Consider the following 288,358-nt stretch of genomic DNA (forward strand, 5'->3'; position numbering starts at 1 on the left):
GTGCGACCTGCCAGATGGGGTGCCCTCCCCTGTCCTCCCTCCATTGCCAAATATGATGGAGCTGCAGGATGTCACCTCTCCCACAGAACCTTTGGCTGCTTGGGAATTCTCTTGGGATCAAGCGAGTGAATATCAATGAAAGTTCATACACTCAAGGTTGTCGATGACCCCCTCTCCCTCCTGGTCTAGTGCCAACATTGTTTCCCAGGGAAGCATTTCTCTTCCTCCCTAAATGTCTCAGATATCACCAGGGTGTAAGACGATGTCAAGGCATCAGAGAGACAACTGTACTATGAGGCCTGAGATGAAGATTCAATATGAAGTGTTGCTTTGAAACCTGGTAAACGAAGAGGGCCTCAAATGGCCTACCTGCAAGTTTCCCTCCTCCACAGCTCCCAGAGACAAGATCCCCTCGCCAAACAACCCCTTCATCACAGGGAGCAGGCATGGGTGCTCCCCAAGTAGTGGTCTCAAGTTCCCTGCTCACCTGTGAAATTATTCAAATGAGCCAGTCCCACATTCCTGTGGAAACCAGGGGACAGCGCACCTCTCCTGATACTACAAAGACTGTCCCCCACCCACTTGCGTATTTACTCTCTCCCCAAGCGCACTTTCCTATGTGGCTACACATGGTGTAGAGTGTCCTCGCATAGGCTGCCTGTGTAAATAAATAAGAAATTGCCATTGAACTCACGTGTTTAGTGTTCAGAAATCCCCATCAACCTAAGGTGCATAGGAATCCATCCCTCGCCATCTAGGTCAGGCAGAGGAAAATTAAAGACTTTCGGTGTGCACTGGATTGAAGGAGTTACCCTGCTACGATTAGGCTCGATGAGCTTGAAGTCCTTTGAGTCAGAACCTGTTTGGGGTCTGCAGAGAGTCGCGCGTGGTGGGAGGGTGGCCCACGTGTGGGTGAGGAGCAGGGAGGAAGGCTGCAGGGGCAAGGCCTTGGAGATTCTGCTCCAGTTTGGCCTGCAGGCAGTGGAGAACCCTGGATTCCTTTCAAGCAGGGAAGCGATGGGACCACACACAAACTCAGGTCCGGGTACCCGATTTCGCAGCCAAGCCAATCAGTGAGACGTCAGGGTTGCAGCAAGGAAAGAGGTTTATGATCAAGAGGCGGCCAGACAAGGAGGTGGGAGTAAAACTCAAACCCGCCTCCTCAAAGGGAAAACAAAACGTTGGGGCGTTTATCTGGGGTTCGGGGTAGGGGTGGGACCAGGAGAGCGCTGGGGGTGAAGCTTGAAGAGTCCTCTGCTCAGGTGCGACTGTCACTGGTATTTCTTCGTGGGTCACAAGTGCAAAGTCAGTGGGGTTCGACGTGTTGCACGCCGAGGATCTCTGTCCGTGACGCGGGAAGTGGGCGATCCGTCATTTCAGCTGGTCCAAGCCTCTGCACGATGTCCGCTCGGGCGGGGGCCGGGGGGGGCGGGGGGGGGGGCTGCCATTCAAGCTGCTCTCTGATCTGCCGTCTTCCTGTTGTTCTGCAAAACAACCTCAGAAACTTTGGTTACTTTCTTGCCCACGTCCAGCCCTGTGGGGGCCGGGCACCGTGGTGTCAGCAACGGCAGGGTTTTCCTCTTGGGTCACCCTCCCAACAGTGTGGAGGATGGATTCAAGCGGGGGGGGGGGGTGGTGTGCCAGGAGGCCAGCCGGCAAGATCAGTAAGGAGTCTACGGGGCTGGTTGCGTGCAAGAGACAGGAAGGCATGCGGCAGAGCAGCAGGGAAGGCAAACACGGGAAGGTGCTCGGCTCCCTTTGGGAGTCGGTAGGCTGTGAAGTGGGTGAGACAGAGAGCTCAAGCGTGGCCCTGAGGCCTCTCGCTCTGCTCTCGGGTGATGAGATGGGCAGAGGTTTTCTGAGGGGATGAAAGGAAGGTAAGAGGAGGGGGAGGGTTTTGTTGGAGGATACCGGGCTCCCTTTTGGACGTGTCGGTTTTGAGAAGCCTTTGGACATCCTGAGGGTGCGTCCAGCAGACAGTTAGAGAAAGCAGCGTGGAGTCAGGGGCAGGGTGACGTCAGTCGTACGCACTCAGAAGCCCTGGGCATCCGGGGGGCGAGTCGAATCGTAGGAGAGCGCATGAGCTTGCTCTGAGACCCGAGGGGTTCCTGTTCCCTGAAGACCGTGCCTTCGAGAACAGAACCCTTTGAGAAGTGGTCGGGAGGAGAAGCCGCAGAGGAAAGTGAGACAGAGGGGTCTGAGGTTAGGAAGGGCACCTGGGGAGGGGGCCATCCCCCAGAGAAAGAGGGTGGAGAGAACTTGCAGAGACTGAAGACGTGGGCAGCATTCCTCAGACACCACAGAGAGTTTAGGAAGACGAAGGAACCGAAGGGCGTGCCCTGGCCTCTTGCTAGGACGGGGCGGCGACGAGATTTGGGGAGTCTTTCGAGGAGCCGGTGAGAGACGAGCCGATGACTGGATGGCTGACGAGGAGAGGAGTCGAGGTCTTTTGGCAGCAGCTTAGCCGTGAAAGGTAGAGAGAGAAGGCGGTGGTGGAGGAGCAGAAAGGAGAGGTGTGGATGCCGGGAGACACTTGGGTGTGCTCAGCGGCTTAAGGAAAGAGACGGGCCGAAGAGAAAGCAGCTGGCAAACTGAGGCAACGAGATCTTAGGGGGAGGCTGAGCAGATGGTTCCCAGGGCATCCCACGTGGAGCCGGGACCCTGGAACTGCCAAGCTGAATCCCTCTTCCTGGAAAACCCCAAAGGGAAAGGGGAGGGGTGGGTGGAGAGAAATAGAGGGACATTCAAACGGGGGTGGGGGGGTGCGGGAAACGGAGAGTTCTTGACTAGCTGGCCTCTGATCTCTTCGGGTCCCGAACGGTATGAGGACGATCCCGCTTGAGGCAGGCGATGGAGATTTGGAGGGGCTGTTGAGGAAACGGGGCGGGGGGAGGGCGTTGACCACGGCCCTCTGATGGGCTTGGGGGCGGAAGCGGCTTCCATGCCCATCGCGAGGCGCCGGTTCAGTCAGTCGGTGTCCATCCGGACCACAGACCACAGACCCCTGCTTTGGAAAACAACAAGATGCAGTTCGTAAACCCTTGCAAAGATCTCTGAGGTCAGGTGACTGGCTTTGCAACCAAAAGCGAGTCAGGGAATAAGATCCTCCCGTGCTTAGGAGTTTTCTTTCCTGTCTGTCCCAGAGGCCGGAGAGCACCCGAGGGCGGTTTCCCAGGCAGTGGAAAGAGGAGGAGGACCAAGCCGAGCCGGGGGAAACCAAGCTTTCTTCCTGAAGTTTGGATGCCTGCCCCTTGCACGTTGGTGCCCTTCCCCTTTCTTCCTACTGTCCCGGGAGTGGGCGCCCTCGCGCGCTTTCTGATTCTGCAGCACTAAGGCAAGTTAGGTTCCCGCTCCCCGAGGGAAAGCTCAATAAACGCCCCCCTCCCCCACCCCCGCCCTTCCCACCCCCCCACTCTTCCCACCCCCCCACCCCCCACCCGCCCGCAACCCCCCCACCTCCCAGACCCAACCCCCACCCCCCGCCCCACGCCCCCCAGCTCCTCGGAGACGGTGACAGCGTGACAAACAGAATCGGAAGCGTCCTTGGCCCACAGCCTGCGATCCCACCCGTGCCAAGCCTGCTCTCCAGAGAAGTGACATCCGTCCGTCCGCTTTAAGCTGGGTGACTACCTGCAGCGACCCCCTTTTGAAAGCGTGAACCCTAGCTATTTCTTTGAAAGCTCGAGTAAAGCCGCAGAGAAACCTGTGACCTTTAGCACAAGGCCACTCCGTGCTAAGGAACCCGCAGCGGGGACCGGCTTTCCTGAAAGCGCCGTCGGTTCCTCTGCGGCTTGGGGAGCCTCTAGGGCTTGGACAGGCCTTGGAGCAGCCCGGCAGCACTCTTGGCGGGTGGCAGCAGCCAAGGTGTGCCCGTGGGCACGACGTCGGTCACGGCGTCTAAGAGAAGGTGCCCAGACCCTCCGGTTCCGGGGCCGGGTGGGTCGATGAGAGACACGGCTGGGGAGCAGGGATTCCCATCCGATCTTCTGGGGGTGGCTGCGAGGGCGGGTCTCAGAAGAGCTGGCACGTTCTTAGCCAGTCTCTGCCTGGCGGGTGCTTCGGGACGCTTCCTGGGCTGAGCGGGGAGCTGTCGTGGTGGAGAAGCTCCCTGAGACTCAGCTTCTAGAAAATTCACCAGAAGCTCCGAGAAGGAACTCTTGAGCTCGGATTGCTGGCTGGGTCTCCGAGGCGTGTCGGGGGCACTGCGGGATCCGAGCCGCCCGGTCACCCATCCGGTAAGGCCGCCCTGCTCTTCCTGCAGCAACTGCTCCATTTCCTCCCTTTCCACACCCAGGGTGCTTCCCATCCGTCGGAACGCTTCCCGGCGTTCGTGTCTGGCGCTTTGCAAGGCGTCCGTGAAGAGCTTTCTCAGGAGGGCCTTGTCTGCTTTTCCTTCCAGGGTGCTCACTAAGCCGGTCCACTTCTTTTGGACGTCCTCCAGCACTTCCTGTCGGGCCTCGTCTTGTCGCTGCAGTTCTCCGATCTGCTCCTCCTGCAGGCGCGAGGCGGCTTGCGCTCTCTCCAGCCGTCCCTGCAGCGACCTCAGCTTCCCTTCCAGACCGTCTGCCTTTTGCATCCATTCGGCCAGGACCACCTTCAGGTTGGCCAGGGCTCCGGCGTGCTGCTTCTCTGCTTCCCAGGAGGCGGACAGCTGGAGGGCAGTCTCCTCTTTCTGCTGGGTGACCGCAGTCAGTTGCTCCTGCAGGGACCCGAGCCGGGCAGCGGCCCGCTGGCTCGCCTTCTGCATGGCGTGGGAAGATGACAGGAGCCTCTCCTCTAGCGCCGTGACTTTCCTCCTGAGTTGAGCCGCTCTGTCTTCTGCCAGCCGCGCTGCCCGGAGATGCGCGTCTTCGCATTCTGAAGCCTGAGTCCGAGACCTCCCCAGCTCCTGGCCTAAGCGCGCTTCCTGGTCCCGCAAAAGGCGAACCTCCTCCCGCAGGGCGCAGTTTTCCACTCGTTCCTGTCTCAGCGCCAGCGCCGCCTCATCTCTCTCGCGCTGAAAGAGAATGCTCTTTTCCTGCATGGAGGTCACTGCATTGCGAAGCTGGCTTAATTCCCCAGCCCGGCCCTGTTCTTTTTCTCTCAGGAGGCACTCAAAAGCCAGAGCCGCCTTCTTCACGGAGACGCATTCGAATTCCTTCTCCCTCAGCGTCATAGAGAGGCGCATGTTCGTCTCTTGTAAGGCTTGGTTTTCGGTGTCCTTCTCCCTGGACCTTTCCAGCAGTTTTGCATTTTCCTGTTTGACTTGGCACGCATCCGCTTCCAGATGGACTATCCTCTCCTTCAGGTTTGTCACCGCCTGCCTCAAAAGTTCGTTTTCGCTCGCTTGGGTCGTGAGGTTTTCCCTCAGAGAAAGGAATTCCTCCCTCTGCGCCTCGATTAAGAGCTCTTTGTCCTCCAGCGTGTTCTGTAAAGCCTCTTGTTTCTCCTTGAGCCGCTGAATTTCGGAATCCGTCTGTGCGTGCCGTTCTCTCTCCAGTTCCGAGGTGGCGGCCATCGCCTCGGACAGTCTCTGAGTCTCCTCCTGGAGGCTTCTGATGGCTGCGTCTTTTTCCTCCGTGGCTCGCCTTAAGGCTTCCATCTCTGCTGGCGGCCCTTTCGAAGACTCGCCCAGCGCCTCGGACTTAATTGCCTCCTGAGAGCCGGCTGCCTCGCAAGTCCGCGACGATGCGGCGGGCGGCTGTGGTGACGTGAGGTCGGGTGGACCCAAGAGAACCTCCTCGGCATTGCAGAGCTGCTCTAGGCCGAGCTGCATCTGTGCCAGTCTCTTCCCCAAGAGCCGGAGTTGGGTCGCATCCCCTTGAGAACGGGGCAACGGGGCGGCAGGGTGCATCTGTCGCCGAGACTTCTCCTCGCTGTCCACTAAGGCCCGGGCCTCGAGTGGTGGGAGTTCCTTCTGAAGTTGGGATGACTCCCGCTGCAGATTGTGCACCTCGGTCAGCACCAGCCGCTGCCACTCCTCCAGCACGTTGACCCGCTGCTTCAACGTGTCCCGTTCCCGGAGAAGCTCCTCCAACTGATTGGCGTCCACGCCCCGAACCTCATGGCCAGCGTCGGACGTTTGCCAGATGGTCAGTAAAGTCTGACATTTCTGGCTCAAGGCACCGATTTCAATGTCTTTGGCTCGGACGAGGCGTGATAAGTGCCGGATCGCTTCTCGAAACATGTCCTCCCCGCCGCCGTCAGAGCGAGGGCGCCGTGTCTGATTTTCGCCTCGCAGCTTCCCGAGCTCTGCTTCTTTGGCCACCAGCAGGTCCATCATCGCGTGATACGCCCTTTTCAGCTGGCTGTTTTCCCTCACCTTCTCGTCGAAAACGGCCAACACTCGTTCCCTTTCCAAAGCGTAGGCTTGCAGTTGCTGCTGGAGGCCCCCCGCATCCTGGACGGAGGCAGCCGAAGCTAGGCGAGCGGGAAGGCCCTGGCTCTCCCAGTCTTGCGGCTGGATCGTCTGAGTTCGTGGCCCGGTCTCATCTTCGTCCGGCTCATCAAGCCGCTCGGTCAGAGGCATCGTCTTTTCGGTCCCAAGTTTCAGTGCCTTCCTCTGCTTTTGCTCTTCAGTGGTCCTTGGAGGATGCTGGGTTTCCTCCTCCAGGTGACCTTCGATCCCTTCCAGTGGAGACACCTCAGATTCTAGTTGTGTCACGGCGTCGAGGGTGTTCGGGTCAACCACTGGAGCGGCTCGAGCCCGTTGTTGTCTCTGTGGCTCCAGTTCTTCCCTCAGGTGACTGCCTTCTTCTTGCAGGGAGGCGAGCCTCGTGTCTCCTTCCTCGAGGGTTTCCTGCAGAGTTGCGGTGTCTCTCCGAGCTGGAGTTGCCGGTCTCTCCTGCTCGGGTGGTCCGGTCGCCTGAATGGCTTCCGTCTCCTTTCTCCCCGAGTCGGGGAAGTCTGGCAGCTTTTGCGTCCCCTTCCTCAGCACACCTCTGGTGAAGTCAGAGAGGTGTGCGGGGAGGGAAGCCACACTGCCGCCCACTCGCCCCAGGGAATGGCCTAAGCCGGAGCCGAGGCCGAGGCGGCCAAACCAGGAGGCCATCGCTGCGGGTCACAGCACTGACCTGGTGCGCTCCGCGAAGAGCGTCCAGCCCAGTCGGACAGTCCCGCCAAGTGTCAGGGCCCCGGCGGCTGCGCGAGGCTAAGAGTCAAATCACAGCCAGGCGCTGCTAGGCGACGGCGGGCTGGCGGCCTGGGGGCGGGGCCTGGGCGGGGCGCGGGCTCCAACCGTTGGGCTCGGGCTCCCGGAGGGGAGGGGCGGGGCTGCCCGCAACCGCGAGGCCTGCCGCCCGGCCCTCACCCATGGCCACCTCCTGACCCGCGTGCCCCGCTCCACCCCCCGCACCCCCCACCGCCAGCCCCGTGGGCCTCCGCTCAAGCCCAGGGCTTCCCACCACGGCGGTGGGCCGCCCTCTCCCTCTGCTTCAGTGCCGCCCCCGGGGGCCAGGCGGCCCTCCTGCCCCCTGGGGCCGCCCGCCACGACCGCCGCGCTGAAGGCCGCCATCACCACACCACCGCCACCTGTGCGCGTGGCAGCGCGTGTGGGCAGAAAGGACCCCAGGGCTCTGACTGCCGCCGAGCGCCTCCCACGCTCCCTCCTGTCCTGCGGCCCGGGGCTTTTCCCAGCCGGCTTGGAGAACACTCGGAGGGCCAAGGTAGGTGGGGACCCGCCTCCACCTGCAGAGTTCCGACGAGTGGGTTTGGACACACGTCGGCCCCCTGCGCGGAAGCACGACCCTCCTGAGCACCCTGACCATTGCCATCCCCCACACAGTCGCCGGGGTCCTTGCCCCGCCGCCTCGCCCCCCTCGTCCTGCGGCCCTGCCTGGAGAAGCGGTCCCCGGGAGGAGTCTGGGGGCTCTCGGGCGCCACAGGCGGGGTGTGGCACACCGCGTGCACGCTGTGCGCCCGCTTCTGTCAGCGCGGGGCGGGCTCTGGTCGGGGAAGGGAGTCTTCCCCATGCGTCGAGCGGGCGGTGGAGCGGGGAAGGGACCCAGAGGTGCTCGTGGAGCGCGCGGCCCCCAGCCCCGCTGAGCCCGGCGGAACGTCGTCCCCGGGGCCCGACTCGGGGCCGGCGGCCAAGGCCCGGCTGCGCGCCGCGCCCTGGGCCTGCCGTGCGCTCTTGCCGGGGCGCGGGGCGCGGGGGCGGCGCGGCTGGCCCCGCGGGCCTGGGGACCCGCCGCCGCAGCGACCAGAAAGTCCCGGTCAGCCTGCCCCGAGCTCCGCGTTTTTGTAGGTAATGTAAACAAAATTATTAGGAACAAGTAAAGTAAATGATGTAAGTAAGATAAAAGTTTTTAGCTGAACTTTTTAATAATAGTCATGTGTTATGGTATAAGTACTTAAAAATAACTTCAAAACCTCCTGGTAACTTGAAACCTTTGAGTTTTACTAAATTAAGTTAAATGCTAGAAATTTGTTGAGTATCTTGACCATTTCCAGATAAGATAAAATAGTAAAACATTAATTACTAAACATAGGTTTATCTACTTTCAGCTTCTGATTAAAAACAAAAAACCCAAAAGATGTTTGGGTCTATTCGTAAACATGTCTTGTGCCGCACTGAAAAATGTATGCTGTAAGGAAATGTATGTTTTCAGTAAAAGAAGGTATAAGGAATGGAGATGCTTTAAGAAAGTAAATTGGTCCTAAAGTCAAAGTGGTTATGGGAAAGAGGAAAGAACAAACTCTGAATATGAGTAAGAAAGTCTCTGAAGGTTTGTGGAAAAGGAACCCCGAGAAAAGAAGTTTTCCGCCTAGCCAAGCTGGCAAAGATTGAAGGAATTTAATTAAGTCAGCGTTTCTAAGACCAAAAGTAAGCTGGTGCAAAATTGGAAACTTGGCTTTCTCACTGTTATAAGGATGAGGTTTTCTTGGGCTTCTAGTCTGCTCTTGATGAAGAGATTATGAAAGGCTTCTCTTTACATTTGATAGTCTGCCTAAAAGGCAAAAAAGGGATTTTATGTTTTCAAAATCATTTCCCGTGTTGCTTTTATCAGGTCTTTGATTGCGAGAGCTAAGGGTTTTCTTACGGCCATTTAACTTTCTCTATTTGTCTGAAAGTCTTTGTCACCATGGTCGAAGGCATAACTGAGTATTAGCTCACAGTGACCTATGATCCTATTTGACGAAGGGTTTTAAAACTGATTTGAGATTTTTTGATGAACTTCTGAAAATCAAATCCTAAATGAAGTCTTTTTCGACCTCTAGTTAACTTTGGGATTTTTCAGAGGATCCCTGCAACATCTTAAGGACTCGTTCTCTCTCCTTATAAAAAGAGGGACATGATACTAATTAGGCTTATTCAATAAGTTAAATTACATGGGAGGCATTTTCAAATAAGAAATAACATTTAGACTTCTTTATGTTGTATTTTCATAGGTATATAAATATTCTAGAAATTATGTGAAATTCCTACAAATCTGATATGTCCTGATATAATGTTATCAGTCATAACTCTAATTATTATCTTAAAATGTTGTATGTCACAGAAATGACCAAATTCCTTTCTCAACTGCTGTATAGTGAACCCTTTTTGAGTCCTTTCTCAGTTATAGTTACTCTGCCAATGGCTCATAGAAAGGAAACTCGTCAGACTTAACTGGCTCTCTGTCATCAAAATTGAGGCCACCCTGCGAGGACTGAATCTGAGCGTCAGGAAAATGCCCTAGCTGACTTTCATGCAAAGGCAGCAACATCAGAATCTGTAGAGACTGGCATGTGTGGATGAAGTCCACTCTGTCTCTGCAAAGAATAGCCCCTCATTGCCTGACTTTTATTATCCTGACGTGTTCTTGTAACATGGCAACTGTCTGGTCCTGAATCAGAGGAATTAAAGAGTGTAAATAGTGGCTGTACATAAACAAACAGTCAGGGCTATGGGAAACCCCAAACAGCTGCTTGGTTCTGGCTCCCTGGCAAACCCCACTTTTGGGTTTTTGCATTCCTTTCCCCACCATAGTGCATTAAGCAAAACTCTATCCCTAGAGGCCTCACATCTGCTCCCCTTGGACCGTTTGAGCACTTGCAGCTGGATTTCATTCAGCTGACGCTTAATGTGGGTTAGCAGCATGTTCTGGAGTGGAAAGAAATCTGGGATCTTTGCAGCTCCTTCTGATCCGATCTTCCCGCGCCTTTTATGTACTTGACATATTGTGAAGTCCTAGAATATCAAACAGGGTATGTATAGGCAAGGGAAAACCCACTTTTACTGAGAAATAAATGAATCCTAAAAGGACGTGGTCATACAGCATCATTCTTATATGTGAAGGCAGCATGTGTCTCTAACCTGGAATTCCCTTTGTGGCTGCCGTTCCCACTGTGGGCATGGCAGACCCTTCAGGGACTGGACATTCGGGCACAGGGTCCTAGGATCAGTATGTGCACCTCACATTCCTGTCAGACTACAGATGATTTGAATACATCATTCTATTTATGTTTCTCACATATTGGTAGATGCCACAGTAATTAATCCACTGAAAATTCATTTAAAACTATTATTGCACTCTGTCTGCCTTGCGTGTTTGTGTGTGTGTATTTTCTCCAGCATAGATATTAAAAGCACAACAGGCCCACGGTCCCTTATCTAAAGTCGTTGGGGTCAGATGAGTTTCAGAATTCAGAATTTTTCAGATTTTGGAAAAGTAATAATGTGTACATGTCATTTTTATATAATGTCTCCAGCTGGGTCTGGGGCAGCAGCCCTTAGCCAAACGTGTTAGCATTTCTGTAGCAAAATATATGAATGTACCTCACACTGAATGGAATACATAGAGAAGATAAACAGCTTCATGTCACTTCAGCTCCAGTTTCGCTGCCTAGTGAGGTATAAAAAGAACTTGTCCTTTAGATTTCAAAATGCTGGATAAGGGATATGGACCCGTCTTACTTTCAGTAATGTTCCAATAGACAGAGCCTGTGAACTTTTTAGACTTTTAGTGCTGTTTCCCATACTCCAGGAACTTGGAAGCCACAATTACATTCTGTAAGCAGGGGTCACAGACTCCAGTGCCAGGGCAGGTAAAATTAAGAAGTGAAGTGGGCGGTTGGTTACAAGACAGTAGTGAGTGTGAGGACTCTGATGAGCCAGTGGGTCCGTGTCCATCTGCAGGAGCTGGCTGCTCCCAGCTCTAGCCACTTGTTGCCGTGGGGAATGTTCACACAGTGTAGCCACATCTTCCCATGTTCAGTGATCCCCCAGAATGCTGATTTCCACGCAAAGTTTCTTGACATTTAAATGCTGTCAACTAAAAAGAAAAATCCCCTGTGGAGGCCAAAGAAAACATATCTGCAAGCTTTCTCTGGCCTTGGGCTGCCTGCTTTGACCTCTGCTCTGGAGACTAATTCTCCCGATGTGAAAGGCTGGACAGTCATGTTTAGGTAATGGGCTGCTTCTTGAGATGGGGACGGGACGTGTGTTTTATGGTGATTCATCGTACTTTGCATATAGGTTAGAAGTTTTTGAGTGTAAAAGACTTCACAGTAAAAAGAAAACATGAAAAAGTCAATAGACACTTTGCTTTAGAATTGCCTTATTTTCTAGCCAGTGGGAAGTTTTCTTTTTCACCTGTGAATCTGAAACTTTCAAGTTACTTATCTTGGAAAAGGGAATGAAAGCCCCAAGTTAAAAAGGAGCCTCTTTGTACAAAGTTTGAGTTGAGGGAGTTTAGACTGTAACATCCCTGCCTTTCCAGGGCCCTCGTGATGGGAAGTGATATTGCGTATCCACCCTTGTATTGGGACAGGGGAGTGTCCTTGGTCTCCTCTCTTGTCAGACCAGACCCCTAGGTGATGTCAGCCCCATAACAGCACCTCGTGGCTGATGGCTCCCAGTTTTCTGCCTCCAGTCCTGGCACTTCTTCATCCTTACATTGATCTCTGCCTTGGACGTCTCCCTTAAATGTTCTGCTATCATTGAACTCCTGAACTTCATCCTGAAATGGGCCTCCTTTCCCGGTATTCTCTAGTCTATATGTCAGCCACCTTTGGCCTGTTGCCTGTTCTATGAAAAAGGTTTACTGGTGCCCTGTCCAGCACTAAGCCGCACAATTGAGTAGTTGTCACGGGGACCGTGTGGCCCGCAGAGCCTATGCTATGTACTGTCTGGCCCTTTACAGAAAGAGTTGCCGACACTTGCCCTAGTGCATTGTGTGCCCCAGTGCCCACTAGTGCACTGAATGTCACCACACCTCCTGGGTCACCTGTCAGGCAAATAAATGTTCAGAACTGCACAGAAATTCTTCTAAGCACCTACCAGGTACCTGTCTACTGTCAGTGTGAACATTTGTAAATCAGCCAGCTTGGATTTCACGTGGTCATTGGATACTTGCAGATGCACAGGCTGGAGTTGCCGCTTGAACCCCTGCCCAGCTGTTCCTTGAGGAAATTCATCAAAGTGTTCTGCTCTGCTAGATCTGGTGAGGGCTAGCATAGAGGGAGCCGGGCACAGGCACGGGGTCTCTGAGATGTGCTTGGGGCTCAGGGAAGGCTTCTCTGACATGTGACACTTGGGCAATCTTGCTAACAGGCAGGTAGAGATGCGGGGCGATAGAGAATTCCAAGAGGGAAGAAAAATTCTTAGGGGAGACCTAACACACTGGCAGTTTTATCCTTTAACTTAACATTTTTTGTCTATGGATTGGAAAAAGACAATATCTGATTCTTAGCAGCAGAAAAACTCTACCCAGCTTTTCTTTTTAAGTTAGGTAGTGAATGGCTGTGTATAGATCCACATGTTCTCAAGTCCAGAGTGACTGTGGTGTTTAACTCAGAAGCCCCTGGATGCATTTCCATCCAATAGAAGGAGTAGGTTGGTTCTTCAAAGCTTTAAAAAACTTTAAAAGCAGCACACTCAACTTGTTTTGCTTAGCGTAAACTCATGGCCATCTTTCCCTAAAATGGACAGTTTCGTTGTAGGACGTTGAAAATCTCTTGAGGCATCATTTCCCACACCGTTACTTGTAAGTTCCTTAATTTTCATTATACTTTTTCATCTCCTCTTACAATCTTTTCAAAACTCTGACTGCTTTTGCATTTTTGGGCATGCTAGGATTCATAATACTCCCCAAACCACCACAAGATGGCAGGACACAAATATATGACCACCCATGACTGTGAAGAGCAACTGTTGGAGACAGGCAGCATTGATTGGCTTTGTTCTCATATGGGCAAGACCATCATTAGAAAGCTTCTGTGCCAGTTTGGGGGGATCACAGCTGGAGGACCACTGCAGTAGAATTTGGGGAGCCCTTCTATGCAGAAACCTGAGAAAATTGGTGCTTTAGGAAGACAAGTCTCGGGGAAGGTGGAGTGAGGATTGTGGAGGAAGAGAAAGAGGAGAAGGTGAAAGGAGACCAGTGAGGAAGCTCGTGCAACAGGGTAAGAGAGAGGACGACAGCCAGAGCGAAGACAATGGCACTGGAGACTCATTGGAAAAAGTATTTAACATCATACATAGTGTTGGGGACAAAGAAGAAAGAAAGAGACGAGTCGAGGAGATTCGGGTTATGGTTGGATGCTATTTACTGAAAAGGTAACAGTGGTTCTTCATTCTTCCATTGTTTTAAAATGCTTCTGTTTTTAAACTTATAGTTCCTATATCTACCTTTTTGCTGGCTTCCTCTTCCAATGACATGACTTTGTGTGTGTGTGTGTGTGTGTGTGTGTGTGTGTGTGTGTGAGTTTCAAGACCACCCTGTGTGAGTATCTGCGGATCTGTAAAGTGGTTTAAATCTGGGAGAGCTGCTGTCCTTCAGCTTTCCTTTTTCAGTTATTCTCTCCTATTTTCACATCAAAATGAATTTAGGTATCACTTCTTTTCTAGTTCTTAGAAAAATTCATTCATAATTTTGGTTGGTTTGGAGCTCATTCATCCAAATATTTATTGGGTTTGTGCTAGGGGCTAGGTCCTGAGGATACAAAAATAACTAAAACTCAGGCATTTATGGTTTAGTAAATCTGTGAACTAAGCCTTGGGGAGAATGGACATCTTTACAACATGACGCATCTCTTTATAGACACAAAGCTTTTATGTGGTTCGTAGGTTTTGTTGTTATTGTTGAGAATAGTGCCTAATTAGGTTAGCTGGTGAACATGGGTGATATTAATGTTTGTATATATTTATTTACTTTACAACGTATTTAACTCATATTGATAATTTTGTTACTTCTGTGAATTTCTATGTATATTATCTTGCTACGTTTTTATTTCTTCTTTTCCTATTATTTATTTCAGTGCCTTCTTTTTCATTCCTTCTTTAATTGGTTAGACTCTCCAAACAAATGTGTAGCATATATTTGTTTGTAGCAATATAGTATAAAGGGCATGTGATTGCCCCCCGATTGGGCATTCCAGAAAAGTGATGAGGAATGTGTAAGTCCTGCTGAAATGCAAATGTCTCATCTGAATGGTTCCCTATGCAAATCTACAGGCATTTTTTCCTCTCTTTTGGGCCACATCCCTTTTAGTATGCCTGATATTTGGACCTCACCCTGTGTCAGTCATAAGATTGGCAGGTGATCTTAAAGGCAGAATACTGAATTTCTTGTCATCCAACTCTATGGAGAAAATAGTGCAGTGGACTCAGATGAGGAAGGAATTGGAAGAGGAAGTTGAGAAATGGTGAGAGGAGTTTAAATGGTGCATATGTGGCAATATGTTCAGATAACTTCTAAAGAGGTGTTCAGAAGGTCACACGGCAGTGGACTTCTTTGGAGTCTTTGAATCTTAGAGCCATCTTTAGGAATAGAAACCTTGTTTCCCGCTGATTTAGATGGAGCTCTGACAACCCTCTCCCCAGAAACAATCATCTACACTCAGAAATTGGCATATCATTTCACGGACTTCCTAGACATCCTCAAGCCCACGGACAAGAACCCGAGGGTCAAAGAAAACCCATTTACGTGTGTGGGATCTCAAGAAGCCTACTCGTTATCAGAGATGCTTAGCTACAGTCCCTATGCTGGGAACTGGTCTCTAGAGATATGCTGTTTATGGACGTGTACGTCCCACGTCTCTGTGTGTGTTGTCCTCTAGCCTCCAAAACACACACTTGAGGTCAATATGAGAGCCTTCCCCCAAAACGCAGAAAAGCGATGGACCGCATATACTGCGGTATTCCCCTAAGATTAGTACCATATAGCCTAGGTGTGTAGTAGGCTATACCATCTAGGTTTGTGTAAGTGCACTCTATGATGTTCACATAACGACGAAATAACCTAAAGACACATTTCTCAGAATGTGTGCCTGTCATTAAGCGACGCATGACAATATATAGTGAGATCGTAGTGAGAAGATGGATCCTACATGACCACTAAAGAGAGCACACTAAGGAGATTCCGGGTCATTCAACCACTGTAATGTACAAATACAGAGAGCACACCACCGTGCATTTGCTCTGGAGCCTCCGATGCCGTCTGCACACAGTAGCTGACTATGCCGCAGTCAAACCAAGAGCTCAGGTGAAGCCAGCAGTGTCACCTGAGCTGTATCTCTTGGGCAGAAAGATCAGAAGGTACACGGGCCCTACAAACATTTGGGATCATATCTAAGAAATCTGAATTTAGTTGCCAGCTGGGGCCGCTGCTGGGAAAGGACAGCTTCCATCACCTGGACATCTTGAGAACTCCTGATCTGGTGGGAATTAGAGTTCAGGCAAAACTCCATTTATCAGGGGTGACTGGGGCATCATCGCAGACTGACAATCTAAGGAATGTGTCCAGCCTCACTCATCAGGCTGTCCTGATTCCTTAGAGCTTTAAATGACATCTCCTTCCTCTCGGATCAAAGCCGAAGTCCCTTGCATCGCACACTAGGCTTGGCAAGAGCTGGCTCCTTCTCCTTGTTCACTAGGTTCCAGCCGTACCAGCCTCCTTTCCATTTCTTGAAAACGTCAGGACCCTTCCTGCCTCCAGGCCTTTGCACACTCTGTGCCCTCTGCCAGGGGCTCAGAACGGCTTTGGCTAACCTAACTCCTCTTCGCCCTTCAGATAGCAACTCAGATGTCACTTCTTCTGGGAAATGTCTCCACACACCTAAAGGAAAAGTTTTCTTTAAGAAAAGTTTTCTTGTTAGTACCTATCGCTTGTCTCCACAGCAGTGAAGTATCTTTATCGGTGTCGTCCTCTTGCCTGTTTATGATCTGCCTCCACCGCTAGCCTGTAATCTCTAAGAGGGAAGCAGCTGTCCAGGATGCTTCCTCTGCTGTGGTATCCCTACTGTTACACACAGTACTCGGAATACAAAAGTACTCAACAAATATTTGCAAAATGTCTGAATGAACCTTCAGAACACGCTTGCTCACGTTAAAACTAATCATCGATGAAACTGGAGCAGCTCAGTCCAACTCCACCCATTGCTGGCCCATAGCCAGGGCTCAATGAATATTTGTTGACCAACTGGCCAGTGTGGAAGGAAGTAATGGGAGATGTTGTCCAGACAGGCTTATTGCCCTTGGTATCTCCTTTCCAGTCCACCTCCTCAGCCGCAAGCATCCCATAAACATCTGCATCCTATGGTCCTCTGGGATGCTCTGCAAATTCCGCCTCCAGGACACACCAGCTTTGTTTGGCTTTCTCCATGTTGCTGATTATCTACTTTAGTTCCCTTTCCTTCTCCTTGTATGCTTGGAGGACCTGACGATTCCATTGCTCTGTTCCTTCGCTCTGCACTCTGCCACTGGAAACAAGTCCGCCATCCTCTGGGACTCTGATGTCAGTTCTTTTCTCTGTGTTCTGAAGCCCTGGACTAGTCCCGTTTTCTTGCTCGACTGGTCTTTAGAGACCACAGTCCAGACCAGAGAGTTCAAACATCGCTCACAGGAGGGGAAGTCAGATGGTCATCATCTGCTGTGATTCCTATTGCTATTTTGGACATTTAAGTGGTCATCAATTAACTTATAAAACCAGAAAACAGACTGGCCTGCTTTATAAGTGTGCATCCAGGCAGAGCACTAAAGCCAGGCCTCTTCACCTGGCCAGATGGGCTTTTTGTGGATGGGTTACTTTGGCCATTGGCCGCTGCAGGCATTGGCCGGTTATCATCCTCCAAGTGGCCAAGTGTGGTGTTGGCTTCATTTCCCGACAGGGTCTTGGCTGTGTGAAGAATTGTGAAGTGCCAGGGAAACCAATGGTCGTGGCTTCCTGGGACCCGGGAAAGAGTTAGGGCTCCTGCCCCCATCACCTCTCGGCACTTCCTCCTGGGCACGCGGGCTACTGTGCAGGCACGGTGGCTTCAGGCATATGCAACCCCCACTCCCAGGCATTAGCTGCAAGCACCTCTTTGTTTTCAAAAAGCACATTCCTATTTCTCCAGTTTGGACAAAATACACAGAAGAACCTGATGTGACCTTCTAGGGCAACGGGCTTCAACCTTCACTGCATATTAGAACCGGCCGAGAAGACTGAAAAATTCCGGAGCTCAGCCCCATTTAGGCAAATGAAAAGCGTCTCCAGGCCTCAGTGTCTGTACGGCTCCTCAAGTGATTCCAGTGCCCACCAAGGTGGAGCCCCGCTGACCCAGGCAGCGCCTCTCCCAGTCGCTTGTGCATAAGAATTGTCCACGGGATGCATTACAACACAGCTTCTGAAGCCCCAGCCCCAGAATGTGGAGTCAGTGTTTCTAGGGCTGGGCCTGAGAGGAGGCGTTGTTAACGAGCCCCAGGTGATGCTGCTGCTGCCTGTCCACGGACCACACACTGAGCAGCTCTGTTCCAGAGCTTTGCTACTCAGTGCGCAGTCCGTGGAGCAGGAGCCCGGGCATCACCCAGGAACTCATTAGAAATTAAAAATCTTGAGCTGTCTCAGACCTGTTACATCAACATCCGTGTTTTAAAAAGGGCTCTAGGAAATCTAGTTGCACAGCAAGGATCGAAAAGCGTTAACACGTAGGGTGCAGACGTGCAGCCCCTGGGCCAAAGTTAGCTGGCAGATGTATACCACCTGGCTTGCACAGTATTTTTTAAAATTTGGAATTAATTTACACTTTAAAATTGGGATTTCTGACTTCTCTTGAAAAACTGGAAGATCTAGCAATACTGGGCGTCCGTTCTCACGTGGTGACAACTGGAGACAGAATGGACGTGCTCCAAGCTGCTGCAGAATGACTTCGTTCACTAAGGGTGTCTGCAGGGCCTCTGCTGGCCCTGACATCTGCAGCTCCTGGTTCATGCCCTCCCCTCCCCGGTCCCTCCCCAGCCGGATGACTGCTCCCAAGCATTTTTCCTTGAGCCCACCTACTTTATCTCTCTGTACTTCCCTCTATTCATCTGTAAAATGGGTCGATAGCACCTATTCAGGCTTCTGATCTGGATGAAATGGAGATGGAGGTCACGCTTTAAGGTCCATACCTCTGTTTTACACACGAGTTGTTCCTATACCCAGAGTTGCCCCAAGCAAGATCCCTGGACCAGCAGCACTAACATCAGTGGGGAACCTGTTAGAAATACAAACTTTCAGGCCCCACTCTAGACCCAAACGCTTGATGAATTACCAGGCATTTCAGGAGAGAGTGGAATTCTGCGTGGATTTCACCAGGATCAAAATCCCATCATGAACTCCATAATTATGTGGAGAAAGTGCAACCAACATCCATGGGTGACTGATGTTTTGCAGGTGAGAGAGACCAAGGGAAAAGGCTAGTGTGTGTGGGATGGAGCCTCCACAGCTTGCTTCCTCCGGCAGCCCGACACCTCCCAGCTGCGGCCTCACCTGTGCGCCCATCCTGAGCCAACAAGCTGGGCTGAGACTTGGTGTCCGGATAACCCACCCTGAGCCTGGGCGTTCACAGGCTCATAAGACAGACTGCTGCTACTTTCACCACATCAGCCCAGTCCACATAAAGCGTCTTCTGCCTCAGTTTCCCTAGCAGGCATTTGAGATCTGAATGGACAGATCCACAGCCAATGCCATTGCCATCTTCCTGTGCTGACTTTGGGTACTGCCTGCTGCCTGGGCTCCCCTGATCTCACCCTCTCCATTGGATTGTGCTCCTCAGGTCACGCTATTTCCTCAGCGGAGCCTGAAACTGCCGCCCCCGTTGAGACACTGTACATTTGGGACTGGGCCAGCTCTAGAGTGAGGTCAGTTTCCTTGACCCCTGCCTCTCTCCCTGTCTACACTGGCTGAATTCCTGGTGTCCCAAGATGCCTATGGCCAGAGCCTGCCCAAGCAATAGCAGAGAACTGGGGACATATGGCCTTTGGAAGGGAAACTGTGATGTGACCACACACTATTCTTATGGTAAGAGACGTGGCTGCACAGAAAGTTCACACCAAGATCTTCTTTTTCTTGGTCGGGAGCAGAACGTGCATAGAAACAGCAGTGAAAGCGAGGCTGGGAGAGAAAATGTTTTCCTAAAGGTGACGATAGATCCCTGTTGGGCTGGATTGCAGAAGGATTCCTCAGGAACTGTTGCTCTGGCAGTTTTTAAAGAGTGAGTCAGCAAGAATGACTCTGCCTTCTGGGACTCATTAGGTTTAATACTGATGAAAACAGGGTTGGACTATGTAATTTTTCAGAATTACTTCTAAGCAGAGGTGTCAGGCAATAATGATATTAATAATAATAGCAGGATCATCTTTTGAGTGACAGACACTCTTCTAGGTTGTTTCTATACATTCTCAGGGCTCAGCGAACTTCTGCCATAAAGGGCCAGAGAGTAAATATTTTAGGTTTTGTGGGCTACATGGTCTCAGTTGTAACGACTCAAGTCTGCCCTCGAGACACAAAAGCAGCCACAGATGATAAGTAAACAGATGTACGTGCCTGTGTTCCAATAAAACTTTATTTATAAAAACAGATTTGGCACACGAGCTGTATTTGCTAACTCCTGCATTATCTATTGACCCCATGATACTGTGAAGTAGGTACTTTTACTGTTCCCCATTTTACAGATAAAGGAACTGAGTCTCAGAGAGATGAGGTAATTCACATGAGATCCCAGAGCAAAAAGTGGTTTCCAACTCAGTATTCCAACTCAGGATTTCCTACACTATCATGGCTGGGTGAACACTTTCATGCCCAGAGGAGTTTCATCATTCTGGCTCCTCATGTCCCAAGTTCAGTTCTTCAATTATTTCACAATTATCGGGCAGCCTCGACACAACTCTCATGGTCTATCATTTCATTTAACTATCAGGATGGCTGCAGGAGGTGGTTCCCGTTTCCCTATTTCGAGCCTGTGGTCCCCAGAGGATAAGGCAGGATTGTCAAGGTCCACCCTAAGAGAGCAGCTGAGCTTGGAGTCAGACTCGGGGCTGTCTGAGCCTAAGTTCAGTGATCTTCCCTCCAGACCTGGTGCCTCCAGATTTTTAAAATCTTTCACAGTTTTTGAATTATCAAGTTGTACATGCCTTTTGTGCAGGAATTGGAGTGATCATAAAGTTAATGACAAAAAATCACTCATGATCCACCACCCCAAAAATAACCTTTGCTACTAATCTGATGCTTTTTCTCTATCTTGATCCATGCTCATTCTCCCACACGATGACATACTAAATGAAATAGTTCATATAATTGTTACTTATCTCATAAGATTGGGGGCATTTTCTTATGTTATAAAATTTTAAGAAAATCACCTTTTTAATGAGCACATATTTTTTCATCATTGGATATAAGAATTTTTTAACAATTTAGATACTTTCTATTTTTCTTATCATAAATGCTTTGATAACATTCTTGTACATAAGAGTATGAATCTCTGATTATTTCCCCAAGATAAATTCATAAAAGGAGAATTATTGTTTCAAAGCGTGTTATATTTTAAAAGTTCTTTATACATTATTGCAGATTGGATTTTTTAGAAATTTGTACTCATTTAGCATCCCATCCGTAGGTCAGATATACCTAACCCCAAATCAACAATTTTTTTAAATTAGATAATTTTGTGGGCTAACCTATTACAGTTCTAGTTTGATTTTTATTAAGTAATGAGGCGTTGGGGTTTCTTATTGATTTGTCAGAGTTCTTTATATATTAAGGACTTGTTTTTCTGGCAAATATTACTCCCAGGTTTTTATTCGCTTTTGAAATAAAAATAAACTCATCTCTATTAACTTGTCACCTTATTCACTGCAAACCATACTCAGATCATTAGCATTGAACACATTCAGCAGTAAGAGGAGGAGCAACGACAAAGGCTTCTTCTGTGAGCAGAATTTGTCAGGTGGCTGGGAACCACAAGCAGAGGCTTAGCCGCAACCCCCGTCTCTCTGGTACAGACCGCAGACTTGCCGGGCTGTGCTTCCACACGTGTGACTCCAGGGTAGGAATCAGCCAGGACAGGAGGCAGCTCAGAGACACAGAGAGGACCTTTGAGGCTCATTATGAGCACTGAGCAAGGAGCTGCTTTTGTTCTAAGAACAGCCGCAAGGCACTGAGCACCTCGCCATTCTTTCAAATAAGGACAAGGAGGAGAAGAACAATGTCATGAAAACCTCTTTTAGAAGACTATGAAGTTGAAGGCTGGCGAGAACTTCATTTTCATACTCTTGGGTGAAGGGAGAGAAAAAAATGCTTTCAGGCCTGCCGTTTTCTCCCCTCAATCCTCAAGATTACTTTGAGGAAAAATAATCCTTCATGTCCGGTACATCCCTTCTTTGGGAACAATAATATTTCACTTTATGTTAGATTGGGCTAGGGTGGCATTTCCAATCTTAGCACTAATGACATTTGGGGCTAGATAATTATTTGTTCCTGGAAATGAAAGAATGAATAAGTGAGTGATCCAATAGTTTGTACTTAAATATTTGAAGAATTGTGATATGAGAATTCACCTTTTGTCCCCTTTGTCGGGGCGTACAGCTGAATTAATTACAGGGAGAAAGATACTGGGACCCGTGTGAGGAGTCTCTGCCATAATGACAACTAGGCAACAACGGAATGGTCTCGCTCCAGGATGAATAAGCTCGTGCTCACTGGAGGCAGTCAAGGAGAGGCTGGATTGTTCTCAGGCAACATGCTGTGCAAGACACTCACACAAAAGATGGGGAGTTCAAAGTTCAAGGGCATTTTCTATCCCTGAGAATCTATAAATCTGTGTTTCCTGCCATCTTTCTTTTTTAATATTTCACATTCAGGTATTATTTCCGCTACAGGAACTTATTTCTTTTAAAACAGAAGACAAACTTTTCTAGAGTGCTCAAAAATCGTCACACACACTGCAAAAACTGGCTTTTTGGGAGCTCCACAGAGAAAACATGCTTGAAGAAGTAGAGTGAGGGATTTTCTGCAAAAAGTGAGTCTATTTCCAGTAGCCGAGGACGGGAAGATTTTCACGGTCCCTCTCAGATACCGTGGGGTTGACAATGGGCAATGGAGCCGGTTCAGTAGGGGGAAGGGCGCAGCAAGTGTGTGTTTGGGGATACTGCCCTCCTAGACAGCGTCCACAATCAGTGCCGCAGATCTTTGTTGACGTTCCAAGCCTACCCCGAACTGAGGTCTCGCTTCCTGGAGCCCTGCATCTTCTGAAGGGCTGGCTCCTTTTCCTCTTCCCTCCAGAAGCCATGGTGACCAGAAGGCATGGCTTAGCAGGAGCTATGTTTCAGCAAAGGACATGTGTCAGCAGAAGATGTAAGTCAGCAGGACCCATGGATGAGCAGGAGCAGAGGTTCAGAAAGAACCGTGGATCTCTAGAAACCATGAGTCAGCACGAGCCATGAGTCAGCAGAGGCCACAGGTCAAAAGGAGACAGGTTTCAGCAGGAGCTTTTGTTCATCAGGAGCCAGGGGTCCGTAGAACTACTGTCAGCAGGAACCATCCATCAGCCAGAGACAGTCAGCAGTTGGTGGTGAGGTAGAGGACACACAGGAAGAGGGCAGCACCAGACTCTGAGGTGGCTGATGCCATAAGCAGAAGCTACAGGGTACCAAGAAGCTGAGCAGAGAGCATTTAGTAACAATAGGATCAATAAAATGTAGAGAGTAAGTCAGTCACCGTTGTGACGAGGTGGGGAGCAATGTGTTTCAGAGGGGGGCAGCATAGCCTAGTGTCTGTAGGAGCATGGAATCCTGGATGAGCTGAGCTTAAACAACATTCTAGTCTCTGTGAGAACTGGCAGCTTGGCAATTGAGGTTCTTGTCTTTCCTAATTTTCCAGGTATCCTTAGCATAAACCCCTATTACTAAGTATGTCTTTAGGTTGGATGCTAAAAAGGGGAATTCTTGAGACAAAGTATAAAGGGTTATTTTTTTAAGGTTCTTACTATATATTGCTAAACGACTTTTCAAGGATTTGTATAAATTTGCTCTCTCCCACCTTCTAATTAAAATACTTGTAAAAATGTATTCCAAAAGGTATGAAATTTTAAGGCAGGCTGAAAGCTGTTAGTATAGCTACGTATCAGGAGAAATTTCAAGTACAAAAAGTTCAGGTAGATGCTTGACGTAGAGCGAGAGGGCAAAGGAGACTGATATTTGCCATTGTGACTGTGCCTCTCTACCCTGTGAGTCAGAACTCTTTGGAGTTTCAAGGGAAAGAATCCAATTCAATTAAGACTGGCTTAATTCAATAAAATAATTTCTAAGGGCTTGTAGCTTGCACATGTAGACAGTAGTGGGGTAGATTTCAGGTGCAGCTGGATCCAGGAGCTTGACGATGTCAATTACAACAAACACATCAACTCTTTATGATCTGCCCCAGCTCTGATGGTTGAAAGCCCTGATTGGCCAGGTCAGGCCCCTGTCATGTGCTCACTCTTGGAGCCAGATAGATGTTGAGGGAATTCCTGACCCCCCATCCCACTCCAAGCTACATGACTTGGAAGAGATGGTTTTTAAATGGAGATCAAATAGGCGAATCAAAACAGATGACCACAGGCCCGTCTTATGGACATGGGGTCTTCAGGACACCCTTCAACTGGGGAGAAGCTGCATTTGAAAATGTTCAGAATGACTTGAACCTTCCCATCAGTTATTTCCATTTCATGTACCTTCTAGAATCTAGGCTATCATTTTCAATGTTACAATGTTACAGGCTGGGGAAGGAGGGGATGTACTTGCCTGTTACATCCAAGATGTGGAGTCCACAGAGATAACAGCCTGTGCCTGGAACAGCCATAGAACAATGCGGGGAAACTTCTTTGAAGCGTCATTTTAAATAACAGCATAATAGTCTGTTGCTTTTTAAAGATTTTATTTTTCCTTTTTTCTCCCCAAAGCCCCCCGGTTCACAGTCGTGTATTTTTAGTTGTGGGTCCTTCTAGTTGTGGCATGTGGGATGCCGGCTCAGCATGGCCTGATGAGCGGTGCCATGTCCGCGCCCAGGACTCAAACTGACGAAACCCTGGGCCACCGAAGCAGAGTGTGCGAACTTAACCTCTCGGCCACGGGGCCGGCCCCATTCCTTTTGTAACTTAATAAGAATGTTTGCCTCCTTTATGTATTCAACTACATAAGTCTAACATTGTTTTACCAAATGATTAAGCAATTATCTGCAAATTATTCTCCCCACAAACGTGAAATGCCACTTTTATCCGATTCTAAACTTCTATATCATTATCTTTGATCTAATTCTAGACTCTCCAGTCTGTTCCATTGATCTGTGTATTCCTATGTCACCGGTTTGCTGTTGTAGAATACACAGCAGTATCTATTCAAAGCTCCTTCCCCCTCATTTTCCCCTCAAAATTCTCCTCTCTGTTTCTGGCATAACATTCGCACAGATGACAATTAGGAACTTGTCATCAAGGTCCAGAAAGTCCTATTGGGATTAAGATTGGAGAGGATGAAGACTTTCCATCCAGGATTGGGATATCTATTTTTTATTTATTCAAGTTTTTGCACACCTGTCAGGAAAATTTTATAACCTCATCTCATTAAAAAACAAAGAAAAAACTATTCTTCTGAAGCTCAGGTCATTCAACTCTGACTGCCTATTCTTTGCATATCCCTTTCATCGGATGACATTCTAGACTTTGCCTGGTTATTTATTTAGTCCTTGGCACACATTTCTCCTCTCCGTCCCAGCCCCGTCGTCATCCGGGCTGGTTTCACCGGCCATGCCATGCATCTCAGGCCTGGGACTCCCTCATCTCCAGTAACCTGACCCTCCAGCTCAGCCATCCGCTGACCAAAGCAGCCTCCAGCTGGTCATCACGCTCACACTCTTCCACTCTAAGTTACTAATTCAAGCACACAAACCTCCTAAGCTTCCAATTCACTGCCTCAAATATTTTTATTACTATGCTCTTTCACTTCTTAGGTACCACCAGTTGAGCCCTCAGGGCCCATTCAAGAGAAAGAAATCACACAACTTATTTGAACAGAAACAATTTAATACTAAAAAGTGTTAACTGGTATTGAGAAAGGAACAGGCAAAATTCTAACCTTAAGGGAGGGAGCAACTGCAGGAAGCAGCTAGTACCACTAGAAAGGGGAAAACAAAGGGAAGAAGTTGGGCGCGTTGAACCATGGAAGCTTGGAGGAGGGCCCATGGGCCCAGGGCCCAGATCTCAGAGGAGGGGCACTGCCGGCTGCTGCGGCTGCCCTGGAGAGGGTGCCATGAAGCTGGTTCTGAGAGGCTGGAAGAGCTGCAAACTGGACTCAACTGCAGCTTCCAGAAGGAAGCGTCACTGACAACACGGTGAAGCATTGCAAGGGGGATGGTCGCAGCAACAACGGGCACACGGGAATGAGCAAGTCCCTTCTCCCACCTTCAGCCTTGCAATCATCCTCTAGTGTTCTCTGTCTCTCTCTCTCCCTCTCTCTCTCTCTATTGGGACAGTCTAATAAGAAACCGGCTGGCCATGCAGAAATGTCATTTTCAGATTACCAGTCCCAGCTCCAGGTGAGTTTGAAGCTGGGACAAGAACTTAATAATGAACCAACTCTTTGACTTTCTTTCCGTCCATCATCCCGGCCTGCCTTCACTTGCTTGTCTGTCCGGCCTGGATTAACCGTCCAGCACTTCAGTTTACTCTCTGGCTGGTATCATAAACTCATTAGCTTCCAGAGAGCAGACTGGAATCACCGATCACCAGCCCAACACTGCCCGACATCTTACCACATTTCTCCAGGCAGCTCGTTTCCCCACACTCTGCAGACTGCTTTAAATCTCCACTCTTCTCAAACTTCCACCTCCCCTTTTTTCTTTTGCTAGCTTCTGCCTCAAAGATAGAAACGTCTTCTCAACTTTCTGCTAACAAGCCAATAACTGCACCCACCCCCACCCATCCTGTCTCCTCTCTCAGAAAGGTGGTGTTCCTCTGTGTGAGGCCATCACCTGCTCCTCTTTACTGCATCCCATTTGCTTCTTCCTGGGAATTTGAAGATTCACCTTTCCCCACTCGATTCTGTATCTTTGCTCTCTCCCTGTTTACCAGGTCCTTGCCTTTGGAGTTTCATAAATTTTAACTTTAGTCACTAATTTTTGAACAAATTACACTCAGCAAAATGGTAAAGCCACTTTAGAAAATAACTCGGGAGTTGTTGTAAAAATAAACATACAATTATCATATAATTCAGCAACCCCACTCCTGGGTCTTTACCCAAGACAAAGGGGAGCATGTACACACAAAACTCTGCGTGTGAATGTTGATTGCAGCTCTCTCTTCACAATCGTCAAAAACTGGAAATGATACAAGTGCCCTTTGGTGAATGCATAAAGAAAGTGGTACGTCCATACGGGGGGATACTGCTCAGCAATAAAAAGGAATGAATCGTTGAGACACACAACAATGTGGAGGAATCTGAAATGCATTTTGCCAAGGGAAAGAAGACAGTCTCGGAAAGGGATTTACTGTGTGATTCCATTTACATGACATTTTGGAAAAGGTGACATTATAAGGACAGAAAAAAGATCAACAATTGCCATCAGGAATTCTTTTGAAATTAGATAAGCCTCTTCCACTAAAAAAATGCTCACAAAAGGCTCTTTCGGATCTTACCCTCCCCTGCACGCTACTGCCACTGTGACTCTGACTTTCATAGCAAACTTTATCCAAACAGTTTGTCTACACCCATCTTTTCCACTCCCTCTCTTTCCATTCACTCCTCAAGCAACCTCACTCTTGCTCCAGCATTGTCAAACTCACTGAGCATTTCTCTGTGCTCCTCTCTCTCATCCTTGCTCAGCAGCAGCCCCAAACAGCTGAGTCTCCCCTCTTCACTCAGTTTAGGGAAGAGGCTTCCTGCCTAGACAGGGCAAAGGCAGACTCTACCCTTGAGTCAGCTCTGTCACTGCCCCAGCATCTGCCACAGTTCATGCCACAGGCTAGGAAAGAACCAGTGAACATTTCTGGAAAGGAGCTTTGGGACAAGTAGCTAGAAAAGGTGGCACTATCCCAAGTTTTCAGAAAAATTCTGTTACCTCCACTGCCTTGCACTTTATGTTTCCTTGTAAAGACCTTCCTACCGTGTAGCCTCAACCGTGGAAGAACAAGACAAAAATGAATTGTAATTGCACAAAAAATCACAAGGGCCTCTTATTTATTTATTTAAATTTTCCCCTCTAAATACATTTCCCAGAAGGACGGACTTCTTCTATTGAACATTGAAGGAGACGCCTTTTCCTCCCTGGGACGGGTTCAGATTCCGGATTTGTTGCATGTTCTGTGTATCTTCTTTGAAACATTGGTGCTGAACCACCGAGCAGCAACATTACTCATTATCCTCAGGGTGTAAAGCAGTCGAAGAGTCATTAAGGACTCTCCATTTGGAAAGCAGCCACTGCCCAACAAAGGGCCTCTTCTTGCCTCAGCCAGGAGGAGAGGCACAGTCAGGGCCCTGGGGCCCTCTCTGACTCGAACCCGAGCATCACTGATGTCCTAGAGACTCCACTAAAGCAGGCGTACCCCTAATCTCACCCAGTGACAAAGCTGAAGCAGAAGTCTGCTGAAGTGCCAACAGTTTATTTTTATCTTTTCTTTAATAAGAACTTGGTAGGCTTTTCTTTGTTCAGGGCATGGGGCTGCTATAGGGCAAGAATGTGGAACTGGCTTAACCATGCAGCAGAGCCAATGGGATTTAAGGGACCTAAATATCCCCCATCAGCCTATCTTCCATGCCTGAAATTCCACTGTGGAATATACAGTAAGTACCTTATGACATTAAGGAGTTGTGACCTAAGAAAAACAATGAGAGGGAGGGAAAATTCATTGAACCTGATACACTAACTAGATCATACATGCAAAGTGCTCAGTACAGTGTCTGAAGGATAAAAAGGACTCATAAATAGTAGCTGTTATTTCTATTACTAATAACTGCTGGACCGTTCGCTAAGCCAATGTTTCGTGACCATCTACTTGGTGTTAGGATACCTTGCTAGATGTTGATAAATTGCCAGAATCTCTGTCTCAAAAGGCTCCTGTGATCAGGGCAAGAAACCCCTCAGATAAACAATTAGAATTCACCCTCATAAGTGCTCTCTCTAATAGGACACTGAGTACCAGGTGGGAGTGCAGGAGGGAGCAGCCTGCGCTGCTTGTGCAGATGGGACACTGTGCAGGAGAGACGGCTCAGGAGGAACATTTAGGGCGCTGCCAGGTGAGAATGAGGGGAAGGGTGTACTGGGCTAAGACTGCATGCAAAAGGCAAGATGACATGAAAAAAAAGAAGGCAGGAAAACAGAGGAACAATAATGAGTTCAATGTGTTCGGAGCACAGATTTCATCAAGGGCTAGAGAAGAAAATGGGATTGGAAAAATATCCTAAAGGAGGAAGTGCTATGCCTGGTGAACGGACTTAACCCAATAAGAAACATGGGTCCAAGTGCAGATTTTTAAGCAAGAACACAAGAAAATCTACTGTTTGGAAAGACACATTCATTGATATCAAAGGACGGGGGTCAGCAAACTATGTGCCAAGTCCAGTCCTTTGTCGTTTTATTTTCCGGCTCATGAGCTAAGGATGATTTTTGCATTTTCACACGGTTGAAAACCAATCAAAAGAACGTATTATGGCACAGGAAAATTAAATGCAATTTAAATTTCAGCGTCATCCATAAAGTTTTAGTGGAACACGGCCATGCTCATTTGTTTACACCTTGTTTATGGCCACTTTTGTGCTAAACAGCAGAAATCATTAAAAGTATTTACTACCTACCCTGCACAGAAGATGTCTGCCAGCCTCGGGTTAAAGGATATAGCTTAGAGCAGATAGAGAAGAGAAGGCAGGGAAGCCAGCGTGAAGGGCAGAGGGAGAAGCTTCAGCCATGTTTCTCCAACCTGAGTCACGTACAAATCCCCCTCCGAAACTGCTCCAGGAGCTCTAGTGTCACTTGAATTACTTTTATTCAAACATAAATTAAATATTTACAAACAGACATCCTGGTAAAACTTCCTTATTCTTTTAGCTCTTACACAACTCTAAAACCAAAACAAACTTAAAAATCAAGTACAAACAAAATTACAAGACCAGTCAATTTCACGTTAACGTCCTTAATTTAAGGTGAGGGACGATGTCTTTCGGCTGCAACCAGATGTCTGCGTCGAGGTCCCAGGCCAGCCCCAGATTCATCTGAGTGTGAGTGCAGGTGTCTGCTACCACGTCTGGGTGATGACAACGATCTCACAACCTTCTCTGGGTGCAAGCACTCCAGACACCTTCATTCACGTAGAATGGCATTGGCAACATTTCTGTAAAGGGTCAGATGATAAACATTTTAGTCTTTGCAGGCCCCTGCTACAACCACTCAATTCCGCCATCCTAGCTCAAAAGCCCTCACAGACAGGCCATAAACGGCCAGACGCGGGTGTGCTCCACTCAAACTTTACTGACAGAACAAGCAGTGGCCAGAATTAGCTCAGAGGCTCTGGGTCAACCTTTGTTCCAGGGCAAAGTGGAAAACTGGTGGGATTTCTGTTCAGCTGTGGACACACCCTCGACAGGACAGGAGACCGCTGTGGAAGGAGGAGTCACTGCCACGGCCGCCCATCAGACATATTCACAACGACAGGCTACAGGCTCGACTGGGGCCACAAGCCTGGACAGCAGACAGCGTCACAGCACTATCACCTCTTCACTTCACATCTGTATTCAAACGAGCTCACAGCAAGAATGACTATCTTGCCACTTCCCTTGGCCCAGAATGGGGTTTCCACCCACCGGCCCTCAACCTCAGGAGGCTCAGAGATGCCTGCAGGTCCTCACCACTTGGTTCCTGCTGGGACATCCAGAAGGGCCGGGTAATTATGGACTTTGCACATTAGCCACCAGAGTCCAATGCATACTGACAGAATCTGAGCGCCATGCCGTTATAGTTCTGAATCTCAAAACGCAGTAAGAAAGGAAACTTGGCAACAGTCTTTTTAATTTGGTACCTTTTTACCCACACTGCGGGGCATTTGGGATCAGAGTTCTGATTCTCTTTATGAAGCTCTTCTATATACAGAATCACAGCCTACCTTCAACTTGGAGCCTGACACTCGAGACAATTTTGTTATTACTATTACGCTTCAATTTTAGACAAAAAACACATTTTGAAAGAAAAAAGTGCCAAGAAATACTATAACTTGGATAAGAAACAGTCTCATTTATTAGAGTCTTTCTTGTAGGGAAGAAAACTTCCCCACACACGTCCCCTCACCTGGCTACTCTTCTCTTCCCAAGACAGTCAATTCAGGGAAAAAAGAGGAGTAAAATCTGACTCTGGGGGCCAGCCTAGTGGCGAAGTGGTTAAGTTTGTGCACTCTCCTTCAGCAGCCTGGGGTTCACAGGTTCAGATCCCAGGAATGGACCTCCACATTGCTCACCAAGCCATACTGTGGCAGTGTCCCACATACAAAAAATGGAGGAAGACTGCCACAGATGTTAGCCCAGCGACAGTTTTCCTCAAGCAAAAAAGAGGAAGACTGGCAACAGACGTTAGCTCAGAGCTAGTCGTCCTCACAAAAAAAAAAGAAAGAAAGAAAAGAAAAGGAAAAACCTGATTCTGGTGTGTGTGTATAAACTTGTCATCCTGGTGAACGGATGGATGGGTGGCTATGTACCAACCAGACGAGGAGGCTGAGTCCTCCAGTGAGGCTTCGGGTGTGTTCTCCTGGGTGTTCCTGGACAAACTGCACTCCATTGCTCACGACCATCCTTACACGGGCCAGGCTCTATGCCAGGCACTGGTCAACTAGAATGGAAGACAAGAGGGGCCTTGCCCTCAAGGAGATGGCACTGGAGTGGGCACCACCAGAGTCTTAGTTTTAGTTACGTGCTTACTGTGTGCCAAGCACCATGCCAAGCGCTATACACACAATTTCTCTGGGAATACTAATGACACTCCCATTGAACAGACATGATCATCTTGTCTTTACAGATAAGGAAACTGAGACTCACAGAGGTTAAATGACCTGATGAAGGACAGACAGCCAGTCAGCGGCAGAAGCAGGTTTCGACCCTGTGTGGCCTAATCTCGGAGCTTCTGTACTTCCTCCTGCAGAAGCTGGACACCTAAACAGACAATTCCACGACATCCATTATCCTACAACAGGGAGAGCCGAAGCAGGGGCTCTGGGGGCAGGGGACTTGTGAGGGTGGTGGGCTATTTAGAGTACTCTAGAACAAACTGATTAGGACACACGACTCATGAGTGGGACCTGAGCAAAGCCCAGCTTCTGAACCCAGTGGAGCACTTTGCTAAACAGCCCACTTTAGAGCACTCGGGACTGTCTTGGAGGGAAATAAAACCACCAACCAGGCTTTCCTCCCAGAGATCCCCGTGGCTAACTGCCTCACCTCTTTCAAAACTGCTTTCAAACATCATCTTCACAAGGAGCTACTCAACCACCTTATTGCCCCCTCACCATCGCTCTGATCTCTTTCCCTGCCCTCCTATTTCTCTGTTGCACTGTTTTCACCTTCCAACCTATGGTACTATCTATGTAACTTACTTACTCACTACGTTTACTGCTTATTCTTATTGTTTACTACTTGAATCCTTTCTTTAGAACATAACGTCAACGACAGGAGGAACTGGTGTCTGTTTTGTTCACCACCAGATCCCAAGTCCCTAGAAGAGTGCCGTGTATACAGCAGGTGCCAATGATATTTGTTAAATTAATAAACGAGTGAAGGAGTGTTGAAAAACAGACTGCGGATGTAAGACTGGGCTGAATGAGTTTGGCAGCCCTTCCCAGCCCTGGCGTTCGGCTCCCACATACAGGAAAAGCATCCTTCCATTTGGGATTCAGGGACACTGGAAGCAAGTTCTCACCCGTCTAGATACATGACTGAGGTCTCACCGGGATTGTGCTTTCGAATGTGGATGAGACCTTCATGTTCAATAAACTCTCATCCTTGGTCTCCCGTGCTTGTCTTCATTCTAGTCTTGTGCTCTCGTGACATGGGCAGTTAAAGAAGAGAATTTAGGGGTTGCCCTGTGGCCGAGTGGTTAAGTTCACGTGCTCTGCTTGGCAGCCCAGGGCTTCACCGGTTCAGATCCTGGGTGCGAACATAGCCCTGCTCATCAAGCCATGCTGAGGTGGCGTCCCACATGCCACAACAAGGACTCACAACTAAAACATACAACTACGTACTGGGGGGCTTTGGGGAGAAGAAGGAAATAAGTAAATAAATAAAAGAAGAAGAAGAGAATTTAGTGCACACAGCAAAATCCCCCACATCTCAATGGCAGGCAGAACAAACTCTGTGATTTGAGTATTTTTGTGAAAATTCATAGGAGTGTCTTTGTGTCTGAATTCATATAATCTTAAAATTTACAAGAATCCAGTTTCCTTTTTATAAGGTTTCTATAACACATGTGTCAAGTGTCTAGTTTTGAAAGGACTTCATAATTATTTCACTTACAACTTCCTCTGGGTTAATTATGGGAGTCTAAGAGTTGGACGAGGGGACAAGAGTAATACAGTTCTTGACATGCCATCTGAATGCAGGCTGAATGCGGTCTGTAACAAAGCCTTCCGGTTTTCCTTTTACTTATTATGTTGTCTTGTCCCCTTATCAGGGTGAGGAACACTCCACTTCTTTACAGGTTCAAACTGAATTCCAAATTCTGTCTGGAGCACATTTGGGTTTCTACCAGGTCCACTTTCTATTTCAATCCGAGGGGTGGGAGAGATGGAGGGTACCAAAATTTATTCCTGTGTGCTCAAATGTGATCAAATCTCGAGCTCTCACTTGATAGTTAACGTCAAAGACCAACTTTAGCGTCGTCTCTTTCTGTATTAATTCCTTATTTAATGCACATCTCTCTGGTTTCCAAAGCCAGAAAAATCTGCAGTTCATTCTAGATTATTCCCCCTGCCCTAACCCCTTCCCTGGCTATCATTTTGTCCTCAAGTTCTGTCAGTTTACATCTAAATATTTCTTGAATCCGTCCATTTCTCTCCATCCTCACTATGGCTGCCTCGATTATGGCTGCCACACTGCTCTGCTGCTAAGGTCCAAAATCATGAATGAGGCCTGTAAATAGGGTGACCAGTTCATCCAGGTTTGCTCGGGACTGTCCCAGTGTTAAATCTGAAAGTCTTACACGCCAGGACCCTCCCCCTAGTCCTGGCCAAACTGACACTGTTGGCACCCTCCCTGTAAGTCTTGGCAACTCTCTGCTTCCTCTGTGCACTGCAGCCCCACTCACCTTCTTCCAGTGACTTGGACTTTCTTACCTCAAGACCTTCACACGGGCTGGTTTTCTCCCTGGATTGCTTCTGCACTCACTCTTTGTCTGGTTAACTCATCCTCCTCTCCCAGATGCTGGCTGAAATGCCACATCTTCAGATAGCCTTTCACGACCCAGCACCCAGCCCCAAGTTAATTTCTGACCTTGCTCCAGCCTCTCGCTGTATTCTTTACTTTGCCTTCACATCTCTCAATTAGTGGGTTATATTTTGTCCGTGTAGTTACGTGTTTAAAGAAGCACTTTCTTCGTTAAAATTCAGCTCCTCAAAGGCAGACAACGTGTCTGTCTATACAGCTGATTGTCCCCAACACCTTGCCCAGGACCTGGGAAGTATCGAGCCGTCTATAAATACACTTTCAATACATTTACTTTGTATGTGTTTTCCTTTTCCCCTGATTAAACTTACAAGACCTCTTTCTATCCTCCCTCCATCCCTTCTTCTTGCCTTTCTGGTCTCTTGCTGTCTCTCCTTTCTTGCTCTTTCTTTCTTTTCAAGAAACAACTCTTGGAATTAAGTGTTAATGCTACTGTTTTCATGATTTCTTGAACCAATATTTTCTGCTTTTATCAGTATTATTTCCTTCATCTAATTTTCTTAGGTATATTCTTTATTTTAGTTTTTGAGCTCTCAGGCCCATTTGCCAGCTCTCTCTTCCTCCCACCTGCTTTAGCTAGACTGAGCCTGCACTTTTCCTCAAGAGACAGAGCTGTGTCACTTCGTCACTCTTTTGGCACCCGTTGTTTTCTCTGTGGGATATACCCTTCGTTTACTAATCTAACAGATATTTAATGGCTACCTCCCCACCTTGTCTACTGAACTAATAATTCTTTAAGATCCAGCTCAGCTGTTTCTTGACTGTAACGCTTTCCTGCCTCCACCCCCACTGAGTTCATCCGCTGCTCTGTGCCGCACCCGTACCTGGAGTGGACATCCGTTATAGTACTTACGTTGCGTTGTAACACTTTATTCATACTCCATCTTCCCCACTGAGCTCTGAGCTCCAGGATGACAGTGTCCGACCTCTGTGTCTATTTTGGAGGAGGCTGAGATTCTGGAGGAAAGGGACACACATAATTAGCATGGCTCTCTCTACAGCTTCATCCTCCTAAGAACTAAACAGACCTTCTAAAAAAAAATACATAGAATAAGTCAACAGGAAAATAAGCAAGGAGATGAAGAGACAGAAAAAAATACTGAGTCAGGGACCATGTACATTTTCAACTTGATTAGATAATACCAAGGGAAATTTCTTTATTGGAGGAAAGAAGAAAAACAAGAGAGGGGCAAATACAAAAATGAATTTGATGTAGATGAGAGAGATTTTGAGAAAACTCACACTGATGGACTTGGTCCCCACAAAACATGATTTTGCCGAGTTTGGCAGTGGGGATGGCATACGGACCTTGATCAGAGTGGAACAGGTTTGGAGTACTTTAAGAATATGTTGTGGTCAACCAGTGAAGGATTGAGGACATCAGAACCATCAAAGGGCCAACTAGATAAAGAGCAAATAACTCTTGTGATTTTATTCGGTGCGGCCTCACATTCTAGATATTGAAGGGGGTCATGAGTGGCATGGCTGAGGATGGGAAGGCAGGGGTCATGGAAGTGCACAGAGGTAAGGGCATCAGGGATGCTCACGAGAACCAGCAAAGTGGCTAACCTTGGGCTGAAACAAGCAAGGCCAGAGAGGTGTGAGCACGGAGATCCTGAGCTGACAGACAGCAGGCTCCAGGGGAAGACAGAGCTGAAGAGGTGGAAGGAGAAGTCACTGTGATCAGTCGTGGGGATTTCAGAATTCACACTAGGTTTAGGGTAGGTCCAGTCCACATCAGGGTTTCATCCTCTCGCTGGCCAATAACATGCTTTCATGCCATTTGATGGAAATGAAATACAAACTATGAGAGAGTAAAAGAAGAAAACTGGCTAAAGAGTTTTTCAGTCCCTGCAGTGTCTATCAAATCCAATGCCAAGTACTATTCAGGTCTTATAACCTCCCTTGTTCCTGTGTTCTGGCTCCAGTCAGGACACCCCTGGGCCCAGAGCTCCTGAGGTTCATCTGGTGATGGGTCAGGTGTCAGAGCGACTGTCCTAGCTTTCACGGGAGCCTTTGTTCAGGGGCAGCAGGGAGAGAGGGGCCCCTCCTCTTTAATGGTGCTATCAGAACATAGGCTTCTTTGATCTTGTCTGGAATACTGATGGATAAAACTCTCTATGCATTTTATAGGAATATAAAAGACAAACAAGAATGATTTTTAAACACACGAAGCTTTAAGCTACAGATTTGCAGACACATTTTCCCCTTCCTTATTGCCTATCTCTAGTCTTTCTGGGAGGAAACACACATCTTGGTGTTGCTTTCTTTCAAACAAGAGAAAGGAGTCAAAACAGTTAATCTCACACGCTTCCCGTGATAGGGAAAAGGCAGCACACGCTGCTGTAGGAGGAGACCTTGGGAGCAGAGCCAAAGTAGAGGATTTTCCCAATGGGTCCCCATAATGATGCTCTTGGAGGAGGAGAGACTCAGAGTCACCCAAAGGTCCAAGGCGAGGCCAGGCCCATGAAGGATTCAAGTGGATGGAAGTGATGGTCACATCCCGTGAGGAGCCCAAGGAATCATAGCCAGAAGATAAGGGGTGGAGGTGGCCCTGAGGTTAATGACAGGAGAAGACATAAGAAGGACAAACGTACAGGGGCCTACGGTCAAGGTTGGAAACGTCAGCAACTAAGACGGTGGTGTCATAAACAGAAAAGAAAGATGCAGAGAGAAAAGCAAACCTGCACTGGGAATAAGGAATCGGCGGAACTAGTCTGCCTGAGACTATCAGGACACGGCTTCTTCAACTGCGGGTGCGAGAAGCTGGGAAAATCAGAGAGGGGATCACAACCCTGATCACCTTCAAATTCCAATTTAACAGACACCCAAGCTCCATCTTCCTCCTAAGACAGCACATCAGTGCCTCTGTATCCTTAACTGTGCATCTGGAAAATCAGATTCTAAAGCAGCCATTGTGGTGGCTGACATGGAGGGCCTATGGTAATCACGCGACAGCTGTGAGAGCTTTGGTCTTGCAGACCCTCAAACACCTGCCATTTCTTCCCCCGACCTCTGCCCTTCTGTTAGCAACATTCACAGTTGGAAAGATTTAAATCCCTTCATGTGAGTTACTGCACACATGCCAAGTAGATGCTCAATGGTCACCTCGTTCACTCACCATCTGCCAACTTTGTAGGATGTGTGAGTTGAGTTCATGCCTCAAGAAAACGTCACAATTGTTAAATCTCAAGAGTCACCTCCAGATAATCTAAATTTTAAGTATTGAATGTGTAAGTGACACAGGACTGGTGTTTAAAAACATTTGCATAGGAACTCAATTCGAAACCATCCTGTGGGGCTCAGGCCATTGAGTCAATGTCTCCAGAGGCTCTGGCTCTTCAAACATGAATTCCTCCTGTTTCATTAGTTTGTGCTATTGCTGTGGCTCCCAAGGGGTTACCTTTGGGACAAGAGACTTAACCATGACATTGAGCTTTCAACTGTGTAGGAAATAAACTCAGAAACACCCATCCTTAACCAAATTTGTTTCACTTCAGGGAAAGAACAGATATGGGGTTCTTAAAAATTAACGAGCGGCATTGATATTGAATTTTAGATTAAATGATTTTTACTAAAGCCTCTAAAAGATACCCCTTTTTAGCAGGTCAAAGAGCTCTGCTTCAGAAATGACAGCACAGCCTCCCGGTGAACTGCTTGTGTGCAGTGTCTCTTTTTCTTCTTCCCCTTCCACCTCCTAGAGAAGCTCTTCAGGAGCCTCAGACGGGGGGCTGCTGTGTGGCCAGTTCCAGGGGGACTATTCACATCCGAGTCCATTCACATGACACTCCATCACTGTTAGAGGCGCAGGGGTCAGAGAGAAAACTTGTCCTCGCTGTGTAAATACACAGACAAACCTCTTAAAGAAAGCTTTCTCAGTGTCTTCGGTCAGGCTTCCCAGAAGCAGGGCCTGAGACAGTGACTCTGGTGAAAAGGATTCATTGGAGGAGGGCTCTCTGGAGGGGGTGCAGTGTGAGGGAAGCAGCAGACAGGAGAAGAAAACTAAGCAAAGGGGCTGTCTCAGCTGGAGACTAACTTCTCCCTCGTATCCCAGAAGGCTCTGGTCCACCTTGAGGCCAGGCTTCCGGCTTTTTGTGCCCCAGTCAATCATTGGCCACTGACTGTCCCCTGCGGCCAGGAGTAACCTCCCAGGCAAGGCAGCTCCATTTGAGCAATGAATACTCACAGCAACTGAGGAAAGAGTGTGCCACCAGTGAAGGGGACCCGGGCAGGGCACCAGCAGCATCCACTACACTTGGGGAAGGAAGGGAAGATCAGAAAAGCAGAGACGGCCTCTCCGAGCAAGCAGCATATAAGCTGAGTCCAGAAGGATAAGTAAGAGCCAGGATAAGTAAGAGACTTGGAGGAAAAGCACGGAGAATGGTGAAGGGAACAGCACTCGCAATGGCCCTGGGGTAGAAAAGAGAATATGGACCTCCTTTCCTCTTCATTCAACGTGCTCTGGCCTCTGATTCTGGGCTGGAGGGAAGTGTGTAGTGGTATTCCTGTAAGGCAAATGCAGGGCAGGCAAAGAGTTTTGTACTTTGGGCTTCTGCAAAGGACCCAACAGATTTGTGGAAGAAAACATCATGAGTAAGCTCTGGGCCCTGAAGATTGCTAGTCTCACCTTTCACGTGCACTCATCTCTGTACAAAAGTATGTTTATCTGTTTTAGGGAGATAAGTGAAGATTCCTTGCCTGGAAACTTTACAAACGTCCAGGAAGGCCAAGCTCTTGGTCTGCAAGGGTGTAGCATCTCCTGTTCTCAAAAGGGTAACATGGACCATCCCTCCCAGGTATGACATCCTATGTGCCATCTAATGATTTGTGGCACCCAAAACTCAATGAAGATAGAACATAGACAGACAGATAGATGGAAGACCAGGATGTTCAAATACAGTTTTCTGGTATATGAATTCTGAGACATCAAAACCTCCCTAGGAAATGAAACACCTGAAGTGTCTAGTGAAGTGGAAGGCACTGGGAAGAACTGACCCTGTGTCCCCTCAGTGTCCCAGCAGGGGGTGTTTGGATGAGCGTATTCAACTCAGCAGGAACCGAGCAAGGCAAGTGGCTGCAAAGGGGCAACTGGTAGGTGAGAAGGGCTTCCATTTTGTTTGCAGATAAAAGCTTCTCAGGACATATTTCTTGGATAGTGAATAAAGAGCCCATTGAGGGCTGGCCTCTCACCAGCCACTGTAAAGACAAGCTGAAAAGAGAAGAAACAGAGAAAAAGATAGGATAACAAAGGGGGATGGGAGATTTATGGGCTTAGAGCTCCAAATTTAAACATGAGATATGAGAATTTCAACTAAAGATGGTGATTTGGGGACTAATATATACGAAGGTCCTTAAAAACGCCCCCAAAAACCATCTTGTATTTTAAAAAGAACGAATCCGTGGTAATGCTAGTAAACTAGAATGGCAGTCAGCTGGAGGACATCTTGAAGAAATCCGAGAAGACAGAAAGCAGATAGATCTGACTGATGAAAACAGATCACAGAAAGATGTAGACCAAAATGCTGGAGAAAAGAGGGACCCTTCCCACAGGGGTCCTTTGAGAGCTCCAAGCTCCTAGTCCACAAACATCAAGGACAGAGATGAGACAGGGTACAAGCATGAAGGTAACTGGTAAATGAATCACAGGCCAAGTCCTCCCCCAAGGTCTGTTTCCTGACTTCACATCTTTCCCCTCTCTCTCTCCTTTGCTCACCAACTCCAGCTTCATTGACCTTCTTTATGTCCTTTTAACACGTGAAGTATCCCCCCAGCTCACTGCCTGTGCACTTGCTGTTTCCTGTCTGGAACAATCTACCTCCAGACTTTCACATGGTTGGCTCTTCCTTGTCACTCAGGTCTTGGCTCAAACTTTAGCTGCTCAAAGCATTCTTCTCTGATCACAGTATCTAAATGAGATCCCAACCCCAGCCAGTCACATCACCCTGCTTGCTTTCCTTCAGAGCATGTGTGAATCTCTGAAGTTGTCTGACTCATTTATTTCTTTGTTTCTCGTCACCTGAGGACAGAGGCCTGATCTACTTTGTTTATCAGAGTATCTACAGTAGCTGGAACATCAAGACAATGCGGTGTTTGTATCAGTGAGCTCTTGCTGGGTGATAAACTACCCCAAAACTTAGGGGTCTCAAACAACAACTGCTTATTTACTTCATGATTTGGATCAGCTAGGCAGTTCTTCTTATCTGCGTGAACTCAGCACATCTCTCCCAGGCTCTGTATCCCAGGCATCCATGCTCAGCTGTAAATTGGCTGCTGGTTGGATAATCTAGGGAAGTCTTTGTCACATGCTATGAGTCTGGCAGGCTGTTGGTCAGAGCAACAGAAGCAAATGGGCCACATGCCTCTTGTCATCCTCTTGGGCTTCTTCATAGGAGTGTTATTTTTTTTTTTTGAGGAAGATTAGCCCTAACTGCTGCCAATCCTCCTCTTTTTGCTGAGGAAGACTGGCCCTGAGCTAACATCCGTGCCCAGCTTCCTCTACTTTATATGTGGGACGACTACCACAGCATGGCTTGCCAAGCAGTGCCATGTCCGCAACCGGGATCCAAATCGGCGAACCCCGGGCCACCAAAGCAGAATGTACACACTGAACTGCGGAGCCACCGGGCTGGCTCCCAGGACTGTTAGTTCTGATAGCTCAGAATTCATATGGAAAAAAATGTATTTTTAACTTTCCTGTCTTTTACTTATTTGGGGTTTCTTTTGAGCAAGATTAGCCCTATGCTAACATCAGCCACCAATCCTCCTTTTTTTGCTGAGGAAGACTGGCCCTGAGCTAACATCCATGCCCATCTTCCTCTACTTTATATATGGGATGCCTGCCATAGCATGGCTTGATAAGCAGTGCATAGGTCCACCCCCAGGATCCAAACTGGCAAACCCAGGCCACTGATGTGGAGTGCACGAACTTAACAGCTATGCCGCCAAGCTGGCCCCTTACCTATCTTCTTTATAAGGGCAGCAAGAGACAGCAAGTCCAGTGTGCAAGCGGTTTTCAAGTCTCTCCTTCAGGTCACTGTTCTAGAATCCCAATGATCAAACTAAGCCACAGGGCCAAGCCAGATTCAAGAAGATGGAGAAACAAATGCCACCTCTTGCTAGGAGGGGCTCCAAAGTCACATTGCAGAGGGGCATGGACACAGGATAGACAGAATTTTCAGCCATTTTGCCACTCTTATCATACTGCTCAATATATGTGTATATATATATGTGTGTGTATATATATATATACACACACACATATATATATATACATATGATGAATATTTTTGATTTAAAAGACTGCATCTGGGAAGGCTGGGCTAGTTGGACCACATCTCTCTTCCCTGCCCTCCTCCCAAATATATACAGCAGACAGCAGAGGCTTTTGGCCCCCACATAAAAATCCTAGCTGTGCACGCTGAAGAAAGTGACCTGCTTACATGCAGATGCCTCCTCATTTGAGTGTAGAACCATGAATGGGAAGCAAAGCAGAGTCTGAGGAAACTCTGGAACATCCAGCAGGCACCTTAATGAAAAAGGAGAGGCAACACAGCTTTTCTCAAGAAGGAACACATCAAAATAATTCACTGCTCAAGTCAAGTCCTCCCTTTTTTGACTTGCTCTCCACAGCCGGCTGACCCCCACAACTCTGAACTGTCATTTTCCAGTTATGGCACCAGACCCACCAGTACAGGCTCATCCAGGGAGCAGTTTCTTGGCAGAGAGAGCTACACAAATCCAAATGGAACTCCCACCGCTTAACAGCCTAGATCTTTATTCACAAACAAGAACTAACAGCCAAGGGTCAACAAATGTGAAGAAAAAAAAAATCACATACGTGACTCACATTAAGATTAACAAGTAAAATAATTGTGTTTTTAGGAAATAAAGATCATTCAGGAAACAAAACAACGTTAAAAGAGTAAGAAATGACTCTAGTGAGATAGGAAAGATGGCACGTGCAAAAGTAAGAACAGACTGCTGCTGCAAAAAAGGAGTAATCAGAGGACGAAAATGAGTGCCTGGGAATTAAAAATATGTTTGACACTAAAACAATTCAGTGGACAGACTGACTAAGAGAATGGGGATGGTTAACAACATGTCAGTGATCTGGTGATAAAGTCAGTGGAATCTTGCAGACCAGAGCCAAAGGCAGAATGATGGCACGTAGGAGAGAAATGTGAAGCAGCATACATGTCTGCCCTTTCTTTTATCGGGGTTCTGGAGGCAGAGAACAGAGGTAATAAAAGGGAGGAAAAATTCAGTAGAAGATAATTTCTGTGAGACAAAGGCTACAGGGGTTTCTGAAGGCCCCCTCCTTTTTTTTAAGGAAGATTAGCCATGAGCTAACATCTGCTGCCAATCCTCCTCTTTTTGCTGAGGAAGGCTGGCCTTCAGCTAACATCCATGCCCATCTTCCTCTACTTTATATGTGTGACGCCTACCACAGCATGGCTTGCCATCAGTGCCATGTCCGCACGCGGGATCCAAACGGGTGCACCCCAGGCCACTGAAGTGGAACATGTGCCCTTAACCACTGTGCCACCAGGTCGGCCCAGAAGCCCCTTTTATATGGGCACTAATCCCATTCCTCAGGGCTCTGCCCTCATGACCTAATCACCTCCCAAAGGCCCCACCTCCTAATACCATCCCATTGGGCCTTAGGATTTAACAAAGGAATTTTGGGGAGACACAACATTTAGGCCACAGCAACGGGGCCAAAGAAAATGGTGTCATGAATTTTGCTTTGGGCATCGGAAATACTAGAAAAAGGAGGTGTTATTTCTGTTCCACTGTGAAGGACAAATATCAATTCCCACTGAGAGGCAAGGCATTACAGGCAGAAGGAAGAGTATATCAGTAGAAGTAGAAAGGTCTGAAATTTCCTGACAGGTTTGGAGAAAGAGATCAGTAGTTTAGTGTGGCGAGAGTCTGAGATCTATGGCAGGAAGTGAATACACATGAATCTGAAATGATAGGATTGTGCCAGATTGTAAAGAGCTCACATGCTATTCTGAGAGGCTTTTCTACCTGACACTATACATAGTTGGGAACCCTTGGAGAATTTTATGCAGCAGAGTGACATATTCACAATCTACTTAGCTCAGAATCATGAATAGAAAGTGGGTACTTTCTGATGAGCCATTCCGCAGACTCACCTAGATGTAAAAACTCAAGAGTACACAGAGAATTTCAATAGCACTAGGAACCAGAAATATTTCACCATTACCTGCTAGAAAACCGGAAGAACTTCCATGAGTTAAACCTTTAAAGCTTACAGGTAGACTGGTGGAACCATTCATGGTAAAATATTTCAAGAAATCTCACAAGCATAGACTTTCTTTCATCAGAGCGAAGGAATTAAAATCTCCCTCAGTATGGAAACTATTTAGTAGAGGATTCAGAGTCTTTAACACCCTCATCCAGCATCAGTTGTGAGCTGAAACGTGCATGTGGAAGGAAAGGAGCTGTGGGGCGGCCATGGTGAAGTTGTAGCTTTTAGCCACGAATGCAGAAACAGCCCATCCAGGAATGAGTTTTAAATACTGTACAAAGACAATAAGGTAGTGGTATCTCAATATTTCTTCTTAGACATCAGGTTATTATTTTAAAGAATGAGTGACTTTTTAAACTAGAAAGTTTCATGACACTTGGCTATTTTAAACTAGATATCTGGCAGCCAGCCCCAGTGGCCTAGTGCTTAAAGTTTGGCACACTTTGCTTCGGTGGCCCAGGTTCGGTTCCCAGGTACGGACCTACACCACCCATCTGCCATGCTAATGGCAGCTCACATACACACCCACAAAAAACCAGTGACATCCGCCATCATGGTGGAGTGAGCTCTTCCCTTAGACTCTCTCCCCAAGACACAATGCAAAGGACATTCATAAACCAACAGAGAACATTCCCACAACACAACAGACGTCTGAGAGACCCAGGCAGCCATACATTTGAAGGTGGAGGTGCTGTACCCCCGGGATGAAGTGGAAGGAGGTAGGGGGATCTCCTCTTCCTCCTTGACGGTGATCTAGGGCACAGGACTGCATGTGGCTCTGTGAGGAGAGTGGGAAGGGGCAGCTCTCCGCAGGAACACCTTTACTCTTGGAGCTGCCTACAGCTGTGGGAAAGCCCCACACAGAGGAGGCCAAGGAATTGCAGGGGCATCTTTATCAAGCAAGCACCCCGGCGGGGGGGGGGGGGGGGAGACAGCAAGTGCAGAGCAGAATGCCCCCAGGATTCTGCATGCAAAACAAAGCACCTCTCCCTCCACTTGACACACCAGCTCAGCCAGAGGAAGGGACTCCTACCAGAGCACATGCACACACATTTCTAAAGCAGCAGCAGTGAGCGGGCAACGGCAGACGTGCCCAGTCAGCACAGATTCCAAAGGACAGGCACAGATGCCAGGGATCGCGGTGGGCTCAGAATACACAGCTCCTGCCCCTCCCACTGGTAGCAAGTAGAATCTGCGATCAGATACTTCCACTAAGGGGAAGCACAAATCCACCCCCTGAAATAGTACAAAAAGACACTTTAATACTCCAGACCAGAAGGAAAAGTGACAAGCACCCAGAAATCAATCTTGTCCTGAAGCCACAAAAATTTACAATATAAACGAAAGACCATTCAAAATAGCTATCATTAAAAAAATCAATGAGTTACAAGAAAACTTGGGAAAGCAGTTCAATGAAATCAGGAACAAAATTTAATGAACAGACAGAATTCTTCACAAAAGAGACTGAAACTATAAATAAAAACCCATCAGAAATGTTGGAGATGAAAGACACAATGAATGAGATAAAGAAAAATCTGGAGTCCTTGAATAACAGGGCTGATTTATGGAACACAGAAGCAGCAGCTTGGAGGACAGAAACATAGAAATGCTTCAGAAGAAGGAGGCGGAACTAAGATAAAAAAGAAATGAAAAAATTCTCCCAGAATCATCCGACTCAATTAGGAAATGCAACAGAAGGATTATAGGTATGCCAGAGGAAGAAGGGAGAGAAAGGAACAGAAAGCTTGTTCAAAGAAATAATAGCTGAGAACTTCTCAAACTTGGGGAAGAAACTGGATTTACAAGTAAAAGAAGCTAACTGAGGAGCTGGCCCCATGGCCGAGTGGTTAATTTCACACGCTCCGCTGCAGGTGGCCCAGTGTTTCGTTGGTTCGAATCCTGGGCGCGGACATGGCACTGCTCATCAAAACCACGATGAGGCGGTGTCCCACATGCCACAAGTAGAAGGACCCACAACTAAGAATATACAACTATGTACCAGGGGGCTGTGGGGAGAAAAAGGAAAAAAATAAAATCTTTTTTAAAAAAAAAAAAGCAGCTAACCGAACTCCTAATTGTATCAATGTAAAAACACCTTCTCCAAGGCATATGTTAGTGAAACTGGCAAAAGTAAATGACAAAGAAAAAATATTAAGGGTAGCAAGGCAGGAGAAAATAACCTACAAAGGAACCCCTAGCAGGCTTTCACTGAATTTCCCAGCAGAAACCTTACAGGCTAGGAGAGAACAGAACAATATCCTCAAAATTCTGAAAAACAGAAACTTTCAGCCAAGAAGACTCTATCCATCGAAATTATCCTTCAGATATGATGGAGAAATAAAAACTTTCCCAGATAAACAAAAGCGGAGGGAGTTCATTGCCACAAGACTCCCTCATATCAGAAAGAAAAAGAAAGGGTTAAAAAAGCCTTGAGCAAAGAGATAAATAGGCAGACAAAATCAGAAAACTGCAGTTCTCTATCAGGACAGGATAGCAACCAATTATAATATTGAAGATAAAGGAAAGGAACACATCAAAAATAACCGTAATCTCATCATTTTAACCACAAACTCACATCAGAAAACGGAAGTTAGGACAAAAGTAACTTAGAAGGGAATGAAGAAAGGGATGGAACCTGCTTTAGACTAAGGAAAGAAGAGGCCATCAGGAAATGGACTATCTCATCTATGAGATTTTTCAGATAAACCTCATGGCAACCACTAAACAAACAATCAGAACAGAGACACAAAGGATACATACGGAGAAAATCATTCTAGAGAACTACCAAACTAAACTGGCAGTCCGAAATACAAAGGACAAGAAACAAGGGAAATACAGAACGACCAGAAAACAAGTGATAAAATGGCAGCAGTAAGCCCTCATAGATCAATCATCACTCTAAATGTAAATGGATTGAATTCTCCAATCAAAAGAGAGAGAGTGTAGGCCCGGGCCAGTGGCTCAGCAGTTAAGTGCACATGTTCTGCTTTGGCGGTCCGGGGTGCGCCAGTTAGGATCCCAGGTGTGGACATGGCACAGCTTGGCAAGCCATGCTGTGGTAGGCGTCCCACATATAAAGTAGAGGAAGATGGACACGGATGTTGGCTCAGGGCCAGTCTTCCTCAGCAAAAAGAGGAGGATTGGCAGCAGATGTTAGCTCAGGGCTAATCTTCCTCAAAAAAAAAAAAAAAAAAAGAGAGAGAGAGTGGTGGGATAGATTAAAAAATAAGACCCAACATTATGCTGCCTCCAGGAAACAGATCTCAGCTCTAAAGACAAACAAAGGCTCAGAGTGAACTGACGGAAGATGAGACTCCAAGGTAATGGCAAACAAAAGAAGCAGGTGTTGCCGTCCTTAGACAAAACCGACTTCAAGATTAAACAAGCAATGGAGTGACATCAGCATCATGGTGGAGTGAGCTTGCCCGGGACTCTCTCCCCTCCAAGATACAACAAAAAGGAGCAACCCTATTCCAAAAGAAAATACCCTAAAAGCACAAAAATCCTCGGAGAGTCACAGCAGCCACACGACAGAGGGGGGAGAGGCTGGAGCCCTGCCTCAGAGGAGCCGGCACAGGGTAAGAGAGAACTCTGCTCCCTCCCCTAAAGACTGTGGTCACTGCCAGGGAGGCTCTGTGACAGAAGGAGTGGGGGAGGGGTTGCGCGTCTGTGGAATCACCCAGGACTCCCTAGGGCCCTGGCGGCCTAAAGGGAAGCCCTTTAACAGGGCAAAAGCTTTCACTCAGGGGTGACCTCATCAAGCCAAGACCACAGGAGACCAGACAGCGAGAGCTGATCGGGAAACCCGGGACTGCACGCAGGAGAAAGTGCCCCTCCCCCGACCCGCACTGCGCTGGGCCAGCTCAGCTGAAGGTGGAGGGCTCAGAATACACGGCTCTCGACCCCCATCCACTGGCAACAGGCTGTAACTGCAACAGAATACTATCACAATGGGAAAAAGACTCATCCTTCCAGCATCAGGCAATTCATCAAATCTCCAGACCAGAGAGAAAATAAGCACCCAGAATTCAGTCCTGAGGATGCAGAAATAAGTAAACTAAGCAACAATGAATTCAAAAGAGCTATTGTCAAAAAACTCAATGAGGTAAAAGAGAACATAGAGAAACAATTCAACGAGTTCAGGAGCTAGTCCACAAAACAGATTGAAACTATAAAGAAGAATCAATCAGAAATATTAGAGATGAAAGACACAATGGAAGCTATAAAACAAAATACAGATTCCCTGAATGCTCGTGGGGACACCACAGAGGAGCGACATGTTGAAATGCTCCAGACAGAGGAGGAGAGAGAACTGAGACTAAAAAGAAATGAAGAAAGTCTCCGAGAAATATCCAACTCAATGAGAAAATACAACATAAGAATCATAGGTATTGAAGAAGGTGAAGATAAGGAGAGTAGAGCAGAACGCGTGCTCACAGAAATAACAGCAGACAACTTCCCAAATCTAGACAATGAGAGGGAAACGTGTCTGGAGGAAGCCTTCAGATCTCCTAGATGTGTCCAAGTAAAAAGACCTACTGCAAGGCATATAGTAGTAAAACTGGCAAAAATGAATGACAAAGAAAGAATACTCAGGGCAGCAAGGCAGAAGAAAATACCCTACAAAGGAACCCCTATCAGATAAGCAGACTTCTCTGCAGAAACCTTACAAGCTAGAAGAGAATGGAATGACATATCCAAAATTTTAAAAGATAAAAATCTTCAGCCAAGTATACTCTACCCAGCAAAAACATCCTTCAGATATGAGGGAGAAATTAAAACTTTCCCAGACAAACAATGCTAAGGGACTTCGTAGCCATGAGACCCATCCTCCCACACCAAGAAATCCTCAAGAAGGCCCTCATACCTGAAAAAATGACAAAGGGGAGAGAGGGGTCACAAAACACAGAGTAAGGAGACCAACAGATAGACAGGATCAGAACAGGATAGCAAATATTCAACTACAGCATTAGGCTAAAGGGAAGGAATACACCAAAAACAAAGACAATCTTGTCACTTTAACCACAAACTCATGACACAAGCTGGAATAAGATATGAGAATAATAACTTAGGAGGCGAGGTGGAAAGGGACTGAATCAGTTTAGACCAAGGAAGTAAGAGGTCATCTGAAAAGGGACTATGTTATGCACGAGATTCTGAATACAAACTTCAGGTCAGCCACTAAACTAAAAAGCAGAACAGAGACACAAAAAAGAAATAAGGAAAAAACAAAGACACACAGCATAAAAAACGGCATAATTCAATGGGTAGACCAAAACACACAGGACGAGAAACAAAGGAAATGCAGGAAAACTGGAAAACGAGTGATATAATGACAGCATTAAGCCGTCATACATCAATAATCACCTTCAATGGAAATGGACTGAACTCTCCAATAAAAAGACACAGAGTGGCAAGATGGATTAAAGAACAAGATCCAATAATTTGTAGCCTCCACGAAACTCATCTCAGCTCCAATGACAAGGACAGGCTCAGAGTGAAGAGGTGGAAGACGAGACTCCAAGCTAACAGCAAACAAAAGAAAGCAGATGTCGCAATACTTACATCAGACAAAGCAGACTTCAAGACAAGGCAGGTAAAGAGATACAAAGAGGGGCAGTATACAATGATCAAAGGGACACTCCATCAAGAAGAATAATAACACTTATAAATATCTATGCACCCAACACAGGAGCAGCAAAGTTCATAAAGCAACTGTTAACAAACCTAAAAGAAGATATTAAAAATAACACAAGGGAGGATGGAACACTTCCTAACACATTCTACGAGGCCAGCATCACTGATACCAAAGCCTGAGAGGGACAGCACAAAAAAGGAGAACTACAGGCTAATATCGCTGATGAACATGGATGCAAAAATTCTCAACAAAATTTTGGCAACCTGAATTCAGCAATACGTCAAAAGGATCATACATCATGATCAAGTGGGATTCATACCAGGGACACAGGGATGGTTCAACATCCGCAAATCAATCAATGTGATACACCACATCAACAAATTGAAGAATAAAAACCACATGATCATCTCAATAGATGCAGAGAAAGCACTTGACAAGATCCAACAGCCATTTATGATAAAAACTATGAAAAACAATAGGGATACAAGGAAATTACCTCAACATAATAAAGGCCATATATGACAAATCCACAGCCAATATCATACTCAAAGGGCAAAAACTGAGCGCCATCCCCCTGAGAACAGGAACGAGACAAGGATGCCCACTATCATCACTCTTATTCAACATAGTACTGGAGGTTTTGGCCAGAGCAATTAGGCAAGAGAAAAGAATAAATGGAATCCAAATAGGGGGTGAAGAAGTGAAACTCTCGCTGTTTGCACACGACATGAGCTTGTATATAGAAAACCCCCCAAAATCCACTGGAAAACTAATACAAATAATTAACAACTACAGTAAATTTGCAGGGTACAGAGTCAACTTACAAAATTCAGTTGCTTTTCTATACTCCAACAACAAACTTACACAAAGGGAACTCAAAAATATAATTCCATTTGCCAGCGTACCTAAAAAACTTAAGTACCTAGGAATAAATTTAACCAAGGAAGTGAAGGACTTATGCAAAGAAAACTATAAGACATGAGTGAGAGAAATTGATAGTGACTTAAACAGATGTTAAGAGACTCCTTGCTCATGGATTGGAAGAATAAACATAGGTAAAATGTCCATACTACACAAAGGAATCTACAGATTCAATGCAATCCCTATCAGCATCCCACTGACATTCTTGACGGAAACAGAGCAAGGAATACTAAAATTCATATGGGGCAAAGATCTCGAATTGCTAAGGCAATCCTGAGAAAAAAGAACAAAGCTGGAGGTATCACAATCCCTGACTTCAAAATGTACTACAAAGCCATAGTGACCAAAATGGCATGGTACTGGTACAAAAACTGGCACACAGATCAACGGAACAGAACTGAAAGCCCAGAAATAAAACCACACATCTATGGTCAGCTAATCTTTGACAAAGGTGCCAAGAACATACAATGGAGAAAAGACAGTCTCTTCACTACTATCTCATGACTAGGTACTTAAGCAAAGAACTGGAAATCAATGATTCAGAGAGACTTATGTACCCCTATGTTCCTTGCAGCATTATTCACAATAGCCAAGACACGGAAGCAAACCAAGTGCCCATCAACTGACAACTGGATGAAGATGTCATATACGTACATACACACACATATATATATATATTTACACACACACACACACACAATGCAATACTACTCAGCCATAAAAAAAGACAAACTTGTCCTATTCACAACAACGTGGATGGAACTTGAGGGTGTTATGTTAAGTGAAATAAACCAGACAGAGAAAGGCAAACACCATGTGATTTCACTCATACATGGAAGGTAAACACACGAACAAAGAGAACGGTTTACTGGTTACCAGAGGGGAAGAGGGGAGGGAGCTGGGCATAGGGGGAAAGGGGCACATTGATATGGCGACGAACAAATTATAACGGACCACTGACATTTCACAAGGTTATAAACTCTTTTGACCTCAATTAGAAAAAAAGAGGAAGATTGGCGGCAGATGTTAGCTCTGGACGAATCTTCATCAGCAGAAAGAAACAAAAATAAAAAAAATAAACTAGAAATGTGGCTCAAGGCTGTGCACATCACCGAGTTCTCCAACTTCAGAGCAGGAACAAGGAAAAGATCACATAGCAACCTGATACGAACTAAGTAGAAATTACGTCTAACTAATAGGAAAAGGCTGTCCATTTCTCGCTCCTTCGTGAATACGCCGACGTGGAAATCAGAACATATATCTCAGCCATATGTCTTTGTCTTACTTTTCTTCAAGACTGTACAGCATGAACATAGAAACGTTCAGCTGAAAAGTCAGGAGAAGAGTCCTTGAAAGACTTCTATTTGAGGAAACAGAACTATATTTTAGACAGCTTCTGCTGTGTTTGTGTTCTCAGGAAAATTCAGGAAACTGTTTGCTCTATGAAGCAAGAAATGAAAACTTGTATAAGTTGAGGGACTGAGCTGTAAAGGGAGAGGGTGGCAAGGGAGAAATAGACAAAAGGAAAAAGAGAAAGTATTTGGGAAAGAATAAAATTTCCCTTGAGATTACATGCAGCTTAGAAACAATCAAGATCAGTTTTTACATCACTGGGAATTGAATCAATAATGTTGAAGCCATTCTTGAGAAACTCTCTCAGAAAGAAGGAGATAAAGGAAAAGAGAGAAAATAAGAAGAAGATTCCAGAGATGGAAAAAGATTTTCAATAGAAGAATGATTGGCATGTCTGAGGGAGAGAGCAGAGCAGATGAGAAAAATAATCTTTAAACACATCTCAGAGAAAACTTTCTTCAACTCAAGGAGGGCCCCGATCATCAAAAGGAACACATCAGATATGAGGCCAAATTGATGAGAAAAAAATATGACCATAACACATATTGAGAAAGTTTTGGAACTTCAAGAATAAATAAAATTCTCTAGGGATTTAGGAAGAAAGAGAAAAAAAGGTCACATTGGAATTAGATTGCTCATCTGCAATTCTAGGATACAATGGAGCAATGTATGTGGACAAAGACGAGGGACAAAACTGTGTGAGATAAGCATTCGATACCCAATCTCTCACCCATGAGCGAAGACAAAAACAAAAAGATTTACACTAATGTGCAAAGACTCCCAAGATACACTATTCCATCTAGCAACAATACTAGAAACACCGTTAAAAGATGAGTCAGACTCAGAAAAAATAGGAGCAACACGTAAAATAGACAAATGGTTAATATCCACACTGAAGAAGGAGCTCCCAAAACCCAACTAAGAAATTGCTAAGGGGTAGGAATAAATAATTGACTGAGAAATAAATACAGATGACCAATAGGCAGCAAGGACACAATCCATTAATTAAAAATGAAACTGGCATCGAAATACCATCGGATCAAGAAAACAACAGGAAGAACATCACGTGTGGGAAAGGCCTGTGAAAATCGATACCGGGAAGAACTCTGGGAGAGCCTTCAGGGTCTGGAAGATCAAGACAGCTCCCTGGATCCAAAACTCTCCACAGTCATACAATCGACCTCCTCCAAATCATACAGTCAACAAGGAGAACCAACGAAGCCACACAGAAGCAAGCCTGTAGCGTCACAAGATGGCCAAGATGACCACAACCTTCAAATGACCTGCAAGTTCAGAAAGAAATGCCAACTTCCAGCCCAGCTCCGACCACGACTGAAAGCCTTTGGCAGAGTGGAGAATTGCAAGGTTTAAGACTCCATGGAAAGGACAAGGTCATGGAGGAATCAGATAAAACACATCAAACCACCCTCAAAAGAGGAAGTCCAACACTACCTGCTGAAATATGCAACACAGGCGAAGGACTCGGTAGTCCTGGGCAGTGGCCACGAGCACGCTGCTGCAAGGGGAAAGGCTCTGGAGGTGTCAGCTTGGAGAAGCACTGCTTCTAAGGGAGAACCAGAAATTGGCAAAAGAGGCTGTGCTCCTCCGAGACGGGGCCATAAGGAAAGAGGATGGAAGGAAAGAAAAAAGGAATAGGAAGGATTTTGCATAAAGGAAAGAGAAACAAAATATACCCCTTAATTCCCAATTGCGTTATGTTGAAAGAAACTGCGCTTCACCATCCTGACAGAAGTGGGCTCTCTCACACTAGGAACCCTGTCCATACAACATCCAGGAACAGGAAAAAAAAAATTCCATACAAAGTTACTGTAAGAAGAAGAAAAACTGAATCATAACATTTCAGTCGTTCAAAATTTCTCCTCTGCTCCTCCAAAAACAAGAAGGAGAAAAAATACAGCACAACACTCCACATTTAATTATTTCAAACACGCATCGGAAGATGTTAAAAAAAGAAAAACAAACATCTAGAATTAGAAAGCCACATATTAAGGCAGAAACGGACACAGCACAGAAACACCGTGAGATCCGATCAATCTCTTTTAAAAGACAACAACTAATAAACTAAAACTAGAAGGTGCCTTAACAATCCCGTACAAGAGGGAGAGCTGCACTCCTCAGAACCCATCGAGACCAACGTCACTATCTTCTTCACGTCTGTCCTTCCAGCAAGACTTGGTTCCAAGGAGCCAAGACCACGGGGGCCGCTTCAGCGCCCGACTCCCGGGCACCGCACCCCCAGGCTGGCCCCGTGCCCGGCACACACCGCCCGTGCCATGAACGCGTGACGCGCACGAAGAGACCCCCTGGCGCCCCGCGCCGCACAGCTGTCCCGCGACCTGACGGGCACCTCTTGGCGCACAAGCCTGTTCCTCAGAAACACGCTCGCCTCCCACCAGCCCCCAGGCCCACGCCCCCAGGTACCTCTCCCAGATGGAATCATCTTCGCAGGCGCCCAGGTCGTCCGTGTCCGGCGAGCAGGAAGAGCGGGAGCTGAAGGAGGGCCACCTCAGGCCAGCGGCCATGGCTGTGGAGCACCCGGGCTGCTGTGCCCAGCGGGGACACGGAGCGGCGTCCACGGACACCGGGGGAACGGACGAGCCCGGCCCCGGAGAGAGCAGCAGAGCGCGGCCGGACTCCGCCAGGCTCGGCTAGGCAGGCGCGGCTCATGGACGCCTCCCAAGATGGCGGCCCAGCAGAGGCGTGCTACTTGGCGCCGCGGCCCAGACGCTCCCAGGCCGTTGCCCCGCCCCCTCCGGCGGTGGACTGCGGACAGGGACAGGGACACCCTCCTGGGAGAACTCCTGGGGCCCCGCCCACACGTTTCTGACCTTCGCGGAGCGGGAAGGTGCGCTGACAGGGACGCGGGGTCACCGCTATGCTCTCGGGGAACTGCAGCCTCGGGTTCCTCGAGAGGCCGCGGAGATTCTTACGGCTGACCAAGAACTTTTAGACAGAAAAGCATGAAACAGTATGTCTGAATTACAACTGCGCTGATGACCACCAAGGCAATGCAGAGAGTGTCATGAGGACATATAACAGGGGCACGATCTTGACTGCAGGTGTCAGAAAGGCCTCCTTGAGGGATCCATATCTGAGAGAAACCAAAAAACCCTGGAGTCATCTTTGATTCCTCTGTCTCCCCCACATCCAGTCTGTCAGCACATAATATCAGCTCATTTCCTCTTCAAAATGGACCCAGAATCTGACAGACTCTCAGAACTTGCTCTGCTACCATCCTGATCCAAGCCACAGCATCTCTGACTTGGAATATTCCAGTACCACTCACTCATCTCCCTTTTCTAGCCTTGTCTCCTACCGTCTATTCTCCACAGAGAAGCTGACGTGATCCTGTGAAAAGTCAAGTCACGTCACCTCCTTCTCCAGTTCAAAATCCTCCAATGGTGCCTACCTCAGAGGAAAAGTTAGGGCCTTACAAGAGCCTACAGCATCTGTACCCACGGCCACCCAGATTCCATCTGCTACTCTTCTCCATCTCACTCAGGCTGGCCCTGTGGCTCCTGGAACAGGGGAGGCCAGCTCCTGCCTCAGGGCCTTTCTGCTCTCTGTTCTCTCTGTCTGGACACCGTTAACCCCTATATCCACAGGACTCACTCCCTCGCCCTCCACAAGTCTTTCCCCAGCATTAACTTCATTGGAGCCTTCGCTGGCCATCCCATCTCCAGTCACAACTCCTTCCAACACTCCTACTGCATCTATCACCACCTGACATGCCAGATATTTTCCTTATTGTCTTTCTGGCTGTCTCCCTCCTGGAATAAATGCTGCCTAAGAGCTCCAGTTTTGTCTGTTTTGTTCACTTCTGTATCCATGCTAGAACACTGTCTCCAGAAACTGAGTAGGCACTCAGTAAAGAGTGTTGAGTGGCTGCCTCCATCTGAGAGATGACGTGGAAGCACTGCGGCAGGGAGGGTGGGAGAAAGCATTGCGGGCAGAGGGAACAGTGTGCTGACAGGCGCCAAGGGAGGCAGGAACAGGGCACATTTGAAGAACAGAAAGGATCCCTTAGGGAAGGGGGGAGTGGTGTGAAGGGAGGCTGGAGAAGCAGGACAGAGCAGGCAGGGCGGTGGAGACCACATAAGGAACTTTGGTCTTTTTACAACAGCCACAAGAAGCTAGTAAACTAGGGAGTGACAGGATAAAATATGCCCTTTACAAACCTCTGCATTCACTATGAGATATGGGTTTGGAGGAGGGAACAGTGACTGGGGTCCTCAGTCACCAGACTAGTGCCATAGCTCAGCCCACAGGTGACCTGAGCTTGGACTGAGATGGCGGAAGCACAGGTGGAGAAAAGGAGGTAGATTCCAGAAATATCGAACAAATAAAATCAACAGGTCTGGGTGATTGATCACATAAGGTGGTACACCAAAGGGCAGTTCCAAGCTGACTCCTACATTTGGTACTTGGGAACTGAATGAACAATGGCCCCATTCACTGGGTTTTGGGGTGGGGTAACAAGGAGGAGAACACGCGAAGATGATGCGAGAGCACAGTTTTGGAAATCATGAATTTGAGATCATTCTGAGACATCCTAACGGATCTTCCCAACTGGCAGTGGGTATCCAGGTGGCGTGATCAGATGATGAAAGGTGAGGTGTGTCATGCAATGTCCTGTAGGTTTTTACCTCATGGCTGATGGGGCATCAAAGGTTGTAACTGACAAAGTGACAGGATAAGATTTGTGATTCTGCTAAATCACCCTGGCCACAGCATGATCACTGGGGTGGGGGAGGGGGTTAGACCAGAAGCAGGTCCAACACCAAGGACGTGGTGCAATAGACCAGGTGAGAGAACAGACCTGAGCAAGGGCTGCAGCGGTGGGGACGGAAAAGAGCACAGACCTCCCTTTGTCACCACCCATCTCCCCCACAGCTGCTGGGAGTTTTCTACAACACACCCCAGATCATGTCAGTTCTTCCACTTAAAACCCCTCACGACCTTCCATTAGACTTGACACCTTCTACATCTCATTCTCCCACAACCTCAATGGAATTCTCTCTTGCCACCCATTCCCCCACCCGATGTCAATGTCTCCTGACACACTATTCTGCTTCAATCTGCATCCTGTTTAGCTCATGCTGTTTTCTCCTGCCTGGCAAACACCTATTTATCTTTCTAAAACTCACTTCCTCCTCTGTGAAAAGAAGAAAAGAAGTGCTGACATCCAGGAGCTGCTCCGGTACCACGAGCCAGGCTTTCCTGTTGTTAGAAGCTGGCCTTGTGCTCACACAAGCCATGCTGTTCACCTGTTGGACATAAACTTCTCACAGACACCAGCACAAGGTCATGCTGCAACAGCAATGATGTGAGACAAAACAAGACCACTTCATCATTTTGCCTAAACAGACAAACACAAGGCCGTCGTGCCATCCAGAAAATACCAAACATCCCTCTCTCCTGCCTGAAGTGAGCAACTGTGGGTTCTTTATGAATTACGGCGTTTGTCTCACTCTAGTCACAACTCCTTCTAGAAAGGCTTGATTGAGCTACACGATCACAGGATTGTCCCTGCCTCCTCTCAGCACCCAGTCCAGAGCAAATCCCTGCTTCCTTGAACCCTCCCCAAACTATCCAACCAAGGGCCAAATCCTGTAAGTTCTTTCTAACGCCCTCATCCTGATAGGCCCCAGAGTTCCCTATGATGTGAGGCCTCCCTCATTACAAAGAGCAATTAAACCCAACTGGTTTACCTACTGATGTGTTTCTGGTGGTCTTTGCTGGAGGACATTGCAGTAGGATAGGTTGGTTAAGTTTCTTGGAGGAAGTGAATGGAGTTCCAATCTGAAGGCTTCTATTTTCTATGTTAAGCATACTCAAAACATCACCCATATTATCTTGAGAATGAAGGGTTGGGGGGAGTAAATCAGAAGTTTGTGGAAAACGTCTGAATTATATATTCTGGAGCACGGGAGAGTGACTTGACAAGAGAATCCTACTAGAATGGTCAGGCTCTGTGAGGGCACAGGGGAGGTGGGGTGACATGAACTCAAAGTAGTACCCAGCTGCCCCGCTCTGAGTCCTATCTCCGGTACTCAAGACAAAAATGGGTAGTTTGGTTTTGGGTTTACTGGGACTAAAGGGCAAGGGAGAGGAAGGCATTGCCAAGAGAATTAATCATGGATGGACTATGAAGTCCAAGCTCAGCTGAGAGGTAACAGCATAGAGGAAGCATCTAAAGGATAGAGTACACCATGGAGGGCCTGAGGAAAAATATGCTGAGGGCCTAGCTGAATTAAGTGACCAAGCAAGCTGGAAAGAAGAGATCAGGGCTGGAGGGTGCTGCACTGCTCATTTGTCAGGTGGTGCAGCATCAGGATGCAAATCCAGGGTATTATGGTGGGAATGGGGACAGGTGGATGAGAAGAGGTCAGCAGTACAGATGAGGTATTGAAGAAAATGAGTACCCCGTGTGCAGGCTCAGTCCTCCGCATGCACACTGAAGTCAACTAGGATGACAGCAAGAATTGAGGCAGAGAGGAAAGCTGTGGGCCAGGCGATCAAGTCTTCAATGAAACAGGGGACTAATTAGGCAGAAAAGAGTAATGAGGAGGAGAGGGTGCTCCAGCTGGGGACTATAGATCTCAAAGAAATGGTGTGGGAGGACAAAGAGCAGAGAGGACATAAATCTCGTACCCCCTAATCCTGAGATCTGCAGGCACCACTTGACGGGGCTTCAAGAAAAGGATATTCCATAGGCAGGGCCAGGGCCAAGGCAAAGAGAGGGAGGGAAGGGCTAAGAAGAGGCTGAGGAAATAGAGGAGGCTGGCAATTATGGAGTGGTAATTTCAAGGACACTGTGAGGCTTTGGGGGGTCATTGTTAAAAAAATTAAAAGAGTGGAGAGCTGACTTAGGGTCGCAGCATGATGGGAAGATAAGGAGACGAGAGAATGGGGAGTGGGGAGAATTTAGCTATCATGGTAAGCACTCAACAGATATCTGCTGAAACAAGTGGAATTATTAGGCATAAATCTAGTGTATCCAATCTGAAGAGTCCTAACTATCAGACTGTAGGAGTGACAGCACGAGGTCATGATGACGGTGATGGTGATGGTTTGAGGATGATGGGGTGGTGGTCATGACAATAACTACCAAACTTGAACACCTACTGTGTGCCAAGGACTGTTGGAAGCACTCCACATTTAATCCTCACAACCCCCATGAGACAGATGACCTCAATAGGGTCCCCAGATGGGCTCTGTACCAAAGGAGGGAGAAAATGAAAACAGAAGTAACAGAAGTGTAGAAGTGGCGGATCTTGTCAAGATGGCGGTGTAAGCAAACTCTGAACTCATCTCCTCCCATGAACGCAACCAGGTTACAATTATTTTTGGAAAAATTACCCTGTATAGAAAACTGAAAACTGGATAAAAAGAACCCCCACAACATGGGACAGTCCTGACAAAGGCAGAAGGGCCAGAAATTCCAGCTGGAGAGAAAAAAGTCACCTTTGGGAGCAGTGGAGTTTCTCAGCTGGCCAGGAGGGAGCCACCCTAGGGTATGCAGCCCTCCCTGGAGGGGTGAGGTCCAAAGCAGGGGCCAATACCACTAAAAGCATCCTTTAGACTCAGCACAACTGAGACGAGGGTCTTAGTATCTGGCTTCGCTGGCTATTAACTACAGCAGGGAATACCCCCAGAAAAGCTGTCAGACGAAAACTGAAAAGAGTCGGGTCTTAAAGGGCCCATGCACAAACTCACCTGTCTCAGCAAACTAAAATCACCAGAGAGAAGGCTGACAGTCCTTGGGTGAAAAGAGACTCACCTGGTGGGCTCTGGGGGCATCTCGGTGAAAGGAGAGACCTCTCCCGAGACTGAGACATTGGTGGGGGCTATTGTTCTGACATGGTCCAGGCGTGCTAACTCAGACCCCAGCAGACACCACTGAGGTTCTTCCCCTGGCCTGTTAGCCCAGGGGGCTGCCATACCCACTAGAGCACAGATCTAATCCAGTTCAGCCAGGGCAGGCAGGCGGCCCTAGGGACCTGCCCCACCCAACAGCAAGCCCTCAGGCTACTTGTCAGCCTGCATTGGCTGAGTGTCTTGATCCCCTACAGGCAAAAATCGGTTGTGTTTCTATACGCTAACACGAAGTAGCAGAAAGAGAAATTAAGAATACAATCCCATTTACAATTGCAACAAAAATAATAAAATACTTAGGAATAAACTTAACCAAAGAGGTGAAAGATCTGTACACCGAAAACTGTAAAACATTGTTGGAAGAAATCAAAGAAGACCCAAAGAAATGGAAAGATATTCTGTGCTCTTGGATTGGAAGAAATAACATAGTGAAAATGTCCATAGTTCCTAAAACAATCTACAGATTCAACGCAATCCCTATCAAAGTTCCAGCATTTTTTACAGAAATAGAACAAAGAATCCTAAAATTTATATGGAACAACAAAAGACCCTGAATAGCCAAAGGATTCCTGAGAAAGAAGAACAAAGCTGGAGGTATCACACTCCCTGATTTCAGCATATATTAAGAAGCTCTAGTAACCAAAACAGCATGGTACTGGCACAAAAACAGACACACAGATCAATGGAACGGAACTGAGAGCCCAGAAATAAACCCACACGTGTATGGACAGCTAATATTCGACAAAGGAGCCAAGAGCATACAATAGAGCAAGCAGAGTCTCTTCAATAACTGGTGTTGGGAAAACCAGAGAGCCACATGCAAAAGAATGAAAGCAGACCATTAACTTACACCATGCAGAAAAATCAACTCAAAATGAATTAAACAGGATCCTTGGCCATGGCGCGAAGGACAGAGAATGCAGCCTGGGGAACCAAGCGTCGCTGTTAACAGTCAGTCCGGGCTCAGTTCCATTCAACAAATGTTGACTGAGCGCTGACTCACGGCGGGAACTGTGCTGTGGGCTTTGCACACCTGCTCGCCTTTGTTGTGAAGCAGGAAATGTGCGGAAAACTAGGGAGCGGTGAAAATGGACTAGAGCTACCGGTTACAAGCATCAGCAGCTGAATTTCAGGAACAGCATATTCGGTGAAAGAAAGAAATAGACATTCTGGTAAAGTTCAAACCAAGCAACAATAATATCGCTTAGAGAAACATAAATCCACGGAGGAAAAATACTACACAGAAAAGGAAAGGAATGAGGGAGAAAAAACAGCAATCAGGATCTGCCACCTTGAGGAAGTGGGGCGGGTAGGACACTGGCTGACCGAAGAACGGGAATGGGGAAGGAGTACAGAGACACCCCAGTGATTTCTCCAGTTGGGATCTGCTCACTTGTGTTTGTTTCACAATTGGGCATACTAAAGATGTTCACAACGCATTTTCTACTGGACTTACGGTAAAATATTTTCTAAACAAATAAAAGAAGTATGGTTGTGTATTTCATTTCCCATCGGGTAGAAGGGAACGCACAGACGTAGACTTGAAGAACCTTAGATCACACGCACACGCAAGCAAAACCACCAACCAACCAACCAACCAACCAACCGCAACAACTTGAATGTCGGACCCGAAACCATGAAACTTCGAGAAGAAAACATAGGCAGTATGCCCTTTGACATCAGTCTTAGCAGCCTATGTTCAAGTACCACGTCTGACTGGGCAATGGAAACAAAATATAAAAGGAACAGATGGGACTACATCAAAGTAAAAAAATGTTCTGCATGGCAAAGGAAATCATCCACAAAACCAAAACGCAACCTGACAACTGGGAGAAGATCCTTGCAAACCGTATATCGGATAAGGGGTTAATACCCAAAATACAGAAAGAACTCATGCACCTCAACAACAAAACAAATCAACAACCCAATTAAAAAAACGGGCAAAAGATCTGAGCAGTGACTTCTCCAAAGAAGATATCCGGATGGCCAAGAGGCATATGGAGAGGTGCTCAACATCATTAGCTATCAGAGAAATGCAAATCAAAACTACAATGAGATGTCACCTTACTCTGGTCAGAATGTCTCTAATTAACAACACAGGAGACAAGTGTCAGAGAGGATGTGGAGAGAAGGGAACTCTCCTGCACTGCTGGTGGGAGTGCAGACTGGTGGAGCCACTATGGAAAGCAGTAGGGAGTATCCTCAGAAAACTAAGATTAGATCTACCATGTGATCCAGCTATCCCACTGCTGGCTATTCATCCAAAGAACTCGAAGACACAAATGCAGAAAGACACGTGCACCCCTAGGTTCACTGCAGCATTATTCACAGCAGCCAAAACTTGGAAGCAACCTAGGTGCCCATCAACGGACGAATGGATAAAGAAGATGTGGTCTATATATACAATAGAATACTACTTGGCCATAAGAAATGATGAGATCCGGCCATTTGTGACAATCTGGATGGACCCTGAGGGTATTATGTGAAGTGAAACAAATCAGAGGGAGAAAAGTCAAAGACAGTGTGATCTCACTCATGAGCAGAAGATAAAAACAATCACAAACACACACAGAGCAACAGAGATTGGATTGGTGGTTACCATAGGGGGAGGGCGGAGGGGAGAGAGCAAAAGGGGTGATGAGGCTCACATGCGAGGTGACGGACAATAATTAGTTTTTGGGTGGTGAACACGATATAATCTACACAGAATTCGAAATATATTACAACGTACATCTGAAAGCTATATAGTGTTAGAATCCACTGTTACTGTAATAAAATAAAATAAAATAAAATAAAATAAAGAAGTGTAGGAGCCTCAAGAGGCTGACAGGCTTTTGGAACGTTATTCTAGGGGTTTTTATGGCTTAGCTCAGGGCGGCAGACGCCAGCCTGAGACACAGCCATGACACAGTCACTAACTTCAACTAAATTATATTCCAACCGGAGGAAAATCAAAACTACTATAATAAGAATAATTTATTGAAGGCCTCACTCTGTGCCAGATCCTGTGCTCACTGCTTTGCACCAACTGTCTCATTTAATCCTCACATCCAAAAGCTAGGTTACCACTAATCTCCCCATTTTAAAGGTGAGGAGGCGGAAGCAGAAAGATGGCAATCTGCCTGGAATTCCCATAAGGATTCTCTATTTAATGACGTGACTTTTTGACAAGATTTAAAGGTTTAACACATTACAGTAAAGATGCAGATCCCAGTATCACAGAAAGTGGAAAACACTGAGTCCTGCCAAATGTATTAAAACGCTAATTATGGATCCTCACAGTCGCTTTGCGTGTTTCTTCAGATGAGGGAAAACCCAGTGTGAAAAACCGCTGATGAGATGTCTCCAGATGAGGAATATGTCTGGTCTTTAAAGCCGGGAACTATCCCAGTAGATTCTAAGTCAGTGGGTCCAGAGCAGGCCTTGAGCGTCTCCGTTCTTTTCAAAAGCCCCACAGGCTACACTTCCGTGCCCTGGGAGTTGGGAAGTACAGCCATGCCCTACACCGGGACGTTTCAGTCCACAACGGGGGTCCCATAAGATTAGTCCCGTAGAGCCTAAGTGTGTAGGAGGCTCTGCCATCTAGCTTTAGGAACTCCGTGGTGTTTGCACGATCACGAGATTGCCTGACCATGACACACTCCTCAGAACTCATCCCCACTGTTAAGCAAAGCGTGACTGTACTGCCTTAGATTCTACACGGTTCCAGACCCTGCACTGTTTGGATGACTGCACACGCAGAGGGCACCGTGTATGAGGCAGAGAGCAGCTTCAATCACACAAGCTCTCGACAGAGAGTCAAGGAAAGGCGTGCTCTGCTTACACGACTCTCTACTTTTCTCTGCGTCTCAACTATTTTACAGCTAATCTACTTTTTTTAACCGAGCAGCTTTGCCAAAAACATGTTACCAACAAATACTAAACAAACCAATATAAACAAGACATATTAAATAAGCCTAACCCTAAAATGCTACTGAAAAGGCTTTTATTTCCCTGGGACAATTTTGACAGCATTAGATTCTTTTACAAAGAGCAGCCAAGTCGAGGGAGATTATTTCTAATTCCACAGTGCTACAGATGCGCTCAGTAGCAACTGCAAGCTGGAAAGGAAACAAAGTTGGGTGTCATCCATTCAAGTTCACACACTTCACCAGGGACAGCCTCCAAGCCTTTAATACTTACGTATGCATTTATCCATTTATTTCATCAACCACTACTAACGCCTACCAAAGGCCAGACAGTGCTCTAAGTACTTTGCGGATAGGAAATATCCTTTCACCTTTACACTAACCTATGGAGTGTGTATGATAATCATCCCCGTTTTACAGATCAGGAAACTGACACACAGAATGGTACAGTAACTTGCCCAAGTTCACAAAGCCCGTAGGTGGCATGGCTAGGACCCATTTGACAAGAGTCTGGCTCCAGAGTCCACGTTCCGAATCACGACACTTAGTCTCCAAAAACCTATAGAAAGCGTCAGCCTTAATCGAAAAGTTTTGTTTTGCCCAGCCTACAGTCCCTAGGCGGCCCCAGGCTCCAGGGCATTCTTTCAGCTCCTCTGACAGGCCATACTCCTCCCTTGCCCTGTCCCAACACTCTCCCGCACAAGTCCTCCTTTTCTTGTAGGCATCTGCTCTCAGCTTAAACATCACTGCCTAAGTCACAAAGTCTATCAGTAAACGCCATATTTCTCAGCACTCAACACAAAATTGCTTTCACATATCTCCTAGGTAATTAGTTGCAGCCTATCTGTCCTTTCCAACTAGGCTGTGAGGCCCAGTACGTCAAACACCCTGTCAGTCTTGCTCCTCAAGTGTCCAGACCACTGAACACGCACCGACCAGAGGAAAGGAAGGACTTGTCCCAAAGTCACTTCTCCAGACTATGTGGAAGGAGGGAACGGACGCAGCACCCTCGAGCCTCACGCTTTCTTTACCATACTTTCAAGTGTGGGACACATACCTGTGCTCACAACGCTCCCCGGACAGCCCCCACTGCACCCCTAACAGGTGGACTTCCGCACAGTCAAGGGCTTTGGAAAGCACTGGCTCTGCACACAAATATCACGTGGCCCTCGACAGGCCACTTCCCCTGAACCGGCCTGAGCTTCGGGGGCACAACAGGCTTCAGGAAAACCCCAACGGAACGTAGCCTCTAAAACAGGGAGACCTGCACTCCTCAGAACGCATCGAGACCAGTGTCGTTATCGACTTCGCGTCTGTCCTTCCAAGGAGCCAAGACCACGGGGGCCGCTTCAGCGCCCGACTCCCGGGCACCGCATCCCCAGGGTGGCCCCTGGGCAGGTGCCTGGCACACACCGCCCGTTCCACGAACGGGTGAAGTGCACGAAGAGACCCCCTCGCTCCACGCGCCGCACAGTTGTCCCGAGACCTGACGGGCACCTCTCGGCGCACAAGCCTATTCCTCAGGGACAGACTCGCCTCCCACTAGCCCCCAGGCCCACGCCCCCAGGTACCTCTCCCAGATGGCATCATCTTCACAGGCGCCCTGGTCGTCCGTGTCCGGCGAGCAGGAAGAGCGGGAGCTGAAGGAGGGCCACCTCAGGCCAGCGGCCATGGCTGTGGAGGGCCCGGGCTGCTGTGCCCAGCGGGGACACGGAGCGGCGTCCACGGACGCCGGCGGAACGGACGAGCCCAGCCCGGGAGAGAGCAGCAGAGCGTGGCCGGACTTCGCCGGGCTCGGCTCTGGGCAGGCAGGCGCGGCTCGCCGACGCCTCCCACGCCTCCCACGAGAGTGGCCCAGCAGCCGCCCAGACGCTCCCCCCCCCCCGCTGCCCCGCCCCCTCCAGCGGTGGACTGCGGACAGGGACAGGGACACCCTCCTGGGAGAACTCCTCGGGCCCCGCCCACACGCTTTGGACCTTTGTGGAGCGGGAAGGTGCGCTGACAGGGACGCAGGGTCCCCGCCAAGCTCGCTCTCGGGGAACTGCAGCCTCCTCCCTCGGGTTTTACTCGAACGTCAGACCCGAAACCACGCAACGTCTACAAGCAAACCCTTTGACATCAGTCTTAGCAGCCTATGTTCAAGTACCACGTCTGACTGGGCAATGGAAACAAAATACAAAATGAACAAACGGGACTACATCAAAGTAAAAAAATCTTCTGCACGGCAAAGGAAACCATCCAGAAAACCAAAACGCAACCTGACACCTGGGAGAAGATCCTTGCAAACCGTATATCGGATAAGGGGTTAATACCCAAAATACAGAAAGAACTCATACACCTCAACAACAATAAAAATCAACAACCCAATTAAAAAAACGGGCAAAAGATCTGAGCAGTGACTTCTCCAAAGAAGATATCCGGATGGCCAACAGGCCTATGGAGAGGTGCTCAACATCATTAGCTATCAGAGAAATGCAAAGAAAAACTACAATGAGATGTCACCTTACTCTGGGCAGAACGGCTCTAAGTAACAAGACAAGAGACAAGTGTCGGAGAGAGGATGTGGAGAGATGGGAACTCTCCTCCACTGCTGGTGGGAGCGCAGACTGGTGCAGCCACTATGGAAAGCAGTAGGGAGTATCCTCAGAAAACTAAGAATAGATCTACCGTTATGATCCCGCTATCCCACTGCTTGCTATTCATCCAAAGAAGTCGAAGACACAAATGCAGAAAGACACGTGCACCCCTAGGTTCACTGCAGCATTATTCACAACAGCCAAAACTTGGAAGCAACCTAGGTGCCCGTCAAGGGAGGAATGGATAAAGAAGATGTGGTATGTATACACAATGGAATACTACTCGGCCATAAGAAATGATGAGACCCGGCCATTTGTGACAACCTGGATGGCCCCTGAGGGTATCATGTGAAGTGAAATAAATCAGAGGGAGAAAGTCAAACACCGTGTGATCTCACTCATGAGCAGAAGATAAAAACAATCACAAACACACACAGAGCCACGGAGATTGGATTGCTGGTTACCATAGGGGGAGGGGGGGAGGGGAGAGAGCAAAAGGGGTGATGAGGCTCACATGGGAGGTGACGGACTATAATTAGTTTTTGGGTGGTGAACACGATGTAATCTACACAGAATTCGAAATATATTACAACGTACATCTGAAAGCTATATGACGTTAGAATCCACTGTTACTACAATAAAATAAAATAAAATAAAATAAAATAAAATAAAATAAAGAAGTGTAGGAGCCTCAAGAGGCTGACAGGCTTTTGAAAAGGTATTCTAGGGGTTTTTACGGCTTAGCTCAGGGCGGCAGACACCAGCCTGAGACACAGCCGTGACACAGTCACTAACTTCAACTAAATTCTATTCCGACTAGAGGATAATCAAAACTACTATAATAAGAATAATTTATTGAAGGCCTCACTTTGTGCCAGATCCTGTGCTCACTGCTTTGCACCAACTGTCTCATTTAATCCTCACATCCAAAAGCTGGGTTACCGCTACTCTCCCCATTTTAAAGGTGAGGAGACAGAAGCAGAATGATGGCAATCTGCCTGTAATTCCCATAAGGATTCTCTATTCACACTGGTTTCACTCCCAGGAGAATCTCTGAGAAGAGACTGAGATTCTGTTGGTCAGAGGCGGGGTCCAGAAGGATGTGGGTGCAGAGCCTGGCCTGCCACCTCTCGGTTCCTCGAACAAGGTATTCACCAGGGCTGCCGATATTACCCCAACTCCATCTCCTTCCCTCCTTGTCCCTCTGTCCCTTTGGCCACTGCTATGGACTGAATAATCCTTGCGTCCTCCCCAGATTCATATAGTGAAGGTAACCCTCAATGTGATGGTATTTGGAGGTGGGGGGGGCCTCTCGTTGGTGATGAGGTCCTGAGGGTAGGGCCCTCATGAATGGGATTAGTGCCCTTACAAGGGACACGAGAGAGATGATCTCTCTCTCTCTGCCATGTGCAGACACAGCAAGAAAGAACCATCTGCAAACCAGGCAGAGAGTTCTCACCAGACAACAAATTCGCTGGGACGTGGATCTTGGACTTCTCAGCCTCCAGAACGATGAGAAATAAATTTCTATTGTTTAAGCCCCCAGTCTATGGCATTCTGTCATAGCAGCCTGAACTGACTAAGACAGCCGCTATCTCTGCTCTGGTTTTCATGCTGCCCTGGTCTACTGCCCACTCATCAAGCTCCTGTCATCGCCTCTGACCACCTCGGTCTCTGTCCACCCCCTACAAATTTATCAAAGTGACCTTTGTAAAACACAACTCTGATCTTGTCACTGCCCATGACTGACACTCTCAATCACTCCCAACGCCCCCATATGCCATGCCCAGACCTACCTTGTCTAGTGATCAAGCTTAATATCCGGCTGTATCCCATTTATCCTCCCCCCCACCCCATCTTTTTTTTTAACTCACATCACCCTATTCTCTGAAGCCCTGGTGCCCTTCTTTGTATACTGTTCCCACTGCCCAGAACACACACACACACCCCGCCTCACCCATCCATCCTCCACCCTCAGCCCCAGTGTCAGGCACTTCCTAGAAGGATCCTCACTAGCATATATTCTTGATATAGCCCTGATCCCACTTCATTACCATTAGTGATTTTCTGATCTGTCCACACAACAGACTGAGTCCAGAAGATTTGTTTGCTCTTCTCTACATCCCTATTGCCCAGTACCTGGTATGCAGTAGGTGCTCAATATATGCTTGCTGAATAAATGCATGACTATAAAACATGATGAATTCCATACTGAAGGTAAATACGGATGGTATGGGAGGAATACTCCTACCAACTTTCCTCCTGTAAATAAAAAAGAGGGCTACAAACTACAGAAAACCCAAAGGTCCCCAGGAACATCCCCCCTCCTGGTAAGTTCCCATTCTGCTTTCCAAGCTGCTTTTTGCTCCCCTTATCTGCCCCCAACATCAATGATCGATGGACTAGTGACTTCTTTGTCTAAGCTGGGAACAACTTCATTTGCACACCATACTTTTTTAGTTCAGCCTAGGTTAGGCCTAAAATAAGAAATTGCTCCTGTTAAACCAGGAGTCACTCCTCCCCGCCCCATTAACAGAATAGAGCATTTGAAAATCTGATGAAGTCCTAAGGACTCTAAGGAAAGCAACTAGAATGACAAAGGGGCTGTGACCTGGGGAGAGAAAGGAATCCACCGAGGTTATTCAGGGTAGACAAATAAATACTTGAGGGAGATGTTGCTACTCTCTTCCAAAGGGCTGTATGGAACAGTATTTAGGCTCACCTGACAGGCTTCAGAAAGTAGAAGAAGGACCACATAGTGGAAATGGCCCTAGTTTAAAACCAGGAAGAAACGCCTTTCCATTCTAGCCATTCTCTAGTGGCTGCTCTGGTGAGTGACGGAGAGGAGAGGCAAGGAGGAAGGAAGCCCCTGGATATCACTGAATGTGCTCAAGCAGAGATGGATGTCCTCACTTTGGGAATGTCACTGAGGAGCACAGAGGACTTCTATCCCTTTTGCCTGTCCAACATCCATCACCTCATTTGTTAAGTGTACCCACAGTTTTCAATTAAGGAATCACTCTTTCCTTCTCAGTGGATGGGGTGGGGCTAGCCCCATTCCGACATCTAGAAGTGGATATGGGACCTCAACTGGGCCATTCAAAATATCCCATCACTATGGCCACAGTGGCTGGTCCATGAATTTGCATGTGACTCAAGGCTGACCAATGAGATCTCTCCCTGGGACTTTGTCTGGAGGGGTTGTTAATCCGGAAGGATGTCAGCCTTGAACCAAGAATTGATTCCTCCTTTGCCAACACATTCCCCACAAAACTGAAAGAGTGATCTTTTAAATAGGCAAATAAGATCATATTGATCCCTCACTTAAAAGTCACCCATGGCTTCTCATTACACTTAAAATAAGATCTAAACTCCTTACCATGGCCAGAATCCCTGTACCATCTGCCTCTCCCACTTGTTCTCACATGACTTTCCTCTTTGGTCCCTAAGGCCCAGCCATATTGTTCTCCTTCTAGTTATTCAAAGACAGCAAGACGATCTTTGCCTCAAAGTCTTTGCAGGGCTGTTCCCTCTGCTGGAATACTCTTCCCTCCACAGCAGGCTCCCTTTCACTACAGGCGTCCCTTTTCCCACGTCACCAGCTCAGAGAGATTTGCTGTGACTATTCCCTCTACTGTCACTCTGTATTCCTGTACCCAGTTTTATTGTCTCCATTACACTAGTAGCTGTATGTATGTAAATGTATCATATGATACATACATTTTCATCTGTCTGCTTGTTTATTCTATCTTCCTCCTCGGGAAATAATTTCCAGGAGATCAAGGACTTGCTGTCTTATTCACTAAAACATGCCTAGTGCATAATAAACCCATAATAGCTATTTGATGAATGAATTAATGAATGAATGGATTTATCCTGAGAATAGGGCCAAAAATTTAAAAGTAAGTAAGAAAGGAAAGTGGTTCTGAAAGACAGGATTCCTGACAACATCATTGGAGCATATAGACCCAAGTGAGACTGTCTCCTCCCGGACTTTTCGGTTAAGCAGCAAATAAATTCCCTTTTTAGCTTAAGCTGGTTGGAACTGGGTTTCTGTCATCTGCCACGAAAAACCTCTGACTTATACCAAGGGGCTTCATAAAGCCTGTGGTGGAGCCCACCCATGTGATTGCTCTCCTCCTCTGTTTCAACTGGAATATTCCCCAAACAGATCTGGACAATCCTTTGTCATGATGGCTTAGGCCTCCTTCCTCTGTCACTCACTGATGATGTAACACGGCTTAGTTCCAGGCCTGTCACTCAGCAAGTAAGATGAGGCACGATGAGACATGGAGGGGCTTATGTGGAGAAAGGCGAAAGGAAGTGTGGTGGGGTCAGACGGTTAATAGATGTGACAGAATCAGGCCTGGTGTTTTTCCTGTGCCTGGAGCCCACCTCGCCCCTGCAGGGGCCACTGGCCCCCAGCTCCTGTCTGCCTTTAAAACAGAGGCCCCACCTCTGGGATCAGTTCGGATCCAAAAGAGAAGCAATTAATCAGTTCTTGTCTCACATTCTACATCAGCATCAGTCCTTGTTTTCTAATAGGCTGACCTATATCTTGCTCCTTCGTTTGGGTCTCTGAATTGTTCCTGGCTAGTTCCCAAAGCCTGAGTCTCTGCCTCAGAAACCTTCTTAGTGATGATAATGATAGGAAACACCTGCCTTTAGTTTATCATGTGCCAGGCTCTGTTCTGAGTACTTTCCATGTTCTTAGTTCATTTAATCTTTACAACGATCCAAAAAGATAGGTCCTGTTAGTAGTCCCATTTCATAGATGAGGAAGCTGAGGCACGAAGGGTTTAAACGACCTGCCCAACATCACACGGCTAGTAAGTGGTGGAGTCAGGACATGAGGCCAGGCAGTCTGGCTCCAGTCTGTGCTATTAACATTCACACAATAACAACTTAGACTATAAACACCTGTGGTAGATTCGATTTCGCAAAGATGGATGCAGCAAAATCTCCATCCCACAGGCTTTTCTTACAATGTCACTCCGCCCTCCCTCTCACTGAGGAGCGAAGTATGTGTTCCCTCCTCTTGAACCTAGAGTATGTGACACTATGTGACTTTGAGGCTTAATAGTAAAAATGCTATGTACCTCTGCCTTGCTCTGATGGGACACTCAGTCTCAAGACCTAGTGCCATGCTAGTTTGGAAGCCCAAACTAGCCCAGATGGAGAGATCACATATAGGAAGTGTTCTGCCTGACACCCCAGCCGAGGTCCCAGCTGTAACCAGCATCACCACTAGCTAAGTGAGTGCAGATGCCTCCAGATGTTTCCTGCTTCAAGTCACTGAGTCACTCCCAGGCTTTACGTCTTTCCAAACAAGGCCCCAGACATCAGGGAGTAGAGACAAGCCCTCCCAAATTCCTTACCCAGAGAATGCATGAGCCTAATAAAATGGTCAGTTGATGCCACTAGGTTAGGCAGTGGTTTGTTACACAGAAATAGTAACTGGAACATCATCCCCTGTCTACAACCTTGTCTATATCCAGTCTATAGAGCTCTGTCTCTGAATGGTATCTGGTTCAGTCCCTAACACCCAGTGACAGGTTCATCATATTCTGCTAGCCTGATATGTCGCCCGTCATCCCTTGTTGGACGTGCTGAACGCCAACAGCCACCTTCAATTACCACTTCTTGTCTGTAGCCAGATCCTCGTGACACCAAGTGTCACCAGCTAGACTGAACTTGCTCTCGCTTCTGAAGCTGTTTCTGACCCCTCAAGTTTGTCCACAGATCTCAGTTTCCTGCCTCATTCTGCCCTAGCCAGCCCCATCCGTTTTCAGGTGACAGTCATGGTTCAGAAATGGAGCTGATCCAGCTTCTTCATTGGAGAGATGTAAAAATTGAAGCCCAGCAACATAAAACAAAATAGTAGCAACTGACATCTCTTGAAGCCCTAATGTATAATACTGAATTCAACCCTCACAAGTTATCCTGTGTAATTAATAACATCATCGATTCCATTATACAGATGGAAAACCTGAGGCTCAGAGACAGTAAGTCATTTTTGGTCATGCAGTTGTGTTAAGCTGCCTCGGTGTCCCCTGAGAGGTCAGATCTCGGAAGGTTGAAGACAAGATACATGATGGATTCCAAGACGCAAAAACCATTGGGTTTTTCTCCTGCAGAAAATCTACCTGATATCTTAACAGGATAACAGCCTCTACCTTGAAAATACACCTTCTATGATCAACACAACTAGGAAGTAAAGATGGTCCTTCCTCATGAGTTGGTATCGTGGGTGTGGCTAAGAAGATCTGTATTGGCCACATCCCTCCAGTTTTTATTTCTCTTTGTGTCACACTCCAGAATGTGATGCTCTAAATTTGGGTCCTTATCCTAGGAGATGGCACCAAATCCGTCTTTGATGAGTGTACAATGCCTTCTCATGGATGGAAATATACAGGGGTGGCTAAAAGAACAATCTTTGGAGTTCAAACAAAGGTATAAATACAGGCCCTGAGAATTCCTAATTACATGAGTTGTACGACCTGGGGCAAGCTGTGTAACTTTGTTGCCTCCAGGCTCTCATCAGCATAGCAGGCAGAACAGGACCCACTTCATGGAACTGTTGTGAAGACTGAGTGAGACAATGGAGAGAGCCCAGCACAGAACAAGGGTATGCCCCCAATCACCATTATTATTGTTATTATACACAGAAATGGAACGAATCCTTACCGAACAGAAGTAAGCAAGAGCTCACTATATTCTAGAAAAATCACCAAATTATCTCAAACTACAGTATAAACAGTCCATAAAATCCCACAAACAGGCAGGAAGGCCAACTCCCAGATTCCCAAGTAAGTGTTCATTCACACGATTCCAGCCCCTTATTGCGCTCAAGTTGCTAAGAAACACCTTGACACTAATCATTCTTGGCAATCTCAAGATACTAACTCCTACAGTTAAATCTTCCCTAGAAAGACTCAGCTTCTGACCTAGAGGCGGGAGGTGGGAGCCCTGACCTTCTTAGTCTCCAGTTAAAAGAAAAAACAGGCAAATGACGATATCACAGTCCTATACTCCTGGCAAAGAGGAGAGTCCATAAAAGCCAGCGAGAAAAGATTCCATTGTAACTTGACTAATGCATCTCCAGAAGGGTTGCTATCAGCTGCAAAGCACTCCCCATTAAAGAAATCAATTTAGCGTTTGACTTCTCCTCCTGTGGCGCATACTGAAGCGGGATCTGACAAGGATGGAAAACAGATTTGTGTTAAATACTGCCAATAAAGTCTGTAGCTCAAGGTTACAGCAGTCAATGGAAATCCAGTGCCTTGGAAACCCTGGGACCCTCATCCGTCAGCTGGAGTCAGCAGCTTTGAAAGGAAGCTGTAGGTCTGGCTCAGGAAGGGGGCTGGTTATCAAGATTGGGTATTTGGGGTCATGGTAACCTCAGATGCTGGTTTTGTACTAGGTCCTTAAAATAGGCCTGAGCTCCCAGGTCTGTGAGCATCTTGTTGGTTTTTCTTGGTTGTAGTGGATATCTCTTGCTCTTGCTTGCCTAGCATCCACGCACTCTTCATTTTCTATCAATGGTACTCATGTTATCCCAGGAAACAGCTCCTTTTCTACTTCTCAGTCTGTGAGATTTGGGTTGAATTAAGCACCCCTCTGGCTCTAAGGGTAGGTAGGTATGTGAACTCACCCTGCCCAATCAGTGCTGGGCAGCCACTCTAGCCCCAGCAAGAGTTTCAGGGGTGTCTACGTGACCCAAGGAAGGCCAATCATAGCCAACGAGACTCAGTCTTGAAATTCATTGTAATTGTTTGTTAAAAGAAGTCATCTTTCTAGGGGCCAGCCTGGTGGCGTAGTGGTTAAGTTTGCATGCTCTGTTTTGGTGGCCTGGGGTTCAAAGTTTCAGATCCCAGGCTTGGACCTATACATCACTCATCAAGCCATGTTGTGGAGGCGTCCCACATACAAAATGGAGGAAGATTCACAGAGATGTTAGCACAGGGTGAATCCTCCTCACCAAAAAAAAAAAAAAAAAGAGAAGAAGAAGTCATCTTTCTACTAGGGTGGATGGAAAAACAGGACGCAAGCCTAAAGCTCCTGAAAACCATCTTATCATAATAAGGAGAAAATGGAATCAGTCCAGAGAAAGATAGACATAAGAGATGGAAAGAGAGAGAATCCAAAGTCTGATTAGATCATTTGAGCTCTTAGAATCAAGCTGTACCTGAAGACCATCCCCTGGACTTTTCAGTTCTAAGATCCAATAAGTTTCATTTTACTTGGTTTTTAAGTCAGAGTTGCATTCTTATCACTGCAACTAAGAAGGATCTGATGACTCCAACGTAGCTGTATCAGCAGATGAGGCCGGCCTGCTTGGAAAGTGCCAGGTCTCTGTGGAGCCTCACTTAAGGCAACACTCAGCAATGAGTCACATCTTCCCATCAGATTCATCTTTCCAATGCATGAACAACATATGGGCAGATTATGGGAGATTTCACGTGAGTCCTGGGAAAGCAGGTACAACACGCCAAACCAGACAAGCAGGTGCCGGTGACTCTCCACATAGCCGCTCCGACCGCTTCCACGTGCTGTTCTGACTTCAACACTCAGAGCCTCGTCTTCCTGGAAACGCTGCCCCCATTTCAGAATCCGACTCTGCCTGTACCCAGGACACGTCAGCAGCACCTGGGAATTAACATCTCCCTGGGGACGGCCTCTCACCACTGACCTGCCCTTTGGCACGATGATTCTGAGGCAGTTTTTTACCCCATTTCCCAGAGTTTCAGTTTACCCCACAGGATTAAGTTTGAGGCAGCCACTGTGATAGCCGGCTTACTACTGGCCCACTAATCAGCTGCCTTCCTTCCCTGTATGGCCCCCTCACTCCCTGGTGTGTCCCTGTACCTCCTAAATAAACTACATATGCTCAATCAGTGTCTCCGTGTCTGCTTCTGCCTTGAGAGCAGAAATTTCTTCAAGTTTCCCATCAGACACTCCGTTATTCCCCTAATGGAAATTCCTCCCCTAACAGCCTTTATCTCTTAGGCTGCCCAGCCTTTTACAAATCCCCTTTCATGATCCTTAGAAATACATCTCTGCCCTCAGCCTGCATATCCCAGAAAGGTAAACAAAATCCTAGAAGCCCTCACATCCCTCCCACCCACCCCCAAATCTTATCAATATATTCATGCAGCAAAAATAGATTTCTTCCAGAAGGGAATGCTGTTGCCACCCAAATACAATTTACCTATAAATACCAGTGCAAAGGACGGCAGCAAGTACCTGGCTGGCGTCAAAACTGCAGTCCACAGTCAGGAGCATGGCCTGCTGGCTCCCCAGGGTCTGCACCCGCACCCCGCCTCCCTCTTTCCCACCTCTTCTTTCACCCCTCTCTGCCTTCCCTTTGGCATTTTATGTGGATCCAGCCACACTGAATTAACTGCTTGCAGTTCCCCTAAAATAGGCCGTGCTGTCTCCTTCTGCCTTTTTAAATGCTGTTCCATATGCCTGAAATATCTTGTCTTCTCACAGGCTGCGAAGGACTCGCTTCCTTCTCACCCCACTCAAACTCCTGGTTCCAGGACTTTCTCACTCGAAAGAGAGAGAACTTGGCGTGGATTGTGTCAGAAGACTGAGCTTCCTTCAGAGCAAATGATGGAGACAGGCCTGGTGATCACTTGGCCAGAAATTACAGACGGGATTCCAGATTTGGAGAGTGAAGTGGTTCTTGAAGCTGCCGACAAAACACGGCCACCGTTTTAGGCGTTCTGCCAGATGTCTTCAGGTAAACAGCAGTGATGAGATCAACAGACACAGGAGGAAAGATACTCTTTTCAACTTTCCTTCATTCTTTCTGATAAAAAAGAGAAAGTCTAATTTTGGTTATTCAGATGTCTCTAACACCTAACATTTGCTAATCTCTCATTTTTAAAAGGCAGAGAATTAATAATATTGTCTTCTTCTCATTGCGTTATGTTTCTAATTCCCTTCCACCTAAGGTCACTGATACTTCTCCTCTTTTCCATTTATATTAATGATGTAAAGTTTTCATTTAAATGCAGAGTCAAAATAAACAAAGGACAGTAAGTATAGTAACATACACACATCCCTGTGTGACAGGTGTGATACGTGTATATACATTATAATATTATATATATAATTACATATATTAACCACAGGTGGTCCTTGGATATGACAAAATTTTGTAAAAGTGATACTCAAATGAGTCAAGTTCAGGGGAAAAAGCTAGAAGGGGCTGCAGTGGCTACCTTTCAGATGCCTTCTTTCCTGGTACCCATGACATCTTTGGTGGGCACAGCCCAAAAGCTGGTGAACCCCTAAATTCTCTGAAGAAGCAGAACTTCAGAAACTCACTCCAGCTGGTCTTCCCATCTGCATAAAGGGCTTTAGAAGCGGGTTATAATCTGAACTTTCCCTGCTCTCCTCCTCTTAGGGTGTCTAAGCTGAACTTGCACATTCCCGGATTATTTCGGAGTTGAAAAACCACCGTTGTAGTTACATTTGGCTCCTCTGAAGTACAAGGCAGAGGATGCTCCCATCTTGCTGCATACCAGCTGCGACGGAGGACAAAGGCTCCTCTGTCTTTGATAAACAAATGAAGCTCAACATTAAAGGTGCTTTCTGATCCTCGCTTAAAGAGGCAGCCCCAAAGCAAACCAGCCAGACCTTCCTAAGCAGCTTTTGATGTCAAGGTTGAAAAGCAATGAGCAGTTAAGCTTGTCATTTTCATTCTGAAATGTGGCTTAGAGATATGCAAGATGGGGCTTTTCTCTTTCTAACCTTTCTGAGTGCTCCTTCTCACTCAATCAAACTCACTCAAATAGATTTACGGAGCAAGCTTGTAGAAGCCAGGCACTGTGCTAAACACTGAGGATAAACAAGAGGCCGAAACCACCAAGTGCCTCACCTCAAAGCTTATGCTCCAGAGATTCTAGAAAGGGAAGACAGATAGTAAATACAGAGGAACATCAATAAATGACAAGACCATTCCAGAGGAAGCGATGCTATTTAAAAAAATAAAACAGGATTCATCAAAATGTGGCTGAGGTCCTGGGTGTGCACACGGTGGGTGGTTGGCTGGGGTGGTCGATGATGATGTCTATAATATTGTGATCCGAAACTTGAATAACGAAAGGATTCAACCTCACAGGATCTGAGGGAAGGGTGTTCCTGGTAAAGGAAGATGAATGTACAATAGGCCAGTGATGAGACTCCTTCGATTTATCTCTTCTTCATTTACCCTCTTCATACTGACCCTTCTTACATTCCCTCCGATGTGGATCAAGGCTGCCCCAGGGAGAGAAGCCCAAGGCATCCTGCCCTACATACTGATCTATATCATCCTCCGGGAAGCATAGGACGTCCTGACTTAATCCAATCTGATTCTTACCCAAAGTTATAGGACCACCCAATAACCAGACCCCACCTACACTGACATCATTTTAACAACGTTTTTCATGATCTTTCCTTTGTCTTGTAAAGAAATAACTCAAATACCTATGCCTTATAAATTTAGCTCTAACCCTCAACACGTTGCAGCTCTTTACTGCCCATGGGTCCTGTCCCCACGCCTGCAGCTCTTCGCTGCCCACGGGTCCCGTCCCCATGCCAGCAGCTCCTCACTGCCCACGGGTCCCGTCCCCCACTACTCCATGCTATTCTGTGAATAAAAGAGCACTACTGCTAGCTCTTGAGAGTCCAATAAATCTTTCTTTTGACTCCTTGACTCACCAAGCTCGCATCACCTCCACCTCTTTTCACACAGCTTAGAGATGTGGCTCTGGATTGGGTTTCTCTTCTAATTCCATCACTAATTAACCATGTCCCTAATCCCTAGGAGTCTCAGTTTTCCCATCTGGAAAATGGTAACAAGAACAATAACACCTATTTCACAGGATTGCTGTGAAAATACGATGTTCTATCTAAAACGCTCAGCTTACTTCTTGGGGTAAATAATCAACAATGGTTACTCATCACTCTAATTTTACTGCTCTCCTTGGACAAACTCCAGAAGACACTTAGGTTCATATAGGCTGAAGGAGGACTGACCTGAATTTGAATTCTGAGTCTCTTCTTGTGTGAAGAAACTTGGGATGGGTTATTGTGAAAGAGAAGCTGACGTAATTTCTTTTTCTTGTTCCAGGTATTTCCTCCTACCCCTTCAATAGCTAGAGCATTCTACACCCACTGACTCCGGTGTAGCGTTTTTTCTAGCAGGTATCCAAAGAGAGAGAGAGTCAGTGCTTGGTCTTTGAGGTTCAAAACAGGCCTTTGAAACTCAAGGCAAGGACTACAGTCTTGAGCAAAAAAGGTTTTTGAGTTCAAGAGCCCGTATCCTTTGAGTTTCAAAAGACCAAAATCCTGCACTGAACAATAGGCATAGAAGAATACGCTCATTGATCTGTGAGCATGAGGTTTTCTCCCGCCACAAAAAAATCTCACAGGCTCAGGAAAAGCAGCAAAAGAGAAACATGAGGGTTAGACTCCTGTCAGGGCACCCAGTGAGACCAGGTCCCATGGAATACAAGAGTTAAGGATAAAATTACAGACAGGAGGGTATACAGGAGCCTCTTCTCACTTCCCAAGGGAGGACCAGGAAAGTGAACAGGATTCGAGAGGTCTCCAGCACCCTGCCGAGGGTCACCCCAGTAGAGTGGGAATGACAGCCTGGCGTTGCCGATGAAGGAAAGAGGCTGGGGTCCCTGGACCTGGAGGAGCTTTGTGGATGGAGGCTGAAGCTGATGCCTGCTTTCCACCATTCAGGTGAGCACTGTGCACCATCATGTTAATTGCTCTTCTCCTGGGCATCTGGGAAGGACAGCAGCCAGCATCCTTGACAAAGAGAAACCTGTCTGTGCCCTAAGACTTTGCTTAGCACCATCTGAATTACCCCACGTAGACACATCCCCTTTATGATGGCTCAGAGTAGTCATAAGCCCTCAAGATGGAATGATGGCTCTAAAAATCTAGATGAATCAGCCTTGGCATTGACACTTCAGTGGGAATGAGAGGAACCAGCTTGAGTTCTCCCTAGAGCTAGAAGGACACTAAAATACGCCTTCATTACACTTGCAATCAAAAGAGATTTGCTGGAAAGACAACCTACCATCAATAAACTAATGGTCTAGAGAAAAGGCAGCTGAAAACTGCCTGACATGAAGCTGGCATAGCCCTCTGCTTTCCCCTCTCCATTCACCTTCTCACCTAGAACTGAAATGACATTTCAGGAACATAAACTTCTGCGACATAGAGTTAGACAGGGGCACTACGTGCCAGTGTTGCCCAGGCTCATTCCTTTCACTTTCCAAACTCCACATCCAGAAATCTTTCACAGGTGTTCCAACAGCTTACTTGACAAAGGAAGGATGGAGGATACTTCTCAAGGTGTATTCATTTCAGGAACTGTGCATTAGTCCTGGGCTGCCCTCTGAACTCTGTGGCAAATGGAACACAAGCTAATGGTCACTAGCTTCACTGAGTATATGATGACTCTGCTTACATTTAGATCAACGAGAGACAGGGATGGAAGGTAACTGCCTCAGTTTCCTCAAGGGAGCTCAGTCTTTGCGATTCTGAAAGCAAAACCATCTGAAGATACCAAAGCAAAATGTTAGGCAAAGCAAAAGGCTACCTGGCTGACTCCGCTCAGAAGGAAGAACTTTCTATCAAGACTGCCCCTACAAAGAGCTGTGAGAGCCCACCCTATGAATCTGAAGGCTTTCTAAAATTTTTGACAAAGTCAAGTGCATAGTCGATGTGACTTGTACTTGATATGAACAAGTCCTGTGGGTCACTGAGTTTGCTCAGGTCTGAGTTCTGTTTGCCCTCCAAGGTTCTACTGTTCCAGGGAGTGTGTGCTGCTCCAGTCTGGATGTAGACACCAAAGTCCCACCCCCTGGGCCAGCCCCACCTTCTAGGAGAGTTTGGCAGAATATAGGAAGCTCAATGATTGCATTTTTAGGAATGTATCCTAAAGAAATAATCATGCACATATGTGGAGGTTTAACTCAAGGATGTTCATCCAAGAATTAACTATAATAATGAAAACTGTAAATAACTTAAAAACACAACAACTGGGTAATGATTAAATTACAGGAGATCCATGGGATATTACGTTGTCCTTAAATGTTCTGTTTTGAGGAATATTTAATAACGTGGGAAAATGCTTAGGGTATACACATTTTTAAATTATGTTACACGTCGGTACGTACAAGATTTGCAAATATTCACATGTATAAAGAGGTTCACCAAAATAAAACTGTGATTCTCTTTGAACGGTGTGATTACGGATGAATTTAAATGTTCTTTATACCTTCTGTGAGCTTCCTATCTGTGACGGTTTAGGACAACTTGAAGTTAGAGGGCACAGTCCCCAAGACTGCCTCACTTCTGACACCAACCGCAAGTTTGATGGGTTCCCAAAAATACCCTAAAGTTTGATAATTCACTAAAAAAACCTCACAAAACTCACTGAAAATTGTTATGCTCATAATTATAGCTTACACAGAGAAAGGATACAGAAAAGATGAGCCAAAGGAAGAGATGTATGGAGTAGAGTCCAGGAAAAGTGCTAAAAGGGGAGGTCCCGTTGTCTTCTCCCCATGGAGTTAAGGACACGTTACCCTCCTGGCATCCATGTGTGACAATATGCACAGAACAGTGCCACCCAAGGACGCTCCTTGAGCCTCCATGATCAGAGTTCTCAGGGGACTTCACTATGTCAACATGAGGGATTGCCCTTGTGGCTGATCTCAGTCTCAGTCTCCACCCTTCCACCCGTGTCCCAAAGCCCCCACCCCAAATCACATTGTTGGCCTTTCTGGCATGGCTCACCCTTACCCCAACGTGTGGCCATCCCCCACCCTAAATCGTATTGTTTCACCACCCAGTGTGACCCCAGGTCCCAAGCAAAACAAAAACCATGTCCTATCAAGCAGAACACTGGATCACCTCCCAGTAAGCCAAAGACAAAGACCAGATGTCTTGGGCAGGATTGACTTCTTTACTACAAACTACGATAAACAATAAAAGTTACCATGAACAATAATATTAAGAAGTATTCCTGCATTAGATAACTGGTGTCTTTGAAATCTGATCCTGGACACCCAGGGAAGCCAAAGGGCTGCTTTTGCCCCATCCTTACCACCTGGCCACCACCTAAATGGGCTTCTGCCTTTTCTTGGGTTATACCCTAAGTCCTCAATGGGGATCTGATCTTGTTAGCTTTTTGTTATTGTAATTTCTATTCTTATTATATTGCTGTTTTTATAATTCCAATTGTAATGATTGCAATCATTGCTATCATGTATTGATTACTGACCGTGTTCCAGGTATTGACTTAAATTTTTAACATGTACAATCAAGTATAATTTTCACTTAAAATGAATTTTTCAGTATGTGCTATTTTAGCCCCATTTTGAAGATGAGAAAACTGGGGAACTAGGAGGTAAAATTTTTTATCCCAAATCTCCCTATTTAGCAGAGACAGAGCTTAGATTCAATCTCAAATCTGTCTCCTTCCAAACGCCCTTGACTTCCCTTCTGCTCTAACGGCTCCTCCCCTGGGGGTCATCATTCTCTGATTCAGCTCCCCTACTCTGGTCAGTCCCTCATCAACCTAGGAGCATCTAGGAAGCCAGAGGGCCACCCATCTGAGGCCAACAATGAAGAAGCCTCCATCACCATATCAAGCCCTTAGAAAGGCATCCCATGCTGATCGCAGACCCAGGAGCCTTCTGTCCGGATGCCAGACCCCAAGACGCAGCTCCCTGTCCACGTCTCTCAAACAATCCCTCCACCTGGACCCAGTTCGCCCCTCAAGATTGCATTCCCTTTGGAGCGTCTGTCCATTCGTCCAGGTGTTCTTTATGGCCAGACATCTAAAAATATTTAAAAAAAGATAATTTGTCTCAAGACAACTTCATGTTAATTTTACATGTCGAATAAACACTGAACAAATCTCGAGTACATTTCAGAAACGCTCTATGTCCTTAGGGACTTCTTCCTCTTTTTATTTTCTTATTTTTTTACTTTGAATCTCTAAAGAGTCAAGTTTTGGTCAATTTTCTTCCTTCAAAACTTATTTTAATTTGTACTAAGACAAAAGGATGTGAAACACTCAATATGGAGTTGAATGTCTTGGTCATTAACTGAAATGGTTTAGATAAATTTGTAGGAATGATGTGGTTCAGCTAGGGCAAACCACAAGTCTGGATGGATGTTGGAGGTACAGATGACAAAGGTATCGATCGCCTCTGGAGAAGTGAGCTGTCAATGGAAGCTTCTGGGAGGGCTGAGATGAGGGCCACTGTCTGAGCCTTGGTTCTGGAGGATTTTAGAAGATAGGACCAGTGGGGGAAGGCAGCCCGGAGAGAAGGTATAGGGTCTGCTAAAACCAGAGTCAGAAATGATCCTGTACAATGCTTCCCAATGCTGAAGGCACCAAGCCCTATGGGGTGAGGGTAGGGGAGGAAAGTGGGAGTTCGTAAATCAGGGGTACATGGTTAGCCTTTTGGTGTCATCATAACCAAGCATTTACATATTGGTATGTATATTATTTTATAATAAATTATTTCATTTTTATTTCTCCTTTAGATTACAATTAGATAATATTGATTTTTTATCAGGCATGTGGAACGGTTATATTGTCTATGAATTTCACCTCAGGAGGTCCTCCAAAATATTGGTAATAGACAGGGAACACTGGGCCGAATGGATGTTGAAACCACTAGCCTGGTCAATTCCGGGAAGTTCCATGAGGCAGGAACTGCGTGGAGGGTTGGAAAAATGAGCAGTAAGGGGACAAGTTGAGTGAGATAGGAAGGAATCAGATTACGTGAAAATCTTTGGGCACAGAGGCAATTTTACCCTGAAGCTAACGAAGGTGAAGCTTTAGTTAGCCCCTCACTTGCTTGGGGCCAATCCAAGACCTTGGGAGGAGCCCTACAGCATGTTCACGTGGTCATGTTTATTTACTTGAAATATATTTTTATTTCCATTTTCCTTGAAAAGGGTCCCCAAAATTGTATAGAGAGGGCTTCACAGACTCTAGACATCCTTAGTTGGGTGGGATTCACACTTCGACAATGGGGAACACCAGTGAGTTTAAGCAGAGAAGTGACACAACCCCTTGTGCAGAAAAATCACTGGGAACTCCTTCGTCGGGGAGAAAGATGTTCTTGTTTCTCATTTCCCATTCCATACCAGGGAAATAGGCGACGCGGTTCAGACTCGCTTTCTGCAAAAGCTACATATAGACCCAGACATGGCACTGTGTGGTCATCGTGGTCCATCTACCAACATGCTCATTCCCACAAGTCCTGCAAATCTAGCTGCTGTAGGTACAGTTCATTCCCAGAAACACAAACTATTCCTGGGATGGGGGTATCAGGGCCAGCCCTTGCACTAACCCTAGCATGAGGACACACCTCTACATCTCTCGTACCTTCCTGAATTTGTGGCTCCACTACCTGGGTAAGGCACAACTCTACCAGCACTCATCACAAACGCTTTCATTCACTCTATAACCATTCACTGAACTCCTACTACACACCAGATCTTGTAGCAGATGCCAGGAAGATGGAATGATAGAGTGGTTAGTGTACAGCTATTGGGAGTCTTTGCAGACCACATACCAGCTATGTGAACTTGTGCAAGCCATTTGATGTCTCTGAGTTCAAACTTATCTCTACTATAAAATGGACACAGTAACAGCAGTGAGCATCTTCTATTTCAAGTTTCCCCTGTACTATATAATTATTTTTATGGAGGTATAATTTTCTTACAATAAAATACACAGTTCTTAAGTGTTTGGTTTAATGAGTTTTGACAAGTGCAAACTTCCAAGCAACCCCCACTGAACACAAGATATACAACACCTCTATCACCCCAGATAGTCCCTTTACGCCCCTTTCAGATCAATTCCCTGCCCCTTAGAAACAACCATTTTTTTACTTCTATCATCATGAGTAAATATTATCATACAAAAATATCCTTTTGTGTCTGGCTTCATTTGCTCAACAAAATCTTTTTGAACTACAGCCATATTGTTGTATATATCAGTTGCTTGTCCTACTGTTGTTGAATAATATCCCACTCTGTCAATATATACCACAATTTATCTATCCATTCACCCAATGATGGACATTTCAGTTGTTTCCAGGTTTTGGCTATTGTGATATAGCTGCTGTGAGCATTGCTATTTAAGTCTTTTCGTGGACACACAGCTACATGTCTCTTGGGTAAATAACTAGGAGTGGAATTTCTGGGTCAGTAGGTAAACGGATGTTTAACTTTATAAGAAATTAACAAGCAGTTCTCCAAAATGGTTGTACCATTTGATATTCCCCACAGCAAGCAATGTAATGTACCAGCAGCTGCTCCATATCCTAATACTTGATTTGACAATTTTGTTTTTTGTTTTGTTTTGCTTGTTTTTGCCATTCTAGTGGTTGCAGAAGAGTATCTCATTGTGGTTTTCATTTGTATTCCTGGATGACTAATGATATTGAACATTTTTTTCCCCATTTATTGGCTATTTGTACATCTTCTTTCACACACTGTCTGTTCAAGCCTTTTGCCCGTTTTAATGCTCTTGTGTATCTATACTTTGTAGGCATATATTTGTAGGCATTCTTTATACATTCTGGACATGAGTCCTTTGCCAGATAGATATACCATGAATATTGTTCATCCAGTCTGTGGTTGAACCATATGTGTGACTATACCTACTCCCAGGAGTGTTCAGTGATATGAACCAACAAAGTCTTCTGTTTTAAAGGGTCAACTGAATTCAGTGTCCAGACTCTGTCCTTTGCAAGTGGGAGTCCTGATTAACACGTTAAGAAATAATTACCTCCCAGGGTAGATGTGAGGACTACATGAGACTGAATGTGATAATACATGGGAAGTCTTTAACCCAGGATTCAGCACATAATAAACTGTTTCTGTTGTTTTTACCAACATTAAAAAAAGCAGCCCTTTCTATCACCAAGAAAATAGTATTTGTATAGGAAGGCAGAGACAAAAAGAATCCAGTGCTATGAGACTGTATAGGAAGAGCTCTTAACTGATCACGGGAAGGCATGTCAAATAAACTTTCCAACAAAAGACTAGGAGATTATTCGGCAATAGTAAGACTTGGAAAGGAAGATGGCAGAGGGGACACAGTTTTCAAACAGAAAGACGGCCTTGTGAAAGGTCAATGGGATGCAAATGCCTGTAGCATTTAGGCAAGGCTGCAATGCGTGGGGCAGGCTGGGGCATGATGGGAGAAGAGGCTATGGATGTAGGTGAGGTCAGATTATTGAGGTCTTGGCCACATAAGAGTGTTTGTTCTTTATTCTATAGGCCTATCTTCTCCAAGTGCACCCCCAGAGCAGCAATACTCGGGAACTTGTTAGAAATGACCAGATCAAAATCTGAGTTTTAACAATACTCTGTGTGACTCATATGCAAATAAAGTCTGAAAGGCACTGCTGTAGACAATGAGAGACATCCGAAGCTTGCGACTGGGGTAGTGATTTGATCAGATTTATAGGTTAGGAATTTCAGCCTGGAGGCGACATGCAGAATGGTCTGAAGGACGCTAGACCACAGATAGAAAGATCAGCTAAGAGTCCATTGTCATTAGATCTCCCTGGACCTCAGAAGTTAAGTGTCATTTTTGATAAAAACACTTTCAGAGGCCAGCGGGGTAGCATAGTGGTTAGGTTTGTGCACCACACTTCAGCAGCCTGGGGTTCACAGGTTCGGATCCTGGCATGGACCCAGCACTGCTTGTCAAGCCACACTGTGGCAGCATCCCACATAAAGTGGAGGAAGATTGGCGCAGATGTTGGTTCAATGACAGTCTTCCTCAAACAAAAAAGAGGAAGATTGGCAACAAATGTTAGTTCAGGGTCAATCTTCCTCACATACACAAGAAAACCACTTTCAAAACTCAAATTATCTTGCAGGCATCCCTACAATATTCTAAGAACCTTCTGGAGACATCTACTTAAACTCTACAAATCATCATCATCATTACGATATCAAGAGTTACTGGACATGTAACTAACCATTCCAGGCTCTACAAAGGGTACCCTCTGCATATTATTTCTAATCCTCATAACAATCTTGAAATATTGGCAACTACAACAGATATGTGTTGTCTGACTCCCCTGCATTCCATTTCCCACAAAGACCCTTATTCTCAGGCAAGTGGTATGACTGGGACTGACATCACTCTTAGCTCTGTCTTACTAGTTATGGTGATTGGTTCAGGGATGCACATGTGATCCAGCGAAAGCCAATGAGAAGCAAGAAAACGTCTGTGGCACTTCTGGGGAACAAGCCCCTGCAGGCACGGCCCAAAGAGATGCTCACCCTTTCCAAGCCAAGCTGTGGTGGGAAGGTGAGAAGCTGTGAGGTCTGGAACAGTGAAAGTCATTTTGGCCACTATGAGGGAAGCCACTAGGAGGATAAAACTGGCACTAAGGGAAGACCAAATTTAGAGAATCATCAAGAAATACAGCTAGATTCCCTGATGACAAAATGAAGCTCGGGACTGGATAAAGCCACACCTAGGATGAGTTACTGCCAAAATTTTCTGTTAAATAAACCAATTTTTTATTGTTATTTAAGCCAGAAGTTCTGTCACCAAAAGTTTCCTAATGGATAGACTGTCATGATTTTCACTTTCCGACAAAAAAGCTGAAAAGTAAAAAGGATAAATTTTCTGTTTGGCCACACAGCTCATATCTAAAATCAAATCCATCTCACTTGAAAGTCTGTGCTTTTTCTGCTAAGTTTGCTCCTTCTCAAACTTAATTTTTGAATCAACACTAATAAACATAAATGAGGAAATAATAAGATTTAATTGAACACTATATGATGCATAATTTATACAACCGGGGGGGGGAATTGCAGCTTGAGAAAATGAAATATTTTCTATCTTTCACCTACGTACTTATTTAATTTTAACTTGCTAAGTAATTCAGGGAATATTTATTGAAAGCACATATTATATGCTGGGCCCTGTATTAGAAATATAAAAATGAGTAAGAGAATGATTCTAAATGTGTTTCTTATCAAACAACAGAGCCTGAAAAACATTAAGCAAAAACTGATAGTGATAAAAGGAGAAATAGACAAATCTGCAGATAGAATTGGGAACATTTACACTTCATTCTCAGAAAATGATAGAACCACTACAGGAAATCAGAAAAGATACAGAAGGTCTAAATACAATCAGCCAATAGGATTCAGATGACATATACATAAAATTCCACCCTACAACAGCAGAATATACATTTTTTCAAGCACCATAGAATATCCACCAAGATAGCTAATACCCTGGGACGTAAAATAAATCTCAATAAACTTAAAAGAACTGGAATCAAACAAACTATTTTCTCTGATCACAATGACACCAAACTAAAAAGCATTAACAGACAACAGGAAAAACCTCTAAACATTTGGAAATTGAATAACACAGTTCTGAATAATTTATGGGTCCAAGAGGAAGTCTCAAAAGAAAGAAAAATATACAGAACTAAATGAAAATGAAAATAAAACATATCAAGATACGTGTAATGCAGCTAAAGCAGTACAAACAGGGAAATTTATAGCATTAAATGATAACTTTAGAAAAGAAGAAAGACCTCAAACTAATAAGCTAAATTCCTACCTCAAGAAACTAGAAAAAGAACAAAATAAACCCAAAGAAAGCATAGGTAAGCAATAATAAAGGCAGAAATCAATGAAATTGAAAATAGGAAAACAATAGAGAAATCAATGAAAGAAAAAACTGGTTGTTTGAAAAAAATCAGTAAAATAGCTAAAACTCAAGAAAAACTGACAAAAATAAAAAAGAGAGGACACAAGTCATCAATATCGGAAATGAAATAGGAGATATCACTACAGATCTTGGAGCTATTAAAAAGATAACAAGAGGGGCCAGTCTGGTGGCACAGCGTTAGGTTCACACGTTCCACTTTGGTGGCCGGGGTTAACCGGTTCGGATCCCAGGTGCAGACCTACGCACCACTTGTCAAGCCATGCTGTGGCAGGCATCCCACATATAAAATAGAGGAAGCTGGGCATGGATGTTAGCTCAGGGCCAGTCTTCCTCAGCAAAAAGAGGAGGACTGCAGGCAGATGTTAGCTCAGGGCTGATCTTTCTCAAAAAAACAAAAAAAAGAAAAGAAAAAACGAAAAAATATAACAAGAAATTACCATGAACAACTTTATGCTCATAAATTCAACAACTTAGAAGAAATGGACAATTTCTCAAAAATCACACACTATCAAAACTCAAGGAAGATGAAACAGAAAGTTTGAACACCCCTATAACTATTAAAGAAGTTGAATTCCTGATTGTAACACTCCCAAAAGAGAAAATCTCTGGACACAGATGGTTTTGCTACAGAATTTTACCAAACGTTTTAAAGAAGAATAAACACCAACTACATACAATCTCTTCTCCAAAATAAAAGAGGAGGAACCCCTTCTCAAATAATTTTATGAGGCCTGTATGATCCTGTTTAAAAAAAAGCACAAAGACAATATAAAGAAGGAAAATACAGATCAATATCTGTCATGAACTGTGATGCAAAATCCTTAAGAAAATATTAGCAAATTCAACAATGTATGAAAAGAATTACATACCATGACCAACTGGGATTTATTTCAGGTGTGCAAGGCCAACTCAAAAATCAATCAATGTAATTCACCGTATCGAAAGGCTAAAGAAGAAAAAACCGATGCAGCAAAACCATTTGACAAAATCCAACACCATTCATGATAAAAACTCTCAGCAAGTTAGGAATAGAGGGGAACTAAATCAACTTGATAAAGATCATCATACTTGATGGTGAAAGACTATACATTTTCTCACTAATATCAGAAACAAGGCAAGGAGGTCCACTCTCAACATTCTTATTCAACATAATACTGGAAGTTTTAGCCACTGCATTAAGGCAAAGAAAACCATAATAAAACTACACAGCCTGGAAAGGAGAAGTGAAACTACCCCATTTGCAAATAACATGGTTGTTGACAAAAATCCCAGGGAATCTATTCCTCCAAACCTTCTAGAAGGAATAAGTGTGCTCATCAAGGTGACAGGATACAAGATCAACACACAAAAACCAACAGCACGTTCATACTAACAATGAATATGCATAAATGAAAATTAAAAACACAGTATCATTTACAACCGCTGCAAATAAAAGTTGTAAATTTAACAAGACAAGTACAATATTTGTATGCTGAAAATTACGAAATGCAAATAAAAGTAATCAAAGAAGATCTAAATAAATGGAGAGACATATCATGTTCAGGAATTGAAAGACTCAACATAGTAAAGATGTCAAATTTCCCGAAGTTGATCTATAGATTTAACGAATTCCTATCAAAATCCACACAAGGTTTTTGTAGAAATAGACAAATGTATTCCAAAATTTATACAGCAAGGTACAGGCCCTAGAATATTTAAAATAATCTTGAAAAAGAAAAACAAAGTGAGAGGAATCGCTCACTTTAAGGCTTACTGTATAGCTACAGTAATCAAGACAGTGTGGCTCTGATGGAGGAAAAGAAACACAGATCAATGGAACAGAATGGAGAACTCAAAAATAGATCCACACAAATATGCCCAAGTGATTTCAGACAAAAGTGCAAAAGCAATTCAATGCAGGAAAGGCAGCCTTTTCAACAAATGATGCAATTGGACAATTTGCACAGGAAGAAAAATGAACATAGAACAAAACCTCAAACCTTATAGGAAAGATAACAAAACAAGTTATGAGCTTAAATGTAAAATTATAACATTTTTAGAATAAAAACAAGAGAAAATCTTTGAGATCCTGGCTAGACAAAGAATTCCTTAGACTTGACACCAATAGCAAGATTCATACAAGGAAATTTTGATAAACTTTACCTCATTAAAATTAAAAACTTTTGCTCTGCAAAAGGTCCTAGTAAGAAGATAAAAACACAAGCTACAAACTGGAATAAAATATGTGCAGATCACATAGCCCACAAAGGACTAATATCTGGAGTAAATAAGGAACTCTCAAAACCCAATGTTAAAAATCAAACAATCCAACTGGACAATATAAACAAGACATGAACAGATATTTCACTGAAGAAGATATACAAATAGCAAATGAACACATGAAAAGATAATCGACATCATTAGCCATTAGGGAAATGCCAATTAAAGCCACAATGAGGTATCACCATATACCTGGCTGAAAGGCTAAAATTAAAAACAGTGACAACTCCAACGCTGGCGAGGATGCAGAGAACCTGAATCACTCACACATCACTGGTGGGAATGTAAAATGGTACCACCACTCTGGAAAACAGTTTGACAGTTTCTTATAAAACTAAACATGAAACTGTCATATGATCTAGCAACTGCACTCTTGGGCATTTAGCCTGGCGAAATGGAAACTTACGTTCACACAAAAACCTGCATACTAATGTTCGTAGCAGCTTTTTTCCTAATAAGCAAAACTAGAAACAGCTCAGAAGTCTTTCAACAGATGAACAGTTAAGTTGGGCTACAGTCATACCATGGAATACTGCTCAGCAACAAAAAGGAATAAACTACTGACACACGTAACAACTTGGATGAATGTCCAGGGAATTACCTTGAGTGCAAAAAGCCAACCTCAAAAGGTAGCATACAGCATGATTCCATTTATATAACATTCTCGAAATGACAGAATTATAAAAATGGAGAGCAGATTAGTAGTTCCCAGGATCTAGGGATTGTGGGGGTTAATGTTGGGAGGAATACGGGTGTGGCTATAAAAGGTCACATGAGGAATCCTTGTGGTGATGGAAATGCTTCTGTATCCTGCCTGTGGTAGAGGACTCACACACCTATGCATGTGATAAAATTGCACAGAAGTAAATACGCATGTGCACACAACACGCACAACCTACAGACACATTCATGCACACAAATGAGTACAAGTAAAAGTGGGGAAAACTGAAAAAGGTCAGTGGATTTCATCAATGTCAATATCCTAGTTGGGATCTGTACTGTAGTTCTGTGAGGTATTACCATGCTACCATCGGGCAAACGGCATAAGGGACAGGTGGACCCTCTCTGTATTATTTCTTACTATTGTCTGTGAACTTACATTATTTCAAAATAAAAAGTTCAACTTTAAAAAAATGAGTAAGGGCAGTCTCTATGAAAGCTCATGGTCTACTGAAGAGAGCAATTTTTTTTTTCTGCTTTATCTCCCCAAATCCCCCCCAGTACATAGCTGTATATCTTAGTTGCAGGTCCCTCTAGTTGTGGCACGTGGGATGCCGCCTCAGCATGGCTTGATGAGCGGTGCCATGTCCACGGCCAGGATCTGAACCAGCAAAACCCTGGACCACCGCAGTGGAGCGCACGAACTTAACCACTCGGCCACGGGGCCAGCCCCGGGAACAATAATTTAAAGGAATAATTAAAGCTGATTGTGATAACTCTCACAGTACATGTGTGTGCCATTGACACGGAGATTCAGTGGATTGAACACTGACAACTGAGCTGGCACTATATGAGTAGAAGACTTGTGGGAAAATGGAGGTGTGAGAATTGGACTAATGTTCTATCTCTGATGTGGGGACACACACACACACACACATGCACACATGCACTCACACACAGAGGAACCAAGCAGAGAACAAATGAAACGGGCACTTCACCCTAGCACTGAATCTACAGAAGGGTGCCATCTACTTGTCAATACTTTGACAAACATAGGTGACGTACGCTGCAGATGTAAGGACACTGAAATGAATTACCAGACAACTTCCTTTCTGGAGAGTATTGACAGCAAGATGTAATCTGAGGGAAATCAAACAGCATCCCATAAGGACTCTCTTAGAGACGCAAAAGATAGGAAGCTGAGGGAGAGCGCAGCCCTGATGAGTAGCCAGTAGCATCAAGAAGGGAGCCTGATTCAGTCACACCACTTTGCCACCAAGCAACCAAACAGACACGGGCATGGAGTTTTAGCAAGCGTGGAGAAGTTGCTGACAGGACTGCCTTGGTCTCCAAAGCTCCTTCACATCCCACCCAAGGCTGTGGTCTCCTTGACCTTTTGAGACCAACCTTGGTCATCCTCCTCTCCAACTTGAGAAAATATTGTAATAACAATAATAGTAACAAGCATTAGCCAATGGATTCAGCTCCTGAAACACATTATCTCACTTCATCGTACAACAATCTTACTAGATCGCAGATAAGGATCCCAATGGCACATGGGTAAACACAGCAACATCCTCGAAAAATGCTGTGCAATTTTGGGGCAAACAATAAGCTGGAATATGGCTGTCCACATTCAACGACAAATTTAAAAAGAACAAACACCACCTCCAGCACCACAAGAGGCTTGTGAAAAAGATGTGTAACCGTGAAGGAGGATTTAAACAGAACCCAACAGACAAGAGCGGAGGATCGTATTTCAAGAAAAACTGCTCGGGGATATTTTAGATACCATCTGCTTTTCACTCTCAAGGAAATCACAGAAACACAGACCCTGTAAAGTAAGAGGAAATAATAAGGCAATTTACTGAGGGAAAAAAAGAGGAAGCTGACCAAGTTAAGGAATTAATTCAAGGAAAGAAAGAATGATTTACAGAATTAAAACACAAAAGGTGGTAAAGAGCTGAACTGACAATATAGGAAATTTCAACACCTTGTTGAGCAAAACAAATTGAAGAAGCTCTTTCTGAATGTAAAAAAAGAAAGAAAAAAAAGATAAAGCTAATTAGAAACTACTTTTATAATGGCTCCTCTAGCTATGTTGATGATGGTGATGGACAATACAAACTGGAAACCCTGAAAACATACAACGAATGAAATATAAACTAAATGACCACAACTAGGATTATCACTTTTTTTCCAATTTTTTTTTAAGGTATGCTTTTTGGTGAGGAAGATTGGCCCTGAACTAACATCTGTTGCCAATCTTCCTCTTTTTCTTCCTCCCCAAAGCTCCAGTGGTATATCCTACTTGTAAGTCCTTCTAGTTCCCCGATGTGGGCACCGCCACAGCATGGCTTGATGAGTGGTGTGTAGGTCTGCACCCAGGATCCAAACCGGTGAACCCCAGGCCTCTGAAGCAGAACACACAAACTTAATCACTATGCCACCGAGCCAGCCCCAGGATTACCTCACTTCAAACATATTCACACCCAGAGGCTAGTGAGCCTCTCTGGAGGACAGAAAGAGGGTGAAAGAGGGAGACGGAGGGGGACAGAGAGAGAGAAGAAGACAACGAAAGAGAGAGGGAAGGGAGGGTGAGAGAGAGGAGGAGGGAGGGAGAAAGAGAGAGGAGGAAGAGACGGGGAGAGAGAGAGAAAGAGAAACTGAAAACATACTAAAAGAGACAAAATGGAAGGGCTCATTTATTACCACAGAAAAAAAGTGAAAAAATACAGCAACATTTAGATACATCTTGATACTTTAGTTCCACCCGAGGGGCGGGGTTCCAGGTCAAACGCAAAGAAACAGAAATTAAATTGTTGGCAATCTCCTCCATCGCAGCATTAGATGCCAGAGACAATGAAACAAAGTATGCAGTTCTGATGAAAAACAGCTGGAACCAGGCACTGTCTCTTCAGGCAGGTTGGAAACCCTTTGTGAAAGCAGCAAAAAAGAAATTCTCTGACAGAAAAGGACCAAGGAAATGAAGTCCTCACTTACCTTTCATGGAAAAAAAAAGTCTGTAAGAACACTTAGTAAAATAAGGAGTGAATTAACAAATTTTTTAAAAACCTTGCTTGTAGGGAGGGCATGTCATAAAAGGACAAGAAGTGAGTGCTGAGAACATCTACACATAAAACGCTCCTGACCTCCAGCGCCTAGCACAAGGCACGCCCTGGAAAATGTTAAGTGTTCGAGAAATGTGGGCTCCATCATATTTACCGATGAGACAATGGAGGGATTCTCATTAAAGCCAAGAACAAGAAATGGAAATTGTCTCAGCTTTTACTTAGCAGCATTCTGGAAATGGTTGGCAATGAGAAAATAGAAGATGCAGCAATACTGTATAAAAATTGGAAAGGCAGAGGCATCTATCCATTATTCGTGGATCACACAATACTACTTAGAAGTCCAAGAGATTCCACTGCAACTTTATTAAAATTGTTCAGTAGGCAGTCCAGGCCATATCTGTGTGTGTGTGTGTGTGTGTGTGTGTGTGGAATACATATGTAATTAATATTACATATTAAATTATTTCACATATAATTTAAAATCCACTAGCTTCCTTACATGGCACTAATATCCAGTTAAGAAGCATAGTATGCAATTTTCACAATAACAACAAAAATATAAAACATCTTGAAATAGCTTTACAGAGAAACGCACACCACCCAAATGAAAAATATTAATCCTTTGATGGAGAATATAAAGATAACAGAATGCACTGTTATACAAGCCAAGTTCTTAGAGGGACGATACTGTATCAATTTTAAGACGTTAAAATTAATCTACAAATTTAACATTATTAACTACAATCCCAAAGTGATTTTATTTGAAACTTGACAATATGATTGTAAAATTCATCAGCAAGTATAAGCAGATCAGAATAGCCCAAAGAGGACTGAAAAAGAGTGAAAAGAAGGGAGAAGTTGCAATATTAGAGAATACAATATACATAAAGGAACAAAAAAAAACTTCTTCCTGAGACCATAACAGAGGTGGGTCAATGAACCAGAATAAAAAGGAAAGAAAATAGACCCAAATCTGTAAGTACTGAGTGGACCCTAAAGTTGATATTTCAGATAGAGAAAGAACAATATATTCAATAAATAAATTTAGATAAAAGACAGGTTTAAACCACACCTCAGGCCTTACCCCAAGATAATTTGTAAATGAATGTAAAATTAAAAATTGAAAAATGAAATTATAAAAACAAACTGAAGAAAATCTAAGCAAATATTCATATCATCCTCCCCTGCTTTTTTCTCCATAGCATCATCAGCTTCTAAAATATTATATCAATTCTTTTTTTTTTTTTTTGGTGAGGAAGATTGGCCCTGAGCTAACATCTGTTGCCAATCTTCTTTTTTTTTTTTCTCCCCAAAGTCCCAGTACACAGTTGTATATCGTAGTTGCAAGTCATTCTAGTTCTTCTACGTGGGATGCTGCCACAGCATGGCTTGATGAGACGTGTGTAGGTCCATGCCCAGCATCTGAACTGCAAACCCCCGGTCACCAAAGGGGAGTGCATGAATTTAACCACTCAGCCACAGGGCCGGCCCCTATATCAATTCTTTATTATTTTGCTTACTGTCTGTCTCTTCATACCAAAATGCAAGATTCATGAGGACAGGATTTTTAGCTGTTTATACCCAGTGCCTTGGAAAGCTTCTAGTACATAGTAGTAAGCAAAAATAATTGTTGAATAAATGAATAAACAAATGATATCAGATTGGAAAAGGCTTTCTAAACATAAAATCAAGAAGGAAAGTAACATGAAAGAAAATATATAATACATCTTACATAAAATATAAGGTGAATTAATTTTTCCTCCACATCAAAAAAGGTAAATAAAAGTATTTGATAAATTGGAAAATATTTGCAACCTGTATTATAAAGGCTGAATATTTATCATTAAATAACTAGCCTCTATGAAACAATAAGAATGAAAAACGGGCAAAGATGATGTCCTAACGAGAAATGTTAATGGTCAATATTTAAAATGCGTAACATCACAAATAACAAAAGAAACTGTATTACAAGGAGTGAAATACAATCTGCCTCTCCTCCGACTGGCAAAGTCAGATCACACTCTGTCTTTGACCAGAGTGTAAGGAAACTGAGACTCTTACACCGGTAAGCAGAAGTAAATTTTAGTAGGATCTTTCTGGAGAGCAATGAAATGTGTCAAATTTTATATGTGCATGCCCATTTACCAACAATTCGGCTTCTAGGAAATTGTCTTACAGAAAAGCCTGCAGAAATACACTACTCAGACAAACAGGATGTACTGTTATCGTAATAACAAAAAAGCTGCAACAATTTAAATGCCTTTGATATCAAATAAATAAGGTACATCCACACAGTGGAATAATACACACTCTGCTGCATACCAGTGTGGGTCAGAACCACGTGAATAATGTCTGCGATAAATTTTGCAAAAGACAGCAAGTCACCGAGCAGTATGTATATCTTGTCCGTGTGCATATATAAGCATGGTTCTCAATCTGTGGTCCCCAGACCGGCAGCATCAGCATTACCGGGGAAGTTGTCTGAAAGGCAAATTCCCAGGCCTCAGACCAAACCTACTGAATCATAAACTTTAGGTATGGGACTCAGAAATCTGTGTTTTAACAAGCCCTCTAAGACATTCTAATGCACACTGAAGTCTGAGAACCACTGATAAATCTTGGAAGATAGACACGACACTGCAAATAAAGTTGTCTCAGGGTATAGTTTCATGGGAAATTTCATTTTCTCTTTGATATATATCTATATTCCAGCTGACATGTACTGCACTTGAAATTAGAAAAGGAAAGTTATTTCCATCAGAGAGAGAAAGAGGGAAAGAGAAAGAGGGAGAGGAGTGGAAGGAAGGAGGGAAAAAGGGAGGGAGAGAAAGTGACGGGCCAATAGAAAAATGGACAAAAGATTTAAGGGGGTGATGCCACCTCCATAAAAAGGCAAAAAAAGCCCTAACAAAGGTATGTTTTAAACATTCAATTTGACTAGAATTAAAAGACATTTGTATTAAAATTTGACAACTTTTTCCACTTATCAAATAAACAGCATTAAGAAAAATAATAGAATTGAATGGAGTCAAGTGTAGCAGACTCAGAGACTTCCGGCAAATATTATAGAGAGAGCACTGGAAATTTATAGCAAAAGGTCTAAAACTGGCCATTTATTTGTCTCAGTAATCCAAATTCTAGGGATTTCTCCCAGATAAATATTTGAGGACATAGTTTTTTTCCGATAATAGTTAAAAACGAAAAAAGCATCTTAAATATTCTACAATAGAAAATTGATTCAAAGAATTATGTTATATACACTGCTATTGTAATATAATCATTTCATTAAAAAGGATGGTATGAATGTAGATTTACTGATATAGAAATATATTAATAGATTATCAAGAAAAATATAGCTATCAACATCAAGCACTTAGTATGTGTGTTAGGCAGCATTCTAGGAACATTTTAAGAAATAGTTCACAGGATCCTAACAATCATATGAAAAGTAAAATTACCATTTTACAGATGAGGAAACACATTTGGAGAATTTCAATAACTCGCCCAAGACCATCAAGTTATGAGCAGTGGGGCCAGCTTATGATGGATCCCAGGCTGTCTCCAGCCTCCACACTGCTAATCACCATGCACATGATATCATTCAAATTGCTGGTGATGGTTCATAGAGAAAGGTCGGCAAAGTTAGACACTAAAACACAAACAATAGCTATCTCTGGGTCATGAAATTAAAGGTAACAAATTTTGTTTTCCATTGGCTTATCTTTTGTCTCTAAAGATCTATGACTTGTGCTATATAAATGATAAATATTTCATTGGGGACATATTTTTCGTCTATTAACAAAAAAGAATGAGTAAGAGCTCACTGTGAGGGCAAGCCCTACAAAATCCAGCCAGTAGAGAATGTTTGAAAGGCATGGAGCTTTGAAAAGAAATGGCACTTGAAGGTAACAATGAGAATTTGAGTGCAGGTGGCATGGAAACCACTCACAACACCCATCATTCCACTTCAAGACGGCAGCGACCAAAGGAAAAGGAGGGCTCAGGGAAATTGTAGCTTACAGTTCCAGTCTGCTCCACAAACATGCAAATGTGGCTTTTCCTCACTGAAGAGACCCCAACACTTGGGGTACTCAAATTGCACAGGACCTTCTTGCTTCAGACACACCACCAAAGAGACTGCATACCTGGGATCTTCAAGAAAGCCTTTATTTGCTCCTTAGAGGGATCACACATGTAATATCTGTGCTATGCTCAACGTCCAGGGAAGTGCTGCCAGAGCAGGCAGGTGGGCATTCCTGATGAGGAAAGGTCTCCGGGTCAGAATATCTCATAACGGGATTGCAGGCTCCAAGAGAGGACGGGAGACAAACGTCTGAAAGGCTAGGGTGCTGTAAAGCCTTCTATAGCTCAGCACTTCCCAGCCGCTGGCGCTGGATATTCAGATTGCTTCAACAACCCATCCTTGGGCATCCAACCCCTTTCTTTATGGATGAACTCATCCTTGTGGTAGATTACAGTATTGTTCCAAATGTTCACTGCCTCTCCCTAGAGAAGGATTATTTTTCTCCACCCACAAGGACATCAAGATTGTCCTTGTGACTTCTTTTGGCCAATGAAAGAAACATGAAAGTTTCAAGCAAACATTTCTAATCAAAAGCTTTAAGAGTCACTGTATGTTTATGGTATTCGGCTATGTTCTCCTTTCTCTCTGCCATAAAACCATTCATGTACCAGATACGTTAATGCAGCTCTATTAGCCTGGATCCCAGAGAAAATCAGTTGTGTAGCATAATTACAGCTGACCCAAAACGGACATGAAATGTGAGAAATAGACCTTTGTGGTTGTAAGCCAGAGACTTTGGGGTTAAGTGTTCCCGCAACACATCTTAGTATACTCACTGATACATGCCTGTATCCTGGCTTTCACACTCGGAGGCCCACTCAACACTATGAATCACGGCCTCCTAGCAGCTCTGTGACCGCTCTCTGCATTCCCAGAGAGAGAAAAGCCAGCCTGGGTGCATCTTCCTTCTCGGAATTGCCCCTCTGTGGAGTGGAGTAGCAGGCTGACTTCTTTGCCCCCTCCTTCCACCCCAAGCTCACCGCATACTTATGTCAAAACACTCCTTTCTTCCGGGATGTCACACAGCCTCTGCCACTTCTATGATGACAGGATATGAGAAGCAATGGACAGCTTCACCAGCAGAGAATGAAGTGCGCCTTCAGACAGCAGCCAAAAGATGACACAACAGGAAATCCCTTGCTCCAGTCAATATCCTCAAAGGCTCTTGATTTCTCAAGGCTTGCTTGGGTAAAGAAACTTACAGTTCGAGTAACATTGTTTTCCAAGAACCCAGGATTCCGACTGTTACTCACGGTTCTACCGACTGAAGACAAAGCAGAGATGTCCCTGGCAATAAAATGTAAGCATCTGCTGTCTGAATGGTTTATGAGCAGTGCTTTTGGATCTCTGCAAACTCATCACTTGAATATTACACGGGAAGCCTTGGAAGGAAATGGAAATACAGGGAGTGCTGGCAATGGTCAAGAGGCGTCAGACACAACAATAGCAACAGCACAACAAGAATGTTATAATTAAATATGAGGGCTAACATGAACTCCTGCTGGACGGCATGAGGTGTTCTAAGCTCTTCACGCGCATTCATTCTTTTGCCATTCTTAACATACCTGAGAACAAGGTACAATTTATTATCCGTACTTTTAAGGTGAGAAAATAGAAGATTAAAAAGGTAACTTAAAAAGGGTCTTATCAGCATTCAATGGAAGATTTTGAATGTGAATGCAGGTCTCTGACCATAAGAGTCCAAGTACCTACCTGTCATATTACTTGTGATTAAGGATAAATAAGTAAATAAATAAATAAATAAAAGGATAAATAAATTAAAATACTTGGAAATTCTTCCATATCTAGAAACTTCTTTCAGGAAAAGTAACATGGATGAAGTAGAAAAACTTATTGTCTAATGGTTTCTGTTTGAGTCCAAACAATGGCAGTTTTTCCTGTGTGATCTTGAGCGATCCGCTTCATCACCCCTGAAAGATCTGTTACCTCATTTACAGAACGAGGATCGTGATTCCCATCTTATAGGGTGCAATGATTACAGAAGGTGCTAATAGATGGGAACAATAACCATAAACTCCAAATGCTAAAAAAGTGTCCTTGATAATCATTCATCTTGGCAAGGCCATAAGTGGTTGCTCAATGGCAACAACGAACAGATATTGACAAGCACTATTAGGCCCCAGGCAGGAAATCTGAGTAGAATATCAAACTCTGAGCCTCTAGATTCTTCTAAAGTGGAGTAGCTTGTAGCAGACCAACACTCCCACCAAGAGCAATGATAAAAGCCAACAGCACGGCAAAATTCATCTGTTTGAAAGCATCAGAGGGTTTCCGTGGCAGCCAGAATTTAAAATCCAGACCCTAGAAAGGAAAGCTCACTGAGGTGAGCCCAATTTTCTGCATGCTGATATTTTCCACAGGACATTTGTCAATTATTGGCACAGGTCAAGAAGCTGAAAGGAGAGACAGGGGCAGTCCATACAAGGGACACAAACCAGCAGAGATATAGGCCATTGCATGGGGCTGAGGGTAATATAAATGGGGGTTCAGGGCTGCCAGCTTAGCCAGAACTTTAGGAGGAAAGATCAGAGACAGAAGGAAAGAACAGAGAAGTGAGACTTACTCTGCATCAGTTTTCCTCTTGAGGCATTTATCTATGAAGTCTCACAGGCCAGAGGCTAAGAAGCCAAACAAAATGGATTCAAAAACACGAAGAGTTTTGACAGTCTCACGGTGCTGGAGGGACAACACTTAGTTAGATCTGAAGACCCGCCAAGGGGAAGCCTTCTAGGAAATGCCATGGGCTCTAAGTTGGCACACCTAGACGGTGAGAGGCTAGGAATGAAGGCGGACAAAAGGGAGACTGAGCCTTACAAAGAATGCAATACAACCTCAAGTCAGCTCTATCCATGATGGTGTGAGATGATCGGTCCCCTGCTGCCTGCCATAGAAAAGGGTGAATTCTCACCGGAAAGCAAGAGCACCGGCCAGAGCCTCCACAAGTTGACGTCCATAATGTCCAACATCCAATCAAAATTGCCAGGAAAATCAAAAAGTAGTTATCAACGGGAAAAGAAAGAAACAGTAAATAAGAGACCCACAAGTGACTCAGTTACTAGGGTTATGAGACTCAAATTTTAAACTTTGATTAAAATGCTCAATAAAAGAGATGAGATGTTCAAGAATTTGACCAAATAACTGAAATGTATAAAAAAGAATAAAATTGAAAGTCTAGAACTGAACACCACAATAACTGAAATTAAGAACTCAGTAGATAGGTTATCCAGTCCAGCAGACTGGACAAAGATGAAGAGAGCAGGAAGACGGATGGACAGATGGAAATACCCAGACTGAAACACAAAAAGTTAAAAAATCCCAAAAGTTCAGAGAACAGCATGAACAAGATGTATGAAACCCTGGGAAAAGGTTTATAATATTGGAATTCTGAGTCCTACAAGAGAAAAATAGGGAGAATGGGATCGGATCAATATCTGAATAGATAACAGCTCAGAATTTTCTAAATCTAGTGAATGACATCAAGGTGTGTGATACAACTCCCAGGATGGATACATACGAAGAAAATTACACCTAACTCACTCATATAGAAACTATTGAAAATGAAAGAAACAGAAAATTTTCAAAGCATCCAAAGGGGGAAAAGATACATATATTCAAAGGAGCAAAAATTAGACTAGCAGCTGATTTTTCAATAAAACAAGTAGAAGCTAGGACACAATGCAATGGCGTCTTTAAAGCAGAGAAAGAAAATAACCACCAACCTAAAATTCTCCAGTCAGAGAAAACATTCTTCACTTGTGAAGGCGAAATAAAAACATTTCCACCAAAGAGACAAAACTTAAGAGAATTAATTGCCAGCAGACCTGTGCCAAGGAATTACTCAGGAAGGAGGAAAATGATCCCAACAGAAACAGGAGAAGCAGAAAGGAATAAATAACGTTTAAATATGAGAATGAATTTAATGCAACATTGTACAAAAAAGTATAATATTTTATGGTGTATAAAATATTTGTAGAATTAAAATGCATGATAACGATAACACAAAAGGCTAGAAAGGGTAGAAGTTACAATGTTCTTTATTCCTAGCATTAGTTGTGAACAGGTCACTATGAGGCTGTAACAGTTCAAAGACTTATGCTTTAAGCCCTACGGAACTCCTAAACGGTCATGTACCAACTAATAGAGGGGGGAAATAGAATAATTTAAAATATGTTGAACGAACCAAAAAGAAAGCAAACGGGGAGGGAGGGAGGAATACAAAACAGTAGGAAGATAAAAAATAAATAGTTATATAAAATTGCAACATATTAGCAATTAAATTAAATATAAATAGTCTAATCGCATCAACTTAAAGTAACAGACTGAATTAAAATGAAAAATGATATACTGATCTTATAAGTGACATGCCTTTAATAGAACAAATAAAGGTTGACAGGAAAGGGCTGGAAAAAGTTACGTGCTGCATACTCTAAATCAGAGAAAGCTGATGCAGCTATACTGATACAAGGCAAGGCAGACTTTCAGGCAAGGCACGTAGCTAAAGATAAAGAACCTTTTATGCTACTAAAATGGTCAATCTTCCCGAAAAATATAAGCATTCTAAATTTGTCTGCAACTAATAGCATAACATCAAATATATAAAGCAAAAAAGGATATAACTAAAAAAAAAATAAGCAATTGCACACACATAAAAGAAAACTTTAACAAACTCTCCCAGTAACTCTCAGCAACTGGTACAAAAAGCAGAGCAAAATACCAGAAAGAATTTTTTTTAAGCTTAACATGATTAGCAGTATTTACCTAGTTGAAATATATAGAATGCTACACTTAGCAATGACATAACACACAAAGTTTTCAAGGGTATCTGGATGTTTATTAAAATTTATCATATTCTGGATCATAAAGTAAGTTCCAGCAAATATCATTCAGAGTACATCATTCAACTACCTTACAATTCTGCAACAAATCAATAATGAAAGAAAAACTAGGAAATCAAAAATGTTCAGAAGCTAAGCAATATAATTGTTAATAACCATGAGTGGAAGAACATATTAACATGGAAGTTAGAAAATATTTTCTTCTGAATATTAATAAAAATACAATCGGTAGGGGCCAGCCCAGTGGCATGGTGGTTTAGTTCACGCACTCCACTCCGGTGGCCCAGGGTTTACGAGTTTGGATCCTGCGTGCAGACCTACATGCCGCTCATTAGCCACGCTGCATGTCCCACATACAAAATAGAGAAAGATTGGCACAGATGTTAGCTGAGGGACAATCTTCCTCAAGCAAAACAAACAAAAAAAAGAAATACAATTGGTAGAATATAGCTAAAGTTGTAATTAGAGGGAAATTTATAACCTTAAATGCATCTATTAGAAAAGAAGAAAAGCTGAAAACAATTATCTACTAATCTAATGCACGAACTTAAGAAAAGAGCCAAATAAACCAAAAAAGGAGAAGGAAAGAAATAATAAACGTAAGGACAAATTTAATATGAAAATAGAGAAAATCAAAGAAGTAGAAGTTGGTTCTTTGAAAAGACATACAAAATTGATAAACACCCAGCAAGATGGTCAAGAAAAAAGAGAAACAGCATAAATCACAATATCAAGAGTGAAAGGAGCAACATCATTACAAATCCTACCAACATTTGAAAAACAGTGTAAGAAATTAGGAACAAATTTAGGCCAACACATTTGAAAATTCACATTAATGGAAAAATTCCTAGAAAAACATAATTTAGAAAATTGGTAGAAGAAGTGGTAAACCTGAATAACTCTATAACAGTTAGGAAAGTTAAATGCAAATAAAAATTTCCAAACACAGAAATCTCCAGGCCCTGAGAGCATTACCAGTGAATTCTTCCAACATTCAAGTTACAATTAACACTAGTCTTACCCAAAACCTTCCTGAGAATAAACAGAGAAAACAACAGCAGCAATATTTCCCAACCTGTTCGGTGAGGCCAGCATTACCTTAAACAACAACCCAAATCTGACATGACTATACAAGAAAGGAAAATTACAGCACACTCTCTCTAATAAACATGGACGTGAATATGCCAAATAAAAATTACCAAAGATATCTTGTCAATTAATATAATAATATATCTCAATATTTTTTTTGAAAAACTAACATAACTCCCCATATTAACAGAAAAAAAGAGGAAAACATCGTACCAACAGACGTATAAAAGTCATTTGATAAGACACAATACCCATTCATGATCATTTATAAGCAAATTTTGATAAAATGATATTTCCTTTATCTGACAAAGAGCAACCTAAAAACCCTGGAGCAATTATCATAATTAAATGTGAAATGTTGAATGTCTCCCCTCTGAAATAAGGAACAAGACAAAGATGCTATTTCTACCGTTATCCAAGAATATATCGGAGCTAAACTTCCATAAGACACCAAAATGAAATAAGAGGATTAGAAAGGAAGAAATAAAACTGCCATTATTCACAGCGCACTGGCTTATACATACATAAAACCCAAAAGAATATACAGTCAAATGACTAAGGATGAAAGTGCATTTGGACAATATCTAAAAAAAATCTATTGTATTTCTATATACTAGTAATAGATGATTAGAAAATAAAAAATTTTAAAACACACCATTTGCAAAATTATCAGATACTAAGGACTACATCTAAGAAAAGATGTTCAAGACCAGAAAACTAGAAAACATTATTGAGATAAACTGACACCTTAATAAATGGAAGGATATACCACATTCATAGGTTAAAAGAGCAATTAAATAAAAATGCCAACTGTCCCACAACTTAGGCTATAGTTTTGATGTAATTGCAACCAAACTCCAATAAATTATTTTTGCAGAAATTGAGATGACGATTCTAAAATATATACGGAAACACAGAGGGCCCAGACAAGACAAGACAATCATGAAGAAAAAGAACAAGCCTGAAGGGTTTAGACTTTCAGATATCAAGAGTTATTATAAAGCTACAAGAGCCAAAATCGTGTGAAATTGGCTCAAAGATAGACATATAGGCCAGCAAAACAGAATAGAGAGCACAGAAATAGACCCACAAAGATACAGTCACTTATTTGTGACTAAAGTGACACTACATTGCAGTGGGGGCAGAGGGGAGTGGACTTTTTAACAAATGGTTCTGTGTCATTTGGACACCCCATCAGAAAAAAGGAGAAGAAAAAGAACGAATCTTTACCTCTACTGCACGTCTTACCAAAAACATCAATCTCATATAGATTGTAGATCTAAGTTTGAAAAATTTAATACTAATCTTTTAAGAACAAGACTTAGAATATCTTCAAGACCCTGAGATGAAGTCTTAATTTTTAAGCAGGGTGAAAAAAGCACTTACTATAATGAACGATACTGATAAACTAGGCTCTATGAAAACCAAGAATTCCTCTTTACAAAGACAACATGAAGAGAGCAAAAAGGCCTGTCTCAGACGGGTTGAAGATACTTTTACAACATATATACAACAAAGGACTTTTATCCAGCAAATATAAAGAATGCCCATAAATCAATAAGAAAAAAAAGCAAACCATTAAAACCAATGGGCCAAAACCTTGAAGATGCACCTCACAAAAGAGTATAGGCAAGTGTTCAATTAGCACATGAAACAGTGCTCAGTCCTGTTAGTCATCAGAAAAATGCTAACTAAAACCACAATAAGTTACATCACAACCACCAAAAAGCTAAAAATTAAAACAACTGACAATACCAAGTGCTGATGAAGATGTGGAGTATCTCGAACTCTCAAACACTGCTGTGGGAATTAAAATTGTCAGTGGCAAGTTTTAGAAAACTGTTTATAATTATCACCCAAATTGTAAGTTAACTTGACATTATGACAAAGGAATTCTACTATTTGGAATATACTCAACACAAAATATATGCCCCCACCAAAGGAAGGTTCAAGGATGCTCATGGTAGTACTGTTTATAATAAACAAAACGCAGAATCATTCTAAACATTCATCAACAGTAAAATAGATACATTATTTTCAGCAGACTCATACAATGGAATACCCCATAGTGATGAAAAAGAATGAACCACAACATGGATGGATCTCACAAACAACGTGGGGCTGATGAAACCGGACACAAAAACTATACACTTTATGACACCATATATGTAACGTTCAAATGGGCAAAATTAATCTGTGGTGACAGAAGTCCAGATAGGCCTAGTGGTTGGATGGTAGTGATGGTGAGGGACACAAGAGAGGGCCTTCTGGGTAGTATTCTATTTCTTGATCTAGGTGGTGGTTACATGAGTATATTCACTTTATGACAACTCATCATGCTGTACAGTTAGGATTTGTGCACATTCCTGTATGTGTTATATTTCCATTAAAAAATCACTTTAAAAAATCTAGTTCTACTCATTATTATCTTTTCATGAAACAATAAAAAAAAAAATCTGTTTGGACCTGAGTTCTTTTAGGAGTAAGGTGAGAAATCAGAACTAAATAAGATCTTTTGTAGCTGTCACTTCAATTTCTTCCGGTAAGAAACGCTCATGACTAGGAATTTCAGGTGGAACTGACCCCCAAGCCCACGTGACCCAGGCCCAGCCAATCAGATTATTCCATTTCCTGGCCACATCATCGACTGATTAAGAATGAGCATGGAACCCAAACAGAACCAACGATTTTAGCACAGCTTTTTGGTAGAATGATGTGACAAGAACAGCAAACTTTGCCATTGAGATTGATAACTAACTCATGAATACAATCCTCGGCATCGTTATCGCACTGTAGGTCTCTGCCTGAGAATAAAGAAGAAACAGAGAAAAGTAGAAATGATGATGATAGATAAAAAAAGAGAAAACAGATTATAGACGGAGCTACAGACAGACAATACATAAATGATACATGGATAGAAAGAGAGAAAGAGGGGGGATAAAGAGATCCTTCACAGAGATTGACTTGTGATGACATATTTTTGAGAACTTGAATATAGTCATATCCAATCTTGAACTTTCCAATTTTGCAAGCCAATAATTCCTTGTTTTGCTTGAGGCAGTGACTTGGGTTTCTGTCACTTGCAGCCAAGAGTCCTGGCTGTTAAAATTTCCAAGACCACTTCCAGCTTTAAGTCCATGACTTAGGCAACCCATTCCAAACTTTTCCCACTAAGCATCCTTCATGGACCAAGGAGAAGGAAGAATACACTCAAGAGTCAAGCCTTTCCACTATCTAGCTTGTTCCTTTGAAATCTCATATATAACTTTCTTTAGTACACACAAGTGCATTTATTCTCTATATGTCTGTCTACTTTCCAGGCAGATTTTCAGGAATACATTATGTGGGGGTGGGGAAAAAGCATACATTAAAGACTAAGCAGCTTGTTTAAAATAACTAGATCCTCCTAATTTTCCTCTTCAATGAAAGATGCTTCATTTTCTCTTTTCCAGGTTTCAAACACTCATTCCATTAAAGCACTATTCTGGTCTGCTTTTACTGCATAGAGGCCCTTGTAATCATTAGTTACTTTGGGTTTGTACAGCAGAAGACCCTCCTTTTGGTCAGGAGGGCTTGTTGTATGCTTCCAACCTGGAAGAAACTGTCTTTCCCCAAACTTTCAGATTCTCCTTTGCATCTGGGATCATGGCCAGCTAGTGACTACTGGGCTACTGCAAACTCTAGGTTATGTTCAAATCTCATCTATTACTTTTTCAAAAACAGAATGTCATGTGAATTTGCTAACCTATTCCAAAATATTTTGTCTTAACATGAAAACATTTCCTCCAAATTGTCATGTAAAACCAACATTCCAAGAAGATGTGCCGTATTATTCTGAGTTACCCACGTCACTCACCCAGTGCTATGGACTTCTGGGGGCAGCATATCCCTGGTTTAAAAGAATAGACTTAGGGAAGAGGTTACAGACTCAAATTCCTACAGGGATCAGACAGGTAAGACAGAAAAGTACAGAATAGAGTGAGCACAAGCCAGTCCAAGGTGGGCAGCTGCTACTCAGCTCCACTGAGTGTGGCTAGCTGGGACTGTCTTTTTAATCCCCATGCAGGCCAACCACGTCTGCAAGATGAACAAGGTCTAGGCAGGACCACGTCCCCACCTCTGATTTTGAACACACATTCCTCTAGTTTTCCATCTAAGCCACGGGCAATGCTTAGACTGTTGCTAACATCTGTTCTCCAAATACCCAGTATTTTTCTTCTTATAAAAGATATTTCTTTCAAATAGAGATAAGGCATTGAAGCTTCGTCATATATTTATTTAGTGAAACTACATTATACGTTCCGAAAATCAGAAAGCTTTACCTATGCAATCTCTAGAAGGAGAATTACCCTTTTCCAATAAGTACACTCACATTTTATGTGACATTTTTAATAGCCTAGAAGTTTCAACCTCAACCGGCAATGTTTGAATTGGTTTCAATTTAGCAAGTATTGGGAAGAGAATAATTTGGCAGCTCCTTCTTGACACATGTCAGAGGCAGGGCCCTCCCATGAGAATCTGGTGTTCATAAAAGGAATTTTCCCATTCATGCTGCTGACAGCATCCCTCACAGCACAGTCACATGGCTGTCACTCTTGAGGCTGACACCAGCCTCTGAAATTACAGGGGATTTTTTTTTGATAACTCAATATAATCAAGAATTTGATCTGAACTATTAAGAGTGGGAAAAATTCATTTAAAAACTGACACCGGTGACCTTTACAATGATGTATTGTGGCTCTTGTACAACATATATTCAAAGGCGACCATTTGCGTGATTTACCTGTAATAAAATGTCCTCTACGAGGAACAACATCTCATTGTTTGGAGAGTCCATTGTTAAGTCAAGAAGAAAGTTTAATTGGTATAAACTGAAAAGATAAAGAGTTATCTACTCTGTCACTCCGAACTCCTCCAATATTTTAGTCACAAATCATTTTAGAATAATAACAATGGTGATAACGATAATGATCTAGCTAACTAGATTGAGTACTTACTAAGCGCGGAGGATTGGGCTGAGTGCTTCGTGCACAGTTTTCTCTAAATCCTCTCAGCACATCAGGGCAGGGCTGATAACATCCCTGGGACCCGAGAGGAGACTGAGGCCCAGAGGAGCGAGCGGAAGCTGCCGAAAGTTTCAGAGCAGGGACTCCAGCCGCCGTCTGATGCCAGGGACTGTGTTCTCAGCCGCCTCACTGCCCAGAAAGTCGGAGGGCCCTTCTGAAATCAGCTACCCGACCTTCCATTCTGCACAGTAATACCAACTTCCTGATCTTTCGCCCCATATTTGGCCATTTTCCAGTCTTCCCCAGCTCAGTGACTATCGCCACCTTCCATTTCAGCTGCTCAAGCCAGAAATCCAGGAGATGTTACTGATTCACATCCTCCCTCCCTCCCTGGCCAAATTCAACCCAACGCCAAGACCTGCTGATTGTACCTCTGGCAGTAGAATTGTACTGGTCCAGCTGTATCCTGCTGATACAATTGTATCAAGTCACTCTCTACATCTCCATCACCACCAGCCTTGTCCAAGCTGCCAGCTCGCCAAATACTGAACAGCCTCCACCTTCACTCTGGTCTGTGTCCAATTTGTGCTCAGTATGGCTGAGTGATATTTTAGAAACGCAAACGCCACCCTTCTTGCTCGAAATCATTTGAATAAAGAATAAAGACTAGAACCCACAAGATGGCAAACAGGCCCTGAACCCTGCCTGCCCAGGACCCGACCTCTCCCCATTTGTCTCATCCACTTCCTCTCTTCCTGTCTGTGCTTCAGTCACACTGGACGTTAGGTTTTTGAAAGCTCTGTGCTCCCTCTGATCACAACTGCTGTGCATGCTGTTCCCTCTGCCCAGAATTCTCTTCCTTTCCTCTTCATCTGGTTACTTCTATTCATCCTTCAAATTTCAGCTCATTACCATTTCCTCAGGGAAGCTGAGACAGTGAAGGTCAACCCCTCTCACAGAGCAACGCACTTCTCTTGAAACACTCACCACACTTGCAATGTTGTATTTACGTGTGACCGCATGATTAAGGGGCTATTTATTTGGACTAACTACAAATAAAATCTTTGTGAGTGACTGAAATTTCTGACTTAACGACCAGGCAGAGGCAGCTTGGTGGAATGGTAATTGTATATGCTCCGAGGTCAGGAAGCTGAGTTCAAATCCTGACTCTACTTAACCAGCTGTGCAACCCTGAACAAAACACCTGAAGACCCTGATTCTCGGTTTTCTTGTATATAAAATGAGGATGGTGCCAACACACTTCGTTCCCGGGCTGTTGTTAAGGTTACACGCGAAAGAGAGGTGAAGACATCTAGCTCACAGCTCCTGCCGCATGCTAAGGATTCAACGAGCATTTGCTGGAGACTCATAAATACAACAATATGCATTGATTTCCAAGCAATGTTGCTGTGTAAAAAAGCAAATTGCAGATGATCAAAAGGTACAAACTTCTGGGGATAAGATAAAAAAGTACTACAGGTGTAAGGTACAGCATGATGAGTACAGCGAACACTGCTGGATGCTGGGTCTGAAAGTAGCTAAGAGAGCAGATTCCAAGAGTTCTCATCACAGGGAGAAAAACAGTTTTTTCTTGTGGTAATCATTTCACAATATATGTAAGTCAAATCAGTACGCTGTACACCTTGAACTTACACAGTGCTGCGTGGCAATTATATCTTAATAAAACTGGGAAAAAAGAAAGCAAATTGCTCCGAAATACATACAATATAATACCATTTAAACATCCATGAAAGAATACCGCAAAGTACATATCTATAAAGGAGAAGGAATAGAAAGTCCTTTGTAGGATTGGGAAAGTCCAAATATAATATTGGGATGGGGTTTGAGAAGAAGCCTGAAGTGAAGACTGAAGTAAAGGGACATTGGTCTGACTGCTCTGAAAAGGACAACATATCCATATACGGGTGAAGAAATGTTGACTAGCTAAAGAAGACCTGGAAATCACTCCAGCCAATTCACTGAGCTACGAGCTTCCTGTCTTTCTGGTTAACACTATAGCCCTCTGTGCCCAGAACTGTGCCCAGATTAGCAGGAACACTCAATAAATATAAATTAGAAAAACGAAAAGATGTACCTTAAAGAACAAATAAAATGACACAATGACGTAAAAAGTGCTTTAAAAATGTTTAACAGATTTGGTCACCCAAGTACTTCAAAATCTCTGAGACATATATAAGTTCTGGAAACAGACAATGGTGATGGTTGCCCAACACTATGAATGTACTTAATGCCCCTGAATTGGACCTTTAAAAATGGTTAAAATGGTAAATTTTCTTATACATATTTTACCACAACAAAAACAATGCTCATAAATATCTTTCTTCTGAGTGTAAAAAAATAAGTAAACTCAGCATCTGAATTACCACGAATTCTTTATTAATTATATTTTTCACTGTCACCTTGCCCTATCCTTCAATATAACCAATTTCTCCCCACGAGTAGCTGGAGCGTCAAAATGACTCAAGTGTCTAGAAAGCAGGAAATTGTCATTACGCCACAGGCAGAAAAAAACAAGAATTGGCTTGATTTTCTGGTAGACAGCAGATATGTGATTTTCAGGGACAACAGCCATGAATGGAGCTGATGTTAAAACAGAGGGCAGGGAAGCCAAATCCCCATGGTTCTAACTGCAAAAACTGGAAATATGGGCAATCAGGCGTAGCTTTAAAAATGCAACCATTCTGGAAAGTAGAAGAAGGTTCGGAAGAGGAGTCACAAGCTATAAATAAAAGCAGCATTGAGTTAAAGAGAGAATTAGATTGATGAAAAGAAACACAGTGGAAAACTGAAAAGAATCCTTTCACTGATAACGACGTCTTCAAACATATTTGCAATCTACAAAATATGAAGGAAAAAAAGAAGAACGAGATTCCTCTGATATGAGAAATTGCAGCAAGGCAGATTGGCTAAATAGCTCCCAATCCTTCTCTTTTTTTCAAAGAAAGCAGCAAAATGAGGGGTGGATTAGGTTTTCTTTGTGTTAAGTGGGGAAAGAAAATGCTGATTACAACGAAAGCATTTGACAGGACACCCCATACCATTGAAACAGACAAGCTATTACCCCAAGAGAACTAAAATCTATGAAAAGTATTTTTAAACTAGTAAGCCGATAAGACTGGAAGTTTGATTTCGTACGCTCAACTCTGCAAAAATATATGAATCAATTTTATTTTAACTTATCTGGATCTTCTAATTTAATAAAAATCTCATTAATTTTAAATGAGGTCAGAACATTAACAAAACAAGCTGATGTCTGATTTGCCTGCATTGGATTATCCAATATTTCTTTTTTTGTTTTTGAGGAAGATTAGCCCTGAGCTAACTGCTGCCAATTCTCCTCTTTTTGCTGAGGAAGACTGGCCCTGAGCTCACATCCATGCCCATTTTCCTCTACTTTATATGTGGGACGCCTACCACAGCATGGCTTGCCAAGCGGTGCCATGTCCGCACCCGCGATCCGAACCGGCGAACCCTGGGCCACCAAGAAGCAGAACGTGCGAACTTAATCACTGAGCGACCGGGCCAGCCCCTATCCAATATTTTTCTTAAAGAACAGTGGGCTATCCAGGCAGCTGTAGATGCACCCCTCTTTAACTAATCCAACACTGTTTAATCAAGTTTGCTCTGAAGTAATCCTGAGACCCCAGAGATGTCAGTAATCAGATTCAGAGGGTATGCAGTGTAACTTGGTAAAGTGTAATATATTCTTCTTATAAATTGAATTCCAAACTATATTGTTAAGATCCAACAGTGGAGAAAATCTAAGCGTGAGCTAGAGAGAATTGGTATGAAACACACAGAAAAGGTGGGAGGCAGAGAGACAGCTCGTGGGAAGGGCACATGCGCTGAGTTCTGTGATGCTGAGCAAATGGACACCAGCAAAAGACAGAGGTCTTTCTATTTGGTGGCTGAGTTTGTTTTTGTTTTTCTGTACGGTTAGACTTTTCTGGAGGGAGAAGCAGGAAAGGAGAAAACACTAGATAAGCATGACTAGAACATTTTCATTCCCATAACTTCCCCAAAAATCAAAAGACAAGAAGGAGAATTGTACATAATTTTTACACATCTTTTCTCAGACAGTGAAGGAAAACAATTATGTTCAATTTTAAGTTGAAAGTACAACGTGGGTGGTCAAAATCTCGGCTATGGGGTCAGATGACCTGGATTAAGGTCATGACTTCATCACTTGCTAGCTGTGTGATGTTGGATATGCTACGTGTACACTCAACGTCTCAGATTCTGCCCCTGTCAATGCCGATGACAGCACTCATCACACAAAGGCAGGTGAAGATTAAATGAGTTTGTGGGAAGCTCATGTTTCCGTGAACCAGACGTGAGCCATGTGTAAGAGAGAAGGTTCTATCCAAGAGGACAACTTGGAAGGAAAAACGGAATCTCAACAGAAAGAGATGAAGTGAAATCGCGTTTTCCTAAGGGCTGAGAAGAAGTTGTAAGTGATAGTGCAGAAACAGCGATGCAATTTCTGTCATCAAGAGAATCGCTGGTGAGAGAGCTCCAGCAATTAGGGATGTCGATGTGTATGGGAATCTCCAAAGAAACCCCAAAAGCAACCACGAGCAAAAGAGCCTGCTTGAAACATCTGCCAATTCCAGGAAGTGTGCTGATACCAGCTCACGACAGTCCAGTCAAGGAAACACTTTCATGTCCCCTCTCCTCTCCCTTGTCCCCTCTCCAGCGCTGGAGAAGGCAGAAACTGTGGTCAGCAGATGAGGGAGGAGATAGAAGCTGGTCACCTCCCTGTCATGACAGCAAGCTGCCCTGTGTGTGGCAAGCCCAGAAACCACGTTTAAAGCTTTAGCAATTGCACTGGACTGAATATGTTAATTATTGATGTGCAACTGAGTTTTGCAACTTACAGGGGCTGTAGGACCTTCTGTTACTGAATAGGTACCAAAAAGTCAGTAGGGCCTTCCAGAATTTTCATCCAGAGGCAGCAACAGAATCAGCCCCACTGAGTAAATCTGAAGAAACAATAGAAGACAAAAATAAAGTTCCTTTAGGATTATATCGCACAAATCAAGCTCACTTGACGTAGTGGTTAAATGTTTCTAAGGTGCCTAGTTACCGCTAAAAACGATTGTCATTGGGCATTCACTGCATCACAGAGACTGTGCTCAACACTTACCAGGCAACATCTCATTTAACCTTCACAACCACCCTGTGCAGTGAGCACTGTCATCATCCCCATTTTACAGATGACAGAACACTGATAACTTGCCCAAGCTCACACAGATTAGTGGCAGAGCTGAGATTACAAACCACTATGCCAATTCTTTGCTTCTCCTCCTTCTTTTAGGATGACTTACATAATAAAATAAAAATAATAATCATTTGTTTAGGGCTTACCCTCTGATTTACATGGATAAGCTCAAATTACTCTCCACAAGAGCCCCTCTGATTGCCCACACTTTACTGATGCAGAAACCGAGGGAGAGAGAGTAGGTGGCCCACGATTATCTGGCCTGTGAAGGCTAAACTGAGATCTGAACCCGGGCAGTTTGGCTCCAAAGACCGTGCTCTGAACCAGTGTGACCCACTGCTTTATAAACCGTACCTTACTTTATAAACTGTAAAGTGCCACACGAATGTCAAACGGGACCACGATTACTAGTATTACAGCTTGGCCACATGGAAGGGGAAGGGCTTGGACTGACCTACAGTAACAGGCAGGGCATGTCCGGCAAAGGCCCGGAGGCAGCAGTGGGCACAGCGACGCCAGGAGCTGCTCTCACAGAGGAACTCATTCACAGCGGCAGCAGCCAGGAAAGTGACTCGAGCAGAGAATAAACCATAAATCCATGGAACAACTGCTCGCCTGCATGCACCCACTTGCCTCCTAGGACCCTCTCATCACTCACGCTAAGAAGAAACGGAGCAATAACCAACCAGGGGAGCTCGGAAGGACATCAGTGGAAAGGGACTCCTCCTTTGGCGATGCCAGAGCCATAAATCTGCCACTTGCCAGGACGCCATGCCAGCTGTGGCACACGGGTGCCGTCCATCTTCCTCTGCCCCACCAGGAATGCCCCTTCTTGTAAACAGCAGTGGGCGGTGGTGTCGTTACGATTGTTTTTACCCTCCTGGTACTCTGCCTGACTTCATGGAGTGAATTGAAAATGAGTTGGCTCAGCGGAAAAGGAGTTTGTACTTTTCTCTGAAGACCAATCCGGATTTGAATGTGCCTGCTCTGAGCAGCTCGAGAAAAGTGAATTTTGTTTGGAATATCTGAAAAGCGGTCTGCAGCACAGGAAACATTTTTTTCTCACTTTTAAGGTCAGATGATCTGGATTCCTCAGGGTCCAGCACAGTCCATGTCTGTCAATAGTGAGCAGCCGGTAAACGTTAGTTTACTGTTGGCTGGCTGGATGATGAAATGAATAAAAGAAGGAAGGAATGAAATGATGCGGGACAAAGAACGAATAAAGACTTCAAGATCATACACACTTAGGCTTGAATCCTGCTCAATTACCAACTTCCTGTGTGACTTCAACCATGCCTCTTAACCATTCTGAGCCTGTTAATTCATTTGCAAGAGGAGATAATAACAGCCACAGTGATGGACTTCTGTTCTCTGTTTTGTTGTGTTTCACTCCAGCCTCCACTTATTCTACTTCCTGTAACAGCCTGATTCTGGTTTCCAGACTACCTCTCTCCCATCCTCAGTACCATGGTCATTAGGGCGGATCTCACTCCCCCCACAGCCCGGGGAGCCACCCCTAACTTTAGCCCAGTGTGTTGCATTCTTATGGAGAAAGTAATGCATCAGGGGCAGGACCATGGCTCAAGTAAGGCCAATCACAGCTGTATATTTCTCAGGTTTCTCCAGAGAAACAGAACCAAAAGGTGGGGGAGAGAGAGAAAATGGATACAGATATAGACATAGACACAGACAGTATAGATATATCTAGATGTAGACATAGGCATATGTCTGTATGATAAAGATTTATAGATAGATAGATCTATAGAGACAGACAGATTCAACTGATTGGATGAGGACCACCACACTGTGGAGGATAATCTGCTTTCCTCAAAATCTACTAATTTAAATATTAATCACATTTAAAACAAATACCTTCACAGCAACATCGAGACTGGTGTTTGACCAAACAACTGGGCACCAGAGCCTAGCCAAGCGGACACATCAAGTTAAGCAGGCCAGCAGCCAGTAAGATTCACGTCAGCTCCTGTTGGAGCCGTAAGAGAAGCAGGCTTGCTCCATCCTGCAGGACTTGAGCCTGGAAGGATGCGCAGGGAGCAGACTGAGGGCGGGAGGGGAAGGGCTCAAAGGGAGGGCATGAGGCCAGGCCCCAGGGGGTTTCCGCCTCAGCGAGCCAGGCAGCCCACGCGGAGCTGACAGCCTCCAGAGTGGCTGTCCCCAACCAAAGGGCCTCTGTCCCCAGAGACCGTCTGTGAAGCCAAAGAGTTGTGCGATGGTGTACGAGAGATACCACACGCACCGGGGAAGCCCTGCTTAAAATTAGCTAGATTTTAAAAAATACATGTCAACATTTATATATATATTATACTTATATACCAATCGAAATACATATTTTATACGTATGTGTACATATATGTGTGCATCTTAGATTCTTTAAAAAATCAAATAGCATAGAAGAATCTATTGAAAAATCAGTCTGCCTCCCACCTGTGACCTGCCATCCACCTGGCCCCACCGAAGAATCAGACACTGTGCCAACGTCTTCCCCACCCGCCAGGACCGCCCACAGCTCAGCCGGTGTGCATCTGCACAGGCCTCTTTCTATGCAAACGAAAACACACGATACACAGAACGCTTTGTTTTAATTATTTCCCCTTAAAATGCACCTAGGAATCACGCCGTCCTGGCATGTCGTAGGGCCACTCAGTTTCTTTTTAGGGCTGCACCTTTCTTAACTCCCCCCATCAAGGGACATTCAGGTTTTGTCCATGTATCTCCTGGGTGACTTTATATATATATAACATAATATCTATTTATATTTTACATATCTATATATATTTAATATACTTTATATTATGTATTATAAAATATTATAATGGTATATTATGTTATTTATGTGAAATTTTTAGAGAAGAGAATGCAGAAAGTGAAAAGAAGGCGAATTATTTTCTAAGGAATTGAGTTACTCAAGAAACTCTTGCATCCCTTGGTGGACAGTTGGAGTAAGACCCAGAGCTAACAGCTGCAGCCTTCCCCACTAGGTTTTATAATACGAAGGCGATCAGGCAGGATGAGTTGGTTCCCGATGGTTCGGTGGAACAGTCTATCTTTGGGGAGAGCGCTGGCCTTCAAAGCCCACAGACCTGGGTTGGACTGTTGTCTGCCACTTACTGGCCGGGTGATCTAAAGCCTTGGAGCCTCAGTTATCCCATCTGTAAAATGGAGATGATGCTTCATGAGATCGAGTGAAGATGAAATCCGGAAACATGCACACAGTTCTTAGCTCAGTGTTAGCGAATCTAAATCCGTTTCTCTTACAATCTTTTCATCCCCCTAAGGGCTCTTCTTTTCAGAATGCACAATTGTTCAGCCACACGAGCCGGCAAGGCAGAGGCAAGACTTGGACTAGCTCTCTTCTAGAACGCCAAGAAACGGTGAGCATGGGTGTTGGGGTGTCCACCAGGTAGCTTTGCAATGTGCGTCCCGCCCTCCAAACTTGCCTACTATGTCCCAGGCTCTGTGCCAGTCCCTGGGAATTCACAAATGAGTAAGTTCCCAAGGATTCCCAAGTGAAGTAAAACCAGCGCAGGAAGAAAAGCTCAGTGAGGATGACAGCACGCGATGATCACTACCGCAGGAGTTTACGTCAAACGTGCTGAGGGCAGGAGAAGAAAGTCCGGGAGAGTTACAGCAGGAGGATGCCCCGGCCCTCGATTTTACAGGAGAAAGACTGTTCCTGATGGCACAGAGAAGGGTGTCCTCGCGGACTGGGAACACCACTGTCCGATGCGCCGCAGCTCTCACGTGGATGACCGCAGGGCTCTCTGACTGCTCTCTGTTTCCTCCCTTGGCCCACACAGTCGATTCTCAACACAAGAGCCACAGTAATGCTGTGAAGACATGAAGTCAGTGGCATTTCTCCACTCAAAGCTCTCCAATGTCTTCCCATCTCACCCAGGATAAAAGTCACAGTTTCTACAGCGATCTTCCATGTTCCTCAAACCCGGTAGGTACTCCTCCACCTCAGGGCCTTTGCACCTGCTGTTAGCCCTTCCAGGAATGCTCGTCCCCCAAGTATCCACAAGACTTATTCTTTCACCTCCATTCTTCTCCACAGTGCTCTCATCTTCCGTCACAATATTTAATTTAGTCATATATTCAAGGTAGAAGCTCTATATTCTTGTGCTTTCTGCTGCATCCCCAATGCCTAGAGCTGTGCCTGACACATGGAAGGTAAACAATAACCATTTGCTGAAAAAAATGAGTGATTACTGAATCCTGGCAAAGCTATGGAGGTGTGAAGGAGACCAGCAGGTTTTAGAGAAACAAACAAAACAGACAAAGTGGGGACTGGAAATGTTAATTCTGAGGTTGGGTCAGTTGCAAGATGACTGACTTCACTCACCAACGCCGACAGGCTAACGTGCTTGAGTCCAGAGAGACTCCCCACCCACACATCAGGGGGCAGCGGAGACACGGAACGCCTTTCAGAGAAGCAGCACTAGAGAAAGGGGTGCAGGACGGCACCAATCAGGGGGAAGCGGATTAAAACGGGGAGGGAGCATTGGCTAAGCAACACCCACGGAATAACGCACCTTGTAGTGACGGCATGCATATTTGGGGATTTTCGCTAAATTTTGTTGCTAAAAATAAATGCATTGAATCAGGAGAACTCGCCAAGCAGGCACGGCCCTGCAGAAACCAGACTCCTGCAAGCCAGGACTTCGAACTCATGGTTCACTCCTATCAGAAATAAAGGAGGTCAGAGACAATCGGTCTCTGCCATGAAGGAGTATGCACTGGTGGAGAGATAACAAAAGTCAATGGATTCATTATCATACCAGAGAAGAGAGTGCTAGAGGAGGACAGGAGAGAGGGCAAGTAATTTGGCTTAGGTGCCTTGCAGAAGCCTTCTCCAAAGGAAGCGTTATCAGAGCTGGGTTTTGAAGGATAAGTAGGAGTTTGCCATTGGAGAAGAGGAGACAGGGCATACCATACAAAAGAAAGAGCACATGCAAAGGCAAAAGCTATGAGCAAGTACAAACTATCTGGAGACCAGTCAAGAAATTCAGTGGAAAGTGATTACAGGGTACAAGTGGGGGGAGAGGGCGTGGCTTTTTGCACCCAGCTGGACTTGGGGCACCTGAAACCGTAAGGCCTGTGTGTCAGGCTAAGGACTCTGGAGTTGATTCTGTACCTAACGCACAGCCAGAGGAGGTCTGCAAGCAGCAGGCGAGATGAACGGACCAACGTAGGGAAGGCTTTTCCCACTAAACATATAACAAGCCCTGGTGTTTTCTAATGACAGAATCCGCGACCCTTCAGCCATGGAACATTCTGCAGACATGTGCCGCCTTCCTTTATGGGAGGGCAAGAGGCAGGCAACAGTTGCTCACCCTGCAGACACAGGCCAGCAACACTCATTGTCCAGATTCATTCTCTAGAACCCTCAGTATTGATGTCCCTCCCGCTGCAGGCCCTTAGGAAACCAACCTCCGGCACATCACACAGACAGCGTGGCGGGGGACCTCCCAGAAAAACAGAATGAGGTGCGCTTCTGCTCCTGGAACTCTTGATGGATCAACCTGCCAGTTCGCAAACTACACATAAACGTGGTGGGTTCCACAGCAGCTCAGTCACCAAGGCCCCTGCAGAAATAGCATCCTGTTTAGTCAGTGCTACAAGAGAAATCCCTGCGATGCACGATCGTGCAGAAGAAAAATAATAACATCACCAGATTTTAAGCTACGAGCTGGGGCAAGATGCGTCAAAGGTCCCCGTGTCCCTGGAAATTCAGTGCTGTCCGAGAAAGGGACAGTGGGTGAAGAGTACGCTGCGCTATGCCCACCAAGATTCATGCAAAACGATGCAACAGACCAAGTAGGCGCCTTGTATGGAAGAGGTGGTCCTACGTAATAATGACAAACACTTGTGCAGTGCCTGCTGGATGTCAGACACCGTTTTGGGCATGTTATACATAGGACATCATTTGATCATCACAGTGAGGTAGGAACTATTATTATCCGCACTTTACAGATGAGGAAACTGAGGCACAGAGAGATTAAGTAAGTTGTCCAAGGTCACACAGCTCATAAGTAACAGAGCCGGCGTTGAAACCCAGTCTGGCTTTAGAGTTCATGGGCTAAACCACCATTGCCACAGCAAAGGACGAGGGCATTTCTTGAGCACAGAGACCTGAGTCTGAATCACAGTCACTCCAGCTCTCCAGCTCTAAGTCTTTGCGACAGTTACTTAATTTTCTGAATCTTGATTTTCCCAACTGCAAAATGGAAACATTGCTAGTGCCTCTCTCAGAAGGTCTTGAACTCACTGAGCGCCCATCACATGGCGGGCAGCCAGCAGACGTTTGCTAAATCCCAGGTTGAGAAGCCACCCGAAGGGCTCTCGCCGTGGCTGCTTACTCTTATTCAAGTGCTCACTCTTCCTAAACATTAACCACTTCCCACAAAATGCCTGGTTTGACCCATTCGCCCTGCCCTCCAGTCACCGTGGACTGAACCTCCGCCTGACCCACCTGCGTGGACGGTTCTCAGGGTCAAAGCTGCAGATCCTGGAGTGTTTCTTGAGCGGTGGCTCCGCTCCCTGCTGCTCCCGCAGGAAAACCCCGCAGGACCGACATCTGGAACGACAGTGCGCCCCATGATGCAGCCAATCACCGCAGGCCTCTGGGCGATGTCGTTCTGTCACCAAGATGCGCTGAGACTCGCCGAGGGCCTAGCGGGGCTGGTTTAAAAGGACGGGCCACTCAACTTCAAAGTCAACACAAAACCATTTTTTCTGGACAGCCAGCGTTTCAAGACATTTTCAGTTTGTCAGCTTGAAAATATCTCCAAATTTAAAAATAATTTCCTGTTTTCAAAGTCAGCAATATTTATCAAGCCGCTAATAAGTACCTGCCACCATGCCAGGTACTGGAGCTAAAAGGATCAATAAGATGTGACCTCTGTCCTCAAGGAGCTTTTCATCTATTAGAGAGAGAGGCACGACGAAGGTCCATTCCGTGTTATAAGTGGTCTGAGGGCTTATAAACAGAATGCCTTGGGACTGGACAGGAAGGAGCGTTTTGGTCTGCCTGGCGAGGGGTCCAGTCATGGGAGGCCCCACGTGCAGGCAATAGGACAGAAACATCGCCAAAGCTCAATGGTAAAAACATGAAGACACTGGCTGTAAGGAGCACAGAAGTCAGCCTGGACCAAGGAGAGGCATTTCTGAACGCTTGCGGAGATCCCGTCTGGGAACAGAATGCGAAGTGTGGGCAGACGCGGAGCCAGACAGTTCTCTGCGACATTTAGGTGCCCTACACCATACGCAAGGAGCTGTGGGACATAGATACTTATGATGTGTGGCACGTACAGATAGATACAGGGGTCTCATCCAACTTCTTTTTCCCAATAGAGCATCCCAATATTTACTCCTCCTGGTCCCAGAATGTTCGTAAGAGTCCCTTTGATAACCTTGTAGGCATCCAATCAACCTCCTTGCAGAGCTGAACAGGCCATCTCTGCCTTTGGTCTGCAACCTCCGTTCCCCGTCCCTTGACGTCACAGCCACCTCTGATTCCCAAGCTTGCATTAGACTTGTAACATTCAGGTGTGAAAATGAAATGTCAAATTCTTCTCACTCCGTCTCAAAGAGAATGGTGAGACAGTTAGAAAGGACAAATTCCTCAGACTTAAATGTCTCTCACTTTTCAAAGACTCTTTCTAGAATTTCAAATACACTGGGCCTCCCTGGGCTCTAGTGGCTTTTACAGTTTACATTTCCATGTTGCAGCTGAAAGGTTGGGATTTGCGGTAAAAGCCTGCAAGAAGAAAAAGTAACTAATATTTGCTCAATCCCTATTATGTGCCTGAAACAGGCTAAATATTTGCAGCCCATTAAAATGCTGCAAGGTAAGGATGGTGATCTAAGTATTTCAGTAACTTACCCAGGATCACACAGCTTAAATGCAGAATTCAAACCAGAATAGTTGACTCCAAAGCATAGGTCCTTTCCATGACAACCTACGAGACCCCTTTAATGATACCTAAATGGGCCAACAGTGAGGCACTCGGAGTGATGCTATGCATGACACTGAACACACAATCCTCTCTTCAAGGCCCAGTTTAAGACTGTGGCTTGGGCAACTAAGCTAATCTTGAGTGTGATAAGAGCAGCCCAATTATCATCTTCCAGTATTTGTCACAACAAGAATCTCCTAGAACACAGGTCAGCAAGCGACAGCCGGTGTGCCACATCTGCCGGCTGCCATGTTTGCAAACAAAGTTTGATTTCACGCCACAATGGCAGAAGTGAGTAGTTGACAGAGCCCACACAGCTTGAAAAACCTAAAATACTTGCTCTCTGTCCCTTTACAGGAAGAGGTCAGCCAACCTCTGGGCGAGAAACATGATTCCATCGTCTACTAAACGCTGTTTGAAGCCAGAAGGTAACAAAGAGGTGGGGAGGGGGTCAGAATGATACAAAACCATCAATAAAACCATACTGAGAACGGTGATGGGTAATCTTGTCCACTGGACAGGGCTGGGGAAGGGATGCCCAGATACCTGGAGAACACTATTTTGGGGGTGTCCGCGAGGTGTTTCTGGAAGGGACTAAAGCAGCCGACGGAGTAAAGAAGATCCGCTGGCAGCACAGCGGCTGGGCAACTCCACTCGCTCAAGGGCCCAAACGGGAAAAAGGGGAGGGAGGGTGAGTTCCCTCTGTCTCTCAGAGCTGGCACGTCCATCGTCCCCTGCCCTCGGACATCCGAGCTCCTGGTTCTTGGGCCTTCAGACTCAGACTGAATTCCACCACCTGGTTTCTGGTCTCCAGCTCGCAGGTGGCAGAGCAGGGGACTTCTCAGCCTCCATGACCACGTGAGCCAATTCCCATGACAAATGTCCCCTTAAATATGTCTGTATATATCCTCTTGGCTCTGTTTCTCCGGAGAGCCCTGACTAATACAAGCACTGTCATATGCGCTCAGCATGTCTGCTCCTGTGCTCCAGGCTAGGCACCAGCGAGACAGGGACTCATCATTGGCGCCTGGGCACCTATGACTACCCGCCACTGGAGTAGGTTCTGGGAGAGTGACAAACCACACAGTCGGGTGAGATGCATCCTTCATAATCTCCACTTCAAAGGATTTACAACTCCATGGGGTATACAAATTATGACAACACAGTGTAAGGAGGGCAGTAAGAAAGTCTAAAGACAGCAGGGTTCCAGGGGAGGAGGCAGAGAGAAGCAACTAGCTCTTTCCATGGAAGATGCCGAAAGTTTCCCAGGGTGACACCTGAACGGGGTGCTAAAGCATGGTTTGCTGAGGGGAGAAGAAGAGAAAAGGTGTGCCAAGCAGAGAGCTGAGGTTGTGCAAAGGTCCTGAGGTAGGAAATCATGTAGCATGTTAAACCAACAGCACTGAGCCATCCTGTGGCTGGAGCAGACGAGACACTGAAGAGAGAACAGCAGAGGATGAAATTGCAACATGGTAAATTAAAGGGTGGGTTCACTTCTAACTGTATCAATCCTGGTTCAAATCCTGGAGGTAGGATCGTGGTCGGTGACTTCCATACCCACGTTTCAGAGTCAGTGTGAGAGCCCCAAGTGAAAATGCATTTAAAGCACTTAGCACAGTCCCTGCCATGTCATAAACACTGACTATTCACTTTTATGATGAGTAATGTCCTGCACACTAACCGCTCTTCACGAATTGCAACATTCGGCCTCCACAGACTCTGTAAACGGCAGAGAGAAAAGTATCAGGAAACACGCAGCCGGATGAAATGTATCAACATAGGCTGCAGCGCAGAGTGTGTTCCACTTAAAAGAATGGGCTGAGCTCAAACCCAGGTACCACCCCTCCCCCGCTGTGTGGCCTGAGAGAGGTTACCTAACCTCTCTGCGCCTTTGTCTCCTGATCTGTAAACTGGAGATGACAACAAGAGCAGCCTCCTAAGCTGGTTGTGAGGACAAGATGATCATGTGACGCACTCAGCCCAAAGCCTGGTGTCTAAGGAGTGGTCAATAAATGCTGGCTATTCACTTCTCCTCAAGGCCATCATGACTGGAGTGAAAGGAGAATATGCTTTCTTTCTCACACTCTAGGAAGGCCCGATGGAGGAGGAAAGGCTTTTATTCATCTCTTGGCAAAGGCACTTTAGATTCTAGACATCTCTAGTAAAAGCAGAGAAAACTATTCACCCGGTGGGAGGCATCTACGAATCTGGAAACTTCTAAGTTCCAATCCAATTTTAAACACTCTGTCCATCATCTTTCCTGGAAACCACTGGGTTAGCAATGCAACAGTACTTCCTACTCTGCATTTTGTTCTCAGAAATGCAGCAAAAAAACCTTGGCATGACCACCAAAACCACGGCAATCAACTAGAAGGGAGAGGAAGCTGCAGGACAAGAGTCCACGGGGGAAGGACCGAGGAGAGGAGAAAGCACTCGCCTGTGCCCGCGTTCCTGACCTCTCCCCACTCCCCGCTGTTGTCAACAACCTGTGAATATCAGGTCTGTCCCCAGGCTGGGGGGAATTACCCGCAGAGGCCCCTTTCATCAGCTAGGAAAGGCATCAATTAGAATACTGTTTGCTTGCTGGAAGACTATAATCCAGGCTGCTTTTCAAGCACCAACAGCTAAATAGGTGCTTATTTAAAAATCAATCTAAAAGTCAAGGTTTCCTTTTCAAATCCTTTCCATGAAGGGGCAATGGTGGCAGAATAGAGGGATAAAGCTTTGAGTGGTCCCAGCTGCTGAACACGCGTATCTCAAGGAGACTGCCACGGATTTCAGAGCATCGCAGATAGAAACGGGTTGTGAGAGGCGAACAACACGTAAAACAGCAAGATCGCCAGCCACTCAGAGGGGCCCACCACGAGAGTGAGGATGCCTGGTCCTCCTGACACCAATGAGCAAGAGGTTGCTCCCCAAGCCTGAGAGCCAGAGCCGAAGACAGCAGAGATAACTGCTTGGTAAAGGGGGAGATGGAGGGAAACGGGAGAAAGATCAAACCTCCATGCCATGCACGCACACGTGCACACACAGGATGGATGCAGGTGTGCGCACACGCACAGGCGCGCACACACACACAGATCTTCCACCAGGCACAGATAAAAAGTAAAAGGGTCTAGGAAGATCCAGCAGGACTGATTTTGCTCCTGGGAGCGATCTTCTGCTTGGGGAGAACTAGCACGCTGATTTTCACCGTCAACCCACACTGATGTCAGGTGAGTTGGAATGCCCCTTTCACGTTCTGATCAAACACAGATTTGAACCTGTGAGCACAAACTCCAATGCCTACAGGCATCAGGGAGATCACATTAGTAAGTGCAGTGGGCCAGAAGTCAACAATAGGGAGCGATGGGGACTGTGGCAAACTAGGCAGCCCCTGTCTAAAGGAAGTGCCACACTCAGCACCAGGAGTCTGTGACTGGGTAACACTGGACTCAGTGTTGTTCCATCTTTTGATTTTTGTTTTCTAAAGAAGCCAGAAACCTAGATCTTTGGGTGAAATATCCCACTTTTAAAATATTAGCCATTAACTCAAAATGGGTCTCAAAACTCTCCGGGCCAAACAAATCAAATCTGATCTCTGATGTAAACACATCCCTTCTCTCCACTGAGAAGTGTCCCATGACAGCAGGTTGTAACCCAGCCTATGACCCAAAATACCCTGGCCCGCAGGCATGCTTGGTTTGGCCCACACTATGGGTTTTATTTTGTTTTGTTGAAACTGAACTAAAATTTAAATTGAAGATATTGTGCATGAAATCTTGACTTCTGTTTCTCCCAAAGGACGAGCACTGGCAACACGGTGCACCCTCAACACCTGTGGGGACTGGATGGCGTTGAGTCACGGCCGCCCCCAGAGGACACACGCTCACTCTCAAGGTCACCAGTATTCCCACCAGGCCCCCTTCACGCACTGTCACACCTGCCCGGCCCCACTGGGCATCTGCCTTGCAGCCCCTGACAAATCCTCAAAGAGAGGAGAGGAACGGTCAAGAATGCTAGCCTAGGGGGCTGGCCCGGGGGCCAAGTGGTTAAGTGTGCGTGCTCCACTTCTGCAGCCCAGGGTTCGCAGGTTCAGATCCCAGGCGCAGACGTAGCACCGCTCATCAAGCCACACTGTGGTGGCGTCCCACCTAAAGTAGAGGAAGATTGGCAACAGATGTTAGCTCAGGGCCAATCTTCCTCACCAAAAAACAAACAAAAACAAGAATGCTGGCCTAGTGTAAAATTCCAGAGGGAGGGAAGACGTTTTAGAATAAGGCCATGAAGACGACTATGGCATTGCTTTATCCATAAGGATAAATATTTGCCTGGCAATGCGAGAAGCTAAAGTCCCCTGCACCGCTCACAGAAAGTGTGCTATGGGAATTTAAAACCAGAAGGGAAAATAAAGGTAACCGAGTGAGCTATTTTTTACCCCTTGCAACTCATGGAACTTCTTAAGGTTGATTTACAAACTCTTATTTTGAAAACCTTCTCTTTTTTCCCGTCAGTTCACATTTCTCCCTTTTCCAAGGAAGTTACATCATGGGGAAGTCAAAAGAATGCAGGATGCCGAGTCAGGCGGCTCTGCCCCAGGCAGGCTGTGTCCACCTGGTGAAATCGAGGCACCCCCCGCCCCCCCAGTCTGACTTTTTTTGTCTTTAAAATGGGATGATGAGACCCTCTTCCGTCACAGAGGTACCGCGAGGATAAGATGAAGCAGTGCACACGGAAGCACATTAGACTGTCACTGTCTGCCATGAGTTAGTTTTCATGTATCATCTTTTGCACCCCACGCCTCAAACGCAGGCTCTATGAAGTCATGGGTTTGTTTTCTTCATCACTGTACCCCCCGTGCCTGGCAGATATTAGGCATTCAAGAAATAATTCTTAATTAAAAAATGAGGTGTGTGTACATAGATGACTGATAGATGGAACAAAAAGTAGATGAGAGAGAGAGAGAAGTGACAGATGAGTGAGTGAGTGAGCAGGAAAGACAGACAGACAAAATTATCACCACTAACACTCTCTATATCTCTCCTCTCCGGACACTGACCTAGAAAGTTTGGCCACCGTCTGCCAAACTCTTTTGGCTGCAATAACTAAAATCTTTATGTAACTTATATCCCACTCACTTGCCCTTGGGTGGACATACTCCTTCCGCAAGTGACTCTATGCTGAAAGGTCCCTGGTATTTCACTGAAGGAGACGAAGGCATTACGTGCCTCCCGGGTACCAGATGCTAGGGGAGGTACCTTCCTCACCTCATCCTCACAACCCTGGGAGGGGGCATTGTTGTTGGTCCAGCTCACAGCACGAGAGGTGAGGCTCCGATTGGTTAATCAAGCTTCCGAAGACCACGCAGCTCTTAAGTGGTGGTGTCTGGTTTTCAACCTCGCCCTCTGACCCAAATCCAGAGAGATTCCCACATCCCTGACAGAATAGACTAGACGAGCCCGGGAAGGTCTTTGCATCATTCTGGGATTCTGGACTTGCTACTCAACACACCTGCTCTTCCTGGGCCCACTCTCTAACACAGCGGCCGATTAACACACCAGCCGTTAACCAGTCTGGTAACTTAGCTTTGAGCCAAGCCCTCGCCCCGACAATAGATACTGGGAGTGTGCAAGTCGGCCACGGTCCAGCCATTTCAAACTCCCCCTCCCAGCACTGCCCACTTGGCAAAGTAACATGGCTTTGTCTGAGTTGGCCACTGACTGGACTGGAACACAGCATCTGACTCAAAGAAGATACCTCCATAGGTTGGCCAACGATTACCATGAGGCTTCGTACAGAGGGCTCTGCCCACTAGGGGGCGATGGTACTTGGTTAAGCCAACAGGATGCTCTCTCTGCACTAGTCCAAGTAAATTCACTGAGAGACGCAGAGAAGACAACGGCCCACGCAGGGCTAAAAGGGACAAGAAGATGGCCACAACCTTGAGCTGAGGATGCGTTCCAGTCCCGAGTCCTACTCACAGAGGGTGGAATTAACACCCAGGGAATCTCTCTGGTCAAAGCACTGACAACCCCTCTTGCTTCGATCTGATTTAGAATCTGGCTCATGTGCTCTCACACCAGCTCTAAGCCCGGTCTGAGCTGGCCTCTATTTTAGGGACATTCAGGGAATCAGCATTTTCAGCCCCAGTCCAGGTCGAACAATGGCAAGCAGCAATCAGCTGCTCAGAACTGGGTCTTGACAAGCCGGACCCCTTAGAACAGCTTCTAAGCAGCGTCTATGGTTTTTCACCACGTCTTGGCCCACCGAACAGGAACATCTTTCCGAATGAATTCAGTGGAACGGAATCTCATGCCAGGATTTGTTTCCTTTTCACACGCACACACAAACAGGGTCTGCTTCCACGGAGCAAAATATAACTTTTAATAAGCTTACGGCCTCCGAAGCCCAGGGGCTATGGCCTTGCTCTCTGCTATTTCACAAAACATTTCACGCAGACTCCACTCTGCCATGCTCCAACAGCCCAGAGTGTTCACAAGTATGGCTGTGCTGCCCATCTCGGCTATTTATTTCTTCCCCTCTCTTCCATCCTTCCCCTTAAGCTATTTCTCTTCTTTTATGGCTAAGCTTTTTTCCAGGTAAAGGAGACAGCTGGCAGGATCAGAAGGTGGCCTCTCACAAGGTTACTCTGACCTCAAATAATACCGCGGCGAGTTCATGCACACGCAGCACTGAGCGGAACTATCTTCTGATCTCTCGTTCTTCAGCAGAGAAGCGATTTCACCAAGATCTACGCTCATGGCCACGGAAGCTGCCCATATGGCAGGGTGCAAAAGAGGAACCCTCTGAATCTAGCATTCACCACGCATGGCTACATTATGCTCCCTCCATTTGCCTGTCCACCAAGCTAATGCCAATTTGAATCCCCAGCTCCAGTATCAATGTGCCGTCCCTATTCTAGGGGCAGTCAATGCTAGATGTCCCACAGAATTAAGCCAATGCTATGCACCAAGTTGGCAAAGGCAACTGTGATATTTTCAAACACTGGCTGGCACAGGCATGAGTAATGACAGGACTGCCTACTGGGGAAAACACACACGTGCATGTGTGCACACACGCACACACACACAAACACACAAAGGGTGTGGTTCAAATCTCAGCTTGGGTACGAAGCCCTGAATGGTCCTCAGCCTCTCTGCGCCTCTGCCTCCTTGTCCATGGAGGCACTCCCGTTCTGCAGCAGGCACCGATAAGCCCTTTCGCACCCTCGCTGCCTTGCAGCTCTGCAAATCACCTCCAGCCCAGGTCGACTGCTGAGCTCCAGGCCACCGAGTCCAGCTGCCAGTGGGCACCTCCCTTTCATGTCCCAACATGTCCTCAACAGAATTCATCATCTTCCCCTACAGATCTGTTCATCCTTCTGTGTCTCCTGCATCACTAACTGGGACCTTCTTCTACCCAGTCGCCTGAGCCAGAAGTCAGCCTGGAAGCTGCACTCTCCTTCACCGAGTGCTTAGAATCATCCTCATTTCTTGACCCCTCCCCTTCTTTCCATCCCGGCTTCTGCGTCTCTAATTCAATCCAGGCCATCACCTGTGCTAGTTTTCAAACTGTTCTTCCTGAATCTTTTCTTGCCCCCAACTAATCCATTCTCCAGCCCCACACAGCTAGAGTAATTTTTATAAACATTCCAATCTGAGCAAGTCGCGCCCCTGCTTAGAATCTTCAGCAACTCAGTACTGCCGTCAACCTAAGAGACCATCTGTTTACGTACTGCGGCTTAGGAAACCCTTCATCGTCTGATCTTCCTCATCCCCGTGCAGCCTCACTTCTTACTCCTCCTCCTTGCTTTTAAGATCCAGGCACAATGAATGTCTTTCTGTCTCCTGAATGCACCCTTCAGAGCCCACATTCCTTCTCTCTGCCTGCACACTCCATGTCTCTCCCCCAGCCACATGCCCTCATCTGGCTAACTTCTCCGCGTCCTTCTGGTAATTGCCTCGGACAGTGCTGTCCTGTCCATGCCCGTACCCCAGGACCCACCACAGTGCCCGGCGCTCAAGAAATATTTGGTAAATGCATGAATAACTCGGCACTCAAAGGTCTGACCAGAGGTGGCAGGAAAATGTCTGCTCTGGACCCCGAGGGCCTTGGTTGGGTTTAAACTTCCCAACATTATCCTCACAATCCGCTTGAAGCATGCTGGGAGGAGACTGGAGAGCTGGCCATCAGGTGGCATTTCCTATTGCCTGGGCTGTCTTCCATCCTGGAGAAGCAGCTGAGCAGAAAGCAAAACAGCCGTAGAAATCACAAGTTGTTGCAACTTCCCCAAAGGCCAGTTTTTCCTCTAAACCTGCTGTTTCCTCTCATAACTTCCAGGTCTCAGATGACCTTGCCGGAGGTCGAGGTCGGAGCAGCCTTCTTATCAGGCAGCTGCTACCCCGAGCGTGCTGCTGCTCTCAGATGCATGTGATGCAGAGGCCAGAGGGGCAGCGTGCAGGAAGTGGGCACAGCAGGTGGAGGAGATAGGCCCTTCCACTCCCACGCTCCCTCCTGGGCACCCAGCTGCCTGTCCCTGTCCCAATATGCATTTCACGACCCAACAGACTAGCCCTTCCCTGTGTCCAGACGACCTGCCCCTTTGGTTCACCATTTTTCACAGTCAGCTTCCTCCCTGGCTTTTGCTTGAGTTAAGTCTCTCAGCAGATGCCTGTGGATGCCTCGCCCTCAGCGTCCTCCTCACACAAGCTGGCCTTGCAAGTGACAGCATCTCCGAAAGTCAACAAGATGTGCTCCCCGGCCCACTCCCCTCACATGCACCCCTCTCCAATGAGATCTTCCAAAAGAGAACAGACACTACCAGTGTGGACTCTGGAGTCAGAGGGACCTGGCTTCAAATCCGGCCTCTTCCAATTGCTGAAGCGGTCACTCAAAATCTCTGAATCCCACTTTCCTCTGTTGTGAAGTGAGAAAGATAGTATCTACCGCAGAGGATGGCTCTGAGGATTAAATTAATAACAGAAAGTGTGTGTGGCTGGCACACGGCAACCACGCACTAAGCAGTATACTTGGGGACTGACTACTACCCCAGTGGAGCCCCGCAGTGACGTGAGGTCAGAGGCACAGAGGAGGCGCTTCAGAAACATTTGCTGAACGAGTGAGCCCTGCCTTCTCTTTAGAATGAGAAATGGGAGGGCAGCTCACAAGAGCTGGCTCCCTCCCGCCCCTAGCTGGGTCTCCGCGTCCAGCAGACGTGGACAAACTGCTCTAGCTGACAAGTGCACCTCTCAGAGGGGCTCCCCACCCCCGCACCCTATTCCTGGAGATCCCAAACCCCTCCTGGCTGATCTAGCAATCAGTATGATTGCAGCTGCACTGTCAAGGACAAGGCTATCCAATGTGGTGGCCACGTGTGACTTTTTAAATTTAAAAGTAAACTTTCTAAAATTAAATAAAAGTAAAAGCTCTCAGCCACATGCACTAGACACACTGCAAGCGCTCAACAGTCGCCTGTGACTAGCGGCCATCATCTTGGAGGGCACAGAGAACATCTCCATCATCACAGACAGTTGTATTGAGTGGCGGGTGCAGGGCATCTGAGTTGATGGTAGCTACAGAATGACGCACAATGATTACCTGCTTGTAATTAAGAGCAAGATGTGGCTGCAGGAAATCCACCCAAGCGGGTTCTGACCAGACTCTGGTTTCCCCAGGATCTGTGCCTCGCCCCAGGCTGGCCCCGGCTTTGACCTGGCTCTTTCCGACTCTAGTGTCTGACGTGGAGACCAGCGCACATGCATTCACTCCACTGGCAAGGCACGGTCACCCTCCCCAGCCTGGCTCAGCCTCTGCGTTTCGCGCACTCCTGCTCGGAGCCCCGCCTCAGGGCGGCGCTGCACTTCTTCCCCCTCGTCTCTGACTCAGCACCCCCGGGCTGCCCCCACCTGCCTCCTCAGACTCTACCAAGCCCTCTTTTTGGGAAGGTCAGTGCCGGGGGCTGAATGTGTCCCCTAAATTCATATGCTGGAGCCCTAGCGTCCTGTAATCAGAATGTGACTGTCTTAGGACACAGAGCTTCTAAAGAAGTAATTCAGCTTATGGGGTCCTTAGGGTGGGTTCTAATCCAATACGACTGGTGTCCTTATAGGAGGAGATTAGGACACAGAGAGACACACCCCAGAGACGCACAAGCACAGAGGAAAGGCCACGGTGAGGACACAGCAAGAAGATGGCCGGTCGCAAGCCAATGGAGAAAGCAGCCCTGCCGGCACCTTGATGTCAGGCTTCCAGCCTCCAGAGCCGTGAGACAAGGAGTTCCCGCTGTTTCTGCCCCTAGTCTGTGGTACTTTGTTACGGCAGCTGGAGCAAACTCATACAGTCTGCTATCTACTGTGTCGCCTCGGGCAGATTTCTGAATCTGGATTAGCCTCAGTTTTCCTATTTACAAACGACGGAAACACCTACTTCCTATCTCCTAGGGCTTCGGACGCGCATACTCTCCACTCCTGCTCTTGCTCCATGGCTGGCCCTTCGCTAGGAGGTCCTTCCCTCCACTCTCCAGCCACCGAAGCCTACCGTCCCTCGGACCTCCACCTGCCCAGCCTGCCCAGCCTCCAGAAAGGGCCTGTTGCAAGCATGCGGCCCCTCTACCCGCACAGGCGCCCCCACAGCCTCTCTTCCCAACACCTGTCACCGCATGTGGTTATTTCACTGCTACCGGTTTGCACCATGGGACTGTGAGCTCCACAGGGCAGGGCTGTGCTCTCTTTTGTTCATCTCAGCATCCTCAGTGACCAGCACTGTGCCTACAACACGACAGAAGCTGCAAAGAGAGACAGGAAAGGGCTGCAGGGAAGATTCCATCAGACAGTCCCTAAAAGCACGAACACACTGGCCGGGGCAGAGGGAGCTCTTGCCGAACACCAGCTGTTGGGGGTCTTTAGTGAGGCGCCTTAATCAATGGTGCTCTGATCATGTACTGGGCACCTGAGTGACTGCGGTTAGCCTCTCACTTTCTGTTCCCAAGCAGGTTGTCTCTGAGCCACGGTGACCCTTCTCAGTACCTTTCTTTACACCAAAGTCCCCTCTTCCTCTCTGGCTACGACCATCTGGAGCCTGCAGGCAACTGTGAGCGCCCAATCGCCATTCTTCCACCTGCCTTCACAGGGCAAAGAAGGAGCTGCCCAGGTGGCTGAGTGCTCAGAGCCGAGGTGGTCGTTATGCCCTTGGAGGGGACGGGGGATCAGCAAACGGATTATCCATTCTGAAGTTCGGAGAAGTGAGAAAGCCCAGGCCCCTGGACGGTCTCGACCCTCCTGAGGACTCTGGCAGTGACAGCCACATGGAAAGAAGGACTCAAAAAGAAGCAGGCTTGGCACAATGGCAACATAAGAGACAACGAGTTTGGGTGCCCTCAAAGAATCCTGACAATGGGTTAAATCTACAAGGCAACGGCTATCTGAGCACAGGTATTGACAGCAGATACAATCTGTTATGCAGAGACCGTGATTAATGTCTGTAACCAATTAGAAATAACTGAAAAGAGGATCAATGATATAATCACTACTGGTATCGGATTGGAATGATACAGTGACTAGAGCAAAGACATTGTTCAAATAAGTAAGAAAGAAGCAGGAAGTACCTGCTCTATTCAGAACTCCCTCTTCCTCCCTCACATTTAGGTTGGGGAGAACTGGAGGAAATGGGTAAAGGGGGGTACCCAAGGAGGAAGGCGTCTCCACCATCCCACCTTGGGTACCAGAAGAATCTTTTTGTAACATACTGGAAAGCCTTCAATTACTCTAGGGGCTCACGTCAGAGGCAGGGGAGAGAAAGTATGCAGGAACTCCATGCCCCTTGGAAGATAACATTGCCCTACAGGACAAAAGTTATCTTCCATTCAATGACCCAACCCGGGGGCATATATGTTAAACATTTATTGGGATCCTTCAACATTCCAGACACCAGAGGGGCTGGGAACTCAACAGTCAACAAGACAGGCTCAGTCCTTGACCTCCAGAGGTTTTGCTTCTCTAGCAGATCCCAGCTGAGCAGACGCCTGCACCAGACAGGCTCTACCATAGTGTCCAGGAAGAAAGGCTGAGGAGTCTGAGAGTCCCTTACATTTGGCGCCTGAGGAGAAGAAAAGGAAGGGACACAGGAATTCCACAACATGTGACCAGGATGTAATGGGTGGACATATTTTTTACTTTTATAGAGTAGAAAAATAAATTATAAAGATGTTCCACATAATGTGTCATCAGAAAAATGCAAAGTAAAACAGCAGTAAGATAGCACTATGCAACTTCTAGAACGGCCAAAATCTGGAACACCGACAACACCAAATGTTGGCCATGGTGTGGAGCAACAGGAGCTCTCATTCATTGCTGGCGGGAATGCAAAATGCTACAGCTACTCTGGAAGGCAGTTTGGCAGTTTCTTACAAAACTAAATATACTCTTATCTGATCCAGCAACCATGCTTCTTGGCATCTACCCAAAGGAGTTGAAACTCACGTCCACATGAGAGCCTGCAGACAGATGTTTACGGCAGCTTTATTCACAATTGCCACAACTTGGAAGCAACCAAGATGTCGTTCAGTAGGTGAAGGATAAATGAACTGTGTTTATTTCAGATGATGGAACGTCATTCAGGGCCGAAAAGAAATGAGCTACCAAGCCATGAGAAGACATGGGGGAACTTTAAACACACATTATCTGAGTGAGAGGAGGCATTCTGAAAAGGCTACATGCTATGTAATTCCAACTACATCATATTCTTGAAGAGACAAAACTACGCAAACAGTAAACAGATCCGCGGTTTCCAGGGATGGGGAGTCGGGCGAGGATGAAGGGGGAGAGAACAGAGGGTTTTCAGAGCCGTGAAATCACTCTGCGTGGGACCATAACGGTGGATAGAAGTCATTATAAATTGTCCAAAACCACAGAACGGATGGTCCAAGACTGAACCCTAACATAAACCAGGGACTCTGGGTGATAATGACGTGTCGATGTAGATTCATCGATTGTAACAAAGGCACCGCTCTGGCGGGGGAGGTTGAAAATGGGGGAGGCTGTGCATGCGTCGGGGCAGAGGGTATACAGGAAATCTCTGTACCTTCTGCTCAATTTTGCTGTGAAACTAACCTGGCTCTAAAAAAATAGTCTATTAAAAAGGGAGGCATAAAAATGGTAATAAACTATAAAGTGTAAAAAGGTGATAGAATAAACACGAATTAAAACAAAATTTAAAAGTACAAAAATAAACTTATTTTTATATAGTACCCACCTAACAAAGAAAAACCTTCCACTCTCCTCTTCAATTGCTTGATCTGCTGTTCCCTCATTCTAGTCTGTTCAAAACCAAACCAGCAAGGCTCATGTAGCAGTCATTCAACTAACAGACGACCTACTGTGTGCTCAGGCCCTGGGACTGTTCCTGGTCTGTGCAGATTTAAAATAATAATCTTTACGGAGCAGTTATTGTACACCAGACACTGCACCAAGTGCACATCATAGTAGGAGTTGGCATTTATCGAACACCTACTGTGTGCAGTGTTCTGTTCTAAGCACTTTGCACATGTTAACTCATTTAATCCTCACAGCAATTCCATGGGATGTGTGCTATTATTATCCCCAGTTTATGGATTATAAAGGAAGGCAGAGACAGTTTAAGTGAATTTTCTGAAAGTCGCTCAACCAGGAGGTGGCAGAAAGAGATGCTCAAGCCTTGGTGGTCTGGCTCCAGAGCCTAGGATGTAACTGGACCTGGCTTAAAGCTAAGGAACAGGGGCCGGCTCTGTGGCTGAGTCGTTAAGCTCACGTGCTGCGCTGCGGCGGCCTAAGGTTCGGATCTTGGGCGCGGACATGGCACCACTCGTCAGGCTACGTTGAGGCGGCATCCCACACCCCACAACTAGAAGGACCTGCAACTAACATATACAACTGTGTACGGGGGGGGGGTTGGGGAGATAAAGCAGAGAAAAACAAAAAAAAACAAAAGAAACAAAAATCATTGGCAACGGTTGTTAGCCCAGGCGCCAATCCTAAAAAAAAAGGTAAGGAACATAAGGCTCGAGGGAGTTGAATAACTGGCCCAAGGTCACATAGCCTATAAGTGTTAGAGCTGAGATCTGAACACAAGTTTTAAAAAGTCATACTAGAATAAGCTGGAGGACTCACATTCCCCGATTTCAGATGTACTGCAAAGCTACAGTAATCAAAATAGTGTGAGAACTGGAGTTAATTCAGTCTAATAGGGCCAGTAAGTACAGCTGCACAGGTTGAACAGTGCATAAATCTAGAGAGCACCATCCATATTGAGATCTATGTGAATAGTGTCCTGCTAGACTTCTGCAGTGCACAACCTGCTCAATCTTATACGACAGTCTTGAATCTATGGGAAACTGATTTTATTAAACTAAAAACACAAGTAACAGGTAATTAAAATAATACAGGAAACATATGGCTAGATCCCCGCCCTCAGCGTGTTCTTGATCTTACTAAATATATAAGACATACTCACAGGATGAGAGCTGAAGGGAGCTACTGTAACACATTTTGCTTGGATGCTTTCAATGAAGTAGAAAGTTTCACAGGCTTTTACCATCAGGTGCAGGAAAGATTTGCAGCTTCAAAACAGTTTTGCTCCTTTGCCATGCTATGCTGTTAGGTTTTTTTGTTTTGTTTTTTTTTAACAGTGTTTTCAACTCCATTGTAATTCGTTATCTTTCCTCATCTTTCTGCACCAGCACCAGTGACATCTGTTTCACACCGGGAGCATTTTTACCAACAGAGCCGTTTCACCATGAGGATATGCTGCAGGTTTCCAGGGGCTGCATATGCTCTTCTTCCGCGGGAAGGTTTATGGGTCAATATTGAATCTGAAGACCTGTCTTCGTCTTTGGGGCGAGATGAGAGCCGAGGAAGGGGTACAAATGGCTGTCGTACGAGTTATCACTTTCACGTCCTGTCTAAACCTCCACTCTTGCCCTTGCTCTCGACTCCTCCTGCCGCTGTCCTATTTTCATGCAGACTGACACCCTTCCTCAACTGCATAACGGTCACAGCTTTTCTATTTGTGGGTTTGCCCAGTCCCCTCACCTCCCACTGCAAAACCATCATCATCATCCGCGTTCCCACTGTCACCAGACTGGTCTTACACAATCGCTGATCAAACACCACCTATGTCACGCCTCTGCTTAAAATCCTTCCAGACTCCCTGAGGCCGGCAGTAAGTCTTATAGGTTCCAAAGTGTTTCAGGGCCAAACAGGCCACATGAAGGAAAGAGGCAGGTGCGTGCGTGTGCATGTGCGTGTGTGTGTTTCTATAATGCCACCTAGGGTTGCATCCTTCCCACACTGACATACTTTGTTTGCATATTAAAGATGAAGGAATAGTCTTCACTTCTACAAAGAAATATGTTTTCTCTCTCACTTTCTTGAAACAGACAGACCTCTCAGTCTACCTTTTGTTTGCTTTCTTTTAATAGAGACGGAAGGAAAAGAAGTATTTTACTTTCCTCTTTACTCTAAGACAAACAACAACGCAAGTGGGATGACAAAGGAAAACTGATACTCAGCTGCAGTGTCAGGGGGAGAAACGGGGAGGGCAGGCCTAGGCCCCCGGGGAACAGACGCCCCAACAGAAGAGGGCAGCCTTGACTGGACGGCCAGCCCACTGTCACCCTGCAGGAAGGTCCAGTGTTGCCAAATTTTTCCAAGACAAGCTGGAAATCTGGAATTTTGTGTGCGAGCTCTCCAAATTAAAAACTGAGAAATGGATTTACTTTTTAAAACCTTTGTTCAGTCCAGGCTGAACAACACAGAGTTGCAAGCCCAATGTAACCTGTGGCTTCCATTTCCTGACCTCTGGCCTAGAATACAGAGGTCATCCTCCCCTCCCAGCACTGCCCGGTCTCACTCCATTCCCCCTTAGATGCCCTGCATGCATGCTTCGGGTTACCCTCCTCTGGGCCTTTGGCCATGCTGTTTCCTCTTCCTCCTTTTCTACCTGGAAAAGCTCCTTCCCAAAACATGCCTCGAATGTCACCTCCTCAGTGAAGCCTTCCCTGACTCCCGACAGAGCTCATCACTGCCTCTCTCGGCAACTTTAGTACTCTCAACATTACATTTGAACCCACGTTTTACATTATGTGTATTAATTTCTGTCTCTCTTAATAGTATTTGAAATTCTTAAAGGCAAGAATCATGTCTTATTCATCTCTGGGGCTCCAATGTCAAGCAATGGCACTTAAGGAGCAGCCTTGCATGAATATTTGTTGGATGGATGGATGGATGGATGGACAGTTTCTATATGGATACAGGAATGTATGAATATATGAATGCTAGGTGGATGGTTGGATGGATGGTTTTGCCATGCATAAATGGATGTATGATGGATGGATTATGGACACTGGATATATGGATGGACAGAAGCAGGGATGGGTGGACTGTGTGACTGGAGGTTCCTCACCAGGGCCTTAGGTATAGTTGCCAAGGATTGGTCCAGACACCCTGGCTTTACTTAAGTTCCTACACACAACAAGCTCATTCCTTTACCAGGGATTTTGAACTTGTTCTCTCCCCAGCTCTTTCTAAGACTAGCTCCTTCTCGTGATTCAGGCTTCAACTCAGGTGAAATATCCTTAGAAAAGCCTTTCTCAACCATCTCAATCATAAGAGTGACAATCAAGTCAGTAATTATTACATTACTGTGCTTGTTAGTAATTCTCACTGTCTGAAATTGCTTTGTCTAGATTTCTGTTTTCCTGTCGATTTTATGCATCCCACTCACCTCCACCTGAAGGCTTCATGAAGGCATTGCTATACACCCATGCCTACCACTGTGTCTGACACATTGCAGATGCTGAATAAATATGGAAAAATTTAATACATTGATTACTGCAGGAGGAAATATGAATTAAATGAATGAGTGGAATTCACTTCTTTGGTGCTTTTATTGGCCTTTGAGGCATCAAAAAAAAAACACTGGGCATAAGAAATCTCTTGTCCTTATTAAGATTTCCTCTAGAAGCCTGGGGTTTAGAGCCAGACAGACCTGGGCTTGAGACTAGGACTTGTCATGCATCATCGCTAAGTGATCTTTGATAAAACACTTAACTTGCTAAGCCACAGTGTCCTCATCTGTCAAACAGAAATAATAAGAAGAGTGTAAACTCATAAAGTGCTTGTGAGGATTAAATAAGATCATCGTGCATGAAAAGCACAAAACACAAAGTCTGCCAGAAACTAAACACCCAAAGGAAATGCACCCTCACTGGGGAGCTGGGAGGCCATTCCGCCCATTGGCCACTTATGTTAGGAGACCTGGTCTGTGAAACAAAGATATCAGCACACCTGCCTCCTTCCCAAAGCACTTTACCTATCCAGGCTTTGCAGACCAGCAGCCCTGTGAAAGCCTGCGGGGCTGGACAGATGTCATGAGTGAAGCGTCATGAGGGAAGCATCACACACTGCACTTTCACTCAGCTCTGAAGAAGGAGTCAGGGTTTGCCCCCAGCAACAGAGCGGGGAGGAACCACTGGTCCACACCCAGTGCCAGTCTGATCAGAGGCAACCCATGCCAGGAGAGCACTGGTTTACAGACCGCCTTACCCTCGGCAGCGTCATTTTCCCCGGGGAACTTCTGCTGAGCACATTTCCCTTGGAGATCAGGCCGCCATATAACTGAATCTTCTGTGTGGGCCTAGCATATGTCAACATGGTATTTTGCTAAGAAAACTCATAAAGGGGATTGCCAGCTGCAATACAACACTCACTCTATAATACTGTCAGTCGAATTGTTTTCAGAAGCAAACAATTAAACAGTTTATGAGAAAAACTCTATCTGTAACTGTGGGGCCCCCGCACAGCTGCTTCCTAAGTCAGGCAGTTGGAGACGAGCTGGTGCAGATATTAAAGCACAGTAAGTATTTAGCGATATGGCACCTAAATGCATCACAGCAGACCTACTGGGGAAATAAACAACATTCAAGTATATTTCTGGAGGACAAATGCTCGGTACTTCATTTAATGTATGGTTTGCAGTTTAGTGGTTAATCTAAGACGATGAAGAGACAGCCCTGTTTCACATGGCTATTGAGGAAATGCAAAATTGATTGTGAGAATGATTGAGGACTTTTAAAGAGCCCAATTCCCAAACCAGCAGTGCCCTTTGTTGCTTTTTTTCCTCCTTCTTTTGAATTTGCCTATAATCCATTCAGACAAACCCTTTCAGCATGGTGATTTCCTCTCCTCATTATGACCTATGTGATTAACGACTAAACTTTCCCCTCATTCTTGCACAACTCTAAGATCTCATTTTTCATGTGCAGGATAGTCTCTCTTATCCGAGCACGCATGTCTGCACCCCCAAAAGCACCTCCATTTTATGTCTCCAGGTTATTAACGATAGCTTTCCATTGGCCCAGTCAGCCAGCATTGGCAGTTGTGAACTTGACTATCTAGAGTCTGCTGGGGAAGAGCCCGACACCTTGATTTGATAATTAGTTGGCAGAATTAGTGACTGCGACCCCAAAAGTCTTCCATGAAATTCCTCTTTTTGCGACATATTTATTCAGAGAGTAAATGGAACTGGGAAGGCTCATCCTATCCAATCTCTACCTGTCTTCCCAAATCTGGTCTGAATCATTCTCTGGTTTGGAAGCTTTCAAACAGTCCCAGATTTAATCTTAGGATGAAAAAAGAAAAGAAAATGGAAGCCGTGGAGTAGATTTAAAACTTCTACTCACAGAAACACAGTGGGAAAGCCATTTTTTTTTTTAACCATCTAATGCATAATGACTTTGAGACTTCCTTCCATCCATCTTCGGCTGAGATCACTGCCGACGGCAGCAGAACCAGCCCTTTCTCACTCTGCCTTCCAGCAAACGGTCTAATCCTCATTGACCACCAATACTACCACTGTGTGTGAGCCAAACAGCAGAGGAAAACAGGAAAGACAATTAGATTGAAATCTAGTCCTGCTTACTCCCCACCAGTCCTTTTTTCTTTTTTTCACCGAGATGCTCTTCAGTCTAGTAACAAACATGATTCCTGTTTAGCACAGTGTGAAGCAGGAATGTAATGCAGGTCTGTTAGCACTATTCAGTTACCTGATGACATTTCAAACTCCTGAAAGGGGACTCTAAACACAGATTACTAACAAAAACCCTGAGTGCTTTGTAATTATTCGTATGTCATTCCTACATAATCAATGTCACTCTGGCACTCACAGAGCTTAATTCCTTGCTTTGTGTAACATTCTCTGACATTCTGTGAGTCAAATTATAAGGATCCTCAGCTCAGCCTCTGCCACCCACTGCATTTTCCCAGTGATGACCACAATGAAAGAGCATTTCCATAATTGGAGAGTATGGAGGAAAACTGAATGAGGCCACACACATATACACATGAGCACACAGACATGTAGTCGCATCTGCACACACATTTTCAGGGGAAATATCTCTTCTGAAATGGACAAGAGGAGTTGTGCCAATAGGCCATTTCAAACTGGGCTTGGCCAGGACCTACACAGCGCCCCCTCCTGTAAGGTCATGAGTCCCAGCATGAGCAGACACTGGGGTTGTGCGGTTTGCAGAATCCCTCATCAATTCTTTATGTATCCATGAGTACATCAAGTGGCAGCTTCTTGGCTCCTCTTGGCAGCACTCCCACCACACAACAGGGACTCCCTGCAAATTAACATTCCTTTCCTCCTGCCTGCCCTGTCCTCAAGTTTTCAAACATCACAACAATCTAAATGAAATAATGAGAGAGACTCATTCTAATGCTGTGGAGGGAACTGTTTTATTGCTAAGGCAGCAAAGAGAAGTAATTGAATCCACTGGAAAGAAGTAGAAGGGAAAAGGAGGGTGAAGTAACATGATGGAATAACGAAAACAGGAGAGGCTGATACTGTACTTGCGTGCACGCGCGTGCACACACTCCCACATGGGGGCAGGGCGAGTGAGTGGGAACCTGAATATACACAGGAGAGGAATTGTGTAAGTGTGAATGCAAATAGCTTTCAAGATGGCAGTACCACCAAGGGCTGAGCTCATCAATACTCAGAAAGTTCCTCAAGCAGTTCACACTCTGAGCTTTTCAAGAGCTACAACGTATCGCATGCAGTGAGTAATGGCGGTCCATCCCGAGACACAAAGGTAGCATCCAGTCTCAACAGTAGCGTGGCGGCCATGAAACACAGCTCCAAGTCTCTGACGCTTCTTCCATGGAAAACGGAGGTCTGTGCCCCTTCCCTTGAACCTAGGCAGGCTCACCATCTTTGACCCCTAGTTTAGGAAGTGATGCTGTGTGACTGCCAAGGCTAGGCCATTAAAGACCATGTGCCTTCTACCCTTGTCACTAGAACACTCACCCTTGGAGCCCTGAGCCGCAGTGTGACTACCCCGGGGTCACCGTGCTGTGAGGAAGCCCAAGCCATATGGAGGGGCCACATGAGGCATTCTAATCAACCATCCCAGCTGAACCCGGCCTTCACATCATACCGGCCAGGCCGGAGAAACATGAATAAGAAGCCGCCAGAGGATTCCAGCACCCAGCCATTTGGGTTCTCCCACCTGAGGCCCCAGAAGCTGTGGAGCAGAGACAAGCCAACGTTGCTGTGCCCGTCCTATTCCTTCTCGACAGAATACACGAGCCGAAGAAAACAGTGCTTGCTCTATGGTACAAAATTTTTTGAGTTTGTTACACCACAAAGGCAAACCAGAAAAGTATGTGTGTTTCCTGCTTCTTCAGGAAATGATCAATTTCCACATTACTAACCTTAATTTCAGCATCTGGAAAATGGGACTAAGATTAATAATATCTACCTCACAGAGGTCTTTGAAAAGCCACCAAAATATAATGACGATAATAATAATATAATAACAACAACCAACATCTATCTAGAGCTTCTTATGTTTCAGGATCCATTTTGCATCTCTGACATAATTTAATTCTGTTAACAGGCTCATGAGGTAATACAGTTGTTATTATCCCTTTTAAAAGTGGGAAACTGAGGCAAAGAGAGAGCAGGAGCTTGCCAAAACTCATGTGAGAGGCAGAAGATGAATTTGAAACCAAGGCAGTCTTGCTCCAGCTTTTTAAAAACTCTAAAAATCTGCCTATAAACAGACAAGCATATGAGACAGTGCCTGACACACACTTAAGCTTAAGAATGTTTCATTGTTGTTATTGTTGTTGTTGCTTCAGAATCTGATGATTAACAGACGTAGACTTTGGGAATACCAAAATGGGTTTTTCCCACTTCTCCAGTTTCAGCATCTACAGGTGAACTTGGGGAGTGGTTTTTCCGCTCTTCCTAACCCCCTCAGCTATCAGAAAATGGGAAGAATATTCATACTGTATATTTCATATGCCAAAAAGATTTCAATTTCATGCTGTACTGAATCTCAGAAATGCCCCCTTTTAATCCTGTTTTTATTCTAAACCAGTATAAAAAAACTTTAATATTTCCTAATGGAGTGTACATATATTCATTCCTACCAATCTAATGGCAATTTACGAGAAGTCAGGCAATAGCCAGTAAGATAAGCTTTGGTTCCAAAAGTTCAATCAGTTAACCTAGGACAGCAATCACTTCTCCAGAATGAATAATGATTTGGAAGAATATGTGGATGGAGATAAACCCTTTTTGCATAGAAAATTGCATTATCATGTGCAGTATCTCAGCTGGATATGTAAGTTTACCAATAAGGACACTGCTTCATGCATTTTTATCATGGAGCTTTTTGATTCTGAGATTTCCAGAAGATTCTGCATTGAGGGAGGAAGCTTTAATGTCTGTATAACGTGTGATGCTCTCTGAGGTGTAGATGTGAAGGTGGGAAGGCAGGAGCTGGGCTCCGCAGCTTCCAAACAGCTGCCACCACACTTTCCCAGGGGTTCTTCATTCTGCTTAGCAAGGGGGGAAAGCTAGCAATGCACAGTGAGACTGAGTTCTTTAAAGAAATGGCATTGAAAATAACCATCATGTCAATTTCAGCTAATGGGGCACAGTGTGGGCTCATTTTAAAGTGAGGAGGAGTGGCATGCAACCATTAAGAAAGAAATGCTTATGCCATATGTGAGCATGCTCATCCAAGCACAGCCAGGAACCAGCGACTCTGGGGAGAGCTCAACACATCTCTCCCACAGACTTGGAGATGGAGTTCCCACCGACCAACTCCCAGACAACCATTAGGGAAGTATAATTATAAATGAAATTAGTGAGAAAGTAGCTGAGGGTTTTTTTCTACTGGCGCTTCAAGACTTTTATTGGTGTGAGAGAGAGAGACAATTCCCGGATGCTACTAACTTCCCTTTCACAGGTGCAACTTCTAGAACGTTTCAGATGCACACACCTGCTTGCCAGCTGACATGTTATCTGAGAGTGCCCTTTCAAACTCACGAGGGAGCCAGCTAGGAAAAGCCTCTCTCTTCCCATCATTCCCAGTATTACTGAGCTGGCCCTAGCCAGATTCCAACTATAAATTATCTGCAATGCTGGTTCTACGTAGAGAACGTATCTGTGCTTGAGCATCTGAAGGAGGCTGAAGGCTTCCACAAGAGTCTGTTAGTGCCCGCTGGAAGACAAGGGTAGCGGCTAAGAGTGCAGATATCGGTGTCAGGAAGACCCAGGCTTGAGTCCTGAATCTGCCACTCATCTCATCTCTCTATACCTCATTTCCCTCCTCTAAAAGAAAAGCCAAAATGACATCTGCCCGAGAAGAGCTGTGAGCATTAGATGAGGAAACGCAAAGGCTATGCCTACCCTTGTGCCAGTAAGAGTACTTGTTATTTTTTGGTTCTGAAGAATTGGTACTCTGCCACCACAGGTTGAGAGGCCTGTCCCGCATCGAGACAAACCAAAAGTCTTGTGCTGTAGAAGGCAGCAACAGCTCAGGGATGCAACAGGTGCTGTCCACAACCCATGGTGCTGAAAATGAACCATGTCTCTGCCTTCGGAAATAGCACTCTCGGCTACGTGACCGTCATGTCCGCAGCCTCTACTGGCCAGAAATCTATGGAAAGAGGAGTAATGCTAGTATCAAGGCATGATGCAGAGAGTATTTTTCCACACCAGCCATCAATTTCTATCACTGTGTTCTGATTAACTGTGATGGTTAACATGAACTTTTGACTGACAGCTTGATCCCCTCCTTGCTTGCTACACGCCACATGCTCTGATCACTGGCAACTCTTCCTTCCTCCTCACGTAACTTCTATGCACTCATATCTCCATGTTTTTGTGCACAATGATTGCTTTATTCAAGATGCTCTAATCCCATTCTTTGCCTAGCAAATTTCCTTCAAGGTCCAGAAGACAACCTCCACAAGTCCTTCTCCGAATTTCCTCAGCCGCATTCCTTTGCTGCCCTATAGCACTTTTACATCATATTATAACAATTGTAACAACATTCTGTGTTCAAGTCACTTGAAAATACTTTTTCTCTGACCAAACCAGATATTGTCAGAGGCACTGGGGATTCGATAAGGAGCAAAGAATAGGCAGTGGCCTTACGAAGCACACAGACTAATGGAATAGACATGGAGTAAGCTTAGAATCAAAAGGTAGGTCCATTGAACAATGTAGCCTATATAATAAGCAACTCATGCATGATAAGAGGAACGAAGAAATGACTTAATCAGAGGAAAATGCAGGGGAAAGGCTGTATGCAGTGGATAATTTATGTTTCAATATTTGCCAAATACAACATCTGACAAATTGTCCCATGATATTACAGAAACCAGATGAAGAAATTAAAACCAAATGAAACAATGGTTAAGAGAAGTCAGAGCTTATTTTTATCAAAAACATGTAGATTAAGGGCTGCCCTGGTGGCATAGCAGTTAAGTTCATGTGCTCTGCTTCCGGTGACCCAGGGTTTGCTGGTTCAGATCCCAGGCGTGGACATATGCACTGCTTATCAAGCCATGGTGTGGCAGGGGTCCCACATAAAAGATAGGAAGATGGGCACAGATGTTAGCTCAGGACCAACGTTTCTCAGCAAAAAGAGGAGCGTTGGTGGTGGATGTTAGCTCAGGGCTAATAGTCCTCAAAAAAAAATGCAGATCAGTGAATCTCAAGTTTTAATGGCATACAAAAGACTACATATTATATGACTCTTTTTATATAAAATTCTACACAAGGCAAAAATAAACTGACATAAAGTGTATTTCTTGGGGCCACAGTGACGGAGGGGACTGTAAGGGGCACAAAAGAACCTTCTTGGATGATGGACATGTGCTGGACATCTGGATGGTGCACTTGACTATACATTCATCTAAACTCATCAACATCACACTTAAATTTTGTGCATTTTATTGAATGTAAATTATGCTTCGATAAAATCCATTTTAAAGGGAGTAATCAAATATTTAATGTGTATAAAAATATAGGACATGGCCCAGGATTCTGCATCCTCAAGAAGCATCTCTAGCAAATCGGATACAGATGGTCTGAGGACAAACATTTCAGAAATGCTGATGGACTGATCATCTACTCAGAGCCATACTCAGGAAGACCTCTAGCTGTGCAATGCATGAGCCAATGCCTGATCCTGTTCAAAATGTTATCACTAACACATGTGTGGCCAAGACTGACAATGCCCAACTCACCTTCGTCTTTAGTAACAGAACCCTTATTTTTATCTGGGTGCATAGTTCCTCAGCCAAAAGACTGTATTTCCCAGCCTCTTTTGCAACTAGACATGGCCATGTGATTAAATCCTGGTCAATGAGAAGCATTTTTCAAGATTTCAAGGAAAACTCCTTTAAAAGGAAGGAATGTGCCTTTCTTTGGCTCTTCTCTATTCCTTCAATTAGAATATGGATGCAATGGCTGGAATACCAGAAGCCATCTTGAACCCTGAGGCAACATATTAAAGAGGGAAAACCACCTGCTAAAAGGAGCCTGAGTCCCTAATGGCATGGAGAAATTATGGACTACGTTAGACCAAGCCTAACTCTGGATTTCTTTTATTGAAAAGAAAAATAAACTTCTGTCCTATTTTAAGTCACTGTTATTTGGAACGTTTCTGTTATATATACAGCAGCTGAACTTAATCCTAACTCATATCTGCAGCTTATCAATCGTGCACTTCACATCAAGCTGGTTGCTTATCCAGCGTGCTGGGTGGCAGAACCAAACTTCAGGCAAATGTCTAGACCCACTGAAAAATGCAACCATAAAAGACATTTGGTCAAAATCTCAACAAATGAAAAAGTATGTCTCCTAGGGGTCTTAACTGACCACAGAACTCAATATCGGTCAACTGTGTGATGTAGCTGACTTAAGAAAGGCAATTCAAAGTCAGATTACATTAATGGAGGTAGAGTATAAACAACAGAGAAGATGAGCCTTCTAATAGGCTTTGCAGACAATAGATAGAATATTGAATTCATTTCTGCACACTTCATTTGAAGAAGAATGCTGGCAAAATTGAAGGGATCCAGGATGGAACAGAGAGAGTGGGCAAGTGCCTAGAAAACGTCAACCAAAGAATTTAGACTACCTAACCTGAAGAAGGGAACACTGAGATGGGATGATACAGATGACGGGAAATATTCGCAAAGCCATCACGTTCTAGAACAATAAGACATTCTGCATAGCTACAGAAGAAGAAAGTGGAGCAGGATGTGAGAGTCAGAGGGAGTCAGTAGTACAAGAAGACCCATCAAACCAAAGAATGAGCTGTCTTACAGGATATCAACTTCCCTGATACACCGATTGATTAATTGATTTACACCTCATCTTGCTCCCAAAATAAATATCTAACATTTTTAAAGGGATTATGTGATAACACTATTCTGAGTGCTTTAGATGTATAATTCATTTGATTCACACAACACTCTTAAGTAGTTACTAATATTACCCCTATTTTTATGGATGAGCTAATTGAGACAGAAAGGTTAAATAACTTGCCTGAGGTCACACAGATGAGAGGATGAGTGCAAAGCCAAGATTCAAAGACAAGAGTTCTGGTGCTCGGAGCCCATGCATTCACCATCAGAAAGCTACACTGTCTCTTTCACGCTGAAACATGCAAGCTTCCCATGATTGCCCCGTTATTGGAGCAGATCTTAAGAGTTAACTGTCTAGAATGTTGAGCTGGCAACTGGGAACTGTGGACCTCTCTGGTACCTTCAATGACCTGGGGCTTTGGGGAAGCTCACTGGGATTCCGGTTTTGTGGAACAGTTGATATCCTGGGTTTGTGACATGTAAACTTTGATGTGAATGTAGCACAACTGGAAGGTGGTTCAAGAGAAGCGTTAGATTTCAGAGGCACATCTTTGTCAGGAAGGTCAAGGCTAGAGATGAAGAATTCGAAACCACCCTTCGCATATGTGACAACTGAAGCCATGAAGCATTCCCACTTGAGAAGGTAGAAAGCAGAGACAAAGGAAAGCAGATGCTAAGGCTCAAACCATGAACCACACACTGTACACAGAGAGCAGAAAGAGAACCCAGTGGCTGATAAACATGGAAACAGCCTAATGCTACAGAAGATAGTACATGAGCCTTTCAAAAGGCTGAATGACTTAGAAGCATGACAGACCTCTGTTCCTTTTACTTGCCCAGGTTCCATTCCCCCTTATTCTTCTAACAGCACCCTACTTTCCTCTGGGAGCCACCCTGCTCTGTCATGTTTTCCTGGTGTGGTTGACCCTATTCCCCAGAACCCAAGTTTACCCACGTTTCAGACCTGGCCAATAAGCACAGCCTATTCTCCTGATCACCATTGTTGGCTTAGGGTGAACATAAGACCCAACTGGGTCCAATCCAAATCAACGCTGAAACTTTTTGTAGAATTATTAGGAAAGATGCTTCCTCTTCACCACCCAGGGTCCCTAAGCCAGTAAGATGAATGCATAGAGCTGCTGGAAACATCTTTGCCACTATGAGAGAACTTGTCCACAAATGAAGCAACACGAAGGAAAGAAGAGCCACGGGACTGACTGGGGGGCAGGGGGAGCATCTGCACACTCAAACCCAGCTATTTGAATATTTACACAAACCTATCGATTTTCCAGTTATGTAGGCAAATAAATTCTCCTTTTAGTTGGTTTCTGTCACTTGCCACTGAGAGTGATGGCCAATATATCACCACTATGCTTCAGAGACACCTCTATCAGAACACGCACTTCTTTATGTATCCACGCCTCTCTAGAACAACATAAATTCCTTGAGAGCAAGAAACGTGCTTCCCCCACATGGCAATACCTAGTACAGGGCCAGACACATTCACAGTAGAAACGAACCTCACTGAACGAAGCTGAATCAACGAAATGAAATAATACAGGCAAGAGGACGTTAGACGCTGCAGAGCATATTTTACTATGATTTCACACAAAGATGATATAATAGCCTCTTTTATTTTTAAAACTTGATTGAGTCTGAAGTTCACTCAAGTTCACTGAGAAGAGCTCTTTATGACTGAGGACTTTATTTGGCTACATAGAGTCCTACCAATCTGGACCCATTGCTTTTTTTTTCCTCTTCTTTCTTGAATGCATCCTTTAAGGAAATGCAGTGCTGGTACTTAAAATCAAATCTCGGCAAGGTAAATGCTTTCCTTACCATAGAAATAAAACAAAACAAAACAAAAAAGACTGAGGAGTACATCATTTAAAGTAATGGAAAAAAAACCAATTTATGATAGATCTCTGATGTTCAAATGCAAAATGGAACGGAAAAATGTCTGTGTACAATGAATTTTGCAACATTTGCTAAAGTCCTGCATGGGAAGGAAAGAAGACAAATGATTCAAAAATAGAAATCTCTTCAATTCAAACACCTTTTGCAAAAGTAAAGTGCACACACACACAAACCGTATAGTATAATCAAAAATGCAATAGTGACAGATTCGAGACAGAAACTAAAAATCTAGTAATAAGAAACTCTCACCATATCTTTCAACTATATTTACTCATACATTCTTTCTTTCCATGGATCTTGGTAAACAGAGAGATTAAAAAGTAAATAATGTTGGGAGGGGGAAACCCCACCCACTATAGCAATTAAGAATGTAGGTTTGGAAGGGCAGGGAATATGTGAGTCCCTGGCTCTGCCACTGTGTGACCTTGGGCAAGACATTCCCCCTCTCTGAGCCTCAGTTTCCTCATCTACATAAGGGGTAACATAGTAGTGTCCTCATAGGTTGCTACGATGGAGGGAGAAAACGGCATGGAAAGTGCTTACCACAAAGGAGTGATCATTGTTTTAACCATCCTTTCATTTTGCATGGTTTGAATCAGCCACCACAAAATCAACAAGACTCTTCTACATGAAAGGAGCCACAACCAGAATACCTGGTTGCTAATCGTGGCTCTGCTTCTAACTACTTGTCCCACCTTGACCAAGTTCATTCACCGTCCGTCAAAGGAGTCACCTGGAACCTAAGGCTCATTCCATCTTTGAGGCTCATTCCATCTAAGAGACTGGACCTGTTCAGAGCAGGCAAATATTTATATTAAGGGAACAGACAGAAACATGTCCTATGCTTAGAGGGAGCCCTGAGCACTGGCTAAACAGCCTCTCCTGAGTCTTATCTCTATCTTTGCGGAGGAAGCTTTGAAGAGATACCATTACTTTAATCACTTCAACTACAGAAAGATGCCAAAGCTGGAATACATTGTTCCCCTGTAATCTAAAGGTCTGTGAACCTGCACTGGCATTCTCAGAGAAAGCTTAAGTGGAAAGGACATCTCTCAATAACCAACATCATAATCTCCCCCATGTATTGCCATCCCAAATAGACAGACATGTCCAGGGAGTCTTGCTTCTTTTCAGGAAACAATCAGCTTAAGACATCACCCAGCCAATTCACTTTGACAATGATGAGCAATGTCACAGTTCCTTGGAAAACAAGAACAGGAATCGCAGTCACTATGACAGCCAACTATTGGTGAGTCTTTTGAGTTGCTTGCTCCGTGTTTTTTTTAAGCATGTCACTCACTAAAGAGGAGACAGGGAAAGTGGGCAGATGCAAATAGCTGCCGTCTAATTGGAGGCTTCAGATAACTAGCAGACAATTCTAAGTCTTCATTTGTTCATTCATTTATTCAATAAATATTTATCAAGTGCAAGGTTCTTTCCTGGATGCTGAGGATACAGCAGTAGACAAAACAGGCAAGATCCTTGCTCTCTGGTAGTATATGCACTAGTGGAAGGACACAAACAAACGATAATGAAGTAAGAAGATAAACAAGGTGACTTCAGGCAGTGGCAAGTGTACAACAGTAATAAACGAAGTGGCATGATAGAAAGTGACCAGGGCTGCAGGAAGCAGGGGTGCAGCCTGTGGATGCAGGCTGTGCTCTGAACACTTCCAGAGGAGACCATTCATGCTGTGAGTGAGTGAGAAGAGGGAGACAGCCAGGCAAAGCTAAGGGCAAGAGCCACGGAGGTGCAGGTTTTCTTGAAGGGGGTCTATTGGCGTATGGAGTGGGTTTTTTTTCTTATGTGGGTCTGTGCTGAGCGTTGCAGGACATTCGGTATCTCTTTACCCCACCCACCTATCTCTATGGAAGCTCCCCTCTGTAGTCACTGGGGCAGCTGAAAATGCTCCCACTCACTTCCCAAGAGGAAGGGCCATAACTGTCCCTGTTGAGAACCACTGATGAAGGAGAGAACAAAGACAATGACCCTGAGTTAGAACGGAGCGTGGGCTTTTCAATTAACAGAGAGAGACAGCCAGTGTGTCTGGCACACAATGAGTGATGGGGAAAGAGGGAGAGCTGAGTTGACAGTCATAAATGCTTAGCTGTTGTACACTGACTTTGCATGCTGCCAGCCGGGAAGATTTTCTGGAGGAGACACAATGAGCAGAGGACAGAAGGCACAGTTACCCACACACTTTCTGCACATATCAGGAAAGGACATACAATTCAGTGAGCAATATAAGGTTTGCTGCCCTGGTGCTGCTATTAGTAAAGATGGGAGAGCAGAGAAAAGTGAGCAAGATACCATATTTCATCAATCTCAAATGAATATTTTTATTCACATTTCAACCTGTCTGAAATAAAAATGTGTCTCATAGTCGTCATGACATATTGTTACTGCCTGGGCCTGTGCACCAAGACCAGTAACAGCCTGCAAGAAAATCCCGGGGACCATAATGAGCACTCTGCAAAAAATGCTGCAAGAGCAATGGCCTTGATGGAACTATGAACAGTACTATGAAGAGCATGCCAGGGAAGGACACTGCAACCTGGGGGTGACTTAGAGAGTCGAACGCCAAAAAGGAAATTTGAGGAATACATGAACCAACTAATTGCATTTACTTTTTCCAATACATGAATCACAAGAGTGATAGAAGATAATGTCCAAGCATAGGAAGGCTCTTTCAGTAAATGCAAAATGTGAAAATTCTAAATGCAAAAGGATTGTTATGGTTTAACTGGCAATGCTTTATTCCTAGGGATCACACAAACAAGAGTGCACTGTCTAGATCCGAGGCAATCTGAGAACACTTACTGAGTATCCAGTGAGTGCTAGGAATCTCATATGTGCAGTACAGCAAGTAATCTCACAGCAACATCCTCAAAATTCATATGATGAATTCTACCTCATACATGTTAATAGGCGACTTCATATAGCACAGTTTCTTTTCTCCCTTCAAATGAATCATACGCAACATTTAAAGAGCCAAGGTCATTCTGTAAGGACATTATGACCAAGAGTGGTCACATCCTCAACGACATGCTCTTCTAACACTGTTCTGGACCACCGCTCCAGTTAGCTCCCTTACTATGCCTTTGCGATGGTTAATTTTAGGGGTCAACTCGACTGGGCTAAGGGATGCCCAGATAGCTGGTACAACAGTGCTGGGTGAGTCTGTGATGGTGTTTCCAGAAGAGATGAGCATTTGAATCAGTAGAGTGAGTAGAGAAGATCTGCCCTCACCAGTGTGGGTGGGCCTCATCCAATCTGTTGAAGGCTTGAATAGAACAAAAAGATGGAGGAAGGGCAAATTTACTCTCTCTGCTTGAGCTGGGACATCCATCTTCTCCTGCCCTCGGACCGCAGCACTCCCGGTTCTTGGGCCTTCAAGCTCAGAATGAACTACACCATCAGCTTTCCTGGTTCTTCAGCTTGCAGATGGCAGCCTGTGGGACTTCCTGGCCTCCATAATCACATGAGCCAATTCTTTATAATCAGTCATTAGCTTTCTCTCTCTGTCTCCTATTGTTTCTGTTTCTCTGGAGAACTGTGACCATGACAGCCTTGGAAAATATCTTTTGACTTCTGCTCAGACACCATGAGGAGGCCTATTTGGAGACAACTCTGAGGCACGAAGGGATGAAAGCCTAGACTAGGAGAGACGGAGGGGCCTTTGTGAGAAGCACTGCGAAGTTGAACTTAGTGACTAAGGAAATTAAACTGGTCCAAGATCTTAGGCAGAGACTTTGACCCATCAGAGCCTCTCTGCCTAACTTTTATTCTTCCATCTTGTAGTAATTAATACCCCAGTTTTCCTTTGGGAACATCCCTCCCTCTTCTTAGTCTGTGTTGTTTGGGGCAGGCCGCCTTCACGCTAGCTCCAGGGGCGGCAGGAGACCCAGGTCTATGGGATGCAGCCCAACTGGGGCCAATGAGAATCAGTCTTGGAACGTCCACTGAATCTACTGAGAAAGAAGCGTTCCCTTTCCTCTGCTGTGAGCAGGCCATTTTGAAGTAAGCCTGGAACTATTGGCAGCCACACGTAAGGGACACCTGCCTGAGAATGAAGCCAACAGAGAGCACAGCAAAGAACTGGAGAGAGACGGAACACTGATGGTTTTGAGGCTCTGGGTGCAGCTTGGCCTGAAACCTCTGGACAATGTTGGTTTTTCACTTAGTTGAGGAAATAAATTCCTTTCTGGGTAAAGGGGATGTCACTTGCAACAGACAGAGTCCTGACTTAATCTAAACACTATAGACTACTATGTCCTATAATGCTGATGGCCTAAATGTTGGGGCAGGTGGAGCATGCTGGCTTCTTATCTAGGCTTGGAATGAGACTTCTTCTGCAAGAGCTCAAGGGGCTGGTGGCCAAGTTCTTCAGTGCACGGACATCGGGAGTGCACTCATTGCAATACTCTGCTGAGGGTTTTCTAAACCAACGGCTCGTTCAGAATCTGCAAAGCACACTGCATTGTAGACAGGCTCTTGGTAGGGTCAGCCCTCCATAGCCTGGCGTGGGTGTCCCAGGGGCAATGATGTAAGACACACAAGAAAATTCCACTGGGCCAAAGTAGCCATTGGCCCCCTCACCCGCCCATAACAAAGCCTGAAATCCCCACCATCAGGTGACCCCTTCAGCTTCTAGCACTCTCTCTCTCTCTCTCTCAAAGACTTCTGTTGGTATACATCTGTGTCACACGGGAAAGGCCACCTCAACTCACTACCTCACCTGTCCTGATCACGCAGGTCTGCTCGTGACACTCGCTGCGGCCTCCTAGGGAAACCAGAAAGGCCTGGGATGGTTCGCTTGCTTCTGGCTGAGTGCTCCACCATACTGTAAATTCCTTCAGAGGGCAGAGTTGTGTCTTTCCTGGGCCCCGCTGTACCCTGGTACCTCATACAGTGCCGGGAACAGAAGCACACAATCCACATGTGTTGAGTAAATGGTTATATGGCAAGCAGCCCTGGGGTTGGGAGTTAGGGGCCTGGTTTCCAGTCCTCGCTCTCCCCCAAGCCAACACGCTCACAGTCATGCTGTGCCCCTCTGAGGGCCTGGGTCCTCATTCGAACAAACGAGGAGGAAGGCCTCTGAGAGCTGGCTGGGAATCCTGCACAGATGGGTTTCTTTGGCCTATCCTCTGATTTTATACATTTGTAACAATCTAAAAAATGGGGAGGGGACCAGTTCCGGGGCACAGTGATTAAAGTTCCACACACTCCACTTCAGTGGCCCAGGTTCACAGGTTTGGATCCTGGGCACGGACCTACACCAATCATCAGCCATGCTGAGGCAGCGAATCACATACAAAATAGAGGAGGACTGGCACAGCTGGTAGCTCAGGGCTGATCTTCCGCACCAAAAAAAAAAAAAAAAAAAAGACCTGGGAGATTTCATAGAAAAATTCATATCTCTGGTTTTTCTTGCAAGACATAAGCTCTGACAACACTGAGCCCACAGTGCAAAGGGCAGCAACGGGCTAGAAAGGAATCAGGGCTGTAGCTTTGGGTGAGGCCCCAAATCTCCCAGCAGCCACAATCCCATCGCAGTCCTGCACCAGCACCATATGTCGGCTGCCATTTATGATTACATGGCCCTATGTCTTTTCTTTTAGTAAAGAAACATCTATAAAGACATACCAAGAGAGCCACGGTTTAAAAAATTTTGAGAGAGAGCACATTTTTTTGTAGGAGTGAACTTAATCTTCACACACTTAATAATACCATCTATCATCCATGTAGCATCTATTATACATGCCAGCTATCATTCTAAGCACAGTACATTTGTTTAACCCATTCAATCTTCAGAGTAACCCTATGAGATAGGTACTATGAGTATCTAGATTTCAAAAAAGAGGAAACTGAGGCACAGAAAGGTTAAGTAATTTGTCCAAGGTCACACAGCCAGTAAGCAGCCAAGCTAGGATTAGAACTTAGGCAACCTGCAAGAACCCATTACACACCACTGCCCAGTGCTTCTGAGCTCAAAGAGCCCAGCCTAACTCACGCGCAGACTGCTGCCCTCACCTGTTCACTACACGGGTGACTCCCCTGTCACCCTGCACCGAGATGCTTGATGAGGAGACTATCCAGCAAGTCCAGTTATCAGAACCCAGGTTCAGGATGGAGAGAGTCAAGATTACTCAGTTAAATAATAACCAAAGAGGGGCCAGCCCAGTGGCACAGAGGTTAAGTTTGCACATTCTGCTTCGGCAGCCTGGGGCTCACCAGCTCGGATGCCAGGCACAGACCTACACACCGTTTGCCAGGCCCTGCGGTGGCAGGCATCCCACGTATAAAGTAGAGGAAGGCGGACACGGATGTTAGCTCAGGGCCAATCTTCCTCAAAAATAATAAGAACCACCAAAGATAAAAAAAGTGTATCTCACATCACCATTTTTTTTTTAATAATAAGATGCAGTGCTTCCATCTTGATAAACTCTAAAAAACGTCATCCACTATCTCCATTTCCCCATATCCTAGAGGAAGAGGAAGCTGAGGTAGAAGGTTCTAGAAATTCCCTACATGGGATGGATCTCAGAGACCATCTATTGGGAAGGCACCTTTCACCCATAAATTTACAAGGTAGGTGTGGTGATCCACGGCTGCATCAGAATGTATTACTTTTATTATTACTACGAATGTTGCCAACAATAACGCTGCCATTGTATGGCTGTTTCCCGTGTGCTAACCACCTTGCTAAAAGCCTTACATGCTCTATCCTCCTAATCAGCATCACTATGCCAGGAAGTAGGTACTATTGCTACCCTCGTGTCACTGATGAGAAAACGGAAAGCCTGAGAGGGTAGATGACAGGCCCAAGGTCTCACAGCTAGAAAGGAGCAGGAGCAAGACCAACAATTAAAACACACGGCTTCTGATAACCCAGCTACACTGCCTCCCTCCAGAAATCTAACTGATCCCACTCAAGCAGGGGGGTGCCTTTGAGGTTTTGTTGTTGTTATTGTTAGATCGGTTGAGACTGCACAAGACTACTGGCAAAGCCATTTCTTGAGGCTTCTTCAGGGTGTCAAGAGATCCATGGGATCACCCAGGTTCTGACCATCCTTTGTGACACCCAGAATGTCAGCTGAAGGTCAATGGGTGTCACTGTGAAAAGCTAGAAAAGGAAACACCTGTTGCTCTCCGGGGCTTGTTAGCATGAAAATAATCATGCATTTCCTATGGTTTGGTGGCAGAGTTACAAGGGTCAGCCTAAGAGATGGCATATCAATGTGGCTCATCAAATGAGTCGGTCGGGATGAGAATATCAATTGATTTGAGCAGACATGTGTCGAAAGGACTCATACAATGTAAAAAGGTAGCCGAAGTAAAGCGCCTCCAAAAAGCGCGGCCCACTTGGCAATTTTTCCTGATGCTCACCTGGTCCCCAGGGTTTGGGAGGGCAGGGAGAGGAGTGAGAGGAAGACCAAAGGAGGGGGGAAACTACAATATTTGTTTGAAAGACATAAGTTTGAAAAACGGAAAGCCTGATCCAGTTGCTGTGACTGAAATGTTCCCTGGATTCCGAGAGAAGGCAGGCCATCTCTAGTCACATCGCTTAAGGATTCTGTGACGTTTCTCTATCCCAATCTTGGATCAGGAGAGGCCAATTGGAAGTGCAGCAAAATGATTACACTCCCTGCTCCTTTGAAACATTATGAAAAGGTTTCTCCCTCCAAAGTAGGTCCTAAAAACATTGTTTACTCACTGTGGGACGGCCAAGAGAGAAGAGTAAATCTTCTATTAGTCCCAAGGAAGTTCTCAGATTTGCATATAATACAAGGAAGCATCTTTACGTTCCCAGCAGCTTGGACTTGCCTGACCTCGAGTCGTGTTGGGATGGCAGCACACGTTAAAGGGTCTGCTCAGCAGGCGTGGGGTGCCCAAACCCTGCACATTCCAAAGGACTGGCCCTTGACCATGTGCTGGAACATAACCTCTGAGCCCTTGGAATATGCTGCCTGATAAGAGTGTCTCTGTATACTGGGACACTGGACCGCACCAAATAGTTTATGCAAACAATGTGTTTGACAATGAGAAGCTGTTTCTGTTTTCCTGGGACCCTGGGCCAGCCCATATCAGCTTGACCTCTGGAGGGTGGAGGACCTGGAGTCCGAGTGGCTAAGGTCAGTCATGTGGGCACTCCAGGCCTACACAAGTGACCTTCAACACAATTCCTGGACTCCAAGCCTCAGAGAGCTTCCCTGATTGGCAACACTCAGCACGTTTGTCACACACCACTGCTGGGAGAATTAGCACTGTCTGTGCCACTCCACTGGGATGGCACAACTGGAAGCTCGGGTCTGGTTTCTCCTGGCCTCTGGCCAGCGTGTCCTCTTCCTTTGCTGATTTTAGTGTGCATCCTTTCACTGTAATAAACCATAACCATAACAGCCTTTCTGAGTTCTGTGAGTCCTTCTAGTGAATTACTGAACCTGAAGCTGGTTTTGGAGGCCCCATCCTGAGAGGAATGGAGGAGGGGAAAGGGAGGGAGGGAGGGATGAAGGGGGGACTGGAAGAAGGAAAGAGGAAGACAGGGAAAGGAAAGAATAGGAATAAAATGAAACAAGAAGCAAAGAACCCAAGAAAGTGTTCTAGTGTCAAATTTCTCACTGTTTGAGCTCAAAGTAACAAGAGGAAAGAAAACACCACGTATGCAAGAGCCTTGAAAAACACTGAAAATAGATAACTATTAGAGGCTGCCTGTGCAACACACAGGGCATAATTTTAGACTCCACCACCCTGTCCTCGAGATTGCTTTGTCTAACCGTTTCCCCAGTGCAACAACTAACCTCCACCTTGGAGAAATAATAGCTATTCCCTTCTGATGAAAACATCCCAACATTCCATTTCAGAAATAAAATAAAACATTCAAAAGTGATCTGGAAGAGACTTAAACAGATCATAGCATTACATAATGTTTTCTTTCATGGTCAAACAAGAGAATAAAATGGATAGCTGTCTATTTCTGTGCCATCAGTGCAACTGAACAGCCCACATTTAACACTCTGGCAAGGCTGAGGGGAGATGCTCCATGCCTGGACCCGAGGCTCGAAAGTCGGTCCTCCATTCATTCTCTGACTCTTCTGAAGTCATTGAAAACCACTTCAAGCAAAGATGATTTGAAAGAAATTACCTCTGTGTATTACACCACGAGCGGTGAAAAATGTCCCACGTGAGACTCGATGGTCCCGAAGCAATACAAAAAGTGCAAGATGTAATCACTCAGGGAAAAGAAGTCCCCATGACAACAGGAAGGGAAAGGAGATGAGTGAGAATCTGAAGCCTCAAGTCTCTTACAATACGAGATATCCCTAATTTGTACTTGGAAATCTGTCTTTGGGTTTGAAATCCCAGAAAGGAACTTCCTCTCTATCGCTTCCCTGTCTGCCCGGGTGGTGTTGTTAAACCGAACTACACCTCATCAAACGAGGATGGGATGGGACTCCTGGCACCATGAGGGAAGCTGAATGTGTTCCATGCCTTCTGCATCTCCTGGATCAGAATGAGGCAGGTGTGCTATGAAGCGTATAGGAAGCCTGGGATTTGGGAGGGCTGATATGCATACGTACAGAAGTTGTGCCCAATAAAAGAAACCACAGGATTTTCACACCATTAGATGTATGGGGTCATTTTCCAAGTACTGTGTCCCGATACTTTTTCAGGGAGATCCCAGAAAGGAACTCCTATTGTCCCCACTGAATTCCTTGATTTGCTGCTCCCAGCCTGGCTCCTCAGTGGGGCCCCATCTCTCCAGATTCTTCCTTGATGCCCTCCCAAACTCCATAGGACATTTCAAGGATTTTAAATTTAATTATCATTACTGAGAAACAGATGTGAGAAATTCTTCTGGAATCTTGGTTTGTACAGCTGCTTCCCCCACTGGGTCTCTGATTCCTTGTTCCTGAAAGTGTTGTTGCTCTGGCCCTCTCAGCCTTGCAGAGATCTTCTTTAATTCCCACTAACACCTTCCTAACAGAAGGCCTCTCTTCCCAGAACATCATCATAACGAGACACACTTATCAATTAATCAGTATCTACCAGGGGCTGCCATGAGGCTAGGCACTTTGTATAATTCATCTCCCTTAACCCAATCAACAGCCTTATAGTAAAGGTATTACACTGTCTACTTTGCAAGATCACAAAATAAAGTTCAGAGAAGCCAAGCAATTAGCCCAAGGTCACAGAGTTAGGATTTAGCAGATCTGAGATTTGAGCCTGGGTCAGAATGACGCTAAAACCTGAACATAAACCTACCGAAAATCCAATCAGAATAGAAGAGTAGGATTAAATACAGGTGACAAGTGCTGTGAAGTGTCTAATACACATTTCCAGGGTCTCCACGCTGAGCCAAACCCCCTCTCTTCAAGCCCACCCCAGCTCTTCCACGAGGTCCATAATGTTGAAGTCATAAATACTGACTTTATCATTTTAAAGTGCGTGCACGGGTGTGTGAGAGTGTGCATGTGTTTTTCCCCAGTTTTAGTCTTCCATAAAACACTTGAATGATCAGCAACCCTAGAAGCCGATCATAATTCTAGTCATGAGATGTACCGACTGGCATAACTCAGCTTTAAAGAGGCTGCCTCTAAATGGGTTAAGTATGACTGAATGACGCAGGTCCTCCCTAGGTGTAGACTGGGCGGAAGTGGACATTCTCAGAGGTGAACTCTTTCCAAGTGCCTATTTGATCCCCAAGGGTTCCCTCCACCCTGGGAGAGCTCAGCACGCAATTCTCAAGCAAAACCAATACACTATCAACATTAGACAACCGAGTTTTCCTGGTGGACGTTTTTGCTAAAATATCTTAGACGCTTACAAATCTTCACTCTTTTCCATTACCTAGTTTTATTTTTTTACTTTTTTTTCTAAAGCTTGGCACCTGAGCTAACATCTGTTGCCAATCTTGTTTTTTCTCTTCTTCCTCTCCCCAAAGACCCCCAGTACATAGTTGTATATTCTAGCTGTAGGTCCCTCTAGTCCTGCTACGTGCGACACCGTCTCAGCACGGCTTGATCAACGGTGCCGTGTCTGCGCCCGGGATCCACACTGGCGAAAACCCGGGCTGCTGAAGCGGAGCACAGGAATTTAACCAGTCGGCCACGGAGCCGGCCCCTCCATTACCTATTTTCAGTTGAAGAAATACACTCATATGATTTTTTAAAAAGAGAAGTTCACGGTGTAAAGGATTTACACCACTCTCTGCTCTGCGCCCTGGTTTTGTCATCCACAATGGACCCCGGAGATCGCTTCATGTCTATCAGCACAGTGCTGTCCCATTCTTTGGAACAGTGCATTGCAGCCCTTCTGTGGACATGCCATAATTTATTTAACCAGTCTCATACTGATATATACTGAGGCGGTTTCCAATCTTTAGCCATTGAAAATAAAACAATTTGCATATGCCTTTTTGCTAGACAGCTGAGATTTCTGCAAACTGAAGGGAAGGTAGGATTGCTCTAACCGTGGTATGTACGTGTTCTTACATAGATGGTACCCTCCAACTCAAAAGTAAAGGTACCAATAAGAAATCTAAGTGAGCCTACGGCGAACGTGAGCATTGGAAATGAAATCTGTCCTGAAAATTGTGCAATGCACGGTTCCTGCATCCGTCCTCCTTCTGAGAGAATCAGAGGACCCACGGCCACAGACAATGGAAAGATAGATAGGATCTAAAATACATCTTGCACTGTTTAAAATAAGAATTTCTTTTTGGAGGCATACATGAGAAACCCCACCGCTCTTTACGTTTTCAGTACAAAAGAATGACGCATCAGTGGTCCTGAGCTGGGTGAAAGAGTTATGCAGACAGAGGTTCTCCAGAATTCCAGGATCTTTATGCAGTCTGCCCTCACGATGTTTGATATCCATGGTGTATAATAGTTTCTGTAAATTAAACTTCTTAATCTAACTTTATGATAAGAATGCTCGTCCTGTATTTCAGGTACTCCCTGGAGGGCAATATTCCAGAAAACCAGTTACCTGGGGGAATTCACGAAAACGTGCATGGATTAATAACAACTAACAGACGTAGACAAAGCAGATCCCAGCACAGCATCATCATTCTATCCTTGCAAAAGCACCACGGAATTATTAGAGACTGGTACTCCCGTTTGAGAGATAAGAAAACAGAAGCTCAAAGGCTGAACACTTACCTATGTGCACAAGGCAAGGTAGACACAGAACTCAGACTCAAAGCCTTAATTCTGACTTCAGGTTCAGCTTTTTCTTTCAAAACACAACATGGCTCCAAACAGTCCAACTGCCCTGTGACAGAGGCGCTCAGGCAGTTAGGCTCAAATACTTCCTCAGCTCCAGCGACTCCCAACCCTCCAGCCCCCTGCAGAAGGCTCAGCCAGGAGGCACCGGGAAGGGTGCCCCTGTACCTACAGTGAGTGACATATCAAACACGGACTTCAGCGTAATGTTTTGATTGTTAAATGCCAACTATGTAATTTCGATAACGCATTTAGAGAAACATAATCCACTCTTAGAGCATAACGGTCTATCGGGAGTAATTGAACTCTTCTAAAACTTCGGCAGCATCAGCAACAAAGGCCAGGAACCAAAAGCCACGTTACAGTGAAGACACCTGGCTTGTGCCAGCCTGCTGTGTGACCCTGGGACTCCTGCCCGCCCTTCCAGGTCACATTCACTTTCTGTGTAACACTGGGATGAGAAAGTCTCGACTTCACGAGGCTGCAGTGAGGAATAAAGGAGGTGATGTCCTGTGTGGTAGGCAGCTTGTGGGAGACTGCTGAGCCCACATGGTTTGTTTGAGTGGGTTTCTCTTTCTTGTACCCAAAATAGTCTTGCAAAAATAGGACGTGAAAGAGCTGACAACAATTCTTAGCCAGAGTTCCCAAGAAACGTTGAGTGTCATTTCTTTTCAGAAGCCTGGAGTTTTGCAAGAAAAGTTAGCACACAGCAGGCCCTCCTTCCATTCATTAATTCATTGATTCAGAATTAGTGATTAATAAACTACCATGACGGAGTGCCTGCTGGGTGCTAAGCACTGTTCTGGGCACCGGCAAGGAACGAGATGGACAAGACCCCCACTCTCATGTAATCTGCCTTCTGGTGAGGAAGAAGTAACTAAGTAGCATGATTTTGGAAAGCAGTAAATGCTCTGAAGAAAATAAAACAGCGTCACAAGCTCAGACGTGGAAAAGGGTCTTTAAATTAGGTAACTGGGAGAGGTATTTTCCAGGAGCTGAAATTTGAGCCGACACCTGAAGGACAGATAAGGAGCCGAGGGTAGTTTAAGGATCTGGGGCCGAGTATTTCAGGAGAAGGGAACAGTGGGAATGAGCCTGGTCCCAGAATGGAAGCCACTGCCACAGTTTGCTGCTGGGCCGAGACCGCCTCAATTAGCCCATCTGGTAGGCAAGCAGTCCATCTGCATGCAGAAAATCACAAGCTCCTAGAAGGGAACGCCAGCAGTGATTATTCACTCCCGTGATGCTGGAAGACACCACCTCCAGTGGGAAAGAGATTTGAAACAAATAAAAGGAAATGCTGCATGTTTGTGGCCAAACACCTGGGTCTGAATGCCAACTCCACATTTCGAGCGAGTTACTTGACCTCTCTGTGCCTCAGCTCCCTCGCCTGTAAAATCACAGCGCCTATCTCGCCAGGTCCTCTGAAGACTGAATGACTCCACTGCTTGGAGCAGAGCCTGGCACACGCACAGGAATACAATATGTGTCTATCACCACTGCTGTCACTACCACCGCCACCATTATTCTTTCCCATCTACACCGTCATCTCCCTGTCCCATTGAGAATAACCATCACTTGTCCCTGACTGGACTTTTGCTTTGCAACAACAGGAGTGCATGTAAATTTACTGATTTACACCAATTCAACTATTAATCCACACCTTGGCACAGTCCTACCACCCCTGAATTGGGATAGAAAACAATCAGCACCCACCCCACTGTTTATGAATCTAAACAGTAACAGCTGTCTTACCATCTTCTCCGTAATGTGGAAAGTAAGGGAATTTTATACATGAAGTATAACATTTTCGCCACGTTCATATAACCAATACTTTCAGACCACTCTCAAACACACCCTCAACTTAGCAGCAAAGAACTCTAATCAAAGGAGGAGGGAGGGGGGAGGGAGGAGGGAAGAGCCAGGGACAAGATGAGGGGGGGGGGGAGGGATGGAAAAAAGACATGCCAGCCAAGAGAAAGAGGTCACTTTCCATTTACTCCTCTTTCTTTGATGGCCCTCCATAAAGTACTAAAATTTGGTTCTTACAAGTCCCTTGCAACTTTTGCTAAATATATTTCAAGTTATTCTGTTTGGTTGGCTGGTTCTATAAATAGAATATTTTCTCTCATTATATTTTCAAAACGGTTGGGGTAGGCATGTAGGAAAACTACAGATTTTGCATAGTAATTTCCTCATCAGTGCCCTTAATGAACCCTATTATTGTTTCTAATAGATTCATGGGGGGATTGGTTATCTTAGATTTTCCAAAAGAAATGAAATTACTGGCAAATGGTGATAATTCTACCTCCCCCTTTCTTATTCTTTTTTGTATCTAACTGCATCATCTATTAATTACTGAGCAATGGTAAATAATAGTGATGATAATGGGCATTCTAGTCTTGCTCTGGATTTAATGGGAATGTTTCTAGTATTACACCATTAAAGATGATGCTGGCTTAGATGAACTCTATATGACTCCACTCATAGGTGGAAGTTAACATATTGACAAGGAGATGTGATCGGTGGTTACCAGGGAAAAGGGGGGGTGGGGGGAGGGCACAAAGGGGGAAGAGGTGTACCCACAACATGACTAACAATAACGTACAACTGAAATCTCACAAGGTTGTAATCTATCATAACATTAATAAAAAAAAAAAAGATGATGCTGGCTTTGGGTAAGATCCCACTTTATTAGGAGTTGTTCTAAAAATTAGAAATAGATGCTAATTTAATCACATGCCTTTTAGCATCCATCAAATAATTCACAGAATTTTTCTCATTTACCCATATTAAGAATAAGTCAAATTATAAGTCAAATTATCAGATTTCCTAAGATTGAACCATCCTTCCATTCCTGGAATAAACCCCACTGTGTCAGGACTTTTATTACTTTGTGAGCTAACCATTCACTTGTCCGTTTCTCCACTCTGCAGGCTCTTTCAGATCACTGGCCATGACTGATTCATGTCTGCCCCAGCACAAAGTTGAAAGTCAATACATGTTTAATGAATAAATAAATGAATGAATAACTAAAATAACAAGTGCATGGAACCTCCCAAAATTAACCCTTTGTCCCTCTTTCTGGGTTAAAATACTCAGAGAGATCATACACCTGTCCCAAGTAGATCTTTATAGGTTTAATAAACATGTGGCTAGACTGGTCCCCACTTCTTCTAGCAACAGAACCCTCGAACACCTCATCTTCATGGGGAAACTATTCCCTATGGTCTCAATGGGATTAGCCCTGGTTGCTTACTCCCCCCACCACTCCAGGCCAAAGGGGTGGCTACATCAGCCAGGCCCGATCAGGGTACTACACAACGACAGCTTTAGGAATGAGCACATGACCCAACCTGGACCACAGGCATCTCCAGGAATTTCTTGCAGAAGCTCTTAAGAAAAATTTTTTCCAAATCACTTATCTACCCTAAGTTTCATATAGCCTCATTATTAATTATCTCAGTGATCAGACATCACAAATGTGAACTTACATTTATAAGTAAAGTACTTTGTTCAGTGTGCCCATACATCTTTAGATCAGCAAAACTGTACTCATGAAAATATGGGTCTACGCTTCTCCTTTAGAGGCAATCCATCACGGAATCTTCTTGGCCTTCGGGAACTCAGCTTTGCTTGAATGTGTGGTCATTTCATATGAGCCTTTTTTAATGGAGAAGTTATTTCCTTCTCTATGGTTTACTACTGCTTTTGGTTGAGGGTATTTTTACGTGAATAGAGCTAGCTGAAAATTTTCAAGAGACCAAGAAAAGAGACTATAAAATTTAGAAAATTTTATATTTCTGGAATTTTCAATAGCATTTACAATTCAACACAATGCAGAAAAAAACAATACACTAGAGACTTCCATAATGAGATTTAACAATTCTGTAATTTGGGGGAAAGTATAAATCTCTCAATTTAAAAAATATATATTACTTCCAAAAGAATTAAATAAACATATAATGTTTGTATGGGTTCCTGCTTACCATCTTGCCTAAAATGTAGTGAGATAACCTATCTGAGAATGAGGCAAGGTAGAGACAAACCTGGCAAAGAATGGAAAGAGACAGAGACCTTGTCAAATCATTCAAGCCCCTGGATTCAGCTTTTCCTGAAGCCACTTACCCCACAGACTTCCTAATTACATAAGCCAATAAAGCATCTTTTTTCGTTTATAATAATTTAAGCTCAATTTCTATCATTCACAACCAAAAAAGTATTGCCTAATTGATGTGTTGCTTTGTTTCCCTGTAAATATGCTTTACACATTCTTAAATAAAGACTGAAAAAAAAAAAAAAGTAAAGGCAGGCAACCCTAACTAGTGAGTGTTAAGAAAAAAATCATCAACCGCTTGCTTTTAATGAATGGCAAGATGGGCTGAAAAGCTCCCTTAGTGAATTATAATTTCAGACTGAAATTCCCAAAACAGTTACAGAGGAGCTTGTCGAGCCGCAGAAACCAATGGAATCAAGAGATGACTTGAAAGATCGGTGGTTCAATCAGTTTCAGAAATAGCATCCATTATGCAAACCCAAAACCTTTAAAACTCTCTAACGCACAACCCTAGCAATCTCTCATTCACCTAAAGTCTCAAGGCCCCTCTCCTGACTCAATTTAAAACTAAAAATGCCTGGTATGATTTACAAAAGTTAAAATAATTAAATCATGTTCTGATGGCCAGAGAACTCCAGGGAAAGTGGCCAAATCGCAACGTAGGGAGTTTGGCGGGGTCTTCTCGAACAGTCCTGCCTTCTCCAGTGCCTTCAGCTCTGCAGAAAAATGGAAGGCAAAGCATGCCCTCGGCATTCTAAATGCCTCAGTCCCTCTCCACTGCAGGCGGCCTCCATTCCTACTGTGGGCTCAAGAACATGTGAGCAGGAAAGCCCCGAGAGCCTGCTCCCTTCCATACCCCGTCCCCTTAGTGGAGAAGGCTGGCTGCAGGTACCCCAGGAAATCAGACTCTTCTCCTCCTTCGGCTCATGTCACGGTAGACCAAATTCTGGAATTGGTTTGGATTATTCTCTGGAGAGCTACTTAAGAGCCGCTTCAGGGTTTGAAATCCCTCATTCAGACATAATCTTGAAATGAAAGACGATTTGTTAATGAAAAATGCATTACAGCTTTCTCTGTAGGGCCCTCCATACTGATAGGCAGGATAAAAGGAAGGAATTGAAGGAAAATGAAGGAGAAAAGCAAAGGAAAAGGAAAATTAGGAGAGAGAGGAGAGAAGGAGAAGAAGAAATTCATCATGTCACACACTCTGCGTGGGGGCACTTTTTAAGGGCCGCTTCATTTCACCCTCACATAATCACTTGCAAGTAAGTAACATTGAGCCCATTCTGCAGACAAAAAACTGGAGGCTTGGTGATATTAAGTAACTGGTCTAAGGTCACACAAGGAGGATGCAGTGGATTCTGACTCAGAGATACAAAAACAGGCTCCAAATAATGTTGCTCCTACAGTGCTCTCGTGCTTCCTCTGAAGGGTCTAACGCAGATGTCTGCTCCAGAACCAAAGCATTCTAGTGGGCGAATGGGCCCTACGGAGACAATACAACCTCATCAGAAAAGAAACAGGGATTTAGAAAAAAAGAAAAGAAAAGAAAAGGAGAGAAAGAAACAATTTAATATAAGTAACCCAACGCCCAACAGAACTAGGATGGGGCAAGGCAAAGCCAGAACCCAATTTTTCTAACTCTCAGGTCTTACTCAATCTACCTGACCAGAACCTATTATATAAGTATAGTTTATCAATATGGATCAAATAGGGGACTGCCTCATTAATGAGTGAAAAGCTGAAAATTTTCTCAACTTCTGGAAAATGTTCATTGGGAACAAATGGGAAATTTTGGGGGGAATTGTCCTTTTCTGCCTCAATGTTCCTCTTTCTACCCAGCTCCTTTTGCTGTTGTTGCAATGTATCTGGCAGGTATTTGCCCCACGCTCTTGCAAAATCTGCAAAGGAGGAAAACTCTAACCTAAAACAGCACACAGAAGCCACAATTCTGACAACTACAAAGGGTACGGGTGTGCCAGTTACTTTCCGAAATGAGTTTAAGCCAGAGCCACAGACTGGTAGCCGGCTGGCTGTACCCAGCCCACAGGTGGGTTTTGTTTGTCTGCAGTGCTGGCCCACACTGCGCTCGGAAGAAATTTCCGTCTGTTGCCAACATTAAACACCAGATAATTTCACATCAAAAACTGGATTTCCAGTTTCTCTTACCAAGTGGAAGATCTGATAACCCTGATGCCACATTTGCACGTGGAAAAGCGTAGCTGCCCCTTTAGACAGAGCATGTGCGTCCCAGTTTCTCCCCACCTGGTCTATTTCACTCATTTATACAATCGCTGTTGGCCCAGAAGTCATGTGAGTTGGTGACCCTTGGTTTAAGAGGTTAAGCAGATGTAGACTGCAAAGCCAACCATTAGTAGACTTTTCCTAAAAACACCCCCAATAACAGACTCTTCTCTCACTATTAAGACAGCTGTGACAGAAGGTAAGGCATATGAGACCAAAAGGATTTGAGAAATGGAAAAACCCAGCAGTTGAGTCCATTTGGATTTTTGGTCTAGGATACTCACTTTTTGCTTAGAAAATACATTCACTTTTATTATTTCATTTATTCCTCTCAACAATCCTGCAAGGAAGGAATTATTCTCAGATAAACAAACTGAAAATGAGTGATGTTAAATCAGTTATCCAACCAAGACCATCTAACTAGTAAGTTGCAAAACCCAATTTTGTCCAGCTACAAACACCTTGCTTTTGAAGTAATGAAAGAACACTCTGTAAGGCCATAAGGGCTGTTTCCACCTCAGGGCCTTTGTACCTGCTGTTCCCTCTATTGGAAACCTCTCCACCTAGATCTCCACATGGAAGGATCTTACTCTTTCACTTCATTTACATCCCCTCCACAGAGAGGTTTCCCCTAACCATTTGACTTAAAATAACATCTGTGCATGCACACACACACACCCCAATTACTCTCTAGACTCCTGCTTCTCAAAGTGAGGTTCAGGGATCAGCAGCATCAGCATCAACTGGGAAGTTAGAAATGCAGAGTCTGAGGCCCCTCCCCAGACCTGCTGAATCAGAATCTGCATGTTAACAACACCCCAGGTGATCCATGTGCATTTCAAGTTTAAAAAGCACTGCTCTACAGGAGCCCTGCCCAGTGGAAATGCAATGGGAGTCACAAGCGTCATTTTAAGTTTTCCACAGCCACATTAAAAAGGTTAAAAGAATGACTCGTTTGTTTGCTGTCTCCCCTAACGCCCTACTAAAAGATGCCATTTCCACGAGAACAGGTCCTCCCTCTGTCTTCTTCTCCACTTTATCCCCAGTACCTAAAACACTACTGGGCACACGGTAAACGTTATTAAGTGTTTGTTGAATGAAAGAAGGAAAACACATTCTAGTACTTTCTGTGCGGCAGCGTGGTACAGGGAAAGAAACCAGCACTGTGAAATTGGACAGATGTGGTCAACTCAACCACTGACCAGCTGAGCAACCTTCAGCAAGTGGTTCACCCTCCGGAAGCCACCTGGAGTGTAAACCAGGAATGTTGCTGTTTAACTCACAGCCTCATCATGACACCCCGATGTGATAACATGTCTGTGAAGCACCAACCACCACAATCACAGGCATTCAATCAATGCCAGCGCCTTTCCATTGTCCTCTTTCATTCTCTCCAAATACCACATGCGCATAATGGTGCTGACCACTTTCCTCTGTGTGGCATGAGCATGACTGAAGCTGTTTTCCTGAGTTATTTTCCCCCAGCCAACGGGACCTGCCTATTAATTGCTACCACTGCAGACAACTGGAAACCGTGGAGGGTCCCTTCTCAGCACCCTGGAGCTGAGTGGCTCCCAGAGCAAAGTGGTCACGGTTACTGTTCAGTCTGTAAACCACGAGGGAGGCCACAGCTCGAGTCGTCTCTGTCACTTTGATGAGTTCTGCCGTGGCAGCCAGTTGGCCTGCCACAAGGTCCCATCCCTTAGGAGAGTTCAGGTCTCTGCCCAGCCAGAGTGTATCAGCTCATACTGAAAGGTGTGTTCTGGCTTTACCCTTTTATTTGGGGGGTGGACAGAGGAAGGAATAGAGGGTTTAATCTACTCCCACTTATTAATCACTGGCCTCTGTCCATCCACCAACTGAGGCTTGCTTCTCCATAGCTTTAACACACACATCCTAATCCATCAGTCCATCCTGCCCTGAAAATCCAATGCACATGTTCTCAACTCAGATGTGTCTTTGACTCACGTTAGATCAACAGCACAGAAGAAAGCAAAACCCAGATTTAGACACAGCTGGAGTGACACCAGAAATAAAACTGCTAGGGCTGCCTAGTTGGATATGAGGAAACCCCAAGCCAGCTGTGCCGAGAGCAGCCCCAATTTCTTCTCGCTCTCCCTCTTGCTGAAAACACAACCAGAACAGAAACACTAGCAGAATTAGTAGGCTATTGGGAAACACACTGAAAAGAAAAACAAAAACAAAATAAATATATGGGGGGAAATCAAAGCCTTTAATTAACCTGTGGATCTCTAACCAGTTAAACAGTAGAGTAAGATTTCAGGCAGAATACGTGGTATAACCATTTAAGTAGTGATGCCACCACTGAAAAGACGCAGTTGCACCAGGGAACCAAGAGGAAGAGTTTCTGTTACTGGTTTGAATCAATGCCACTGTTTCCTTTTCCACAATAGAGTGAGGTTGTCATCCCCTCTTCCTACATGGGAGAGAGAGGAGCCTGAAGAGGTGCAGCAAGTAAAATTCCCACAAATGTCCTCAAAGCACTGCTGTCCCTCATAAGGCTGGAGAGCGGTCCAAGGCCAGTGCCAGCCCACTTGGCTCCTGCAGGTCCAACGGGTTTCTGGGAGTCTTCTCAACAGCCAGGTTTGGGTGGCTAATGATTACCTCTGTGTTAGACAGATTCTCCTCCCGCACTTCCAATCGGCACCACTGAGCATAAGGGTCTCCCACAGGCAAGTCACTGGCGTAGCAGATCGAGGACACAGAGACACCGCATGGTCCTCTGAAGTGAGGATCAAGAGGATCCAGTTCTGTCCACACCTCTCCAGTGGAACAGTTCTACAGGTGGCTACCAAATACTGACACCCAATACCACAAGGCCCAAATACCACAAGTGATGGCTGAGAGTACCACCGAGCTGGAATGACATCTTCAGTAGCCATGTCATGACAGCGAGGCCGGTTCATACCTTCCTTTCCCAGCCACAGTGTAAAACAACATGAGAAAATCTGGCATCTTCTATCCTTTCATTCAGAAAATTCTCCGGACCCTACGATGGGACTTCCTGACACACACTCCACCACGCACACGTCATCAACATTATTTTAAGTCACCTGAGTCAAACACCCCCATCTCTATTTCCAGCTGCCACAAAGCAACACAACACACGTTGGAAAGATCTGATCTTCAAGCCTTCCTTTCCCCCAAATGGCATCTGACACTTCTCACAAGATACACAGCTTTAAAATTAGAACTGGAAAAGACCACAGTGACCCTCATAGGGCTGAAGCTGCCCCACAGCAGAAATCAGAACATTCCTACAACCAACAATTAAACAACCGAAACCTTCCCAAACATCCCCTTCCTTCTCTGGTTTGCTGTTGTTGCATTAATCATCCTGACACCTTTTTAATTATAATCGCAAACTCGAAGCCATGACTTGCAATGTTATAAATACTGATTTTCCAGTTCAAGCAGGCATTGACTGGTTTCTGTTTTGATAGGAAGGGGCTGTTTGAAGCCTCCTAAAATGTTGCAACTCGTCTGTTGAAACAGACGAGACATTAACAGACACGTTTGCTGTTTCCATTTAACCTGCTGGAATGTTTATGCCTAAGTCTACTTTTTCTCAAGCTTTGAAAGCATAAGGCGTATTTTCTAAAGCGGAAGAAATCAATCAATACATATTATATATTCATATATAATAGATGTTATATAATACACACATATAGCAATATATATTATTATATAATACACATTTACTATATATTTCTGAAGTCAGGTTATTTCTAAAACTGTCGCAGGCTGCAATTTAAACTTAGAAAGCACATCTCTTCAACAGCAAGGCAACTCGTCAGGAAACAATCCTTATTTTACCTATTGGCCTTGTGAAGATGATAATACCACTTTAGCTGACAAAGCCTGTGTTTGTCTGACAATTCCAATTAATTACTGAGACGCAACAGAGATGGGACCAGCCATCCAGATGTTTTTCAGAAAGAGATAAAAAGGGGGGGGGGGAGTAAAGGAGATTTGCCTTTTGGGCAACTGCTCCAGTGTTTTTTAAATGTTACGGCGGGCCAGAAAGCCGGATCACTAAGTTATTTTACCTGCACTTAACTTTCTACTCTCCTCTCCTTTCCCTCACCGCTGGGAGACGGTGGAAGACAAGGGAGATGAACATCTCACAAGACAGAAGCTCTAATCTGTTGCCAAGGAGGCGACGGCTAGAAAGGGCAGGGGTGCAGGATGTAAAAACTCTTAGGGCACCGACTGTCGTGCAGACCTTGATGCTCCTGATGCCAAAGCAACCCAGGGTTCCTGGAGATGGGGAACATCCTCAGTCTTTTCTAGCAAGCCAAAACTCGCCAGCATCATCTTTTTAACTGTTCCCTGTTCATTTTGCTCTAACCTGAAAATACTAAAGTCGGATTCCAGAGACGCAAATACGTTTGAGGGCGATTTTGAGAGATTCCAGGAGATCTCAAAGCCCTTCAGTCAATCTAGCTATCCTGCTTCATGCCTTAGCGTCCCCAACGCAGCAGCGCAGAGCCCCACAAGAGCCCGGGCTGGGAAACACCCCGCGGGCACCTGGGCTGGGGATTCCCAGGCGTGGAGCTAGGTAGCTTCAGAAAGCACCTCCCTGGGTGAGGAGCCTGAGGCAGGCAGGGCAGTGTGACACCAGCTCCCCTAACCCTGAAATACAGTGATCCCTGGCCAGCCTCCAGTCCTCTCCGCGCTCCCCCGACCAGGCCCGCCAGGGTCCGCAGAGCCCTCGTGGGGCGAAGGGTTCTCGGGGAGATGCCTGGATATCGAAGGGCGTGGGAAGCCGCAGCTTTCCCTCTGGGTCTTCCCCACCCATCTATCCCCTGCGCCAAGCCCAGAGTCCTACCTGTACCACTCCAGCCCCTTTTCGTAGTTCCTGTCGAAGAAGTGTGGCTCTATGCCCATGGCCCGCAGGCCCGCACGTCCGGGTGGACTCGGATCGCCTCCAGCAGCTCGCGGGTGCCTCCTTTCTTGACCCCGATGACGAGCGCGTGGCAGCTTCTTCTCCCCATAGTCGGGGATGCTGAGGGCGCCGCGCCTCTCGATGCTCCCGTTGGCCGCTCTCAGGCCTGCGAGCTCCTCGTCGGTGGTGCTGGTCTCCTGCGCTTCACACTCCAGCAGCGCGCTCGGCGCAGTGATCATCTCGCCAGGGGCCAGCAGGGTCCGGAGCCAGGTGTCCCGAGCGCCCCCGCCGCCGATTGCCAACACCCAGCCGTCGGCCCCGGGGGCAGCGGGCTGCTCGGAGGGCTCCGGGGGCTCCCCGCGGCTCGCGTTGTCCGGCGTCGGCGCGGGCGGCTGCGAGGGGGTGCCGAGGCGCACGGGGGGCGGCAGCAGAGAGGGTGGCGGCGGGCTCGGCGGGGGCTCGGCGGCGGCTCCTGCAGCGCCAGGGTGAATTGCAGGGAGCCCGAGCCGCCCAGGAGGCTGTAGCACAGGTAGGTGACGGACAGGGACAAGGTGCACAGAAAAAGCAACTTGCTCGCCGGCGGCCACTTAGCAGAGGCGCCGGGCGGCAGCGGCGCGGTGAGAGTTGGAGGCGGAGGCGGAGGCGGAGGTGGTGCGGGCCACTGGGCCACCGCGGCTCCCGGCTCGCGGCAGCGGCGGCAGCCCCCGGCGCTGCCCGGACATAGTTTCAGCCGCCGCCGCCGCCGCCCAGGCGCCCCGGCTGCGTGAAGCGACGCCGCTGCACCCCCGGCCCTGGCCGCTGTCCCGCTGCGCCAGGGGAGAGCCCGGCTGCATGGCCCCACTCCCCACTCTTCCCGCGGAGTCCGGGTGGCCCTACACCACCCACGAGGGGGGGCTCACTGACCCGCCGGCTGCACCTGTTCCGTCTGCAGCGCCCCCGCTTCCCGGCTCCGCCGCGGCTCCCGCTTCAGCCTCTGCCGCCGCGCGCTGTTGCAGCCCCGAGTTCCTTCCCCGCTGCTAACTTTCGGCCGGAAGAGAGGAGAGGCGCGGAGGGGAGGCGGAGGGGCCCGTGCGCGCGCCGCGCCCCGCGCGTCGCCAAGGGAAGGGTGAGTGCGCCTCGCGCGCGCCTGCGGACTGGGACGCGGAACGGAGGCGTGCGCTAGGGCTGGGGCACCTGGCAAAGCGGAGATCGTGCCCCCCCCCCCGCCCCCCGCCCCGCAACGCATTCACGCTGGAGGGGTTTGCCGCCCAACCCCGCGTGCTTCCCCTCCCCTGGGAGCCTGGGACGCCAGTTTCTCCTTCCCTCTCCCAATACTTTCAGAGACTAGAGCCCCACACCTGCCGCCAGAGCCGCAGACCAGGAAGCTGGGGGCCACAAGGTGGTGAGCTCTCGCTTCCCCTTTTCTCATGGGACTCCAAGCAAACTCGGTCCATCCATGACCCGCCCTTCTCCCTTCCTGGACATCCTCCTGCCTTTGACCCAGGAGGAATTTCTTGTCCATACCAGGATTCCCATGCCAACTTCCATCTTTCCAGCCTCCCCATCTTAGCTTGAAGCTCCTGATTGGTGGAGCTTTGACACAAACCCCCAGATTTCCTTGCCCTAGAGCTTTTGCCTCTGTCCCGCCACCGGTTGACTATGCTTTTTGCTCCAAAAGGAGAGGCTGTCTCCTCCTGGACACCCTGAACCACACATGCACATGCGCCCCTTGGGGGCCATTGCGGCTAAAGGAGTTCGGATTTCCCTGGACTAAAATAGACTATCATCGCTCTTAACAACTTATAAGCAGAGAGAAGTTGTGTTGCTGTGTCTGTGCGTCACTTCATTGAATTAAAAAAAAAAAGGTATCTTCTTTGCAGAGAGATTTCCGGCCCTCACCTCCCTCTCCTGGGGGGAATGGTAAACATCATAAGGCTTTGGAACATTCAAGACTAGACTTTGCTTCCTGTTTCCTTTTGCTCAGGGAGGTAGAGGAAACGCGAGGCTGGAATGGCAGGAAGAGGCAGAGCGGTCAACTGAGGCACTCCAGCGAACTCTGCTTCCTGGGGGCAGGGGCTGGCCCTGCACGCACCTGGCGCCAGTCTTTCCCAGAGGCTGGCTCCAGTGAGTCCTGTTTACCCTGCTAGCCACAGCTGGGTGCCTGGAGGGTCTGCTTTCACCTACAGGGCTGATGTGCTTGGCATCTCCGGTTTTGTTTGATCACATAACGGGGACAACAGTTGAAAGAAAATGTATATAGTGTCTAAATATTAACTAGATACCTAGTGCCAAAGAGAGAAAAAAATGTTGCTCCAATAACATGAACACAGACTTTTCCCTGAGTGAACAGAAGCTCACGGCTGCTCTCAGCTGGACGTGAGCTTCCTTCACTGCAGCTTCAGCTCAGATAAAGATTGTTCCTTTAGAATATATTTTTTATGGTACACCGGAGACCTCTGAAATGCAGAGTCTGGTGTCCTGTAAATCATTTCGTGGAACTAGGGATGCTTTTTCAAACACCACGCAACTGCACTCCTGTAATGTTAATGGGAAGGGGCCAACTGGAGCTGGGAGCAGCACAGCTTGCCCATCCCTCCTTCGGCTCCAAGCCCAGCTCTGGGTGGTCGCCCAGGAGGGCCCGGTTGCAGCAAATATTGTCACTGCTGTCGTCCATCTCCCTTTCAAAGCTAAGGCACCAGGATGCCCAGCACGTGGTCCAGGGGCCTCCCTACAGTCCCTGCCCGGCTCCCAGACTTCTCTATCCCAGCTCTCGGCAATCCAAATGAACTTGCTCTGTAGCTAGTTTTACTAAAGATGTGCTTTCAAATTTGGAAAGGTTTTGATAAAATGGTACTAACAGTTAACCTAGAGGTGGCAAACTGGTAACAAATTAAGAGCTGAATGTGGCCAGCGCAGTGATATTAAGAAGTTGAAACTGGTTGCAATGTTGTAAAATTGAGGACTTTCCCAAAAAATTTGGCTATGAGGTTTCTGCTGAAATAGTAGATCCTGCAACTTTGGGCCCCTCAGCCAGAACCGAGAGGTCCCCCTGACATGGAGCATGTGCCCTGTTCTTCACGGTGCCCCCCCAGAGTGCCCTCATACATTTATGTTACTTGCCTGGATGCTGCTAATGAGGACACTTCCCAGTGTCGCTTCTCCCTCTTGTCCACAGATAGTCCTACTTAAATAAGAGACTCTTGAAAGAACGGAACCCCGTTGGTGAAATGTTAGGCCCCACAACTGATGGGGAAGAGGTGATTTTTGGGGAGAGGAGCTTTGTAGATTTCTCACTTGGGCACTTACCTGTTTTGTTCTCCATCCAGGTTTTTTCTGGGAGCCAGTTCTTGAGAAACCTATAATGAAAAGTACGAGCTATCTACATAGGGAGAACTCAGACTTCGTTCAGCAATTCCCTGGGCGTCTGGAGACTCGATAGAATACTTTTTTCTTTTTCCATTGCCAACACCCATGCCCATTCAGGCCTATGAGAGTTTTTACAATGCTGCTCCAACTGGTCTCCAGGCCTCCAGCGTGCCTCATTTCTCTTCATCGTAGAGGACAATAGCAGATCAATGTTTCTGAGGCATGGCTCCACCAGTGCCCTCTCTGATGCAGAAACCTTCCTCTCACTGCCTACCTGATAGACTCCAACTCTCTGCCTTAGCACTCAAGGGCCCCTCCGCCTTGCATGTATCCCACAGTCCTGCCAAACCGAACAGTACCCACTACCCAAAAGCACACATTGCATTCTTCTCTTTCACCTCTGCCTGATCAGATGATGGAGTTGAAACAAAGCCATCATTTGCTAGTTAAGTGACTTTCGGACAGGTCATTTCACCTCCCTGACCCTCAGTTTCTGCATATGTAAGTGATGAATAGTAAGACTCACCTCATATTGTTTTTATAAAGAATTAAATTGACTTAGAGAGCATATGCAAAAACAGCTGGCTCCCTGCCTGACATGCTGCAGCCACCAGTAATTATTCGGACCTAAATATCGGCTCATGCCATGCCCTGCTTCTTTTCCTATTAAAACCTTATCCTTGAAAAATCGGTGTGTACCCTTTCTTCAAAACCAGCCCAAGGTGTAAACTGAAGTTCACTTTCCTAAGCCGCTCAGTGACATTTATAACGCCAAATCTAATGCCTTAGTTTTTTTTTTTAAGCGAAAGAAGCTAACTCTGGCTAACTTCAGTTTTCTTATTAAAGAAATTGACTAGAAGGATTTATGGTAACTCACATAACTGAAGGGAATTTTTGAAAAATCAACAAACAAAAAGCAAAAATAAGCTTTGGAAGGCACAATAGAGCACAGTGTATAGTTATTATTACTGCTGTTCACCAGATATTGTCGGCTCTTCTCTGGCCCACAGAAGGGATGTATCTTCTTGGCCCCTTAAAGTCAGAGGTGACTCTGTGAGCCTTTGGTGAATGAAACTTGAGCAAAAGTGAGGTTGTCTCTTCCAGACAGAACCTTTGGCAAACAGTGGGAGTGTGTTTTTCCTGCCTGGCAGTTGTGCAAGAAGTTGGATCGAGCATCTTTTAGCTGCCATCTACTCAATCCTCCAGACTGAGCAAGGATAATACAGAGCCAGCCCCTGATGACATGGAGCATGTTTGAGAAATACACCTTGGTTATTTTTAGCTGAGACTTAGGAGTTTGTTGTGAATACAGCACAACATGGACTATCTGACTGATGAAAACATACATATTATCAATTTCCTCTGCTGTTGACCAAAATGACTTCAGTGAGCCAATATTAGAATTCCTTTTCACAAAGGTGGATAAGTGACAGATTAGAAGTCTACACTGTCCCAGGAGTGTAGACTGATACCACGCTTATATATAGCAAAGATATTTCCTCATTTTGTCCTTTACTTGTCAATAAAAAAGTATATCTATAGAAATCTGGAGGTAAGGCTCCAGACAAAACCAACATGGTGACAAGGAGGAACATTACATACTTGTAAAAGGAGCGACAGATGAGAAAATAATAATAATGGCCGGGAACTTATAGAACCTTGCGTTGAAAGGGATCTCATATGGAACTTAGGAAATATTATAGCTGTAAGCACTACATGACAAAATCTGGTGGACGGAATTAAACAATACTTCGAAGAAAGATACCTTCAATATACTTATCTAAAAAGAAAAATTAGAAACCAACGAGCTGCTTGCTCAAGAAGCTAGACAAAGAGCGAGACAGTAAAGTCAGGAAGAAAGGAAATGATAAAGATAAATGCCAAACCTTTGTTTCTATTTATTTGCTCTTTATTTATTGCTATGGACTGAATTCTGTCTCCCCACAGTTCATATAATGGAAGCCCTGACCCCCGTTGTGACCATGTCCAGACATAAGGTCTTTAGGAAGTAATTATGGTGAAAATGAAGTCATAATGGTGGAACCTAAATCAGATAGGACTGTGGCCTCATCAGAAGTTGAAGAGATCTCTCTTTCTGTTTCTTCACACGCATACACACACCCCGCCATCTGAGGACTCAGTGAGAAGGGGACCTTATGCAAGCTGAGGAGACAGCCCTCGCCAGAACCTGACCATGCTGGCATCCTGCTCTCAGGCTTCCAGCCCCCAGAATGGTGAGAAAATAAATTTCTGTTGTTTAAGTCACCCACGCTATGGCATTTTGTTATGGGAACCCAAGCTAAGACGCTTATCTTTCACAGTTTGTTCCTGGGTTCTGGTACCAATTCCAATGTGTGTGGGGTTGGGGGTCGGGGGAGTCCCCCACACCAACAAGCAATTCTTGGGACACCAGCTGGGTGTCCTACAATTCAACTCGATTCTGACACTATGTACCCAGAGACAGCATCACACCCCACAGGTTAAGGGTTCAGCCCCACAAGACTGCCCCCACTGCAGGTGCCAACAGCAAGTCTGGGTTGTCGCCTATGCTTCTGAGCAACTGGCTGTCAGTAGGAGGTTCCCAAGACTCTCTACTCCGGTTCGACGAATTTGCTAGGGCGGCTCACAGAACTCAGAGAAACCTCTTACTTACTAGATTACCTGTTTATTAGAAAAGGATATGACTCGGGAATAGCTCGATGGAACAGACGCATAGGGCAAGACATGGGGAAAGGGCACTGAGCTTCCACGCCCTCTCCAGGTAACCACTCTCCCAGAACCACCTCTCTCCCAGACCCTCCACATGGTCACCAACCGCGACGCTCTTGGAAATCTGTCCTTTTGGGTTTTTATGCATAAGCCGTTTATTTATTCTCTTACCCTCGGCTGCTGTTTTTCCTTCCCCATTTATAGCCCAAAGCCAATCAAAGAAGGACATGTGCAGTGTGATGCTGTTCCTGTACATTTTTTAAGTGCATAACAATGTAAGAATTTGTTAATGGAGACATACACATGTATGTCTTGACTATGCATAAAAATGTAATCTTTTGTTAATGGAGCCATGCACATGGATATTCTTGGAATCATAAAGAATGTAATTAATTTTAGGATACTGATACCTATGATGAGAGAGGGAGGAGAACGGGATGGAAATGTGAATTTTAGGTGTGACGGCAACATTTTGCTTCTTAAAAACACAGATATCGTTGTGGACTGAATCATGTCCCTGAAAATTCATATGCTGAAGTCCTAACTCCAGGACCTCAAAATAGGGCTGTATTTGGAGAGAGGGCCTCTAAAGAGGTAATTAAGGTCAAGTGAGGTCACATGGGGTAGGCTCCAATCCAATGTGACTGATAGTCACGTAAGAAGAGAAGATTAGAACTCAGACACACACAGAGGGAAGACCGTGTGAGGACACAGGGAGAAGTGGCCGGGGAGAGAGGCCTCAGAAGAGACTATACCGGCCAACGCCTTGATCTTGAACTTCGGCCTCCAGAACCGTGAGAAAATAAATTTCTATTGTTTAAGCCACCCTACGTGTGGCATTTTGTCATGGCAGCCCCAGCAAATGAATGCAACATCGGAAGCAAATAGGGCAGAATTGAACGTCTGTTCTTTCTGGGTATTGGGGCCGGAGATAGAGGTCATACTATGTACTCTTCTGCATATTTGAAATATTTCCATAATAGTTAAGAAAATAACAAGCACATCCCGAAAAAGAATAACCAGAGAGTAGAAATTTATGTGTGATTACCTTACAGGCCAAGGTGGGTTTCGCGTTGGGCAGGTGGTTCTCTTCCACAGGGTGTGTCAGTCACCCGTGAATTCCCGTCTCTTGGCTCCGCCATTCCTGACGCCTGTATCATTGTCTGCAACCAATCTGCACAAGGAGAAAGAAGGAACACGGAGAAGACACACCTGCTTTCAAAAGTTCCAACCTGGAAATGGCACACACCACTTCCACTCCCATTGCATTGGCTGAAACATAGTCACACGCCACACCTCACTGCAAGTTGCTGGGTGACTGCCTTCCTGGGCACCCAGGACAAGGATGTGGACAAACAGCCAGTAGTCCCACCCACAATGTCATCAGGTTGACCCTGGTCTTCATGCTGCTGCTCAGTCCACAGCGTGTCTGCCAGGCCTATGGTTAGGGTTTAGATATTTTACAAAGGCGCGGGGTTGGGGGTCATGGTTTGGGACTTCAAAGAGGAGGAAGCCAATTCACAAGGAGACAGAAAACCAAATGTTTGCTGGGCCATCTCTAAACAAATGAGAGAGAACTTGTGTAAAATGGGCCCGGCTAGGTACCTTCTTCTCTACCACATCTAGAGTTCCCTACGTTGACAGCTCCTTCCTGGAACAGGCCTTCTGTCTTAAATTCTTTTAGACAGTTAGGGGTGAGGCCAAAGTTTCTTTCATATATAAATTTTGAGTGTATATATGTAATTTATAGAACTAAATAAATGAATTTAAATATAGATACAATGGATTATATATTCTATTATATAGCAATATTAATATATATTATATATAGATAATCTCCTTGGTTCTCCAGAGAACCCTGACGAATACAGGAGGAGTTAATATTCTTTTATCGATGGCATTTACATTTAATCATTTGAAATTCTTAGTTATGACATTGTTATGGCTTGCAAGGAAGTGTCCTTTTCAGTGTTTCATTTAGAGGCCTCAAGATACCAATGTTAAAAAGTTTCCCATTTTACTTGTTTGGTTTGATAGGCTTTTTCCAATTGAGTGCACAGATAAACCAATTTAGGAATTTCAAAGGAGCCCCATTTAGGCCAGTGAAGCCTTAAATCACCCTGAGTAATCTGAGCCCAGTGGAACAAAAATCTACATGTAGAAGGTCTGTATTCTTTAAAGACAAAACCAGCAGGAGTCCCAGAGTGGGGCTGTTCTTTGGTGGTCCTCTTAGAAAATGGATTTCTCATCTGTATGAACTTACCAAAGGATCAAAGGCCCAAAAAAGGAGTGAAAGAAACAGAAGTTTCTAACAAAGCTGACAACGGAAGGATGGCCAGAACCAGTATCAAAGGACGCCTACAGAAAGAGTCTGGACCTCTACCAAAAATGGGAGGTCCAGGCCCAGGAGGACTTACCACCAGGAACCAGAGCCACCAGGAGGAGACGACAGAGCACAAAAGATTCTTTGCAGGCACCTTGCTTGTGTCTGTGAAGTGGCACCAGAATTGAAGGTCAGTAGCTAGGGATCCCACTTCTGTCACCATATAAAGTCAGCAAATAAGAGGCATAAACTGCAAAAGAACCAAAAAGTTTATTTGGGGTCTCAAGAATTGCAATTCAGGAGATGTAGATTCGAGTAGAAGCTCAAATGTGCTCCTAGGAAGACAAAGGAGGCAGGGGTAGATAAAAGGAAAGGACACAGGCTTACAAAGGTCTACAGTGAAGAGTTACTGACTGGTTCTGGCATGGGGTGAGCTGACTTGCCAGAACATAGTTGGTCCTAGGCAGACTGTCCCTTCTTGGAATGAGGAAACACTTCAAGATGTGACCTCTGCTGTCAGGTAAAGCTCAAAAGTTCAGTTAACATCTGGTGGTGGATGTGGTGTACAAGCATAAGCCCCACTTCCTTAATGGCCTCCCAGCTCCATTTTAGAAGCCTTGAAAATGGTATTCCGTTTTGTCATTGTCATCCACCACAGTCACGCACCACGTAACAATATTAACGATGTTTCGGTCACTGATGGACCACATATATGACAGTGGTCCCATACGGGTAGCACCACATAGCCTAGGTGTGTAGTAGGCTCTACCACTTAGGTTTGTGTAAGTACACTGTGTGATGTTCACACAACAGTGAAAGTGCCTAATGATGCATTTCTCTAAACATTTCCCTTTCATTAAGTGAGGTACGCCTGTACTGATTTTAGTCTTGTGAGTGTTGAATAATGAATTACTCATTTCAATTATTTGAGTCAGCCCCACTGGCTGAAGATGGTAAAGGCTGACTGAAGCAAAAAACTAAAATTTGTTATTCAACATTCACAAAACCAAATGAGTAAAGAAGAACTTTAAGTTCTATATCAGGGTTCATGTAAGGCAAAAACATTCTAAAGGAAAGATGGATTTGAGGACATATATGATTCTGAGTGTAAATGTCTGGGTACAAGCAAAAATTCCAGGGAGCATTTCAGACTTTCGAGGCAGTGGAATTGGTGAAACCAAAGTCAAGCTCTCCAAACAGTAAAGGGGGCCCAGGTAATATCTGGAGTACAGGTGGAACAGGCAGAAAATTTCATTAATGTAATTGTATGATTTCATGAACGGACAGAGTTGGAAAATAGGATGGCAGGGTAGGGCAGAGGGACCTGGAGGGCCCAGGATGGATGGAGAGATCAGCTGGGCTGGTGGGAGGAAGGGGCCACGGGCACACCCTCTTCATGTCCCCTCCCCCACCCTCTGAAACCCTTTGTGACTCTTCAGTGCTCTGTGATGCAGGCCTGGGATTATAGGCAAGTGCGGACACTCTCAGAGCTCAGTTGCCTCAGGCAGCCTTGCGATTCAGAAAATGGAGTTCAGTCAATGGAATGTTCTCTCATTTCTGAATAGCCATATGGAGTTGTTTTTGAGCATCTGCTCAACATTCTTAGATAGTGACTATAACCTCACCATCGTGTGTGGGTTGTGGTTGCTTCTTCTGTTCCTGTGCTTCCTGGTGGGGATTCCATCTTTACCAACCTTGTGGAAAACCAAAATCTACCAAAAGGTAAGGATCCCTGGGCAAGCCACCAACAGGGATTTTTTATTGTTGTTTCCATTTCTAGTCCCACATTTTTAAATGAGTTGGTCCAGAGAGACTCCTAAGATGGCAAGTCTGAATAGAGGATAGAACATCATCCTTCTAGGGGAATAGGCCAGGCAGGACTAGGGGTTCAGCTGGGACTGTTTCCCATTTAAAACTCACAGACCATCTGGGTGTGGTGGAGGATTCCCGGATAAAATCCCATCAGTGATTTCACGGCCCTGCATTAGGTTATTTAGAGAGTTTGGGTTCTGTGTAGGAGAACACTGTTCCCAACACTGGATCACGAGTCACATTCCCATGACGGGCGTCATTCGACCAAACCGTCCTTTGTATTGGGCAGATCAGGAGAGCAGGGCTGAGCCTCTGAGCAGACACTGGAGTGTGAGCTCTGTCCCAGGATACAGGGTCCTATCTGAGGAAGCACAGATGTGACTGGGGGCCTCAGAGTCTATGCCCTCCTTGAGCAGAGGACTTCTGACTGAGAATATCAAGTGTGGACTCTAGCCAAAAATCCTCCTTCGAGTTTTTCAAAGAAGGAAAAATTGAAAGTATCTTATCACCTTTAGAAATTCAGAAAGGGAAAGCACACAAAGTGCTAGTAATAAAAATAGAGAGTGACATTAATCTTGGATGAATATCTGAGTTTCCTAGAGAGAGGAGCAAGCCAACTAAGTCCTCGCTCCTCATTCTTTTCTTTTTGTTCTCAGCGTCAGGGCAGAGCCAAGAGGAGAAGAAAAGGTGGAACATCAAGTGGTAAGGTTCCACCTATCCCACCTGAGCTCTCCAAGGGTGACACATCCTGTCCTCTCCATGAGGTCCCAGGTCCATGGTCTCTGAGGATGTCAGTCGCTAGATAGAGTCCCTCTCAGAAAATAGAGGCCTCAGAGGAAAGGCTCATGGGAAGGTAGTCAGAACCCGAGACATTTCTCAGATTCCTGCTCTGCCCAGCTCTGGGCATGAAGCAGTGATGGGCCTGGACAATGGGTGTTGCCCAGTGGGTTGCCGTGGGAGACGCCAAGAGTCAGAACTTCTGTGTCCTGACCTTGTGAAACTACGTTGACTTCCTGGATGATCAGACTCCTCTTTGAGGTAACCATTGACCTATGTTCCTCACATGGTGGTTTTGAACATCCCATGGGATAATGTATGTGACAGTACTTTATAAATGAAGCAACAAACACATGTGAACCTTATTAATATTATCATTGACCGTTTGACCACATCTACTGATTCTTGGGGCTTTCAGAGTTAATATCCCGTTAATATCCCAAGGGTCTCCCATAAAGGGACTCCCGTGTAACACCTATGCTTCTACCTTTATTACATGTAATTCACTCTTCTGGTTTCCCAGGTTGGAGAAACTACCAGAGGGAAACAGAGGAGAAAAGGAGGCTAATTTCTATTCTGAAAAGGTGACCAGTCTTTTCTTTCCTGATCCCTCTTTGACATGTTCTCTGCAATTCCAGGGATTCAGTACAGCCTGCAGTAGTCATGGGAGGGGTTTGCCATAGGAACGGGTATGTGAATGAAGGCCTTGGGGTGAGGGCTGCTGAGTGTATGGTGAAGTCATAGATGTGGGGCATTGTGAAGGGGCAGCAGGCTTCAGGTGGCCCCTCCCCTGACAGGCCAGCAGGTCCTCCTTTCCTTGTTCTGGTCCTGGCTACAGTTTTCTACTTCCTGTCTCCCGCAGGCCCCTAGGCCGGCCTCTCGATACCACCCGCATTCGTCAACTATTATGCCCAGACCCCTCCTGTGAGGTGTGTAATAGCACAACTGCTGAAATCAATCGGCTGCTGTTCCTGGAGGACCTGGAAGATGATACTGCCTCTGTGTCCTCTATGGCTTCCACAGCTTCTGGGACTGAGTCATCATTCACTCTGTCCTCTGCCTTCTCAGAAGTCCCTCCAGGAGACCTAACACCATCCCCTCCACCTGACCCTTCCCCACTGCCCCCCTCCGTTCTCTCACCTAACCCAATGACACCCTTAGCTGACTTTCTTTCACCCTCACCACCGGGTCACTCTATGCCACCAGAGCCTATTCCTCCCTTGGAGTCCAAATTCCCAGCAGACCATTCCCCACCCCAACCCATTGCCCTTCCCCCTCTCCCACCACATGACACCCAGGCAACGGGTCCTATTCTCCAACCAGAGGCCACTCTGTCTCTGAATACGATCTTCTCTCTTGACCGCACCCTTTCCCAAGATATTAACCCCTTACCAAATTTGCCCCAGATAATGAATCCCAATGACTCACTGGCTTGTCATCACGCACCACCAAGCCTGTCTGTCTCACCACCGACAGACCACCCTTTAACTGTGACTCAATCTAAATCGGTTTCCATCTTATTGAAGTCTGTTCCAGAGAACTCATCTCCAGATAGCCCTGGGGGGTTGTCCACTTATGTCCCAACAATCAGAGGCACTGACCATTCAAGCCTGTCCATTTCAGAATTATCCTGGTGGCAAGCTTGTGCCAAAGACTTGTTCTTAGCACCTTCCACCTTGGCACCACGTGATTTTAATCGAGAGTTTCTTGCCCTCCATTCTCCAGAGTCCTCTCTGGAGAGACACCCTACAGCTAACCTTATAGAGCCTGGTAACCTCTCATTTCTCAGCCCTCATGTCCTGGCACTCCTGGAGAGACAAGTCCGAAAGAGGAGTGATTTCCTGATGTGGAAGGAAAAGGAGAAGGAGAAGGGCTCTTTTCCAAAACAACTTAGGCCAGGCCACCAACTAAATCCTTCGGGGAAAATGTCAGAGTCAAATGCTGATGAGTGTGACTCAGCATTCTCCCTTCCTTTCTGGAGCAGTGCAGGCAAACCAAAGGAGCTGCACATGCATGAGCAGCCCCCATATCCTAAAATCTTGGAGGACCATTTACAGGAAAAATGTATGCAGCTCTTCTGGGGTCTCCCATCTCTGCACAGCGAGTCCTTGCCCTCTGCTATCCGTGACTCACGTGACTGCACCACAATCTTCCTTTTCAATACCATCTCAAATGCCTCCATGGGCCAAGAATCCCCAGTACCTCTCCATCGCCCACCTCCATCCTTGCCTGAGATCCAGCCCCAACCCTTGCCTCAAACCCTGCCCCAATCCCAGCCCCTACCTCTCACTCAGGTCAAGTCCCAGGCCCACCTTAAATCCCCACTCCCAATCCTACCATCTGGTCCTCTACCCCAGATAAGGATCTGTGGAGTGTGTTACCATAGACCCCCGGATGAATCAGAGTCTCTCACCTCATCTGAAATTCAACAACTGGAATGGAAAGTGTTGCAGAAGCAACAGGAAAGTTTGTGGGGTTCCCCCTCTGTAGTCCAAAGATCTCAGGAAGAATTTTGTTCTTCAGCTCCCAACTTTCCTTACCATCAGGCCTCCCAGGCCCATGCCTCCATCTCCACCCTTCCCGTAGAGTTTCCTCTCAGTGATGAGCTGAGGAAGAAACTGGAACATCACCTTCGAAAGAGGCTCATCCAACACCGGTGGGGCCTGCCCCGCAGGATCTGTGAGTGTCTGTCACTGATGATGCCTCCAAGAGATTTCTCAGAGATAGCTAAGTCAGAAAGCAATCGTGGACTCTCACGGATCTCGGTGAACAAAGATCTAAATGTTGGATTGAGCCAATCCAAAAGCTTCCATGAGAGGGGTTCAGAACTGCTTCAGGTAGAGAAGGAGATGGGGAAGGATCAGGGGCATAGCCCAGAGAACGGCCCAAAAGCTCATCTGTTGAGTGACCCAGAGAGCTCTTCAGATAAGGATCCAGCATATGACTCTGAGAAAGACCTAAATAGTCACATGGCAAGTCTGTCAGGGAAAGCTTCAAGGGCCTTGGAGGAAAGTCTAGATCAGAAACAACTTGAAAATGTCCTGAAAGCACATTTGAGCAAGAAGTTTGAGGAAATCAGTGAGGCTCGGCTCCCTGGGACGGTGCGCAGTTCATGGCATGCTAGCAAGCAGACATTGCTGCTTTCTGACAAACCCCGCACCCAAATAACTCAGAGGAGTTTGCCACCTTCAGTGGGTGGGGACTCCTCCCTGAATACCTTCAAGGAGATTTGCTTCATTGATTCCAGTGCACAACAGATGATGGAAACCCATATTAAAAGTTTCCGTATGAGGATGGAGTGGGGCCTGCCCTGCAGGGTCCTTGAATCCATACAGGCGTTTAAATTGGAAGATGCTGCATCCCAGTCCTTGCCCTATTTCTACTGGCCCCCCTCAAATAACCCAACTTTGGAAGTCGACTCCAAATCCGAGGGCTTCGAGCCCCATAGAGGAAGCTCTAAATCTGTTCTTCAAGAAAAAGCGGAAACAACAAATTCAGCCCTGGTCCTGGATCGTCTTTGCCCTGCTACATCACCTATGGGCAGGGAAGGACAAGGGGTGCCGAGACAATCACCCTCTGGTATCAACCAAGAGATTGCAGAGGTTGTTCAGAGGAGTAAGGGTGCCAGGCAGACTCATCTGCCTGTCACATGTGGCATCACAGGCAAAACGAGTCAGAAATTTACTCAACTAGGCAACAGATGCCCCCCAGAGCTGCCTGCAAGGCAAGCTGGTGCCAAACCTGAGACAAAAGATGAGAGAGTGAGTTCCAGTGATAGAAGAGAAGGGCGACAGGACAAAAAGATGAAGTCGGAACCCTTTTCCATGTACAACACGGCCAGGGACATATTCAGGGCCAAGGAGCTCAATGCTCTGCAGTCAAAAACTGGTAGTGTGTTGACAACCAGCAAGCCAGGAAGCTCCCAAATGATACGTGAGAATCACAGTAAAATAGAAATTACTGGGACCATTGAAAGCCCTGCACCAAAAAGACAAGTTCCCCAAGACCCAAAGTCATCGGATCTTAAGGAACATCTGTTTGGGGAATTAAAGTCAAAACTAGAGAAGAGGAATCAGAGCCAGGTCCAAGGCCAAGACACTGACAGGTCCCCTGCCTCAGAGAGCTTGACTTACAAGGCCTCACTGACTCATGCCCACGGTGTCTCCAGTGGGGACATGGGAGCTTCCCAGGTGCTGCGTGTCCATCTGGAGGACAGTGGGATCAGCAGGCAGCAGCGGCAGGAGCCTTGGGTCCCTAAGAAAGACCTAAAGAGGTCCGAGGATAAGAAATTCCCACCAGCTACAATGAGACTGAGCCCTCCGGGCCCCAACAAAGAAGAGCTTGGTGGAGGGGATGCAGGGTTGGGGACATCCCAACCTACAAGAAAGAGTTTCCCTACTCAGATCACAGCATCAGAGGAGACGCTTGGGAGCAAGTCTTCCCAGACCTCATCACAGAAGGCACAGCCTCCTCCTGAAAGTCTGTTCAGAAAAAAGATGAACGACATTTTTCAATGGCTTCGTCCTGGGACAAAAGGCAAAAAGCAAGAACATCCCCCGGAAAAGGGCCGCCCCATATCATCTGCACAGAGCAGAGGCCTGGTTAAAGGGAGAGCTGCCGTTACTGGGACCACCACGGCTCAGAAGACCAGGACGGTCCCTGGGAAGTTCCCAGTGGAGAAACTGGGGCAGCGGTGTGCAACAGAGGTCACCCGCCCTCAAGAGCCCCTTCCTTCCCTGAGGAAGTTTGTGAAAACTGAGCAGAAGGCAGAAGAGCAGGCCCAGGCAGAGCCCGTCCAGGGGCATCCTTCCAACTACAGGGCTCCCTCCTGTAAAGTGCCAAACACCAAGTCCTGCCACCAAGAAGTTGTCTTTGCTGGCCGGAATTATCCTACATGTTCTAGATGGATCAGAGACCAGAAAGGACACCCTCAGAAAGTCGTGGCGTTTAAAGATCAGCTGTTGGATCAGAAGCGTCCCTTATCTGTGCCCCGCAGGGAGCATGTGCCCCATCCAAGCTCCACCTGCAGGCGTCAAGCCGGCCCAGGGGCCTCCAGCTGTTCTCACCACTGCTAAAGGCACTATGTTTAGGGATCCGTCTCTACGTCAACAGAAAACGCTTTTCCAGCGTTTCGAGAGCGGAAAATTTCCCACCACAAAATAATTCCTTCTCGTGGAGAATATTAATTCTCCCCAATAAATGATTCTCTAATAATAGTGATGTCTTTTCTGTGTCCTGTGTTGGGGGCATGGGTTTCAGGTAACTCAGGGCTTGTGCTTAGGGAAAAGGAGGAGTGAGTTCAGCTCTTACTGATTGCTTCCTCTGGCTTCTGAAAGGTCACCAGTGCTCTGCAGCTCTTGTTGACAAAGCGATATCACGTGCCCCCAAAAGCCCATTTCCTCCCTGATGAAGTTTGAGGAGGTGGGCTCTGCCTCCTGCCTCTTCGCTTAGCCTTAACGAAAGTGTAGAGCAGCCCACACCTTCCGCTCACTGAATGTTTTACATCCTTCAGAGAGTAGAGAAGACAGGTGTTCTCTATCCGAAGAGGGTCAAGAATAGGTATGCAATTCATAAAACAACAATGAAGAAAAAACAGTGGCTTCATCATGATTTAGAGGTCAGTGACCAGAGGACCCCACAGGGGGTGAACCCTAAATGGGATTTGGGGGGTGGGGGAGGGTATTGCTGCAGTGGATCCTGGGCTGGTGGGGGAGGGGCTAGCAACAGCACAGACACGCCTTAAGAATCTGTCATGTGAGTCATATTAATGTGTTAGGGAAGAATACTTTAAACTTTACACTGAGGTTTCCCTACTGGAAAGGCACCTGGGGGAAGTGGTTCCCCTCTGTAGGTATTTCTTCAGACTGCCAAATGATATTTTGTTGCAGAGCAAAAGCATCACTCAGCTGCCAGTAGTAACAATGTTGACCAAGTAGCCACCTACCTCCCAGGATAAAATAAAGCTGAGAGTAAGGAAAAGATGACTTGGAGTAAGCCAGGAGGAAAGAAAAAATGAAGAGGGGAAAGAAGGACCTTGCTGGTAGAACAAAGCTTTATGCCACATCATCATCCATATGGTGACCCTGTCCTGTTCCCCCCGCCCCCTCCTCAATCTGATCCAGGCATCACCACCTTGAGGCTGATCCAGGCACTGCACAGCACACTGATGCCTTATTCCAAAAAGGCACTGGGCTGTTCTTTGAATACTAAACACTATCTGCAGGGAGGTCATCAGGCATGGCATCCCCCTCTTTGGGAAGGTGATCTTGCTGCCTTCCGTCCATCTATGCTTAATAGGAATATACAAGATCTTGCCCTTAATGTGTACAGTTCACCTATCAGGATGGAAGTGCCGCCTCTGATATTCACGGCCTTGGTGGAGCCATGGTTGGTCTCCCCCAGAACATCTGCAGCTCATGAACCAGAGGTGAGTCCCAGACTATGCACCAGGTTACAGATATATGGGGGTCTCACCATGGACTGCACACATACCCACCCTTACAATAGGGGTTTGGAGGAAAGGCAACTCCACTTAGACAGACTGGGACTCAAAAATTGGCAAAATTCAAAAAGCATTATGATGGTGAGCGTGAAATACATTAAGTTGTAGATGTCTAAGTAAAATAAAGATGGTTACAAGGGTGGAAAAATAAAATACCAATTTTGTTTTCTAAAAACAACATGATTTTAAAACTGGAAGGGAGGAGAAAAAGGGAAAAATAGAATAAAATGATTGTTCTGTAAGTAATAAGAGGGGGTCAAGACATAGGTGACAAACGAAATAAGACTCCAAGTAAGGGAAAGGAATTTGAGGTTTCCAAGCCCCTTGAGGGAAGCTCTAAAAGTTTTCAGGGAAATAAGGTGCAAACAACGAATTCAGTCCCCATCCTGGATCTTCCACTCCCTGCTACCTCATCTGCGGGCAACGAAGGACAGGGGGCCCTAAAACCATCCCACTCTGATAGCGACCAGGAGCTTGCCAAGGACATCCAGTCAATCGAGCATGGCAGACAGACTTCAGAGATCCTCACACACAGCTTTATAGACAAAGTGAGTCAGAGTAAGACTGCACTAGACAATAACAGATGCAGCCGAGAGGTGCCCACAAGGCAAGCTGGGGCTGGACATGTGCCAAGGGATGAGAATGTGAGTTCCAGTGATAGAGAGGACATGATTCAGGGCCAAAAGATGGTGGAGAAGAATTGAAAACATTTTTCCACGTCCACCATGAACTTCAGGGAGATATTCAAGGCTGAGGAGCTGTGCGTTCTTACATCACAATCTTGTGACATCTTGACAACCAACAAGTTGGGAAGCTCCCAAATGGTAAATATCAATGTGAGCAAAGTAGAAACTACCCTGACCAGTCAATGTCCCTCACCAAAAATACCAGTTCCCCAAGATTCCAAGCCATCAGACATTAAAAAACAGCTCCTTACCGAGTTGAAGTTTCAATTGAAGAGCAGGGAACATAGCCAGCCTAAAGGCTCTCCCGCTGACATATCCCTTACTTCAGATAGCTTGCCTTCCGACTCCTCACTGACTCAGTCCCAGAGCGTCTCCAGTGGGGACATGGGAGCTTCCCAGGTGCTGCAAGTCCACTTGGAGGACAATGGGCATTGGCGGGAACCCTGGGCCTCTAAGCATGTCTCATGGAAATGCCAGGATAGGAATTTCCCACCAGCTGCAAAGACAGTGAGACCTCTGGACTCCAGAGCAGGAGAATGTGGAAGCGAGGATTCAGGAGTTGGGACGTCTAAAGCCAGAAAGAAGAGCCACTCTATTGAGGACAGAGAATTAGAGGGCACTTTCCCGTATCTGTCACAGAATGAACAGTTTCCTCCTGAAAGTTACTTCAGAAAAAAAATGAGGCAGTTTTTTCAGTGGATTAATTCCAAGAAAAAAATCACAGGGCAGGAAAGTCCCCAGCAAAAAGCCAAGTTCACGTCAACCTTTGCACCGCTCCGAGACCCAGCTCAAAGTGCAGCTCTCGTGAGCTGTGGGCCTCCTGAAGCTCATGAGCTCATGGCAGCCATCGGGAAGATCCTAGAGGAGAAACCGGCATGGAGATACGAACCTGAGGCTGCAGAGTTAAGTCAGCAGAAGGGGGAACTGCAGGCCCAGGTAGAGCCTGACGAGGGACATCCCTCCAACTACGGGGCTCTCTCTGACCCACAGCCAGGGGAATGGGCAAGGACCACATCCTGCAGCCAAGATGCTGTCCCTCCTGACAAGAGTTTTCGTACAAGGGTTAGACAGAAAAGAGACAGGATCAGACAGCCCTGGAAAGTTGTGGCCTTCAAGGACCAGCATTTATGCCAGAGTCAACCCCCTTCCCCACCCTAAAGGGAGTCTGTGCCCCATCCAAGACCCACCTGCATGCATGATGTATGCCACGTCCCTCCGGCCACCCTCACCTCTAATGAAAGCACTGTGTTCAGAGATCTGACTCTTCTATTCAAACAGGAAATGCTTCTCCAACACTTCCAGGGAGGAAAAATGTCCCCAAAGAAATCATTCAGTCCTTGTTGAGAAAGCATTGCCATTTTCACGAGAACACATCCTCTGATGAGAACCATGGTTAGCACAACCAAGAATACTGATCGTCCTCAATAAATGTTTCTGCTAGGAGAGAGTAGTGTTCTCTGTGTGGTGCTTTGGGGGAGTGGGTTTGGGGTTCCCAGCGCTTATGCTCAGGGAAAGGAAGGAGGGAAGTCAGCTCTGACTGATTTCCTCATTTGGTTTCTGCAAGATGACCAGTCCCTTGTAGGGGGCCTGACAGTGGCTTTCTCAGTCTTATCTTGGGTCCTGTATTTGACCTTACTCAGATGTCCTGTACTTAAAACACTTTACTTTTTCATAAAAAGTACAAAAAGTTTACTCTAAAAACTTCCGGGCCTTCTCAAAATGAGAAGAACCCTTCAAGTCCAGAACTTGGCTCAACTTGTCTTTCCATCTGCTCCCTCACTATCCTGAACTATACACAGCTGCAGGGTGGGATGCGTTCCTCTGGAAGGATACAGCCAGAATTTCCCCTTGTTGCCTCAGAAAGTTTTGGAATTGGAAGTGTGGGGGTGTTTAGGCCCTGAGGTGAGTGGCAGGGGGAAATGTTGCTCTTGGATCTCTTGGTGAGGAATGAATGTCACCTGCTCCTAAGAGCCTTTCTCTCCCTCAGGAGGTCTGGGTGGTGGGCCGCGTCCCCACGCCTCAGCTGACCCTAACGAAAATGGGGGGCAGTTCACCCTTCCCCTTCCTCTACCCTTCCTGGAGCAGACGGGAGGAGAGACCTTGCAGCTCTGAAAAGGACCAGAGATATGAATATTTTCCTGAAAACGGTAACTTACCTTCATTTAGAAAAAGTTGCTGATTCCTGAGTATCTCACAGGTGAGCAGTCAGTGCAGGTGTGCGTATGGGTGGGTTTTGCGATTGTGGACACTGGAGTGGCCAGGGCAGGGTCCAGGAACTGGGTGGGTCCCACCGAAGAATCTGTTATATGTGGGGTGGTAATCTGTCTGGAAGGCACATTCTGAGCTCAACAATGAGGTCTCCCTGCATGTGAGGACACCTCAAGGAAAGGGCAGAGACGCTCCCGAGGGAAACTTCCTCAGGATGCCCAGCTTGGTAGAATTATTGCAAGACCAAGAGATCACCTGGCTATCATTTGTAGGAATGGTCGTCAGGCAGCCACCCAGAATTTGGGGCAAAAGGAGACAACAAGTAGGGAAAAAGGAATGGTGGAGTGAGTGGAAAAGGAAAGAAAAAATGAGGAGGGGAAGAATGACCTTATCATCACACCTCATGATCCCTGAGGGTCACTTCGAGCTCAAAATGTCCCTTCCAGACAGATTAACACCCCACATCCTGGCCATCCACTCCACCCAGCACTACCTTACCTAGGCCTCACCTCCTGGAGACTAATCAGGGCTGGGGGGAGCACAATGATACCACTGCAGCTAAGAGAACTTGGGATAGTCTTCGAGATTGAAGACAGTGTCTCCAGGAATGTTGTCAAGGAGGTTGTCCTCTCATTTGGTGCCTGCCTTCCCAGCCATGCTACATCTTACACCAAGGTTACAGTAATTTAGGGGTGTGTTAGTTACTATATAACAAATACCCCAAAAGTTAGTGGCTTAAAAAACCAAGTATTTATTAATTCATAGTTTCTGTTGGTGAGGGATCTAGGCAAGGCCTACCTGGGTTCTCTGCTCCAAGGTCTCTCACAAGGCTGCAATTAAGGTGGCAGCTGGGGCTGGGGTCTCAGCTGAAGGCTTGACTGGGGAAATACACACTTCTTTGCTCACTTCTATAGCTGCTGGCTGGATGCAGTTCCTCAAGGCCTGTTGGACAGAGAGCCTCAATTCCTGGATGGCTGTTGGCTGGAGTTGGCCGGAGGCAACCTTCAGTTCCTTGTCATGTAGGCCTCTCCAACATGGCAGCTTGCTTCATCAAAGCCAGGAGAGAGTCTGCTAGCAAGACAGAAGTCACAATCTTGTAAACTAACGAGGGAAATGATATCCCATCACCTTTCCCTTATTCTATTAGTCAGAAGCAAATCACGAGGTCCAGCTTACACTCAAGGGGAGCAGTTTATACAAGGGTGTGACTAGCAAAAGAAGGGATCTTTGAAACCTTCTTAGAACTCTTCCTAACACAAGGGTTTCTTCTTGGACATCCCACTGAGTTCACTGAAGCAAAAGTGACCAAAGGGACCAAGTGGATCCTTGTGCTCATCCATATCCACGTCATCAAAGGTAAAGCTGTTTAATGGCTAAGCGGAGAAACGTCTGGTAAGAAAAACATCAAAGAGATTGAAGCATCCAAAGAAGCAGGGAAAGGTGGCATGGAGGTAAAGGCGGTGTGGGGTCATCATGAACGGTAAAGTGAAAGGAGCCCTTAGAACCACCTGCCTCACCACTGCCAGTATTCAGACTTAGAGGGGAGGAAAAATTAGGAGCAAGACGGCTCATCCTCGCTCCGCCACCAAATCTCCACTCTGCTCTAGCTCCCCGACTATAGGCCTAAAGAAGCAACCTTCAGTTCCCATAGAGATAGCCAGGCTTATCGAGGAAGCAAACCCTACAGCTTGCAAGGTTTAACTTCTGCTCTTATTGATATATTTAATATAGCACATCCATAATTTCAAATTTGCTTCTCACAGCTTGAACATCAGAGAGAATGAATCACACAATCGATGGCAAAGCCAGTACTAGGGAATTCAGCATGTAGCTCCCATTCTGGGATGTTTTCCATGAACCCACTGCCAAAGAGCTTCTAACCAAGGGAGAGCTGGTGGCTCAAAAGGGCTGACTTACTGGCTGGGGTCACAAGACAAGTCATACCTGGTGCCCAGATATTTGCTTCTATTCAGAGAAACACTGGATGAGGCAACGAGACAGAATTTGCACACTCAGCACATCTAGGCAGTGAACTGTCCAAATGAGGTGACAGTACCACCCAGGAGTGATCCCACACTCTTGTTCTGCTTCTAGTACTGTTTTCCTTTCTCCCAGATTCCAGTTCCTATGGGAAAGCAGGACTCTTACCAAAAGAAGGAAAACGTATTAGCTGAACAGTGACTGGAGAGATGAGGAGGAATTTCTCTAGATTTCATGGGCTTGCTGCTTATACCCAGAGATCAGTGCTGTGCAGCTTGGGGGGTGTGGCGGGTGGGGGTGGGGGTCTCATTTACATGGTACTCTGTGGCACCTGAAGAATTTTCAGTGACATAGAATGTGATGGGAATGGGTTACCTGAATTTTTATACCCTCAAGCCCACACTCCAAACCTAATGTCAGGGCGAATAAAATGCATGAATTGACTGGTACCTTGATGTGGCTTGGGTATGGGAACCCCAGATCTCAGCTTCAGGCACTGTGAATTTCTCTGGTACCAGGTGCTGCCTAAGGGAATCAGCTTTCTTGAGGCAGCCTTCACATGGATTAACACTCAGAACTGTGCCGTAATCTGCAGCCACAATGAAGGGGCCCAGGCTATGAGAAGGGGCTCTTCTCTCTTTTTTTTTTTTTTAAAAGATTGGCACCTGAGCTAACAACTGTTGCCAATCTTCTCCTTCTTTTTTTCTCCACAAATCCCCTCAGTACATAGTTGTATATTTCAGTTGTGGGTCCCTCTAGTTGTGGCATGTGGGACGCCGCCTCAATGTGGCCTGAGGAGCAGTGCCACGTCCACACCCAGGATCCGAACCAGTGAAACCCTGGGCCGCCAATGCGGAGCGTGCGAACTTAACCACTTGGCCACGGGGCTGGCCCCGGGGCTCCTCTTGAGGCCTTTCCTCTGGAACTTCCATTGGCCCTGGATCAGAGCCTAATTTAGGCTATTTTCCTGGGGTCACAAGGACACGTTTGGTCTTCCTTAGGGAGGCCAAGTGGAAGCTCAGAGATCTGTGGAGGCTGCCTCCCTATCTCTCCCAGGAGACTCGGGGTCTGTTCCTTCCTTCTATGGGGGCCAGGAGGTAGAGAAGGAACTGAGTATTATGCAAGTTTAGCAATGCTTCACTGTGGGAGGGGGTTGGGCTGACAAGAGTAGGTAATTTTCCTTTGCAGGGATTCTTGCCCAGCTTGAGGCAACCTTCATTTGAAGCAGGATAATGCTGTTTCTACCCTCCACCTGAGGGGATTCCAGAAGGAATAAAAGTTACCTTTCCTCATTTGTCTTACAGGAAGTTCTGGGCTTCTGGGTTCAGGAGTTATTAATGGCTTTCATGTTTCCTGAACCCAAGCAGAAGTTGTGAGACACCTGTTGTACAGTCCTGTCCAGACCCTCATGTGGGAGGAGACTTTAGCTGGCTGCTCCAAGGAGAGAGGAGATAGGGGTTGACACAAGTGCTGGGGTGAGAGAAGGAGAGTTGCCTAAAGGTAGCAGTGGCTCCAAGACCCTGAGAATCAGGATGTAGACACGAGTCCCTTAGGTGGACGGGTTCTGTGTGGAAGTCCTCTAGCAGACAGCACAATGTTTTAAGGGATGAAGTGATGATGCTGAGATGACTAATCATCAAGCCCCATCATCTTGAGAGCTGTCGCAAGACACGGCATTGCTCACACTTAGCACAGAGGCTGTGCAGCCACTGGCCTTTCAATGGGCCTGAAGGGCTTGGGCAATGAAAATCCCAGGGGCAACCAAGATGGACTCAAGATCACAGGCTCTTACCTACATATTTGATGGTGAATACTTAACTAAATAGGCAAAAAGCTCCCATTAATGACTACTATTGTATATCTTCCTACCCTTGAAAATGGGGTCTTTGAGCCAGATTTAATTTAATTTAGAAAAATTAAGTACTGCTTATTGTACTTCAATGTTGTGAAACAAATTTATGCTTTTTATGTATATTATCCCATTTAAACTTTACAATGCTTTGAAGTAGGTTTCTTTACCCTCTTTTATAGAAGGGCACGACCTGAAGGACAGAGAAGGTAATATATATTCAGAGTGCTAGCACAGAAGAGGGAGCCAGGGATGGAGAGCCCCCTTACGCTGTGAGGGATTCTTTGGATGTAAATGATGGCAAGCGCAATTCAACTGACTTTAAAAACAGGATCTGTTGACTCAGGCACCTGAAAAAGCTCTGGGAGTAAGGCTGCCCTCACGCAGGAGGATTCATATTGGGGCTCAGCTGATGTCATCAAGTTTCAGTTTCTATCCATTTCTCTGCTCTAGATTCTGGACTGGCTACCTTGTAAGTCTGTCTGGCAAGTTCGTAGCTACATCTTCCAAACTAAAAGCGCAGCTAAAAATGGGTTGTTTCTCCCACTAGTCCCTTCAAAAGTCCCACTGTGCCTTATTGTTTCCTGTTGGGTCACATGCCCATCCCTGACCAATCACTGTTGCCAAAAGCATGGACCAATCTTTTTGGCCAAGCCTGACTTCAATGCCCTCCTTTAAAGTAAGAGCGTTAGTGGTAAACAACTCCACTTCACATGGACTGAAACTGACAACGGGGTTAGATCCCCAGAGGGCAAAAGAAGGACTATTTTTAGAAGGTGAGTGAATGCTGAGTGTCAAAATAAAAACAAAAACAAAACGGATGTCTACTTCAACCCTCTCTCTCACCACCCCATTTCTGCCTTCTTGTCTAGAGTCATGCCATGGACTGAAGGTTAGAGTTAGAGGAAATGCCAATTCTGTGGACAGGAAAGGAACTCAAAGGGGAAGGAATCAATCAGAGGCCCCAACATCCATGCAGATAGACCATCCAATGATCTGATCTCTCACTGTCTGCTCCTTCTCATCTTAGAGTCCTTTACCTTCATTCCAGTTCAGTTATGGCCATATCCTAGAACTTATCACCAGCAACACTTGTGTGTTCTGAAAAAATACAGTCTGACATTCCTCCCTTTATCCTCTCAGCTTCTGCCCTCAGCATGCTAATGCCTCAACCTATTCAGGAACTACAAGCCACTCCATACTTTCCCCTGCTTACCTGACAACCTTTGTCTTCATTTCCTCCCTCTCCAAGGAAAACTTCATGGGGCATCACTTAATCCTAAACCTAAATATACTGCTCTGCTCTAAACAGCCTACCCCCTTCTTTCATTCGTCCTGTCTAGCAAAATCCAACTCTGCCTGTTTTAGAACTGCCTTCAAATAAGGGCCTGCTTCCTCTTGGATAAAATCACACAAGTGTGTTTGTGCCCCATAAACTTCTGTTCTACATCTGTTGCTCAGCTCCACCACTGCCTCAGAATCCAGTCATTCCTCCTGTGTTACCATGTGCCAGACGCTCTTCCAAGCACTTGGGACACCCAGTGGAGGCAACAAACAGAGGCCCTGTCTCGGGGGAGCTTCTGTGATTGTTTTCTCAGTCAACTCGCTTGCCTAAGTTCTCAAAACAATTCCACTTTCCTACACCTTGTCCACACTCCTCGCTCATTGATCATATGTGCTGGACCACCAGAGGGAAACAGAGAAGTCATCAGATGGGAACTTTTCTTCATAAAAACTTCAAAACAAAACAAAACCAAAACCAAAATGAGATCCTCCATCTCTTCTTTCCTCCTTCCTTCCCACCATACTGAAAGGTTTCCCTCAATGCTTTCCTTAATCCTCCCAACCTGGGATCTGCCCACCCTTTCCAAGTCACACCACTTTCACATGTGTGGACTATCTGCCTTAATTATCTACTTTTCCAGAGGACCAAGACTACATTTACCTCATCACAGCTGGAAACACCAAGCAGAGCTCAGAATCCTCTGGAGGAATACATTGGCAATGGGAGGGATCTATGGGGAGGTCCTGCCCAGCATGCTCTGGGGCGGGGCCACGTCCAGGGGCAGGGCCTGAGAGACTCTGAGAGCCTGTTTGGCTTCTTGAGGGCGACGGCACTAGCAACACGGCCAGACATCTCACCTCAGGCTTCTGGAAGATATGAGTTGAGATTTAATTCAAAGACAGGTTCTGAGGAAGGTTTCTGGATGCCTGAGTGACCTTCCCCACTGCCCAGCCTGAAGGATCCTTTCCTCCATCTGCCATTTCCATTACGGTGGGCAGGCCCTCACAGCCCCTGGGCCCCCAAACTCTCACTCCAGGCCCAGCCTGAGAAGGCGCTCAGAGGCCTGGGGGCGGGCTGTGCCTGCCCAACACCACCCCCTTTGACGATGGCACTCTTAGGAACTCCACCAAGGTGAGAATAGTAATAAATAGAGTAACAACATTGACAACTGTTAAGGCTTCACCTTACACTGGCTGCCTGGCCTTGCACAAGTAGCCTGAGTCTCAGATCTCATCTATTATGTGCAGATACTGACGTGTACTGATAGGGTTGGTCCTCGGAACTGGAATGAATGAGTAAAGAGTTTTGAACAGTGTTTACCTAACACTAGAAGTTTAATATGTGCTACCCATTATTATCACTCATTTAAAATGCTAGGCCTCCTCTTTATTATTTTAGAAGTATCAATTTACCACTCATTCATTCTTCCTTCCTTCAGAATGAATTTATTTAGTACCTAACATGTGCCAGACACTATGCCAGGCTCTGGAATACAATGGTAAGCAAAAAGGTAGAGTCTCTGCCTTCATGGATCTTACAGTCTAGAGGGGAGATCAGGCAGAAATCAATCATACGAGATTGTGTAAATGTCCCATGTTACATTCTATGAAGGGTTCATGAGCTGGTTGTCGATGCCAAGGGAGTTTAAAACATGGGGATTTGGCCTAACCAAGGAGAAGAGGGTCTTCCTCACCCACCCCTCAGGAGCTGATAAGGCTTAAGAGGTAAAAGGTGAGTAGGAGACAACTTGGCAAAGCAGGGAGGGAGAAGTGTTCCAGGCAGAGGAATCTGGGTGATGAGAGCAGGGAGAGTGAGGAGGGAGGAACGTGATGCAGCAAGAAGAGGGAAAAGCGTGGGAGGCACCGATTAAGCAGAGTTCTCTGGGCCAAATGAACTAGTTAAGTCTTTGGAGCAATGGGGAGCCAGGGGAAATTTTTAAGTTAGGATTTCTTTATATGTGTAGGGTATTCAGATTTTAGTTGTATTATTTGAGTTTCCAAAAGATTACTGTGAATTAATACTGTGAATTAATGAATTACAGTGATTTAATGTGAAGAATGCTTTGGATGGGGTAAACAGGATGTGAGAGACCAGTGAGAAGGCCACTGCAGTAATCTACGAGAGAAATGATGTCAGCATGGACCACAATGGTGGTGACCAAAGTGGAGTAACGTGGACGGATGTGAGTGGCATGACTTCATTAATTCTAATAAGACGGAACATTTTTCCTTTTGTTTCGCTCCAGTGCCCAAGAGGTACAGGTTGGTGCAAGATGTGGGGTCTTTTATAGAGTTGGACAAGTCAGCAGACACGAAACATTTGAAAAGGCTGCTTGAACTGCTGACTAGCCAAAATCAAAGAGGAAGTTGACCTTCAACCCTTTGTTTTATTCCAGCTGCAGAAGTCATTTTCAGTTACTCTCTGACTCAAGTAAACACCACTCCCTGTCACCTTATCCCTTTGAGGGTTGGTTCACTTCTACATTTTCACTGGGACATGATTCTCACCGACAGTAGAAAGTTCGGCACCCAGACCTGCAGATGTGAAGACACTTGCTCCTCTCTCGAACTATTAGTACTTCTGGGAAACACGTCCCAGTGCCAAACTGTCCTGGTCCTGAAATGACCCTGTTATTTGGGGAGGTAGTAAAGGAAATTACATGTGTTAAACCCCGAGCGGCACTCTCTTTGGACATCGAAAGGTGTAAATGATAAAATACTTACTAGACTTAAAGACCAGGGAGTAAACGGGGGGCTGGATGCTGCCCAGACTCTGTGTGTCAGCAAAACATATCTGAGCTCAGCGAAGTAATCCAGGACCAAGTGTTTTCCTCAGTGGAATAATTAGACAACAGAGGTGGGCAATTTAGAAAAGATAACTTCTTCTGTCCCTGCTTTAGAATTTCTATTACAAACAAAACCCAAGCCTTAGCAAGATTTAAGAGCATGGGACAAAGACGGCTAGATGTTGAACTGCTGGGAGTGGAGCCCACGTTTTATTTATCTTTGTATCCAAGCACATCCGCAGTGCTTGCCACAAGGCAGATACTCAGTGAATGTTGGGTGGATCAAGGATTCCTCTGTCTTTTCATGGGGTATTTATATGGTATGGGAATTCAGTCATTTTTTGCCCCACTAGGTAGAGATGGATGCTTTCTGTTCTCCATGTTTACTTTGAACACCATTTAGCTACAGGGATGTTCTAAAATGAAATAATAAGGAAACCAGCTTTAATACGATTTTATATATACAGACAGATACACTTTCTGACCACGTGCAGATATGAATGCTCTCCCTGGAAGATGCTTTTGTAACCTAAATTGCACTAGAATGAGGTTAGAGATGGGGAAGAAAGGGAAAGTAAGGCAAAACTCACAGCTTAATTTCTAGACAGGATTGCTGCTTTAAAAATGAATTTCAGGTGCTTCTTGGCATACTTGGCCCAAGCACTGGAGATTTAACAGTGATTTGTGATTTGGTGTGACCCAGAACATGGCCCAATGGTCCTCTATCCTTTGAAGCCGTCAGTCTGTTTTCTTGATTGCTGTTCTGGACTTTCTCACCGTCACTAACCATCAGGGCCCCATTCCTTCTGCTCTGTCCTAGTGGAACAGTCCCTTGACCTTCATTCTCCCACTACTCTAGTCTCGACTTCTCCTTGTTGCCAGATTACTCTATTATTGCTTCTCAAATTGTGGTTCCCAGACCAGCAGCATTAGCATTGCCTGGGAACTTATTAGAAATGCAGATTCTCGGGCCTCACTCTGGACCTACTCAAGAAGAAACTTTGATGTGGGGCCCAGCAATTTTAACAAGCAAGGTAATCTCCAAGGTGAGAACCACTGCTGTACGTAAAGCTCAGTTCTGAGCATATCACCCCTTTGCCCAATACCCTTTATTGCTTTCCTGCCGACAACCACATGAGTGTGTGTGTGTGTGTGTGTGTGTGTGTCTGTGCGCGCCCTTCTATCCAAGGCCTTCTGCAATCAAGCACCAGCTCAGGTGTCCCCACGCAGGGAGGTGTGTTCCACAGTCATCCTAATGGGTCACCTGCTCTTCCCTCTGCTCTCCTGCCGCCTCTCTCTGTTAATGTTGGGTCCTCTGCTATAAATACCCACCTCCTCCCTCTCCTTGGAGAAACCTTACTCATTCTTTAAGGCTCACTTAAAAATTAATATTTATCTAAGGAATCCATACCTGTGCCTTTAAAACCAAATAGTACTGAAGGCTTTATAAAGAACCACGGCAGGCCCTCCCCCACCTCACAACCCCAATCCTTCCTATCCCCCCAGTTCCATTCCCCATGGAAACCACTTGAGCCGTTTCTATCACAGTTGTTCTGGTGTTTACCTCTATTTATATAACTAATACGCAAATACTTGTATTTAAAAGTAATTTTAAAATATTAGACACTAACTTCTTGCCGTGGTAGATAAAATTTGAGTAAGTAAAATTGCAGGTGGATGAAATTTGGTCGACACCCCATTCCCCTCTTCACTCTTCTCAATCTTTCCTCACTTAAATCTTTATTCATGCAAAGTTCATCTTGGCATGGAAGGTGACTCCTTTCCTGGAACGTGTTCAGAGACTGCTCCTCCCCTGCTCCCACAGAGCTGTGTATCTCTCTTAGTGCACTGTCCCCCTTGCCCTTCCACGTTTGTATGTATGTGTCTCCCATTCCCACCAGCTTGTAAGAGCCAGAAAAGTCTAATCCGTCTTTTACTTTCCCAGAATCCTCCCAGGGCAAAGCACAGGGCCTGGGATATAGCACACACTGAGCAAACGTGGCCAATTTAACCGTAAAGTAAAATATCTGCCTGACCTTTGAAGCTTGCTGGTGTGACAGCAGTACTTGGAATGAGTCTTCCCGTTCCAATGTGGTTTTCCAACATTATTGTGGGAAATAGTAAACTGGAGTCAGGAGACTTGAGCCACACCACCTTCTTGGTGACTTCTTTTAAGACCTTGGGGAAGGCACTTAATGGTTTTGCTTCCGTTTTTTCATCTATAAAGTGGCAACAATAATATCTATGGACAGAGTTGTAGGGAGGACCAAATACAACAGCACAGGTTATCAGGTATAAGGCGTTACATTGATTCCTTATGTTTAAAACAAAAAGGCAAACCATTTTCTGGTAGCACATAGGGCTATAATGAACATTAAAACCAACCTTTAAATAGAAAACTTTATTTTTAGATGATCCAGGGGGTCTTTCTTCCAAGATCAGCCTAAGATTTTTTCGGAGGAAACTGTATTCTCATTGTCCTGAAATTTGAAGCAAGAAAACTCAATCGTTTAAGACCATTTGCCTATTCTTACTTGTTGATGAGAAATCACGACTACTGCCACCCTTTTAGCCTCTGAAGGAATTGTAAGCTTTGTCTTGATTTGATGGCTCAAAAATAAAATCTACCAAAGGTACGTTTTCTAAGCCTCGTCTGGCTCTACCCATTAGAAAAGTGTGAGCTACTGTTCTATCAAAACTAATTATATTTTAAATCTACAACCAAGTCTCAATTACCAAGGTTAATGGGACTACATACATACATAATTCTCTCTTACATTTATCCAGTGTTTTTAACTTCTTCAAAGCACTTTTCACTGTACTGCATATATAAAACAGATGCATTTTTTTAAATCCACAAATAAGGTAAAAAATAAATCTTCAGATCAATAATTTCAACTTTGTACCTGTCAAAAGCTATTAGAACTTGCAAAATTGTCTAATAGGACTTTCATTGCCCTACTCTCCTCTCGACCCCTCTCAACTAAGGCCAGAAAAGACCGAAAGATCTGGAGGAATCTCCAGAGGAGAGGAAGCCAGAGAGGGAAGGAAGCCAAGGACCTGGGCCATCCACAGCCTGGATCATTAGCTCCAGCGTAATTGAGAATAACTGACTGTATGTGTGACTATGGCCAGAAAATCCAGAAAGAGATGAAAAGGCAAAGAAAATGACGTGTGAGTAACAGTATTTACAGGGTCTGTCTTTGTCATTCTCTCAACAAGCATTACTGAGTGCCTACTGTAATGACAGGTGCTTTCAACAAAGAGGATGGACACAGCATGAACAACCCAGGCAAGACTGCTATTTTCATAGTGATGACCTTCCTGAATGGTGCAGACAGACAACAAACACAAAGACACACAACTTCACATAAACGAGATAACTTCAGGTGGCACTAAGCTCTGTGGAGTCCATAAACACAGGAATGTGATAGAGCCTTGGGGAAGGGATGCTGTTGTAGATAAGGTTGCCAGGGAAGGCCTCAGGGTATCGGAGCTGCAATCTGTGAGAAGAGCCCACCCTGTGCAGGTCTGCAAACCAGATGGTGGAATGAGTGAACTCGCCAAGTATGCTAGAGGGAGAGGGGTCCAGGCCAGTTTCAAGGGGTTCCAGGAAAGTCACTGTTCTGTGGTTATTCACTTTGTGTCCTTTTAGGGATATTACTAAAACCTCTCCAGGACCCCGGATTTATTGCCTCTACAATGCGGGTTGCTAACACTGATCACCTGGACAGGGGAGCGCTGAGAAATAATGGGTAAACAATTGTGAGGAGCCACATAAATGCTAAATAATGCTCATGGTAATAAGCTTTTATTAAAGTCAGCACCTTGATAGGCAGCTCACAATCGGATACCTTGGCAAATGTGTAAATTGACGTGGCTGCTCCCTGTGCACACCAGCACCATCCTTTAAAACAGAAAAAAATAAATGAGCCTATGGTCATGATATTCGAAGTAGTTAGTGATCAAACAACTGTCTGGAGAGAAAGCTGGTGTGTGAAGTGTACAATGGGAGCAGGAAGATAACGGCACATCACAGCCCAGCTCACGCAGAGGATAACTCATGAATTGACTGGATGCTTGCTGGTGCACACACCATCCGCTCCAGGGTGGTACTCTAACCCCGTCAGGACTAGGTGCTGCCACCAAAAGGCCCAGCAGACAGGAAGGGGAGTGAGAAGGAGCCAGAACAGAAGCATCTCTGGCAGCAGCCCTCTCTGGCCCTCTTGGCCTTGGAAAGCCACCCCTGGGGGAGGAATGAGCAGCCAGCACCAAGGGCCCTACCTTGGAAGGGCACCAAGGAAGTGGTGGGGGGTGTGAGGGAGGAGGGATGAGCATTGCATTTCTCCCTACGAGAATGAAATATGCCAACGCCAGGAGAGACTTCAGTTGTCGTTATAACTGAGCCTCCCCACACAGAGATATGAGTCCACCCCTTAGAAGCAAATCTTCCTCCCCCAAAACCTCCCCCCAAAATATAACATTAGCATCACAAAAAATGAATTCTTTTTTGTGGGTCCTACCATCTCTTTGATATAAATACACAAGTGCCTAAACATTCTTTCCCATCTCCCATCCCACATCGGCAATCAGATTGTGACACACACACACACACACACACACACAAGCACATGCTCACACAAATACCACACACACCCAATTCCTTTGTTAAGCCCTGGCTCAGCTATTATAAGGTACCTGTGGAGTGTAGGTCACATAGTAGAAAAGTTTAAATTACTGTTGCTTCTACTCTGAAAAGCAGACAGGAAGAAAAGACAATAAAAAAGAAAACACTTATTTTAAGGCTGATACTAAACACTCTACTCCACGTTCACTGAGGTCAATTTCCCACTGTGGGATGGGGAGAATCGAGATGATCTCTGAGGTGCTATGAACCCACAGTGCAGACTTCACGTTTTGAGGCTTGACTAGAAACGACGGGGACGTGAAAAAGAACATGGCGAGATAATCCTAGTCTTCAGGAAATTATGGTTTAAACTGGGCTGGAGAAAGACCAAGATCCTCAAAAAAATCTAATTGATTTTAACCAAATGGAGTAATTTTAAAATGTTAAATACACTGGGATATCATATTAAAAGTATTCTGGGAGAGCATGCCGCATGGGACATGGTAAGTGCTGAATTTCCTGCTGCTAAGGGAGGCATTCCTATCTGCCAGTGTCTCATGCTGCTCAGACCTGAACCATTCATTTAGGTAGACCATTTGTCCAAGTGCGTCATTTCCCAAAATAGCCAATGGAGGACTCCAGGGAGAACTGTCCTGAGGAGATGTGGTCATCCTCAAGGCCAAATCAGTCTAGACTAAGATGGTTCTTAGCAAGACTGCCCAAAGGGCTTCTAGACTTTGTTTGGTAAGTGTTGTTAATGCCTTGGTAACAATGGACTGTTGATAAGGTGGGAGATAATGTCAGAAGGAAGGAAGGTATCTGCTCACATCTTTTGCTTTTAACTTAAGCTAACCCATAAAATCCATTATCAAACCCCAGGGAATGCTCCCAATTATTGTCTTGGACCCTTCATTTCGCTTTGCTTTGTTTTTTTTTTTTTTTTTCAACTCTCTATTTCTGTTTTTACCTGGCACTGACTCGCTTGACTCCTCTTCTCCTCTCAGCTTCTGGCTCTGTGCTCCCCCTTTAGACTTGATGAGTAATTTTGGTTTTCCTGCTTTTCACCTTTGGCACCCCTTCAAAAATGGGTTAGGTTTATCTTCTGGCTCTTTCTACTTCTGACTGCTTGGAAGTTTGGATCATACTTAGCCAAGTTTTGATCCCAGGACCTTTCCCTGGCTTTGACCTGTCTCAGTGGCATCTGTGCTGGGCTTGACTCCTCCAGGTGAGGGCGTCGGCAAGAGGGAGGATCAAGCAAAGATCAAGCAAGGAAACAGGAAGAATACCTGGCTCAGCTTAAACTGTGCAGGGCACTGAGGCCTTGCTGGCCGTCCAGTCTCTGCCTCCTTCTTCCTCTGCTGCTTTCATTCCCTCCCGTCTCTGACTTTCAATTTTTATTAAGTTTCCACCTTCTGACTGCTCAATCCTCTTCTAGCATCCCTTTGTAAGATTGAAATGGGAGTGGGAGTGATATCCATTAGCCAAAATAAGTTCCATAGCTGGGAGAAACTGCTGAATCTCTGGTGTCTTTATAGCACTTATCAAATCCCAATTAACCATATTAGTTGGCAAACTGCTCTGGCTTCCCAGGCAGTCAGCTGGTAGGTGAGTCAATAAATATCTGTCAGATGGATGGATGCACACTCACTAGTTGTGTAGCATGGCATCAGGTACTTTAAATAATACAAAGTATAAGACTTCATCCTTGGCTGAAGAAGGACATCTTCTCACGGCCATTCACAAAAGGACTGTTTGGAAACATCACCAAGCGCTAGACCAGCTTCGCTACTTCTTCTAGAAAACAAGAAGAAATCTCTTGTTTCAAGAGATGTTTGTGTCATCTCTTAATGCACAACTGGCTTCATGTGGGCAAAAGGGAACATGAGCAAAGCCCTGGTTAAAGCATAACAGACACCCTTGGGCTAATGAACTGTCGAAGGTAGTAGTGTCAGCGGATTTTCTACATAACTGCTTTGTAAACAGCAACACGCATAAACCATAAACAAGGAGAATGAAGTGAGCACCCACAGACCCACCACTCATGTCAAATCATACAATGTTGATATCACCCCAGAAGCCTCCACTCTCCTGTCTGATAATCTTTCACTTACTTTTCTTTATAATTTCATCACCTTTATAGACTCCCATAAAACATTTAGTTATATCCAGTTTGGGGATCAAAATAGATTAAAAAACAACAATTGCAGGTGCATTCAACATTGGACATGAAAAAGAAAACTGGTTTTTTAATAAGATACTTCAAGTGTACACTTTCCGTAGGTGATCAAGACATTTACTCTTTCGTCCATTTTTATGTTTGCTGACTGCCAATCACTCTACTCCTTAATACTTCAAAGGTATTTTTCCCAAAGCTGCCTTTTGTCTTACACTAATGCTTTCCCGGACTCAAGTGAATTTTGAAGGAGACTGAGCTCATCATGATGAAATGGATGTTGACATTCCATAACCATCACTGTAATTATTCCTAATTTGTACTTTGCTTCAAAAACTCTCTTCCCTTGCCCCCTAAAGTCTGTACTTTCAGAATAGCATCTACAGCTTTAATTATACCTGACAATAAACTACTCTCACCACAAAATCTTGTTAATCACGGTGTACGTTACTATCTTCAAGTATCCTGTTTTTTTAAAACTGCATTTATATCAGGTTCCCAAAGAGTTACAATATTAGCAATGAATGTTTTAACTGTTTCTGTAATTACTGTTTGTAATTACTACAAATCAAAGTTGTACAAACTTTGGATTGGAGGCTGGTTGAATTATCTACCAAACTGGGGTGAATGGTCTTTTAATCAACTGTATACTGAACAAATCTACAGAGTAAAAACTGAGATGGAATTTGAGTGACTTGGTGTCCATCGAGAATCAAATCTGATGCTGTAGTGTTAACAAGGGACTTCAGGTCCAGAATGATTCTGTTAATCACACGTCTTCCAAATTAGTCAGTTAATGTTGTGGGTCCTGATGAGACAGGATTTAGGAAGGCAGAGAGCGGCGGGGAATGCTCCTGGTGATAGGATCCTTAGAGCAAAGGACAGAAGACAAAAGGAGAAGGCTGTATTCATGAGAAGTGAGCTGGACCATAAGCGCTATAATTAGAAGCTTATAATGTCACCACACTGCTTTCTGTAATGTAATATTTTTGTTGTCTGTTATTTTCCTTGATTCAGGTTTTGTATTTTTCATGATGTAATAGTGAGATCTAGTCTCATTTTTCTGTGTATTTGGATACATTGAGTAGAGTGCTCTGGCTGAGTAAAGAGTTTCACATATGGGAGACTTGAGAAACAAGAGTGGCAAGGAAAGTTAGGTCAGATTATGAAAATTCTTAAAATGTTTCTATTGGACTTAATCCTTCAGAAGTCATTTAGTGTTCTCTTTTCTTTTTTTGTAACTGAGAGCACCATGAGGAAAGGAGTGTTTTTGATGATCTATTTTATTTTATTTCTTTCTCTTTTCTTGGAGGAAGATTGGCCCTGAGCTAACATCCGTGCCCATCTTCCTCCATTTCATCCGTGGCTCGCCTGCCACAGCATGGCCTGATCAGCAGTGTATAGGTCTGTGCCAGAATGGGAACCTACAAACCCCAGGCCGCCAAAGAGGAGCACACAAACTTAACCACTACACCACCGGGCTGGCCCCATTTTTGATGATTTCTAAGGGGTAAAAACTAGGCAGGGAGATTAGGTAAGATGATATAGCAAAAATTCAGGCATTAAGAAATAAGGTTAGACTAGGCTGGCGATGGCGGCCATGGATTGGAAAGGAAGGAAGGATGGATGCAGCATCATAAGGGAAAAATTTGCTTCTTTCCCTTTGTCTTTTCAGCCATTTGGGCTTAACGGTGTTCAGTGCTCCTGATTTATTTCCCTTCCCATTTATATTTTCCTTCTTCCCTCGATAATCTACTTTTGCTTTCCCATTTTTCCCTCTCTTCTCTCCTTTGCTTGCATTCTTATCACCTTCCCTGATAGGACGATGACTGAATCGGGCAGGTAGACATGAAATGGGAGATCTGAGTAGAAACTAACTATAAGATTTACTAATTAGAGTATGTTGCTGCTTAACACATTTTTTTTTAACCTTTCATCTGCAGTTAAAAAGAAGAAAAGAAAGGTGAGGAGGCAAAAAAGGAGTAGAGAGGAAAAGGGAGAGACTCATTTATCCATTCATTCAAGAAGTGCTGTGTTTCCAGAGAAAGAGAGAGTGCCAAAGAGATAGAGAAAACACCACACAATAATTTGTGTTATTGTAGTTGTATCATCTATTTCCCCTTCTAACTCAGTTGGGTAAAGTAGAGATGCCAGATGGGAGGCTAAAGACTAAGGTGAGATGGGCAGTCTCCCTCCCTCCCTTATTGCCTGCTGCTTCTCATATCAAAAGATGGAGTCTACATCCCTCCCCCTAGGCCTCAGTGACTGGCTCAACCAATAGGATGCTGTGGAGGTGACTTTCTGGGACTTCTGAGGCTAGGCTGTAAGAAGCCTGGTCTTTTGGAATATATCCTCTTGGGATGCTTTCTTTTGGAACCCAGCCACCACTTTGAGAGATGCCCAAGTCACATGAAGAGGCCACATGCAGGCCCTCCAGTTGGCAGCCCCGAATAAGATAACAGCCAGCATCCTCAGCAAACACAGAAATGAACCATCTTGACATCCAGCACAATAGAGGCAAAGAGGATTTCAGCCCAAGCTGACATCTGACTGTACTTCCTAGGAGACCCCAAGCAAGAACTGCCCAGCGAATCCCAGCCAATCCACAGAACAATAAGAGACAAGAATAAGTTACTGTTTCAAGCTACTCTACTTTGTTGTGGTTTGTTATACAGCAATAGATAACTTTTTTCATCCTTACACGAGACACAAAGAATATCGAAAGTTTGAAGATTCATGATGCCACCCGGAATGCATGTATATTTTTTACGTATTTTTTTCCTTTTAAAGGTCACTTTCTTATTCATTAGCCTTGAAATTGGAATTTGAATTGACCTTGATCAGAAATCCTAAGAAATGCTTAAGCAAATATTTTAAGCACTATCATATTTTGAGTACTAGTTCAGGATAAAGTGGTATTGATGTGACAAGAATAATGGATGTGTAATTAGAAGATGGAGTTTAAGTCCTAGTTCTGTCATTTATTACTGTGTGGCCTACAACAAGTTATTTCACATTTCTGCTTCCTAGTTTCCAATGCTATAATGTAATCGAAGGTATTTAGTGATGCATGACAAAACACAAACATTCAGTGAATTTCCATTTCTTTCCTTCCTATGAAAGTCCTGTACTCATAAGTGCAACCATATCAGAGCCTATCATACTGCTTCCTAAAACTAAATATTTTTATTATGTATCAAATGTTTCCCTTGATAACTATTGCATAAGCTTCCATAGTGTTGCCTTTACTAGTGTGATCTGCCTCACTTTTCCTGTGGGATAGTTTATTTAATAGATTTTGGGGACTCATCCTGTTGCTGGATTCTTACAAAGACTCTTTTGTGATAACCTTCTTTGGTTTTCAAGGACATGGCCCTGTTTCTCGAGTGTGGTTCCCTACTGTAGCATAAATGTTAACAAGTTAAATGCATATCACATAAGAATTTTAATTGTTCATCATATGTTTATGTATTGAAATATAGAGTCGAATTGATATAATTGGTAACATTACCCATTTGCTTTGATTTGAGATGTCAAGTGATTGAAAAAATTTTTAATTCAGAATTGAATTACCTTGCTTATTTGAATTTATCATTTTTGCGTAATTAGGATGAACTAATTTTTTTTTATTAATGTTATGATAGATTACAACCTTGTGAGATTTCAGTTGTACATTTTTGTTAGTCACGTTGTGGGTACACCACTTCCCCCTCTGTGCCCTCCCCCCACCCCCCCTTTTCCCTGGTAACCACCGATCAGATCTCCTTATCAATATACTAACTTCCACCTATGAGTGGAGTCATATAGAGTTAGGATGAACTAATTTAATTTGCAGTTATCCTTAAATGACTTAACTGATGTCTGCTGAGGTTCTCAAGGCCACAGGATTATGGAGTCATGCTGAACATCACTCTGTCTCTTAGGGTTGGAAGTACAAGTGCACCTTGTGAAGCCTGGAGACAGAAGTTACAAGCTTGATTTTTTCTCCATTAATGTTTTTTTTCTGTTTTGTCCCCCTCACCTCACTCTAGGCTGCGTCATGTTTCCCAGAAGGACCACATATTGCACTTGGAGGTGGTCCTCCTTTTCCAACTTTGTTCTGATTTTATGTCATTTTTACTTGGTGTTGAGCTCACATCTCAGTTCTGCAAAGGAAAGCTGGTTATTTATCTGGTAACTTGTGGTTGGAATCCCCAAGAGAGTGCTCTTTATAGAGACTGAGGGTCCTTTAGCAAATATTGCTTTTTGATGATGCATTTTAATAAGCCTTTTAAAAATCTGGATACCAGACTACCGGCTAGGGTACCTGGAAGCAATAATTTTAAAATAGTGCTTTTCAAACTGCAGGTCCTGACCAACTAGTGGATTATGAAATAATTCTAGAGAGTGTGACAAGCACTTAAAAAACAATGAAACAAAATGGAATAGATAATATTAGAGTGTATTACACGTAAAAAGGTAAGAACAGTTTCATAAAATTTTTATATTCCTTTGGTGTGTGTGCGTATATACTGATTTACGATAAAAAATAATTTATAGATTTATTTTGTGAGTTGCCATCAAAAGAATTTGAAAGTCACTGCCATGGATTTAAAGTTATCTGAAACACAGTTTTGTAATATAGCAGTTTGAAATGAAGCCCCAACAATATATGTAACAAATAAAAGCGTAGATAGGTTTTAGCTGCAAATTTTAAAGGGATTGGCAAGTTACTTTTCCTGAGAAGTCTAGCCCTGGGATGACTGGGTATTTTCCAAAGGGCCAGGAACCAGTTATCCCAATAAACGGTAGGGGCCTCAATGCTCTCTCCCTGGGAGGCTCTGAGGTAACGTTCCTCATCTCACTTGTAATGCTGCTGTTGCCTTGCTGCAGTGGCTGTTGGAAGTACTGCGTCTTCCCTAACCAGATCAGAAGGACCCAGTTTTCCCAAAGTCTTGGTCTGCCAGAAAGATGGCATTGCACTTCTCCCCGATTTGTGGGACCTGCACCCAGCTTGGAGAGCTGGAAAACTCCAGCCCTTAACTCCCCTCTTTGCTAGGGAACCACGTTTTACTTCCCACTGGGTCCTTGGAAGATGGGAAGCAGCAGTAAGGTTACTTGTGTTTTATCCACACCATGTGCGTCTGTGTTTTTGTGTGAAGGCTGACTCATGTGGAGGAAAGTTCTATGCCTAGAATTATAAAATTAATGCTAATCAGAGTAATGCAGCATGCCACTTCCAATCTGCTAATGAGCTTTGGGGAGAGATGGCACATCTTCCTGCAGCTGATGGATGCCCCTTTTAGAGGATCTACGACATCCTCCCCAGGTCTTCACTCAGCTGGGCTAACACACTTCAGAACAAAATAATCCTCAGGGCAGGATGGGACCCCTTGCTTTTTGGTTCTTGTCCCTTGAATCAGTCTACTCTCTGTGCCACTAAAATGGCTGCCTATTAAACTCATCAGTGGAATCTGCCATACTGTGTCACTTAAACTTTTTCCATCTGCTTATGGTTTTTACTTGTTTTTCATAGAAAGCCCTGACCTAAATCTCTACTCTTCTTTTATAATGCTTTCATTTTGACCTTACTACTGCTGAAAGTCAACCAAACTCATTCATCACTGTCCCTCCCCCCAATCTCCATGAACATTATCCTGTTATCCAGGTTTTTAACATCCACTCAAGAGATTGTCAACAAAAATGGACTAAACCTTTACATGGAACTTCTTTACCCCCACATGGGACATTTTCAAGAATAGGAGCTTTCAGATGAATTAGCAATGTAGATAAATTTGTTACCAACACTAGAATCTCATTCTAAAATATTTTCTACAGCTCAAAACATGGCATAAGGCAGATTCCTATTTAAGAGAAAGGGCCTTCTTTTAAGTTGTCTTGAAGATTCTGAGACTGTCCTTACGAGCAGTGCTATGAGAGGATATGAGGCACAATCTCAGTCACCCCAAGAGTTAATTTAAATGGAGAAAGTGAGATGGTTTCCCAAAACATTGGAATTGATTTTTCCCTGAGTCTCTCCATAGTTGTAGATTCTGATAATCACAGAATATAGAGAAGGAAGAAACTTGGTGTTCCTTCTAACTGCCTCATTTCACAAACCAAGAAATTGAGGATCAGAGACATGAGGTCATTAAAGTCATCCAGTTACTTAGTTGCTTACTTCGACTAGGGTGGTTTCAGAAAGGATGCAGAAAAGTACAAGTATTTGAGAGCTAGTTAGGGACTGTATTAATCAACACTGTAATAATCAGCTCTGTGTCCTTGGGTGCTGCGACAGCTGGGGGTCCACTGCTGCAGCTGACAAATAAAGTGTGAGGAAGAAACAAAAACTGAGGGAGTCCATCGCCACTAGACCTGCCTTATAAGAAATGTCAAAAAGAGCTCTCCTGTCTGAAATGAAAAGGCAAAGGATACAAAGCTTTAAACAAGTTGATAAATAGATAAAATCAGAAAACTGCAACTCTGTATCAGAACATGTTAGTAAACAATTATGATGCAAAGGTTAAAGGGAAAGAAAGCATTAAAAATAACATTAACCATTCCAATTTGGTAACAAATTCACAATACAGAAAGAAAGAATTTTGACAACAAAAATAGCAAGGGAAGAAGAAAAGGACAGAACTTGCCTAGTCAAATGAAGCAAAAATGCCATCAGCAGAAAAAGAACTATCTCATCTGTGAGACCTTTTATACAAACCTCATGGTAACCACAAAACAAAAATTAAGGCAGAGTCACGAAACATAAAAAAAGAGGAAACTGAAAAAACACATCACCAAAAACCGTCAAGCTGAAATTGTAGTGAGAAACACAAGGAAAAAGAAACAAAGGAAATATAGAGCAACCATAAAACAAAAGATAAAATGGCAATAGTAAGTCCCTATATATCCATAATCATCCTAAATGTAAATGGATTGAATGCACCAATGAAAAGACAGAGAGGCTGGACAGGTTAAGAAAAAGACCCAAAAATGTGCTGCCTCCAGGAGACCCATCTCAGCTCTAAAGAAAAACATAGGCTCAGAGTGAAGGGGTGGAAGATGATACTCCGACCAAATGACAACCAAAAGAAAGTGAGTGTAGCCATAATTCTATCAGACGAAATAGACTGCAAGCCAAAAAAGACAAGAGACAAAGATGGGCATTATATAATGATAAAGGGGATAATCCATCAAGAAGACATAACATTTATTAATATATATGCACCTAACGTAGAAGCACCAAAGTCTATAAAACAACTATTAACAGATCTAAAGGGAGAAACTGACAGCAACACCATAAGAGTAGGGAACTTTAATACCCCACTTACATCAATGGATAGGTCTTCTAGAGAGAAAAATCAACAAAGAAACGTTGATCTTCAATGAAACACTAGACCAGATGAATTGAACAGATACATATATAATATTCAACCCAAAAGCAGCAGGATATACATTTTCTCTCAAGTACACATGAAACATTCTCAAAGATCCACTGTTTGTTGGGAAACAAAACAACTCCCAATAAACTTAAGAAGACTGAAAAGATATCAAGCATCTTTTCCAACCACAATGGTATGAAACTAGAAATCAACCACAAGGAGAAAGCTGGAAAAGTCACAAATATGTGGAGCCTAAACAACGTGCTATTCATTAACTATTGGAACAACAACAAAATTAAAGGAGAAATGGAAAAATATCTGGAGGCAAATGAAAAGGAAAATACAGTGTACCAAAATCTATTGGATACAGCAAAAGCAGTACTAAGAGGGAAGTTCCTAGCAACACAGGCCTACCTTGTGAGACAGGAAAAATCTCAAATAAACAATCTAACAATACATCCAACAGAATCAGAAAAGAAGAAAAATGAAGAGCCCAAAGTCAGGAGAACAAAGGAACTACTAGAAATCAGAGCTGAAATAAATGACATGGAGAGTAAAAAGAAAATAGAAAAGATCAGCGAAACTAAGAGCTAGTTCTTTGAAAATATAAACAAAATTGACAAACCTTTAGGTAGAATAAGACAAAAAGAGAGAAGCCTCAAATAAATAAAATCAGAGAAGAAATCACAAGCAATATAACAGAAATACAAAGGATTACAACAGTATTCTTTATCAATGTTATAAACTACATTAACAAAATGAAGAATAAAAATCACATGATCATCTCAACAGACGCAGAGAAAGAATTTGACAAGATTCACCACATATTTATGATAATAACTCTCAATAAAATAATTATAGAAGGAAAGTACCTCAACATAATAAAGGCCATATATGACAAACCAACAGCTAACATTATACTCAATGGTGTAAACTGATAGCTATCCCTCTAAGAGCAGGAACAAGACAAGGATGCCCACGCTCACCCTTCTTAGTCCTAGCCAGAGCAATCAAGTAAGAAAAATAAATAAAACATATTCAAACTGGAAAGGAAGAAGTAAAACTGTCACTACTTGTGGATGATGAGATTTTACATATAGAAAACGCTAAAGAATCCATCAAAAAACTAAAAACAAACGAGCAGAAATAAAAAATCAAGAATACAATCCTATTTACAATCACAAAAAGAATTAAGTGGGTAGGAATAAATTTAACCAATGAGGTGAAAGACCTATACACTGAAGACTATAAGACATTGTTGAAAGAAATTAAAGAAGACATAAAGAAACAGAAGGATATTCTGTGCTCATGGATTAGAAGAATCAACATAGTGAAAAAGTCCATGTTACTTAAAGCAATCTGCAGATTCAACGTAATCCCTATCAAAACCCCAATGACATTTTTCACAGAAATAGAAAGAAGAATTCTAAAATTTACTGGAAACAACAAAAGTCCCCAAAGAGCCACAGCACTCCAGAGAAAAAAGAACAAAGGTGGAGGCATCACATTCCCTAATTTCAAAGTATACTACAAAGCTGTATTAATCAAAACAGCACGATACTGGCAGAAAAGCAGACACAGATCAATGGAACAGAATTGATAGCCAAGAAATAAACCCATACATTTAGGAACAGCCAATTTTCAACAAAGGAGCTAAGAACATACAATGGAGAAGGGAAAGTCTCTTCAATAAACACTGTTGGGAAAACGGACAGCCGCACACAAAAGAATGAAAGTAGACCATTATCTTACACCATGCACAAAAATTAACTCAAAATGGATTAAAGACTTGAATGTAATACCTGAAACCATAAAACTCCAAAGAAGAAAACATAGGCAGTAAGCTCTTTGCTATCATTCTTAGCAGTGTCTTTTTGAATATGTCTCCTCAGGAAAGGGAAACAAAAGAAAAAATAAGCTAATGGGACTACATCAAACTAAAAAGCGTCTGTATGGCTAAGGAAACATCAATACAATGAAAAGACAACCTAGCAATTGGAAGAAGATATCTGCGAATCATTTATCCAATAAGGGGTTGCTATCCAAAATATATAAAGAACTCAACAACAAAAGAACAAACTTAGTCAAGAAATGGGCAGAGGATTTGAACAGACATTTTCCCAAAGATATACAGATGGCCAACAGGCACATGAAAAGATGTTCAACATCACTAATTATTAGATAAATACAAATCAAAACCACAATGAGATATCACCTCATGCCCATCAGAATGGCTATTACTAAAAAGACAAGAAATAAGAAGTGTTGGAGAGGGGCCAGTGCCATGGCCGAGTGGTTAAGTTCGTGTGCGCTACTCACTTCAGCAGCCCAGGGTCTTGCCGGTTTGGATCCTGGGCCTGGACACGGCACCACTCATCAAGCCATGCTGAGGTGGCATCCCACATAGCACAGCCAGGATATACAACTAGAATATACAACTATGTACTGGGAGGGTTTTGGGAGAACAAGAAGGAAAAAAAGATAGACAACAGATGTTAGCTCAGGTGCCAATCTTTACAAAGAAAACAGAAGTGTTGGAGAGGATGTGGAGAAAAGGGAGCCCTCATACACTGCTGGTGGGAATGTAAATTGGTGCAGCCACTGTGGAAAATAGTACAGAGATTCCTCAAAAACTTAAAAATAGAATGACCAGGCATGACATCAGCATCACGGCGGAGTGAGCTCTTCCCTTAGACTCTCCTCCCTAAGAAAGAATGAAAAGGACATTCATAAACCAACAGAGGACAGGCACACAACACAAAAGACATCTGAGAGACCCATGCAGCCAAATGCCTGAAGGTGGAGGTGCTGGACCCCCCAGGAGGAAGGAGGAGGAAGTAAGGGGATCTCCTCTCCCTCCCCAGCAATGACCTAGGGCACAGGACCATGCACAGCTCTGAGAAAAGAGGGGCCTGGGGGGAGACTCTGTAGGAATGCCTTCGCTCTCCAAGTTCCCTCACATCCCATAGGAAAGCTCCACAGAGGAGGCTAAGCTATTGTGGGGTTGTCTTCATGAAGCCAGCACGCCAGGAGGACAGACAGCGAGGGCAAACAGAGAACACCCACGGGATGGCACATGCAAAAGAAGTGCCCCTCCCCCTGCTGGGCTCACAAGCTCAGCCAGTCAGCCAGGGCAAGGGACCCCGTCTAGAGTGCCTGTGCGTACATTAGCAAAGCAGCAGCTACAAGCAGGCAATCGCAGATGGGTCCTGTCAGCATAGATTCCAAAGGACAAGCACAGACACCAGGGATCACAGCAGGCTCAGAATACACAGCTCCTGAACCTCCTCCAGTGGTGGCAGGTGGAATCTGCAACCAGATACTATCTATGTGAAGGCACAAACCAACCCCATCAAATAGTATGAAGAAATATATTAATAGTCCAGACCAGAAGGAAAATGAAAAGCACCTAGAAATCAATCCTGAAGGCACACAAATTTACAATGTAAACGACAGAGAATTCAAAATAGCTAACATTAAAAAACTCAACGAGTTACAAGAAAATTCAGATAGTTCAATTAAATCAGGAATAAAATTAATAAACAGAGGGAATACTTCACAAAAGAGATTGACCCTACAAAGAGAAACCAATCAGAAATGTTGGAGATGAAAAACACAATGAGATAAAGAAAAATCTGGATACCCTGAATTACAGAGCTGACGTTATGGAAGACGGAATTAGCAATCTGGAGGACCGAAATATAGAAAGGCTTCAGATGGAGGAGGAGAGAGAATTAAGACTAAAAAGAACCGAAGAAATTCTCTGAGAAATATCTGATTCAATTAGGAAATGCAACATAAAAACTACGGGTATTATAGAGGGAGAAGGGAGGGAGAAAGGAGCAGAAAGTCTGTTCAAACCTGGAAAAGGAGCTGGAATTACAAGTAAAAGACGCTAACAGAACTTCTGATTACATCAATGTAAAAAGACCTACTCCAAGGCATAGAGTAGTAAAACTGGCAAAAGTCAGTGACAAAGAAGAAATATTTTTAAAGGCAGCAAGGCAGAAGAAAATAACTTACAAAGACCATATCAAACTTTCAGGAGATTTCTCAGCACAATCTTTACAGGCTACGAGAAGGTAGAATGAGATATTCAAAATTCTGAAAGACAAAAACCTTCAGCCGAGAATACTCTATCCAGGGAAAAATATCCTACAGATATGGTGGAGAAATACAAACCTTCCCACATAAACAAAAGCTGAGGTAGTTCATCGCCACAAGACACCCCAAACAGGAAATGCTCAAGAAGACCTTCATACCTGAAAAAGAAAAAAAAGAGTTCACAAAGCCTTGAGCAAGGAGATAAATAGGCAGCCAAAGTCAGAAAATTGCAGCTCTCTACCAGAAGAGGTTAGCAAAAACTTAATTATGACATGAAAGGTAAAGGGAAGGAAAACATCAAAAATAACTATAATCTTGTGATTTTAACCACAAAATCACAACACAAAACAGAATGTGTTATGACCAACAAATCAGAGGAAGAGGAAAGGGATGGAACTGGCTTAGACCAAGGAAATAAGAGGCTATCAGAAAATGGTATATCTCATCTACGAGATTTTTTATACAAACCTGATGGTAACCACTAAACAAATAATCAGAACAGAGACACAAATGATACAGAAAAAAAGAAAACTGAGGGGCTGTCCCAGTGGCATAATGGTTAAGTTCACATGCTCTGCTTCAGCCACCCAGGGTTTGCAGCTTCAGGTCCCAGGCACAGACCTATGCATCTCTCATCAAGCCCTGCTGTGCTGGCATCCCACATACAAAAAACAGAGGAAGATTGCCACAGATGTTAGCTCAGCAACAATCTTCCTCAAGCTAAAAAAGAGGAAGATTGCTTACAGGTGTTAGCTCAGGGCCAGTCTTCCTCACACACAAAAAAGAGAAAACTGAGAAAACCATCATAGAGAACTACCAAACTGAACTGGCAGTCCAAAATACACAAGACAAGAAACAAGGGAAATACAGAGCTGCAAAACAAGTGATAAAATGGCAGCGTTAAGCCCTTATATATAAATAATCACTCTAAATGTAAATGGATTGAATTATCCAATCAAAAGACAGAGTGGTGGGATGGATTGAAAAACAAGACTCATCAATATGCTGCCTCCAGGAAACACTCTTAGCTCTAAAGACAAACACAGGCTCAGAGTGAAGGGACGGAAGATGATACTCTAAGCTAATGGCAAACAAAAGAATCAGTTATTGCAATACTTATATCAGACACAGTAGACCTCAAGATAAAAAAGGCAATGAGAGACAAAGAGGGGCAGTATATAATGGTAAAAGGGACACTCCAACAAGAAGACATAACACTTATAAATATACGTGTACCCAACAAAGGAGTACCAAAGTACATAAAGCAACTATTAACAGACCTAAAAAGAGATATTAACAACAACATAATAATAGCAGGGGGCCCCAACAGTCTACTTACATCGATGGATAGATCATCCAGACAGAAAGTTAACAAGGAAATAGTGGAATTAAATGGAAAACTAGACGAGATGGACTATATAATAGATATATATGGAACATTCTGTCCAAAAATAGCAGAATACACATTCTTCTCAAGTGCACATGGAGCATTCTAAGGACAGACCATATGTTTCGAAACAAGATAGGCCTCAATAAATTTAAGAAGATTGAAATCACATCAAGCATCTTTTCTGACCAAAATGCTATGAGACTAGAAATCAGCTACAGGAAAAAAGCTGGGAAAGTGACAAATATGTGGACACTAAACAACATGCTACTGAACAACCAATGGATCATTGAAGAAATTAAAAGAGAAATCAAAAAATATCTGGAGACAAATGAAAATGAAAATACACCATACCAACTCATATGGGATGCAGAAAAAGTTGTCCTATGAGGGAAATTCATAGCAATACAGGCCCAGCTTAAAAAAACAAGAAAGATCTAAAATAAGCAATCTTAAAATACAGTTAGAAAATGGAGAACCAACAAAGGCCCAAAGTCAGCCGAAGGAGGGAAATAATAAAAATCAGAGCAGAAATAAATGAAATTGAAACCAAAAAAGAAAAAAGAACAGTAGAAAAGATCAGTGAAACAAAGCGCTGGTTCTTTGAGAAGATATGCAAAATTGACAAACCCTTAGCCTGACTCTCTAAGAAAAAAAGAGAGAAGGCTCAAATAAATAAAATTAGAAATGAAAGAGGAGAAATTACAACAGATACCACAGAAATATAAAGGATTATAAGAGAATACTATGAAAAACTATATAGCAACAAACTGGACAATCCAGAAGAAACAGATAAATTCTAAGACTCATACAACTTCCCAAAACTGAATCAAGAAGAAACAGAGAATCTGAATAGCCCAATCACAAGTAAAGAGATTGAAACAGGTAGCTTAGTGGGAAACTACTTACCCTGACAAGGTTACCCACTCAAAGCTAACAGCCAACATCACAATTAATAGTAAAACACGCTATATTTTTCCTCAAGACTGACTTGATTTCTACTATTTCAACTTCTCCTTTTCCTTTAATGCATGGATCCTGCTAAACCTTATAAATCCATTACAATATAAAGTGGGGAATGAATAAAGAGCTCACCTGAGGGATGTGCACTCTCTGTGGCTCCTGGGCGAGTACAGAGGACTGTGGTTCAGCTGAGGGGACAGAAAGAAGACAGGGGTCCTGAGATTTAGCTGTCTTACAGCTCTTAGATTCACCTCCTCAAATCTCAGCACCCCAGTTGGGGATCATCCTCCCCATAGGCACAGGGCCCTCTGGGCCTTGAAAAGGCACAAGAAGGATCATGGACAGGCAGCAACACCTGTCTTTGTGTGATTCTGAAATGACCATGGAGCTGAAATCTGCAGTTTTTTACTGAGTGAACATAAACTTTACTCGATTGATTTAACAATAACGCATGCGTCCTTCTGGATAACAGAAAGAAATAAAAACAACCGATCAGTTGAATTAAAGTACGCCAAACGACAAGACACTATTCCTTCATTAAAGTTAACTTAGCAGAAAAATGCTCAGTATGCATCATTTATCTATTTTTCTCAGTAATATTATTCAACCCCTGGTATACACAATCCACGGAAAGCCTAGTAAAAGAGATGGGAGGATTTAAGGCAGGAATTTGTAATTGTTCATTTCAGCTGGGAAGTATTTCTCAAAAGGCCCTTTCGATAGATGCTTTTGGTAACTTAGCTGTGAGAGAGTGAACTGTCACAAACTGCGTTTCCCTGGACAAGTCACTGAAATTTTCAGGCCCAATGTCTTTAAATCTTTCAAAAGAGTTAGAAGTAGGTGACCTTGGAAAACTCTTCACAGATCATCATTCTTGGATCCTGTGACATCAGGATAACGTCACTAATGTCACATGTGGTGGTGGACATGTGTGACAGCAGCGCATCTGTAAATAGCGGGGGCCATTTAAGGGGACTGGAGACAGAACTTCCTCCCTCTGCCTGGTTGTCCCTTACCCCCAGACCTTGCCCTCACGGCTCTCCAACAAAGCAGCCTTTCCTGAGCAGCCTGCCCCTGGGCCACCCCAGCTCACCTGTACTTCCCAGGGACGGCCCAAATGCCCCACTGTCACACAGTGTGGTGGCTCCTGAAGGTGGCATCATCAAGTCTGGTTCATTCTGGGCAGGAGGATCAAGACCTGCTTCTGATCTTGCAAATCTAGCATCTGCTCCTTTCTGGGCTCTTGTCTCTGCTCTGAAGCTCTGGAGAGAGGTCTAAGGTCAGAGGGGCGCTCTCTTCCAGGTAAGTCTCCCTCACAGAGGCCCCCTGCTTCCTGCCTCACAAGGGCTGGTTTGTTTCAAGGCAACTGGGACATGGATCTGAGAAATAAATTCATCTTAGGGGCAAAAAGGCTGACTCTTAGAATTCATTATAACGTCAGACTTCAAGGACAGAAAGCCTGACAATGCAGAGGGGGCCAGGCACCTCTGTCTGACCCAAGGGACCTGAAGAGACACTAGAAATCCCAGGATACATGTGACACATGGTGGGATTCCATCCACATCCTTTCCTTTACATCCCTGGGGACGCAGGGACAGGCCATGTTCCTAAGTGCTGTGAAGGCTGTAATGCCAGTCTTGGGCAGGTGTGACATCAGACAAAGCCTGAGACTGAAGCCAAGCACACCTGCCCTCGAATCCAAATTCCCTGGCTGGGAGCTCCTGACTCGAGCACATCGGGCCACCGACCCGAGCCTCGGTTTCTGGTGAAGTGGTTGTCAGGGTACATTAAACTATCCAGTAAAAAAACAAAGCGTCCTCTAACTATAACAGCAGTTGTCACTTACTTAAGGCTTCCTACCTGGCACTTGTCTAAAATAGTGATCTATGTTTCCAAACGTCGCCGTGAAACAATCATTATTAATATTTATAGATGAGAACCCTGACTCTCGCCCAGGTTCCTTCTGTCGCCCCTGCTAACAGGTGACAGAGCTGGCACTGACCGGGCCTGTAGTGCTCCAGAGCTCGGGCTCCACCGCAGACCCACGGTCACCGTCCGCCTGATAAACGCACTCCTCCCTCCCGCACCCACCGCCGCCGACATGGGCTTCTCTCCGGTCGGGCTGCAGGCGGGCTGGTCACACGATCCTCGGGCATCCCGGACCGCCCCGAACACCTGCGCCCCCCGGCAGCCCGAGGGCCGGGGTCTCCCCCATCGGCCTTACCCGCTCTGACGGCCCGCCCGGGTTTATACACCGCCGCGGGGGGCGACGAGGTCCCAGACACTTCCTGCTCCCATCCCCAAGCACAGGCACACCCTTCCCAGCTAGTCCCTCGCCCTCGGTGCGCACCCTGCATTTTCCGAGCACACCCCAAAGTTCCCCAACGGTTCTCTGGAGTCCTGAGAAGACAAACGAGGAGGCTACGGCTGCACATGCGCAGAAGGAGCGTGGCGTCCCCTTCCCGGAGTCCAGGCGGTGAACCTCACCTATTTAAAACTACATTTCCCATAGGCCTCCGCGTCTACATTTCAAGTCACTTTTGGCCTTTCCGCGAAAGCGGGAGGACGGTGTTCTTAAATCTCTCCTGCCCAGGGTCCTCCGAGCCCGAAGAGGTTAAGGGTTAAGCCTGAACTCTGCTGTCAAATGCAAAGGGTAGTCCGCTATTGGCTCCCGATTAAAATAGCATTTTTTTCATAAGTCATTTGGAGGTAATTGGGGAAATTTGAATACGGATTGGATATGGAAAATATTAAAATATTACTTAGATGGTGTGAAAAAAATTTGGAGTTAGGTAGGAAAATTGACTTTGTAAAAAGAAAAAGACATGACGACTGAAGTAGTTAAATTATATAGCTGTAAAATTATAATTTTACAATTTTTCAACCTGGGACCTCCACCCTGTTCCTTTACAGCCGCCGGACCCACCAACCCCTGAGCCCCATCCTGGCGCGCCTGGGGCCCAGTGTGCAGATTCTACTGAGGGTCTGCACAGGTGCTCCAGGGGTGGATGTTTATAGGAAATCTGTTGGGTCTTCTACATTAACATTGATTCTTGCTGAATTCTCTTATTGTTTCATAAATTTTTATGTTAAATATCTTGGATTTCCATGCACATAACGACAAGTTTGCTTGCTTTTTGCTGACGTTTATAATTCTTTGTCATTCTTTACCAAATTACAGACAAAAGCACAAGAATGCTGGTTAAACTATATTAAATCAATCATAATAGACTTTAACATAAAGATCACGAAGGAGAGAAAGTGGTCACACATATGTCGTTTAACAAACATTTATTGAAAACTGACTGTACAATCGACATCATTCTAGGTGCTGGGATAGCAACATCAAATAAAAGAGAGTAAATTCCCTACCCCCATGGAGTTTATGATCAGGCTTGTTGTGGGGCCTATTAGTCAGGGTCCCCTGAAGAAACAGGTGTCAGTTGTCAAGAAACCATGGGACACTTGAGGAGAGTCTAATAAATAGGGCTCTAAAAATGTGGGTAGGGTTAGTGAAGCATCCTGTAACTAGTGTTGGTAGAGAGTTATTATCGCCCCCAGGGCTGTAGTGAGAGTAGGTGACATTATCAGAACTTAGCACAAAAGGCCACCCTTATGAGAGCTGTGGTCTTAGGAAGAGAAACATTGTGAATGCCCATTACATGGCTCAGCACGGAGAGCCAAAGGAATAAATACCCAACACCTCACTTGTTCTCTTCCCTCTGATATCCTATCCTCCGTTAAGCATTTATAAACCCCATTCAATACCTATTCTTAGAATTCCATCCGCATGTGTCTCTTCTAGACCTTTTGGTCACCAATTTTCCAGTCTTATTCTTGTTTAGCCCCCTACTACCTGTCAACTCACTGAGCTACTGGACATAAATCAGTATAAATCGAAACTCAAGTACATGTCAGTTCTTCACAAAGTGAACTAAATATACCTCCTTAAACTCTACCCACTGGGAAGATTTTTTTTTCACCACACATTTCAGAACCACCCCTAAGTGAGACTGTAATCGTAGCAGCCATAATTTCCAATGATGCCACCATACACTGTAAACCCAGTTTGAAGGAGAGTTGATGGGTATGTGGCCACAGGTCTCCCTTGGGGACTTTTGGGGAATGTTTAATTGTATATTCTTGTGACCAAGTTATGAGGAATTTTGTCAAAGGGACCCAGCCTTCCCTTTAGTCAAAGCCTCCTGTCTAGAAAGTAGGATATATCAAGGATTTAGAAAGAGAATCTAAATCCCTGTTGTGGTGATTTGTGTTCGTTTTCTGCCCACAAGATCCAGAATTTCACATGTATATAGATATATATCTCAAGAAGCATCTTAGTAGAATACCCATCTATTTCATTTCAATGAACTTCATGATCAAAGAGCCACCACCACTGATCCCTTCATATCACCACAAAAGATGGCTGCACATGAGAAACACTCTAAGAGTTTCAAAAAACATTTGTCAGTATCCCATTAGAGAAAATACATATTTCATTGCTTTGAAATGCAACATGGGCTGCTCCTGAGTCCACAGGGAGTATACTCATATTGATTAATTTGAGCCTATCCAAACATAATTCATCCTTCCTAATCTAATATGGTAAGGATCCACCCCCTTATGTGCTACCTAGTTTCTGCTTTATTGGGCAAGATCTTGAGTTCCTTTTGTGTTTTTGGTTTTTTAATTTCTGGATTTCTTGCAATTTTACTCTGAACATAGCTGGTTTTTTATTCCTATTATGGGCCTGGAGCCAGTAAGGAAGTTCGGACAGGGCCTGAGGATAGTGTGTATCTCCTTCAGGGGTAACTTATACTAGGATCACCCCTTAGGATTTGGAGAGAGAGAGAGAAGTGAGACAGACACTGTCAGAATTCAGTTACTCTTCACTTCTTTTTCTAAGCTCCTCAAAGCAGTGACTTTTAGTATACCTTAAAGGCCTTAAAATTGCAGAGTGTGTGGCAGGTACAACAAACTTGAACTGTCTAATAAGCCTCAAAGCTGTGCAGAGGCAAGTGTACACCTGCCAGGCAAAGTGCACAGAGTTTAGAACATCTGTTCTGACCAAGTAGTAGTATATGTTTGACCATATCCTTCTCCTCTGATAATAACTTTGGGCTTCCTAGATGCTCGGTAAATCCATGTAAGTGAAGGAATACAATTTCTTCACCTTAATCTTGACCTCACACTGATCCATCCTCGCAGTAATTGGGGGAGGTGTACTTACCTGGCATTCACCCTCATATGGCTAGTGATCATTTTATAAAATATTGAGGAACATAATGTCCCTCTTGAAGATATTCTTGTATTCAAACCTTATCTGAGTGAGTAATTGAGGCAATCTATTGAGAGCCCCAGTATATTGGATCACTTTTCAAACTGTTCAGACACCTCCATCTGGGAACTGTTTCTCTCTACACCTGTCAATATTAGATTAGTTTTATCTTTTTAGGGTTTCATGCAAAAGGAATCATACAGTGTATTTTTGTGTGGCTTTTTTTTCACTCAGGATAATGATTTTGAGATTCATCCTATAGTTGAATACCAGCAATGAAGGAACAGCCTCACACAGGGAGAAACAACTGCTTATGAAATCAAGGGAGACTCATTGTGCCCAATGAGTTCAGCTATATGTGAATCCAAATACATGTAATCATTCCAATTTCCAGGTTCCTAGACTTTCCCAGTAAATGTCCCAAATCTCATGTAATACACCTCCTCAAATTGTGGATCTAATAGTTATTGTAATTGTTTGAAGAAATAATGTCCAAAACTTCCCAAAGTTGATGAAACAATGTTAATTTACACATCCAAGAAGCTTACTGAACTCCAAGTAGGATAAATACAAAGATATAGTTTTACCTAGACACATCATAGTCAAACTGTTGTAAGCCACACACAAAGAGAAAATCTTAAGAAAGAGAAAAACAACTGAACATGTACAGGAGAGCATCAACATAAATAATATCTAACTGCTCATCAGAGAAAATAGACCCTAGAAGGCAGTGAAATGGCATATTCAAAATACTGAAAGAAAAAATGGTAACGAAGAATTTTTTTATCCAGCAAGACTATCCACTAATTATAAAGGTGAAATAAGGACATTCTTAAATTTAAAAGGACTGGAAGAATTTCTTGATATCAGAACTGAATTGTGAGAAATACTAAAGGAAATTCTTTGGGCTGGAAGAAAATGACATCAGACAGTACCTCGAATCAGCTGGAAGAAATTAAGAGAGCCAGAAGTAATAAATTTCTGGGTTTTAAAAAAAAGAATCTATAAATATATTTTCTCATTTCTTCTGTTAAATTCTTTAAAAGACATGAGATTGTACAAAGAAATAACTGTAACATTCTAGTATTGGTTTTGTAACATATATAGATATAATATATATAAAAACAAGAGCACAAGAGGGGAAAGTAACAGAGTTACATTGGAGGAAACATTCTATATTTCATAGGAATTAAGTTAATATTCGTTTGAAATAGACCATAGTCAGTTAAAATGCATATTGGAATCCCTACCACAGACACTAGGAAAATAGCTCAAAAACAGTAAAAAATATTCAATAGAGGAATTAAAATGATATACTGAAAGATTTATTTAGCACAAAAGAAGTTAATAAAGGAAGGACAGAGAACAAAAAAGCCTGAAGACAAAGAAAACAAATAGCAAAATGGCAAATGTAACTCTGATCCTATCAATAACTGCACTAAATGTGAATGGTCTAAAAAAAACAATTAGAAGACAGAGATTGGGAAAATGAATAATAAAGCAAGATCCAACTATACGTGATCTACAAAAGACACATCTTAGATTCAAAGACAAACAGAAGTTGAAACTAGAAGGATGGAAAAGACACATCACACAAATAGTTACCAAAAGATTGCTGGAGGGTTGTGTTAATACTGGACAATGTAGATTTTAAAACAAGAAATATTATTAGAAGCAAAGAGGGACATATCCAAATGACAAAATGTCATTAAATCAGAAAGATATAAAAATTATCAATGCTTACAAATGTAACAACAGAGCTTCAAGATACGTGAAGTAAAATTTGACGGAAACGAAAGGAGAAAGAGACAATTCAACAATACTTGGAAATTTCAACTGCCTCCTGTCCATAATGGATTAAAAAGAGGAAAGACAATCAGCAAGGTTATACAAGACTTGAACAGCACTATCAACCAAATTAAATTAAGTGACGTGTATAGATCACTGCACTCAATGACTACAAAACACACATTCTTTTCAATACCACATGGAACATGCTCCAGGATAGACCGTGTACTCAGCCATAAAATAAATTCAACAGATTTAGCAAGAATGAAATTATATAAAATATGTTCTCCAACCACAATGGAATGTGAGCTATCAAGAATGGAATATATCTGGGATATCCACAAACATTTGGAACTTAAATGACACCCATCTGAATAACATATGAGTCAAAGAATAAATTGGGAACAAAATTTGAAAGTACTTTGAAGTGAATGAAAATTTAAAAAATAGAATATCAAAGTCTATGGGATGTGCCTAAAGCAGTACTTAGAGAGAAATTTAGAGTATTAAACACCTATAGTGGAAGAGAGGAAAGTCTCAAATCAATAATTTAAGTTCCTACCCTAAGAAAGGAAAGAAAGGAAAATAAACCAAACTGAAAACAAGCAAAAGAAAGGAAATACAAAAGATTAGAACACGTCTGTGAAATACAAAACACCAACATCAATAAAACCAGAAATTGGCTGTTTACCACATAAAGTTGACAATCCCTTAGCTAGCATCCCCAAGGAAGAGAGAAGATAGAATTTACCAAAATCAGAAATTAGAAAGGGACACCCACAGAGAAATTAAAGGATTATAAGAGAATATTATGAACAACTTTATGCCACAAATTAGACAATTTATAAGATATTGGCAAATTCTTAGATCCAAATTTCCAAAACTGACTCAAAGAGAAATAGAAAATCTCCATAGATCTGTAACAAACAAGAAAGTTAAATTACTAATTAAAACCCTTTCAGGGAAGAAAAGCCCAGATTCAGATGACTCAACTGGTGAATTCCATTGACTATTAATGGAGAAAATAATCCCAATCTCCCACCATCTATTTCAGAAAATATTAGAAGGAGAGAGCTGGTCTCACATCATTCTATTAGGCCAGAGTCACCTTAATTTCAATGGCAAGTGAAGACATCACATGCAAAGACAAGACCACTATCCCTCATGAATATAAATGAAAAATCCTTAACGATGTGTTAGTGAGTGATGTCACCAAGATGGGGGAGTAGGAGATGTTAGCCTCTGTCCTCCCAGAAAGATCAACAATTAGACTGCTACCTACCCATGATCAAAAAGAGTTCTGGGAGAGCTCTAAAGCCCTCTTAAGAAACTTTAGCAACATAGCGGAACAAAAAATGTGAGAATAACCACACATAAAGAGAAAGAAGAACAGCTTCATTTTGCCTGCATCACCCCGTCCTTTAAGCTGGCATTACTCAGTGCTAAGAGGGAACTCCTCAGCTAGAAAGAGCTCTCCTTTCAGGGAAAGAGAGAGCAGAGTGAACGACCGGCGTCCCAGCCTTTCAGGGCACACAGGAAGTACCCACTTTGGTTTCCCCCCACCCAGAGACTGGCAAAGCAGAGAGATATAGAGATGGCTAGGGACAGGGAAGAAGAGCAGGGTTTACCAATATCGGGCACACAGCAGTAAAGACCACAGCTGTGTGACCTGTTCTATAGATAACCCCAACGTGGAAGGGCAAGGGGAACAGTGCACTAAGAGAGATACACAGCTCTGTGGGAGCAGGGGAGGAGCAGTCTCTGAACACGTTCCAGGAAAGGGGTCACCTTCCATGCCAAGATGAACTTTGCATGAATAAAGATTTAAGTGAGGACAGACTGAGAAGAGTGAAGAGGGGAATGGGGTGTCGACCAAATTTCATCCACCTGCAATTTTACCTACTCAAATTTTATCTACCACGGCAAGAAGTTAGTGTCTAATATTTTAAAATTACTTTTAAATACAAGTATTCGTACTAGTTATATAAATGGAGGTAAACACAAGAACAGCTAGGATAGAAATGGCTCAAGTGGTTTCCATGGGGAATGGAACTGGGGGGATAGAAAGGACTGGGGTTGTGAGGTTGGGGAGGGCCTGTCACGGTCCTTTATAAAGCCTTCAGTACTATTTGATTTTAAAGGCACAAGTATGGATTCCTTAGATAAATATTAATTTTTAAGTGAGCTTTAAAGAATGAGTAAGGTTTCTACAAGGAGAAACTTGTAGTTTCTCAGTTTACTTTTCCTGCCACTCTAGTGCCTACGACCACAGGGCGTGGGAAAGCCCTGGCCCCGGCTTCAGAGTGGCTGTGGCTTCACGGGAACATGGATGATCTGTCCCTGTGGTACCACAGCATCACGTCTGCCTGCGATCCTGCTCTAAACCAGCAGCCTCTGATACTGCCAGAATCCCAGCATCATCCCCGCTGGCAGTTCTTCATGCCAGGCCCCACCCACTGGACCAGACTCCTGAAATGCTGAAATGGACCTGAATCCCTACTTTCTCCATCCCTAGTTCAGCCTCTTCTTTTTATACGTGGCCCACGTCAGCCTCTGGACAGCATCCACGATGCACTGATGGTCTCCCACCAGAACTCATTTGTACATTTCTGCCTGTTCCTCCTTCACCCGCTCTCTTCCTGCAGAATGGCTTGGCTGCTCCTTGGAGCTCATGCAGGATCGATGTATCACTTAGAGCAGCTCTAAGGAAACATCTGGTGAGGGGGAAACAGGACTCACTCCAGGCAATTACCAGACGTAGGAGGTACTGCCGATTTCCACAACCAAATAATGCACTGCACCAAGCTCCAAGGCAGGAAAGGGCAGAGATCCTAGAGCCAGGCTGCTGAGGTTGGAATCCCTATAATACCACTTACCAGCTGTGTGATTTGGGGCTCTTGATTGAACCTCTCTCTGTCTCAATTTTCTAATCTGTAAAATGGGGCTACTAATGGATCATGGAGGATCCAAGCCGAAGATACTGAAATTGGTTAAGAGGTTCTTGCATTAATCCAGACAAAAGACAATAAGGGTCTGAACTGAGGCAGTGACAGGGAGGATGAAGCTGAGGAGACCGAATTAGAAAGTTATTTCGGAGGCTGAATGGCACAATTTGGTACCAAGTGACCATGGGGGATCAGGCACCAGAAGAAGGGGACAGGTAGGAGGAGAGAGAAACCATTTAAGTGTAGCTTCTAATTTTTTTATGAGGGTAGCTGAGTAAATGTGGATGCTATTAACATTGACAGTTCACAAAAGAGACTCATATTTGCTGTGTGTGTGGCAGGGAGGGGCATATTCCAGAGAGTTCTGTTGTAATGATGACGTATCTCCTTTCATTTTCATCACCACACTGTGGTTCCGATCCTCAGATGATGAAAGTGTGTCTGCAGCCTGACATTTGTTACCTCACTTAATCCTCACACGAGCCCCATGAGGTAAACGTGCTGCTACTATCTCTGTGACGTAACAGGGTACTTGAGTCTCAGAGAGGTAAAGCAACCTGCCCAAGATCACACAGCACCTTGGCTGGGATTTAAATCCAAGAGGATTGGACTCCTTGAGCTATCAGCCTTCCAGTATTGCACATTGCCTCTCAAATACACTCTTCCAGAGAGGCGTCCTAGATATTTTCATCTGTGCAGTCCTCCTGCATGAAATAGTTCAGATTCTTCTACCTAATTTTCATTTGAAACTCTCCTTGTATACTCTAGAATTTGTCCCAGCTGGTGAAAAGGTGTCTTACCATATTATATACTTGTCACAGCTGCTCTATAAACCTGCATGTGTGCACTGTGTTGGCACGGTGTGGTTTCTGTGTCTAATTACAGTGTTGAAAGCTACTACATGCACAGATAGATATGTATATAGAGATTAGGAACACAGAGCGGTTCCCCTTTCACATAAAAGTGCATGTGCTGTAGAGGAAGAATAGCATATTTTTAACTCTTGAGCACTATTTGCTTAGCTGATAGCTAAGTGAAATGAGGGGGTGTTAGAAAGCTGTGAATAATGTTCAATATGAATATTATAGGTTACCTGGGAAAAAGGGGTTTTACAGTATAAAATGATACTGCCAAAATCCAGCAAAAGGCTTAAAAGTCCAAACCACTCTAAACATTGATTTGACTCAATCGTGCCATTTAGAACATTCCATTTCCCCAGAAAGAAGTCATTCCTGAGAAAAACTGTGCAAATGGAATGTAAGAAGGAGAGAGAAGAAAAAGTAAGATTGCAGATCCACAATGAACAGCGTCCACTTTCACCTTTTGGGAAATTTATTTCTACCCCTCAAAAAAAGAGAGCCGCAAATAATGGTTTTCCCGATGAAACCACCCCAGCTGGATCATGCTAAAAAGCTTTCAGGAGGGAAGCAGTAAATAAATTCAACTGTTCAGATGCATTTGGAAGTCATCCTAAAGCAGCAGCCCCAGTAATCGCTGCGCCATCAACAACTAAAAGGATCCAGACTATTAGATGTGGACAACAGAGAAATAATGGATGCTAAAGAGGTCGGAAACAGAAATGATGGCATTCACCCACTACATAGCTTCAAAGCGGATGACGGGAAAATGGAGGCTCCATTTTCTAACTACTGAACTATTAAAACACACACACACACACACACACACACACAGACTGATAAATGCCAGTATCAGTTTTATCACGTAGGTGGTTAAACAGTCACTTTCTTCTTCAATATTTTGAAATATACAAGGACTTTGGTCTTCTACTAATTTCAGAGTTGAAGAGGCAGGACGGCTTCCTTCTCTGCCAACGTGCAGACTGGGAAGATGTGATGCTGGGGCACCCAAGGTTCCAGAACCTTGGAGGCAGGATGCTGGAACATAAGGCAGGCAGGGACGCACAAAATGTCTATCCATGAGCTTAAAGAATTGTTGGATAAGAACCAGTTCTGCTTCTCCAGCCAAGCTTTCGCTACTTGCCAAGAACATTATGCTTTGGTAGCCCAGTGATTCTTGCAGTAAGGACCCACGAAGTCTGCTTACATCAGAATCAGCTGCATCCCTTGTTGAAATGCAGATGCCCAGGCCCCAACCTACTGAAGCAGAATCTGTTGAGGTGGGGCAAAGATTCTCATGCCACTGTCCTTGAGACTTAGCAAGGTAATTAATGTGACCAGATGTCCTGGTTTGACTGGGACAATCCGAAATTCCAAGATCTTCGAAGTATTATGATATAGACTAGGGGTCCACAAACTACAGCCCATGGACCAAATTTGGCTGCCGTTTGTTTTTGTAAATGGGTTTCAATTGGAACACAGTCATGTTCGTTCATTTTTGTCTTTGGCTGTTTTGACCCTACAACAGCAAAGGTGGATAGTTGCCACAGAGACTGTATGGCAGGCAAAGTCTAAAATATTTACTATCTGGCACTTTACAAAAAAAGCTGGTTCACTCCCAATGTAGACCAAAGGTTTTCAACCATTTCTGCACATCAAAATCATGTAGGGATTTTTATAACACCACTTCCCCAGACCTAGTCCCAGAGTTTCTGAATCAATTGGCCTGGGGTAGGACTGGATATAGCTATCATTTAAAAGCCTGTTCAGGTGATTCTAATGCGTGGCCAGGAAGAGGCCAATTGCTCTAAGGGAGACTGCACATACTTTGGAACCAGGCTGAAAAGACTCTGCTCCATAACCCCTCCCTTCATAATCCGGCTGAGTGTCCTTGGGCAGCCCGTGTAACTTGCATGAGTCTCAACTGCTTTATCTGTAAAACAGAGCTACCAATAGTCACTTTGTTGGGCGAGGTATTAGGAAGATGAGAGACTATATACGCACACCTCCCGAGACAGGGCTTAGCATCCTGTGAGACTAAATAAATGGTACTGGCGGTGATGAGGAGGATGATAATGATGATAACCATGATAAAGGGTAATGCCTATGGCTTCAATAATGCAATTGGATATACATTCATTAAGCACTGTCTGTGTGCTCTGGAAGGGGAAACCTTGATAAATAAGATGTGATGACCACCTGAAGGAGCTCACAGTCAAGTAAAACAAACAGGCACGTAAGATAGTGACAGCAAGAGAAAAGAAAAACGGCCCAAGAAGATGGAAAAACGAGTCACAAGAGAAACTAAATTCTAATAAATATAGACAAACATGTAAACTTCAGCAATAATCAGGGAAATGAAAAACAAAACTCGAATGAGACATTTTCTCCCAGCAAATAGGCAAATATTAAAAATATCCCACCTTCACAGAAGCATAATTTTTACAGGCTTTTTAAAGGGTGAATTGACAGGTTAAAATCTGCACACTTTTCAAATCCTCTATTTCCCTTCTAGGTATGTAGTCTGGAGAAACACATATGCTCTAACAGACCTGTGTAGGAACTTTCACTGTGGCATGGCTGCAGCAATGTGAACCATCTAAATACCCATAAGATGGGGAATGGCCAACTAAATCTTCATGCCTTCATTCTATCTAATTCAATGCTAAATTATTTTTTAAAGTGATTTAAATGCATACAGGTACAAAACAGACAATCACACAAAGTACTCTGTGTCAAAGATGCAAATCATAGAAAATGCCAGAACATAGGTATAATAAAGCACACACATGCACACTCAAAACAAAACTTTACTTTTTTATCCATGTATGTGTATGTAAATTCCCAGACAAGATTACTTCTGGAAAGGAAAGGTAGATTTTGAGAGTAGCCTAGAGGAGATCTTTCACTTACTATATTGTTTGAATATTTAATAAAGTGAATGTATTCATGTACTGCTTATGTACATCTTTTAAAAGAAAAAAAAACACCAGACAATAATTGAATGTAGTGAGTATTATTAGAGAAGTATGTGTAAAGCATGATGGGGGAACCAAAAACAATGCTGCTGGGGTGGGATGGAGAGGAGGAGGTGCCGCAGAGATAGGGTAATGCTGAGCAAGGCCTTGAAGGAGAAGATGATGGTGGCATCCCAGACAGAGAGGGGACCATATGCAGGGGCTCAGGGGCATGGCATGTATGCTTTCATTCATTCATCCCATTATTCACTCAACAAACATTTGTGGAGTGTCACCTCTGAGCTCAGGAGTGTTCCAGGTGCTGGAGAGACAGCAGGGAACAGACAGACAAAGGTCCCTGCCCGCACGTTGCTTCTCTTCTAGTCTGTCTAGATAGATAACGTGCAAGAAACAATCAAGACGCATAGTGTGACGGGGAGTGCTGTGCGGAGAATAGTGCAGGGAAAGGAGGTGGGAGATGCTGCGGTGGGAGCGGGGCCCCCTATTTTAGTTGGGGTCACCAGAGAAGATTGTGCTAGGAAGTAGCATAAACAGAGAGCTGAAGGAGCTGAAAGAGCTAGCCATGGGGACAACCAAGGGAAGAATGTTCCAGCCACAAGGACAGCAGGTGCAGAGGACCCCATGCAGGGCTGAGCTTGACATGTCCCAGCGACCACCAGAAGGACAGCATGGCTGGAGTGGGTCAGCAAGAGGACAGAGAGACGGTGGATGGAGGCTGGGAGGTGTCGTGCAAAGCTTTGCGAAACGTGGAAAGGATTTTGACTTTTCCTCTGGGCGGGGTAGGTGGGGGTGGGGAGCGGTCACCGTAGGCTTTTAAACTGGGAAGGGGCTTGATTCATTATATGTTTAAAGATACCTCTGGATGCTTGACTGAGAGGACTCCAGGGGGCTAACGTGGAGGCAGGGAGACAGTTGGGAGCCTCCGGCATTTGCAGGGTCTGCTCAGGGCCTGGGCAGCTGAGTCACGGGGCGCTGGGTCACTAGACACAGGGGTGGGAACACGGGATCTCAACAGCACGTGGACATCACTGGCCTCTTCCTCGGGTAGCAGCATCCTGATGCTCTTTGACCGACCTGCCTATACCCTTGCAGGACCCAGAGGAAGCGTACAAATGAAGGGCCATATACCACATGCCCAGGGATTTGAAAGTGATAAAGCAATCTATTAAAGTGTCATTTAAAATATGTACTATCCTCCTATCTTCATAATGACCTGGAAGGCCAAGTTCAAATTTGGAATCCTCTGGCTTCTCAGATTTTCTTGCCAGAATATAGCAGCATGGGGAGAGCTGGCTCCTGGCTTATGGCTCCCGGATCCCTACCCTCAGCCTGTTCCCCACTTCTCTTCCTACTCCCAGCTCTGCCCATCACTGTAGTGGCTTTTTGTACGTGTGTGAGTACATCATAACCTGCACAGTGAAAATGGGTGGACAGCAGTCTTTACATTCCCTCTGGCTTTCATGTGCCATGTGCCCTCGGGAGGACAGATCCAGGGAAGAGCCAACTTGGGCAGGGAGGTCCAGGGTCTCTGTGACCAAGAGAATGGTCCAGAAGAGAGGGTGCAGGTTGAGGTGGGCAAGTGCCCTTGGCCTGTGGCCTCCTTATCCCCTGGGAAGACGTGATGGGAGAAGGACTAGAGTGGAGACTAATAGGGCGGATGACTCAGTGCAGGGATGTTTTCTGCATGGGCTTAAGAATGGCGCTGCCCTCCGCAATCAAGCCGGCTGAGCTTAGGTCACTGCTCCTTACCCAAGGGACGTGGGACACCTTGGTTGGGATTTCCTCTAAGAAGCCACACAATGGTGGTGGGAGGTGGTTCTTAGGAATTTAAATCATGAATGGAGGGGCTGAGGGAAATGTCTTGGAGCTGGTTTGTACCAGCCACAGCGTCTTGAAGAGAGTGTCGCTTAAGTCCTATTCTCTGGATTATTGGAGGTCTGCTGGTTCCAGTCCTTTCTTAGGCTTCTTTGATCAGCTATGCCTTCCATTCCATGAGCTTTCTAAGGCTTGCACCATTCAGAGATACTTACTGTGCCTGTAACCAAGAAACCCTACAAGATGCAGGCTGTGTTACTAAGAATTCCATGTGCCACATTAGAGCGGCTGAACTTTAGTCTGCAGAAAATTGGAGGCTTTTAAACAGAGAGCTGGCTTTTTTTTCTTTTAATGTCTCTAGAGAGACACAGAAGATGGGCTGAAAGGGAAGAAACTCATCTGGCCTTCCTTGCTCCTCCAGCACTTCAAACGGTGGATTAAACAGAGGCACCTATTATGAAATATAAGTTCAACTTCAAGAAAGAAAGAAGAAATCTTCAGGGTAGGTAGGTGAGAGAGACACCAGGAGACTGGCGATGAGTAATTGAGCTCATTTTCAGGCAAGAACAAAGATTCAAGGCTGACTCCCAGGAATTAGAGATCGGGTAGTACAACATCATATCCCAGTTCAATTCTAGAAGACATTATAGAACAGATGGTTTCTGAGCAGGGAGAAGCCAACGGAGGTTCAGTATGACCAAGTCATGCCAGACTCCTGTCAGCCCCAGCCTGCTCCTGTATAGCTCCATGAACTGGAAGTCTTCAGCAGTCAGATGCATATTAGGTGCCTTGGCCTCACCACTAGTGTGGTCTTACTAACGCTGCCCTAAACTTGATATACGTGCCCTGATTCCACTCAGTCAGCTTTTCCCTAAGCCTCTAAGGTCTCTTAGTCTCTTGCTGAAACCATTATCTCAGCCCACCTGTACAGGGTCTTGAAATCCTGTTAATCTCTTGCAAAGTTCTTCCTTGACAAAACTCTCCCTTGAGAGACTGTCCTTGTAGTGGATGTCTGCTGTCTCTCCATGACCAGCATCCACTTCTCCTTGTGCTGTAACAGCTTCGTACCTGGCCTTGATAAAGGATCCTTCCTCCACTCCCACTTCCGTGCTCAGCTCGGGGGAGCTCACTTTGTCTCCAGCTCTAGAGCATATCTTTATCATATGAGCAAGGAGCCGCCACTGAAGAGTTTTAGTATGTCCCTATGAGGACAGAGTCAATGGCAGGATGGTGTGATCAGAGACGCATCTGGGGAGAATCCCTCTGGGTGCAGGGTGAGGAAGAAACTGCATGCAAGAAGACCAGCTGGAAGACTGTGGGGAGTTTTGAGGAAAGAAATGGCAGTTTGGACTAGCATATTGGCAGGAGGTGGAAGAGAAGTAGATCGACTCGAGTGACTTTTAGGAATTAAAGTCAACAGGCTGGTGATGAATTGGATATGGGGGATGGAGGGAGAAAGAGATGTCACAAATGATTCCTAAGTTTGCGCTTTGTGCAAGTGAATGGATCACGGTGACTTCACCGATAGAGGGAAATCAGAAAGAGAAGCAGACTTGAGGAAGGGAGTCATGAAGAGCATGGCTTCAGTTCGGAGTATTTTGAAACACCTAAGAGAAAGTGTTAAGAGGCAATTGGATATACAAATATGGAACACTGAGGATGTATCTGAGTTGGAGATATTAACTTGCCAGTCCACGTAGAAAGCCAAAGACGTGCATTATATCAGTGAGAGGAGAAGAGCGAGCCAGAGACCAACCTCATAACTGCCCCCTCTGTGTTCCCTCCGACAACACTCTCTTTCCATCTTACATTTATGCTCTTGGTTTTTCTACCTCTCAAAATGCACGCACACATGACTTGTTCCTACTTAAACCCAATATCCCCCCCCTGCTAATTTCTGCAGATGGTATTTTGACTTTGTTAAATATTTTTCATGGCAGAATCATAGCAATGCCTTGCACAGAGATGGCAAAAGAGATGTGGGCAAACGATGAGGCTAATTCTACTTTGTCTTTTATTGGTTCTTGAAATGGAGACACCAGGCATCTGGAATCTGAAACCCTGTACTCTATGCATCCAGACCTCGTATTCCATACTTCATGAAGCATCTCCAGTTTGGGAGATTATACATTAGGACAGGAATGGATGAACTAGTTTATGTCCTGTGGACAAGGGTCCAGCACAGAGAGCAGGCTGGAAGCCATGCAGGATGGGGAGCAAGGTAACTTGGGGATATTATCTGACTTATTCCATGTGGTCCCAAGAATAAGGGCAGGATCCATGACTTACGCCTCTTGTGTTCTTGGGCCAGGACAGGCCTGTTACAAAGCGGGCTTCAATAAATGTGTGTTAATAACTCTGCAGATGATGAATATACGGAGCAGTGATGAGGCCTGGCTGAGGATGCTGAAGATGTCATTCAGACATCCTGGCATATATTACCCTTAAGTGCTGCCTCGGTGGTTGGGCATCTGCACTTAGAACCCAGCAGAGTCTTGCCCCTGATATCAAGATATCCATGGGCCTGCCTCCCGCCGTCCCTCCCTCACCCTACCCTCCGCCCAAGAACCTGTGGAATTCAGTCAGACGCCAGAGACTCCAGGAAGGTCCTAGAGAAGAGGCGATCAGGGGTGAGACTCTCTCAATCATTTATTGCAGCTCTCATTGGCTTTCCTAGAATCAGCCAGAGCTGAAATCTGATTGTGGAACCTTGGATTCTGGATTGCGGGGGTATGGACCCAGGGAACATTTATTAAGCAAGACTATATGTAATGTCCACTTAATTCTCACTGCACACTGGCGTTCTTATTACTTTTGCTTAGGGAACTGAGGCTCAGAGAGGCTGAGATTGTCCAGCCTGCAAGCAGTGGAGCATGCATCAAATCGAGACCAGCCCAATTCCACAGCCTGTGTTCATTCCACTCAACTTCACAGCCTCTCTTCAAGGTCTTGATGAGGGGGTCTCACCTCATACACACTCTCCAGTGAGTGTAAAGAGAACACCTGAGCTAGAGCCACTTTCTCCTAACGTATTATGAGGATACTCTGGCTTAGAGTAGAAATCAGAACTCAAACCACACCTTACTCTCCGCTGGGCCATGCTGCCGGTGAATCAGGCCAGCGCCCCTTGTTGACACGCTTTCTAAATGATCATTCTTCTCTTTCATTTTTTAAATTTGGAACCAATTTGCTCCTCTCTGCTTGATAAGGATCTAACACTTGCCTAGTCAAAACAAATGGAGTGATAATCAGAGCTTGCTTTTGTGCAGCGTGTTGCAGTGGGTGCCAGCCTTCCCCAGCCCCTCCCTGGCTGGAATACAAACACCTTCCTCAGGTAAGCTAAGCTCTACCACGATTCTAAGCTTACTCTGATAGAAAAGAGTGAGATGAGAGCCTCATCTCTGCCTGAGGGAGTTGGGGAGCATTCTTCCTGCTGCTGCATAAGTGGAAACTGCCACGTGACCTACAGCCATCTCCTTCCCCTCGTTCTGCTGGAGAGATCCACGCACCTGGTTTTCACTTCAGCAACTCTGCTCATCCTTGCTGTGGCAGATCCCTCTTCTCAATCCCAGCAGCACGCCTGGGCAGGAGCAGGGACAGGCAGTCCCGCTCCCAATGGAGCCCTTGGCTAGACCCACAGTGTTCCCACCCACCTGACTTGAAAATATCCACAGCCGTTGCTTTCCTGAGCGTCTGCTATGTAGGGGCCTGTCTCCATGCTAGGTACTTTACATAAATCATGCTATTTAATTCTCTCAACAATCCCTTCCTTCAAATATTTATTTTGCACTTCCTGAGTGCTAGGCACTGTCCGAGGGATGCAGCAAAGAACCAAAGCAAGCAAACCCCTCTCCTTGTGGAACTTATGTTCTTTTGTGGAGGAGCACCTCTCTAAATGATACTGCTACCCCCATTTTTAAAGAGAAAAATAAGGTTCTGGGAGTTTTCATAACTTGGAATTTCACACAGCTGGTAAAGAGAAGAGATGAAATGTAAGCGCTGGCTTCTAAGACCCGAACCTATGCTCCTTCCCTTACATCCTACCTCTTGCAGCTGCTCGCAGGTCTTACTCCCAGAATTCCTAGGATTGAAGGGCTAAGATCAAGATATAACAGCTTGTGCCTGGGTTCGCACAGCTAGCAAGTTCCCGGGGGCAGTTGCAAACTGGTCCTTACTGATTCTAAAGGTCTTTCAGTTAATCAGGTCACAGAGCGTGGAAAAGCATCATAATTCTAGCTTATGGACAAGAGTACCCACTCTGCAAAGGCATGGCTCCAGCTGCTGTGTCTGCATGGGTTCATCTGCTCCTCCTAGCTGACCTGTGAATGTAGGTAATTTTAGTATTATTTCCTTCTTACAGATGAGGAGACTAAAGGATTGAGTGTTTATGAAACTCCCCCAAAGTCATGGAGCTAGGAAGGGGCAGAGCTGGGATGTGAACCCAGGCTGGCTGGTGCCGGGTCCAATTCCTCCCCACTATGTCTACTCACTCCTCAAAGATGAGATACAAATTGATCTTGCATTAAAGGAAGCCTAGATTCCCAAACGTCTCCAGGGCTATACTATCATGCCACTTGCTCGCAAGTTTGAAAGGTCTTTTCTCATAAAGAGCAAAAGATGTGGAGGACTAGGAGTTCAGTCTTGACAGGCATGCAGGGGAAAAGTGTTACTGGCAAGAGGAAAGGCTGTGCAAAGGTCCAGGGGTAAGGAAGAGCACATCCTGGTTCCCCAAAAAATGGTCCAGATGATCACTCACTCCTTTTGACACCAGATGTGGAAACGGTGCTCTCCCAACCAGGAAGAGCCCCTCCCTGGCCAGCTCCTTCCGGGGAGCATCTTTCTCCTCCTGGGACTGGTGCTGTAACATGTCCAGGGGATCTCCAGGCAGAGCAGCTACAGACTTTGTGGGGCCCAGTGCAAAATGAAAACGTGAGGACCCCTGTTCAGAAATTATTAAGAATTTCAAGATGGCGACAGTAGATCATTAAACCAAGCATGGAGCTCTCCTAAGCACAGGGCCCTGTGCAACTGCACAGGCCACATGCCCACAAAGCCAGGCCTGCCCCTGGTCTCCCTGAGCTACAATGTCACCTCCCTTATCTCATTTTTTCTTCATGACAATTCTGGGAACTGAGTATTGTCACGCCCAAGTTCCAGCTGAGGAAACTAAATCTGTAAGGCCAAGAATGACTTGATCAAGTTCTCGGAATTAGTAACCATGTCAAGATCAGAATAATAATGAAATGACAACTAATGCATAACATTTGTGGAGTCCCGGGGCTCAAAGCTGAAATCCTCTGACGCCAAAGCCCATGTTCTAACACAGTCTGCTACTATGCCTCCTGCCCACAGCTCAGGGCTTCTGTGTCTAATCCTGACTTCAGACGGTTTTGTGCCTGGATTGTAAAAAGGGCCTGGACCAGTTAGGCTTTGCCAAGAGATGGAATCAACACATGTCAACAACCATCCAGTGCCATGAACATCTTCCCAAAGCCTAGAGAGGAAATCCAAGTGGAGACGTCGGGTAGCCTGAACTTCTTAACAAACTGTTGTTGCTGCCGAGGCCACCTCATCCCTGGGCTATCCCAGGGACCAGGCCTCCACGCTGCACTCAACAAGCAGATCGAGAAGCTTCTCTCCTTGATAACCAAACACATCCATTCAAGGCAACAGAGTTTTCTATTCAATTATCACAAATTTTAAGGAGGTTTAAAAACAGAACCCCAAGTTCACACCCACTCACTCTTTTACCCTATTTAGTCCATTTAGACCAAAATTAAGAAGACTCTGTTATCCAGGTTGTTTCTTTCCCGTGTGATGGAACATAATCCAACCACATCCTGAGATGTGCAAAGTGCTTAAGACCCTGGAGTCGGGCATAACTGAGTTTAGGCCCAGCCCCTCGTGGTACCAGATGTGTCAACTTGAGCAAGTATCAAACCTCTCCTCAGTTTCTTCATCGTGTAATAAAGGAATGCCCAGTTCATAAGGTTGCGACTCTTAAGCGCCCAGCACATTGGTAACGTGCTTCATGGGTGTTAACCATTAGTAGCGGCGTGATTGGCAGTAATGTTATTAAGTTGTTCTCAGCTAACTCCTCTGCTGGTTCAGTCTCGTATTCATTCATTTATCAACATATAGAAATATTGCTGCATACTTCCTATGTCCAGCTCTGCACCACAGTTTGGAGAAACAGAATGAGATTGAGGCCCAGATCCAGAGGAGCTCACAGACTAGTCAGCAAGTAGGAGGTAAATGTGGACCTAAATAACTAGACTACAGAGAAGACAATGTTCATGGAGAACTGGAAACAGGACCTCAGACTGGGTGAACTAAGGAAGTCTTCTTGGAAGAGGAAATATTAAGCTGGGCTGTTAGACTGAATAGTAAGCACTCAGTAGGTAGTGTTTCAATTACCGGCCAATGAAAGCCACACTACCTCTTAAGAATGGACCTCTCTATAGTTCCCCGACGGCATGGCTGCATGCAGATATTCTCCAGCTCAGAGTTTGACTTTCACTTTTGAAAAGGTAAAACAGATTTTACTTCTGAAATTAAAAAGAGTATTTTTTCATATTCCAAAGATGTATAGTTGGGACTCGGGCAGTAGAAATTTATGAACAGGGGCCCTTTGAACGAGGAGGGAAGACAATGACTTAGGACTAAGGATTCTATCATGTGTCGCAGGATATTTTCTAAATGCTTAGCCCACAGATGTATGCACATAAAAAGGTTTGTCATTTATCATTTAAGTGACCCATAACGACATCTACTCTCCCCTTTGCCCTGTGGCAGCAGGTTCTCGTGGCTCCTTCTTTGATGGCTTGAGCACCAGTGTCCATTTCCCCATCTGCCTTAGAGGACACATCTGATTAATCCAAAACAATTACGATGATCCCATTTCTCTTGCCAGTGATTCATGCAGGGGAGCTATGTGACCCAATTCTGGAGAACAGACTTGAGCAGAAATCAGCTGGGCGGCTTCCGAGAAAGGTTTCCTCTCTGATAAAAAAAAAAAAAAAAAACCGCACCAGAAATGTGGTGTCATATCTTGTTTTTCACGTTCTTGTTCTTTTGGATGGTGTTGATTCTGGGTGTGATGCCTAATATTGCTGAATCTACTTCACGACCGTGAAGAAAAGCTAGCTTGTACAGAAAACTGACCTATCACAACAGGAGAGGAGAAAGCCAAGAATAACCAGATCACCAGTGACATCATTGAGCTGCTGAATTATCCAACCTTGGCGCCACCCTACCTTCCAAACTTCTCCTTATGTGCAGTAACGAACTATTCTTATTGTGTAACCTGAAAGAATCAAAGCTCTTTGTTACGTGTGGCTAAAAGCACGCTTTCTGATGAAGCTCTAATATAGCGGCTTTTGAAATCAAAGAATTGGTCCTGGAAAGGCCTTGTAATTTTCATTATATAGGTCCTTCACTTCCGTAGTTAAATTTACCCCAATCTATTTTTATTCTTTTTGTTGCGATTGTGAATGGTATTGTATTCTTGAGTTCTTTTTCTGTTGGTTCATTACTGGAGTATAGAAATGCTACTGATTTATGCAAATTGATTTTATACCCTGCAACTTTGCTGTAGTTGTTGATTACTGCTAACAGTTTTCCAATGGATTCTTTGGGATTTTCTATATATAAGATCATGTCGTCTGCAAACAGCGAGAGTTTCACTTCTTCGCTCCCTATTTGGATTCCTTTTATTCCTTTTTCTTGCCTGACTGCTCTGGCCAGGACCTCCAGTACTATGTTAAATAAGAGTGGTGATAGAGGGCATCCTTGTCTTGTTCCTGTTTTCAGAGGGATGGGGTTCAGTTTTTGCCCATTGAGTATGATGTTGGCTATGGGTTTGTCATATATGGCCTTTATTATGTTGAGGTAGTTTCCTTCTATGCCCATTTTGTTCAGAGTTTTTATCATAAATGGCTGTTGGATCTTGTCAAATGCCTTCTCTGCATCTATTGAGATGATCATGTGGTTTTTATTCCTCAGTTTGTTGGTGTGGTTTATCACGTTGATTGATTTGCGGATGTTGAACCATCCCTGTGTCCCTGGTATGAATCCCACCTGATCCTGATGTATGATCCTTTTGATGAATTGCTGAATTCTGGTTGCCAAAATTTTGTTTAGAATTTTTGCATCTATGTTCATCAGTGATATTGGCCTGTAGTTCTCTTTTGTCGTGGCGTCCTTGTCAGGTTTTGGTATCAGCGTGATGTTGGCCTCATAGAATGTGTTAGGAAGTGTTCCATCTTCCCTAATTTTTTGGAATAGCTTGAAAAGGATAGGTATTAAATCCTCTCTGAAAGTTTGGTAGAATTCCCCAGGAAAGCCATCTGGTCCTGGGGTTTTATTCTTTGGGATGTTTTTGATTGCTGTTTCAATCTCTTTCCTTGTGATTGGTCTGTTCAAATTGTCTGCCTCTTCTTGAGTGAGCTTTGGGAGATTGTAGGAGTCCAAGAATTTATCCATTTCCTCTAGGTTATCCATTCTGTTGGCATAGAGTTTTCTGTAGTATTCTCTTATAATCTGTTGTATTTCTGCAGAGTCTGTTGTTATTTCTCCTCGCTCATTTCTGATTTTGTTTATTTGAGCTTTCTCCCTTTTTTTCTTTGTAAGTCTGGCTAGTGGTTTGTCAATTTTATTTATCTTCTCAAAAAACCAGCTCTTTGTCTCATTGATCCTTCCTACTGCCTTTGTCGTTTCAATAGTGTTTATTTCTGTTCTGATTTTTATTATTTCTCTCCTTCTGCTGACTTTGGGCTTCATTTGTTCTTTTTTCTCTAGTTCACTTAGGTGTGCTTTAAGGTTGCTTATTTGGGATTTTTCTTGTTTGTTAAGATGTGCCTGTATTGTGATGAATTTTCCTCTTAACACAGCTTTTCCTGTATCCCATATGAGTTGGTATGGCATGCTATCATTTTCACTTGTTTCCAGGTATTTTTTTATTTCTTCTTTAATTTTTCTTCAATGATCCATTGCTTGTTCAGTAGTGTGTTGTTTAGTCTCCAAATCTTTGTGCCTTTCTCAGCTTTTTTCTTGTAATTAATTTCTAGCCTTATAGCACTATGATCTGAGAAGATGCTTGTTATTATTTCAATTTTTTTAAATCTGTAGAGGCTTGCCTTGTTTCCCAACGTATGGTCTATCCTAGAGAATGTTCCATGTGCACTTGAGAAGAATGTGTATTCAGCTCTTTCAGGGTGGAGTGATCTATATATGTCTATTAAGTCCAATTGTTTTAGTTTTTCATTTAGCTCCACTATTTCCTTGTTGATTTTCTGTCTGGATGATCTCTCCATTGATGTGAGTGGGGTATTGAGGTCCCCTACTATTATTGCGTTGCTTTTAACATCTTCCTTTAGGTCTGTTAATAGTTGCTTTATGAATCTTGGTGCTCCTGTCTTGGGTGCATAGATATTTATAAGCGTTATTTCTTCTTGATGAAGTGTCCCTTTGATCATTATATATTGTCCCTCTGTGTCTCTCTTTACCTGTCTTATTTTGAAATCCACTTGGTCTGATATGAGAATTGCAACACCTGCCTTTTTTTCCTTGCTATTTGCTTGAAGTATCGTCCTCCACCCCTTCACCCTGAGTCTGTGTTTGTCCTTGGGGCTGAGGTGTGTTTCCTGGAGGCAACAAATTGTTGGATCGTGTTCTTTAATCCATTTTGCCACTCTGTGTCTTTTTATTGGAGAGTTCAATCCGTTTACATTGAGAGTGATTATTGATGCATGTGAACTTAATGCTGTTAATCTGTCGCTCATTATCTTGTTTTCCTGTGTTTCTTTTCCTGTTTGCTTTAGACTACCCATTTAATACTGCAATTTCCTATGCTGGGTTTCTTAGATTTTTCCTTATTTATGATTTGTGACTCTGTCCTGTCCTTTATTTTAGTGTCTACCTTGAAGTTTGTATTTAGAATCTCGTGTATAATATAGTCTATTCTCTGGTGGTCTCTTACTTACTTGACCAATACTGATTTAGACCCTTTGCTCTTCCCCTCCTAAATAATTATTTTCATTTTTTATTCCAACTCGTCTTACTAATTTGTAGTTAGAGTGCTAAGATCGTCCTTGCTTTGGTAGTTTCCTTACCTTTACCCTAATGCTATAATTGAATATTTGCTATCCTGTTCTGGTCCTATCCATCGGTCTCCCTAGTCTGTGGATTGTGTCCCCTTTCTCCCTTTTTTCTTTTTTCAGGTATGAGCGCCTTCTTGAGGATTTCTTATAATGGAGGGCTTTTAGTTACAAATTCCCTTAACTTTTGTTTGTCTGGAAAAGATTTAATTTCTCCCTCATATCTGAAGGAAATTCTTGCTGGATAGAGTATTCTTGGCTGAAGATTTTTATCCTTTAAAGCTTTGAATATATCACTCCATTCTCTCCTAGCTTGTAGGGTTTCTGTAGAGAAATCTGCTGACAGTCTGATAGGGGCTCCTTTATAGGTTATTCTCTTTTTTTCCCTTACTTCCCTGAGTATTCTCTCCTTATCTTTCCTATTTGCCAACTTTACTACTATGTGCCTTGCAGTAGGTCTTTTTACATTGACAAATCTAGGAGATCTAAAACCCTCCTCTACACACATTTCTCCATTGATCCCTAGATTTGGGAAGTTCTCTTTAATAATTTCGTTAAGCACACTTTCTGTTCCATTTTCCTTTTCCATATTCTCGGGAATTCCTATGATCCTTATGTTCTTACTCCTCATTGAATCCATTATTTCTCGGATATTTTCCTCATTTTTATAATTCTTAGCTCTCTTTCTTCCTCTGTCTGGCGCCATTCAGCCTGTCTGTCCTCGATTATGCTAATTTGCTCCTCTATGTTGCCTACACAGGAATTCAGGGCATCCGTATTCTGTTTTATCTGGTCCATTGTGTTTTTCATCTCAAGTAATTCTGTTTGCTTCTTCTTTATGATTTCATTCTCTTTTGTAAAGTAACTCCAGAACTCAGCTTGTTTCTCTATCTTTCTCTCTACCTCATTGAGTTTTTTTATTATAGCTGCTCTGAATTCATTATCACTTAGTTTACCTAATTCCAAGTCCTCAGGACTTAATTCTGTGTTTTTATTGTTTTCCTTCTGGTCTGGGGCTTTTATAAATTGCTGGATGGTAGAGCAGCGTTTTTTTCGCATGGTAGTAGAATTCAGTTGCAGTTACAGCCTGTCGCCACTAGATGGGGGTCAAGAGCCGCGTGTTATGAGCTCTCCACCTTGGGACAAGATGGCTGCGCCCAGTGGTTTTGCCGGGGCGGGGCGGGGGGGGGTGCTGTTACTCACACGCACCAGTCTGGGTTCAGATCAGTTCTGTTCTCTGGTCTCCCAATGCCCTTGATTTATGGGGTCCCCGTGGACGGAAGCTTTCCCCCCGTCAGCGGGTCTCCACTGAATCAGCGGCAGGAGTCCTGGATGGTCCCCCGGTCGCGCAACCCCTCCCCTGCTTCTTCCCGACCCGCGCCGCAGCGATCGCAGACTCTAGGGGAGGGAGCGATGTTCTCTCTACCGTTCCAGCGCCTCCGAAGGTGTAAGCAAGGTTATGATCTCCGCCTTCTTGGTATTGTAGGTCTCTAACAAGCTGGCATTATGTTTATTCTCTGAAATTCAGTTCTTCCGATCTTTTGTTGTATTTTGGAGGGGAGAGAATCCCGGGTCAGCTCACCCTGCCGTTTTGCTCCTATGCTCGAGTAGAAGTCAGGCTTGAGAGGCAAGATGGAGGGGAGATCGGATGAGAAAGAAAAGTTGAGTAGCTGGCAGCTTCCACTTGCAGGATAAGAATGTGATGTTTGCCATCCTTTGCTAGGGGTTGCAAAGTCACATGACTACGGGAGACAGGTGGTGCCACAAAGGGAATGGAGATGGGGTGACTGTGTTGAAAGTAAACACCTGCTTGCTATTCAGCTCCTGTCAGTTTTTTGCCACGAGGAAGCATGGGCCCAGCGTTGCCAGATCTTCTGATTTTCAAGAGAAACTTGAAAACTTGATGTTTGTCTGAATTTCCCAATTTTCCAAACACTATGTGAGCCAAATACAATGTTTTTGAGGACCAGATATGGCTCCTGATGCACTAGTTGTGGTCTTTGGTGTAGTTTCTAATACTTAAAAGCAGAGGTCAGGATATTGTGTCCTTTCCTGACCTTGTCAACAGCTGGCTGTATTACCCTTCCCTCTCTAGGACTCAGTTTCCTCATTTGTAAAATAGAGTCTTCTAGGCTGTAAGCACTTTGAGGGCAATTATTATGTCTCTTTTGCTCACCATGATCCCCCCAGAGCACAGCAACATGCCGGGAGCATAGCTAGTGCACAGAAAATGTTTGTTGAATGACTGAATAAATGAAAGAATGAGTGAGGGTCCTAACATCCAGTCTTCTGGTTCCTTACTGTCAGTTCTGACCAGTCTTCTCTCTGCAACTCCTCGTCCTGTTGACCAAGACATAAACCCTGGTCCCCAACTCTGCTGCTTGCTCAATTTATATTTCCCTTTATCCACTTTCACTCATTTAGTCATTCATCTATGAAATCTTAACGTAGTCCCACTCTCCTAGGTTAGGTCCCGTGCTGGGCACTGGGCATAGAGACAACGACCTTAGCTCTGCTCTCAAGCAGCACCCAAACTAGAGAGATCGAATAATAGGTGAGCCTGGAAGAGGAATGCCATGTGATCAACTCTCTAGTGGAGATGTGTGCAAGGAGCCATTTTGGCATATCTTTTTGACTCAGCTGTCTAACTCACCCATAATCCTACCTTAGAAAACACATTCGAGAATCCTGGTGCTGCTCCCTGACTTCTGAAAATTCATGTCAGAAGTCCCTCTCTGCTCCCTCCTGACAGTTCTTCTCAGCATAATCCTGGCTGTCCCAATCTCCCTCGGGTACCATCCATGGAGCCTGCCTTTCCTTCCAAATTGTGTTTTCTTCTCAAGGCTCTTGCCCCCCTCAGCCCTTCAGCATTAAATATCCTAAACCTATATCTTAGCCTTATTCATCAAGGGAGTTCCTTGAAGACTCTTTCCAACTTGAAGAACCCTAGTTCTGATTTCACATGAACTCCATGATTCTGCTGATGACTGATCCTGGAGACGTGCCCTCCTGACACAGGGGACTTCATTTAAACAGTAACTCCTCAACAGAAAGAGTCAGCTCCGGACAGCGCTGCCATAAAGGGTTTCCGTTTTTGCCAGAACTACATATCTCCTGTTCTATGACTATGATTATGCAAACAATTGCTGGAATCTCTTTATTCATTTATTTTTTATTTCTGACTACAAACTGACCAATTTTTTCCCAGCTCATTGCTTTCACACAATATACTGCCACATGCAGCCAACACACACTCCTAGTATGTTATTTTCCAATTCTTTCTTAGAGCCATCAGTCAATCACATACATGGTCTGCCTCCCAAGTTATCACAAGGGACAGTGTGACCAAATGTTTGCTGCTGCCCACTAGGGAGAACCATGCTAGTGGCCTCTGACAGCAGTTTCCAGGCGCCTCATCTTCCAACTGCTAAGCTAATGCTGCATATTTTCAGTTGTTGTTATAAAATCACCCCACTCCTGGTACTAATTTCTGTGTTGCAAACAGAGCTAGGCTATGTTGTAATAACAAACGAATCCTGAGGTGTCAATTGTCTAATGCAGACAATGCCTACTTCTTGCTCATGCCACGTGCCCAGTGTTGGCTGGCAGGAGATGTGCTCTGCCCCCACCTCAGGGAGGCTCCACCAGAAAGTGCTTACGGTCCTCTCAGCACATGGCTTCTGGGTGGATGGTGGCTGAGTGACAGTGGGGAGATCACGCGGGCTACTCCCTGCCTCAGCCTGCCTCTGAGCCAGGACTAATGTCCTGGCCCTGTCTACCTGCAGGAAAATGGGACAGAGTCCCCTTGGATGCCCAAAGGGAGGACCAGATATGAGTGAGCACCACAAGTTTCTACCACATTTACTTAATATTGTCTTTCAATTGAATGACTTTTACATAAAAAGCTCTCATTTAAATTAGAACTTGTACTTCTTGAGAGAAATTATATGTATAAGGAAACTTAACATAACTGGTATCATTTGCCAAAAATAGATGGTAAGCACAAATATATCAGAAACAGAAACGAAGTACACTTTACAATTTTACGTAGATATTGTCGATAAAGGGTCCAAGTCGAAAACCACTCTTTCTTTATAAAAAACAAGGAGGGAAGCTAACGATAGAGAGGTGTTAAAGATACACTAGCCCCAAACTCAGACACTCTCCTTGGCAAAATCAGACAGAAAGAGAAGTAAAATGTGAGTAACGTCCTAATTATGTGACTCGGTGTTATTTAACGCCCTGTCCACGTAGCTTCTAGAATGATGTAGTATATACCAGCCGTACTCACACCTGTGAGCTACTCTGACCTAAAGCATGTCTGGGTGAACAGAATCAGATATTTGGGGCCTGGTCTGACCGCCACATTTGTAGGCAGATTCCTATATCCTTACCTATAAGGACAGCCTCATCAGAGTTGCTGTGTTTGCAGGAGCAAGACAGCATGTGAGAGGGCAAAATCGGTCTGCTCATATTTTGGTAACAGTCGCACCACCTCCCACCACAGTTGTGACAACCAAAAATGTCTCTCCTACCTGGCAATGTCCCTGGGTGGGATTCCAAGAACTCTTAGCTGAGAAATGTTGGTTTAACTTAAATCCAAAAAATTGGAGAGGCAGCTTGAGGAGTAAGGAATTTGGCCTCTAGAGAGAGGTCTGACCTTTGTCCTCGCTCTTGGGAGAATTTCCTGAGTGACTGGAATGTCTCTGTTATTCATGAGGGGCCGCACCCGAATAGTTTATGCTAATGAAGTTCCTCAAAGGGGGCCCAGAGATAGTTTATAAACTGTTACCCAACTGCCTGAGAGGGGGCTGGCCCTGCCCGGACCACAAAGACCAACCCTGTGCTCAGAGGCTTTGAGCTTCACAGCAGCAGCCTGACGTGGGTGGAGGGGAGGAGGGCTGGAGATGGAGCTCAACCACATGGGCAATCACTCAATCAGTCATGCCGAAGTCATGGAGCCTCAATGAAAACTCTGGACAACAAAGCTTGGAGAAACGTCCTGCCTTGGCAATACCACATGCGAATGGCCACACTTGATGTCCGGAGGATGAGGCATCTCTGAGGAAGACAGAAGCTCTGCATTTGGAACTGCCTGCCTGATTCTGCCCTATACGCCTCTTCCTTTGGCTGGTTCTGATGTGTATCTTTTTGCTTTAATAAAGCACAATCATAAGTATAGCACTTTCCTGAGCTCTGAGAGTCATTCTACTGAAATATTGCACCCGAGGGTAGTTGTGGGAACCCCAAAATTTGTAACCAGCTGGTCTGAAGTGAGAGGGGCCCTGAGGATCCCTGAACTTGTGGCTGGAGTCAGAAATCTTGGGCAGACTGGGCATCTAGAAGACTATATCCTTAACCTCCCGTTTGGCTAACTCCAAGTACAGGTGTAATAGGGTCATCTATTTTTAACCATCAATTTTATTAATTTTGTCTTAAAAATCTTTTCTCTGGTGGCTCAGCATAGCTCCTTTGGGGGAAGGGCTGTGTTCCAGAGCTTTAGCTCACTGTAACAGCCAGGAGTAGTTTCCAACACATTAAGTCACATAGGTGTGGTGGAAATAGCCTGGACCTCGGAATCATGACTATAAATCCTAATTCTGTCCCTTTGCTTATATATAGTGGGCAAGTGACTTGACCTTTTTGAGACATGCTGTCCTCATGTGTAAAATGGTGATGACAGAACTTTCATTCGTCCATTCACTAAGTATTCAGGGAGTGCCCACCATGTGCCAGGCACTGAACTGGCCCCCAGGGTACAGCAGCGAACAACACGAGGTCCCTGCCCTCAGGGAGTTCACATTCCAGTAGGAGAGATGGACCACAAATGAACAACTTCAGATGATGAAAAGCGCCACCAAGGAAATGAAGCAGGTAAGGGAAGAGAAAGTGACAATAGGAGTGGGTGTTCTTTTCAACAGAGCCCTTCGAGAACACCTGAGGAGAATCATTTGTGCAAAGGTCCTGAGGTAGGAACAAGTTTGGCATATTTGAAGTACAGAAAAACACAGTCATCAAGGATTAAAGAAAATTAAGCCTACAAAATTAATGAACTCAATACCTGGCACTTAAATGAAAATTCAAGGATCTTTTAGGTGAATCTGCATAAATGTGTGTCGAATGTTACCAGAAAACACCCCAGGAATAATACTGATTGGATTCTATTGTGTGCTTCCCATAGATTTAATATCAACTAATGTATGTGATGCTCACAACAACCTCCTGAGGGAGATAACGTTCTCTTCACCATTTTGATAGATGAGGAAACTGAGGCAAGTGTCTTAAGTGAATTGCCCAAATTCACACAGCTTTTAAGTGGTAAAACTAGGAATAGGAACTGGGCAGTTGGCTCTCGATGACCTTGCCCCCGACCACTCTGCTGAACTGCACGTTTTAACAATAGCTCCAATCTAAGATCTGGTCTCTTTGTTGCGACCTCTCCAAACACACTTGGGCTTTTACCGTGAATTTCTTATTTAATAAATTTATTTATTCAACAAGCATTGATCAAACACCTGCCAGGTTCCTGGCCCTTGAACAGGCACGGGGAATATAAAGAATGTGGCCCGGCCTCTATACCTCCTGGAGCGCAGGGGTAGAGACAAGGGCAAAATTATAATGTACTATTTCAAGCCTCGAAATGCCATTTAACTGTCTCATGCTCTTCAGCTTGTCTTCCCAACAGGGACATGTCAGCCGAGGCTGTGATGTACAAAATTTATTGCTAGGGTACCTGGACATTTTCATAAACAATGGAAAAAATATTAGTGGCTTCTGAGAAACAAAAAACTGTGGTAGTGGAACTACAAATTTCAGGAAATCTTCAATAGCGCTTAGAAAAGATTCCGCTAACCAGGTTTTCTCAGCTGCCTGAATCTTGATTTTCTTCTCCCTGGAGCTTTCTTTATTAGATTTGGCTCATTGGATGAGGAACAAACCTTCCTTTCTTTTTAGTGTTCTTGCATATCATTTCTCCTCTCCCTGCTCCTCAAACTCATACACTTTGACAGGAAAATGCTGAGTCCTTTCCGCAGATGCCACGTGAGAGGAGGTAAGACGTGAATCTGTGTCTTCCTGTTTGACGGTAAAATGGGCTTGTCTGCAAGCCACTCTCTGCTGGCTTATCTGCTGAGACACAGGCCCTGTTGCCTTGGTTAATTAATCCTTGAGATTGACTTGGAACTTGTACATATCTCCTTCACAATCATTAAAAAGGCATTAACTGATTATTCAGGTGTAGAATCTACTCTCTTCTCCAACTTTACAGCCCTCTCAATCTCTTCCAGAAACTCCAAAGGCTCTTTGACCCTGGCCCGGCTTTCATTAATTTTGGTTTGAATAACACATGGGAAGGGAAGCCTGGAATCTATAGATTTCATATCCTCACTTCTGTAACTCAGATCTCAACCTCATATAGCCCTTGTAATTTTGCCTCCCTTTCTATCATAATCCCTCACATTGTCTCCATTCCAAGCCCGTTTTCTGCATGCACACGCACACAAGCACACACACTCATGACCACACACATACCTGTTATCAGGCTGTTATTGGCAGTCCACCAGCCAAACCCAGCCTGAAGTCATGATTCATTGTACCTGCTCGTGCGTTTTAAACAGTTAAATTTCAATGTTTTCAGGCAACAGGTGGGCTCTCCAGTTTGCCATAGTCTCCACCCATCTTTATTCTCTGGTTTCACTTGCTGATCTTACCTGCCTGGCCCCTGGAGGAATTTGAGTTAGCAATCCATAGCTCTAGTCACATTGAACTACTTCCACTTTCCTAACCATGCCAAGCTGTGTCTTAGCTTTCTGCCACTGCACACGTACCTCCATACTTGGACTCTTTTTTCCTTCTCAAGCTGGTAATGATAACTGCGAATGTGGTATGTGTGCTAACCGTTCTCGCAACAGGGAGTGTTGTCATGTCCATTCTTACAGAAGAGAAACCCGGGCTTAGAGAGATTAAGAGAACTGTTTAATATCATGTAGCTGATCAATGGCAAATCCCAGACTAGGAATCAGCTATCAGCTCCAAAACATACTCTCTCTTCTAACAAGTTATCTAGTCATTCTGCCTTCTTCTTCAATACCCAGTTCAGACAATCTCTCCTCTGTGAAGGCTTCTTTCACTTCCCACAGGCAGAATTAGTCATTCCCTCTTGAGGATTCCCTCAGCACTATACATAACGTGTCTTTGTGAAGTCATCAGACTTTGTTGCATTTATTTGATTCCATGTAAATATCCCCCTAGACGAATACTTCTCAGACTTGACAGTGACAGACATCCAAGAATATATCCAGAGATTGCCAGGTTTCCTTGAACCTCAATTTAAAAGCCCTACCTTAACAAACAAAACTATATTTAAAAATTACACTTTCCACACTGTAAAGCCACTTAGACTATAAACACATTAAAAACTCCCACCCATACTAGTCTATAGACCTCTTGAAGGCAGGGACCACACCCTACTCATCTTTGGCCTCATTGCTCACCTTGGGCCTGGCCCAGAATGCAGTTTCTGAAAATGTTAGTTGAAGGAATGGAAGAATGGATGCTAATGTGGGCTTCCTAAGAGCAAGGGAGATGTGGCCCACGCTGCCAGGATAAATTAAGCTAAAATGGAAGGCTGACTTGGCAGAGTTGATTCCCCAAGGTCAGTGGCTGTAGTTCACACAGGTCTTATAGCCAAGACGGTTAAACTGGTTTTTACACAGGAGCATTGCACTTCCCACCCCACTGAGGTTAGGCAACAACATGTGACCTGCTTTAGCCCATACAATGTGAGTAGAAGTGAAATATGTCACTTCTGGGTGGAAGGCTATTTAAGAGCTGGTGCACATTTGGCCACACTGACCATGCAACAGTCCAGATGGCAGAGGCTGCCTCTGCCTACAGATCTGCGAAAGGATGACATGCGGCAGAGGCTGGAGCCTACTGCTGTCGACAAGAAGCGTGCCTGAAGGGGAAAGACCCCTTTGCTCTGTTAAGCCACTGGAATCTGGAGATTGCTACTCCAGGAAAACCTATTCTCTCATTCACTTGAAAATATTTATTGAGCACCTAATATGTTCTAGGCACTATGCTGGGAGCTAAGGATATAAAGGTGTGCAAAATCAGATATGGCCTTTGACCTGAGACAAGTGCAAGTCTATCGGGGAAGACAAATACTTATTAAAGAGACTACAGGGTAACAATGACAGACGCTTTGAGAGGAGGAGCATGAGGTCATGAAACAAACTAACAGAATCAGGTGATCAGAAGACATTTCCCTGAGGAATTCACAATTGAGCAGAGAGCTGAAGGAAGGGAACAAGTAACTAGATAAAGGGTTTGGGGGAGAGGAGAGGCACACATGAGACAGAGGAAACAGCATGTGCAAAGACTCCAGGACAAGACCCCACCGTTTAAGGAGCTGCGTAAAGGCCAGTGAAGCACCAGCGAAACTAACTCAGAACGTCCCACTTTCTCTGACCACCGGCAGGACGGAAGCTGCCAAGTGAGACAGTACAGGAGAAATTACTCAGGACCTCAAGGTCCTAGGAGCTAATTCACAGACGCCAGCTGAGTCTGAATCCGTGCTGCATGTCCTGAATGCCTGACTTCCTGCTTGATTTGTGTGTGTGTGTGTGTGTGTGTGTGTGTGTGTGTGTGTGTGTGTGTAACGGGGGCACTGTATCTAACTGCCTTGGTCCCCAGAAGTTTGTCCTTGAGGGGAAAGAGAGAAAAGTAGTGTTGAAGCAGCTTCCCTTGATATTGCCTCATAAACCCCCATTTCCCCTCATAGTTCATGAAAACAAAGCGTGGCGGCCCTGACGGCCATTGTCAGCTGATGGATAGAGGCTCCGGTCTCCAAGGCCTGAAAAGATGCAAATGAGAAAGAGAGGAAATGGCCTAATCTTATGAGTCTGCGCACCTTCGGAACAGAAGCCCAGGGGCATTTGAAAAAATGAGACAGAGGAGCAACATTTATTAAGTTCTAGGGCTTTCAGATATGGTCCCTTTTAAGTCTCTAACTTCTCTAAATTGTATATGTTAACATTCCCATTTTGCAGATGCTCCTGAGGCTAAACCATACAACAGATAAGGAAACTGAGACACAGAGAAGTCTCAAAAGCGGTAATGGTCAAGCCAAGACCCAAGTTCAGTTCCATCTGAGCCCAAATCCTCCTGGCGTGAAGGGATACGCTTCTGACAGTGCAAAAGTTAAAGCAGGAGTTAGAAAAGCAAATGCCTCCAGGAGCCAGTGCAGGCAAATGAGACAAGCAGCCTGGGAGAGACACAGCAGAGGGGGGCCTGGACAGCATGTGTCTTTTTGAAAAGGGACAGCTACTAACCACCTCCTGTTGGTAATTACCATGTGGCACTGAGGACAGATCTCCCCATATTTCAGGAGAACCCCAAAATGCAGATAATTACGTGAAATCTCCAAACTATTAAAATGCTAGCATCTAATACAACGACATACACACATACATACATGCCTACCTCTGCAGGGACCAAAGCTGTATTTGAGCCTCATTTAACCCAGTGGTTCTCAATCCGGTGTGATGCTGGCTCCCAGGAGATAGTCGGCAATGTCTGGAGACACTTGTTTGTCAAAACTTGGGGCAGGAGTGCTACTCTCCTCTGCTGGAAGGAGGCCAGGGATGCTTCTAAACATCCCCGCCATGCACAGGATAACCCCCACCAAAGAACTATCCAGCCCCAAGCGGCAATAGTGCTGAATTTGAGAAACCCTGGTTTCACATGTGGTCCCTCGAGCTCTGATGCCTGGTTTAAAGTTTTCTTCATCCAGCTAAGTCTTCTCCGCCTCTTATTAACCCTCACAGCTGTCCTATGCCAGGGATGGCATGATACTTGCTTTTCATTTGGTTTGCCTTGTTCCAGACCTGGGCTAATTCTTGAGTTACACTTGCAAATCCAGCTTAACGTTCAAGTGTATAAGAAACAGGAGCAATTCAACTCCAGTCAATAAAGTAAACAAAGCCTGGTTTAGATAAAGCCCATTACCAGGCCCGAAGTGGCCCGGGGCACCTCTGCTACTGCTGATTAGCCTAAATGCTAAACACAAACCAATTAACACACTCTAAGGCTGCTTATCGCCCATCACTTACTGTGGAAATAAAGCCCAAGGCTAAATACACATATTGATTTAGCCATTAAATCCAGCATCACTCAAAATAAAACTCATTATATTATTGAGTAAAAACAAAGTCACCTTAGTTTTCAGGATGGGGTATTATTAAGAAATTCCACTTTTACACTTTCCCATTGATTTCCCAAACCGGCCTGAGCACTTCCTTCTACCTGCCACCTTCTGGGTCTTAACCAGCCCCAAGGCTAACTTAGATAGTGGAGTTTTTGTATTCACCTTAACAGGATCTTTGCTTTTAGCCCTAAAAATACACACTCATATGGGAACCCTTTTTCTTTAAAATGCTATTTCAGCATAGGCGGGGAAATTTTATGCTTGAAAGAAAAGACATTAAATGGGAAGATGAGCTCGGATATTAAGTAACAACAACAAATACAAAAACCACAGGCATTATAATAAAAATGGGTTAACTCTGAACATTAACCACAGGCACTGAGCTGATGCTTATGGACAAAAAAACAGAAATATCTTCCCAGTTCAGGTGGAAACCACTAACTGAAGAGTCTGAAAAAACGTAATCAGGAAATCACTTTGACCAGGTATTTTAATTTATTCTGTATAACATGCTATATGTCACATCCCACAGTGGGCCTTTTACTATTTTGGCAGCCATCACATTTTACCAAAATATTTTAGTCCTTCTAATGGGAAACAAAGCCCCAGTGGATGCTCTGTTTTATTCACCTTCATATCCCACATGCTGGCCCAAGGTGCTGGCACCTAGAAACACTGTTGCATATGTAACGCAGAGACATTGGCCATGAGATGTCTCATGAAATGGATGCTTCCAGAAGTGCCCACAGAAGTTAAGCATCTGCTTCTTGTGTTGAGTTTCCCCACAGATCTCATTTAAGGGCTCTTTTACCTTTATTTATGATTAATAAGACTGGACACATGATCTTAACCATTGTACATCTCTCTACCAAATGCTGTCCTTACCACAGCATCTTTAAGGGTACTTACTAACCAGTTTCTTCACCAGCTGCTCTTAAAGCATAGTCTGCTGTGCCTCCCATCAATGGTAGAGAAAGAAGCGTCCTCACTGCTCAGGGAAGCAGGCAGAATCCATAGTCTCTCCTATTTATCCAACACATCTTATTGAGGGAAACCGTTATACTCGAGAACAGTATTTGTCAGCACGGCAGGAATCACCGCCTTGAGAAAACTTTCTGTAGGGCATCAAGATTACAAGGTGGAATGAACATGTGCATTCTTCTCCTTTCTCTCCAGAAAGTCCACTAACATGACTGTAAATACACGTTAAGTAGCGTAAATATACACGGATAAAGTGAACTTGAGAGGGGACAAGAGTGGGTGACAAAACTGACTTGGCAGCATGGAAAAAGCTGGAATTAAGCACCCACACTGGCAGACACGAAAAAGGAGCAAGCAAATTTGTTCCAAAGGAACGTGGAAGGCCTGGGACTTGGGGGTACCAGGCACTTGCAAGAGGTGAGTGCGTGGCATAAAGCTAAATACAGCAGGATTGGTTCAAAGTCTACTTTTCTCGTCCTGCACTGCCAGGCCATCCCTTCACCCGCTTCCAACCTACCCTCTCAAGTGTCACGATGAAAATACCTTCAGTATGAAAGAGAAGCAAACACAGTGTTTGGCTCCAGAGGGAACATTAGTCTAGTTCATTCCACTGCCCTTAGTGACCAGTTCAGTGATGGCCATTTTACCTAGTTCCAGTGAAAGTCACCCTCGGAACCTTTTTTTTTTTTCTTTTAAAGATTGGCACCTGGGCTAACAACTGTTGCCAATCTTTTTTTTTTTTTAATTTTTTTTAAGGATTGGCACCTGGGCTAACAACCGATGCCAATCTTTTTTTTTTTTTCCTGCTTTATCTCCCCAAACCGCCCCTGTACACAGTTGTATATCTTAGTTGCAGGTCCTTCCAGTTGTGGGATGTGGGATGCTGCCTCAACGTAGCCTGACGAGCGGTGCCATGTCCGCGCCCAGGATCCGAACCCTGGGCCGCCGCAGCAGAGCGCGCGAACTTAACCACTCAGCCACAGTGCCGGCCCCTCGGAACTTTTGCTGGAAATATTAAGCAAAAGACACATTCCTTCTGCCGGGATTGCTAACCTGGTAGCATCGAGCCTGCAGCTTCTGGTGGTTGTCTTTGCACAGGGGAGAGCTTGCCTGAGATCAATGTCAACAGGAGAGCCAGTCCAAAAACTGGCAGAGGCAGATTCATGCAGGGCATTGTTGGAACACCAGTTACTGCGGGATAAAATTAGCCAACGCTTACTAGCAGTTACTCTGTCAGACCCTGTTCTAAAAGATTTACTGATATTAAATCAATTAACCCTCATGCAGCCTTACGACGTAGGTACTATAATTGTCTCTGTTTTCCTGATGAGAAAACTGTTTGGATAAGTAAGTAGTGAAGCAGAGATTCTAACTCAGGGTGTCAGGTTCCAGAGCCTAAAAGTTTAAACATTATACTGCATAATCCCTGGTGGTGAGTTCCGTGAGTCAACACACTCGTTTAAGTCAGTTGGAGGTGGATTTCTGTCCCTTCTGTCGGAGAGAGACTTAACCAGTCAACTATCTCGTCTACCCGGAAATCTTTACTGATGGGAACCTGACAAGCAGAGAAAGACTATTTGTGTAAAATGCCTTAATAAACACTTCTGTGACTCGTTTTCAAGTAAGGAACTCTAGCGATGCGTTTGGGCAGCTAAAGTCCTTTCTCTGGAAACATGGAATGATCCAATTCTTGTGTTCTGTCTAAAGGCATATGTTCAACAGCTCTTATTTCTGGATAGCCCCCAACACCTAGGCCCACCTTTCCACCATTCGCCTGGATTTGCCAGCTACTCAGATTTCTGGTCAGCAAGGAATTTAAGTCTTAACCTCTTCCACCATTTCTGAGTTATTTCCTCGGTAATAAACAAACTAGGACTTTGCCCAACTTGTCCCACTTGGCTTCATGAGATATATTTCAAGCGTGGTGAATTTTTATTGTCCCAGGAGCTCTGGAGTGATCCATAAAAAGCAATGATCCCAGAGTCCTCTCCTTTTTCATGCCTCCACTTTTCCTGAGGAAGTCCAGCCGTCCCCAAGGCTTTATGACCACCTATGCCCTGAGGACCCGCAAACTTCACAGGGCGTCTTGACTCTTCTTCTCAACACCATACCTCTCATTCCAATCTCCTACTCAATACGTGCAACTGGAAATCCCTTAGAGGCAACAACGCCAAAACAACCTCATTCTCTTCCACGTTGCTCCAGAAGCTCCATCCACCCACTTCTCTACCTCTATTTCAGTTCCGCTAACGGCATTATCGTTCATCAGGATTCGACAGCAGACAACTTGGCTTTTTCATCATCCTTGCCCCGGCTTCCATGTTCAATTAGTTACTAAGTCCTGATAATACTCCCTTAAATATCTCCCAGAGACATTCTCTCTTCTCTTCCCCTCATTGTTTCTCGGCAGAACTATTGCCAAGAGCCCACTAAATACCCTCCCACCTCCAGGTCATCTCCATTCTAATGTGCCCTGGCCATCGTAAACAGCACAATCTCTCTTTAAAAGGTGTTTCCGATTTTTAGAGAAAAGGGCACAGCAGATATAAGCAGTGAGGAAACCCTTTCCTGAATTCCCTTGAAAATGCCCTCAAACAACCAATAAGAGCATGGTGTGAGATCTCTGCCAACAAGATGAAATCAATCGCGTTCTGAATCAGGGCTGAGTTGACATTAATTGCAGTGTCTTTTGAAATAGATTTAAAAATGTATCGTATATCACAAGCTTGTTGAAAAACTTCAATTACTTTGCTATTGCCTAAAGAAAGACAAATCCCAATATATTTTTAAACGTTACATTTGGAAATAATTTAAAACTTACAGAAAAGTTGAAAGAATAAAAATATTACGAAGAATACCTGTATACGCTTTACTCAGATTTACCTATTGCTAACATTTTACTTTATCATTTGCTCTATGTAAATATTCAGACACACCACACAATTATTTTCCAGAACCACTTTAGAGTATGTCATACATATCACGGCCTTTTACCTTTAATAGTTCAGTGTGTATTTCTGAGAATAAGAGGTGTTTTTACGTCACCACTGTCCAGTTATCCTCTTCACTAAATTTAACACTGATTCAATACTTTTATCTAATCTAACGTCTGAATTCCAATATCGCCAAGTGACCCAATAAAGTCCCTTACTGCAGTTTTCTTCCTTCTAGTACAGGACGTAGTAGATCACAGATTGCATTTACTTGCTGTGTCTCTTTCGTTTCCTTTAATCTGGAACATTCCCACAACCTTTCTTTATCTTTTATGACATTGACTTTTTTTTGTAGAGTCCATTTTTTTCTTTTAAATGGAACTTTCCTCATTTGGGTTTGTCTGATGTTTCCTCATGATGAGATTTAAATCAACCATTCCCCGACTGGATGCCACATAAGTAAAACCCTGTCCTCCTTAGGGTGACATGTCTAGGAAGCCCAAATATTTTCAATGTGGCATTCAAGGTCTCTAAATTTTGACTCTTCCTAGAGTCCACACATTCCTCCTTTTGATATTACCCATGAACCCTGTCTGACTGAACACCTAGGGATCAGCCATTGTGGAATCTGTTTGCCTGTCCAATATCCATTCCTTTGGGGAACGCCCCCCCCAACCCTGAATTCCTTACTAATGCTGCTCAATCTTCATTTTTTTCCATGGGGTAGATCCCACTTCTGTGGTTCTAGAGATATCATCAGGGACCAGGAATGGCCAATCAAGGTCCTTCCTCTCCTGAGCCACAGAAATGCAAGGATGGGCACATATCCCAAGTTGAGCTGTCCTGGGCTTTCTCCGGACTTCACAGGACGTACCTCTTTTCCTCAAGCCTTGTGAATTATAAGGAGTGCATGTGTGGATCTGTAGAGGAAGGGCAGCTTATTACAATACAGAGAGAGAGGATAATAAGGGAAAACATAGCTACAACTTGAAGTGTGTGTGAAAGAGAAAAAGAGAGGACGAGATATGTGATGACATCATTTAAGCAGCTGATTGCATCATGCCTGTATCCTTCATTACCCAGGACTTTTCAGTTGCATGAGTGGGTAAATTCCTGTGTGGATTAAGCTAACTTGTCAACTGCAAGAATCTGACTTGATGCTCTTTTTTCATACTGGCCTGTGTTGCTGAAGTCCAAGCATGGTAACAGACTCAGGTGATAATACACACACTTACTCTTCAACGTTGTGCACATTTATCTACAGAACAGATCAACATTTCTTAGATTCTGCGTTCACATATTTCTGTAAACACTGTTCAGCTTTGCTCATGAGTAGTCAGGTAGAAGACGTAAGTACATAATTATTTAAAATTATACTTTAAACAGAAAGTTCAATATGAATTCCTGAGAACCCCTAGGATGTATCAAAGGAGGTCTCAGAGGAAAATTCATAGTTCTAAATGTTATGAATTTTAAATTATACAAATGAAAATAAATTATACTTAACTCAAGGAAAACAGATGGCAGCACTTTCCAAAGATAAAAGCAGAAATTACCAGATTATGAAATAGAAAAAAAAAAAGTTGAAATGATGAATACAACTCCAAACATGGTTTTCTGGGGAAAAAAAAAAAATCTGTTCACTTAATAAAGAGAAGAAGAATAAAATTCAAATTCTCAATATTGAAGAATGGAGAAAGGGTCTCAGACACAGAGGCAATCCAACTTTGCAAGAAAAAATACATGCCTAGAAAGCTTCAGAAGTGAATTCTGTCAAATCTTCAAGAAATAGAAAAGTCTTATGTCATTTAATCTGTTATAGAACATTCTTTTAAAGCATAAGGTGATAAATGCTCACAGAGAAACATTAAAAACTTATCAGGGCACTTCAGCAGGAGCATTTTGCTAGTTCTCAAAATTAGACTATGGATTCATCAAATGGATGGGAGAGGGACGTTCATCCCAGGCAATGGGAATCTGGAGGGCAAAGGCTCGGAGGGATGAATACATGGAGGAAATAAATATTCATCAAATGACACAAGCCTGAAAAGAATGAAAAAAGGACTAAATGTCAGGACTAGGAATGGAAAATAGTCCAATAATCTGGAGTGATGGAGCTGATTCTAAAAATACCAAATATGGTACTAAACTTTGGTAGATAAGACCGGGAAAGTAGTCACATCTGTGATGTCAGTTATTCAACACTAACTCAAAAGGACTCAGAAATATGATGTGGTTAGCAAAAACGTGAAGAATCTTAGGTTATACTGCAAAAGTATACTGTCTAGAAAGAAGAAGATAATAGTCTCCCTCCACAGTGTTCTGGTCAGTACACTTTAATATAGTACTCAGTTTTAAAGGAATATTAATTTCTTAAAAAGAGAGAGAACATATCCAGAGGAAGACTAGGATAATGAGAAGTCACTCGGTGGAACGTGTTGTTTTGCTGATTCTCATTCTTTAGGGAACAACACTTCATTTTTCCTTAGGGAATCATCTCTCCCATCCCCATTCTTAGCCCACGCTGGGCCTTAAAATCAGCCAGAGCAATAGGCATATAATCCAGGCATGTCCCGTCACAGTTTTATCCTCTGGGCAAAAGCGACTGATTAGTTTTGAGGCTCATGGTCACCAAATCAGATCAGGATTTCAGTTGGAACTATTAGGAAAATGTGCACTTTCTGTTTGGCTTGCTGCATTGAGGGGACGTAAGTCTGGGGTTACTAGAGGACAGTGTGGCCATGAAGCCAGTGGAGAGAATATCACAGATGGAGAGAGACAGGTTCCTGATGTCATTAATGAGAACCTTGGTCCAATCGTTCCTGAAGCCAACATGAACTTTACAGTTATTTGAATTTACAAATGTTCTTTACCTAGTTTAAGTTCAGTTTCTGCCATTTGCCGCCATAAGATTTCTACCTAATTCAACCTTAAAACATGTCTTATGAGATACGAGTAAAGGAACTGTTAATTTTGAAATTGAAATGGCACATGGACATCAGGACTGCTCTCCTTAAACTCTCAAAAACCATTTCATTGACATCAAGAACAAGGTAAAGATGCTCTGCACACGAGCATTAATTTTCATTTTGGGGGAGGTTTTATAAAATACAATAAGACAAGAAAAATGAATGATTGCTGAACTACTGGAAAAGAAGAGAAAATTTTTTTATCTTTGCTGACACGATTATAAATATAGAAAGTCTAAGAGTCTACACACAAAAACCATTTTAGCAGCAGTTAGCTCAGGGCTAATCTTCCTCAAAAAAAAAACAAAACATTTTAATTTGATAAAGTGGCTGTATGTAATATAAATACACAAAAATCAATACATTTCTAAATTGAGCACTCAGAAATAAAAATGGGAAAAACATATTCATAAACATGATAAAAGCTAGGAAATATTTAGAAATGCATTAAACGCAAAGATATGGGAATTAAATGAAGAAATCTATAAAATTGTATTTAAGAATATGAATGTAGATACAGTAAGTGGGAAGATAAATGTCCATGGATGGCATGACAATGTATTAAAATATCAACTATTTGAAAATTATCATATTAATTCAATATAATTTCAATTTGGATACCAAACTTTTGTCAATTTTATAAAATGATGGTAATTTTCATTTGGAGAATTAATTTCCCCAAATAACCAAAAATACAATAAAGAAGAATACTGAGGAATGACATGCCTTGCAAGGTATTACAACATATAATGAAATTATCATAATAAAAACAATGCGGTATTAACATAAATAAATAAATAGATGGGGGGGTGAACCTTGAGATAAATTGCATTATAGATGACAATTGTAAATAATGAAAAATGCCAGTAACCAAAGCATACTTTTATTTAACAAATAGTGTTGGCACAACTGCCTTTTATCTGGGAAAAAAATGAAATCCGTTACTTTATACTGTATATTAAATTTTAGATAGATTAAAAATCTAAATGTAAAGAAAAAATAATATGGTTAAATCCTATCTTATAATTTTAAATGATATGCATCTCTCTAGATATTTAAACCACACAAAACAGCTCTAAAATTCTCTCCTAGCACTTTCTCTTGTCCTCAGTCTTATCCCAGCCCTCTGGTAGAACAGGACGGGTATAAAGCAATCAGTCATACAACAAATTAAGGATTCTCCTGAGAACCTAGGAAGGTATCAGGATAGAATGTTACCACCACCAATGTCTGCAGAGAATTGCTATAAACAACAATTAGAAAGCATTTTCATCCCAAATCTTATCTGGTCTCGGATCACATTTCTGTTTTGGTTCTCAGCAAGGAAAGAATTTCCTGTATCATTATTTTTACTGATTATCTCCTGCTCCATCTTATCTACAAATATACCATTTTTTATAAGGAGGAAGAACAAATCAACTAAAGCAACTACGCTTCTTACTAAGGTGACACACCATTGCTGTTCCAATACATACTCCTGGGAGAGTCTGGGAAAAATGGAGGTGGAAGCATCAGAAGAGAGTAAGAAAACTCACACTTATTGTTCACCCACTACATGCAAAATATTTTTGACATCTCATCCAAACCACAAGCAGAGTAAGTATGTCATTCTTCCTGTCTCATAAATAAGGAGAACAAGGCTCAGCAAGGTGAAATAATTTGCTCAAGGTCATTGTGATAACTTTCTTGATGAAGCTTCCTGACTGTTCTCTCCTTTCAGGACTCTTGATTTCTCTTTGAGAAACTATCCACCCCCATTCTGAGTCCTTGTGCATCCAGGGATGCGCACATGGCTGAGGCAGAGCCAATCACTGTGTTTCCCTCCCTGGACACAGAGATTGGTTCAGAGATAGGCACGAGACCTAGCAAATGCTACCTTTGAACTCTGCATATACATAGACTGATAAATTCCTCTATTTACTTAAATCACTTTACATTGGGCTGCTGTCCCTGGTATGGAAAATGTCTTGATTAACCGAGTCACCACAGAGCCAAGAAATGATAAAGCCAAGATATAAACGTCTTTCTTCTTGACTCCAAAGGTCATGATCTTTCTACAAGGCCCTGTTTCCTGGTAAAACACTCTTAGCTGGAGGAAAATAGTATAATTCACTCAAGAATCTGCTGTGATACCTGACACGTCCTCAGCCTGCTGTGAACTCTACACTGTCTTTGATTAGTGAAGAACATTCTGGGAAATTTGATGGAAATGAGATTTCAATTGTCCTGAAAAAAAACAGTGAAGTCCAGTTCCCAAGGATTTGGCTTTATTCAACAGGTGCATGGTCCTGAAGCAAAAGAACATGTTAACATGGAAAGAACAATGGGCTCTGAGTCAAAAGAAAAGAAAGAGAATTCTGCTTCCACCATTCAGCTATGCGATTTGAGTCAAGAGGGTGCGCTTTTCTGAACTTTAATTTTTTCTCTTCCTCCTGGCAGAGCTTTTGCGAGACAAAAATAAGATCGTGGCTATTAAAGTACTTTTATTTATTTTTTTAATTGCAAAGGGCTCTAATGTAATATTGCTAAATGTTGCTGGGGTATCTGGGTACAGCTTAGAGTTCCAGTGCCATTATTACAACAGATAATCACCGAGTATTTAGACCCAGCATTAAAAACAAATAACATATTTAAAGAAACGAATATTGGTTAAAAAATAAATAAGTAGGATCAACTTAATTGCATTTACTAATAGAAGAAATTCGCTCAAAGGCAGTCTTAGAAAGATAAAAATGGTGACTAGAAAATAAACACTGTATATCATGTTCTCTTTACAGTATCGTACGAAATGGTAAGCTATGTAGATAACATAAAATAAAATGGGTAAATAGAGAGAATAAGTTATAATAAGATTGAAAAAATAAATCTAAAACATTAAAAATACCAAACAAGACTACATAGAACAAAAAGAAAAATATGATAAGGTAATAATAGGAAAAAGGAAGATATCATACAGCTAACGGAGTTGAATAACATACTAAGAGGAGCAGAAGGATTCAAAGCCAGGCAGCTCACTGGATCTGCTGGCGGTTACCGCGTGGACGGTGTGTGACAGGTACGGGGGGTTTTATGTCCCGTATCCCATCTATCCTACCAATAGCACTGCAAACCCAGGATCAACATTCCTATTTCACAAAGAGGGAAGCTGAGGCCCGGAGTGACTAAAAGATGTGCCTGAGGTGTCACAGCGCGTGGAAGTGCAGCTTCGACGGGAACGCCGGTTTTGGGGTTTCTAGAGCAGACTGGCTTCCTTCCACGCGACCCCTGAAACAGCTGGGGCTCCCCCTCAGCGTTTCCCCAAGGCTGGTGTTTGTCGTGGGTGTCACTGGGATTTCAAGAGAGCACTGATATCCTTAGGGCATGAGGTAGTCTCGCAAGAGCCCGGGATCCACCCCCCAGCCTTTCAGTTACAGCCCCATTTCCCCCCACCGGAACCGTGTCTTGGACACGCGCAGCCCCTGCCCAGCTGGCGTGGAGCGCCCAAGCCCGGCCTCAGCCAATCAGCTTATCGCATTCCCTTCACAACAGCGAGTGTTCCAGGGAGAGCAGTCGGCTGAAGCAGGCCAATCAGAGCCAGGGGTCTCAGATGGCAGGGCTTCCATTTGAGCTTAGGTTGTCGCTCGCATCCCACCCCATCCTGCGTATATGGTCGGGACTTCAACCGACAATATGAAGAATCACAACGGCGAGAGCCATCCACCCCACAAGGGGGAGCACCTGCCTGGGAATGGGCCACATAGGGTGCAAGACGGAGCCAGGCAGTGGAGAAAGAACCACCATTCTGCTGGCACTGCTTTACCCTCAGTCACGCCAACGCGAAGGCAAAATGCTCCCCGCACCTTACAAGCGCTTGAGCTGGCGAGCCCGGGGATTCCTTCCTCACAACCTAACATTTACAGAGACATCCCCTTGAAGCCTTACATCGCTGTGTGAGAAACCATGAAGGAAGCCAAGAACAATTCTCACGCCTAGCTTCAAAGCCCTAGGATGCTGACTCTCTGGGACCACGGACGTCACTGTCAGACCACCAAGGCACGAACTAGGAGCCGTAGGCATATCTCAGACTACTTGGATGCTTGCTTTGAGGACTAGATATTTTAATTATGTGGCTAAGAAGAGCACGGGTTCCCTTTTGTGTTGGGTTTCAATAGAAAGCGTCAGATAAACCTGGATTCAGACATTAGCTTTGTCACATACTAGAGACACGAGCCTTGGGAAGTTAGTGGTTCTGCCCTACCACTGTGCCTTGGTACATAATATTCCCTCTACCTGGCACACGCTTCCACCCCTCTTCCACCTCCCCTGTTTGCCTGGCTGAGCCCTGGTCATCATCCAGATCTCAGCTTAGACATCACTTCCTCCAGGAAGCCCTCCTTAACTTCTCACCCTAAGGTCTAAATGAAGTTTGCCTTTTCCAGGTTCCCAGAGAACCTCCATTCTCTGCTTGTCCCAGCACTTGTTTCACTATTATAATCATCAAAAATAATCATAAATATCTAGTTCCCCCACCAGAATAGAAGCTTCCTGAGGGCAGGGAGTGTACTATAGTATTCACGATCTAAGCCCCGTCGTGAACTAGCAGGGCGCAAAAGTTTTACTGAATGAGCAAGTATCTCAGTCTTTCCATTTCCTCCTCTGTGTGACGGACATCACTGTAGCCAGCCTCACAGGACTGCTTGGAGATTTAATTCAGTATGTAGATAGCCCAGCACACACCTGGCACACAGTAGGTGCTGAATAAATGTTAATTCCCTTCTACTTCGTTTACCCTTTCCAAGAAATGTGCGTGTTAAGGACTCATTCTTTGCTAATCAATAACTTGATCTCCCTGAGTGCCATTAATAAAACTAATAAAATCCTCACTATTTCCTCAAAAGACCAAGGCAACTCAGGGGTCAATGATCATCTGTCTCAGCTTGACAGTAATTCCTGGGTCACACTCACCGTGGAAAGCTCTTTTTCTCTCAGTAGCTGTCAACATGGAATAAAGTGATTAAAAGTGTTAAAAATCATATATAATAAATGGCGCCAATATAAAACTTAATGCCCCTAATATTTCCTCAGAGTTGCTACCTTTTCATTAATTGAAGCAAGAAATGTTCCACTTAGTTAAAATAGCTACTTAGTATCCTGCTCATAAACACATCTGCAGCCCCAGTTCACTGGTTCAGTGGGTTTAAATTAGTTGGTATCAATGTTATTGATGATATGAGGATTCAGAGCGCGTGCTGAGGCTGTGAGGAGGGTGATGCTCTGGGCTTCCGTATTCTCCGCACGCACGGACTCGGGGCTCTGCCGGGGTGTGCTGGCGAGCTGACCGCAGGGTCTTATAACAAAAGCTGCAAGGAGGACAACCACAGGCCACCTGATGGAGACCCTGGCATCACAGTAGATCCTTTGCTCCAATGAATGGAAACTGATCCTGCTGTGTGCCTGAGGGAGAACAACACTGTTATTGAACATCTATCTAATATACAAGGCAAGGCAGAGCCCAGTGGTTAAAGGCACTGACCCCAGAGTCAGGCAGCTTTGGGTTTCAATCTGGCTCTGCCACTCCCTACACATCCTTGGGCACAGCAGTTAATCTCGCTGAGCTGCTGTCTTTATCTGCAAAATGGAGATAGTAACAGCACCTGAGTCCCGAGGTTATTGTGAGGATGAAGTCCACCTGTCACTTAGCACAGCGCCAGGCACGTGCCAAAGCTTAGATATTCTCCTTTTCCGAATACATGTGTGATGTCATTTCACCTTCACACTGGTCCTATTAGATACGCATTATTATCCCACTAGAAGGTTCACTGGATTTAGAGCCAAAACATCTGGGTTCAAAAGTTTTTTAGACTGGCCAAAATCCAGACCACTGACACCACCAAATGCGAGTGAGGATGAGGAGCAGCAGGAACTCTTGTTCATTGCTGGTGGGAATGCAAAATGGTCCAGCCACTGTGGAAGACAGTTTGGCGGCTGCTCACAAAACTAAGCATACTCTTACCAAGGACCCAGCAGTTGTGCTCCTTGGTATTTACGCAAAGGAGCTGAAAACTTATGTCCACACAAAAACCTGCACGTGGATGTTTACAGCGGCTTTATTCATAACTGCCGAAACCTGCAAGCAATCAAGATGTCGTTCCACAGGTGAATGGATAAATAAGCTGTGGGACATCCAGACAATGGAATATTATTCTGTGCTGAAAAGAAATGAGCTATTAAGTCATGAAAAGACACGGAGGAAGCTTAAATGCATATTACTAAGTGAAAGGAGCCAATCTGAAAAGGCTACATACTGTATAATTCCAACTATATGACATTCTGGAAAAGGGAACACTACGGAAACAGTAATAAGATGCGTGTTTCACAGGGTTGGGGGGCCGGGAGAGAAACAGGCAGAGCACAGAGATTTTTTAGAGCAGTGAAAATATTCTGTATGATACTACGATGGTGGGTATATGTCTTGAGAAATGTGTCCAAACAAATTTATGTTGTACACAGAATGTACGACACCAAGAGTGAACACTAATGTATACTCTGGACTTTTGATGACTAAACAAAAAACCTGTCCCAGAGATAAAGTAGCTGTGTCACCTTAGCTCATGCATTCAAGCTCTCCCAAAGTCATGTTCTTATCCATAAAATGGGAATAAATAACCCAGGTGAGGTCACTATGAGTTTAACTGAGGTCATGCCTTAGAAAGGGTAAGGGGACCAATAGGTCACTGGTAGACCCAAAATAAAAGGCACCCACAGTTCCATGGGGCCTCAGCTTGGGAGGGCACCTGTTTCAGGAGGCACAGCCTGGGGCTGGGAGACCTGGAAGCAGGCACAGAGCCAGCGCTGATGGGAGGAAGCTGGAGTTGTTTACATTCCTAATTACAGGAATCAAGGCTTCAGCACAGCCAGGTGTCATTCCAACAGACAAGGTTGATAGGATGTGAACGGGCCCAGCTGCCACCACTCTGCTCGCGGACGACAGGCGTGGCGATGAAGTCAGATGAATTACCCTGCAGCCTGGCCGTGCTGGTCAACTTCAGCTGCTTGGAGGCACAGATTAAAATTCAGTCTTGCAAATTCTACGTTTCTCCCAAAACCTCCTCGCGGTTGCCTTAGGTCTGTTCCCCAGAAAGGCGCCGCCACGGGGAGCAGTGTGCAAGTCAGACATTTGGCCGGTGGCCTCAAATGTGGTCCCCTTTCCCCCTCCAATGGTGAAGTTCAGGAAGGAGGAATGTACTAAGAGCACCAGCTTCAGAGTCCAAACCCTGCCACGTGCAAGGTGTGTGAAATGCCGCCAATCATTTAAGCATTTTGGAATTCAATTTCCTCATCTGTAATATGGGAATAGTCCTTTTAGGGTTGCTGTGAGGATAAAGCACTTACAGGCACATAGGAATCTAACTCAATAAATAGTAGTGAAAATTATTAGCAGTATTGCTTTAATGGGCTACCTGGGCAAGTTCTGAGCCCAGGCATCCATCAATTTATAGTCCGCGCCCTACCAGCCGGCAGCCGCTTTAACTAGACCGATTAACAACCTGTTTCTGATCAATGATTTATCACTTATGTTTCCCTGTTAATGAAATGTAATTGCCAAGCCCGAGATGTAACACGGCAGCAAAACAAACCACCATCTGAAAATTATATCCCTGGTCCCATAAGTAAAGCGGCAGCAACATGCTGGAATGCCTTATGATCAGAGGGAGCGTCACCAGGCCTGGCCTTCGAGGCGCTTGTTCTGTTTGAAGGTGGAAGAGGTACTCGCCAGTGTATTCTTCTCCATAAAAATTAACGCTGTAACAGGACGCCAAATGGCTTCAGCTAATGTGCTTTTGAATGAGGACTAAATTTTATTCATAAGCATCAGTGTCAGGACTAAAATAACATTTTTATGGACGCTGCAAGCATAAACAGCAGTGCTGACTGAAACAGGACTGCCACTGAACTGACTTGTTTCCCTCCGCGTGGCTGCTCAGACAGCAGAGGACTGGGAACCAGAGACCCTGGCCACGGGTCTCGCTTCTGGTCTCTCCTGTTTTGTGACATTGGGGGCAAATTAACTAAAAACGAAAATGAAAACAAAGCACTCCCCCTAACCTTCAGCCTCATCGTCTGTAAAGTGGGGTAATAATACAACTGACCTCCCAGAGATATTGTGAATATTAAGCTCATTTATTCATTCATCCATAATGCCAGTTTCCAGGCTTGGTTCTGGGCACACGGAAGTAATCAAAACAGAAACAACTGCTTGTGTGGAACTTACATCCCAGTGGGAGAAGACAGACACTAGGAAATGAATAATTACGTTGGATGCTACGTTAGGGAGAGGTAACTGTTACTGAGAAAAATTAACTGAAAGAAGGAGACTGGGGATGCTAATGGGCGGTGGAGGATGCAGGCAATTTTAAATAGAGTGGTCAAGAAGGTCATACTGAGAAGGTGACATTTAAACAACCTGGTGGGTCTACATGCATCAGGACTTGAGCAGAGAGCCAGACTCACACAGTAAATATCCAATAGATGGTAGGTATTGCTGTTCCCAGGAGAATGGTATGAAAATACATATATGAGAGAGCTTTCAAAACGGCAGAGCTATATAATCCAGATGAGTGGGTTAATGTGTGTGAATGACTGAGTAGACTTCTGACACCCCATCCTGCAATCAAGAGTGACCCTAAGATGGATGCCATGGGCAGGAAAAGCTGCGTTTGACCCCAGGAAGGCCAGAGGGTCCTGGGTCATGTGTTGAACAACAGGCGGCCTCCTACCTCCTACAGTGTCCACATGTGGTGGGCGCTCAGCTGTTGGCCCAGAGACTGAACGAGGCCAAGGGGTGTGGAGAGACAAGGAGGGGCCTTGGTTTCCCCAAGAGCTACCTGAATTCCTAAGGGCTTTTATGGATGGAGGAGGATGCTACCGTGTCATTTTAGCCCTTGAATTTCTAGAGATTCCTAGAGTTGAACTTCCTAGATTGTGATTTCCCCTGTCTGGAATCAGAAGACCAACATTCAAATCTGGGCTTTGAATCTTCTTAACTGTGTGATATTGAAAGATGTCACGTATCCTAAAATGTGCACCGTGAGAGTAGCTCATGAGTCACAAAACCAGTACAGGGTAGAAGTGGGACCTAAAGGCAGGTGTTTCTGACTCAAAACCCCACATTGACATGGATTTGGGATGGTGGGAGCACAGCTCTGTTAGGACGAGGTAAGACTCCACACGATTCAGCCCTGCCTTAGCTATCTAATTGTCTTTCCCCCCAACAAAGAGCTTTCTGATAAAAGGAGGGCCATGTCTCCGGATTCAGAGCACATTACACGTGTTACTTACCTTCATCTGAAAGGGGGGAGTCAAACTAACCTCATGTCACTGAGGGAAATAAAAATAATACGTTTATCGAATATTAATGTGACAGACACAATGCTAAGCACTCTCTGGGCATCACTGGCTTTAATTCTTTTTTTTTTCTTTCTTTTTTGTTTTTTTTTTGAGGAAGATTAGCCCTGAGCTAACTGCTTCCAATCCTCCTCTTTTTTGCTGAGGAAGCCTGGCCCTGAGCTAATATCTTTGCCCAGCTTCCTCTACTTTATACATGGGACGCCTACCACAGCATGGCTTGCCAAGCTGTGCGATGTCTGCACCCGGCATCCGAACTGGCAAAGCCCCGGCCACCGAGAAGCAGAAGGTGCGCACTTAACCGCCGTGCCACCGGGCTGGCCCCCACTGGCTTTAATTCTTACAGCGAGGTGGTACTATTATTCCCATTTTTCAGAACAGGAGACTGAGCCCTGGAACGTGAAGATTTTGCCCAACATCACACAGCTTGAAAATGACGATGAAACTCAAGCATCCGCCTCCAGAGACTGTGCGATGACTCTCGACTATCCATAGCCCTTCGAGGAGCTCGATCACTTGTGGGCACACAGCAGGGACCTAATCAAGAGACACTAGCCCTAACCTTTCTGTGAGGGCAAACCCTCTCCTCAGTGCCCCTGCACACATCTTCCCACATCTAATTCTTTGCGAAGAAGGGGCTCCCTGCCTGAAATACCTTTCCTGTTTCTCTCCTCACCACAATACCCTCCATGTTTATCAAGGCCAAAGGGAAGATCTGCCTCCTCCAGGAAGCCAACAGGGATCACACCGGGACAAACGGGTTAATCTGAAACTCCAAATATTCTATCTGTAGTGAAAGTATGTTTTCTCTTTTATTGCCTGCCTATGTCATTAATCACTCCTTCTGGAAGTAACCTCCAATCTTCTTTTGAGGGAGCCAGCACATCCAAATTATCAGTCCAGGTGATTTACCTGAAGCTCAACTCCAACCCCAGGCTCCAAGAATGAGATACCACCAAACCTGGGCCAACTACCGGACCTCAGGATGTCTGTTAAACCTATGTTGGGAAATAGACACAATTTTTGTTCTGGGGAGGACAAGCTGGTAGGGTGTAGACCCTGGAGATGCCTGTGCCCATCTTTTCCCTTACTGAGGAGAGACTGGTTAAGAATCAAGAATAAAACAAAAGGAGACATATGCCCAATGGCATTATTTGAACTCATTGATCCAGCCATATCTGAATCAGTTAAGTGTTCCAATACATGTATTCTTGTCTCCTGAAGCCATTTTGAGTTGAGTTTCTACCACTTGCAACTAAAACACTCTTAATGCAAACACACTCTTCAACATTTTAGCCCTGCAGACTCACCCTTTCATAATTTTCTATTACAAACAATGTATTCTATAACCCCAGAAATCTTACAGGCTACTTGAGGACAGCAGCAGATTCCTTTTCTAAGGGACCAAGAACTTATACCAGAGTTCAGGGTACTTTGTGCCTGATCACGTTAATTGAAATAACCTGTTTAGCACCTATGGCACTATGCACAGAGATGGGGATATAAAGTCAGGTTCTAATACTGATTCTACACTTTACTACGTGGGTGACCTTGGCAAAGGCCTTTCATCCATCTAAGTCTCAGTGTCCTCATATAAACTGGAGACAATAATGTCCAGGACTTTGGGTGTAAGAATCAAGTGATCTAGGCTACTGAAAAGGCGTTTATTTCCCTGGGATAATTTTGACAGCATTAGATTGTTTTCCCAAGAGCAGCCAAGTCGAGGGAGATTATTTCGAATTCCACGGTGCTACAGATGCGGTCAGTAGCAACTGCAAGCTGGAAAGGAAACAAAGTTGGGTGTAATCCATTCAAGTTCACACGTTTCACCAGGGACAGCCTCCGAGCCTTTAATACTTATGTATGCATTTATCCATTTATTTAATCAACCACTACTAACGCCTACTACAGGCCAGACGCTGCTCTAAGTACTTTACGGCTATGAAATATCCTCTCACCTTTACACTCACCTATGGATTGTGTATGATAATCATCCCCGTTTGACAGATCAGGAAACTGACACACAGAATGGTACGGTAACTTGCCCAAGTTCACACAGCCCGTAGGTGGCAGAGCTAGGACCCGTTTGACAGAGTCTGGCTCCAGAGTCCACGCTCCGAATCACCACGCTTGGTCTCCAAAAACCTATAGAAAGCGCCAGCCTTAACCGAAAAGTTTTGTTTTCCCCACCCTACAGTCCCTACGCGGCCCCAGGCTCCAGGGCACTCTTTCAGCTCCTCTGACAGGCCATACTCCTCCCTTGCCCCGTCCCAACGCTCTCCCGCACAAGTCCTCCTTTTCTTGTAGGCATCTGCTCTCAGCTTCAACATCACTGCCTAAGCCACAAAGTCTATCAGTAAATGCCGTATTTCTCAGCACCCAACACGAAATAGTTTTTACGTATCTCCTAGGTAACTAGTCGCTGCCTATCTGTCCTTTCCAACTAGGCTGTGAGGCCCAGTACGTCAAACACCCTGTCAGTCTTGCTCACCAAGTGTCCAGACCACTGAACAACGCACCGACCAGAGGAAAGGAAGGACTTGTCCCAAGGTCAGCTCTCCAGACTTTCTGTGCAAGGAGGGAACGAACGGAGCACCCTCGAGCCTCACGCTTTCTCTGCCAGACTTTCAAGTGTGGGACACATACCTGTGCTCACAATGCTCCCCGGACAGCCCCCACCGCACCCCTAACAGCTAGACTTCCGCACAGTCAAGGGCTTTGGAAAGCACTGGCTCTGCACACAAACGTTACGTGGCCCTCGACAGGCCACTTCCCCTGAACCGGCCTGAGCTTCAGGGGCACAACAGGCTTCATGAAAACCCCAACGGAACGTAGCCTCTAAAGGAGGGAGACCTGCACTCCTCAGAACGCATCGAGACCAGTGTCCTTATCGACTTCGCGTCTGTCCCTCCAAGAAGCCAAGACCCCGGGGGCCGCTTCAGCGCCCGACTCCCGGGCACCGCGTCCCCAGGCTGGCCCCGTGCCCGGCACACACCGCCCGTTCCATGAACGAGTGACGCGCACGAAGAGACCCCCCCCCCCCCCCCCCCCCCCCCCCCCCCCGCTCCGCGCGCCGCACAGCTGTCCCGCGACCTGACGGGCACCTCTCGGCGCACAAGCCTATTCCTCAGAAACACGCTCGCCTCCCACCAGCCCCCAGGCCCACGCCCCCAGGTACCTCTCCCAGACGGCATCATCTTCGCAGGCGCCCTGGTCGTCCGTGTCCGGCGAGCAGGAAGAGCGGGAGCTGAAGGAGGGCCACCTCAGGCCAGCGGCCATGGCTGTGGAGGGCCCGGGCTGCTGTGCCCAGCGGGGACACGGAGCGGCGTCCACGGACGAGCCCGGCCCGGGAGAGAGCCGCAGAGCGCGGCCGGACTCCGCGGGGCTCGGCTCTGGCCAGGCAGGCGCGGCTCGCCGACGCCTCCCACGCCTCCCGCGACGGTGGCCCGGCAGCCGCGCGCGCTCCTCTCCTCGCGGGCGCGCGCCGCCGCCCAGACGCTCCCAGGCCGTTGCCCCGCCCCCTCCGGCGGTGGACTGCGGACAGGGACAGGGACACCCTCCTGGGAGAACTCCTGGGGCCCCGCCCACACGCTTCGGACCTTCGCGGAGCGGGAAGGTGCGCTGACAGGGACGCAGGGTCCCCGCCAAGCTCGCTCTCGGGGAACTGCAGCCTCCTCCCTCGGGTTTTACTCGAACGTCAGACCCGAAACCACGCAACGTCTACAAGCAAACCCTTTGACATCAGTCTTAGCAGCCTATGTTCAAGTACCACGTCTGACTGGGCAATGGAAACAAAATACAAAATGAACAAACGGGACTACATCAAAGTAAAAAAATCTTCTGCACGGCAAAGGAAACCATCCACAAAACCAAAACGCAACCTAACACCTGGGAGAAGATACTTGCAAACCGTATGTCGGATAAGGGGTTAATACCCAAAATACAGAAAGAACTCATACACCTCAACAACAAAACAAATCAACAACCCAATTAAAAAAACGGGCAAAAGATCTGAGCAGTGACTTCTCCAAAGGAGATATCCGGATGGCCAACAGGCCTATGGAGAGGTGCTCAACATCATTAGCGATCAGACAAGTGCAAATGAAAACTACCATGAGACGTCACCTTACTCTGGTCAGAATGGCTCTAAGTAGCAAGACAAGAGACAAGTGTCGGAGAGGATGTGGAGAGACGGGAACTCTCCTGCACTGCTGGTGGGGGCGCAGACTGGTGCAGCCACTATGGAAAGCAGCAGGGAGTATCCTCAGAAAACTAAGAATAGATCTACCGTTATGATCCGGCTATCCCACTGCTGGCTATTCATCCAAAGAACTCGAAGACACAAATGCAGAAAGACACGTGCACCCCTAGGTTCACTGCAGCATTATTCACAACAGCCAAAACTTGGAAGCAACCTAGGTGCCCATCAAGGGAGGAATGGATAAAGAAGATGTGGTACGTATACACAATGGAATACTACTCGGCCATAAGAAATGATGAGACCCGGCCATTTGTGACAACCTGGATGGACCCTGAGGGTATTATGTGAAGTGAAATAAATCAGAGGGAGAAAGTCAAACACCGTGTGATCTCACTCATGAGCAGAAGATAAAAACAATCACAAACACACACAGAGCCACGGAGATTGGATTGCTGGTTACCATAGGGGGAGGGGGGGAGGGGAGAGAGCAAAAGGGGTGATGAGGCTCACATGGGAGGTGACGGACTATAGTTAGTTTTTGGGTGGTGAACACGATGTAATCTACACAGAACTCGAAATATATTACAACGTACATCTGAAAGCTATATGATGTTAGAATCCACTGTTACTGCAATAAAATAAAATACAATACAATACAATAAAATACAACACAATAAAGAAGTGTAGGAGCCTCAAGAGGCTGACAGGCTTTTGAAAAGTTATTCTAGGGATTTTTACGGCTTAGCTCAGGGCGGCAGACACCAGCCTGAGACACAGCTGTGACACAGTCACTAACTTCAACTAAATTATATTCCGACCGGAGGAAAATCAAAACTACTATAATAATAATAATTTATCAAAGGCCTCACTTTGTGCCAGATCCTGTGCTAACTGCTTTGCACCAACTATCTCACTTAATCCTCACATCCCAAAGCTAGGTTACCGCTACTCTCCCCATTTTAAAGGTGAGGAGACGGAAGCAGAATGATGGCAATCTGCCTGGAATTCACAGAAGGATTCTCTATGTAATGACGTGACTTTTGGACAAGACTTAAAGGTTTAACACATTACAGTGAAGATGCAGATCCCAGTATCACAGAACGCGAAAAACACTGAGTCCTGCCAAGTGCATTAAAACACTAATTATGGATCCTCACAATCTCTTGGCCTGTTTTCTCAGAGGAGGGAAAACCCAGTGTGAAAAACCCTTGATGAGAGGTCTGCAGAGGAGGACTACGTCTGGTCTTTAAAGCCGGGAACTATCCCAGTAGATTCGGAGTCAGTGGGCCCAGAGGAGGCCTTGAGCGTCTCTGTTCTTTGAAAAAGCCCCACAGGCTACACTTCCGTGCCCTTGGAGTTGGGCAGTTCGGTCATGCCCTACATCGGGACGTTTCAGTCCACAACGGGGGTCCCAGAAGATTAGTCCCATGTGGCCTAGGTGTGTAGGAGGCTCTGCCATCTAGGATTAGGAACTCGGTGGTGTTTGCACAGTCTCGAGATTGCCTGACTGTGACACACTCCTCAGAACTGATCCCCACTGTTAAGCAAAGCATGACGGGACTGCCTTAGATTCTCCACGGTTCCAGACCCTGCACTGTTTACATGACTGCACACGCAGAGGGCACCGTGTCTGAGGCAGAGAGCAGCTCGAATCACACAAGCTCTCGACAGAGAGTCAGGGAAAGGCGTGCTCTGCTTACACGACTCTCTACTTTTCTCTGTGTCTGAACCATTTCATAGCTAATCTGCTCTTTTTAACCGAACAGCTTTGCAGAAAAGAAAAAAAAAAAAAAAGGTTACCAACAAATACTAAACAAACCAATATAAACAATACATATTAAATAAGCCTAACCCTACTATGCTACTGAAAAGGCGTTTATTTCCCTGGGATAATTTTGACAGCATTAGATTGTTTTCCCAAGAGCAGCCAAGTCGAGGGAGATTATTTCGAATTCCACGGTGCTACAGATGCGGTCAGTAGCAACTGCAAGCTGGAAAGGAAACAAAGTTGGGTGTAATCCATTCAAGTTCACACGTTTCACCAGGGACAGCCTCCGAGCCTTTAATACTTATGTATGCATTTATCCATTTATTTAATCAACCACTACTAACGCCTACTACAGGCCAGACGCTGCTCTAAGTACTTTACGGCTATGAAATATCCTCTCACCTTTACACTCACCTATGGAGTGTGTATGATAATCATCCCCGTTTGACAGATCAGGAAACTGACACACAGAATGGTACGGTAACTTGCCCAAGTTCACACAGCCCGTAGGTGGCAGAGCTAGGACCCGTCTGACAGAGTCTGGCTCCAGAGTCCACGCTCCGAATCACCACGCTTAGTCTCCAAAAACCTATAGAAAGCGCCAGCCTTAACCGAAAAGTTTTGTTTTCCCCACCCTACAGTCCCTACGCGGCCCCAGGCTCCAGGGCACTCTTTCAGCTCCTCTGACAGGCCATACTCCTCCCTTGCCCCGTCCCAACGCTCTCCCGCACAAGTCCTCCTTTTCTTGTAGGCATCTGCTCTCAGCTTCAACATCACTGCCTAAGCCACAAAGTCTATCAGTAAATGCCGTATTTCTCAGCACCCAACACGAAATAGTTTTTACGTATCTCCTAGGTAACTAGTCGCTGCCTATCTGTCCTTTCCAACTAGGCTGTGAGGCCCAGTACGTCAAACACCCTGTCAGTCTTGCTCACCAAGTGTCCAGACCACTGAACAACGCACCGACCAGAGGAAAGGAAGGACTTGTCCCAAGGTCAGCTCTCCAGACTTTCTGTGCAAGGAGGGAACGAACGGAGCACCCTCGAGCCTCACGCTTTCTCTGCCAGACTTTCAAGTGTGGGACACATACCTGTGCTCACAATGCTCCCCGGACAGCTAGACTTCCGCACAGTCAAGGGCTTTGGAAAGCACTGGCTCTGCACACAAACGTTACGTGGCCCTCGACAGGCCACTTCCCCTGAACCGGCCTGAGCTTCAGGGGCACAACAGGCTTCATGAAAACCCCAACGGAACGTAGCCTCTAAAGGAGGGAGACCTGCACTCCTCAGAACGCATCGAGACCAGTGTCCTTATCGACTTCGCGTCTGTCCCTCCAAGAAGCCAAGACCCCGGGGGCCGCTTCAGCGCCCGACTCCCGGGCACCGCGTCCCCAGGCTGGCCCCGTGCCCGGCACACACCGCCCGTTCCATGAACGAGTGACGCGCACGAAGAGACCCCCCCCCCCCCCCCCCGCTCCGCGCGCCGCACAGCTGTCCCGCGACCTGACGGGCACCTCTCGGCGCACAAGCCTATTCCTCAGAAACACGCTCGCCTCCCACCAGCCCCCAGGCCCACGCCCCCAGGTACCTCTCCCAGACGGCATCATCTTCGCAGGCGCCCTGGTCGTCCGTGTCCGGCGAGCAGGAAGAGCGGGAGCTGAAGGAGGGCCACCTCAGGCCAGCGGCCATGGCTGTGGAGGGCCCGGGCTGCCGTGCCCAGCGGGGACACGGAGCGGCGTCCACGGACGAGCCCGGCCCGGGAGAGAGCCGCAGAGCGCGGCCGGACTCCGCGGGGCTCGGCTCTGGCCAGGCAGGCGCGGCTCGCCGACGCCTCCCACGCCTCCCGCGACGGTGGCCCGGCAGCCGCGCGCGCTCCTCTCCTCGCGGGCGCGCGCCGCCGCCCAGACGCTCCCAGGCCGTTGCCCCGCCCCCTCCGGCGGTGGACTGCGGACAGGGACAGGGACACCCTCCTGGGAGAACTCCTGGGGCCCCGCCCACACGCTTCGGACCTTCGCGGAGCGGGAAGGTGCGCTGACAGGGACGCAGGGTCCCCGCCAAGCTCGCTCTCGGGGAACTGCAGCCTCCTCCCTCGGGTTTTACTCGAACGTCAGACCCGAAACCACGCAACGTCTACAAGCAAACCCTTTGACATCAGTCTTAGCAGCCTATGTTCAAGTACCACGTCTGACTGGGCAATGGAAACAAAATACAAAATGAACAAACGGGACTACATCAAAGTAAAAAAATCTTCTGCACGGCAAAGGAAACCATCCACAAAACCAAAACGCAACCTAACACCTGGGAGAAGATACTTGCAAACCGTATGTCGGATAAGGGGTTAATACCCAAAATACAGAAAGAACTCATACACCTCAACAACAAAACAAATCAACAACCCAATTAAAAAAACGGGCAAAAGATCTGAGCAGTGACTTCTCCAAAGGAGATATCCGGATGGCCAACAGGCCTATGGAGAGGTGCTCAACATCATTAGCGATCAGACAAGTGCAAATGAAAACTACCATGAGACGTCACCTTACTCTGGTCAGAATGGCTCTAAGTAGCAAGACAAGAGACAAGTGTCGGAGAGGATGTGGAGAGACGGGAACTCTCCTGCACTGCTGGTGGGGGCGCAGACTGGTGCAGCCACTATGGAAAGCAGCAGGGAGTATCCTCAGAAAACTAAGAATAGATCTACCGTTATGATCCGGCTATCCCACTGCTGGCTATTCATCCAAAGAACTCGAAGACACAAATGCAGAAAGACACGTGCACCCCTAGGTTCACTGCAGCATTATTCACAACAGCCAAAACTTGGAAGCAACCTAGGTGCCCATCAAGGGAGGAATGGATAAAGAAGATGTGGTACGTATACACAATGGAATACTACTCGGCCATAAGAAATGATGAGACCCGGCCATTTGTGACAACCTGGATGGACCCTGAGGGTATTATGTGAAGTGAAATAAATCAGAGGGAGAAAGTCAAACACCGTGTGATCTCACTCATGAGCAGAAGATAAAAACAATCACAAACACACACAGAGCCACGGAGATTGGATTGCTGGTTACCATAGGGGGAGGGGGGGAGGGGAGAGAGCAAAAGGGGTGATGAGGCTCACATGGGAGGTGACGGACTATAATTAGTTTTTGGGTGGTGAACACGATGTAATCTACACAGAACTCGAAATATATTACAACGTACATCTGAAAGCTATATGATGTTAGAATCCACTGTTACTGCAATAAAATAAAATAAAATACAATACAATAAAATACAATACAATAAAGAAGTGTAGGAGCCTCAAGAGGCTGACAGGCTTTTGAAAAGTTATTCTAGGGATTTTTACGGCTTAGCTCAGGGCGGCAGACACCAGCCTGAGACACAGCTGTGACACAGTCACTAACTTCAACTAAATTATATTCCGACCGGAGGAAAATCAAAACTACTATAATAATAATAATTTATCAAAGGCCTCACTTTGTGCCAGATCCTGTGCTAACTGCTTTGCACCAACTATCTCATTTAATCCTCACATCCCAAAGCTAGGTTACCGCTACTCTCCCCATTTTAAAGGTGAGGAGACGGAAGCAGAATGATGGCAATCTGCCTGGAATTCACAGAAGGATTCTCTATGTAATGACGTGACTTTTGGACAAGACTTAAAGGTTTAACACATTACAGTGAAGATGCAGATCCCAGTATCACAGAACGCGAAAAACACTGAGTCCTGCCAAGTGCATTAAAACACTAATTATGGATCCTCACAATCTCTTGGCCTGTTTTCTCAGAGGAGGGAAAACCCAGTGTGAAAAACCCTTGATGAGAGGTCTGCAGAGGAGGACTACGTCTGGTCTTTAAAGCCGGGAACTATCCCAGTAGATTCGGAGTCAGTGGGCCCAGAGGAGGCCTTGAGCGTCTCTGTTCTTTGAAAAAGCCCCACAGGCTACACTTCCGTGCCCTTGGAGTTGGGCAGTTCGGTCATGCCCTACATCGGGACGTTTCAGTCCACAACGGGGGTCCCAGAAGATTAGTCCCATGTGGCCTAGGTGTGTAGGAGGCTCTGCCATCTAGGATTAGGAACTCGGTGGTGTTTGCACAGTCTCGAGATTGCCTGACTGTGACACACTCCTCAGAACTGATCCCCACTGTTAAGCAAAGCATGACGGGACTGCCTTAGATTCTCCACGGTTCCAGACCCTGCACTGTTTACATGACTGCACACGCAGAGGGCACCGTGTCTGAGGCAGAGAGCAGCTGGAATCACACAAGCTCTCGACGGAGAGTCAGGGAAAGGCGTGCTCTGCTTACACGACTCTCTACTTTTCTCTGTGTCTGAACCATTTCATAGCTAATCTGCTCTTTTTAACCGAACAGCTTTGCAGAAAAGAAAAAAAAAAAAAAAGGTTACCAACAAATACTAAACAAACCAATATAAACAATACATATTAAATAAGCCTAACCCTACTATGCTACTGAAAAGGCGTTTATTTCCCTGGGATAATTTTGACAGCATTAGATTGTTTTCCCAAGAGCAGCCAAGTCGAGGGAGATTATTTCGAATTCCACGGTGCTACAGATGCGGTCAGTAGCAACTGCAAGCTGGAAAGGAAACAAAGTTGGGTGTAATCCATTCAAGTTCACACGTTTCACCAGGGACAGCCTCCGAGCCTTTAATACTTATGTATGCATTTATCCATTTATTTAATCAACCACTACTAACGCCTACTACAGGCCAGACGCTGCTCTAAGTACTTTACGGCTATGAAATATCCTCTCACCTTTACACTCACCTATGGAGTGTGTATGACAATCATCCCCGTTTGACAGATCAGGAAACTGACACACAGAATGGTACGGTAACTTGCCCAAGTTCACACAGCCCGTAGGTGGCAGAGCTAGGACCCATCTGACAGAGTCTGGCTCCAGAGTCCACGCTCCGAATCACCACGCTTAGTCTCCAAAAACCTATAGAAAGCGCCAGCCTTAACCGAAAAGTTTTGTTTTCCCCACCCTACAGTCCCTACGCGGCCCCAGGCTCCAGGGCACTCTTTCAGCTCCTCTGACAGGCCATACTCCTCCCTTGCCCCGTCCCAACGCTCTCCCGCACAAGTCCTCCTTTTCTTGTAGGCATCTGCTCTCAGCTTCAACATCACTGCCTAAGCCACAAAGTCTATCAGTAAATGCCGTATTTCTCAGCACCCAACACGAAATAGTTTTTACGTATCTCCTAGGTAACTAGTCGCTGCCTATCTGTCCTTTCCAACTAGGCTGTGAGGCCCAGTACGTCAAACACCCTGTCAGTCTTGCTCACCAAGTGTCCAGACCACTGAACAACGCACCGACCAGAGGAAAGGAAGGACTTGTCCCAAGGTCAGCTCTCCAGACTTTCTGTGCAAGGAGGGAACGAACGGAGCACCCTCGAGCCTCACGCTTTCTCTGCCAGACTTTCAAGTGTGGGACACATACCTGTGCTCACAATGCTCCCCGGACAGCCCCCACCGCACCCCTAACAGCTAGACTTCCGCACAGTCAAGGGCTTTGGAAAGCACTGGCTCTGCACACAAACGTTACGTGGCCCTCGACAGGCCACTTCCCCTGAACCGGCCTGAGCTTCAGGGGCACAACAGGCTTCATGAAAACCCCAACGGAACGTAGCCTCTAAAGGAGGGAGACCTGCACTCCTCAGAACGCATCGAGACCAGTGTCCTTTTCGACTTCGCGTCTGTCCCTCCAAGAAGCCAAGACCCCGGGGGCCGCTTCAGCGCCCGACTCCCGGGCACCGCGTCCCCAGGCTGGCCCCGTGCCCGGCACACACCGCCCGTTCCATGAACGAGTGACGCGCACGAAGAGACCCCCCACCCCCCCGCTCCCCCCCCCCCCCCCCCCCGCTCCGCGCGCCGCACAGCTGTCCCGCGACCTGACGGGCACCTCTCGGCGCACAAGCCTATTCCTCAGAAACACGCTCGCCTCCCACCAGCCCCCAGGCCCACGCCCCCAGGTACCTCTCCCAGATGGCATCATCTTCGCAGGCGCCCTGGTCGTCCGTGTCCGGCGAGCAGGAAGAGCGGGAGCTGAAGGAGGGCCACCTCAGGCCAGCGGCCATGGCTGTGGAGGGCCCGGGCTGCTGTGCCCAGCGGGGACACGGAGCGGCGTCCACGGACGAGCCCGGCCCGGGAGAGAGCCGCAGAGCGCGGCCGGACTCCGCGGGGCTCGGCTCTGGCCAGGCAGGCGCGGCTCGCCGACGCCTCCCACGCCTCCCGCGACGGTGGCCCGGCAGCCGCGCGCGCTCCTCTCCTCGCGGGCGCGCGCCGCCGCCCAGACGCTCCCAGGCCGTTGCCCCGCCCCCTCCGGCGGTGGACTGCGGACAGGGACAGGGACACCCTCCTGGGAGAACTCCTGGGGCCCCGCCCACACGCTTCGGACCTTCGCGGAGCGGGAAGGTGCGCTGACAGGGACGCAGGGTCCCCGCCAAGCTCGCTCTCGGGGAACTGCAGCCTCCTCCCTCGGGTTTTACTCGAACGTCAGACCCGAAACCACGCAACGTCTACAAGCAAACCCTTTGACATCAGTCTTAGCAGCCTATGTTCAAGTACCACGTCTGACTGGGCAATGGAAACAAAATACAAAATGAACAAACGGGACTACATCAAAGTAAAAAAATCTTCTGCACGGCAAAGGAAACCATCCACAAAACCAAAACGCAACCTAACACCTGGGAGAAGATACTTGCAAACCGTATGTCGGATAAGGGGTTAATACCCAAAATACAGAAAGAACTCATACACCTCAACAACAAAACAAATCAACAACCCAATTAAAAAAACGGGCAAAAGATCTGAGCAGTGACTTCTCCAAAGGAGATATCCGGATGGCCAACAGGCCTATGGAGAGGTGCTCAACATCATTAGCGATCAGACAAGTGCAAATGAAAACTACCATGAGACGTCACCTTACTCTGGTCAGAATGGCTCTAAGTAGCAAGACAAGAGACAAGTGTCGGAGAGGATGTGGAGAGACGGGAACTCTCCTGCACTGCTGGTGGGGGCGCAGACTGGTGCAGCCACTATGGAAAGCAGCAGGGAGTATCCTCAGAAAACTAAGAATAGATCTACCGTTATGATCCGGCTATCCCACTGCTGGCTATTCATCCAAAGAACTCGAAGACACAAATGCAGAAAGACACGTGCACCCCTAGGTTCACTGCAGCATTATTCACAACAGCCAAAACTTGGAAGCAACCTAGGTGCCCATCAAGGGAGGAATGGATAAAGAAGATGTGGTACGTATACACAATGGAATACTACTCGGCCATAAGAAATGATGAGACCCGGCCATTTGTGACAACCTGGATGGACCCTGAGGGTATTATGTGAAGTGAAATAAATCAGAGGGAGAAAGTCAAACACCGTGTGATCTCACTCATGAGCAGAAGATAAAAACAATCACAAACACACACAGAGCCACGGAGATTGGATTGCTGGTTACCATAGGGGGAGGGGGGGAGGGGAGAGAGCAAAAGGGGTGATGAGGCTCACATGGGAGGTGACGGACTATAATTAGTTTTTGGGTGGTGAACACGATGTAATCTACACAGAACTCGAAATATATTACAACGTACATCTGAAAGCTATATGATGTTAGAATCCACTGTTACTGCAATAAAATAAAATAAAATACAATACAATAAAATACAATACAATAAAGAAGTGTAGGAGCCTCAAGAGGCTGACAGGCTTTTGAAAAGTTATTCTAGGGATTTTTACGGCTTAGCTCAGGGCGGCAGACACCAGCCTGAGACACAGCTGTGACACAGTCACTAACTTCAACTAAATTATATTCCGACCGGAGGAAAATCAAAACTACTATAATAATAATAATTTATCAAAGGCCTCACTTTGTGCCAGATCCTGTGCTAACTGCTTTGCACCAACTATCTCATTTAATCCTCACATCCCAAAGCTAGGTTACCGCTACTCTCCCCATTTTAAAGGTGAGGAGACGGAAGCAGAATGATGGC

The 288,358-nt window shown here is 45.1% G+C and overlaps 1 protein-coding gene and 2 long non-coding RNA genes across 55 annotated transcripts; 2 read left to right on the forward strand and 1 right to left on the reverse strand.

The window, feature by feature from the left end:
- The first annotated feature begins 7,248 nt into the window (after window positions 1-7,248).
- LOC138922842 (uncharacterized) lies at window positions 7,249-79,468 on the forward strand. 4 transcript variants are annotated; one of them, XR_011435997.1, is made up of 4 exons: window positions 7,249-7,643; window positions 74,705-74,957; window positions 77,337-77,956; window positions 78,699-79,468. It is a non-coding gene; the product is annotated as an uncharacterized lncRNA (long non-coding RNA). The 4 variants fall into 4 exon arrangements; XR_011435999.1 differs by having other exon boundaries at window positions 7,275-7,643; window positions 78,528-79,468; XR_011435998.1 differs by having other exon boundaries at window positions 7,259-7,643; window positions 77,780-79,468.
- Window positions 29,190-234,217, reverse strand: LOC138922840 (heparan sulfate glucosamine 3-O-sulfotransferase 4-like). Of its 50 annotated transcripts, XM_070259288.1 has the most exons (19): window positions 202,910-205,002; window positions 202,561-202,766; window positions 200,463-200,940; window positions 200,247-200,366; window positions 198,400-198,605; window positions 193,424-193,696; window positions 180,735-180,890; window positions 179,366-179,491; window positions 175,549-175,598; window positions 172,207-172,781; window positions 119,736-119,840; window positions 118,694-118,848; window positions 112,899-113,003; window positions 35,210-35,444; window positions 34,494-34,597; window positions 33,532-33,623; window positions 32,149-32,449; window positions 31,244-31,357; window positions 29,190-29,553 (listed from the first exon to the last, which is right to left on the reverse strand). In XM_070259288.1, the coding sequence occupies exons 10-12, from the start codon at window positions 172,500-172,502 to the stop codon at window positions 118,833-118,835; spliced, it is 417 nt and encodes a 138-aa protein (XP_070115389.1). In that variant the 5' UTR covers window positions 172,503-172,781; window positions 175,549-175,598; window positions 179,366-179,491; window positions 180,735-180,890; window positions 193,424-193,696; window positions 198,400-198,605; window positions 200,247-200,366; window positions 200,463-200,940; window positions 202,561-202,766; window positions 202,910-205,002; the 3' UTR covers window positions 29,190-29,553; window positions 31,244-31,357; window positions 32,149-32,449; window positions 33,532-33,623; window positions 34,494-34,597; window positions 35,210-35,444; window positions 112,899-113,003; window positions 118,694-118,832. The 50 variants fall into 50 exon arrangements, with proteins under 50 accessions (XP_070115389.1, XP_070115359.1, XP_070115357.1 ...); XM_070259258.1 differs by lacking the exons at window positions 32,149-32,449; window positions 33,532-33,623; window positions 112,899-113,003; window positions 118,694-118,848; window positions 119,736-119,840 and adding exons at window positions 41,080-41,165; window positions 218,865-218,944; window positions 221,269-221,324; window positions 223,361-234,217 and having other exon boundaries at window positions 35,210-35,293; window positions 202,561-202,743; window positions 202,910-203,004; XM_070259256.1 differs by lacking the exons at window positions 32,149-32,449; window positions 33,532-33,623; window positions 112,899-113,003; window positions 118,694-118,848; window positions 119,736-119,840 and adding exons at window positions 41,080-41,165; window positions 218,865-218,944; window positions 221,269-221,324; window positions 223,361-234,217 and having other exon boundaries at window positions 35,210-35,293; window positions 202,910-203,004.
- On the forward strand, window positions 182,038-188,445 carry LOC138922844 (uncharacterized). Its single transcript, XR_011436001.1, has 4 exons — window positions 182,038-182,362; window positions 183,109-183,154; window positions 183,753-183,813; window positions 184,092-188,445. It is a non-coding gene; the product is annotated as an uncharacterized lncRNA (long non-coding RNA).
- Window positions 234,218-288,358: the final 54,141 nt, after the last annotated feature.

The sequence above is a fragment of the Equus caballus genome, unplaced genomic scaffold (assembly GCF_041296265.1).
Source record: "Equus caballus isolate H_3958 breed thoroughbred unplaced genomic scaffold, TB-T2T haplotype1-0000016, whole genome shotgun sequence".
In the NCBI taxonomy this organism is placed as follows: domain Eukaryota; kingdom Metazoa; phylum Chordata; class Mammalia; order Perissodactyla; family Equidae; genus Equus; species Equus caballus.

What these genes read in the sequence shown, in the direction of transcription:
- LOC138922840 (XM_070259260.1), bottom strand. Translation starts at nt 172,502, where the DNA reads ATGATCACTGCGCCGAGCGCGCTGCTGGAGTGTGAAGCGCAGGAGACC. An exon ending in AAGGGGCTGGAGTGGTACAG is followed by an intron (nt 41,166 to 172,206) that starts GTAGGACTCTGG and finishes TTTTTCATTAAG; the next exon opens with GTGCCTGCTGGATGTTCCAG. An exon ending in CTTGCTTGTTTCAGCCCAAG is followed by an intron (nt 34,598 to 35,209) that starts GTTAGCCACTTT and finishes CCTTTCCTCCAG; the next exon opens with AATCTCAGCCTCCTCCAAAA.